The sequence below is a fragment of the Hemiscyllium ocellatum genome, chromosome 18, assembly GCF_020745735.1.
Source record: "Hemiscyllium ocellatum isolate sHemOce1 chromosome 18, sHemOce1.pat.X.cur, whole genome shotgun sequence".
Classification (NCBI taxonomy): domain Eukaryota; kingdom Metazoa; phylum Chordata; class Chondrichthyes; order Orectolobiformes; family Hemiscylliidae; genus Hemiscyllium; species Hemiscyllium ocellatum.
The window spans coordinates 74,998,707-75,287,064 of NC_083418.1; the positions used below are offsets into that span (position 1 = coordinate 74,998,707).

At 43.2% G+C, this 288,358-nt stretch overlaps 1 protein-coding gene across 1 annotated transcript; it reads right to left on the reverse strand.

Moving 5' to 3' along the window:
- Positions 1-12,301: 12,301 nt before the first annotated feature.
- ano5a (anoctamin 5a) lies at positions 12,302-218,243 on the reverse strand. Its single transcript, XM_060839101.1, has 20 exons — positions 218,166-218,243; positions 151,708-151,778; positions 107,224-107,334; positions 72,685-72,753; positions 68,259-68,543; positions 67,690-67,803; positions 59,184-59,299; positions 51,305-51,439; positions 49,009-49,111; positions 47,509-47,569; positions 47,129-47,280; positions 45,136-45,210; positions 40,934-41,156; positions 37,140-37,309; positions 33,089-33,186; positions 26,612-26,742; positions 22,896-23,101; positions 16,610-16,782; positions 15,261-15,366; positions 12,302-13,113 (listed from the first exon to the last, which is right to left on the reverse strand). The coding sequence occupies exons 1-20, from the start codon at positions 218,233-218,235 to the stop codon at positions 12,889-12,891; spliced, it is 2,694 nt and encodes an 897-aa protein (XP_060695084.1). The 5' UTR covers positions 218,236-218,243; the 3' UTR covers positions 12,302-12,888.
- Between the last annotated feature and the right edge of the window lie 70,115 nt (positions 218,244-288,358).

Sequence of the window (288,358 nt, forward strand, 5' to 3'; positions counted from 1 at the left end):
TCTAACCATGCCTCCATCCAACTGAGTAAAACCAGGGCATTTAATGTTGTGTGTCTTAATCTGGTATTAGCTCACCGCTAGTACTGAGAGATAAATTCCAGAATGTCTGTTTGCTGGAAGTCGTTGTTGAAAACTTTGAACTGGGTTGGATTTGTCCTGTATCTTTTGTGTCCCGGACACACCTGAGCAATTTTCCACATTATTGGGTAGATGCCAACATTGTAACTGCACTTGGCTAGGGGAGCAGTGAGTTCTAGTTCACAAATCTTCAGTACTTTCGTCAGCATGTTGTCAGGGCCCAGAGCCTTTGCAGTATTCACTGACTCCAACTGTTTCGTTTGCAAAATAAGCCATATCAGACTCAAAACTTTAATTCTGTTTCTTTCTGTGTCAGACTTGCTGAGTTTCTCCAGCAATTTCTGTTTTTACAGAAAGGCAAGTCTTTCGTTATGGGGCATCCCCATGAGGTTAGTTGTCGGTGGGTGCAATGTTTGGAGGTTAGAGTTCCTGGCTTGGGCTAGCAGCATATTCATAATGTGGTCAAACAGGTTGACGATAAACCTTCTTATCTTTCCACAATACACCAACGTCAGAGGTTATGTGGGGAGACATTCCTAGTTAGCCGTATAATAGTAAGGAAAATGCATAAAATCCCTACAATTATAAACAGGTCCAGGCAGTGGGCTGTGAGGGGGTCATTTCAGCCTCTTCTAAGGATAGTTTTGAGCCTGGGTCTCAATGGAGAGGGAGCGAGTGGTGTTTACCAACACTCTCGTTGCCTTCAGGGAGAGGTGGGGAGAGCAGGGGTTGGTTTGCATTATTTCCCCTTCCAGCTCTATTTTGATCTAATCCTGACCCTCCCCCTTCACTTTTTTTTCCAGACAGCTTTGCCCTGCGTGGGCTTTGCTTGGTGTTGGCTCCCCACCCACATGAGGAGTGTTTTTCCTAATGATAGAAATATTGAACAAAGTTATTTGCACAATGGTGTCGAGAAAAAATAGAATCTTTACAGGGTGGAAGCAGGTCACTCAACCCATTGGGTCGACGCTGACTCTCCGAAGAGCATCCCACCTAGACCCAAACCCTCCTGCCCTATCTCTGTAACCCTTCATTTCCTCTGGCTAACGCACTACCCTGCACATCTCTGGACTCTATGGGTAATTTCCCATGGTCAATCCACCTAACCTGCACATCTTTGCACTGTGGGAGGAAATCTAGAGGAAACCCACGCAGATATGAGGAGAATTTGCAAACTCCACACTGTCACCCCAGGGTGGAGTCGAACCCACGTCCTGGTGCTGTGGGGCAGCAGTGCTAACCACTGAGCAACCATGCTGTTCATGCCCCCTTTCCTCTGCAAATTGGACCCTCTGTCATCACTATTCACAGCTTTAGAACTCAACCTGTAAGTAAAAGTGCTTGTGGCCACAGCCGTTTAGATTTCTGGGAATGTTATTTGAGTAGAGAGATCTTGTGGATCAGATTGACACCAACAGCATGGGGTTTGATCCCTATTCCAAAGGCCATTGGATCAGTGATCTGCTCTTTACCCACAGTGGAGATTGATTCCGATCTGCCCGCCCTTGTTGAACAAATGAAGAATTGGGTCTAATAGCAGCGGAACCCAAATCCCATCGAAGTTGGTGCATTCCATTTCTGATTAATCCTCACTTAGAGTCATAGAGATGCACAGCATGGAAACAGACCATTTGATCCAACCTGTCTATGCTGACCAGATATCCCAACCCAATCTAGTCCCCTTGCCAAAACCCGGCCCATATCCCTCCAAACCCTTCCTATTCATATACCCATCCAAATGCCTCTTAAATGTTGCAATTGTACCAGGCTCCACCACATCCTCTGGCAGCTCATTCCATACATGTACCACCTCTGCATGAAAACGATGCACCTTAGATCTCTTTTATGTCTTTCCCCTCTCACCTTAAACCTATGCCCTCTAGTTCTGGACTCCCTAAACCCAGGGAAAATACTTTATCTATTTATCCTATCCATGCCCTTCATAATGGGAAGGAGGCGAATGTTGTTCCTCTTTTCAAGAAGGGTAATAGGGAAATCCCTGGCAATTGCAGACCAGTCAGTCTTACGTCTGTGGTCAGCAAAGTTGTGGAAAGAATTCTGAGAGATAGGATTTATGACTATTTGGCAAAGCATAGTATGATTAAAGGCAGTCAGCATGGCTTTGAGAGGGGCAGGTCATGCCTCATTAATCTTATTGAGTTCTTTGAGGAGGTGTCAAGACAGGTCAACAACAGTCGAGCAGTGGATCAGGTATATATGGACTTCAGCAAGACATTTGATAGGGTTCCCCATGGTAGGCTCATTCATAAAGTCAGGAAGTATGGGATACAGGGAGACTTGGCTATCTGGATTCAGAATTGGCTGGCTGACAGAAGGCAGAGAGTGGTTGCAGATGGAAAGTATTCTGCCTGGAGGTCAGTGTTGAGTGGGGTTTCGCAGGGCTCTGTCCTTGGGCCTCTGCTCTTTGTAGTTTTATAAATGACTTGGATGAGGAGGTTGAGGGGTGTGTTAGTAAATTTGCAGATGACACAAAGGTTGGAGGTGTCATTGATAGAATAGAGGGCTACTGCAGGCTGCAGCATGACATAGGATGCAGAGCCGGGCTGAGAAATGGCAGATGGAGTTCAACCTGGATAAATGCGAAGTGATGCATTTTGAACGGTCAAACTTGAATGCTGAATATAGGATTAAAGACAGGATTCTTGGCAGTGTGGAGGAACCAAGGGATCTGGGTGTGCAAGTACATAGATCCCTCAAAGTTGCCACCCAAGAGGATAGGGTTGTTAAGAAAACATATGGTGTTTTGGCTTTCATTAACAGGGGGATCGGGTTTAAGAGCCACGAGGTTTTGCTGCAGCTCTACAAGTCCCTGGTGAGACCACATTTGGAATATTGTGTCCAGTTCTGGTCGCCCTACTATAGGAAAGATACAGAGGCTTTGGAGAGGGTGCAAAGAAGGTGTACCAGGATGCTGCCTGGACTGGAGGACTTGCCTTATGAAGGAAGGTTGAATAAGCTCAGACTTTTCTCTCTGGAGAGAAGGAAGAGAGGAGACCTGTTTGAGGTGTACAAAATAATGAGAGGAATAGATAGAGTCAATAGCCAGAGACCTTTCCCCAGGGCAGGATTGACTGATACGAGAAGTCATAGTTTGAAGACATTAGGAGGAAGGTATAAAGGAGACGTCAGAGGTAGGTTCTTTACGCAGAGAGTTGTGAATGCATGGAATACGTTGCCAGCGGTGGTGGTGGAAGCGAAGTCACTGGGGACATTTAAGTGACTGCTGGACATGCACATGGATAGCAGTGAGTTGAGGGGTGCATAGATTGTTACTATATTTTACATTAGGATTAAATCTTGGCACAACATCGTGGGCCTAAGGGACTGTTCTGTGCTGTACTTTTCTATGTTCTAAAGCCATGTTGACTGTCCCTAACCAGTCCTTGCCTTTCCAAATACATGTACATCCTATCCCTTAGGATTCCCTCCAACAACTTGCCCACCACCGAGGTCAGGCTCACTGGTCTATAGTTCCCTGGCTTGTCGTTACTGCCCTTCTTAAACAGTGGCACCACGTTAGCCAACCTCCAGTCTTCTGGCACCTCATCTGTGACTATCGATGACACAAATATCTCAGCAAGAGGCCCAGCAATAACTTCTCTAGCTTCCCACAGAGTTCTAGGGAACACTGTCCTGGGGAATTATCCACTTATATGCATGTCAAGACATCCAGCACTTTCTCCTCTGGAATATGGACATTTTGCAAGGTGTCACCATCTATTTTGCTACTTTCTAAAACTTCCATATCCTTTTCCACAGTAAACACTTGGTACCTGTTTCCTCCCCAAAACCTTACTGACAACCCTGTAATCAAACTCTCACCACAGCACCAGTGGTAAATCAGAAGTCCAAATGACAGAAAAAAGCACAAAAGCTGAATGAGTTGCCGTGACATTGTAAAATGTTTTATTTCATTTGTAGTCAGGTAGAAAGCAGATGTGTTATACAATTTATTTTGAATAATCAAAGTTGTGTCACTTGAAAGGCAAATAGTCTTATGAGAAACAATCTCTTGATACTGGAAATCAGCAACGTGGAATATCATCTGCAATGAAGTTATCATTCCACAGGAGAGGGAGAACCAGAATGAGTGCAGAAAAACAGGTTTACAAAAATACACTGTACAAATTAATGATGAAAAGCCGCTACTCACAAGCATGTAACATCTTTCCTTCATTGAAACAAAGCAATAAACATATAACTGTAGCCAATATGCATGAAATACTTGGACACGTTCATTTCCCCCAAACGCCAAAGTCAAAAATGCTCAGTCTGGCTGCCTGGAATAGGCAAAATCCCTCTCTCTAACGGGGTTCACAAGGTAGGGCAATACTGCTCTGCATAGGAACTGTAAACATATATGGCTTTATTGAGTTCTTGGTGTAAGGCATATTTTCCCTCTGTGCAATGTTAAAGGAAGTTATTTGACTCAACTGTTTGAGAAAGCAGCAACAGTCCAGTAAGGGACTTGCAGTTTTCATTTTTGCCTGAATGCTCTAAAACAAGTTGAGAAAACCAGTTTCCAGGAAGAGGGTAGGTTTGATGCGCCTGCAATGGGAAGTATTTTGAAAGAGAATGTTGCATGGATGTGAATATTTTAATGTTTCTTGATGTTTCCTTTGAAGGCACTGGAGTTTTTTTTAATATATAAAAGCCTTTTATATCAATAGTTCACGACTAATTATGCTGAGTTCATGATTTATAGTTCAGTGTCCTGGCTTAGACTATTCTTTTCATACAGATTAGATGCAGGCACATTTAATATTTACAACAGTTATGGAAATATGATACTCAATACATGCTTGTATCTCACTTTACACAATACTAAAACCTACAGCTCAAAACCCTTCAGAATCTTGTGACTTTGATGCATTTTAAGTTTTCACTTCTAACTGTGGGGGGTGGACATGCATCAATATTTGATTATTTCTATAATGCAAAGCTTAAAGATATTGAGTAATATTTGCAGATTAAAGAATCCTGACTCATTTCTCTCCTGACACCATGAGAGTACAGGATAAGCACTTGCACATTTAGAATTTGCCACATAATGCATCAACTATTATTTTCCCCCGGGCTCCCGGCTGGCCTACAAATGACTAGTCGCATCACAAATTTCTCAGCCGACTAACTAGTGTTCAGTGTAAAACTATTGAGTAACATTCAAGTAGTATGGAAAGGGTATCTCATAGATACTGCATTTAGAATGAAGATAAATCTACAGCAACCAGCTCATCTTTGCATCGCTAGACCAAGCAGATTTCTCTAAGTGGCAGATTGCTCTTCAGATGATTTTTATGCTGAAATACAGCAACCATCTGGTCAGGGGCAGGTATCCCACCACATCTGCTTGTGTGCCACTGAAGATTGAATCAGTCATCAAGTTGACTTCTCAATTTAGCAGCAAGTCAGTTTTGCTCCAGCAAGCACAGAATCTGAAACAAACAGAGAATGGAGGAGAAGTCCAGCAGGTCTGGCAGTATCTGTGGAGAAAGAAATGGAGTTAATGTTTTGAGTTTGGTCCTACTCTTCTCCGGAACGATAACTCTGTTTCTTCACAGATGCTGCCAGACCTGCTGAGTTTCTCCAGCATTCTCTGTGTTAGTTTCAGATTTCTAGCATCTGCAGTATTTTGCCTTTGGGGATTTTCACTCGTCTGATGTTACTGTGCATTTTGATTCTTGCACATTGAGAATTCTTATATCTTTGGTTTTGCGTTTCCATGTTAATAACTGATTTTTAAAAAAATATACATAGTTCTGAGTTATCACTGCAGTAAATCAAACTGCTTTCTAGGTAGAATCCCCACAGTGCTAAAAGAGGCCATTTAGCCCATTGTGTCTGCACTGATTCAACTCCTCTACCCTATACCCATAATCCTGCATTTCACATGGCTAACCCACTTTGCCTGCACACTTTTGAACACTATTGGCAATTTAGCACGGCCAATCCACCTAACCTACATATCTTTGGACTGTGAGAGGAAACCAGAGCACCTGGAGGAAACCCATACAGACATGAGGAGAATGTGCAAACTATACATAGAGATTCGCCCGAAGTTGACACTGAATCTGGGTTCCTGGTGCTGTGAGGTAGCAGTGCTAACCACCAAACCACCATGCCGCCCTGTACTTTACAGATAGAGGTTTACAAAAATCTTTTAAGAATTTCAGTGTTAATTCACAAGTCATGAGTTTGTGCAGTTTCAATAGATTTGATCAACTTTAAGTGAAATAATTTTTCAATTCTTTTATGTCTATGTTGTTCAGTCAGGACACATTCTTTCAAATAAGTGGCCAGCAGCGTACAATGATGAAGTAAAACTGCAGCTTTAAAACCTATGGGTTTTATTAACAATCAGAATATTAATGATGGCATCTGAATTTAAAATAACCATGACTCTTAAAAAATATTATAGTAAAAAGATAGCCAGTGTTCCCACAGTGACAAGGGCAATTAGAAGAAGCAAACTTTGTCAAATATTTATGTTACCTGAAGCTGAGATGGCCCTGGGATCGGGATGGTGGGGGTGTGTGTAAAATAGGACAGCTGTCTGGCCTGCTAATTTCCGTGCCCACCTCGAACTTAGCCTCGTATTACAGAGGTGGGCAAATTAGCAGCCTTACCCAGCAACTTTAAGTAAATAACTAAAGAGTCACCCAAACTCATTGAAAGGTCAATTGACCACGATAAATGCTGGCATGATCCAATTACAGCTGGAGTGGGCAGCTTTATTCATAAATACCCACATGAAGAAAAGTGGTACTGACAAGAGCACAGTGAGTCATTTGGGGAGGTTCCCCATGTCCCTACCTGACAGAATCTGCCAACCCCACTATTCTGTCCTTGGATTCGAGGATCTCTCCCACCCTATAGCTCAGGACCTGCCTTAGGAGTGTGAGAGGGGAGGGGGTGGTAGAGAGGCAGAGAGATGTGCAGGGACTGCAATGATTCTCTTTGGGGCCTCTCCCTGCAGTACCTGCAGTGACCACTGCTCAGCCCTGGTATTGATCAGATTGACTGGCAATCCATTTTGAATAAGATCAGAAAAACCCAGAGAACCACAGATGTGGGAAATCAGAATCAAAACCAGAGATTGCTGGAAAAACTCAGCAGCTCTGGCAGCACCGGTGAAGAAAAAGCAGAGTTAATGTTTCAGGTCCAGTTCTGAAGAAGGGTCACTGGACACAAAACCCTGCTGTCTTTCCACAGACATTGCCAGATCTGTTGAGTTTTTCCATTCAGTTTCTTTTTATTTTAAATTTCAAACAAGATTAATCCTGGTTTTAATGTCAAGAATGATTTTCAGTCCTTCTTCACAGTAGCATGTCTATTATGTGACCCAATGGTTTTCATTCAGAAAACAAAACACATATGGACTTGCAAAGGATTTTTAGAACTTATAAAACTTCTAAACTTCTAAAGCAAGTTTACAAAATAGCTCTAAATGTGATGAAAGTAAACCTATGATAGCAGACGTAAATGCTGAAATCATTGAATTCTCGGTGGTGAGACTGAAGTACTTTTGAAATCATCTTGCTACAGCAGCTGATGGGAAAAGGAAGAGTAATCCTTGATACATTATTCACAGCAGGGTGAGGTCTTATGTCTCTGCTACTGATGGCTTCAGCTACTTTTGCTTCCATGTCTGAAGGGTCAGGAAAGATGTCTGAATCCAAGTTGAGGAGCCAAATGGAGATAGGTTTATCAATCCTATGGGCTTAGGAATTTTGAGGATTTTGCAATTGACAGCAGAAGAAACTCTTGATCTTAGAAAGAGGATGTGGACGGGATGGGGGGATTGCTGAACGGACAAGATGTGGTGCAGAAAGACTCTGAACAACTGATGTATGGAGGGGAGATCCATACATTGGAGGTTCACAAGAACAAACCAAAATGTACTCAAATGATGGGCAAGTGAGGATTTTCACTGTTTGCTTGTGATGATATATGTAACTTGCATTGACAACTTCACTCCCCACTCCCAGTTCCTGTGAATATGGAGAAGAGTGGAAACGAGCTTACTTGGGGATACCAGTCACTGTTCACTTCTCTGATTAGATTAGACTTACAGTGTGGAAACAGGCCCTTCGGCCCAACAAATCCACACCGACCCGCCGAAGCGCAACCCACCCATACCCCTACATTTACCCCTTACCTAACACTACGGGCAATTTAGCTTGGCCAATTCACCTGACCCACACATCTTTGGACTGTGGGAGGAAACCGGAGCACCCGGAGGAAACCCACGCAGACACGGGGAGAACGTGCAAACTCCACACAATGGAGTCGGGAATTGAACCCGGGTCTACAGGCGCTGTGAGGCAGCAGTGCTAACCACTGTGCCACCGTGCCTGCTCCCTGGTTTGCCACAAGATGGGTTACGGTTAGATGTGTCCACTATGCTAACTTTGCCAACAGCTGAAAACATGTCCTGAGCTCTCAGTGCAGGCAGCATCCAAGGAACAGGAGATTCGACGTTTCGGGCATAAGCTCTGATTTCATTTTCAGCTCTGATCTCCAGCATCTGCAGACCTCACTTTCTCCCCGAGTTCTCAGTCCCTACCAATTTTCTTACAGATGCTCAGGGTCAAAAACCGCCATGGACGATCAGCTGGTTGGGTGAAAAGCTCAGTGCTAGCCCTGAGTCCATGAACGAGGGTCACCATTCACAGCACCCGCAAAATGGGAATGAATGTTAAATTTAACCAGCAACTTCGAGGAGGCAATGGTGCCCAGGTTACAGCCAGTGCACTTCACATCCTTGCCTTTACTAGGGTGCAATGTCTTGATAAAGATCCTCCTAATGATCTACAGCAGGAGACTCAGTCAAACATGACACCAACATAGTGGTGGATAGCCACATCTGTGCCACTGACATTGGTCAGTCCATCTCCCCACTCCTCAACCCTCTCATCAAAACTGCATGGCCCGAGTTTTCAGCAATGACTGTTTTTTACTTAAGTGTTGAAAATGTGTTGCTGGAAAAGCGCAGCAGGTCAGGCAGCATCCAAGGAACAGGAAATTCGACGTTTCGGGCATAACCCCTTCTTCAGGAATCAGGCTTATGCCCGAAACGTCGAATCTCCTGCTCCTTGGATGCTGCCTGACCTGCTGCGCTTTTCCAGCAACACATTTTCAGCTCTGATCTCCAGCATCTGCAGACCTCACTTTCTCCTTTTACTTAAGTGTGGCTTGTACGGTGTCCTCTAACAGACATTTTCCACTGGTACTGGCTTTACTGCAATCAAAAAGACTTAAAATTAAAACTGCATTATACATTTAAAAAGAATTCTGTGCTTGGCAATTGCCTATGACCTGAAGTCAGTTTTTTAAGATTATGGCCTTTGGAAAAAAAAGTGATTGAAACTGGGGACTAGATGAACACATTTCTACTTAGACTTTTTGCAAGTCTCTGAGAAAACTAGAACTCTGACTGGATTCATGTGGAAGCACACCTCCTAGAAGTTTGTACAGCAAGTCCTCACTTAAAACTTTGATTACATCCCTTAAACTCATAACTTTAAGTGAAATAACCTTAAGTGAATCATTGATTCCTATGGAAGCCAATGTTAAAGCCAGAGTTAGGTTCCTTTGGGCAATTTTTTTTAGCCCAAAACAAAAAACATGTTGAAATATTGTACCATACATGCACAGCACTTTACATTCACAGCTGAAATAACTTGCAAACTAAAATAGAACACAGAATATAAAGAAAATCAAGATCTGTACAGTACAATACAGTATTGTTCAAAATATTCATAAAATACAGTACCTTAGTTTGACTAGGTGCCATCCAATGGTGGAGGATAGTCAGTGCAGAGAGCCCACCAACTTCCACCAGTAAATGGAGCCCATCAGGACAAGTTTGGAACCTACAGGTGTGTGTGGGAATGGTGAACTGAGTGGCCCAAGAGGTAGACAAAGGCAAGATTATGAGGGGGTGAAAGGGACGATGGGGAACAGAGATGGCAAGCCAGGAGAGGTTTGGAAGGTGGTTTGGGGGTAAACAGGGGACAAGACCCACCACAAAGGCGAAGGAAGTAAAGCCAGGGGAAAGAAAGCATGGGGATGTAACTGCATCAGGTTAGGCTGGAGGTTAGGGGACAACTACGTGATACCAGGATTGTGCATGTAAATCAGAAGAAATGCAGGCCTTAAAAACAAAACAATGTTAGAGAGAACACATTGTGCCAGATAACTTAAAGCATGGATTTAGTGTGTGAAAAATACTCTTTGCCAACAACTATTTTCCTTTCATTAAGACCGTACTGACCTGGGAATAATCACAGTCTGATCCTCTATTTTACATATGGCCCATTCACAGGAAGCAACAAAGAAAACCTTCCCCTGGTCTATTGGACTAATTATTATTCAATGCACTCTTCCTATTTACAAAATAACAGACATACAAGAATACATCAGAAATAACTCAGAGAAGGGTTAATCAGCCTAATCAAACAAAAACTGCAGATGCTGGAAATCAGAAACAAAAACAGAAATTGCTGGGAAAACTCAGCAAGTCTGGCAGCATCTAGGGAGAGAAAGCAGCGTTAAGGTTTCGGGTCCAGTGACCCTTCTGAACGTTTTGAATAAAGGTCAGTGGACTTGAAACATCGCTTTCTCTCTCCCCAAATGTTGCCAGACCTGTTGAGTCTTTCCAGCAATTTCTGTTTTTGTTTATCAGCTTTAAAAGCTGAATTGGATGGGTTGTCGCATGAGGTAAGATTGGTCAAGATAGGCCTGTGTTGGCTGGAGTTTAGAATAAGAAATTTGATTGAAACCTATAAGATCCTGAGGGGTCTTGACAGGATAAATGTTGACAGAATTTAGAATCTCATGGGAGAATTTAGAACTAAAGATCATGTCTTCAAGAAGCCATAGTCCAATTAAAACAGAGATGAGACAAAAGGTTTTTTTTCTCAAAGTGGGTCAAGAGTCTTTGGAACTCTCTGGAAACAGAGTTTTAATATATTTTTAAGGCAGACGTGAATAGTTTTTTTGATAAGCAAGTGTGTTGGGGGGAGTGAGGGAAGAGTATTGGGGTTTACAATTAGATCAGACATGATTTTATTAAGTGGTGGATCAGGCTCCCCATGCTTATGTTTGTGAAATTATTTTGTTTTTCAGAGAAAAGGTCGTTCTCATTCAAATCTTGGTGAGCCTGCGTTTGGTTAACCTACGATCTCTGTGAGCTGCCTCCGTGATACCACATGGGAGGGTGGGGGTCTCCCCCCAACCCTGCTGACCTTTCGGTGCATCTCTGGGCTTTCAGGAAGGAAAAGTTCTTAGGGAACGTGGAATGGCACCATGTCTGACCAGTCTCAGAAGCTCGCTGGAGGGACCTTACTTCAAGACACCATGGGGTAGATTTTCTGTCAGGTATGTTTTTGATAGGGGGGGGGGTGCATACAAAATATGCCGAGTGCCCATCCCACCTCATTCCCACCCATCCCGATGCCATAATACAAGGGGGGGAATATGTTGCCCTCTAGGATGCCTGCTCTTTGGCCGATTGAAGCCAGTTAACTGCCCGCTACGCTGGTATTTCACAGCTTCAATCTAGCTCCACTTTCAAGACACACTGGGCATTGGCAGGTGGCCAACGTGTCTAGGCTGTTTAAGAATATCCTTCTTTGATGCCCCTTTATGTCATCCATAGCATGTTATTGCTGCAGGATCGGCTTTTTGAGCATCCATTTGTCTGCTGGCACAGGTTGGGACATCTGTGATTGGAACACACTCACTCCACACCTATTCTGCAATTCAAACAGCCACCTCTTTAAAACATCTTTCAAAGAAGGTTTTAATGCAACCTCCGAGTGTAAATTTTGATTCTAAACTAATTGCATATTTCTTGACTTGTCACTGAAACTAGAGCACGGTCCAACATTGTAGCAATAAAGAGGTGTGTAGCATTTAGCTGTGGCGGTATTACAATAAACTGATGGCTTTTTTCATTGAGCATGTGCATAAAGTTAAGAATTTTGAACAACCATATCTTTGACACAAAGAAGTCTTTCCTTGTAGCAATCTGCCCAGACATTTCCTGTGTGAATGGGTCAATGAGATTTCAGTAGTTACACTATGTGCATTGGTGTCTCACAGTAGTTTCCACTTTAGATTTCATAGAACATGACTTTACTTTGTAAGTTATTTTGTGTAAGTTTTGTTTCATTATATTACAGACAGTACTGTTGGTCTGATGAATCTGAGCAGAATGTAGATGAAAGAGAAAAGGCGGGGAAGGAATAAAAAGAGACAAGAGACAGAAAAGGAGCGGCCGAGAGAAGATAAAGCAAATATGATGGAGTCAACAACCAAAGGAGTCAAACCAAAAAACAAAAAGACATTACACCTGATCACAAGATTGCATCGGTTCTCATTCTAGATCAGATAAGGTTTAACATAGATTTATAACTGATATCTTGACATTCTTCATTATCCTATATGTGAGCTTTTCAACAGGTCAGTAATGGTTTGGACGGTTTAACAGTCAGTGTTTCCTTGACAACAATAGAAGTCTTCACACATCAAAGGAATGGCACAGCCAGGAAGACAACAGGAACCGTTAATTGCCAGGTTAGAAAACCACTCTCAACTGTTGCTGCACCAAAAGCATTAGCTCAACAACGTGACAGCAGTATCGTAATTAGTTGCAGCAACTTCGCCATTGCTGGAACTGTTGTCATAGCAGGCCGTTCCTCGCCAAATAAACAAATCAATTTGCTTTACCATGGCAGACACATGAGTCCTTTCTCGCTGCGTTTAAAGCTGCCACCACCTGGACTATAACTGCTCGCTCAGCAGTTCCACCTTTTCTGCCTGAACGGAGACCTCCTTGTTTCCAGCACAATTCCCTGAGCCAGCAAGTGTCTCTCTCAGTTTATTGAGCTCGTACTCGTGCAAAATCTTCTGCGTTAAATACTTCTCCCGTTTTATCCGAGCTTTCACCTCACTAGGGACATCCGGAATCAGAGCAGCGATTGCAAACTTGACCAGGAAAACAACATGCTGGAAGTGAACAGCAATAACAAAATAAAAACCATAAATAAATCCACATCTACAGCACCGTGAACTTAGTCGGATAAACAGAGAATATTAGAATTCAACAATGGAAGTCATTAGCATGATGTTTCGTCTGGGGGTTCAGGGATAGAAAGTTTCTGAGTTCTATAATACCTAACAATATCCTAGGCACTGGTTAATGTGCTCCAGGGAACATTGCAGGCCATTCTGCTATAACGCGAGTTTTGTTAGCCCTACTTCGCTATAACGCGATTGACGAATTGGGGTCATTGTTTCTCAAGTGTGAACTTTTATAACGTGTGTTGGCTGTAACATGGTTATAGTGCCAACATTTTAATCGCTGTTTCTAAAGCGTGATTTTTCTATATCACGGGGTTACACAAGAACGCAACCATCACATTATAGAAGAACTATCTGTATTCAGAAATAAATATTCAATGTTTACTTGTTTGAATGGAAAGGTGGAAAGGATGTTTCCTATATTGGGAAAATCCAGAATTAGGGGTCACTCATTAAAAAGAGAGGTTGGGTGAATCTCTTTTCTCTCAGAAGGTGCTAATCTTTGGAACTGTCTTCCTGAACAGGTTGTGGGAGTAGAGTCCTTGAATATTTTTAAGGCAGTTGTAGATATATGCATTTTAACCAAAAAAAAAATCGTTATTGGGATAAGTGAGAATATCAATGTGAGGTTACAATCAGATCAGCCATGAATGGCAAAGCAATTGGGAACGTGTCTGAGTACTCTCTGTAGCTTCTACCTTGTACATTTGTGATGAGGAAGTTGCATTTAAAGAATGACATTTGGCTGCTTTACTGGAGTCAATGTGTTGGCAGTAAGGTTCCAGAAACAAGCAGTTTTGAAATAATGACTTTGAGAGATGTTTGTTAGGAAACTATGACAGCCCCACAGCCCTTTTCATTAACATACAGAATCATTGATTCCGTACAGTGTGGAGGAAGGCCATTCAGCCTATCGAGTCCACACTGACTCTCTGAAGACATTCCACCCAGATTCACCCGCACCCCCACCCTCACCCCAGCGCTAACCCACTTAACCTGCACACCTTTGGACCGAGAGAGGAAACCTGAGCACCTAGAGGAAGGGCTCTGGCCCGAAACGTCGAATCTCCTGTTCCTTGGATGCTGCCTAACCTGCTGTGCTTTAACCAGCAACACATTTTCAGCTCTGATCTCCAGCATCTGCAGACCTCACTTTTTACACCTAGACGAAACCCAAACAGACATGGGGAGAATTTGCAAACTACACACAGTTGCCTGAGGGTTGGATTGTACTTGGTTTCCTGGCACTATGTCAAGAAATAGATGTCGTTCTAAAAAGATTTCTTCACCTAATCTAACCTGTCAAGACGGTTTACAACTTTAAAACTGGAGCTATTTTCCCTAACAGGGCATCATTATTTCACAGCTCCAATTTAATAAGGCTCGACGTGGTGAGCGAACAGCTTAGCAAGATGAGGGGGAGCTGCAGAATTTGCATACTATTGAAGTGCTGGTAAATACACAATTCTATTAAAAAATATATTCACAGGTTATGGGTGTCACTGGTCTGCACTTTTTGCCTGGGAGCAGTTAAGAGTCAGTCACATTGCTGTGGGTCTGGAGTCACATGTAGGCCAGACCAGGTAAGGATGGCAGATTTCCTTCCCTAAAGGAGATTAGTGAACCAAATAGGTTTTTTCCACTTACAATTGACAATGGTTTCATTACTCTTTAACCCATAGTTGTTTATCTCGAGAATTTTTTTCATATTCTATGGCAGAATTTGAATCCACATCCCCAGAACATTAACCTCAGCTTCTGGCTTAGTAGCTTAGTGATAATACCACTTGGCCATTGCCTCTCCATCTCAGTAAAGGTGGCAAATCTCACATGGTGGGAAATTAAGCCTGCTGACCTTCTCAGAGGCAGCTAGCTTCAGGGTTATACCGTGAATATTAATCTCACTCATCTGAGGGAGTACACTAGTGTCAATGTGAATGTTAATCAAATTCCTTCCAAATTAGAAACCACAATCCTATCAGCCTATGTGCTCAGCAGCTTTAATAATATTTTTTCAATCACTTGCATTTCACAATCAGAGGCTAAACTCTAAGGAGAGATTTTAATGATACCTCTAAGATGATAATGAATGCCATTTTTGCAGCCAAGATATGCCAGAACTGCATGTTGTGCTTATACTCTGATGGATGTCCTGCAGGGTAACGATAATCCTTATACCTGCACATTTGAAAAGGAAACATCTTTGTGAAATGAAACAAGTCTCATTCAGATTGCTATCAATAACAGCAACTTTTGACAGTGGTCTGAAAATCAAAACACTCAGGTCAAAGCAGCCCCGACTCCCACACAAGTGATAATCTCTTAGCTTGCAAATCAGAATTCCCCTCTAGCCAGACAGACAGGAGGTGTGCATGGGAACCCTGTAAAATGCCCATTGCAGCAGAGTCTAGGGGAATGACCTGGGAATGTGAACTCTCCCCCGTACAACCTCCTCACATCTGCAACCCTCCAAAAGTCTACACTTAATTTGGAGAATTTGGACAGTTCTAATAAAATTAAGTAATTAGTTACCCAGGAAAGGTTAGACTATTAAATGCAGAGTCTATCCCCACGTTTACCTCATTCAAAACCCACAGATCCCTTAAAAACCTAGATATCGATCCAAGAAGCCCTTTCCTGCTCCTGATACACATCTCCCCAGTCAGTAGCACCCAGCCCCTCATCTTTGCCAGATTAAGTCCCTATTCTGTGTCCCAACCAGCAAACACATCCTGTTGCCAAAATTGGAGCAATCTCCACCAGGACACAACCTGACCCCTGCTCCTCCTGCAGACCCTATCTGGTCCCCTAACACTGGAGCGAACCACCTACAGTCACTATCTGCTCTGCCCAATCCTCAGTGAACCCACTCTGAAAACTTACCTGCCCCCTTCCTTCTTATAACTTGCCTTCCTACCCCACCCTTATTAACTGTCACCTTACATACCTGGCACACAACCCATTTGGCACCTTACCCTCTATCCCTCTGGCACCCAACCCTCCTGGTACTCTTAATATCACACCCATCTTCTGCAAACCATGTTTTATAGCAGCTGTCACAGTGGTTCTGTGCGATTCCTGGCCTTTGAAATTCAGGACGTAACAGCTGCTGTGAGCAAAGGGACACGGTTGGCCTTCCTCTGACAGTTCTGTGCTGTGAAAGTACTGCCACAATGGAAGTATAGTTCCACATTTCAGCGGAAGCGCATCTCAGAAATGCAGAGCCCCCTTCCTTCATCAACAAGGGCAGTAATGTCAATCTGAGGGAGATTGCCACTGGCAGGAAAATCAGGCGCATTTTCAAGCTTTGTCAAAAGAACTAGATTGTTCTCTTTCGTTTAAAAATACATTTATAACTGAAGCACCATTGGTAATCCACTTACCCGCAAGAAGGACGTAAAAGTGTTTGTGAAATCCTTACCGGCAAGTGAGGATTTCAGAACTTCTTTCCACGTTGGGGTTTATCTGTGAAACGCTGGCGATTGACAGACTGTTGTTGATGTAGCCTTGCATGGGTAGTTGAGGATTTTCAGAATAAGCGTACATGTAAACTAAACGGGGAATCATATCTGAGGTAAAAGCCACAATGAAAGCCTAAAAGAATTTGAAAGGAGGAGTCATGACTTTAGTACAGGGTAATTACATATTTCTACATAAATTAACCACTTTTTGAGAAGTCAGGTATATTAACGGGATGGTGAAAACCTTACCAATTCGAACACTCATTATAATATTATTCCCAAATTAATTTGTCCTATACTGCTAACATGTAATTTATTGGAAAAAGGAAATAATATCTCACACAATTGTACTACAATGAAAAAAGTAGTTAAATTCTGCCCATTTTCCAGTATCTAATTGTGAAAAAAAAATCAGTCTTCTGGAGTGTCCCTTAAAGCATTTTTAGTAAAAATTGGCAAGTTTTCTTCCTTCATTGTTCAGCTTTCTCTCTTTTCTAGGAGATGTACTACCTCAGGTATTTGAGGAAGTGTAGGATCTTCCAATCGTAATTTTGTTTGGGTGCTTATGTTTAAAGGATTGTGAAAATTAGTTTATTTGAAATAAAAACAGAAGTTGCTGCAGAAACTCAGCAGGTCTGACAGCATCTGTAGAGAGAAAACGGAGTTAATGTTTCGAGTCCATTGATACTTTTTCAGAACCTCAGGGTCACTGGACTTCACAGGAAATATGCTGTTTCATATTTCCAGCACCCATAATATCATAAGAAATAGAAACAGGAGTAGGTCACTTTACCCTTCAGCTTGTTTTGCTATTTAATGGGATCATGAGTGATCCAAATTTCCTCATGTCAGGAAAATGGGACATTTCCCTTTAACCCTTGAATCCCCTGCAGATCAAGAACTTATCTTAGCCTTGAATAAAATCAAGGAATCTACCCCCACAGTTCTCTGTGAGGAGGAGTTCCAAAGACTCTCAGAGAAGAAATTCATCCTCTCTCAGTTTTAAATTGGTGCCCCTTTGTTCTGAGACTATGCCTCCAACCGTAGACTCTCATGTGATGGGAAACATCCCCTCAGCATTTAAACTGTTAAGCCCCTGAAGAATCCTAAATGTCTCCATGAGATCATCTCTCATTCTTCTAAGCTGCAGTGAGCACAGTCCCAATCTCTTTAGACTTTGCCCATAGACAATCCTCCATACCAGGGATCATTCTAGTGAACCTGCTCTGAACTGCCACCAACTGAAAGATACCTTTATTTAAATAAGGGGATGAAACTTCTCACAATACTCCAAACATGGTTTCACCAGCACCTCCTACACAACTGCTGCAGGAATTATCCCAAAATCATAGATGCCTGTCATTTCAATAAACCATCAGGTATAGATTAGATTAGATTACTTTTAGATTAGATTACTTACAGTGTGGAAACAGGCCCTTCGGCCCAACAAGTCCACACCGACCCGCCGAAGCGCAACCCACCCATACCCCTAACCCAACACTATGGGCAATTTAGCTTGGCCAATTCACCTGACCCGCACATCTTTGGACTGTGGGAGGAAACCGGAGCACCCGGAGGAAACCCACGCAGACACGGGGAGAACGTGCAAACTCCACACAGTCAGTCGCCTGAGGTGGGAATTGAACCCAGGTCCCTGGCGCTGTGAGGCAGCAGTGCTAACCACTGTGCCACCGTGCCGCCCTCAACATTGTCAACATTTCCGTCCTGGGGTGACTGCAATGTTCTAATGAAACACAATGTATTCTCAAAAAACAACATCGAATTTTCCAATTAGATACTCGACAGCCTCAAGGTCTCAACATTGAATTCAAAACCTTCAGAGACTGATTACTTTATACATGCCTGCTATTTTTCTTATATTCTCATTCAACCCCCTTCTCAGAGTTTGTAACTTGCTTACTGTGCACTCAGAAGAAAGGACTAATTCCCTCCTTACACACCTCAATACACATCCTTTATTCATCTATTATTTTTCTCTCTTCACTATTAACAATCCAATTTTTTTTGACTGGGCCACTATACATTTCCTTAAAAACGTGTTGGCGGAAAAGCGCAGCAGGTCAGGCAGCATCAAAGGAACAGGAGAATTGACGTTTCGGGCATAAGCCCTTCTTCAGGATTCTTCAGCAGCTGCCTGACCTGCTGCGCTTTTCCAGCACCACATTTTTAAGCTCTGATCTCCAGCATCTGCAGTCCCCACTTTCTCCCTCTATACATTTGCTCTCTTCTTTCTTCTTTGCCTCTGTCAAAAGAGAACCTATGTTCCAATTTCTTTTCATTCTAAAGAGTCATGTCAGACTCGAAACATTAACTGTTTCTCTCTCCACAGATACAACCAGATTTGCTGAGTTTCTCCAGCATTCTCTGTGTTTGTTTCAGATTTCCAGCACCTGCAGTATTTTGCCTTATTGTGTGCTGAAAAGTTTTGCATCTATATTTCCTAAATCGTGTGTTATAAAAATAAATTGTTTATCAAAAAAAGTCTGTTGGTGGATTTCAATTCTGCAATTAATAGTTCAGAACATAAACTTGGCCATAGCAATGTATCGGTAAAACCGAAATTGCTGGAGACACTCAGCATGTCTGGCAGCACCTGTGGAGAGAAAGCTAAGTTAAGTTGATTCATATACACTATTTGCTGAAGAATAGATCAATGTGGACTTCACCAGTTTCCTCATTTCCCCTTCCCCCACCTCACCCCAGCTCCAAACTTCCAGCTCAGCACTGACCCCATGACTTGTCTTACCTGCCTATCCACCTATCCACTCCACCCTCCTCCCTGACCTATCACCTTCATCCCCACCCCCACTCACCTATTGTACTCTATGCTACTTTCTCCCCACCCCCACCCTCCTGTCATTTATCTCTCCACCCTTCAGGCACTCTCCCTGTATTCCTGATGAATGGCTTTTGCCTGAAACATCGATTTTACTGCTCCTCGGATGCTGCCTGAACTGCTGTGTTTTTCCAGTACCACTCTAATCTAAACTCTGGTTTCCAGCATCTGCAGTCATTTTTCTTCAAGTTGGTAAAAACAGAGTACAATTTAGAAGAGTGCCATAAAAAAAGACAATTCTGCTTTCTATAGTGATTCCTGTGTTTATTTCATAGAGTCACAGCATGGAAACAGACCCTTCAGTACAACCAGTCCATGCCGAGCATTATTCCAAACTAAATTAGTGCCATCTGTTTGTACTTGGCCCATATCCCTCCAAACCCTTCCTACTCATGTACTTATACAAATGTCTTTCAAACATTATAACTACACCTGCATTCACTAGGAACCACCCTCTGTGTAAAAACATTGCTCCTTATGTCGTTTTAAAATCTTTCCCCTGTCATCTTTGAAATATGCCCCCTAGGCTTGAAATCCTGCACTATAGGGAAAAGACACCTGCCATTCACCTTACTTATACCCCTCATGATTTTAAAAACCTCTATCAGGTCACCCCTCAAACTCCTGCAGGCTATCCAGCCTCTCTTTATAACTTAAACCTTCAAATTATGGGCGGCACGGTGGCACAGTGGTTAGCAGTGCTGCCTCACAGCGCCTGAGACCCGGGTTCAATTCCCGACTCAGCCGACTGACTGTGTGGAGTTTGCACGTTCTCCCTGTGTCTGCGTGGGTTTCCTCCGGGTGCTCCGGTTTCCTCCCACAGTCCAAAGATGTGCGGGTCAGGTGAATTGGCCATGCTAAATTGTCCGTAGTGTTAGGTAAGGGGTAAATGTAAGGGTATGGGTGGGTTGCGCTTCGGCGGGTCGGTGTGGACTTGTTGGGCCGAAGGGCCTGTTTCCACACTGTAAGTAATCTAATCTAATCCTGGCAATATCCTGGTAAATCATTTCTGAAATCTCTCCAGCTTGATAATATCCTTCCTATAACCAAGACAGATTTCCACATCTGGAGTTCTTTGTTTTATTGGAAATGGGTAATACCTTGGCAAGACTTCAGAGAGACAATGTACTCCACTAAACCTGGTCCTAAGGATAATTTATTAAAATCCCTACAGTGTGGAAATAGGTCCTTCGGCCCAACAAGTCCACATTGACCTTCTGAAGAGTAACTCACCCAGATCCATTCCCCTATCCTATATTCACCCCTGATTAATGCACCTAGTCTGCACATCCCTGAACACTATGAGCAATTTAGCATGACCAATTCATCTTTGGATTGAGAGAGGAAACCGGAGCAAACCCCCGCAGACACAGAGAGAACAGAGACAGTTGCCCGAGGTTGGAATCGAACCCGGGTCCCTGGCGCTGTGAGGCAGCAGTGCTAACCACTGAGCCACCATGCCACACACTTCAAATATAGTACAGAAGGTATCACAGTTTTATTGGACAGGCAGGGTAGACCATATTTTTTTTTCTTTTGGTTTGTCCAAATTATATTGAATGGTGGCCATGGCTCAAGGGACTTTACGAACTAACCCTGCTCCTTTTCCTTACTTTCTGGCAAGATTGTAGTCTGACTAAGACCGGTAGTAATACTGCTTTATACACAAGACACCAACAGTCTGAGAGTTACCAAAGGATGAGGTCCTTAGTTAGCTCACCAAGCACACACTGGCCAAAGAACTACAACGAAAACTGAAACACCTCGTCAGCAGATCAACTGTTCACTCGGCCCAGGAATTCACTGACAACCTTAGGAACATTGAAATTGAGGAGGATGAAATCAAGGTTTCATTCAATGTCACAGCTCTATTCCTCTCCTTTGATACATCACTAGCCAAAGAAACAATTGCCACACTACTAGAGGAGCTGGTGAAAATGACTCACAGAAACACCATCAGCACTGACAACAAACTCAAGCTATTAGGTCTATTAGACCAATGCCTCACCCCCATTTTGTCTTCAACAGCCAGAATAAGTCAATGGCACACCATTGGGCTCTGCCATCTCAGGACTAATAGCAGAAGTGGTCAGGCAGAGATTTGAAAACAGAGCCTTTCCCCTAATCTAACTATGGATACAATACGTGGACGACACATTTGTCATCATCAAACATACTAGACTGGATGAAACACACTACCTCACTAATGGTATACTCACAGGCATCAAGTTTGACAGAGAGGAAGAGAACAATAGCCATCTCCCATTCCTAGATGTCATGGTGGAATGGATGACCAACAGAGGATTTACAACTAAAGTACACAGGAAACCCACCCACATGGAGCAGACCCTTAATTACTATAGCAACCACCCCAACATCCACAATCAGAGTTGTGTCAAGACCCTATCCAAAACAGCCGTGACACACTGCAACACACCAGAATTGTGCAAGGCAGAGGAAGAACACAAACACAAAGTCTTTGCTAACAGTGGATACCCCATCAGCTTCGTCCACCAGCGCTTGCCCAACAGACAATGCCAAGAAGACACTGTATCTGCCAACATTCTGGCCACCCTACCCTACGTGAAGAACACATCAAAATGAACTACCAGACTGTTACAACTACTGGGTATTATGGTGGACTCCAACCAACAGCCACCCTAAGCCAGTTACTTAGCAGGATTAAGGACCCCATATCAATAGCATGCTGGACCAACTTGGTATACACAATCCCCTGCAACAACTGCAACAAGCACTACATCGGACAAACAGGAAAGCTAGCCATCCAACTTCACAAACATCAATTGGTTACTAAATGACAAGATCCACTCTCCCTCATCTCCATATACATGGACCAAGAGGGCCATCAATTCAATTATGACAAATTTACTATCCCAGAGACACGACAGAGAGTTCTTGGAAGCCTGGATTTTAACCAAAAAGGCCATCAGCAGATAAATAGAGATAGACCCAGTGTACAAACCGCTGCAGAGAAGACCTGGAAGTGACACTCCCCCCAACAGATCAGAGCCACATTAAAACCAAAAGAACAACAGTGCTTCAGGGGAGTCACACTGACGTTGTTACCCAGCATGGTAAAAAAAGTTTGCTTGATCACCTATTAGCTCATAGAGTTAACCAACAACCTCATCCACAACCTGAGCTACAGATCTTTGTGAAAATGTTAAAAAATTAGCTACCAAAGGACCAAAACATATAATCTAGGCAACTCCCAAGTCCACACCAATGGGGAAGTACTTAATTCCTTGTTTTTGGCCTCAGTTCAAGGTGGGCCATGTTTCTTGGCAACACCAAGGACCTTGAAAATCTGAATGAAGTATTTTGGATAAAGAATTTATGGTGCTACACCAACTGGCATGAATACTTACATTTGTAACCACAGAGAAAACGGCCACACCATTCAGAATCTGGTGCCATATTCCTATACTGTGAGCCTTTGCTGCCATGGGTCTCTTGAACTGGGTGATGAACTTCCAGGCATCCACACGGATTTCGATAATGTTGTTGAGCAGAGCAAGAACTGGTGCCAGAGGAAATGAGGCCACAAAGAGAGTGACAAACCCAAACTGGATAACTGTAATGGAAACAGCGCATAACACAACTGTAAACCCTTTCCATTCTCAATGCTCTTTGTCATGTTTGATTTATGACTGGTTTTTATTATTACTTAATGGAAAGATGACTTCCAATTTTGGCCACAATTACATAAAAAGGCACTCCAGAAACATGCTTCACTTATGCTATTTGCTGAAGAAATCATAATGAAAAGAGTATAATTTGGAAGGAAAAATGGGAGGTACGTGGCTCAGTGGTTAGCACTGCTGTCTCACAACGCCGTGGACATGGGTTCGATTCCAGCCTCGGGGTGACACTGTGTGTGGAGTTTGCACATTCTCCCAGTGTCTGTGTGGGTTTCCTCCGGGTCCTCCAAAATCCTCCCCCAGTGCAAAGATGTGCACGTCAGGGTGGATTGGCCATGCTACGTCGCCAGGGATGTGCAGGTTAGGGGTTGGGGTTAATGGGATAGGGTGGTGTGTCTGGGTCTGGGTGGGAGGGTCAGTGCAAACTCAGTGTACTTCTCTGATTCTACAAAAATGCCACGAATTTAAGATTTAAATTTGTGTTAAAGTGGAGTTAAACTCATGAAATATATTCACTTTTAGATATTACATTTTATTTCCTCCTTATGGTCCAATTTTTCCTTCAACTACTTTCTACCTTATCGTAGAAAGATTACTTGGATATACCTGAAATGGGTCAATTGTCTAATGACAAAAGTTTTTTCTCACTGGAATTCAGGAGGGTAGGAGGTGACTTGATTGCAATGTGTACAATCCTGAGGGGAAATATGGTTAAACCCAGTCCTCGGAGTTGCTATGTGAAAATAAGGGATCACCTGTTTAAGGCAGTGATAAGGAGAAATTATTTTCTCAAGAGGGTTGTAAGTCTTTGGAATTTTTTGTCAAAAAGCACTAGAAGCAGAGTCCTTGGATATTTTTTGAGGCAGAAGTAGACAGATAGATTACGCATGGGGGTGAAAGGTTATTGAGGGCAGGTGGGAACTGGAGCAAGATTCCTGATGAAGGGCTTTTGCCCGAAATGTCGATTTTCCTGCTCCTCGGATGCTGCCTGACCTGCTGTCCTTTTCCAGCACCACTCCAATCTAAATCCTGGTTTCCAGCATCTGCAGTTCTCACTTTTGCCCTGGGAACTGGAGGAAGCAGATCTTAGAATCATAGAATCCCATTCGGTCCATCACGACCACACGGAACCACTGAAGAGTATCCCGTCTGCCCTATTGCCATAATCCTGCAATTCCCTACCTAGCCTGCATATCCATGGGCAATTTAGTGTGGCCAAGTCTCCTAACTAACACATCTTTGGACTGCGGGAGGAAACCCACGCAAACACGGGGAGAATGTGCAAACTCCACACAGACAGTCGCCCGAGGCTGGATTTGAACCCAGGTCTGCTGTGAGGGAGCAGTGTTAACCACTGAGCCACCTAATCGCTGGCAGAACAGGTGCAAGAGTTGAGGGGCCTACTCCTGTTCCTAATTCATATGATGGCTTGTTCATAAGTATAATACTTTTCCAGATCAACACAACCTCCTGTTTTTGTTCTCAGACTTTTTATTAGAATATTAACTATTCAATGCTTTCTTTCCATCTACTCCATTCCTTCCAGTTCTGTCAGTGTTCTGAATAAGAAAGCATACAACTGTTATTAAAAAGCGCAGCGAGGTAAATACTTGAAAATGACAAGGCTTTGAAGACTTTGTTTTGCAAATATTGTCTTGGTTCAATTTGAAAGCACGTTTGCAATAAGTTTCCTGCTTAAAGGAAATAGGAAACAAAACAAATTTAACAGAGAATATCCTAGTATTTATGAGTCTTTAGTTCAATATTGTCATTTTATAATATCTCATAATTTTGTAACACCATTAAATTGAGTCCAAAAATTATGGAACAGCGCTGTACAAGAACCAAAGGCACAGGCTAAGACTTTGGTTTAATGCAATTATCAACTATTAATTATCAATTATCATATCAACTATTCAGCTAGAACTCAATTGGCACATGGAGGTAGAAAGGAGATGATAATCCAACACGAGTTACAGAATCATACACTATGGAGGCAGGTCCGTCAGTCCAACTCATCCATGCCAACCAGGAATCTGAAACTGTATTAGTCCCATTAGCCTGCGTTTGGCCCATACTCCTCTAATCCTTTCCTATCCATGTACCTGTCCAAACATTTTCTTAATGTTGTAATTATACCCATACCCACCACTTCCTCTGCCAGCTCATGGTGTACAGGCACAGCCCTCTGTGTGAAAAAGTTGTCCCTCCGACCTCTTTTAAATCTTTCCACTCTTACCTTAAACCTATGCCCTTTAGCTTTGGACTCCGCTACCCTGGGGAAAAGACCTAGGCTATTCACACAATCCACATCCCTCATGATTTTATAAGTCTTTGTGAAGTCACTCCTCTGCCTGCAATGCTCCAGGGAACGATGTCCAAGCCTATCCAGTCAATCCTTCAAACCCATCAGTCCCAGCAAATTCCCTTTAAATTTGTTTCTGTAACCTTTCTAGTTTAACAAACCCATAGTCACTGGGATGCTTTCCAACTGCTCATGAAGAAGCAACATTGGGAAAAAAAAAGATTGGATTAGGTTCCCTATTTACACCCTTGGGCCAGCATGTTGAGCAGAGATTTGTGATGATACTGTGGCTTTAAGAGGTCTATTTTGTCCTTTTCTTTTCAAGAGAGGTTTTAAGGCAGAGAAAATGCACACTCTACCAGTCCCACTGGGGTAAACAGCTTGAGGGGCCTTGATTTTTTTAAAAATTTGGAACAATAGAAGCAGCTTGAATGGGTGTGGTCAAGACCCCACAGAACCAGGAGTTTTCATTTTTAGCTTTCAGCAGTTGCTGTTAGGGTCTTGAAGAAGTGGAAGCTATTTTGTCCCCCTCTCGGTTACAGCTAAAAGCTGGCGGTTCTCTGCTAACTGCGGCAGCTGCATATGAGATGGTCTGTTTACTGAATTTGCCTTTTGCCAAGAATATGTTTATAGAATGTTACTATATCAGAACAGTTAGTTATTAATTGTTATTGAGCCTATTCTTCTGTTACGTTTTCTAATACAGGCAATTTACACCAATTCCTAATTTCCTTTGTTGCATTTTAACAATAGTGGACAAATAATGTGTATTCTATCTTAAATCCAGTAGTTTGATCAATCAAATTGCATCTGGAACATAACACTTTAAATTTACCTTTAAAATAAGAAAATGTTGGGGTCTATATTTTCTTCTGAACATTTTGGGGGTGGGGGGGTGGGGTTGGTCTGGTCCATAATAAATTAAAGAATGTCGAAAGAACAAAAATATTTTGTAGTAATCTGGGAGCTGACCAAACAAGCAACTGGATATTGTAACCTTGTGAAAGGAAGGACTTTGGGTGATTTGGGCTAAAACTAAAATTAATTGATGGTCCCAGTAAAGAGACAAGATAGTTCAATACTGGGAGCATTTCTCTCCTGTGTACCTGACTTGATATTGGTTAGTTATTTCACTCACCCATTTCCAGATATTCATAGAAAAGGCCAAGTTGTCCCATATCCTGTAAATCGTGGTCCTGCTCCCAACGAGAGTACAGTCTCTCTGGATGGTGCCTGGCATTCCGACTCACCCACCAGTTTTTCACCCAGCTGCAGAAGAAAGCAGTGAAGAAATGAAAGGTTAATGTCACTGGCGCAGAGAGTTCACCCGGTACTCCTGTGTGGTGTCTCACAGTCTATTTTATCTCGGCGAGTCATGACATGTTGTCCAGCAGCCACAATCGATACACAGGGTGATGTCAAAGAGCCACATCAGCTGGTCCCATCTCTGAAGATTATACATTGTCGCTCAGGCTCAGAGTTTCAAGTTTGCATTTTAATGACAAAAACAAGTAGTTTAGGTTTGCTTTTGACTGGTGTGGACTCAATGGGCCAAAGGGCCTTTTCTCTGTGCTATAGACCTCAATGACTGGCTATTTATCAAAGTCAGATCAGGATTCAGAATGTGAGAGATGTCAGATATAAGCTCCACATTTGGGATGTGAAGAGAAGGTATTAATTGTCTTTTCTTTTTCATCAAGGCTCTCTGGAGGACCAGAGCATTTGGGTTTAGATTATGTAAAAATAGGAATAGTTTGGATATTGTACACTAGGTTATGGACAAGGAGTATCGGGGGGAGAAGTCGTACAGTAGAAATGGTTCTGCAGGGTTAGTGTTCACATTACATTGACTTCATCCATTGTACTGATGTCACATACATTCTGTTTATGGAGACCAAAGAGTATTGTCTCACCTTCAAAGAAAGCAGATGTACATGTACCATAATACCAGAACAAATACAATTGTATTTATTGCCATCATAAAATAAATCTTTTTGTTATCCAGGGACAGTGCCTTTGTTGCAGGCACTGTACTCACTCTGTTCTATCCTCTACTGCTAACTACTGGGTCAGCCCAAGTCAAAGGCAGATTGGTGATAGAAAGCTCCTTCAAACCAACCATAACCAGTACATATAGAGTCATAAGAGATGTACAGCATGGAAACAGACCCTTCAGTCCAACCCGTCCATGTTGACCAGATATCCCAACCCAATCTAGTCCCACCTGCGAGAACCCGGTCCATATCTCTCCAAACCCTTCCTATTCATATACCCATCCAAATGCCTCTTAAATGTTGAAATTGTACCAGCCTCCACCAATTCCTCTGGCAACTCATTTCATACCCGTACCATCCTGTATGTGAAAAAGTTGTCCCTGATGTCTCTTTTATACCTTTCCCTTCTCACCCTAAACCTATGCCCTCCAGTTCTGGACTCCCCCACCCCAGGGAAAAGACTTTGTCTATTTACCCTATCCATGCCCCTCATCATTTTGTAAACCTCTATAAGGTCATCCCTCAGCCTCCGATGCTCCAGGAAAAACCGCCCCAGCCTGTTCAGCCTCACCCTATAGCTCAAATCCTCCAACCCTGGCAACATCCTTGTAAATCTTTCCTGAACCCTTTCAAGTTTTGCAAAATCTTTCCGATAGGAAGGAGACCAGAATTGCACGCAATATTCCAACAGTGTCCTGACGAATGTCCTGTACAGCCACAGCATGACCTCCCAACTCCTGTACTCAATACTCTGACCAATAAATGAAAGCATACCAAACGCCTTCTTCACTACCTGCGACTCCACTTTCAAGGAGCTATGAACCTGCACTCCAAGGTCTCTTTAATCAACAACACTCTCTAGGAACTTAACATTAAGTATATAAGTCCTGCTAAGATGTGCTTTCCCAAAATGCAGCACCTCGATTTTATTGGAATTAAACTCCATCAGCCACTTCTCAGCCCATTGGCCCATCTGGCCCAGATCGTGTTGTAATCTGAGGTAACCCTCTTTGCTGTCCACTACACCTCCAATTTTAATGTCATCTGAAAACTTACTAACTGTACCTCTCATGCTCACATCCAAATCATTTACGTAAATGACAAAAAGTAGAGACCCAGCACCGATCCTTGTGGAACTCCACTGGTCACAGGCCTCCAGTCTGAAAAACAACCTTCCATCACCACACTCTGCCTTCTACCTTTGAGCCAGTTCTGTATCCAAATGGCTAGTTCTCCCTGTATTCCATGAGATCTAACCTTGCTAATCAGTCTCCCATGGGGAACCTTGTTGAACGCCTTACTGAAGTCCATATAGATCATGTCTACCTACTGGTCAAAGAACCAGAAGTGGTCATCTGGGAAAATACCTCATTGGTATATCGGGGTAGATCTGAACCCCACCACAAGGAGAAGAATTCCAGATAAAAAAAGATGTTCAAACAAGTTCAGATCAACCATGATCCTATTAAATAGTAAGACAGGATCAAGGGGCTAACTGGCCTACTAGGCGAAAGTGAGGACTGCAGATGCTGGAGCTGAGTTGAAAGTGTGGTGCTAGAAAAGCACAGCAGGACAGGCAGCATCGAGGAGCAAGAGAGTCGACATTTCAGGCAAAAATTGACGTTTAGAGCAAAGTTTCCTGATGAAGGGCTTTTGCCTGAAATGTTGGTTCTCCTGCTCCTCGGATGCTGCCTAACCTGCTGTGCTTTCCCAGCATCACACTCTCGACGCTAAACGGCCTACTCCTGTTCCTATTTCTTACCATCTGCAGTTATTGGCACTTTAAGAGCATTATCGCTTGAAGATGATACAGACAGTCACTCAGCAGCTAAAATGTGATTATTGAGAGAGAGAGAGAGAGAGAGAGAGAGAGAGAGAGAGAGAGAGAGAGAGACAGAGAGAGAGAGATAGAGAGAGATAGATAGAGAGAGAGAAAAAAAAAACTGTGGGATGCTGGTTAGAAGAGTTGGGGCAACAGTATGGGCTAATAAAAGTGAGAAAATCCAGAGGCCTTAGTGAAGGGGGCTGAGTCAACACAACTGAAGGCCCCATAAAACCATCAGATAGAACAGAATTAGGCCATTCAGCCCATCAGTCTGCTTCAACATTCATTGATTGGTTTCTCAACTCCATTCTTCTGTTTTCTCCCCATAACCCTTGATCCCTTTATCAATCAAGAACTTATCTATCTCGGTCTTAAATACACTCAACGATTTGGCATCCACAACCCCCTGGGGAAATGAGTTCCAAAGGTTCACTATCATCTGGCTGAAGAAATTCCTCATCTCAGTTCGAAAGGCTCATCCCTTCACTCTGAGGCAGTACCCTCGGGTCAGAGTCTCTCCTACTAGTGGAAACATCTTCTCCATGTCCACTCTATTGAAGCCTCTCAGTATTCTGTAAGTTTCAATCAGATCCCCCTCAGCCTTTTAAATTCCACTGAGTACAGACCCAGAGTACTCAATCACTCCTCATATGACAAGCCCTTCAGCCCCAAAAATATTCTTGTAAACCTCCTTTACAAGATAGCACAAATACGCGGTCTTAGAAATACGGCCTGAAACTGCTGACAATATTCCAAACACAGTCTGACCAGAGCCTTATACAGTCTCTGCTCTTGTATTCTACCCGTCTTGAAATGAATGTTAACATTGCATTAGCCTCGCTAACCACCAACTGAATCTGCATGTTAACCACCAGAGAATCCGAAACTAGGACTCCCAAGTCCCTTTGTGCTTCAGATTTCTGAAGCTTTTCCCCATTTAGAAAACCATCTATGCCTTTATTCTTTTTACCAACGTGCATAACTTCACACTTTCCCAGATTATATTCTATCTGTCATTTCTTTTCCCACTCCCCTCGCCTTTCCAAGGCTTTCTGTCACATCTCTGCTTCCTCAACACTATTTGTCCCTCCACCTATCTTTGTGTCATCTGCAAACTCACCTCCAGCAGGGCAACAGTGGAGATTCTAAAGGAAAATAAGGTACAAGATCAGAAAAGGAACACAAGGGATTGTAAATGAGCCTTCTTACCTCTCAAAATGAGCATCACAATATTGACATTTGGGCACAAGAGGTACAACTAAATAATAGGGAATGGGCCAGGAAATAAATTTAGATTGTGTTTACAGAGTCTGGCAGAAGATAAAAATGTCAAGAAATATTAAAGATTTAACAAGCACCAGAACTCAGTAATTAAGCTGTTGTTCTGGCAGGAAGATTTGTAAAGTCCACAACTAGATTACTTTATTTGAAAATACTGGGTAGATGGAAGTGTTTGATGGTTTAGACTGTCAGCGGCAGAAGGGCGGCACGGTGGCTCAGTGGTTAGCACTGCTGCCTCACAGCACCAGGGCCGCGGGTTCAATTCCGGCCTCAGGCAACTGTGCGTGTGGAGTTTGTACGTTCTCCCCGTGTCTGTGTGGGTTTTCTCTGGGTACTCTGATTTCCTTCCATAGTTCAAAGATGTGCAGGTCAGGTGAACTGACCACGCTAAATTGCCCATAGTATCAGGTGCATTAGTTAGCGTCTGGGTAGGTTACTCTTTGGAGGGTCAGTTTGGACTTGTTGGGTTGAAGGGCCTGTTTCCATACTGGAGGTCCTCTAATCAAATGTGCATTTTGTCCAAGAAGACTCTATCTTAGTTGTTTAAGACAGGAAAACCCCAGGTGAAGTGGATTGCCATCATTTTGATCGTAGAATTGGGGAAAAACCTGTAAAAGGGGAGAAAACCCACCAGCCGGTGGAACGACGCAAAGAATCATATTAAAATTGTAAAAACCTTTAAAATAAAAGGGGAGAAATCAGCACATTGCAAGAGCACTGCAAGATTTTGCTACCTGTTTCAAATTAAGGACAAATAAACCTCCTGAATGAGCATGACTGAACCAAAAAGTTCAAATTCCAGCAGAATCCATAGATAATTTAATGAACGGCCTGCACACATTGGTGAAAATCTGTGAATATGGAGATTTGAAATCATAATTTATAACAGGCAGAATCATTGTTAAAATTCATGATGATTTTTGTTTTGTCAGTTTTGTTACGGTCGAAGGTAGATTTACTCTCTTCAAATTGCGCTGAAAGCAGAAAGCTGAAAGAGTCACAGGAAAATTCTGAGAGGAAAAGACCAACACTACCTCAAGGAGGGGCAAAGGAGTCTATTCACTTCATAACGTATGGCCATTCTAGAGAGGTATGTGACACACCCACAACTCAAACAGCTGATAATAGAAACCAGTGACAGCACAGCATTGTAACAAGGTCGTATAGGCACAGATAATGTCCAGTCATCACTCTGGAATAGCATTATAATAGCAACGTTTAAGAGACATTTGGATAGACACATGAACAGGTAGTGAATACAGGGATACAGACCATGTGCAGGCAGATGGATTCACTTAGAATGACATCATGGTCAGCACAGACATGGACCTTTTCCTGTGCTCTACCGTTCCAAGTTTTCTATGTTCGATGAATGTTATATTTATAAAGCTGCAGGTGATTTTCAGGCAATGTGCAAAAGTAAGGCATGGTTTCTGAACAGTGGAAGTATGGTGGTTGCACAAGTGAAGAATTCTACACAATAGAACATCCATGACCATTAATATGATATGTACATTTGATGTGATACTTCCATTCGAGAAGACACCTGAGGCATTTCTAGGGGAACTAGCTGATCCAGATATGCCAGATGAAGCAAAATTCATCTGTGTCAATTGACATCCTTTTAATTTTGGGCTTGATACAGGATAAAGTTCCCAATCAAGCCTGTTACCATGACTGAAGAAGCAAAGGTTATGGCCTACAGAGATAGGACATTACAGACCTGTATAGCCCAGTTGATTCACACCTACAATATTCAGAATGGCAGTGACCTGCAGACCATCTAGATTGGACAGACAATGATGCCAGACGCTGGAGTCCACAAAGGAACTACATTTCAGGCAACAGTATTTCAGCAGCAAAGCAGAGAACAATAAAGAAATTTGAAATGATAACAGCAAAAAGTTGGAAGGTCTTCCTCTCCCAAGCACTCTCAACTCACAAAGTCAGTGCCTGGCAAATAATCAACTTGCAACAACAAACATTTAGAAAACCCAAGATATCCACAAATTTTAGTACTGCTAGAGAAATAAGACAACAGCTAAATAGTCATGAGTCAGGTCGTTATCGCAACTGAAGGACTCAAAAAAACTTTAACTGAAATTGCCTTTACCTGCACTAGACACTCTCCCCTTCCCTTTTCTGTTTATTTCCCATGCTTGTGTGTGTCGTGTTTTTGTTGCGTTTTTGTTATCCTTTCAGGGTTATAGATGATGCAGACCTTTCTTAAACTCAAGAAACCATTGTAACTTTTATCTAATTATGTTTTAATTCAAGTGTGATAGATTTTTGTTAGAAAGGAAATAAAAATAATTCTTGAAACCAACTGAGAGAGCTTTAAAGAAGATTTCCCATCTTCGTTTGGTTGTAACAAGTATATAAAGAGTAATTTTACAGCAATATTGATGTATATTGCCCAGGTATACAACCAGTTTCCCATATAAAAGTGATCATATCAGCCAACAAATCTTCTACACAATGCAAAGCAGCAAGACTTAAAAATATATATACTTACGGCAAAAACGATTCCTGGATATTTCCCCAGATTTGCTTACCGGCCATAATAATGGTAAGCTGTGTTGTCAGCTCAATGAGACAGCCACCTGGGTCACACTGTGAAAAGTGGGCACAGAGAAGTCAAATGTAATAAAGATAAACATTCAGCAAACAACTACTTTAAATGGAAAGACTCTGAAAAGTCAAAGTGACATGTCTCTTCATGTATCTTTATAAAACAGTGAAGCGTAGTGGTCAACCTAAATGGGGCACATTGGGAATGGTTCATTTCCCATAATGTTTTATCGAGATACATCAAAGTTTCCATTCAATACCAGGTATGATTAGCTCTGTGACTGGAGTATATTGGTGGGCATAAGTGATTCCCGGCCAGTAACAGGATTTAGGGTGGCTCAGTGGTTAGCACTGGTTCCTCACAGTACCAGGGATCCAGGTTCAATTCCAGCCTCTGGTGACTCTCTGTGTGGAGTTTGGATGTTGTCTCTGTGCCTGTGTGGGTTTTCCTCCAGGTGCTCCAGTTTCCTCCCACATTCCAGTGATGTACAGGTTAGGTGTGCTGCCATGCAAAGTTGCCCCATAGCCTTCAGGGATGTGCTGGTTAGGTGGGTTAGCCATGGGGAATACAGAATCATAGGCTGGGTGTGGATGGGATCCTCCTTGGAGTATTGTCACAGACTTGATGGGCCGAAAGGCATCTTTCCGCTCCACTGGGACTCTATAATTAAAATTCCAAAATCTCTGTGGTTGCTTTCACTCAGTATGACAGTGTGGATGGGTGACCGTGAATGGGACAATCCCTTTTATTTCTCTCCGGCATCAGGACATAGTTGTGAATCACAAGGTTCATCAGGACAAACATCCAAGATTGATGCTCCAGTCCAAGACTGAGGGGTGCTGCACAGTCAGAGGCACCACCTTTCAGATGAGACATTAAACTGAGGCCCAACCTCCCTCTTCAGGCAGATATAAAAGAACCCAATGCAACATTTTGAAGACAAGCTGGTGAGTTCACCCTGATGTCCTGGTCAATATTTACCCGTAAAGGTCATCTGTAATTGACATAACACTAGTTATGAGGAGTTATTGGCTTCACATTGACTGCTGTGTTTCCTACGTTACAACAGTGCCTACAGTTCAAAAGCACTTCAAGAGACTGTAAAGCACTTTGAGACCGCCTATGGGCTTAAATCTTTTATATATTATTAAAATGATGAAAGTCTTTCTTCCTTTCTCCAAATCTTATTCCCATTGAAATTAAAGCTGAAAAACCTTCTGCAGAAGAGTCACTGGACTCAAAATGTTAACTCTGCTTTGTCCCAATGCTGCTGCCAGACCTGCTAAGTTTCTCTATTTTGATTGGTGAAACTGACTTGCAGTTTTTGCAATAACCAAAATAAACCACAGGAGGGAGCACTTGGCATAGTAAAGGACCCAAAGCTTGAATACAAACCAAAATCCCAATGGAAAGTATTAAGATCAAAACTGAGACCAATAAATGGAGCCATTCTTAATGCACTCAAGGAACCAATTATTTGGAGCAGCAGGTACAGTCCACTTTAAAATTAGCAAACTTTCCATTTGTGTGAGCAGGAACTATGACTTACAGCCTTCAACAATTTTTTTGGGGAGGATATATGTGGTTCATTTAATATGCATTTTGGCAAAGTCTGTGTAGTAAACGTTTATCTTTGATGTGTCCATCACCAGCCTCCTACTTCACTCTGTGACCTCACTGTTTAAAAGTCCCTTCCTCCTTCCTCATGGCCTCACCTCCTTCCTATCTCTGTATCCTCACTCACCAAGTCCATCTGACAAAATTCATCCTCCTCCTCTTCCTCAGCCCCATGAAACTGCTCAACTCCCCTCCCCGAAAACTCCAACAATCTGGAATGTTCTGTCAACGGCCAGCCTGTTTCTAGGGATTCTGGAAAGTGAGTTGGGAGAGAGGGACAGGGGAGTTAGGAGAGAGGGACAAGGGGAATTGTGGGAGAGAGACAGGGGAGCTGGGGGAGAGAGGGACAGGGGAGTTGGGGGAGAGAGTGACAGGGGGTTTAGGGGAGAGGGACAGGGGAGTTGGGGGAAGAGAGGGACAGAGGAGTTGGGGGAGAGAGTGACAGGGGAGTTGGGGGAGAGGGACAAGGGGATTTGGGAGAGAGGGACGGGGGAGTTGGGAGAGAGGAACAAGGGGGGGTTGGGAGAGAGGGACAGGGAAGTTAGGAGAGAGGGACAGGGGAGCTGGGGGAGAGAGGGACAGAGGAGTTGGTGGAGAGAGGGACAGGGGAGTTGGGGGAGAGAGGGACAGGGGGAGTTGGGATAGGGACAGGGGAGTTCAGAGAGAGAGAGAGGGACAGGGGAGTTGAGAGAGAGAGAGGGACAGGGGAGTTGAGAGAGAGAGAGGGAGGGGAGGTGGGAGAGAGAGGGACGGGGAGGTGGGAGAGAGGGGGACAGGGGAGTTGGGAGAGAGAGGGACGGGGGAGTTGGAAGAGAGAGGGACAGGGGGGAGTTGGGAGAGAGAGGGACAGGGGAGTTGGGAGAGAGAGGGACAGGGGAGTTGGGGGAGAGGGACAGGGGGGTTGGGGGAGAGGGACAGGGGGTTTAGGGGAGAGGGACAGGGGGGTTGGGGGAGAGAGGGACAAGGGAGTTGGGGGAGAGAGGGACAGGGGGAGTTGGGAGAGAGGGACAGGGGGAGTTGGGAGAGAGGGACAGGGGGAGTTGGGAGAGAGGAACAGGGGGATTTGGGAGAGAGGGACAGGGGGAGTTGGGAGAGAGGAACAGGGGGAGTTGGGAGAGAGGAACAGGGGGAGTTGGGAGAGAGGAACAGGGGGAGTTGGGAGAGAGGAACAGGGGGAGTTGGGAGAGAGGGACAGGGAAGTTGGGAGAGAGGGACAGGGGGAGTTGGGAGAGAGGAACAGGGGGAGTTGGGAGAGAGGAACAGGGGGAGTTGGGAGAGAGGAACAGGGGGAGTTGGGAGAGAGGGACAGGGAAGTTGGGAGAGAGGGACAGGGGGAGTTGGGAGAGAGGGACAGGGGCGTTGGCAGAGAGGGACAGGGGGAGTTGGGAGAGAGGGACAGGGGCGTTGGCAGAGAGGGACAGGGGGAGTTGGGAGAGAGGGACAGGGAGGTTGGGAGAGAGGGACAGGGGGAGTTGGGAGAGAGGGACAGGGGAGTGTGAGTAGCATCTGGGATGTTTTGGGGCGTGGCGGGGTGGGGTGGTGTGGAGGGTGAGTACTGCTGGAAGTTGTTGGTGGGGGGAGGGGAGGTGGTGGTGAACATTGCTGCGGGTATTGGAGAGCACAGATACTCCAGATGATTTACTTAGAGCCACACTCTTCAGCATTCTTCACACCCACAGTGAAAACCCCTGAACTAAATCTGTGTAAAATTCACGGTAAATACAGGGAAAACAGCCCAAGTCAGCCTGGTTCCTCCCAACCAGGGAACAATCTGGTCAGTGCAAAAACTGGCAATCAGGAGTGTAAACTTTCTGCAGTGGTGCCATGGTTGTGCTTATGTTGGGATTTCCTCAGGTCCCGACACGCATGAATCCTCCAAGATCTCCATGCACCTCCAATTCCATTCCCTAGCACATCCCACCTTCCCCATAATGACTTTGTCTTCATCTACTTTGCCCCTGAACACTGGAATTCAAACGCTAAAGCTTTCAGCCGCTACACCTCACTTTCTCCTGTAACTCCCTCCATGGAGTCTAGCTCAAAGACCAAGCTGCTGGCTCAGTGTCGAATTGTCTCTGCCTATACTGCTGTGAAGCACTGTGGGCGATTCATGCCACAGAGAACTGTGGGGGCAGAATGTATATTTACAGCGGAGATAGATAGATAAATAGATCCTTGATCAGTCGGGGAGTGAAGGGTTACAGGCAAAGGAGAGGAGAATGGGCGTGAGAAATTTTGGATCAGCCATGATCCTATTGAATAGTGGGATAAACTTGAAAGGCCTACTCTTCTGATTTCTTACAGTCTATAAACGTTTTACTAGTTGAAGACCTGATAAGAATCCAGGTTGTTGTCATCATCTGTTCAGATGTCCTACCTCTTCATTTCGCCATATCCCAAACAGACGGTTATAGTCCCCAGGGTGACCAATGAACTTCCCTTTGAAGAAGGCAACATAGAAGCAGGAGGAATAGTAGTTAACGAACTGGAAGAGGAACATTTTCATGGTCAACCGGTTCTCATACTCCAAGTGAGTCCTGGGGATCTCTGGTAAATCAGAAAGAAAACAAGCAACATGGAGTTGACAAAGTACTGCAGATACTAGAATCAGAAACAAAAACAGAAATGACTGGGAGAACTCAGTGGATCTTGTGTGATCTATAGAAAGAAAGCAGAGTTAATGTTTCAGGTCCAGTGACCAACAAGTTACTGTGCTGCCCTTTGAGTATCTCCTCTCTAAGATGTGGTATCTAAAATAGCTCACAATGACTCCAGGTGTAGACCTGCCAAGACTTTGTACAGCGAGCTCATGACTGCTACTATCTTATTTTCTAATCCGCAGAAAATGAGGTGTTGTTCTTCCAACTTGCACTGAGCTTCGCTGGAGCACCACAGCCAACCTGAGACAGAGATGTTGGTCAGGGAGCAGGGCGAGGTGTTGAAGAGGCGAGTAACTGGGAGTTTGGGGTCAACTTTGCAGACAGACGCAGTTGTTCTGCAAAAGGGTCATCCAGTCTGCATTTGTTAGGTGGAAAATGAGGTCCTGTTCTTGAACCTGGAAGGTATGTTTGAGGTCTTGGATAGTGAGGAGGGAGGAAGTAAACGGGCAGGAGTTACACCTTCTGGGTTTTCTGTGGAAGGTACTGTCGGAGCTATTGTGGAAGAGGTGGGGTGGTGTGGGAAAATGGAGGAGTGGACCAGGGTGTTCGGGACAGAATGGTCCTACACATAGTGCTGACAATGGAAGGGAGGGTCATGTGTGTCTGATGGCATCAACCTGCTGGACGTGGCAGAAATATGTACAAAATCCCCCGGAACCACATCTCCTCCAATACCCTTTCTTCAGCAGATATACCACCATTCCCTGGTTAAAATCAATTCCAAAGAAGGGTCATTGGGGCTGAAATGTTGACTTTGCTTTCTCTGCACAGATGCTGCGAGACCTGCTGAGTTTCTCCAGCAATTTCTATTTGTGATAGAAACTGATAGAGGTTTGGAGATGAATAACATTAAGGGATATGGAGACAGCACAGGAAAATGATATCGAAGTGGATAATTGGCCATGACCTAGAATAGTAGAACAAGCTTAAGGGGCTGAATGGCCTACTCCTGCGATTGTTGAACCAAATCATGAACGTTCCTCTATGGTCAACAGATTGTGGCATGGGACTTCAGCCTAATGTTTCTGGCCCAGAGATAGACATTACCATTGCACCATAATCCCAGAGCATCATAGGCTGCTCTCTCATGAGAGAGAGAGAGAGAGAGGACTGATGGTGAGTTTAACTTGAGGTGTCGGGTTGGGCGGAAGATTGAGAAGTAATCTCAGCTGGTGCAGGATTTGAACCTGCTCTGCTGGAGTCACTCTGCATCACAAAGCAACTGAATTACATAACAACCTGTACCACAAGACCTGTTACAAATTCAGTCAGTTCTTCTATAACGTGATGGTTGCCTTCTTGTTTAACCCTGCGTTATACAGAAATTCAGGAACAGCGTTTAAAGTATTGGCAATGTAACCATGTCACAGCCAACACACGTTTTAAAAGTTCGCGCAGTAGAAACATTGTCCCCCATTCATCAATCGTGTGACAGCGAATCCGCGTTGACAAAACGGGTGTTATTAGATTAGATTAGATTGTTGTGGTTCTGTTCGCCGAGCTGGAAGTTTTTGTTGCAAACGTTTCGTCCCCTGGCTAGGAGACATCATCAGTGCTCTGGAGCCTCCTGCGAAGCGCTTCTTTGATGTTTCTTCCGGTATTTATAGTGGTCTGTCCTTGCCGCTTCCGGGTGTCAGTTTCAGCTGTCCGCTGTAGTGGTTGGTATATTGGGTCCAGGTCGATGTGTTTGTTGATGGAGTTTGTGGATGAATGCCATGCCTCTAGGAATTCCCTGGCTGTTCTCTGTCTGGCTTGCCCTATGATAGTAGTGTTTTCCCAGTCGAATTCATGTTGCTTGTTGTCTGCGTGTGTGGCTACTAGGGATAGCTGGTCGTGTCGTTTCTTTGTACCGATACCCAACATGAGCAAAACTAATGTAGTTTACAAAATACCATGCAAGGACTGCACAAAACACTATATAGGACAAACAGGAAGACAGCTAACAATCCGCATACATGAACATCAAATAGCCACGAAACGACACGACCAGCTATCCCTAGTAGCCACACACTCAGACAACAAGCAACATGAATTCGACTGGGAAAACACCACTATCATAGGGCAAGCCAGACAGAGAACAGTCAGGGAATTCCTAGAGGCATGGCATTCATCCACAAACTCCATCAACAAACACATCGACCTGGACCCAATATACCAACCACTACAGCGGACAGCTGAAACTGACACCCGGAAGCGGCAAGGACAGACCACTATAAATACCGGAAGAAACATCAAAGAAGCGCTTCGCAGGAGGCTCCAGAGCACTGATGATGTCTCCTAGCCAGGGGACGAAACGTTTGCAACAAAAACTTCCAGCTCGGCGAACAGAACCACAACAACAAGCACCCGAGCTACAAATCTTCGCACAAACCTAGATTAGATTACTAACAAGTCCACACCGACCCGCCGAAGCGCAACCCACCCATACCCCTACATTTACCTCTTACCTAACACTACGGGCAATTTAGCATGGCCAATTCACCTGACCCGCGCATCTTTGTGACTGTGGGAGGAAACTGGAGCACCCGTAGGAAACCCATGCAGACACGGGGAGAACGTGCAAACTCCACACAGTCAGTCGCCTGAGTCGGGAATTGAACCCGAGTCTCAGGCGCTGTGAGGCAGCAGTGCTAACCACTGTGCCACCGTGCCGCCCACTATATCAGAACAACCCACACCACAATAACCATTTGAGAATCTAAATCTGTTTCAACAAGAAATCTGTAAAATGACATTGCCATAAAAATATAATTAACTGGGTTCTCTCCAGTGTCAGCTGCCTTTACTCAGTCTCAGTCCCGCCCAGCACTAACTTCATTGACTGCCCTTCAAAGTGCCCAGCAATATACTCAGTTTTACGAGGGGCAAGGCACCAAGCTTATTAATGAATAAAAGAATTGCCCCTCAGCGTAGCAAGTTGTAGCATCAAATGGTAAGCTTTCACTTTGGAAATGATTAGCATCATGTATAAAAGTAAACACCTTGATAAAACCAGAAGGTTCAAGAACAGCTTTTTCCCTGCTGTTAGGACACTGCTCAATGAACCTGATTTCAAATCGAATGCTGATCTTGCTTTGTGCACCTCCTGTGCAGTCATAATCTTGTATGCTTCGCTCTGTCTAAGTGCCCTATGATCTGTATGTCCTTGTTTGCTGTGATCTGCCTGTCCTGCTCGCAAAACATAACTTTTTCACTGTACTTGGGTACATGTGACAACAGCTGAAAATGTGTTGCTGGAAAAGCGCAGCAGGTCAGGCAGCATCCAAGGAACAGGAAATTTGACGTTTCGGGCATAAGCCCTTCATCAGGAATTATGCCTGAAACGTCGAATTTCCTGTTCCTTGGAAGCTGCCTGACCTGCTGCGCTTTTCCAGCAACACATTTTCAGCTCTGATCTCCAGCATCTGCAGACCTCACTTTCTCCTCTACATGTGACAACAATAAATCAAATCAAATCAAAACATTAAGAAAAACGTTCTCGTGGAGAAAGATGGTGAAAGAACAGCTTTACCAAGATCTGTGATCCAGATTGCCACCCTCTCGTAGAAATAGTTTAGAATCATGATGATGATAAAGTTCAGGACGGATGCTGTGACTGAGGTTGCCATCTGAGGTGTGAAGAAAGTGCCAATGTACCTGACCTTCTCCATGTTCACAGTGATCTTGGCAAAGGTGGCATACATCGAGAGGCGGTACACGATAACCGCAATGATACAGATCAGAATTAAAGAGATCTAGGTGGAAAGACAAATAAATAATCATATGGCAATGGGAGCTTTGCTGAAAATCGAATACATTTTGTGGAATCTTTCGGTCTGATACGTATCAGGACAAATGCAAGAAAGCCAATTTGTTGCTTCCCTTGAACTTTGGAATTCTTGCATTTGTCCTGATGAGTGCAAGGTGAAAAGCTTTAACAAAGTACAACTTAATTAATTGATTAAAAAGGAGAATTGTAATGAGCATCCTCCATGAAAACTTTTCACAATCTGAAATTTAATTTTGGCCTGGTCAGGTGGTTCACAGTTCACACCTCACTGCAGGCTGTTGGAGCTGTACTGCATAGCTGAAAGGGTTTTGTTTAGAGTTTTTGTGCTCTGTCCTTGTCTCAAGAATGGATGTGGTAAAATAATTTGTAGTGTACTGTGTGGAGTCTTGGAATAAATCTGCTGCAGTAAATAGGCCAAAAACCAAGCAGCTGCAAGCAACCAAAGATGTTCAACTTATTTTTACCTAAATTGCACTGGCACCATGGTAAGTCAATAAGAATTATCAAAATAAACAAATGAAGATATTTAGCAGGAGAACTGTGGAAACCCTCTAATTATTTTAAATGTCTCAATTAAGTCACCTCTCAACCTTCTCTCTAATGAAAACAGCCTTCAGTCCATCAGCCTTTCTTCATAAGACCTTCCCTCCATACCAGGTACCATCCTGGTAAATCTCCTCTGAACCCTTTCCAAAACTTCTGCATCCTTCCCATAATGCAGTGACCAGAAATGTACGCAATACTCCAAGTGTGGCCGCACCAGAGTTTTGAACAGCTGCAACATGACCTCGTGGCTCCAAAACTCAATCCCTCTACCAATAAAAGCTAACATACTGTATGCCTCTTAACAACGCTATCAACGTGGGTGGCAACTTTCATGGATCTAGGTATATGGACACAGAGATCTCTCTGCTCATCTGCACTACCAAGAATTGTACCATTAGCACAGTACTCCCTATTCCTGTTGCTCCTTCCAAAGTGAGTCACCTCACACTTTTCCACATTAAAATCGATTTGCCACCTCTTAGCCCAGCTCTGAAGCTTATCTATGCCCCTTTGTAACATAAAACATCCTTTGACACTGTCCACAACTCCACCGACCTTAGTGTAATCTGCAAATTTACTAACCCATCCTTCTACGCCCTCATCAAGATCATTTATAAAAATGACAAACAACAGTGGACCCAAGACACATCTTTGTGATACACCATTAGTAACTGAACATTTCCCATCAACCACCACTCTCGGTCTCCTTTCAGCTAGCCAATTTCTGATCCAAACTGCTAAATCACCCTCAATCCCATGTCTCCGTATTTTGTGCAATAGCCTACCGTGGGGAACCTTATCATACACCTTACTGAAGTCCATATACATCACATCAACCACTTTATCCTCATCCACCTGTTTGGTCACCTTCTCAAAGAATTCAATAAGATTTGTGAGGCACGACCTACCCTTCACAAAACTGTGTTGACTATCCCTAATCAAATTATTCCTTTCCAGATGATTATAAATCTTATCTCTTACAACCTTTTCCAACACTTTACCCACAACTGAAGCAAGGCTCACTGGTCTAAAATTACCAGGATTGTCTCTATTCCCTTTCTTGAACAAGGGGAAAACGTTTGCTATTCTCCAGTCTTCTAGTACTATTCCTGTAGACAATGACGACAAGGAGCAAAGCCAAAGGCTCTGCAATCTCCTCCCTTCCCAGAGAATCCTAGGATAAATCCCATCCAGGCCAGGGGACCTATCTATTTTCAAACTTTCCAGAATTGCTAACACTTCCTCCTTGTGAACCTCAATCCCATCTAGTCTACTGGCCTGTATCTCAGTATTCTCCTCATCAACACGGTCTTTTCCCAGTGTGAATGCTGATGGAAATTATTCATTTGGCGCTTCTCCTATCTCCTTGGACTCCATGCACAACTTCCCACTGCTATCCTTGATTGGGCCTCATCTTACTCTAGTTATTCTTTTATTCTTGACATATCTATAGAAAGCTTTCGGGTTTTCCTTGATCCTATCTGCCAACAACTTCTCATGTCACCTCTGGCTCTTCTTAGTTCCCTCTTTAGGTCTTTCCTGGCTAACTTGTAACTTTAAGTGCCCTAACTGAGCCTTCACATCTCATCCTAACATAAGCCTTCTTCTTCCTCTTGACAAGACATTCAACTTCTTTAGGAAACCACGGCTCCCTCGCTCGACCACTTTCTCGCTGCCTGACAGGTATATACTTATTAAGGACACGCAATAGCTGTTCCTTGAATAAGCTCCACATTTCAATTGTGCCCATCCCCTGCCATTTCCATCCCCATCCTATGCATCCTAAGTCATGCCTAATTGCATCATAATTGACATTCCCTCAGCAATAATTCTTGACCTGCAGTACATACCTATCCCTTTCCATCGCTAAAGCAAGCATAATCGAATTGTGGTCACTATCACCAAAGTGCTCACCTACCTCCAAATCTAACACCTGGCCTGGTTCATTACCCAGTATCAAATCCAATGTGGCCTCGCCCCTTGTTGGCCTATCTACATACTGTATCAGGAAACCCTCCTGCACACATTGGACAAAAACTGACTCATCTAAAGTCCTTGCACTGTCATATTTCCAGTCAATATTAGGAAAATTAAAGATCCCATAACAACTACCCTGTTACTCTCACTCCTAGCCAGAATCATCTTTGCTATCCTTTCATCTACATCTCTGGAACTATTTGGAGGTTTATAGAAAACACCCAACAGGGTGATCTCTCCTTTCCTGCTTCTAAACTCAGCCCATACTACCTCAGTAGACGAGTCCTCAAACGTCCTTTCTGCCACCATAATAGTGTCCTTGACTAACAACGCAACACATCCCTCTCTTCTACCATCTTCTCTGTTCTTACTGAAACATCTGAATCCCAGAACCTGCAACAACCATTTCTGTCCCTGCTTTATCCATTTCTCCGAAATGGTCACAACACCAAAGTCCCAGAAACCAATCCACGCTGCACATTCACCCACCTTATTCTGGATCCACCTGGTGATGACGTAGACACACTTCAAACCACCTTCTTGCTTGCTGGTACTCTCTTGCAACCTTGAAACCTTATTTCTGACCTCACTACTCACAACCTCCTGGACACAAACTACAATTTAGGTTCCCATCCCCATGCTGAATTAGTGTAAACCCTCCCAAAGAGCATTAGCAAATTCCCTGCCCTCCCAGGATATTGGTGCCCCTCTGGTTCAGGTGTAGAGGGTCCACTTACTCTAGAATGACCCCAAATTATCCAGGTATCTGAAATCCTCCTTCTTGCGCCATCCCTGTCATTATCTCTCTCCCTATTCCTTGCCTCACTAGCATGTGCTATGGGTAACAAACCAGAGATAACAATGTGTTTGTTCTAGCTCTAAGCTCCCACCTTATCTCCCTCAATTTCTACCTTAAATCCCCAACTCTCTTCCTACCTATGTCATTGGTTCCTATGTGAACTACGACTTAGGGCTGCTCCCCCTCCCCCTCAAGGATCCCGAAAACATATTCCAAAACATCATGAACCCTGGCACCTGAGAGGCAACACACCAACCATGAGTCCCTCACGATCCCACGGATCCTCCTATCTGTCCTCCTAACTATGGAATTCTAATCCAATGGCAGTATCACAATGCCACTGCCTGAATGTTGGGGTGGAGTATCAACAGTGGAAAATGCAGTCCTAACTTTACCATATGGCTATTGACGTCCCATTTTACCCTCACAATACACTAAAACTGAATTCTAACATCTTTGGCATGAGACAAGCAAGCTAAAATAAGTGGACCCACTGGATTGCGAGGAGTGATAGAGATGGGAGTATTTGCAATAAAATCAGTGAAACCCAGAACAGAAACTAGAATTTTGAATGTCACGGGAACTAGAACCTGGTTTAAAGGACTTTAGAAAAGGTACTCACCCAAAACAAAACCGTAGCTCCAGATACACAAGAGCGTAATGCCTGGTCTGATATCGGGATGTAAGGCTCCGGTTCCTGAAAATAAAAGATTAATATGTGAACATTAACAATGAATAAACAGCTCATTTTGAAGTATGAACATGCAATGAAGGACACTGAAATCTGTTCTGTATAACTATGGACAAATGATTAAATAAAAATGCCTATGTATTTACAAACCCCTTGATAAGGTTTTGACAAACTGTGGAATGTCAACTGAAATCAATTTTTATAATTAAAGTCTTTTTTATCAATATGGGCAAGGAAAACGGTGGAAATAGAAGTTGTAATAGGCATTTCGGCCCCTCTAACACTCAATGAGATCTTCGGTCTCAAGGGTTTAGATGGAGAGGAATTTGTTAAGCGTGTACAAGACAATGTTCTGATTCAGTATGTGGATGTACCTACTAGAGAAGGTGCAAAGCTTGACCTACTTTTGGGAAATAAGGCAGGGCAGATGACTGAGGTGTCAGTTGGGGAGCACTTTGGGGTCAGTGACCATAATTCTATTGGTTTTAAAATAGCAATGCAAAAGGATGGACCAGATCTAAAAGTTGAAGTTCTAAATTGGAGGAAGGCCAATTTTGACAGTATTATGCAAGAACTTTCAAAAGCGGATTGAAAGTCCAGACATTTCAGAACCTTTGTCTTTATGACCTCCTGGGAAAAAAAAACAAGGACCACACCAAATGGGCGGCACGGTGGCACAGTGGTTAGCACTGTTGCCTCACAGCGCCAGCGACCTGGGTTCAATTCCCATCTCGGGTAACTGTCTGCATGGAGTGTGCACATTCTCCCCGTGTCTGCCTCACCCCTCAGCCTCCAACGCTCCAGGGAAAAAAGCCCAGCCTATCCAGCCTCTCCCGATAACTCAAACCTTCCAGTCTTGGTAACATCCTGGTGAATCTTTACTGCATTCTTTCCAGTTTAATAAGATCCTTCCTATAACAGGGAGACCAGAATTGTACATCGGACTCCGAAAGCGACTGGGCAAATGAGCAAAGGATAGGTTAATAGAGATGCACCAGGAGACATTAAGGGAATATTTCAGAATATACAGAAAAGAAGGACTTATAATTCTTATAGGGATCAAAACATTTGGGGAGAAAGAGGGAAGGAATACTGAATTGGGTGATCAACCGTGATCATATTGCATGGTGCAGCAGGCTTGAAGGACTGAACGGCCCACCCTAACCCCTGTTTTCTATGTTTCTTGTCAATGGCTAAAGTATTGCTTTAAGACAATGGCTACGCATTTTACACTGCTATACTTCATTTACGTCTGAACAAGTGTGCATAGATACACTGAGCAGACACATTCCAACAAGAAAGAATAAAGGCAAATTACTATGGATGTTAGAAATCTGAAACAATTTTGGCTGGAGAAACTTAGCAGGTTGGCAGCATCTGTGGAAAGAGAAACAGAGTTACTGTTTCAGGTCCAGTATGTTTTCTTCTGAACTCATGCAGTTCTTCTGTCGTGGGTGGCACGGTGGCACAATGGTTAGCATTGCTGCCTCACAGCGCCAGAGACCTGGGTTCAATTCCCGCCTTGGGCAACTGTGTGGAGTTTGCACATTCTTCCAGTCTTTGCGTAGGTTTTCTCCAGGTGCTCTGGTTTCCGGTGAATTGCCTGCAGTGTTAGGTGCATTAGTCAGGGGTAAATGTACGGGAATGGGTCTGTGTGGGTTGCTCTTTGGAGGGGCAGTGTGGGCTTGTTGGGCCGAACGGCCTGTTTCCACACTGTAAGTAATCTAATCTAATCTTCTCTTGACTTGAGAAACTCTTGGACTTTTCAAAGGGCTCTGAAGAGGAAGTCATACTGTACTGGAAACATTAAATTCTCTCTCCACAGATGCTGCTGGTCATCCTGACAGAAGCAGCATTATGCTCGAAGCGCCCACAAGCCAGGAGCTTAAACTGAGCAGGTCACATTTTAAGTCACTAATTGTACCTGAGTAACTGGGTTTTTCTTGTAGTGCTTGCACTTTGCCTCGTACTCTGGGCGTATCTGAAGTTGTTGCTGCTCCTCTTCAAAGTCCACAAGGTCCCACTCATATTCCAGTTTCGCCTGTCGCCGCTTCCACAGCTCCAGGAAGAGAGTAACTGCTCGGGAAACAAATCAAAGCCAGTTACATAAGCAGCCACTCACCCTTCCGAAAACACAATTCCAACAGCTTTTTCAATCCCCATTTATTTACATGAGCCGTCTCACTCCAGTCAAAGAAGCTATCTTGATAAATTCAAGGCTTTCAGAATTCTCCCTCTGTGGCTATATTCCACAAATTAATTTGATTTTCTATTATCTGACTCAAATAACAGAAAGGCACTCACCCCAGATGCCCATAAAAACTGCAAAAAACAAGGTGGCAGCATTGTCAAACAGGTGAGAATTCTGTAACAAAATAAAGGGTTGAATATGAGAGAACTTTTATAAGTAAATTTCAAAATTAGTGCAATATTGACCAAACTGGCTCGGTTACTTTCAGGACCATCAAAAATGCAAAAGTATTCCCACTCAAAAACAGAATAGCTTCTACAAGTTTAAACTCCAGTAATCACCCTCAAGGGAGCAAGTAAGGCATGAATATGCTTTAGCAGAGCTAAAGTTTGCGGATTCAGGATGTGTCACGTGTGCACTTAGGCTTGTCAACTTTTGAAAAACTTTTCTTCATGGGAGGTGGGCGTCACTGACCCTCATCAGCCTCTAGAAGGCAGTGGTGAGCCACCTTCTTGAATCTCAGCATCTACCTGATGTTATTTTGACTTAATGTCAGTGAAGGAACAGCGATACAATTCCAAGCCAGGATGATGGGGGGGTTTAAATGGGAAGTTTAAGGTGGTTCCCATGTACTTGCTGCCCTTTTCCTTCTAGACTGTAGATGTCGCAGGTCATGTTTGTTGACAAGAGATTCGGAGAATTGTTGCAATGGGCCTTGAATGCACTGTTGAGGGAAGGTTTAACTTGTTGACTATGACAAAGACTGGTATTTGTTGAGGAAATGGTGAGGCAAGTGTCTTTTTTTGACATGTTTTCCTCCATTGGAGAGTGCTTTTACACTCTCATCTACATAGTTAGCAGCAGCAACAGTTCACAAATCAAAGAAAATAAAAACCATGGAAATTTTCAATATTCATGTGGACAGCTAACACAAGGGCCATTTGAACATATAAAATGGCTTACAGATGCAGGAAATACTTTTTAAAATGATAAGGTGCGCTTTTGGTAACTAAGAAAAATGCTGTAGCTACATTCAAATTCTCCAATTTATTTTCAAAACTGTTCAAACCTGTATAACAAAATTAACAAGATTCCTGAATTATCATTTTCAGGTTGACTTGGAGGTGCCAGTTTTGGACTGAGGTGGACCAAGTTAAAAATCACACAACACCAGGTATTAGTCCAACAGGTTCTGGATTAGTGGTGCTGGAAGAGCACAGCAGTTCAGGCAGCATCCAAAGTGCAGGTTTATTTGGAAGCACTAGCTTTCGGATCGCCGTTCCTTCATCAGGTGGTTGTGGAGAATAAGAATCATGATCACAGAATTTATAGCCGAAGGAGTCCAGTGCCATGGAGATATGACACATTAAACAAATTTAGATTAAATCTTTCATCTTTTAGAATGGGATATGCTGGGTTTCTGTTCATTGATATATAAATCCCAGAACTTAAATTACACTGTAATTAAAAAGTGGTTCCAAATAAACCTGTTGGATTGTAACCTGTGTGTTGTGTAATTTTAAATTCATTTTAGGATTGGAAGAGTTGTGAAGAGCAGAGTTTCCCAGATAGATCCTTTAGAATTGAAGATCCTTCTGCTCAAAGCTACGCACCTTGGTCGATTCACAGGTAGTATTCAGTCTCCAGAAGTCACAATCATAACACAAGGGACACATGATAATCTTCCCTCCAAGTTCAGCGTCACAAATTTCTTCACTAAGGGTGGGAAAAAAAAGTGATCAAACTCTACCCATTGGGAATTTAAATTGTAATGCATACTCAATTAAAGCATTAATTGTAAACCTGCCTTTTAACTTTTCAAACTGTCAGTCATTGTGTGCCATTGACTGACCTGGGCCTTCTGCTAACCACATGGACATGGAGGACTGATAGTTTCAAATGTCAACAACTGCAGAAGCATAGCTCAGTCATACAGGCGGCACGGTGGCTCAGTGGTTAGCACTGCTGCCTCACAGTGCCAGGGTCCCAGATTTGATTCCAGTCTTGAGCACTGTCTGTGTGGAGTTTGCACACTCTCTCTGTGTACATGTGGATTTCCTCTGGGTACTCTGGTTTCCTCCCACATTCCAAAGATGTGCAGGTCAGGTGAATTGGCCATGCTAAATTGTCCACAGTTGTTAGGTGCATTAGTCAGAGGAGGGTGGGTTACTCTTCGGGGGGTCGGTGTGGACTTGTTGGACTGAAGGGCCTGTTTCCACACTGTAGGGAATCTAATCTTAAGAAGAAGTGGAAGCTAAGAAGTCTAATAGTGAGAAGATATATTTTGCTGGAAGGTAAATTTTAAGATGTTTTTGTACGGTCTCTAAAATGAAGCAAATTGTACACAGTGGCAGGAACTGGGATGATGAGTTTAATAAGCTGTCCTTTATTTTCTATATCTTCATGTACAATTTTAGCTATTTGTTGCTGAAATTGGGAAAACTTAAGAAGAGTTCCTTGGTTTATTTTTAAGCTTTGCAATTTTCAGAAATAGTGTGGGAGGAGCTCATGAAGTTAGTGGAAGAGCTTCCTGCTACATATGCTCGTTTCCATGTCCCTCAAGACTTAACTTGCCTGACTTTGTGTAATTTTAACCAAATGCTCAACTTTGATCCACATTGTATCAAACAAATGAGACAGCGAAAATTATACCTGTAGTTTTCAAATGGTTAGGCATCTGTAATAGAATACATCAGTCTGATCACTGATCCTTATACGTTACTCAATTGATAAGCTTGTGGAAGGAGATACCTTATAAAATAAATCCTTCACTTCTTTCAAATGAAGGATTGTTCTGATGCTTGATTCCTTACTTGTTGACATCCCCCAAACCTGGCAATCTCTCCTTACCTTACCGAAGGGCTGTTTCTATGTGTTGCTGAGGTCAATGTAAAATGCCCCTTCCATTCCCCTCCAAATAATTTTGGTTGCCATCTTCCATCAGTGACATCATCCCACTAGTGGTGGGTAGGGGTTGGAGTGGGCAAATGAGGCTTGAGAATTAAAATATTCGCAAGTCATAGCCTGATATTTAACAGTCTGCTAATGTCCCTATTACACCAATGTAGAATAGAAGTAGAGGCTTGATGGTAATGTCACTGGAATAGCAATCCAGAGCCCTAGGCCAATGATGCGGTGGACTTGGGTTCAAATCTCACTTTAGCAGATGGTGAAATTTGAATTCAATCAAATCTAGAATAGAAAGCTGGCTAATTGGTCACTGTTAACTGTTCTAAAAAAAATTCATTTCGTCTACTATTATCCCGGAGAGAAGGAAATCTACTGTTCTTATCTGCTCTGGCCTAAACGTGACTCCAGACCTACAGCTGTCTGGTTGACACTTATCCCTCATTGCCCAGAGAGAAGTTGAGAAATAAATGAGTCAAGAAGTGTGGTGCTGGAAAAGTACAGCCGGTCAGGCAGCATCCGAGGAGCAGGAGATTCGACATTTCGAGCATAAGCTCTTCATCAGGAATGTGGAGTGCCCCAATGGGACTGAGAGATAAATGGGATGGGGGTGGGGCTAGGGGAAGGTAGCTGCGAATGCCATAGGTGGATGGAAGGTGGTAGGTGTGGTGCTGGAAAAGCGCTGGGAAATAACTGGCTAGTGATTCACACTCCCTCAACTAATAAAGGAAAAATAAATCAGTGTCTGAATGAATCTCTTAACCATGTTAGAATGGATATTACTGCTTTTGTCATATTTTGGGGAAATGTCAGGAAGTATGCTGCTTTCATGCAGGTTTTTATACTTAACACAGCAAACAAATTAGGAAATAGTTTGAACTCTGTTTTTAAACGTATTAGGGAGGGGCTCGTACACGTTGAATTACATTCCCTTGTGGGATTACAAAACCAATTCTCTCCTCCCAATTGATCAAGTGTTATTAAATCAAAATAGACGGTTACCTCCATATGTTTCCATCCTTAGTTATGCAGCCATACAGAAAGCAAATGAAACCAACGGCACCTGCAATCCCCAGCATTTCCGTGTAAAAACCAAGCCAGGCAAAATATATTCCAATCTTCTCTCCATAGTATTTCCTAGAAAGCAGAAACAGAGAAATGAGACCCAATAAAAGTTACAGGATCTAAAATCTGAGAAATTGATGGACTGTTTTTTTTATTTTGAAATTCATTTGTGGGATGTGGGTATCACTGGCTGGGCCAGGTTAGAGTGTTAGAATCCCTACAGTGTGGAAACAGGCCCTTCGGCCCAACAAGCCCACACTTAACTTCCAAAGAGTAACCCACCCAGACTCATTCCCCTATCCTATATTTACCCCTGACCAATGCACCTAACCTACACATTCTTGAATGCTATGGGCAATTTAGCACGGCTAATTCACCTAACCTGCACATCTTTGGACTGTGGGAGGAAACCCACGCAAACACTGGGAGAATGTGCAAACTCCACACAGACAGTCGCCCAAGGCAGGATTCGAATCTGGGTCCCTAATGCTGTGAGGTAGCAGTGCTAACCACTGAGCCACCGTGCCACCAATACTTATTGCCTGTCCCTTGTTGCTCCTTGAGAAGATGGCGGTGAGCTGCCATCTTGATCCGCTGCAGTCCATGTGCTATTGATAAATCCACAATGCTTTTATGGAGGGAATCCCAAGATTTTGACCCAGCGAAGGTGAAGGGACAATGATATATTCACCACCCAATTTTGGGTGGTAAGTGGCTTGGAGAGGAACTTGTGGGGGATGGTGTTTCCTATGTATTTGCTGTCCTTATCCTTCTCAGTTCAAGTAGTTGTGGGTTTTGGAAGGAGCTGTTTGAGGATCTTTGGTGAATTTCTGCAGTGCATCTTGTAGACAGTACACACTGCTGCTACTGAGTATCGGTGGTGGGGGGGTGGGGGAGCGAATGTTTGTGGGTGTGGCATCAATCAATCAAGCTGCTTTGACCTGAAAGGTGTCAAGATTCTTGAATGCTGTTGAAACTACACGCACCCAAGCAAATGGACAGTATTCTGCAATACATTTTGTAGCCTGTGCGCACTGCTGCTAATGAGTGTTGATGGTGGTAAGGGTGATTACTCAGAAGTGCACTCTGGGTATAATCAAGCAAAGCTTCCTGCTTATAATGTACATTTGGAAAACTGCCCTGCTATTAGAGGTTACTTGATAAATTAATGTAAGCTATGCAACTGAGGTTTTAACATTGAATTTAAGCTGGAATCCTATCAAAACATAAAGGGGGTAAACCAGGGGACCATATGCTTGATTTCTTAACATGCTCTGATGTAGCCCCAATTTTACAAAACAAATATCCTATATATGATTCTCAACAACTTCTCTTTCAAATGCTCCCACTTCCTTCAGATGAAAGGGGGCAGCCATGGGAATCCACATGGGCCCCAACTACACCTACCTCTTTGTAAGGTATGTGGAACAGTCCATCTTTCACAGTAACACTGGCACTATTCCCCACCTTTCCTCTGCTACATCGATGACTGTATTGGCACCACCTTGTGCTCCCACTGGTGTTTGAACACTTCATCAACTTCACATACACCTTCCACCCTGACCTCAAGTTCACCTGAACCATCTCAGACAACTCTCTCCCCTTCCTGCAGCTCTCAGTCTCCATTTCTGGCAATTGACTCAACACAGACATTGACTTCAAGCCCACCAACTCCCACAGCCATGTAGACTAACCTCCTCCCATCCCTGGCTCATGGGAAAATGCTATCCCTTACTCCCAATGCCTCTGCCATATCTGCTCCTAGGAGAAGCAATTCCACGCCAGAACATCTCAGATGGCCTCTTATTTCAAGACCACAATTTCCCCTCCACGTGGTCAATAATGCCCTTCAGTGCATCTCCTCCACTTCCCCCCCCCCCCCTGCCCTTGAACTCCATCCCTCCAATCACAACAAGGAATGAACTCCCAGTCCTCACGTCCACCCTACCAACCTCCAGATGCAACACATCATCCTCCGCCATTTCTGCCACCTACAGTAAGACCCCACCACCAGAGATATATTTCCCTCCCCACCTCTATTTTCGTTCCATAGAGATCATTCCCTCTGTGACTCCCTCGTTATGTCCATGCTCTCCACTAATGCACCCTCCATCCCAGCACCTTCCCTTGCAACCGCAGGAAGTGTAAAACCTGCGTCCTCTTCACCTGTCCACCTTCTGTCCCATCTATCTGCTCTGCTCCGACACATCACCATCACCCCCCACCTGCATCTACCTATCGCCTTCCCAGCTACCCACCCTCAAGCCCCAACCCCCTCCTATGTATCTCTCAGCCCCCTTCTCCCACCCTCCACATTCTTGATGAAGGGCTTAAGTCTGAAACATCGATTTTCCTGCTCCTCAGATTCTGCCTGACCTGCTGTGCTTTTCCAGCGCTACACTCTCGACTTTGATCTCCAGCATCTGCAGTCCTCACTTTCTGTAAGTAAAAAATGAGGTCTGCAGATGCTGGAGATCACAGCTGCAAATGTGTTGCTGGTCAAAGCACAGCAGGTTAGGCAGCATCTCAGGAATAGAGAATTCGACGTTTCGAGCATAAGCCCTTCATCAGGAATAAGAGAGAGAGAGCCAAGCAGGCTGAGATAAAAGGTAGGGAGGAGGGACTAGGGGGAGGGGCGATGGAGGTGGGATAGGTGGAAGGAGGTCAAGGTGAGGGTGATAGGCCGGAGTGGGGTAGGGGCGGAGAGGTCAGGAAGAGGATTGCAGGTTAGGAGGGCGGTGCTGAGTTGAGGGAACCGACTGAGACAAGGTGGGGGGAGGGGAAATGAGGAAGCTGGAGAAATCTGAATTCATACCTTGTGGTTGGAGGGTTCCCAGGCGGAAGATGAGGCGCTCCTCCTCCAGCCGTCGTGTAGTTGTGTTCTGCCGGTGGAGGAGTCCAAGGACCTGCATGTCCTCGGTGGAGTGGGAGGGGGAGTTAAAGTGTTGATTCTGCCGGTGGAGGAGTCCAAGGACTTCTGCCGGTGGAGGAGTCCAAGGACTTCTGCCGGTGGAGGAGTCCAAGGACTTCTGCCGGTGGAGGAGTCCAAGGACTTCTGCCGGTGGAGGAAGTCCTCACTTTCTCCAAATATCCTACATATGCCCATTATTTTCAACACAGCAGGTACACATGGTTAAAGTTTCTGTTTATATAAAAGAAACCAGCCAAAGAAATAACTCAGTGGAAAATATGGCACTAAAGCAAGTATTAATGGAAAAAATATTAACATTGGCAAACTTTTATTTTCAAGCTTGGATTCCTGCAATCTGGCTCTGTTATTTTGTTGGAAAATTATTCTTCCTTTTCTTTAGCTCTAGAATTCTATCTCATAGGCAATACAAGCAGGGCTAGGGATGCACACCAGTACTGCTTCTGCCTGGTATATGTGTTCATCTTCTCAGAATCACAGAATGACAGTAGAATGAGACTACTGGCTCCTGTTGTATGCATCAGCTCTCTAAATGAACATTCTAACTGAGTGCTGTTCATCTGCCTTTTTCCCTGTAATCCTGCATGTTATTTGTATTCAAATCATCATCCAACACGTTTGCCTCAGTTGAACCTACCTCCACCACTCTTCCAGCACTGCATTCCAAACCTGAACCACTTGCTGTGTGAAAATCCTTAGTTCACATCACATTTGCTTCTTTTGCAAATTACTTTAAATCTGTCCGTTTTTGTTCTCATTTTTTTTACAAATAGAACTAATATCTCCTTATTTACTATGTCAAGACTCCTCCTGACTTTGAATACCTCCATCAAGTCTCCTCTTAACCTTCTCCTCTCTAAGACAAATACTCCCAATTTCTCCAATCTATCTTCCTAATGGAGCTTATGGAGCCATTCTTGTAAATCTCTTTGCAAACTCTTTCCAATGTGTTCACATTTGTTCTGAAGTGCATTGTCTAGAACTGTACACAACATTCTAGCTGAGGCCTAACTGGTGTAAGTTCAGCATAACCTCCTTGCTCTTGCTCTCTCTGCCTTGATGACTAAAGCCTGGGATATTGTGTGCTTTATTAACTGGTGTCTTCACTTGTCCTGTTGCCTTCAATAACGAATGCACATATGTTGCCAGATCTCTCTGCTCCTACACACACTTTAGAATAATATAATTTATTTTGTACTCGATCTCCACATTCTTTCTACCAAAATGTTTCACCTCACACTTCTCCATATTGAACTTGATCTGCCACCCAGCTGCTCACGGCACTGACTTGTCAATATCCTTTTGAAGTTCTCCACACACTTTATAATTCTTACAGGTTTGTATCCTGAAATGCAAACTTCAGTGGCAGTAATATAAAAGCCTCATTAACTTTGTCACATATAGAAACATAGAAAATAGGAGAAGCAGGCGATTCAGCCCATTGAAACAATTCCAACATTCAACATTGTCACGGCTATTCATTGGTCGCAGCCTTATAAACCTACACTGCTGCTACAACCCTTGACAGCTTTAGCTTCTATTGATCTATTTCTCACTTAAATGTATTCAGTTACTTTGCCTCTCCAGCTTCCTGTGATAAAGAATTCCACAGGTTCACCAGCCTCTGAGAGATGAAACTTCTCTTCAACTTACTCTGAAATGGTTGAGACAAATCCCGAGACCACTATCCCATGTTCTGGACCTCGTGGTCAGGAAAAACGTCATTCTGATCCAGCCAGCTCTGCTGGAATTTTATACGTTTCAGTGAGACTCCCTCTCATTCTTCTAAACTCCAGTGAATACAGTTGTCTCAATCTCTCCTCATTCTGGGATTCAGCCTGCTCAACCTCATACTCTCTCCATGGTAAGGACATCTTTTCTTGGGTAAGGAAATCCTCTTGTAATGAAGGTCAATGGGCCATTTGTCTTCCTGACTGCTTGCTGCATGTATACACTTGCTTTGAATGAACAAGGACACCCAGCTCTCTTTGTGCATCTACTACCATTCAAATAATACTCTGCCATTCCGCTTTTCCCTTCTGAAGTGGAGAATTTCAATTTATCCATGTTATACTGTTTCTGTCGTGTCTTTGTTCACTCACTCAACTTATCTAAATCATCCTGAAGTAAATTTACATTCTTCTCACCAATTTCCATCCCATCTAGTTATGAGGAAACTTGGATATTACACTTGATTCCATCATCCAAACCCTTGTAACATATTGTAACTAGCTGGGACATATGCCCTGATGCTTATAGTACTCTCCTGTTATCACTTTCAATTCCAAAACAAAGACACATTTATTCCTACTCTCCATTTCCTGCCTGCTATCCAATTTTTAATCTTTCCATCGATCTCAAATGATGTGATTTTGCACAATAATGTCTTGCCTGAGATTTTGGCAAAAGATTTTTGAAAATCCATATAGACCACATCTACTGGTTCTTTTTCATCTATTCTACTCATTATGTTCTCCAAAACAAAAAGTCCAGTAGACTTGTCAAACATGATTTGACTTTATTAATCCTGCGTGGAATCTTGCTGGCATTTTCTAAGTGTCGTGTTGTTACATTCTTTATAGTAGAGTGCAGCATTCTCCAGACTAGGGATGTTAGGTTAACCGGTCTATAATTCCCAGTACTGTTCCCTCCCTTATTTTATAACTAGTGGGGGTTACATTTGCAACCCTCCAATCTATCATGACTGTTCAGAATCTAAAAAAACTTGGAAGGTGACAACCAATGCATCCACTGGTGGGGAGGAGATGGTCTAGTGGTATTATCACTGGACTGTTAATCCAGAGACCTAGTTAATGTCCTGGGGACCCAGGTTCAAATTCCACCATGGCAGCTGGTGGAATTTGAATTCAAATTCAAATTCAATAAACATCTGGAATTAAGAGTCTAATAATAACCGTGAATCCATTGTCAGTTGTCAGAAAAACTCATCCAGTTCACTATTGTCCTATAGGGAAGGATATTGCCATTCTTAGCTGTTCTGGCCTAGATATGATTCCAGACCCACAGCAATAAAGTTGACTCTTAACTGCCCTTTTGGCAAGAAATACTGACCTAGCTAGATTCACCCACATCCCATGAATGAATTAAAAAAAAACATTTCCATTGCAACCCCCTATAGTACTCTGAGCCGTAGATAATCAAGGTCTGGGTGTCATCAGATGTTAGCTCTGTTCATTTATCTAAGACTTTTTGTTTACTAATATTAATTATCTTCAATGTCTCCTTCCAAAGGATTCTTGCTTTTCCAGGACTTTTGGGAAGCTATTTCTGTCAAGTTCTGTGATGGCAGAGTAGAGATAACTTTAATTGCTTTGCCATTTCCATTTACTTTGTATCAATTCTTCCATTTTAAGTTGTAAAGGGCCTACATTTGTCTTCATCTTTTTTTTCTTTTGACTAACTTAAAGAAGCTCTTACAGTCCATTTTGCAGGAGAAACCTGGGGAAAATTATTGAACGAACAAGAAGGTGTGAATTATTAATAGAAAATGATCAACTTCAGAGTCATCTGTGAACTTGAGGTCATGGTTTGCTCAGTACCATGTCATGCTTAGAGAGGAGGGACATGTATAAAGCTGGAATGTTTCTTATTCTTCTGACTTTCGATCAGACATCGGACATGGTGGGCGGCATGGTGGCACAGTGGTTAGCACTGCTGCCTCACAGCGCCTGAGACCCGGGTTCAATTTCCGACTCAGGCGACTGACTGTGTGGAGTTTGCACGTTCTCCCAGTGTCTGCGTGGGTTTCCTCCGGATGCTCCGGTTTCCTCCCACAGTCCAAAGATGTGCGGGTCAGGTGAATTGGCCATGCTAAATTGCCCATAGTGTTAGGTAAGGGGTAAATGTAAGGTATGGGTAGGTTGCGCTTTGGCGGGTCGGTGTGGACTTGTTGGGCCGAAGGGCCTGTTTCCACACTGTAAGTAATCTAATCACTCAGCAGTCTACCAACTCTGGTCTTCCCACCTTACACTATTCTCTAACAGGTGTCAGTGGCAAACTGGCTGGTAGCTTCCATGGCCTGGAAACAGTTAGAATTGTGTTTTGCAAACGTGGATATAATCAGGGGTTCAGCTGCTAGTATTCTTGCCTCTGAGTCAGAACATTCTTGGTTCAAATCCCCTTCCAGGGCTTGTGTGCAAATATTAAAGTTAAAGCTTCTGTGCAGGACCGAGGGAGTGCTGCATTGTTGGAAGGTGCACTCCTTTGGATGAGGAGAAAGTGAGGACTGCAGATGCTGGAGATCAGAGTCAAAAAGTGTGGTGCTGGAAAAGCACAGCCGGTTAGACAGCATCCGAGGAGCAGGAGAGTCAACGTTTCGAGCATAAGGCTCTTCATCAATGCTGCCTGACCGGCTGTGCTTTTCTAGCACCACACTTTTTGACTCTTTTGGATGAGTCCAAGGCCTCAAATGCTTGTTGAGGTGGATATAAAGATCCCATGGTACAAGTCTGAAGGTGAGCAAGGGAGATATCTCTGGTTTGACCAACATTTATCCCTCAGTCCGAAAACAGATTATATGTAAGTATACTATGTGCATATTGGCTGTAGTGTTTCCAGAATTCACTACATTTCAAACAATGGACACTTTATTCGTTATCAAGTGCCTTTAGACATTGTGAAGAAATGCAACATAAATACAAGTCTTTCTTTCTTAATTCAGATGGATTAGTAAAATAAAAGAGCAAGTGGTCAGGGCAATGATATTGGCTGGAGAGGAGAGAAGGCAAGTGACAGGGAAGGCCCAAGGTCTCCGCTGCGGAACAGAAAGTACATTCCTGCTGACAGTTACCAGTCTGCTCACCTGGAATCTGTCACTTTGGTCTCAAGCCCAACAAAATACAGTCAATTCCATCCAAAGTCTCTAACCTGATGAGGTGCAGGGGCTGCTCCTTATAGAATCGACCAAAGCGTGCCCACTCTTTATATAACGTGAATCGTTCATTCTCACTCTTGGGATCATGAGATTTCTTCCAGTATCTGCACTGTAAAGACAAACATGTGAGTATACGATAATATTGCAATGCTGCAGCGAGAGGACGATGAAATGTTTTCAGATATCCATTTACACAAAAGTAGAAATGATCTAGAATGAAATCTGCACAGAGAGTAAGAGCAGGGTAAAGTCCTGAGAAGTTAGCAGCCACTTCCCATTTTTTCTTTGATGTGCATAACAGTTGCAATACAGAAGTGGGCTTATTCTCAACTCTACAGTAACGAAGATTGCTAGTCGTGGCCCTAACAGCTAGTTAGCTCAGTCGGTTGGACTGTAACGCAGAGTAATGCCAACAGTGTAAGTTCCATTCCGGCATCAGGTGAGGTTACCATAAAGGTAACTTCTGAACCTCAACGGCCAGATGTATGGCGACTGTCATGTTAAACTGACCACAAATTCTCTCTCTCTGATGAGGAAGGAACCCTGAGCAACTCTCTGGGACTATGTGACCTTATTAATGTTACACTTTTGCTAATCTGAATACTCAAACATCCAAAACTCTAAGTGTGCCGTAGACAGAGTCAGTGCATCTTGAGATTGTGTCATTGCTATGTGCTTTATTGCGTGCTGCAGTCTGAGGACAGGTAAATGCTTGCATGTTATTAACAATGCACAATTTGCCAAGTCTGAGATATCTACCAATCAGTGCATTGAGTATGGGAGTGGGAGTCAGGAGTAGAATGGTGCTGGAAAAGCACAGCACAGCATCCAAGGAGCAGGAAAATTGACATTTCAGGCAAAAGCCCTTAATCAGAAATTTTACCCGAAACATTATTTCCTGCTCCTCAGATTCTACCTGACCTGCTGTGCTTTTCCAGCACTACTCTAATCTCTAACATCTACGGTACCCACTTCTGCCTGTAGGTGTTGGGAGGTCATGTTGCAGCTATACAGGACATTGGTTAAGTCACTGTTGGAATATTGCGTGCAATTCTGGTCTCCCTGCTGCAGGAAAGATGTTATTAAACTTGAAAGGGTTCAGAACAGATTCACAAGGATGTTGCTGGGATTAGATGACTGGAGCTATAGGGAGAGGCTGAACAGGCTGGGGCTGTTTTCCCTGGAGCATTGGAGCTGAGGGCTGACCTTAGAGAGGTTTACAAAATCATGAGACACATGGATAGAGTGAACAGTCAAGTTCTTGTCCCCAGTGTACGGGAGTCCAAAACTAGAGGGCATAAGTTTAAGATGAGAGGGGAAAGATATGAGACCTAAGGGGCAACGTTTTCACACAGAGGGTGGTACGTGTATGGAATGAACTGCCAGAGGAGGTGGTGGAGGCTGGTACAATTACAACATTTAAGAGGCATCTGGATGGGTATATGAATAGGAAGGGTTTGGAGGGATATGGACCAAGTACTGGCAAATGGAATTTGATTAGTTTCGGATACCTGGTCGGCACAGACGAATTGAACTGAAAGGTCTGTTTCCTTGCCGTGCATCTCTATGACTCTACGTATCACTCCCACCATGAGCTGAACAAAAGCATACTCTGATGACTGGAGGGGGATACAATCAGATCTCCCTCACTAACTCAGAAACACAAGCTGCTGCGGAAAGAGAAATACTGCAGAACAGCAGAGCAGGCACACCTGCCTAACTAACCCAAGGTCACCCAGAAAAGCTGGCATCACCCCCATACAACCCTGCCCTAGCCCCAGCCCTCCTCACTATGATTTTGAGCATATGTGTAGCATGCCTTTAGAAACATCATCGTGAATATTGTGCAGCTGCATAAATAGATTATACCAGTGCTTAAAAAAAACGTGACAATATGGTACGACATGCCCAGCATTGCGCGCTGTGCTATTTTTAAAGACAATTTCGTAATATTAGTCTAGCTATTCATGTCAAACTTCCTGAATTGGCAAGCTGCCAATACATGACAGTAACATTTCTCACCACATTGTGCATGCAGCTGGTCTAAAAGGCAATGAGAGAGAGAGAGAGAGAGAGAGAGAGAGAATGATACATTCAAAGGCATACACTTCCAGGAAGAATTCATTAACATCTCAGGCAGTGCAGCACCAATTAGGAAAAATCATCTTCATTTCCTGATGTTGAACCTAATTTCTAAATAACAGATAAAATCAGAACCAATACTACTCAGAAGAACCTTGATATCTTACATGACTCATCTGTGAAGCAAGCTGAACATGCTTTCAGTTTGACAGCACCATCCTGTTGGCGGCAACCACCACTAGCATTGCCACTGCATAGTATTGCCATTAAACAGATTTCTTCAACTGATGAAGTGAAGCTATGTTCGAGATAGCTTCCTCTTTCAGAATAATTTAAGGTGGATTGGGCTCTTTTCAGGTCAGGAAGTAATTTCCTAAAGGCAAACGTGTGAGCACACTGTCACAAATGTGTGAGTTTATGTGGCACACTGCCAGCAAGATGATTTGATCAAGGTTATGGCGATCCCACAGGATAGTGAGGATGTTCCCTATTTTGGCGTCCCAATGACGAGTGCAGATCATTGCAAACAGCACATTTATTCAGCTGTTCAAAAGAGGCAAAGTACTGATTGCACTGTCCCCAACCCTGAAAACTTGATGTCTATGATCATATGTGATTCTATTATTGGACAGCACTTGCTAAATAATCCAGAGTGTGTCAGGAACGATATCTAATAACCAATATAAGATTACCATTTGGGCTCACAGTGTGGTTCATTTCTAGTAGCTGGAAATTCTATACGTATGCATGTAGAAACCTGACTTCTGAAAGCAAACCAAATGTATGCAGGTATTTGTTCTGATTTATTCATGGGATGTGGGCATCACTGGTGAGGGCAGCATTCTATGTACATCCATAAATTACACCCCCTTTTATTAAAAGCAAAGCATGGGGAACAGTACTTCAATCACACAATAATTTCAGTGGCTGCTTAATTGCAGTATCTGATATCAGTGCCTCACCAGTTCATTCAGTGAATTTTCAGTTCAGTGTACAAGTCTGAAAGAGCCAGTAACATGATTTAGGAGTCAACTTTGAGTGAGCATAAATCCAGAGTAGGAATTAAGAATTCAATATTGGTTAATTCAGAGTCACTGCTGGCTGTCATATTTAGCTCGCGCAGTGGACTGTACATTAGTACAGACAGAACCTGTGATCAAAATGATATAAAGATTTAAATCAACCTGCCAATTTAAAAATGTCATTCCTGAGTCCTTGCTTTAATTTAAATCTCTTAACATAAATAAAATGCATCAAAAGCTGCCACTTCATTCATGTCCAATGGATTGTATTGCTAAGAGTTCATTCTTCTGAAAAGTGTGCATCATTATTGTATTTGCAACAATATCATCAGCCTGGTAACAAATTCACTGCATACGGCTTGTGTTGAAGTAGATCTGAAAACCTTCTATGGTACTCAAAATTAATTTTTTTTTCAAATTTAGAAATTAATATGACTAAGTACTTTTCTACTGAGAGCTGGTCACTTGTTCTGAATAAAGCAACTGGGTACAGAAATCAGATTTCTGAGATTTCAATTAATGAGATTTTAATTATTTTTTACAGCATGGTTGTGGGCATGTTCGCTGAATTGGGAAGGTGATTTGCAGATGTTCCGTCCCCTGTCTCGGTGATATCTTCAGTGCTTTGGAGCCTCCTGTGAAGTGTTGCTGTACTGTGTCTTCTGGAATTTATTTGGTTCTGTTTTTGGTGCTTCCAGTTACCAGTTCCGGTTGTTTGTTGTCGTGGCCGGTATATTGGGTCCAGATCTATGTGCTTGTTGGTAAAGTCGTGGTTCAGTACCATGTTTCTAGAAATCCTCCGGCTGTCCTCTGTTTAACCTGACCCATGATTGTTGTATTGTCCCAGGCAAATTTGTGGTCCTTGTCATCTGTGTGTGTGTGTCTACTTGGGACAGCTGGTCGTGGCGTTTAGTGGCTAGTTGGTGCTCATGGATACGGATTGCTAGTTGTCTGCCTGCTTGTCCGCGGCACTCAGCCACAGACGCCATCAAGAAGCAGATTGACTTGGACCCAATATACCGGCCACTACAACAAACAAACAGAACCAGCAACCGGAAGCAGCAGGAACGGAACCAAATAAATTCCAGAAGACACAGTACAGCATCACTTCACAGGAGGCTTCAAAGCACTGAATATGTCACCGAGACAGGGGACGGAACATCTGTAAATCCACAACAAACCCACAACTACAGCACCCGAGCTACAAATCTTTACGCAAACCTTGATTTTTACTGCAAAGCAAAGATGAAAATATACTTGTCTGAATATACCTGTGGGATTTTGAAAGTTAAGGCTTGTTTGATTGTACCTCTCAAACAGTGACTTTAACACCTAGAGAGACAACAGCAACAGATGCTTGGGGACAACTTCACTTGAAAGTTCCCTCTAAGCCCCACGCTGCCCTGATGTAAAATTATTTGCTGTTACTTTGTTGTCATATGTACATACAAGTTAGGAACTGTAGGCAATTTAGCTCTTCAAAACTGATTAAGGCTGATTTGATTCTGGTCTTACATCATTGACTCCCCCACTATCATCATTCTGAGAGCATTACCATGGACCAGCAACTGAACTGGACTAGCCATATAAATACTATGGCTATAAGAGTAGGTCAGAGGCTAGGTATTCTGCAGTCAGTAACTCACCTTTTCACTCCCCACTGCCTATCCACCATCTACAAGGCACGGGTCAGGAGTATGATGGAATATCCCCACTCCAGAATTTGTGCAGCAATAGCAAGACTCACGAAGCTTGATACCATTCAGGACAAAGCAACCCATTTGATTGCATCACATCCATAAACATCCACTCCCTCCACCACTGACACTCAATTGCAGCAGCGTGTACTGCCTACAAGATGCACTGCGGAAATTCACCAAAGATCCTTAGATAGCACCTTCCAAACCCACAAACACTACCACCTAGAAAGACAAGGGCAGCAGAGAAATGGGAATACCACCACCCACAAGTTCTCTTCCAAGCCACTCACCATTCTGAATAGGAAATATATCAGTGTTCCTTCATTGTCGCTGAGTCAAAATCTTGTAATTCTCTCCCGAACGGCATTTTAGAGGTACCTACACAAAATGGACTACAATGGTTCAAACAAGGTTCATACATAACAGTGATGACTTCTTCAATTCAACTTTCTCAATCTGCTGGCCTGATTCAACTTAACTTCTGTCCAACAACCAAGTAAACTTTCAATGGATTCTAGTTACAACACATAATGTGATGAAGGACAGAGATGAAGGGGCAGATAAACCAGAGGGGTGGTATTCAAGTAGAGCAGTCAGATCCACATGCACAGTTGAAAAGCCATCTTGTTGTTGACGTGAAAGGTCTCAAAGCTCGAGGCAAACACGGCTGACTTCAAACGCAAACACCAAATATTAGTCCGAAGGTGGTGGCTGGCGAGAAATCAATGTTAATATTTTCACTGGCACAGGGAAGAGGGCTTGGCACAGCCAAGTGAAATACAGCAAACTATAACCCTCTTGTGGGCTAGCTGGGGTGGTGCTGAACCTGCTCCAGGGATGCAGGAACAACATTATATTTTGGTAAAGTCTGATAACTGATCAAAGCCACAGATCAGTGATGAAAGGGGCTGCTTCAAAGGATGGTAAGATCAGAACACATCTGCCTGCCTGTCTTTCAGGAAGAGCAGGGGATAAAATCCCTGCTGTTTAAACAAAACCAATGTTTCCAGACTTCAATGACATTTGACATAGTGTGTTTGAACGTCAAATTATAGAGATGCCTTTGACTGAAGTGACACAAGGAACCCTTTCAGAAACTGAACCTTTAGTGTACATAACTGACACCAAAACTACATTTCTGCTCTAGGCTTTTCCCTTCAATTTAGTCATGGGGAGTGGGCATTGCTGGCTGGGTTGGTGTTGTTTGTCTCTCCCTAGTTGGGTCTTGTGAAGGTGATGGTCAGCAGCGTTCTTGCGCCGTTACTTTCCATTTGGTGTCAGTACAGCATAGTGCTTTTAGAGAGGCATTTCCAGGAGTTGACCCAGTGACAGTGAAGGAATGGTGAGGTACTTAAAAGTTAGATGTCAAGAAAACTTGGAGGGGGTGGTGTTGCCATGTATCTGTTGTCTTTGCCCTTCTAGATGGGAGTGGGGTCATGATTTCAGAAGATATTGTCCAAGGAGGTTTGTTGATTTACTTTTGCATTTATAGGTGGTGTACATTGCTGCTACTGAACCTTGATGGTGGAGGAGTATGTGTTTGCAGATGTGGTGCCAATCAAGTACGATGTTTCGCCTTGAACAGTGTCAAGCTTCTTGAGTGTCATTGGAACTGCACTCATCCAGGAGTATTCCATCACACTCCTGACTTGCACCTTGTAGATGGTGGACAAGGCTTTGAGGAGTCAGAAGGTGAGCTAATTGTCATCAAATCCCCAATGTCTGACCTGTTGTTGTAGCTAACATATTTATACTGCTCATTCAGATCAATGGGAACCCTCAAGATGTTGAACAGTGGAGGAAAGAAGGGAAACAGACCCTTCTGTCCAACCAGTCCTTGTTGAGCACAATCCCAAACTAAATTAGTCCCACCTGCCTGTTCCTGGCCCATATCCCTCCAATTCATGTACTTACTCTAACGTCTATTAAACATTGTAACAGTACCCACATCCACCACTTCCTCTGGACATTTGTTCCACACATGAGTCACTGTGTTTAAGACATTGTCCCTCATGTCTTTTTTAAATCTTCCTCCTCTCACCTAAAAATGTGCCCCCGGTATTGAAATCCTCCATCCTAGGGAAAAGGCACCTTAGCTATACCCCTCATGATTTTACAAACCTCTATAAGGTCACCCCTCAATCTTCCGCGCTCCAGTGAAAAAAGTCCCAGCCTTTCTTTAAAACACAAACCTTCCATTCCCAGCAACATCCTGGAAAGTGTCCTCTGAAACTTCTCCAGCTTAATAATATTCTTCCTGTAACAGAGTGACCAGAACTTGTGCTAAACACGAGAGGGCTGGGACTGTTTGGTATCTGACATTGAACTTTGTGCAATAAGCACTTCCACTTTTGACCTTACAATAGAAGGAAGGATGAATCAGCTGAAGATGGTTGGGCCTGGGACACTACCCTGAGGAAATCCTGCAGAGATGTCCTGGAGCTGAGATGACTGACCTCCCACAACCATGACCAACTGCTCATGTGCCAGGTATGACTCCAACCAAAGGAGAGTTTTCACCTGAACCGCATTGACTTCAGATTACCAGGCCTCCTTGATTCCACATTTGGTCAATTGTTACCCTGATATCAGGGGCAGTCACTCTCACTTCCCTCTTGAGTTCAGCCCTGTTTCTGTGTTTGCATGGTGGCAGCACTGAGATCAGGAGCTGAGTGGCCCTGGTGGAACCCAAACTGGGCGTCATTGAGCAGGTTATTGCTGAGCACCTGCTGCTTGATAGCACTGTTGATGACACCTTCCATCACTTTACTGATGATCGAGAATAGACTGATGGGACAGTAACTACCTGGGTTGGAGTTGGCCTGATCCTTTTTGTGTACAGGACATTATCTGTGCAATTTTGCACATTGTTGGGTAGATGCCAATGTTGTTACTGTACGAGAAGATCTTGGCTAGGGTGTATTGTGGAGCACAACTCTGGAATGTTGTCAGGGCCCGTAGCCTTTGCAATATCCAGTGCCTCCAGTTGTTTCTTGACATCATGAGGAGTGAATCGAATTGGCTGAAGACTGGTATCTGTGATGCTGGGGACCACTGGAGGAGGCTGAGATAGATCATCCACATGGCACTTCTACTGAAGGTGGATGCAAATGCTTCAGCCTTGACTTTTGACCTGATGTGCAAGGCTCTTTTACCTATGAGGATAGAGGTATGTTTGTATATGCTGACCCACAAACCATAGTATCATTGGAAGTGGGGAGGGGAGAAATAGAATAGTGAAGTGAAAGAACATAAAGGAATTGTTCAGAATGAATTCCCTTCCAACTTTCACAAGGGACTGTTTCTCTTGCAATACCCAGGTCCACTCCTTATTTGATCCCTAATACTCTCTCCTCCCCTATATGTACCACACTTATTGCTACGTTCGGTCTTAGCAAGACTGTGCTTAGGAGCAGAGTGTGGGAGGTGACCGACTGACACTAGCTGGCAATATCCTCCAGAGATGTGTAATTTTGAAACTAAGGTAAGACTGCCAGAACATCAAAGTGTTCCTGCACCTGTCCAGTCCACCAGTGTCCTCAAGATTCAGCCATTAAGGAAACACAGATGATACATTTTATTACAAACGTAATATGATGCATATTTTTAAATCTCTGAAAAATCAACTGAGAGGTTTAAACACAACAATAGGATTTAGGCAGAAGCACGCTACCTTTACAAAACAGAATACATACGTCATGAAGTGGGAAAGCAGCCGTGTATGTGCCATTGTTGAGTAATCTCTTAATCCCAAATTTCCTCTTCCCATCTTCTGTCGCATACTTGCATCGAGAGAGAATGTAATACACCTGGAGTATGAATCAAAAGATAATTAATAAGTGTACAACACAGATCCCCTTTACAGCATGGGAGAGGGTTTGGAAATTCATAATAATGCTTGCAGTTTTAGGAAAAAAACCTCAAAGTTACACTTCAAAAATGCTGTTAAAATCGAAACCCTATTCAAACCCAGTGCTCCATAGTGCAAAGAAAACAAACTGATTGATAATTATAAATTAGATTATTGCAGAATGCTGTTGAGAAAGCAAGGAGAAAATATTAATGAGATCAAGCAGCTGCTTTCCATAAATATGAGATTATACAGCTGACCTGACATCCTTTGTGTCTCTACAGTGGTTTGCATTGGTGCAAATAGATCAGTGCAGCATAGAGGGGTACACTGAAGTCAGAGCAAAGTCATCTAAGTTAAGTAATGCTCAAAATGCTGTATCAAAAGCAAATGGTTTAAACTGAATGTACTTACAATCCGGTTGCGAGTGGAGGGCGAGAAGAATGTCTCTTGGTCATTAATGAGGAAAAGTTCCTGACGCTGTTTACTGAAAGGTGCTGTGAAGTAATCTGGTTCAGGGTTTATTATTGCTGGATTCAGTCGAAATGGTTTCAACAACCAGTCAAATGGGTTCTCTCTCGCTTGGGGAATATCGTTTTCTTTAATAGGCACTTTAATGTGCATAACCTCTGCATAGGTGGCCAAGACATCCCAAGGAGCATGAATCTTCGTGAAGTACGTTTTCCCGTCTTCTGAATCCTGGAAATGTATAAATCATCTTGGTTTAAAGTGCAGCTCCATTTTATACACTCTGTGATGTCTTGGTGGTTTGTGGTCAGGATTGAGTGCTGCCACCAATCCTCCTTCCAAAGCCAGTCTAAGGGGCTGTTCAGTAATGGAGGGTGGGTCACAAACAGCTCTCAGCTTGCCTTTTCATAATAATGTGGTTTCTTACATCTCAGGTTACAATAACTGGGACCTAACAGGCAGCTTTTTCACACAAAATGTGATGTGTGTATGGAATGAGCTGCCAAAGGAAGTGGTAGAGGCTAGTATAATTAAAACATTTAAAAGGCATTTGGATGGGTATATGAATAGGAAGAGCTTAGAGGGATACAGGCAAGTGGGACTAGATTAATTTAGGATATCTGGTTAGCATGGATGAGTTGAACTGTTTCTGTGCTGTACAACTCTATCACTCTATCTCTGAGGCATATTAACAATTACTAAGAAGAGGCATCTGAGGCCATGCTAGAGTCTGATTGATTCTCCGTCCAGAGGCTGGGAGACATCAGACTACAGGAGCTCAGCGTTAACTCTTTCAGAACTAATATGTCATACACACCCTCTGCTCCCCATGTCTGACAGTGACATCAACCAGGAAGATGAGTGTCCCCCAAATTTAGCCAGCTTTATTGAACTCTGACAGAACAGGCTCGAGGGTGTGAACAATCAATTGACCTTCCTATGTTGTTCTGTCAATCTTCTCCCTAACGCAGGAAGCATAATGTAAAAACAAACTATTTTCTCATCAACCTGTTCAGAGATGTTATTACACACCTCTGAGACAGGTGGATCCTGAACCCTGGCCTTTTGGCTCAAGGGTAGAGATACTATCACTGAGGCATAATGAAATACTGGGTGAGTTCTCCCAATCCTTACATCTGTTGTTTAGAACAAATGTTCCATTGAATCCACTAATCGAAGCCTGATTAAAGAGAGCTATAAATTCTGCAATGCAACACACAGTTTGCATGTGGTGCAGGAAAGCCAGGAGTTTTTGGTGACAAAAACACAGCATGAAATTGCTCAAACCTATTATGGGCATTACACCCCAAAATGAGGGGCCCTACATATAACAGGTCTGCCCTAATGGGAACTGCTTTCTATCCCAGTCTTCCCTGCTGCCTGACGTAAATATATAACTTCCTGGTGGCCATCTCCCACTCATTTTTTCATTGACCCTCATGGTCATGGTGTGCACTTTTGCTCCCATTATTTGAGGAAGGATGTCTGGAGGGAGGGCAGTGAAGGTTACCAGACTGATTCCTGGGATGGCAAGACTGACGTCTGAAGAAAAACTTCTTCAGAAGGGTCACTGGACTTGAAATATTAACTCCGCTTTCTCTCCACAGATGCTGCCAGATCAGCTGTATTTTTCCAGTGATTTCTGTTGTTGTTTCTGATTTCTAGTTCCTGCAGTTCTTTTGTTTTATCTTTTCATTTTATTTGTTTTATGAAGAAAGGTTGGATCGGTTAAGGCTATATTACACTGGAGCTTATAAAAAGGAGCAAAGGTTTCATGGCAACGTATAAAATATGAATGGATCTACACAGGGTAACTGCAGGGAGGGTGTTCCCAATGATCAGGGAGTTCAGAACCTTGGGGATAGTCTAATGATTTAAGGCAGGCCGTTTAGGACTGAGGTAAAATGTTTCTTCATCCAGAGAGTGGTGAGCCTGTGGAATTCTCTGCCACAGAGACCCAAAACATTGTAGTGTTTTCAAGAAGGAAATACAATCATAGAATTCCCTACAGTTCTGAATGTAGGTTAGCTCGCTGAGATGTAAGATTCATTTCCAGACATTTCGTTACCCTACTAGGTAACATGTTCAGTGGGCCTCAGGCGAAGCAATGCTGAAAATTCCTGCTTTCTATTTATATGTTTGGGCTTCTTTGGGTTGGTGATGTCAGCAAATGACCTCACCAACCCAAAGAAGCCCAAACATATAAATAGAAAGCAGGAATCTTCAGCATTGCTTCGCCAGAGGCCCACTGAAGATGTCACCTCGTAGGGTAACGAAATGTCTGGAAATGAATCTTGCATCTCAGCGAGCAAACCTACATCCAAAACTTCAACCTCAGCTACAAATCTTCTCAAAACTCTCTAATCCCTACAATGTGGAAACAGGCCATTTAACCCAACAAGTCCACAGCCGCACTTCAAGGAATAACTCACCCAGACCTATTCCCCTACTCTATATTTGCCCTGACTAATGCACATAACCTACATATCCCAGAACCCTACGGGCAACTTAGCATGGCCAACTCACCTAACCTGCACATCTTTGGGCTGTGGGAGGAAATCGGAGCACACATGAAATAGATACAATTCTTTGGGCTAAAGGGATCAAAAGATCTGTGGAGAAAGTGGGAACAGGGTATTGAGTTGGATAATCAGCCATGATTATATTGAATGGCAGAGCAGGCGTGAGGGACTGAATGGCCTCCTGCTGCTCCTATTTTCCATGTTTCTATTTCATGGTCGTGCTATCAGCAATACTATCTTTCAATGAGCTGCTTGTTCTTTTCCATCATCCGGGGGGATGGGGGGGGTTGGGCGTCAGACAGAGGTGTGTGTTTCAAATATGGCTGGAGGACGAATTTTCTTTTGTTATATTGAAAACAAAAAATACTGAAGATTACAGCTGGTCAGGCAGCATCCAAGGAGAGAAAACAAGATAAAGTTTTGCATCTAGCTGATTCTTTATTACACTCAAAACATTAGCTTGCTCTCCCTCTCCATGGATGCTGCTTGACCCACTGCGATCTCCAGCATTTTTTGTTTTCAGTTCAGATTCCATCATCTGCAGTAGTTTGCTCCTTGTTTAATTCAATCATGGAAGGGGGTGTCACTGTCTCAACCAGCATTTATTGCCTGTCTCTAGCTGCCTTTGAGAAAATGGTGCTGAGTTGTCTTCTGGAACTGCTGAGGACCCACATTGTTTCTTCCGCCTGGGAACCCTCCAACCACAAGGTATGAATTCAGATTTCTCCAGCTTCCTCATTTCCCCTCCCCCCACCTTGTCTCAGTCGGTTCCCTCAACTCAGCACCGCCCTCCTAACCTGTAATCCTCTTCCTGACCTCTCCGCCCCCACCCCACTCCGGCCTATCACCCTCACCTTGACCTCCTTCCACCTATCCCACCTCCATCGCCCCTCCCCCTAGTCCCTCCTCCCTACCTTTTATCTCAGCCGGCTTGGCTCTCTCTCTCTTATTCCTGATGAAGGGCTTATGCTCGAAACGTCGAATTCTCTATTCCTGAGATGCTGCCTAACCTGCTGTGCTTTGACCAGCAACACATTTGCAGCTGTGATCTCCAGCATCTGCAGACCTCATTTTTTACTCTAGAGAGGGAGCCCCTATCTCACTGGTATCTTAGGTCTGATCATCCACTCCCTGGGAGTCCAACACAAGCTTCCAGAATCACATGTCCAATACTCCAACAGTGTCTCTACTAACACCACCTGGATTTCATGTTATTGAAGATTTGTTCCAAAATAATTCAGATTGCATATTTTCAGGACTCATTGATAGATCAGAAACACATACAATTTAAAACTCTCATCTTTACTGAATACCCTCTGCATGCAGCTATTGCAACTTATCCCAACTCCATGTTCCCTCCTTTGTTTTCAAGTGAGCAGCTGGGGACCTGTTCAATGATTCACAAACCACGAGCTGCCCCTGTTCTGTCTAAAGGACAGTGTAAGCTCCACTCTTGTGCTTAAGTGAAGAATCCACTGTATTTCCAATCAAGTCTAATCCAGTGGAACAGAGTCCTCAGCCAGCTTCCATTAGGGCTTGCTATAAATTGAGAACAATGACAAGTTACATTTATATAGCACCTTGAATTTAGCAAAATGCCCCATGGCACTTTGCAAGTGTGGAATCTGACAAATAAAATGACTCTAGTTAAGCTGAAGGAGATTGAAATGGATTTTAAACTATGTCTCAAAGAAAGAAGGCATAAGTAAAGGGTATTCCTAAGGTTTATTAAATTTGTTCATTCACACAATGCAGCATTTATTGGACATTCCTAATTTCTCTGAAGAATGACATCAGCCCTAGATGACTGCCAATAATCAGATGATGGAATTAAAGTGACTTTCACTCACATCCTTATTTTCAGTTTCCAGTTCAAGGCCTGTCTTCAAAAGATTCATCTCAAACTCTTTCCTTCTCTCCTGAAAAAGAAAATTTAAGGTAATGAACGTTTAACATAAAGGACATCAACTGATTATAATCCCCGGACACAGAACTAGACTTGTAATCACAATTGAAAAAGTTGCCTATCCTACATAGGAATCTCACAGTTCAATTACCACAGAATGTTACATTGTAAGTGATCTGTCAGTTGGTTACACTACCACTCACCTCCAGAAAAGGGGTCACTCTTGCCCATCCAGATTAAAAATCTTACTGGTAGTGGCAATTAAATATAGATTTGGTTGTCAGTGATTCAAGAAGTGATTGCTGCCATTTTTAACTTTCCCAAGCAACACAGAGGATCTCTAACCAGAAGGACAGACGTATGTTTGAAATATCTGAAATATCACCTAAAATATCTACTGCTGCATCTCTACCGATTCATCTCTAGCCTCATATACCGGTTCACTTCAGCAAGCTCAGCTTTCGTGCCCAAATACTTGCCCTTATTTATGTTTAAACAACTAGTCTCATACCCACACTACTCCCTTTTAAATTGAATGTAAGTTTCATTCATAATGGAGATGCTGCTACTAATGGATGCTTTAATGCTGAGATCATTAATTAATGCTGTCACGTTACACTCTCTGGTGAGTTACAGAGTGATTTGGTCTAGGAAATTATCTCAAAAGTATTCTATGAACACAATCAGCTACAATCAGTTCTGATGAATTCAGGAACGTTCATTTTGCTTTCTTTCCACAGATGTTGCCAGACCTGCTGAGCTTTTTCAGACACCTTCGTTTTTGTCTGTGGACTCCTGATCTAGCTAGTGCTAGTATCCACGGTCACTCAGTGGTTAGCACTGCTGCCTCACAGCACCAGGGATCCAGGTTCAATTCCAACTTCGGGTGACTGTGTGGAGTTTGCACATTCTCCCGGTGTCTGCATGGGTTTCCTCTCACAGTCCAAAGATGTGCAGACTGGATGATTTGCCTTGGAAAATGCAGGGTTACGTGGGTCTGGGTGGGATGCTCTTTGGAGGGTTGGTGTGGATTTGATGGGCCAAATGGCTTGCTTCCACATTGTAAGGATTATAGGGTGGTACAGTAGCTAAGTGGTTAGCACTGCTGCGACAGAGCGCCAGGGACCTAGATTCCTTGTGTGGAGTTTGCACATTCTCCCTGTGTCTGCGTGGGTTTCCTCGGGGTGCTCCGGTTTCCTCCCGCAATCCAAAGGTGTGCAGGTCAGGTGACTTGGCCATGCTAAATTGCCCGTAGTGTTTAGTGCATTAGTCAGAGGGAAATGGGTCTGGGTGGGTTACTCTTTGGGTGGTTAGTGCGGATTTGTTGGGCCAAATGGCCTGTTTCCACACTGTAGGGAATCTAATTAAATCTAATTACGACCAATGGATTTTTTCAAATTATAAGCAGATTAAAGACATTTGTTGCCATCTCATCATCACAAGTGCACAATATTTTTTCTTGTATACTTGGTCCCACATTGCACTAAACTGTTAAGAGGCTTGTAGATCAACTCGATTCATGATTTCTTTCCCTCACTTTCTCTCATCTCCATCCAGAACAATTCTGCATTCCGATCTTCTGACTTAAAGTCATCTCTAACTCGTGCACAAACACCATTCTAGTTTGACAGTGCCACCCTTCCATATTTAACCAGCTTCCTATTTTTCTTGAAGGTCATATACTCTTCAATATCCAGACCCTGATCTTTGTCATCCTGAAACAATGCAAGATCTGTTGAATGCTATCAATGAAATTATCAGTGGCAAGAGGTCAAGCACACTTGAAGAGTTGGTTCTACAGTAATTCTACAATATAAAACAGAGGGCAAAGAAGCAAACGCTAGTGCTACGAACAGTAATAGTTTGAGTTGCAGGGGTTGGAAAGGAGAATTGAACCGGCCACATTGGATTTCAGAGATGGAGAAAGAGAAACTGCAAGTCAATTAGTCAAGGGGAGATTAGATAGAGATATTCAACATTCTAAAGGATATTGATATGAATAAATAAACAGTAACTATATCACTGATAGGCATGTAATGACCAGAAACCACACAGTTAAATATAATTCACCTAAGAACTGAATGAAAGATACTTGAAGTTTTTTTTAAACAAAGCATGTTATTGCAAAGTGAAATGTGTCACTTGAAAAGGGGACTGAAGTAGATGATAACTTTTGAAAGAAAAGTTGAGAAACACTTGAAAAATAAAAGATTTTCCCAGGAAAGCAGAAAGACAGGAGAGTAGAGAAAGGCAGAAGAGAGGGATAAACCTCTTGTTTTGTTTATGGGAGCCAGCAGATAATTGACACATGTCGAGTCAGGCAATAGGTTTTCTCCTGTGCTCGAAGATTCAGTGAATAATTACCATTTTTTGGAGATGTGACAGACTGTTGCCCCGATCAGAGATCTTTAAAACTCACTTTTAACTTCCCTCCTACAAATCAAACAATTAAAAATAGGTTCATTTGTTGACATCCATTATGTATGAACACTGAAGGCTGGTATACTGGGACAACAACCAACTGAGAAGCTAAGTGATATGTTGGCTCTTAACGTAAGGCATGGAAATAGTCTAAAAAGGGGAATCTTGGTCCAGTTATACACAGTTTTAGCGTAACTATCGGCACTGAAACTGGGCCCAGTTTCAATCTCATTAAGAATCTCGAATTATAAGTTCAGAGTAGTGGGATGTGAATCTTTACAATTCTCTACACTATCACGATGTGGATGCTCAGTTGTTTGTACATTTAAAGGCAGAGAAAGATTGATTTGACAGAAAAAAGAATCAAAGTAGTGACAATGAGGTCAGAGATCCACGTGTTGTCTCAGATCAAAGCTGAGGACTGTATGTTCTGGTCCTGTATTTTCTCATTCAAATTGGAATCAAGGAAATGGTTAGTTATTATAAGGAACAGGAAAATGGTTGAAATATCTATATTTAGAATGGGAGTTTTTTTTTAGATTAGATTAGACTTACAGTGTGGAAACAGGCCCTTCGGCCCAACAAGTCCACACCGACCCGCCGAAGCGAAACCCACCCATACCCCTACATTACCCCTTACCTAACACTACGGGCAATTTAGCATGGCCAATTCACCTCACCCGCACATCTTTGGACTGTGGGAGGAAACCGGAGCACCAGGAGGAAACCCACGCAGACACGGGGAGAACGTGCAAACTCCACACAGTCAGTCGCCTGAGTCGGGAATTGAACCCGGGTCTTCAGGCGCTGTGAGGCAGCAGTGCTAACCACTGTGCCACCGTGCCGCCCACAACTGTGCCACCGTGCCGCCCACGAGTTAGGTTGAATCACACAACCAGTTGATAAAAAAACTGAACGAGCCTGCATTAAATACCTCTCAGAGCTTTTCAAGGTCCGTGTTCATTAATATAAAATGAGAGTTAGACAGAACATTTTGATCTTTCTCTCTGAACAACAACATTATTCCTTCTCTACCAGCAGGTGGCACTGGTTTCCATCAGAATAACCTTCCTCAAAGCAGGATCTCTTTCAGTGACTGGGCAAAATAAGATCATAAGACATCAAAGCAGAAGTAGACCATTCAGCCTATTGAGTCCGCTCTGCCATTCAATGAGATCACGGCTGATTAAATAATCCTCAACTCCATTTTCCACAGCACTGGATTCCCTAACTGATTAGAGATCTGTCTATCTCAGCCATGAATGTTCTTAATGACCAAGCATCAATAATCCTCTGTGGTAGAGAATTCCACTGATACGCTACTCTCAGGGACAATAATTCCTCCTTATCTCAGTCATAAAAGAGTGATCCTGAAATAACTCCACAGAGCCCGGCATCCCATCACTAAACCATCCATTATTTACATCTGGAGAACCCCTCAAAGCCATCTCTCAGAGTGACCAGGACGTCGGACACCTCTTTCCACACCTGTCAGTCAGGGCTCCTTGATGGGGGCTATTAATCTGGTCTAGTCAGGGGACTCGTATTCTATGAGTCTATTTGGCTGACCTCATTACAACCCCTTATTCTGAAATTACGCCCTCTGACCCTTGGCTCTCCCACAACTGAAGCAGTCTCTCCATATCGATCCTGTGAAGTCCCTTAAGAATCGAATATGTTTTGATAAAGTTGCCTTTAATTCTTCCAAACTCCAATGACTTTTTATACACAGGAGCTTTGTCTTTGAGGTCACCGAGTCCCTGAACCTGCTCTTTAGTGGAGCCTAAGGAAGTTCCAAAGAAGTACTTCAGACTCATTTTTAAAGGAACCTCTCACTCAACTGGAGAAATGGCAACTTTTCAATCTCAAGTCGTGCCCAGGGGACTTTGGGAAAAATGTTCCAGGAGAAAGTGAGGACTACAGATGCTGGAGATTAGAGCTGAAAATGTGTTGCTGGAAAAGCGCAGCAGGTCAGGCAGCATCTAAGGAGCAGGAGAGTCGACGCTTCGGGCATGATTCCTGAAGAAGGGCTCATGCCCGAAACATCGACTCTCCTTCTCCTTGGAAGCTGCCTGACCTGCTGCGCTTTTCCAGCAACACTTTGGGAAAATGACTGATTGGAGGCGAGGATTCAATGGACCTCATGGGTAAACTGGACCACTGGTCTACAAACAATGAGAGACTAGTGAGCCTTGTTTTGTTAATTCCTTAACCAGTAATTAATTTAACCTTAACTCAACACCAAACAGTGATATGGTTCTCCAGAGAGTTCAATCAGTAAGTAAATGAACTGTTCGGTATCCAGACTCCAACTCTGTACCAGGTGGTGGTGGTGGTGGTGTGTTACAGTTCAGTCAGGAAGTCTATGCTGCTGAGACAACACGTACATGTACACAGCAAGGTCTGGAGCTATGGTCAGTTGAAGTAGAGATTTCAATATTCTTTTCAGTGTATGGCTGACCAGGAATCTCTCCCATTGCTGCTGCCCACAACATTTTTAATCTGTAAGAGAATCAAGGGTTATGGGGAAGTAGGCAGGAAAGCGGAGTTGAGGGTTATCAGATCACCTCCAATCTGCTTCAATGACAGAACAGACTATGTGGGCTGAATGGCCTACTACTGCTCCTACATTTTATGCTTATCTTATTGTCATTGGCATGTGTTGGAAGGATTTGTAGGTTGATGTTCAGCCTGATGTATTACGACATCTTCCTTGTCCATCAAGTTCCGGAATGAGACTTGTAAGCTGGCATTTCCTTTTAACATATTTCTTTTTTTGAAACTGTGTGATTGTTTCATTTTTCCTGGGTGAAGTTATACAGGTTGCTTACAAACATAGAAAATAGGTGCAAGAGTGGGCCATTCGGCCCTTCGAACCTGCACCACTATTTAATAAGGTCATGGCTGAACACACCACCTCAGGGTTCTATTCCCGCCCTCTCCCCAACTCCTACACACCTTTAGCTGTAAGGGCCACATCCAGCTCCCTGTTGAAGGTATCTAACAAACTGGCCCCAATAGCTTCCTGTGGGAGAGAAAGGCCATGTGTCAGAGTAGTCACATGGACTGTCTGAAGAGAAATCACACGTTGACTGAAGACTTATGAAGGACTGCATTGTGGAAGCAAGGCAGGATGGGAAATTTGGTCAAGACACAGATTTGCTGAATCTGTGTGTACTGCAAAGTGATCTAAATTGTCTAAGAAAGGAGCTCAAATGTAAGACGAGGATACTTTCTGCTCTATACTCGTTCAGGCCTGATCCATTTCAGCCTATGCCAGGCTTTGAAACTTCATATCAATGAAGAGATCAAATCTAAACAACGGTCTGTGTCATCATGGGACATGTACAGACGGAGCCTTAAAGAAAACAGCGACCACATTCAAAGAAGGAAGCAGGTGCATAAACTACCTACTCCAGATTCCGACAGATAGTGAAACTAACAATCCTCTTGATGCCTTAATTGGAAGGTGCACACTCTAACTGCTTCTAAGTGCTCCCAGAGTCAAAGATGTACAGCACTGAAACAGATCCTTTGGTCCAACCCATCCATGCCAATCAGATATCCAATCTAATCTAGTCCCATTTGCCAGCACTTGGCCAATATCCGTCTAAACCCTTGCTATTCATATACCCATCCAAATGTGTTTTAAATGTTGCAATTGTACCAGCCTCCACCACTTCCTCTGGCAGCACATTCCATACACGTACCACCCTCTGTGTGAAAAGGTTGCCCCTTAGGTCCCTTTTATAATCTTTCCGCTCTCACCCCAAACCTGTGTCCTCTAGTTCTAAACCCCCCCCCCCCCCCCCACATTAACCCTATCCATGCCCCTTATGATTTCAGAAATCTCTGTAAGGTCACTCCTCAGCCTCCAACACTCTTTGGAAAACAGCCCCAGTGAGATAACGAGAATCCAGAGAAAGTATATTCCTGTTAGGGTGAAAGGAAAGGCTGGTAGGTATAGGGAGTGCTGGATGACTAAAGAAATTGAGGGTTGGTTAAGAAAAAGGAGAAAGCATATGTAAGTTATAAACAGGATAGATCGAGTGAATCCTTAGAAGAGTATAAAGGCAGTCGGAGTATACTTAAGAAGGAAATCAGGAGGACAAACAGAGGACATGAGATAGCTTTGGCAAATAGAATTAAGGAGAATCCAAAGGTTGTTTACAAGTACATCAAGGACAAAAGGGTAACTAGGGAGAGAATAGGGCCCCTCAAAGATAAGCAAGGTGGCCTTTGTGTGGAGCCACAGAAAATGGGTGAGATACTAAAAGAGTATTTTGCATCAGTATTTACTGTGGAAAAGAATATGGAAGATATAGACTGTAGGGAAATAGATAGTGACACCTTGCAAAATGTCCAGATTACAGAGGAGGAAGTGCTGGATGTCTTGAAACTCACAAAGATGGATAAATACCGAGGACCTGATCAGGTGTACCCTAGAACTCTGTGGGAAACTAGAGAAGTGATTGCTGGGTCTCTTGCTGAGATATTTGTATCATCGATAGTCACAGGTGAGGTGCCAGAAGACTGGAGGTTGGCTAACGTGTCCCACTCTTTAAGAAAGGTGATAAGGACAAGCCAGGGAACTATAGACCAGTGAGTCTGACGTTGGTTGTGGGCAAGTTGTTGGAGGGAATCCTGAGGGACAGGATGTACATGTATTTGGAAAGACAAGAACTGATTAGGGATAGTCAACATGGCTTTGTGCGTGGGAAATCATGTCTCACAAACTTGATTGAGCTTTTTGAAGAAGTAACAAAGAGGATTGATGAGGGCAGAGCAATAGATGTGATCTAAATGGACTTCAGTAAGGCGTTCGACAAGGTTCCCCATGGGAGACTGATTAGCAAGGTTAGATCTCACGGAATATAGGGAGAACTAGCCATTTGGATACAGAACTGGCTCAAAGGTAGAAGACAGAGGGTGGTGATGGTGGGGGGTTGTTTTTCAGACTGGAGGCCTGTGACCAGTGGAGTTCCACAAGGATCGGTGCTGGGTCCTCTATTTTTTTGTCATTTATAAAAATGATTTGGATGCGAGCATAAGAGGTACAGTTAGTAAATGTGCAGATGACACCAAAATTGGAGGTGTAGTGGACAGCAAAGAGGGTTACCTCAGAGTACAACAGGATCTTGATCAGATGGGCCAATGGGCTGAGAAGTGGCAGATGGAGTTTAATTCAGATAAATGCGAGGTGCTGCATTTTGGGAAAGCAAATCTTAGCAGGCCTTATTCACTTAATGGTAAGGTCCTAGAGTGTTGCTGAACAAAGAGGCGTTGGAGTGCAGGTTCATAGCTCCTTGAAAATGGAGTCGCAGGTAGATAGGATAGTGAAGAAGATGTTTGGTATGCTTTCCTTTATTGGTCAGAGTACTGAGTACAGGAGTTGGGAGGTCATGTTGCGGCTGTACAGGACATTGGTTAGGCCACTGTTGGAATATTGCATGCAATTCTGGTCTTCCTATCGGAAAGATGTTGTGGAACTTGAAAGGGTTCAGAAAAGATTTACAAGAATGTTTCCAGGGTTGGAGGATTTGAGCTACAGGGAAATGCTGAACAGGCTGGGGCTGTTTTCCCTGGAGCATCGGAGGCTGAGGGGTGACCTTATAGAGATTTACAAAATTATGAGGGGCATGGATAGGGTAAATAGACAAAGTCTTTTCCCTGGGATCGGAGAGTCCAGAACTAGAGGGCATTGGTTTAGGATGAGAGGGGAAAAATATAAAAGGGACCTAAGGGGCTATGTTTTCACGCAGAGGGTGGTACGTGTATGGAATGAGCTGCCAGAGGATGTGGTGGAGGCTGGTACAATTGCAACATTTAAGAGGCATTTGGATGGGTATATGAATAGGAAGGGTTTGGAGGGATATGGGCCAGGTGCTGGCAGGTGGGACTAGATTGGCTTGGGAAAACTGGTCGACATGGACGGATTGGACCGAAGGGACTGTTTCTGTGCTGTACATCTCTATGCCTCTACTACTCTATTCAGCGTCTTAGCGAGTTTTGAGAAGATTGGTGCTCAGGTTGAGGATTTGGATTTGGTTTTGCTCGCTGAGCTGAAAGATTCATTTCCAGACATTTCATTACCTTACTGGGTAACATCTTCAGTGAGCCTCATGCAAAGCAATGCTGACAATTCCTGCTTTCTATTTATATGTTTGGGTTTCAGCCTCTCCCTCTAGCTCAAACCTTCCAACCCCAGAAATATTCTTGTAATTCTTTGCTGAACCTGTTCACGTTTTGCAGCATTGTTCTGACAGGAGAGCGCGCAGAATTGCATGCAATATTTCTAGAGTTGCCTAACCAATGTCTTAGTTGGATGTTGGGATTGTGCTGTCAATCCACAGTGAGGAAGGCCACTGCCTATGTCAGCCCCTGCCTCATGGCACTCCCTCAATGCTCTTAGCTGAGTGTTCTGGGACCCCAGAGCAAGAAATATCAAAGACAACAAGGAGAATGGAAAGAAAGTGCGAATATGGCATTGAGATACAGGGTCAACCACGATCAAGGACTGAATCGCAGACTCGTTCTCCTACCTTCCGTGTTGCTATGGTTTGGTGCTCTATTTTGTAAACTCAGGAAACAGGCAGGTGGCCATCCTGGTCTCTGCTGACTGGGTGTGTCCTGGAGCAGCTCTCCCCTTACCTATATCCAACTGTTTCCTGACTCTGGGAGGTTTCTGCAAACTCTTTCATTTCCATTGTAGTACATAATAGTGTTGGTTCTCCATCAGTACATCTCTGACTAATACAAATTGTTCCATTTTTTCTTCAAATCTCTTGGACTTGACAACTGATATCACATCCTGATATACATAACTGTCTCACTGTCTTACCCATTGGTATTACATTGCACTGGCCTTCATCATGAAGGGACAGGGAGATGCATCAATACACAGAAATGTTAAAAATAAAGAAGCAGATGTAGGCCATTCAGCCCATCGAACCTCTACCTCCACAAGATCCCATGATCCTTTGTTGCACACCCTCGATAACAAAAATATCCTGCCCGGGATATGGAGACTGAAACTGCAACAGTACCACACGTGCAGTCTCACCCAGCTCCTACACAATTGAAGCAGGTCTTCACTATTCCTGTACTCCAATTCTCATGCGGTAAAGACTGCATTCTCTAGATTTTCTGAGAATGACAGGTGATCCAACTGGAACCGATAAATTGCTTAAACAGGTAGGTAGGGTAGTTCCAGGATTCCCATGGTTGGGAAATCTAAAACCAAGGGCATTGTTTACATTGGGTTGGAGATGAGAAGAAATGATTTTACTCAGCAGGGTCCTGAAGCTTTGAAATTCCCTATTACAGCAGGCTGAGGAAGCTCAGCTTTTGAGTATGGTTCAGGTAGATTAGATTAGATTCCCTATAATATGGAAACAGGTCCTTTGGCCCAACAAGTCCACACCGACCCTCCACCGAGCAACCCACCCGGACCAATTCCCCTACCTTCTATTTAGCCTGGACTAATGCACCTGATACTATGGGCAATTTAGCATGGCCAATTCACCTAACCTGCTCATTTTTGGATTGTGGGAGGAAACCGGAGTACCCAGAGAAAACCCATGCAGACACGGGGAGAATTTGCAAACGCCATTCAAACAGTCATCCAAAGCGGGAATCGAACCCGGGTCCCTGGCACTGAGGCAACAATGCTAACCACTGAGTGACCGTGCCATCCTGTAGAGACAATAAAACATAGGAGCAGAATTAGGCCATTGAGCCCATTGAGTCTGCTCCACATGGCAATCATGGCTGATCAATTTCTCAAGCTCCATTCTCCTGCCTTCTTACCATAACCCTTGATCATCTTACTAATCAAGAAGATTGATAGATTTCTCATTAACATTGGTGTTCAGGGTGATGAGTATGGGGTGGGTAAAACACATTGAATTGCTTGATCAGCAATGATCATACTGAATGGTGTGGCAGGGGCCTGATGGTTTGAATGACATACTCCTGCAGACCCTTCAGGAACTTTTACATTACAATCAGCTCACCCTTCACTTTTCTAAACTCCAGTGGAGACAAACTAGGTCTGTTCAACCTTTCCTCATAAGACAATCCATTCACTCCAGGTATCAATCTTGCGAACCTCCTCTGAAGCACTGCCCCACTTGCAAACTTACTTAGATAATGTGACCAAAAGTGTACACCATGTTTAAGATGAGGTTTCACCTTTGCCCTTTACATAACAGCCTTACTTGTATGTTTTGTTTCTTTCACAATAGAGCAGCCCATTAGCCTTGTTGTCATGATGTCATTGGCTAGGTATTATATGGCAGGGACTGTAGAGGAAGAAGGTATAAAGGACAAATTTACTGAGACACCAGGCAGCAGTGGATTAGAATGACCTGATCAATTATTCTGAAGTTATATGAGGAACATTATTGCCAGATTAAACACCAAGGTGATGTCTTTGTTTGCAGGGCCGTATAACCAGTTTCGTCAGTAGACTATTACTCAGTGGTGTTAATAAATCTGAACAACCTTTGGGCGTGACGGTTTTTAAAAAATTCACTCATGCAAAGTGGGCATTGCTGGCTGGGCAGTATTTTATGCCCTCCCTTAAATGCCCTGAGAAGGTGGTGGTGAGCTGCAGTAGTTGACTTGTTGCTGCGTCATTGGCACCCAAGTTGGAGATAGGAACGTTTAGAGACGGTGCTGCAGACTTGATCAAGGTGCATCTGGCTCAGAGGTAGTGGTAGACTCTGCCATGCGACAAGATCTCCTGCTTCCATGGGATGTTCAGAAAGGCTGCTGTAACCACCCTCAGTGTCTGGAGTTAAGGAAGGGCAAAGCAGCCATTGAGTGACTATCCAGCACCAACGTTTAATGTGGCTAGTACGGGACAGGATCCAATTTGATCACGATGCGGGTGTGAAAAGCCTGCCATTGATCGGCATGTGAATGCTGCTTCTCAGGTTGTGTCTCAGCAAGAGTTCCATCCTTCAGAAAGGCAGAGGGAGAAAAATAAATCTGACAAAAGGAGAGAAACTCATGACTAACAATTTACTGGAACCAGTGTAGCCAGCAATTTACTAAGGCAGTGTAAGTAAGTTCAAAACACAGGCCGAGCACAGAGTCTATCAGCAAGAGCATCCTGGAAGCTCTTGCTTTTAAAATACTTCCCTGCAGAAGGATTGCACCAAGCAGAAGGAGGACTTACTTTGGGCAGGATTTGTCTAGCTACCTGGTGAGCTGAAGTTGGGTGGGCTGGAAACATGGCGTGTGTGTGTGTGTGTGTGCGTGTGTGTGTTGGGGGAGGGGGGGAGTTGGTGAGAACAGAGGGAAGGGTAGTTACATTGGAACAGTCCAATAGCACAAACCCATGAGGGAGTTTTCCCAAGAGACTCCAATTGGATTGATATTCTATTCCAACTGGCATTGTGCCAGTGATAGAGGGAACCATGTGAGTTGGAGGCACCAGGTCCTACAGAGGGCTGGACATACATCAAAGGGCTGCCTTGCAGGAGGACCCTCTACCCCAACTGTTGGGAACTGGAGTCCCCTTTAGAACTGAATTCTTGTCATGTTTTGAGATTAATATTTTCTGTGTAACATGTAACCTCACTTAATTGCGTTACAGTAGAAAGTAACTTTTGACAAACACAGTGTTTGGGAGAATAGGAGTTTTTGGTTCTTTGAAGGACCTCCAAATGGAGGAGGCAATGGTTGTCCATCATGAGTAACTACCCATGCTCATTAGCTAAAAGGCTTCAGTGGGTCTTTGATTCCGCATAGACTGCCAGTTCCCAAAATAAGAGTTAGTAATAAAGATGGTTAGTGAGAGGTGGTGAGTGAGTTAGAGAGAAGCTAATGGCTCAGGGGAATGAGCCATTTCCTTCTTGGGAGAAGGTCAGGAGTTTTCATGCACCAGCCCAAGGGAAGAATAAGGACTGTTACCACTGAAGACTACAAAACATCAGGTTCATACATGGCGCCACTCCAACACTGTAGGGTTGCACTGCCCTGCTGCTCCATTCTGTGGAATGGCTTCAGGATTGGTAAAGGTGGGACAGTTACCCATGATGTCAGGATGAACCTCGCCCCCTTGTCCATCTCCATTTGAGTTCTCAGTCACATATTAGCCCGTATGACATAACAGTTTGATATCAGTGCGACTTGCCCCTGTAGTGAGTCCACTCCTAGCAGGTGAATCACTTACTACAGAAACACTGTGTAAATAAAACTCATTTAGTGATTAAAAAACACAGCAAGTATTGACTCCAGTGTGCTAATGTTTTACACTGTGTCAGCCAAAGTTTGTGTGGGCGGTGGGGACAAGAATAAACTTGAAACGTACAAGTAAACATACAGAGTCCATTCGCACAGCAAATAGGGTCTGTTCAACAACATCCCAATTCACAGCACCGGGGAGAACTTGGAGGCAAATCCTTTAACAGAAGGAAGTGTTCTAAAAGAGACAAGTATTTTCTAAAACTGAAGCCAATTTGCTTGAGAGAACAGTAACGGTGTTGTGTCACAGCCACCAAGTGAGTGGGCGTGCTTTCACATGCTGCTTCCCAGTTGCAGTCTAGCAGACAGACCGTGTTTTTCCCCAGGGAGTGACAAGTCAATTTAAAACCACAAAGTCAGTCAGAACACTCACACTTTCCAGCTACTCCAGCCAAGACATTCTGCCTACTAACATGGTGAGCACAAAAGCAAATTAATACAGATAATGGAAGAGTCCATGACAGTTTAATTTTTGATTAATAGACAATAGGTACAGGAGTAGGCCATTCTGCCCTTCGAGCCTGCACCACCATTCAATATGATCATGGCTGACCATCCTTAATCAGTATCCTGTTCCTGCCTTATCTCCATAACCCTTGATTCCACTATCTTTGAGAGCTCTATCCAACTCTTTCTTAAATGAATCCAGAGACTGGGCCTCCACTGCCCTCTGGGGCGGAGCATTCCACACAGCTACCACCCTCTGGGTGAAGAAGTTTCTCCTCATATCTGTCCTAAATGATCTACCCTGTATTTGTAAGCTGTGTCCTCTGGTTCGGCACTCACCCATCAGCGGAAACATGTTTCCTGCCTCCAGAGTGTCCAATCCTTTAATAATCTTATATGTCTCAATCAGATCCCCTCTCAGCCTTCTAAACTCAAGGTTATACAAGCCCAGTCGCTCCAGTCTTTTAGCATAAGGTAGTCCCGCCATTCCAGGAATTGACCTCGGGAACCTACGCTGCACTCCCTCAATAGCCAGAATGTCTTTCCTCAAATTTGGAGACCAGAACTGCACACAGTACGCCAGCTGTAGTCTCACCAGGGCCCTGTACAGCTGTAGAAGAACCTCTTTGCTTCTATACTCAATCTCTCTTGTTATGAAGGCCAGCATTCTATTAGCCTTCTTCACTACCTGCTGTACCTGCATGCTTACCTTCATTGACTGGTGTACAAGAACACCTAGATCTCTTTGCACTGCCCCTTTACCTAAATTGATTCCATTTAGGTAGTAATTTGCCTTCCTGTTCTTGCCACCAAAGTGGATAACCATACATTTATCCACATTAAACTGCATCTGCCATGCATCTGACCACTCACCTAACCTGTCCAGGTCACCCTGTAATCTCCTAACATCCTCCTCACATTTCACCCTGCCACCCAGCTAAGTATAATCAGCAAATTTGCTAATGTTATTGCTAATACCATCTTCTATATCATTAACATATATTGTAAAACGCTGCAGTCCCAGCACGGATCCCTGCGATACCCCACTGCTCACTGCCTGCCATTCTGAAATGGAGCCGTTTATCACTACTCTTTGTTTCCTATCAGCCAACCAACTTTCAATCCAAGTTAGTACTTTGCCCCCAATACCATGCACCCTATTTTGCTCACTAACCTCCTATGTGAGACTTTATCAAAAGTTTTCTGAAAGTCCAGGTACACTACATCTACTGGATCTCCCTCGTCCATCTTCAGATTTACATCCTCAAAAAATTCAAGAAGATTAGTCAATCATGATTTCCCCTTCATAAATCCATGCTGACTCTGACCTATCCTGTTACTACTATCCAGATGTGTCATAATTTCATCCCTTATAATAGACTCCAGCATCTTTCCCATCACTGAGGTCAGACTAACTGGTCTATAATTTCCTGCTTTCTCTCTCCCACCTTTCTTAAAAAGTGGTACAACATTAGCCACCCTCCAATCCGCAGGAACTGATCCTGAATCTATCGAACTTTGGAAAATAATCACCAACGCATCCACGATTTCTCAAGCCACCTTCTTCAGTACCCTGGGATGTAGACCATCAGGCCCCGGGAACTTATCAACCTTTAGACCTAACAGTCTCTCCAACACCAATTCCTGGCAAATATAAATTCCCTTAAGTTCAGGACCTTCAGCCACTGTTACCTCAGGGAGATTGCCTGTGTCTTCCCCAGTGAACACAGATCTGAAGTACCAATTCAATTCTTCTGCCATTTCTTTGTTCCCCGTAATATATTCCCCTGTTTCTGTCTTCAAGGGCCCAATTTTAGTCTTAACCATTATTTTGTCTTTCACATATCTAAAAAAAAGCTTTTACTATCCTCTTTTATAAGAGAAAAGGGTATACAAGCCCTTGTATACAAGGGTATACAATCGAATATACTTTAAGAGAAAAGTGTATTCGATTGACACAACCAGTTTACTGCCAAGCTGGCATGTGTGGGGTGCAGATGGTATTTGTGGCCCCCAGCAAGTGGATGAGCAGATGAGGGTGTGGGGCACATTTAAGTGGAATGGGAGTCTAGCCTGCACCTTCTCACCCTGCCCTGAGCCATTCCTCTATCACACAAGAACTGGTAAGGCATCAGCCAGCCCACCAGTTAGTGGTCTAGAGTTGTCAAACTCCATGGGCCACGCATCAGGAGACGTCAGCAGACAGGAGGTGACAGAAAATTAACAACGTGACGTGAGTGGTTTCTAGGCTGGGGGTGAGGGTTATGTATTGGAATCCCTTCCAGCTAGACTTTATCATAAAGGAGATCGGAGAAAAAAATGATTCACCCAGTGGGTATTGGGCATCCAGAACTCACTGCTTTGAAGGGTGCTAGAGGCAGGAACCTTCAAGATACTTGAGAAATATTTAGATGAGCACTTGAAACTCACATTCTCTCTGTAACTTTGTTCTCTACAAATTCTGAGAACCATTGTTGGGGGAGAACAGGAATAGAACCCCGTTATAGAGGTCCAAACCGACATATGTTTGAGCATCAAGTTCAGCTTCTACAAACTATCCATTAACCAGAATAAATTCACAGCCTAATAGTGTCAACAAATAGAGAAGCAATGGCTTTTCCCTCACACGAAGAGATATAAACCTGAACTCTGAAAATATAGATGTACGTTTTCCTTCCATAACCTCAATCCTATTCCATGTCATTGATCTTGGCATTACTCATCACCTTGGCTAATCTCCATTTTTGTTTCCTAAAGTTCTGTTTCCTTGACTCTCTGACCTTCACATCTGTACACAAAAGCAAATCAATGATCCATGAAAATATCATCAGTGGAAAACATATTATTGGCTGCAAAGTTTTTTTGCGCAATAAATCTTAAACAGCCACAACAAAAACTTGCTTGTTTTGTAATCATACAGAACTCACTGGTACAGAATGGCTCTAACTGAGACACAAAGGATTTCTGGCTACTCAGAAGGGAGCTCTTGTGTTATATGTCTTACAGCCAATTGTCAATTTACCTTTAAAAAACATGTTCATGATATCTTTACTGTATCACAGCTTATGGCTAAAAACCTCACAACTCCAGGTTATAGTCCATCAGGTGGTTGAAGGAGCAGTGCTCCAAAAGCTAGTGCTTCCAATTAAACCTTTAGACCATAACCTGGTGTTGTGTGATTTTAACTTTGTACACCCCAGTCCAACACTGGCATCTCCACATCATAGCTTATGGCCTAAGGGTAAAAGATCACACTACACCATCTTACCAGACATCACTTGAAACGCACAACCCTACTGTAAGCATGCTTCTCTGTCGTAACTCGATGGTGTAAATATTAGCTCAGACACTTCTGTGCTTGAGGAATGCAACATCTACATATCATAATTAGTTACTGAATTCTTCAATACCACAATAAATATCCAGTTTCTCACGTCAAGGGAGATAATATGAGCACTATCGCATCACGTACGACAGCCTGATATAGAATCCTGTAGCATCCTAATGAGGTAAACTTCCATTCTCCAAGAGAAGAGAGGTTCAATTTTCTAAAGCTGTCATCATAGAATAATCCCCCTCAAGCCAGGCACTAGTTTGTCGAACCTTCACTGTACCACAACTGATGTAAAGTATATACTTTCTTAAATGTGGAGACCAAAACTCCCCACAATATTCCAGATGTTGTCTCATTAAATCCTGTACAACAAGACATCTTTATTCCTGTACTCCAATGCCCTTGCATTAGAAGCCAACATTCCCAATTGCTTGCATGCAACTTTTTAGGTAAGTTGCACACACCTTTCTCGGTACCTGTGATTCAGTCACATATTAGTGGGTTGTTCGGCTCATCTCATGTAGCTCTAAGCCCTGAAAATGAACAGAGAACTTCCCAGCTGGTAGAAGATCAAGCAGTAGATTTGCATATAGATCACGCAGCTTAAACCATTGTATCAGGGAAGCTTTGTATTTCATTTATTGCATCAGCCAGTCAAATAAAAATGAACTGCAGCTCATCGCTAGGGCAACAACATATAAAAACAAAGTGGTGAATGGCAGTAGTAAATCAACGTTATAAGTGTAAACCAGCTCATTATTAGTTACAGAGAATCAAATAGAGTCTCTTGTGGTGTGGTGGTAATGTCTGTACTTCTGGACCAGGAGGTCCAAGTTCAAGCGCCACCTGCTTCAGAGGTATATCATAACATCTTTGAACAGGTTGCTTTGAACTACCTAGAATCAAAAAGGCTGGATTGATATTTAGGTTAGCATTATTGAACCTGACAGGACAGCATTTGTACCAACATGCTCTTTGAGCAAGGTATTGAATTATTCTCCCACTTTCCCCATAGCCCTGCAATGCTCTCTTAGGTACCTAACCAGCTTCCATTTCAAATATAACACTCAAGCTACTTCTGCTGTCAGTGAATAGCTCTGCAGATCGCATAAAAATACATTCACTGCCATTTTAGAATTACAATGTCTTGAGGCGTTAAGTAATTCTTTTGCCTAACACAGTTTAACAGAAACATTCACCTGCACAGTTCACCACACAAACTTCATTTCAAGATGTTCTTATTCTTTCTGCACAGTATTGCACCCATTTCCATAGCTAGCCGACAATACCACAAGGTGGCAGTATCACAGGGTCCTCTCGTGTGGTCTATTTGTTTTGCACATTCTATCCAACCACTGCAATAAGCATGGATATCAAAAGACCACAAGATAACACTTACTGTTTAACTGCTGTTGAATTCTTACTTCCTGGAATAATCCAATTTCCCTATTCATTTTTATAACGGCTGATTTTAATGAATAATATTTCCATAAACTTTCCTGACAGGAAAAGATCCATCCAGGCAACTTATTATTCATCCACTGACATATGTTTGTGTTAATATAGGGAGGGGGTTGGAGTGAGGGGAGGGGAAACACAGTGGCAGGGAGAGACATAGGGTTGGATGGATATGGGAGGTGGGAGGTACGGGGGGAGTGGGAGAGAGAAGGGGATTGAGGTGAGGGAAGCACACTGGGAAGGGGAAGGTCTCAGTAAGGTAGGTATAGGGGGTACACGCTGGGTGGAGGTGGAGCAAAGGGAAGGGGGATGGATCCAAGTTAGGGGTCAGAGCACTGTGGTGGGGAAGTGTTTATTAAAGAGAGGAGGGGACAACTAAGGGAACAGGCATCTTTAAAGGGGATGGTGTATTGGGAAGGATGGGGGCACAGTGTGGCAAAGGGCACTATGAAGGGAATAGGGGCACAAGTGAAATGAGGAGAGGCACAGTTGGCCTGAATTAGCTCAATGCACAGATCTCAAAAAATCATAATCGGTCTCTAGCAGGCAGAGGATCACAAACTTTCACAGAGAGTTACAGAAAGGAGTGACAGACGTATCTGACGTTATACAAGGAGCTCATTCTCAATGAGCTGAAGACTGTGGAGACAGCAGACCTGTGAACATTGCTCTAGTCACCTGCTGAGTACTTTACAAAACAGCTTTGGGTTTCAAAAGTGGAAGAAGAGAGATACAGCTGTACTGAGGAAATATTGGGGATACAGAAGCTGGTATTCCCGATGACAGATCGACTGTGATCCAAGGTTGACAGCTCCAGATTCAACCCACGGAGACAACGAGGCAGACATCACAGGCTGAGCTGGCCATGTGGTTTCTGTCAACTTTCAACACTGCTTTGACATCGAAAATGTAACTGGATATTTATTGATTGACGCAGAACTAGGATAGAGAGCCAGAGGGCCAGATTCTCATTATTGAGATGAGTCAGAGAGTTGTCCATCTCATCCATGCTGACCAGATATACTAAATTAATCTAGTCCCATTTGCCAGCAATTAGCCCATATCCTCTAAACCCTTTCTATTCATACACCCATTTAGGTGCCTTTTAAATGTTGTAATTGTACCAGCCTCCATTACTTCCACTTCCATACACGCACCACTCTGTGTGTGAAAAAGTTGCCCCTTAGGTCCCTTTTAAATCTTATCCCTTTCATCATAAACCCATATGTCTAGACTTCCCTACCTTGAGAAAAAGACCGTCTATTTACCCTATCTATGTCCCTCATGATTTTATAAACCTCTATAAGGTCACCCCTCAGCCTCCAAGACTCAAGGGAAAATAGACCCAGCCTATTCAGCCTCAAACCCTCCAACCCTGACAACATCTTTGTCAATCTTTTCTGCGCCCTTTCAAGTTTCACAACATCAATACTATGGCAGGGAGAGCAGAATTAAATGCAGTATTCCAAAAGTGGCCTCACCAAAGTCCTCTACAGCAGCCCAGGAATTGGGAAATTCCAAGCTTCCCAGGGGAATGAAGTCGGTATGGGAGGTGGGGGGGGTGGGGGTTGAGTTGATTTTCAGGTAAAGTTGCATCAGCTGTACCCTGAACAGAGATAACTTTCAGCCTCAGTTGATGATGGAGAGCTGTCTAAAAGGCCCACTTTGTCCTGACTTCATCCCAGCTGCAATTAAACAAAATAGGGAAAGAAGAAATCCAGGAGAAGTGCCTGACGTACGGCCGTGTTGATAACGCTGGGTATGAAGGGGGTATGTTATCTTCAGCCGTGTTGATAACGCTGGGTATGAAGGGGGTATGTTATCTTCAGCTGTGTTGATAATGCTGGGTATGAAGGGGGTATGTTGTCTTCAGCCGTGTTGATAATGCTGGGTATGAGGGGGGTATGCTGTCTTCAGCCGTGTTGATAATGCTGGGTATGAGGGGGGTATGCTGTCTTTAGCCGTGTTGATAATGCTGGGTATGAAGGGGGTATGTTGTCTTCAGCCGTGTTGATAATGCTGGGTATGAAGGGGGTATGTTGTCTTCAGCCGTGTTGATAACGCTGGGTATGAGGGGGGTATGCTGTCTTTAGCCGTGTTGATAATGCTGGGTATGAAGGGGGTATGTTATCTTCAGCCGACTTGATAATGCTGGGTATGAAGGGGGTATGTTGTCTTCAGCCAAGTTGATAATGCTGGGTATGAAGGGGGTATGTTGTCTTCAGCCGTGTTGATAATGCTGAGTATGAAGGGGGTATGTTGTCTTATGTCTCTCAGTCAGTACGTCAACTTTAGAGCCTTTCAAAGTCACGCCTCTAGTATCTGTCTATCATAGGATGTGATCTGAGCACATAAAGCAGATCTCATACCCCTTCCTACCTCTGATCACTCAAAGTATATCCCTCTACATGCCTTTTGTTTCAATCCTAACAGCGTGACATTTGCCCAGGCACTCACATACCTGAGGAATGTACATAATAATCAGGTATACTGAAAGGCGTAGGATTATTCAAACCACAATCTATGCTCATTTTCTAGTGTTACAGGAGTTAATATCAGCTTTACTGTCGCAGGTAGTTGGAGGTAAACTCACACGAATATGAGTTCTGAAATTAAAGGGAAAGTCAGCATAGTTCTACCGGATCACAGGGCTGCTCCCTCATTCGAGGTGATGGTTTACCAGTGAGTAACCACACCTCAGATGAGGAAAGAGGTTGAGGAGGAGAGTCCTTCATGGTAACCTCAGCTAGTGCAGGAATTAAACCCACACTGTTGGCATCATTCTCTATTGCAAAGCAGCCATCCAGCCAACTGAGCTAACTAAACTAAATTATTGTGTGTAAGATGAAATTCATTCCTCAATTTACTACTCGTCTGCTATTTCTGATGCCAAAACAAACAGTGGAACATCTACTCACAGACATGAGAATGCCACCTGAACATCTTAAACATTAACTGTTAAAAAAGATATAAATGGAGCCATTCGAGAGCTGAGCTGGAGAAGCAGAATGATGCAATAAATCCCTCTAATGGTGACAGAGCTGACAGAAGATTTAGCGAACAGTGTTAATTTTTCCACAAGATGGGTAAACTGATAGGAATGTTAAGACAGACTCAGTAATTTCTGCTTGGAAGAAACATGACGCAGCCCACAGGAATTATACACATACAGATGATTCACTTCACAGCAGGGCTTGAGATATAAAAGCTCAAGAGACATGATCGTAACAGTGAAACATTTTGAAAGGATCTTTTATTTTGAAGTGACATGCCAAAATCTGCATTAAAAATCCCCATAGTCACAATTTTTATCTCATTATTAACTAGCTGATGTGGGACTATATTTACTGTCATTGCCTCAAAAGCACGAAACTCCTTCCCTAACAGCATTATGGGATTAGCTACATCTCATGGGCTGTAGTAGTTCAAGAGGGTAGCTCACTCCCAAGGCAATAAGGGAATGGGCAAAAATGCTGGCCCAGCCAATGATGTCCACATTCTATGAATGAACAAAAATAATACTCCAGAGATTAATCAGGCCCTTGTCTCAGCACAGAGTTGAGAATGATAGATGAGTTTTAATTTCAAAAGTTAACTGCTGTCTATTGCTTCATTATAAATGCAAAATAGTGCACTGCAGGACAATGTGACCCATTGAAGCTTACAAAATGTTTAAAAGGATAGATGTTTGTCTGCAGGTAAGATGTTTCCCCTAGTTAGGGAGTTCAGCACAATTTCAAAATAAAGTGGATGGGCATTTAGGTCAGAGATGATGAGAAATATTTTACTCAGAAGATTGTGAACCTTTGCAATTCTTCGGCACAAAAGAGTGTAAAAGCCCAGTCTTTGAGGCATACTTAAAACTGAACAAAAGCAGAAGTTGCTGGAAAAGTTCAGCAGGTCTGGCAGCATCTATGAAGAAAAATCAGAGTTAATGTTTCAGGTCTGGTGACCCTTCCTCAGAACTCAATACCTGATTGCCAGTAGCGTACAGGGCTCTGGGCATGGGTTGAGTAAAAGGCTTTGAAGTGCTCTATCAGCCATGATCACATTGAATGGAGTGGTCGTTTCCATGGGCTGAATGGCCATATTTTGTTGCTGTGTCACAATAATAGTGATCTAATTCTAAAGACAGATCCCTAAGAACAAACTGCGATATTTTGAAAAGTTGTTAAATACCAAAAACATCCTATGACTTCTGCGGGAGATACTAGATAAAAGGTAAAGATTAAACCCAGCATCCCGTTTGTTTCAGACAATACCCTTTTCTGGTCAGTGAGCAGAAACATAGACTGTGTAGTCAGATCATTCCTGGAGTGCTGAGAGAAGATGATTTACCCTCTACTCAGTAAACACTAAGAGCACATTTATTAACTATTTACACTATTTACAGGAGACATGTAAAGAGATCTTTGCTATCTACACACTCAGGTTCCACATCACTGATAATCTAGTCAACATTGTAAATATTCACCCGTTACTCTACGCGCACAGAGATTGGATGCAGAGTGAACCTGAATCAGCCACCACTATATTCAGCTTTGCTCAATACATTTTTGATTTTCAGAAATATGACCTTGCTTTCACTTTTGTTTCAATAACTGAGCAACAACTACATAACGTTTATAACATCATAATGAAGCAGAAAGGGCTGGAGCCTGATGAAACTTAGATTTTGATTTCCAATATGCTAGGTTTCCCACATTTTAAATATTCATGATTTGCATTGAACTGTATGTCTTATTCAAGATCTTACATACAAGTATTGTCTAAAATATTTGACTTCCTGTTCTGTTTTGCTAAGTTTTAAAGATTTTTTTCTACATGAACAATCTCTGCCACCTGGGGACTTATCAAAGGAAACTCAGCAATTTATCAGCAGAGTTCACTCAAAAAGCCTTTGGAAATTAATTTGCTTTCCACTGCTAATTTATCTCAGTAAGGTGAATGTTTATTGCCCGATGTTTAGCATTTAAACAATTCTTTAAAAGATCCATGTTACAATGTTGATTTCTTAATTTCACTAAGTAGTTTGGAACCGTTAATATTCATCAAAATTACAGCGGAACAGTACCACTTGCTTCCAAAAGCATGTGTGGCTCTCAGTGTGGGTCACGCTGTCTGAGTATGTACAACTCCATTATCTAAAAGGCCCTAGAACCAGTTAGCTAACTGTTCTAACTCTCCTCCAAATCTCTTCAAAAATTATTTGACAAAAGGCTATAGGAACACATTGCTCGGGTATAGCATACTTGTACAAAAGAATGTCTGCTTGGATGTGAGAAGGTAGACAAGCGGGAGACTGGAAGAACACAGCAAGCCAGGCAGCTTCAGAAGGTGGAGAAGTCAACGTTTTGGGTGTTCTTTAGGACTGGGCGTGGGTGTCGGGGGAGCTGCAGATAAAGGGAGTGGTGGGGGCAGGGTGGTGAAGTAGGGATAGGTGAAGACAGGCAGAGGGTATGACCTGGTTGGTCAATGGGAGAAATGAATCAGCTTGGTGGCTGAGAGGAGTGGAAGGGAGGGGTGGGGCTGGGAAGGGAGTCAGAGGATGGGAAGGGAAATTATTTGAAATTGGAGGACTCAAATGTTGAGTTCTCAAGACTGTAGGCTGACCAGACGGAAGATGAGGGGCTGTTACTCAAACTTGCGGTTTGGTTCATGTGGCAAGGGAGGAGGCCGGGGATGGTCATGTCGGAAAGGGAGTGGGAAGGGGAATTGAAATGGGCGGTGACTGGGAGGTCCGGACAGCCCCTGCAGGCCCGGCTAAGATGTTTGGCATTTGGCTGCTTTGCATGTTGATTGTAGCTTTTGCTTCATTTCCATTAAACTTCAGCGTGTTTACCAAGCATAGAGAATTGCAGAATCATTGGTCTAGAAATTTCCATTGGACAGTCATGTTAAAATAGCGGTAGCAGGCTTTACCAGCGTTTATACCAATTGGGGTGTAAAACGACACCTAACTTGCTTCAGACGTTCTGCAACATGGTTATGAAATTCTGACACTTTCTCTTTCAGCAAAACAGCATTGTCATGGAGATAAATTTTGGACAAATAAACAAGAAAGAGTTTGGAAGCAAAAGGCTTAAAAAAAATGCCACCCGACCGCTACTTTTTGTTGATAAGTAATAATTATATTTATATATTCCACCAGCTGTCAAGTATAACTTGAGATAAAAACACGGCTGAGGCTGAGGGGTGACCTTATAGAGGTTTATAAAATCATGAGGGGCATGGATAGGGTAAATAGACAAAGTCATCTCCCTGAAATGGGGAAGAGCCCAAAACTAGAAAGGTTTAGGGGGAAGAGGGGAAAAATTTAAAAATGGACCTAAGGGGCAACATTGTCACACCGAGGGTGTTGCATGCATGGAATGAACTGCCAGAGGAAGTGGAGGAGGCTGGTACAGTTACAACATTTAAAAGGCATGTGGTTGGGCATATGAATAGTGTGTTGGTGGGAAAGCACAGCAGGTCAGGCAGCATCCGAGGAGCAGGAGCATCAACATTTTGGGCATAAGCCCTTCATCAGGAATTCCTGATATATGATATGAATAGGAAGGGTTGACAGAGGTATGGGTCAACTGCTGGCAATTGGGATCTATTTAGGATATCTGGTCGGCCTGGACAAGTTGGAGCGAAGGGTCTGTTTCTGTGCTGTACATCTCTATGACAAGGACAAGCCAGGGCATCAAGGCAGTCAAACCCTATCACTGGGGCAAAGCAGAAATTGCTGGCAAAGCACAGCAGGTCTGGGCAGCATCTGTGGAGAGAAATCAAAGTTTATGTTTCAGGTCCAGTGATCCTTCTTCTGAACATCACAGGGACCTTGTAAATACCCAACCTATTACACAAACTATGCTGCACACTCTCAAGGACTGTTCCCCCTAAAGACTGCATTTCTACAGAAGTATTGTCCTGTCCATTGGAGGCCATAGGAATGAAGCAGAGGTGATTAGATGGGGTGATGGGACTGGTTTAACATATCATGGCAGCAATTACAAACTCTGCCATTTGACAGAGGAAGAGAGGTTGGGTCACATAGACTCATGGTGGTGGCAGTGTCGATGGAGGCAAGATGGCACCAGGGAACGGCGTCTCTTGAATCATTGGCACAGCGAGGGTACGCACAGCTGGCTGCTTCAGACCTGTGGCTGATTCAGGGGTAGGTAGGATTAAGACATCTCTGACACACATTCGAAATTGTCAGTGTTAGTTTTCCTTTCGTAATTGCATCCTCCCACCCCTGATGTCTCCACAGTGCACAGTGCACAGTGGGTGGCACGGTGGCACAGTGGTTAGCACTGCTGCCTCACAGCGCCTGAGACCCGGGTTCAATTCCCGACTCTGGCGACTGACTGTGTGGAGTTTGCACGTTCTCCCCGTGTCTGCGTGGGTTTCCTCCGGGTGCTCCGGTTTCCTCCCACAGTCCAAAGATGTGCGGGTCAGGTGAATTGGCCATGCTAAATTGCCCGTAGTGTTAGGTAAGGGGTAAATGTGGGGGTATGGGTGGGTTGCGCTTCGGCGGGTCGGTGTGGACTTGTTGGGCCGAAGGGCCTGTTTCCACACTGTAAGTCTAATCTAAGAACTTGCACCTTTATTCAAGGGATGTGAAAATCACTAATTAGACCAGCATTTCTTATCCATCCACAATTGCCTTGAACTGAGTGCCTAATTTTGCATGTTCTCCCTACATCTGTGGGGGCTTCCTCCGGGTGCCTCAGTTTTCTCCCACAGTCCAAAGATGTGCAGGTGAGAGTAGATTGACCATGCTAAATTGACCATAATGTCCAGGGTTGTGCAGGCTAGTGGGTTAGACATGGGAAGCACAGGGTTATCATGGACAGAGTAGGAGGGTGGATCTGGGTGGGCTACTCTTCAGAGGGTTAGTGTGAACTTTATGGGCCAAATGGTCTGCTTCCACACTGTAGAGATTCTATGATTCTAAGATTTCAGAGAGTAGATAAGTGTCAACCACATTACTATGGGTCTGGAGTCACTTGTAGGCCAGACCAGGCAGGTCTCCTTCCCAAAAGGACATTAGTGAGTCAGATCAGTTTTTACAACAATCAATTATAGTTTCAAAGTCATCATCAATAAAACTGCTCTCAATTCCAGATGTCATTCATTGAATTTAAGTTCCACTAGCTACCAGGGTGGGTTTTGAAACCATGTGTGAACAGCTTGGGACTCGGGATTACTCATCCACTGACATCACCACCCTGTCGTTTCCTAGCTTTTCGAAGCTTCAACTATAGCAAACTTTGTTTTAAATGACACCTAACAAACCAACAAAAATGATATACATCCAATACTGGAGGTCTAATTTATTATTACAATCTCTGCGATGTCTGAGTGGTCAGTTGAGGGTGTGAGTGAGAAAGTGCTCTGTCGGTAAGTTTTATTTAAGACAAAGTTGCATTATTATTTAAGTGATTTATGATATAAATAGAGTATAACAGTGATGTGCAAACCCCCTGCATCATGTTTCTGTTACTTACTGTGTGATTTTACATTGATTATGTGAACCTCTTGACCAACTATTATATTTGATCATCTGGTACCCCATGGGCGCCAGTTGATAAACTTTGTACAACTTCTAGTATACATAGAAACTAGGTGCCGGAATAGTCTATTCAGCCCTTCAAACCTGGTCTGCCATTCAATATGATCACAGCTGATTGTCCAACTCAGTCCCCTCTTCTAATGCCCTTTGATTCATTTAGCCCCAAGAACTCTTTTTATCTGCTCTCGTGGCAGAGAATTCCATGGGTTCACTGCTCTCTGGGTGATGAAATAACTACTCTCCTTCTCTAACTGAGATAAATCTTTCTGTAAACTTTCTTATAATATCTTGTAAAAACCAACGACTGAACGGAAGGTGTGAAAATTAAGACCAAATTCTCTGTGGGCCCTGACTGGCGTATTCCCCATCCTCTAATGGGGCTGCGGTGAAGATAGCTGAGAATGTGATAGGTAGATGAAGGTGGGGGTGAAGGTGATAGGTCGGAGAAGAGGGTGGAGCAGATAGATGGGAAGGAAGATGGACAGGCAAGACAATTCAAGAGGGCAGTGCCAAGTTGGAAGGCTGGATCTGGAACAAGGTTGGGGTGGGGGGAAATGAGGAAACTGGTGAAATCCACATTGAGCCCGTGCAGTTGAAGAGTCCACTCTCAAACTCTTACCGCCCAATGCCTGGAGGAAGAACACCTCCTCTTCTGTCTTGGGATCTTCCAACCACAGGATCAATATGGATTTCACCAACTTCTCATCTGATCTCCAACAGCTGCAGTCCTCGCCTTCTCCGAGCAATATTGAGAGCAACAGATTTTATTTTGGCTCCTCCAATGTGTCAGTCCTATTTCATTAGTGCATTAGATTAGATTGCTTAGTGGAAAACAGGCCCTTCGGCCCAACAAGTCCACACTGACCCGCCAAAGCTTAACCCACCTATACCCATTCTCCGACATTTACCCGTTCACCTAACACTATGGACAATTTAGCATGGCCAATTCATCTAACCTGCATCTTTTTTGGATTGTGGGAGGAAACCCACGCAGACACGGGGAGAATGTGCTGACACGGGGAGAATGTGCAAACTCCACACAGAGAGTCGCCTGAGGCAGGAATTGAACCCAGGTCTCTGGCGCTGTGGGGCAGCAGTGCTAACCACTGTGCCACCGTGCTGCCCACATTCTGTAGCACAGTTAGGATATGATGTGGAGATGCCAGTGTTGGACTGGAGTGGACAAAGTCAGAAGTCACAGGACACCAGTTTATAGTCCACCAGGTTTATTTGAAATCACAAGCTTCAGGAACAGCACTCTGAAAGCTTGTGATTTAAAATAAACCTATCAGACCATAACCTGGCATCATGCAACATCCGACATTTCAGACAGCAGAATCACTTTAATTAACAAAGCTGACTTTCAGAATCACCAGTCTTTGATGGGTTGACACTGTTCCCAACTCCTTCACTCAGTGTAGCTCAGTAATGGGAGACAGGGACAGGCAGGAGAACACAAGGAGTTCACTGCAGTTTAACGCAATTCAGATTTGCGCAGCACATGTTCACAATCAGAAACAGATGAGGGATTCCCCAGGTCAACAGAGCAATGTCAATGTTCAGAAACATCTAACCATGGACAGAAATGGGAAACATTTTCTTCTCACATTTTAACAACACACTCTCACAAAAATCACATTGGGGAAATCAGGCCCCTGGCTTAGGAAAAGGCTGCAACACTTGACTTTTTGAACTTTACTTCTTTATTTTTCTACTTCTATCCTAAGAAAACTATTACTGAACTTTTTAACTTATTCCTTTGTTTTTCCACTTCTGTAGCTAAGATTTTGTACCAGGTACTCTGTACTTTTGATGGTGCCTTCTGTGGTGACACTGTACACTTTTCACAATGCTCCTGTATCCCTGAAATTGAGTACAGGCGACGATAAAATCCAAATCTAATTCCACCAGAAACTACAAAATCCATCAGTTGCAAAGTCAATTTATTAAATAAATCTTAAACGGAATCCAAAGCAGAAAATGCACATATTCTGGAAAGTGAGCCACAAGCGAATTGCAGAAGAGGGATTCACCATAAGCAATTTTTTAACAGATCAAAATGAAACCATCTGGGGGGAATGTAATCAATTTATATTTTCTTTACTGACATTTATTTATTTTTTGACCTTTTGTAGAATGTAATTACTGTGAATGTGATCAAATCAAGTCTTAACACAGCAGGTAGTTCAGCAAGTGATTGGAGGCGATTGTCTAGTTAAGTGTCTGGGTAGGTTTAAAGGGGGTACAGCTGGGACTGGGATGTGGTAGGGACTGCAAACCTGTCTTGTGGGGCTCTTGTGCCACAATAGTACTGTCCCACCTTTTATCCAAAGCATTTGAGTTCAAGTTCGACCTGTGTTGGAATTTTATCGTAATATGCCCAAATAGGTCAATTCACAATACTTTAATTGAATTGTAGGGGCTCTTGTGGGACATTGGGATTCAAGTCCCACACATTCCTGAGGTGTGTACTAACATTCTTGAATAGGTCGATCAGAAGATATACCAAGACTGAGTAGTAAGAGCTTTTGTGGTGCAGTGGTGATGTCCCCACCTCTACACCAGAAGTTCCAACTTCAAGTCTTCCCCACACTAGACATATGTTGTAATGTGTCCGAACAGGCTGATTAAAAATATCTGTAAGACTGATCATCTCCTACCTCTGAGCGGGCTCTTGTGGTAGTGTCCCTACCTCTGAACCAGGAGTCTGAGTTCATGTGGAGGCAATGGCCAAGTGGTATTATTCGGCCCTTTGAGTCTGCTCCATCATTAAACGCGATCATGGCTGATCTGATTGAAACCCCAAATCCATATTCCCTCTTACTTCTGATAGCCCTTTGCTCACAAGGGCCTATCCCCCCTCTACCCTGACAGTGTTCAAAGACTCTGTTCCACCACCTTTTCAGGAAGAAGCTTCCAAATACTCTCAAACTTCAATAACCACATAAGGACTAGGAGCCGGAGTAGGCTGTCTGGCCCTTCGAGCCTGCTCCATCATTCAATAAGATCACGGCTGATCTTTTTGTGGACTTAGCTCCACTTACCTGCATTTTCACCATATCCCTTAATTCTTTTGTTTTTCAAAAAGGTATCTACCTTAGTTTTAAAAGCGATTACTGAAGTAGCGTCAACTACTTCCCTGGGCAAGGAATTCCATAAATTAACAACCCTCTGGGTGAAATAGTTCCTTCTCGGTTCAGTCCTAAACCTGCTTCGGCTCATCTTGAGGCCATGCCCTCTTGTCCTAGTTTCACCCACCAGTGGAAACATCCTCTCGACTTCTATTTATCCACTCCCTTCATAATTTTATAAGTTTCTATAAGATCCCCCCTCATTCTTCGGAATTCCAAAGAATATAATCCCAATCTACTCAGCCCCTCCTCATAAGCCAAATCCCTCAACTCCAAAATTAACCCAGTGAACCTCCTCTGCACCCCCTCCAGTGGCAGTACATCCTTTCTTATGTAAGGAGACCAAAACTGCACACAGTATTCCAGGTATGGCCTCACCAGGACCTTGCACAGCTGCAACGTAATCTCTCCACTTTCAAACACAATCCCTTTCGCAATGAAGGACAAAATTCCATTTGCTTTCCTAATTGTTGTACCTGCAAACCAACCTTCTGCGATTAATAAGAAATAAATTATGCGTAAATGGAGACTCTACGTTTTAAACAGTGAACCCGAGTTCCATTCCCTCCCAATCCTCACCACATCTACCTTGACAGGACCCCACACGACCTTAGTTGTTTCAAGCAAGCAATACCTCCAAAGGGATTGGCTCCATTACTAATTCCTCTGGGTAAAAAGTGAGGTCTGCAGATGCTGGAGATCAGAGCTGAAAATGTGTTGCTGGTTAAAGCACAGCAGGTTAGGCAGCATCCAAGGATCAGGAAATTCGACGTTTCGGGCCAGAGCCTTCCTGATGAAGGGCTCTGGCCCGAAACGTCGAATTTCCTGTTCCTTGGATGCTGCCTAACCTGCTGTGCTTTAACCAGCAACACATTTTCAGCGCTAATTCCTCTGGGATAATGAACTGTCCATGACAATGTGAATGCTTTGTATAACGTAACAGATAGAAGAGTTTATGAAGAGCTGTGATATGGAGGTGCTGGTGTTGGACTGGGATGGATAAAGTCAGAGCTCACACAACACCAGGTGTGGTTGGACAGCCTACCTGGAATAATGAATTTATGATGGACAATAATAAACTTAGCATGGAATTACAAAGGATGGACAATGATTGGAAATCAGCCTTGACTGACATGACTGTGGTAATCCACTGCTGCAGAACCTAGACAGAGTGCAGCTACCCACAGACAGCTTGCTAACAAACCTGACTTGCAGACCCTCCAATACGCACCTGACGTTGGACTGGAATGGGACATGATTTGGAGATGGACTGGGGTGGACAAAGTTAAAAATCCAACCGGGTTATAGTCCAACAGGTTTATTTGGAAGCACTAGCCTTCGGAGCACTGCTCCTTCATACTTCACAGCCACCTGATGAAGGAGCAGTGCTCTGAAAGCTAGTGCTTCCAAATAAACCTGTTGGATTATAACCTGGTGTTGTGTGAGTTCTGACTATGAAGAGTTGGTGATAGATTTATTTTTATACAGCGTGGTCACAGAACAATCTATGACACAATTTCCAATTAATGCTGTGCAGTAAAGCAGCCTGATTAGGCTGAATGAACACTGCAGTTGGGAAACACCCACATCCCAATAATTTGTAAACAGGATGCGCTGAGGTCCCTATAAACAGCATCAGACAGCAACTGTAACTGTAGTCTCGCCATCCATATGACTCTGTACAAATTGGGTGGGTGGTTTATGAAGTGCATTTGGTGTTGAGTAGGAAGAAAGTTACAAATATCTCATATGATAGTGTACACATATGTCTTCCCAGAATGACTAACCACTTACAAGATAGATGACTATGTTGCAGTATCCCAGTCAAGAGTTTCAATTCCTGATCCAAGATTTGAAAACACATTCCCCCCAGGCCACAGAGAGCCCTGCCATGCAATACCAAGCTTTTGTTTCTACATTACATAATTGCTTTTAGGAATTAGTTCATAAAACTCTCTCTCATATAAAACTCTATACTGCTGTCAACTTTGTAGGGATTGTAATGAAGCCAGGCAGGAGAATATAAGTTCTCTGATTAGGACTGTTAACCTGGTCCAAATTAAGGAGCCCTGGCTGACAGATTTAAGCAAGAGTGTCAGGGATTCTATTCAGTTGGGTACTGTTCACTCAGAGGCCTGCCTCTGATGGGGCTGGATCAGTGTCATGTGCAACTGAAGAAGGATGTGGTGACAGGATAGTGGAGTTATTTTCGCAGCACAGAGAGAAAAATGCACCCCTGTAGAGATTCGCTCACCTGACACCCGCACTGACATGAGCAGAATTAGCTAACTGGGTAAACATGAAAGCCCATATACTACAAGATTGCTTTCAGACGTGTGGTAAATTTACAGTGGCTGAGTGACAATAGCCTGAAGCACGCTACATTCCCTTACTTCTTTCGAATGATGCTTAGTTTTGACTGGCATGTTCCCTTCACGGTGAATCAATATGAAATTGGCTGACAGCCAGCACCCAAAGGCAAGCAGACAACTGCAGACCCACGAGGCACAGCGGCCTAACATGACACTCTTGAGAGATCCTAAATTTCACTCACTAATGGTAAGGCCACAGGCTTAGAATCCTGTGGCGAGGAAATGATGAAAAGTTGGCAATGTTCGCAGAAAAAAAATGTCTCTCCTGAAAGAGAAAAAAAACCCAAGTTTTTTTTAAAACTGGATTGGAGCCTAAACAGAATAAATATTATTACCTGCCACTCAAAAAAGCTTATTACTTGAAACTGCAAGTTTAAGTCAATAGAATAAGAAGCCCCCAAGTAAATGAGCAAATTTATGAAAAATTATGAGTTTGGTTCTGTGTCAACACCTACTCCAACACTAGCGGGGAATATCAATTTATTACTGCTGCGTTTAGATGCCTGTGTTCAAAGACTGAAAATGCCCTAAAGAAAATAGTTATCAACAAGACACCACTCATTGAGGGATGTTAACCTTACCATCATTAATATTGTTCATCTTTCACCAACAAAACTAAGTTTTTCACAACCTCAGAGTATTGTAAAGAACTCACAGTGATTTTAAAATGAGGTCACTATTGGAAAACAGGGAAATGAAGCAGCTAATCTGTGCACAGTAAGGTTCTACAAAATGCACCGATAATCTGTTCTGATGATCATAGAAGAGGTCCTTTCTCCCAGAGTCTGTACCAACAAAAAATAAACTCAATCTACATTAGTGCCACTTCCCTGTGAAGGTGACTGAGGGATTAACCTTGTCCAAGAAAGCAAAATGACTCCAGTGCAATTCTTCCGAATATCGAGTTAGGGTCTCTACTCAACATTTCATCTTAAGGTCCCCACTACAGACATTGCAGTGCACCACTGGTACTGCACAGAAATGTAAGCCTGGCTTATAAACACAAGTTTCTGTACAATAGCCTGAAAGCTCAGTGCTGACTGGCTCAAATGCCACCTCCAAAATGCTCCTGGAACATGAGTAGAAAATGAAGGGGGGAAAATTGCAGTGAGTATCAGTCTTGGCACTTGCTCAGTTATTTTCAGAAACGTGACGATAATAGGAACAAAACTGCAGTATGTTGTTGTGAAAACAACAAATGCTGGAGATCACAGGGGTCAGGCTGCAGCCATGGAGAGAGAGCAAGCTAATGTTTGTCAGAATCATTGACGTCCTTTAAGCGGCAATTGGATAGGTACATGGATGGGTGCTTAATCTAGGATAGATGTTCGGCACAACATCGTGGGCCGAAGGGCCTGTTCTGTGCTGTATTGTTCTATGTTCTATGTTCTAGGTGACTCTTCATTAGAGCGCAGTACATTGCCTGTTTCTCTCAACTACCTAGGTGTGGGGCCTTGCCACTGGGTCCTGAGCATGCGTAACCATTCCCCCAACCCCACTTTATCCCTCAAAACTACCGCTTCATCCAGCGAGCACAAGCACACGTATTCATTTCCACAATCGCTGATGCTAGTTCAGCACATTCCATCAATTTGCAGTGATCTGTGGGTGGAACTCTAGGACAGGCAGTCATGGACTGCAGTTGTGACCATGCAGGAAGAAGCCAAGGAAGAGACAGAATTCTCTTTAAGCAAGGGGGAAAAAAAAGAGAAGATCGCTCATCTCATTCGTAGTATATTCAAGTTGCTCTCTGGACCAAATGTCTAATCGGATACACATTCACACAACATGAATGAATTTGGTCCCCTTGCTAGAGGTCGATGCATTAGACACAGCTCAGAGGAGGTTCACTGGGTTGATTCCAGAGATAAGGGGTTTGTCTTATTAAGAGAGAGATACTAATCCTACCGTAGCTGTGGAATTTAGCAGAAAGAGAGGCAATCTAGTTGAGGTATACAAGATGCTAAAGGGATTGACAAAGTAGATATAGAAAGGACGTTTCTTCATGTGGGGCAATCTAGAATGAGAGTTCATAGCTTTAGAAGGGTAGCAGATTCAGAATAAAGATGAGGAGAAATTACTCCTCTCAAAGGATCGTGAAAGTCTGGGATTCTCTATCCCAGATTGTGATGAATGTTGGGATACTGAGTAAGTTTAAACAGGAGGCAGACAGATGTTTAATTAGTTATGGTTTGAAGGGTTATGGAGAGTGGGCAGGAGATTGGAGTTGAGGCAGAGATGATATCAGCCATGAGCGGCTGAATTGCGTACTCCTACTCTTAGTTCTTATGTTAACTTGAGCTAACAACTACGTCCAAGATTGTACATTCTAGCTGTGACCAAAGAGAAATAAGGAATTAAATATACAGAAATGGGAGACAGATGTGAAAAGAGTAAAGTCAAAAGTGAAATAGCTCAATACCATTCCATCTTCCCTAGCTTGCAGACTTCCATGACCATTACATGTGGAATGAACACCAATATGAAAAGCCATAGTTCTTACCATTTTCTTTTCGGCATCTTTAGGATCATCCACATAGGAAAGGATAAAGTCAATTCTTCTGACTCCATCGCAGAAGAAAACAGAGTCTTTGCTGTGGATCTGCTTGTCAATCTGAGGAATAAGCAGAAGATGTGATATGAAAACCATGCGGCTGAGCAAAGGGAAAATAGACCCATTTTCAAACTCTGGCATGGCAAGTACTGACCAGAAGTTAAATAATCTGGATACAGCTGCAGCACAGAGACCATGCACACTTAAGCAGCGATAGCAACGAGGTATGCAGGAATCTGGTGCACAAGAATGCTCTTGGTTCTGACAAAGTGTCTTCTGATCATAAGAGTAGGTCCCTCATTCATTTGTTATTTACAGCCATTGAACACAACTACAATTGCAATATAATATAGATATTCTTGCTCAACAAAACAATTATAATACAGCATCCTTCTTTGTCTGGTGAATTTTAGAGAAAGGAGTTGAAAGACCTTCCTCAGAGCATTCATCTTCAAGTTGCTTTGTTATCTAACATTGGTCTAAATCACAAGGCAGCCGACTGAGTCACCACATAAATCGATGCAAGGCTAAAAGTAGGAAACGACAATAAAAACTGCTATGTTGCTGTGTTGTTGTAAAATGCCAAACCTATCAGATTCGCTACCATCCTTCATGGCAACATTGAGAAAAGGACAATATATGCTATGCACTTAGTGACAAAAAAACTGCAGATGCTGGAATCCAAAGTAGACAAACAGAAGGCTGGAAGAACACAGTATGCCAGACAGCATCAGGAGATGGAGGAACCAACGTTTCAGGCATAACCTTTCTTCAGGACTACGCAGTTAGTGGTTTATTTTGGAAGACTGAAGAAGGTTATTGGAGAACCAGATCTAAAAGCTGAGATTGAAGTCATTGATCGACCAGGAGCAGTGATCCTTGCTGTTCCTATGTGTTTAGATTAGATTAGATTCCCTACAGTGTGGAAAAAGGCCCTTCGGCCCAACAAGTCCACACCGACCCTCCGAAGAGCAACCCACCCAGACCCAATCCCCTACATTTACCCCTGACTAATGCACATAACACTCCAGGCAATTTAGCATGGCCAATTCACCTAACCTGCACATCGTTGGCCTTTGGGAGGAAACCGGAGTACCCGGAGGAAACCCACGCAGACACAGGGAGAATGTACAAACTCCACACAGACGGTTCCCTCGTGCTGTGAGGCAGCAGTGCTAACCACTGAGCCACCATGCCACCACGTTGCAGAGACTTGGGAAACTTACAACAGCCACAAAGTACTGGAGAGGTCCTACCACTAGTATTGTAGTAGGATCCTTCAAACCTGGTACAAGGCTGCAGTCCTACAGTCATATTGTCTCTGAAGCAATCACCAAACTAGATCCACTCAGTAAGTCATACCTGACACCAAGCAGCCGCTCTGCACGGAACTTGGCTGCAGCAGGAAGTTCCCCAGGAGGACAACAAGGAGAATTTTCCAATGACCTTAACCCATCCTAAACAGTACAAACCTTTTTGGTTTAGTCAGAAAGGTATGAAGCCAATCGAGAGACTTGGTGACGAATATGCAGAGGGCAAGGCAAACTATCAGTGGGAATGCGCAAACCTCCTACTTATTCAACCATTCCAGCAAAACCTTCTCTGCATGTAGGGGGGAAATGGTCACTGAGTGGTCATCTCAGAATCCACTGAACTGGAGTGGAAACAAGGCATCCGTGATCCTAAGGGACTGCCCATGATACAGTAATTGTGTAAATGTTGATGTGTAGGTGATCTGGTAACTGATCTGTTGCTAACAAGGACTCCACACTGGAAACAAATTCAGAAGCAGATTGTCATGTTCAATATTGCTGGAGCAGGACAATGGTCTAGCATTCTACCCTGACACAGAATTAAACAACTTTACGTGGATGAAATTATGCAGACCCCTTTCATATGGAATTGAATACATCCATCACACAAAAACAGACCTATCTAACTGGTTTATTTTTCCATGTGTTTATAATTCATGTAAACCTCTTCCTGTTCTGATTTTATTTTTAACTATGCCTTTCTCCTTCCTGTATTCATCATTCTCTTAACTGCAACAACTCTATCTATTTCAACCACTCAGTTCTTTCCTGTCGAACACTGTACACTCCCCGTGTAAGAAATTTATCCTAAATTCTTTAACTGAACTGCTGGTGATTCTTTCACATTTCTATTGCCTTGTAGGCCTCACCTACAAGTTGGAATGGTTGTTCCACACCAATGTTATCAAAGCACTTGATTATTTTAAATGAAGTCTATCAGGTTCCCTCATCATCAATTCCATTTCAGGAGAAAGCAGTCCCGGTTTGCATAATCCTTGCTGCAGTTGAACCCTCTTAATTCCAACAGCATTCTTGCAAGTTGGCTCTGCACTGCTTCAATCACCTTTTTTATGGTATAGACACTGGAATAGAGCACAATGCTCCAACTGTGGACTCACTGACAAAGCTTCTAAGTACAGTCCATGTAACCATTCAGAGCTTCACTGCCTTTTGTATTCTATGGCTGGACACTTTTCATTTACATGTGAATTAATTCTGCTGTCTTGAGGCAGCCAACAGAACACAGAGCTCATTGGAACAATGCCTTTTGATTTCCAGTCACCCACTGGGTAGGAATCCTCACCCAGCTGAGTCTAGATTTAAGAAGGTTGCTTCCTTGGGTTACATTCTGCTGTGTGACTCTCATCGGGTTATATTTTAAAATAAATAAAATTGCCTTTAAAACCTGAACTGCCACTTGTGTCAATATAAACACAATGTTATTCAGATGTGCTTTATCTCTTGTTCAGATCCTGTCCACAGAAAGCAAGGAGCCCTCAATTATAAACCACCTCCTCCCCACCTGCCCCCCCCTCCCCACCCTTGCAATAAGGCTGTGCTTCCAGAGATTCTGGAAGATTGACATTGAACATGCAGACAGTTCTCATGTCAAGATTAGAGTGGTGCTGGAAAAGCACAGCAGGTCAGGCAGTATCCGAGGAGCAGGAAAATCAACGTTTTGGGCAGGATCCTAATGAAGGGCTTCTGCCCGAAACATCAATTTTCCCGCTCCTTGGAAGCTGCCTGACCTGCTGTGCTTTTCCAGCACCACTCTAATCTTGATTCTGATCTCCGGCATTTGCAGTACCCACTTTCGGCATGCAGACAGTTCTGTCTGTGTATACGTTGTTTGTGAAACACTCTGCCAGTATAAAACATGTAGCACCCAAATAAACACAATAAACGGGTTGGAGTGACATCACTTGCACAGATACAGCACATGAATGTTTTGCTGAGAGTGGTTTGAGGTGTCAGCACACATTCTCTTGATTCTAATACAACACCCATTGTCATTTAAAAAAATATGAACAGAGGAGCAAAGTATGAGATTACCTCGAGCAGTGCTATCAGGAGTCTCCCATGCTTTCAGATCAGACTAGCATCTAGCTTAATTTGCACCAACTACAAGATTCATTTTATGGATTACAGATGTAATGCTGAATTAATATTAGAGTCTATAAGGTATAATGTCACTGGGCCAGGAATCCGTGCTCTGGGGACATATGCTCAAAACCCACAAAAGCAGCTGGTGAAATGTAAACTCAACTATTTAATCTGGAATTGAAAGCTAGTCTCAGTAATGGTAACCATGACAGCTGAGGGATGGTCATAAAAGTCCATCTGATTTACTAATGTCCGTTTAGGAAGGAAATCTGCTTTCCTTCGCTGGTCTGACCAATATGAGAGTGCAGGCCCAGTTTGGTTGACTCTTTACAGTCCTCTAAAAGCCTAGGAAGAGACTCAGTTCAAGGGCAAATAGGGATGGGTAGCAAATGTTGTTCTTGCCAGTGACAGAAAAAGATAGGTAGATATCCAGGTCTCAGGGAACTAATATCAACTGCGTACGATCCACCTTCAAATACTTACTCACTCCACCTGTGCTGCATGTTGACTGCAGTGTACATTGTGTTATAATATGGTTACTCCATACACAATGGTTAGCTCAGTTGGCTGGACAGCTGGTTTGCAATGCAGAATGGCACCAACAGCTTGGCATTACAGCAGCTCATTAGAATGGTCTTGTCGTTAACCCCACTAAAACCTGAGGAAGGCCATCATATCCAGATTCCTTGTTCAAATCCCCTGCCTTGAATATGTATTGCCTGGACATGATGATGACTGGCCCAATATGCTGGAACTCCCTGCTAGGTTACTACAACACAGGGATTGCAGCACTTCAAGAAAACAAATGCTCATCCCCAATCTTTTCAGGAGCAAACAGTGATGGGTGCTGAGGATGCAAGTTGGGGGAATAAATATTTACCAAACTGCTCTTCCCCATCCAGTGACAGTGCTCTTTTATATTCACCCAAGAAGGAGGACAAAGGTTCAGCTTAACTTCTGATTAGAAGTATCAGACCACATTTTGTGAACAAAATTCTGGAACTGAGCTTGAACCTGAGGTTAGACTTGCCTGAAGTTACCTAAAATGAACTCTAGAGTGGATTCTTGGGTCAGGGAATAATTGTGCATTGACACAGAGCAAAATGAATCATTGAACTAAATTATAGGCAATTTTTCTTACTCTCAACACAACAAATACCTCAGTCAGAGGTGGATGTCTGTGTGTGCATGCGTGACTGTCTGTGTATGTGTGTGCGTCTGTGTGTGTGTGCCTGTGTCTGTATGTGTGTGCATCTGTGTGTGTGTGTGCGCGCGCGCGTGTATGAGCAAGAATTGTGTATACTGTACTCCTACAGCTGGTCTGGATCTGTGTTGGTTTTTCTTGTTTTCGGCTTGCACTCTTTCAGTTGCTGCCAATGAGGCTGTCATACATGGTCTGGAATTCTCCATGAAATAGGAGGATGGTAGCATGGAAATGACGTGTCGGTGCACATAACATCACAGACATTCCAGAGAACACAGCGTGAGTCAGCCACTCACTAAAATTACATACAGTAGATAAAAACTTTGTAGGAAATGCTCTCACATTGACTAAGCTGCAACCAGTCAGCATTAAAACCCACCTTTATTCACACAAATCCATACACATTCATTGAAAAAGAATTTGGTCATCAACATGTATTAAAGCAGTTTTTAAGAAAAGCCCTACTTTCCCAAGATGATGTTTTCCAACTGTTTTAATTTTTAAGTCATCAAATTATACTGAGTTGGCCTACTTTCCTTGAAGTAAAAAGTGAGGTCTGCAGATGCTGGAGATCAGAGCTGAAAATGTGTTGCTGGTTAAAGCACGGCAGGTCAGGCAGCATCCAAGGAACAGAAAATTCGACAGAAATCATTCCTGATGAAGGGCTCTAGCCCGAAACGTCGAATTTCCTGTTCCTTGGATGCTGTCTGACCTGCTGTGCTTTAGCCAGCAACACATTTTCAGCTACTTTCCTTAAACACATTAAACCTAACACTGCCCAGAGTGAAGAACTCCAGTTCTGTTTACTCTCATCATTAAAAACAAAACCCAGGAATATGGGCAGGGTTATAATCCCAGCTGATGGCAATACTTGAAAAGTCAGACTTGAGAATTCAACCTTACTTGACAGATCATATGATTTCTTTTTAAGTGATGGTTAGTCACTGAAACGTATTTAAATGAAACTGCAGATGTTCTTTAAGAACAGAAGGTAGTGAAAACAAACCAAGAAAAATTGTAACTTAAACAGCAAAGTTACCAAGTATTGCTTAACTTCATCAAGTCCAAAGAAATGAAGTTTCTATTTAAGTGACTCCTCCTAACTTATTTTCTGTGGATAGCGGAGACAATTTTATGATTCATTTCCAAATCCAGCAACATGAATCTTTCACAAATCTAAGGGCCTGAATTTTCTCAATCATAATAGCAATGAGCCTGTAACACAAACTCTCCAAGCTTGAAATCTTCTAGAGACGAGAAAGCACTTCTGTTAAGGTGATTGGTTTCCCCTATACTGAACTGAAAAGAAGTCTGGCTAAGAAAAAAAGACTGTTTCCCTTTTGAACTAATATCTTGTTTCTTCTGAACAGTCCCCAAACCAAATCTCATGTTTTATGACTTTGCTGGTCACGAACTCATGAGTATATACATCTTCTCCATTAACTCTACAGGAGTTGTGTCAGGCACTTGATTGCAGTTGAGTGTTTTCTTGCCAATAGTACATTTAAGTCACTGTTCAGAATGACTTTGACCTTTCAAACAAGACTTCCACACAGAATTGATCAAAATCGCTCTGCCTGTATTCCAGAATCCAGCTTCCTAAAGTTATATATACGTGTGTACCTTTAATCACACAGTAACATGGTTTAACTGTATATTGAGTATAATTTCTTTAAACGTATCTTTCCATTTGGCAGAATCGCACTGTTACACCACACATTAAAACCACGTGTTAACACCAGAGCTATTGTAACAATCCTCTCCCTGTTGGCCTCTTATCTTGCACGCCCCCCCAAACTTGAATTCAACCAAATCACTGTGTCTCATATGCTAATCGACATTAGCTTCTGTTTACTCAGAAGTGACTTCTCATCTCCATTGGCAACCAATCTGAGAACATCAGCAATTTCAAACACTCACCCTGGTTTTCAAAGCCTCCTTCCCTTTTTTGATCTCACCATTCATGGTTCTACAAGGTTCCTCAATCCCTGCAATGCTCTGATCTTGGTCTCTTGTGGGCACCTCAGATTTTCACTGCTCCACCAAAATCTCTGCCTTCAGCTATTACGGCGCAAAAAACACTGGAATTTCTTCCTGGACTTCTTTACTTCTCTATCTCTTTCTACTTTTTCAAGATTCCTCCTTAAAACCACCCTCAGCTGAGCTGTTGACCACATTTCCTTGTTCACTGGGCCTGTAAAATTACCATGATGCCAACACCTCCTGCCTGGCAGCATTTGTCCTGAATATGCTGATTTAAGTGTATGGAAGTTGTCCAACTTAATATTCAATGTTTGCTTTGCTTGACTCTTGTATACTAAACATTTTTGTGCTTTTGAACCCTGGAATTTTGTGGCTTCATTCTCTTAATAAACAAACAGAATTCCAGATTTTACAAAAACATTACTGACATTGACAGAGATCATGACATTGGTGATTCTAATTCCTAATGGTCATACTTACCACATAACTTTCAACATTTTAAGTCCCTTCTAGTCATTTGATATTATTCTTAAATTCCTCATTAAGTCACAGATGAATCTGTCTTTTGTTTTACTATAGCACCCATTTTTAATTGAAGTGTTCCTTTATATCTTTCCAACTGTTTACTTATCACCATATCTTTTGATATATTTCATCAACCAACTTGAGTATGAGTCATTCCTCATCCGTGCGGAATTGGAAGATATTTGTTTGTGACTGAAATACAGGAAGTCCTCATGTAAGATTGTGGTGGCTTTATTCCTGAGAAACATGACTTTAGGGTAAAGGACTCCTTTAATTATCTCACTGCTGCCAAGGCAAAGGATTGGCTATGGGCAACCGCATGGGTCCCAGTTATGCCTACCTTGTTATGGGGATATGGAACGATCCATGTTCCAATCTGACACTGGTCTACTCCCACAACTCTTTTTTTTTCTGTACATTGACCACGGCTTTAGTGCCACTTCGTGCTCCCACCAGGACCCTGAAAACTTCATTTTATCCCCAATTTCTACCCCTCTACAACTTTCACATCAACCATTTCTGACACTCCCCTTCCTTTCCTTGACCCCTCTGCCTCCATTTCGGGGAATAAACTGCCCTCTGGCATCCAGTACAACACCACCGACTCCCATAGCTACCAACACTACAGCTATTCGTACCCCACACCCTATCGCAAAGTCGCCATCCTATTCTCTCAGTTCCTTTGGTTATGATTTATCTGTTTGGATGATGTCATCTTCCAACCCAGCACTGCTGACATGGCTTGTCTCATCCAGTACCGTGTAGAAAGTGAGGACTGCAGATGCTGGAGATCAGAGCTGAAAAATGTGTTGCTGGGAAAGCGCAGCAGGTCAGGCAGCATCCTTTTCTGCTCCTTTGATGCTGCCTGACCTGCTGTGCTTTTCCAGCAACACATTTTTCAGCTCATCCAGAATCATGGTTTCCCGCTCATTGTGGTTGACAGGGCCCTCAACCACATCCAACTAATCACCTGTGGTACCGCCCTTGACCCTCTCATCACTCACAACAGAATGATGGGGTCTCCCTTATGCTCACTTCTCATCCCAGCAGCCTTCATATTCAGAGTATCATCTCTGGTATTTCAGATAACTCCAGCAGAATGCCACCAAACACACCTTCCCCTCACTCCACCCATCTATGTTCATGTGAATCATTCCCTCCGGGACATGCTAGCCCATTCCACAACCACCAAAACCACATCCCCCGCCCCACGGCACCTTTCCATGTAAGGGTGGCATGGTGGCTCAGTGGTTAGCACTGCCGCCTCACAGCGCAAGGGACCCAGATTCAATTCCCGCCTCGGGCAACTGTCTGTGTGGAGTTTGCACATTCTCCCAGTGTCTGTATGGGTTTTCTCCGGGTGCTCCGGTTTCCTCCCACATTCCAAAGATGTGCAGGTTAAGGTGAATTGGCCATGTTAAATTGCCTGTAGTGTTAGGTGCATTAGTCAGGGGTAAACGTAGGGGAACGGGTTTGGGTGGGATGCTAGTCAGAGGGTCGGTGTGGACTTGTTGGGCCAAAGGGAATCTAATTTAATCTAAATCAAACCGCAGAAGGTGCAACACCTGCCCCTTCACCACCTCTGTACCCAACATCCAGGGGCCTAAACCGTCTTTCCAAGTGAAACAGCATTTCACCTGTACTTCCTCCAACCTTGTGTATTGTATTCGCTGCACCCAAAGTAGCCTAGTTGAGAGTGTGGTGCTGGAAAAGCACAGCGGGTCAGGCCGCATCCGAGGAGCAGGAGAATCGATGTTTCAGGCACAAACCCTTCACCAGGGCTTATTCTCCTGCTTCTCGGATGCTGCCTGACCTGCTGTGCTTTTCCAGCACCACACTTTCGACTCCGATTTTCAACATCGGCAGTGTTCACATTCTTCTACCCAATGTGGCCTACTCTACACTGGAGAAATCAAACAGAGACTGGGTGATTGCTTTGTGGAACACATCCGGTCTGTGTGCAACCATGAGCCTGACCTTCCTGTAGCCGGTCAGTTTAACACTGCGTCCTGCTCGCATGCCCACATGAGTGTCCTCAGCAGGCTACAGTGTTCCAGTGAGTCACAGTGCAAACTGGAGGAACAACATCGCATCCTCAGACTAGGCACTTCACAGCCTTCTGGACTTAACATTGAGTTCCTCACCTTCAAATTGTGAACCAACTATCATCTCTTCCCTTTCTTTAGCTTGTTACATTCTGCTATCATGCCCTCTCTCTCCTCTTCCATCTCCTTTCAGGTTTGGCAGTTAGACACGCCATTGTTCTGCCATTCTCACATTCTAATCACTTAATCTGAACTATCAACATCTTTTCTGCACCAGCACCCTACACCCATTACTCCTACATCCACACCCCACAATCAACTATAGCACTTCACTTCAGCTCTGACAGAGAATCATCGAGACTCGAAACTTGAGTTTGCTCTCTCTCCATGGATGCTGCCTGACTCACTGTAATCTCCAGTACTTGTTGTTTTTAGTGACTCTAGTTCAAGTCATGTTCCTTGGGACGTTTTATCACCTGGAAATAAAATGCTGCACCATTCATCTGCATTCATAGCTGGTTCAATGCACACAATACATGTAAATCATTGAATGTAACAGAAGTACACATTTATAGTTGATAAGCTGATAGATACAACCATTACAATAGGGTCATTGCTCCCACTAGCTGTGCATTTGTGATATATATGATGTGGAGGAGCTGGTGTTGGACTGGGGTGGACAAAGTTAAAAATCATACAACACCAGGTTATAATTCAACAGGTTTAATTGGAAGCACTAGCTTTTGGAGTGCTGCTCCTTCATCAGGTGGTTGTGGAACTGGATCATAAGACATAGAATTTATAGCAAAAGATTACAGTGTCATACAACTGAAATGATATATTGAACAAACCTAGATTGTTGTTAAGTCTTTCATCTTTTAGAATGGGTTGTAGATTTCAGTTCATTAATATTTAAATCCCAGAACTTTTAGGTCAGATTCTCAAGATAAGTTTTTTTTAAAATAAAACCTTAAATTGACATCTCAGCTCAGACAATGAATTAAAGGTGTGAGGTTAGAGTCTGTCAGTATCCCAACCTTGAGTCAGACTGGTTCTGCATACAGTGTGGCACTGGAAAAGCAGGAGAATCGACGTTTCGCGAATAAGCCCTTCATCAGGAATGAGACTTATGGGCCGGGGGGGCTGAGAGATAAATGGGAGGAGGTTGGGGTTGGGGGGGGGACAGTATCTAAGGTAGATGAAGGTGGGGGAGTTGAAGTATTCAGCCACGGGGTGATGGGGTTGGTTGGTGTGGGTGTCCCAGAGATATTCTCGAGGGTAGCTGGTGGTCATGGCCAGACTATGGCGACAGAGTTCAAGGAGTTTCAATCCAAACAGGTGGGTGGGAACAAGCAGTCCAAGAAAGATGGGCCGCTCACAAGCGTTTACTGGAAAGGAACATGGAAAGGCAGGGCAGGCGTGGAGCAGGATGAGGATATTGAGCTGGAAGAACAAATATTTTCCAATCACTCCTGAACAGACATGTGCCAATTGTGCCACGTCTGCACGGAGTTGCTTTCCAGCTTCTGTGCCTCTACACTGTCAGCGAAGGGAAACGCTGAACTGTCGACATTTGACCTGGTGCACGGTTGGGATTTAGGGAAGCACGGTGGCTCAGTGGTTAGCACTGCTGCCCCACAGCGCCAGGGACCCAGGTTCCATCCCAGCCTTGGGCGACTCGCTGTGTGGCACCAGGGATGCTCGTACAGATACACTGAAATCAACCTGCTTGGGAATATCAGGTGGTGTAGGTAGGACTTGAACCTGGGTCTCCTGACTATGAGGGAAGAACACTATCAGTGCACCATAAGGACTGTATGTGCTGGCACTAGCAAACACTTCAGTCTATGAATTGAGCTAGCTTTGGATTTGAAGGGAATGGTAGATCTTTAATGAAATTACACTTAGCCAAAAGATTCACTGCCCTCCCCACCCCAGTTGTCAGATTGGATGTCCTACAGTCCTATTTTGCTTACAGCATCACAGTTATATCTGTCTCATCACAAAAACTGTGCTGAAGTGAAGATTTAATTCTTGGGTTCAAATAAAAAAAAACTGAGTGACTTTTTTTTAAGATTAGATTAGATTACCGACAGCGTGGAAACAGGCCATTCAGCCCAACAAGCCCACCCAGACCCATTCCCCTACATTTACCCCTGAACAATGCACCTAACACTACGGGCAATTTAGCATGGCCAATTCACCTGACCTGCACATCTTTGGACTGTGGGAGGAAACCGGAGCACCCGGAGGAAACCCACACAGACACGGGGAGAATGTGCAAACTCCACACAGACAGTTGCCCGAAGCTGGAATCGAATCTTTGTCCCTGGCGCTGTGAGGCGGCAGTGCTAACCACTGAGCCACCATGACTTGCAAAGGGAAAATTTAATTCTTAACCAACAACATCCATGTTGCATTTCCCACTAGACTAGCACAGTAAAGCAAATATCTCAAAGTTTAGCCACAGTCAGGGCATTGGATTTATAAGAGATCATAACGATGGGTACTGGATATAATTACCATGGCATTTTTGATTTTATGATAAACATTCTAAAATTTATTTTCTCCATCAGTGAACAGCCTAGTACGGATACTGCAAAGTAGAGTGACTCACTGAACTACAAATTAATTTGCATATTAGAGCTGAAAGTATTATACAGTGTAAAGGTTCTTTGTCATCAATTTGCTCAACTGAGTTCAAATAACACCTAATTAATAGACACAGTCCTACAGGCAAAAAATAGCATGAAATTCAGACTGTGAAAGAGAGTAGACAAGATATGAATGAAATTCTAGTCGAGTTGCACTGTCAATAATGTAACCTTCATTATTAAATTGCAACAGTTGAACTACTTGAAGAAATTACTTGGGCAGCTTGGTGGCTCAGTGGTTAGCACTGCTGCTTCACAGTGCTGGGACCTGGGTTCAGTTAGACCCTCATATGACAGCCTGTGTCGAGTTTGCACTTTGCCCCCTTGCCTGCATGGTTTTCATCCGGTATCCTCGCATCGTCCAAAGACGTGCAGGTTACGTGGACTGGCAATGAAAAATTGCCCATAGTGTCCCGGGATGTGTAGGTGAGACGGATTCATCATGGGAAATGCAGGGTTACAGAGAGAGTGTGAGTTGGTGTGGACTTGATGGTTGAATGGCCTGTTTCCACATTGTAGATACTCAATGAGTCTCTAAAGACATGTAGCTTCTTAAATGTTGCACTCATTCTCAGAATTCCACAACCTCACCCCCGCCACCACCACAATGGCACCCATCCCACCCATTACCACCTTGTTCCTCTCAGTATAAACATGCAGTGGCTATCACTGCTGGTTTCTGGACAACAGTGATTGCTCACAGGACTCAAGCACAGAATTGTTGTCCTACAGCGGTCATAGCTGATGGAAAGTCCAACGCTGCACAAGCAGGTGCCTGATTTGGAAGGAATAACCTTGGGCCCCTGGAGGAAGGGGACGCAGGATTTTCAATGGTTCTCCAACCAGCAGACGAGAACACTGTGCCTGGATTAAATCTGTCAGGTGCACAAGTCAACCAGTGATGGCTCAATGGTGAACACTGATGCCTCATAGCACCAGGGACCCCAGTTCAATTCCAGTCTCGGGCAATTGTCTGTGTGGAGTTTGCACATTCTCCCAGTATCTGCGTGGGTTTCCTCCAGGTGCTCCAGTTTCCTCCCACAGTCCAAAGATGTGCAGGTTAAGTGAATTGGCTATGCTAAATTGCCCGTAGTGTTCACGGATGTCTAGTTTAGGGGCATTAATGAGGGGTAAAAGTAGATTGGTAGGGGAATGGATCTGGATGGGTTACTCTTCGGAGGGGTCAGTGTGGACTTGTTGGGACCAAAGGCCTGTTTCTATGCTGTGGGGATTCTATGATGGCCTGAATTAGAGTAGCACCGATACCACACAGAGGGTAGGATTATAGGAATAGGGAAAGGCAAGGTCATGTAGCAATTTGAAAGTAAAGATAAGAATTTTAAAATTTTTAACCAGGACCAAATGGATCAGAAGACACCCAAGTGATAGGGGAACTGGCAGTCAGTCAGGTTTGGATGATATCATATACATGGAGGGGAGAGTTGTTATATCAAATTTGAAGGAAGAGCCGGATAGATTCTTGACCCACAAGAGGAAGCAAGGGTCATCAGGGCTTGGGCCTTGTGGGCGGCATGGTGGCTCAGTGTTAGCACTGCTGCCTCATAGCACCAGGGTCCTGGGTTCGATTCCTGCCTGTCTGTGCGGAGTTTGCATATTCTCCCTGTATCTGCGTGGGTTTCCTCCGGATGCTCCGGTTTCCTCCCACAATCCAAAGAAGTGCAGGCCAGGTGAATTGGTCATGCTAAACTTTGTCCATAGAGGTAGGTGTGTTAATCAGGGGTAAATACAGGGTAGGGGAATGGGTCTGGGTGGGTTTCTCTTTGGAGGGTTGGTGTGGACTTGTTGGGCCAAAGGGCCTGTTTCCACACTATAGGGAATTTAATCAAATATGCAGCTCAGACCACAATCAAATTGGGCATGATCTTGTTGAATGGCAAGAGGGAGCTGAATGGACTATACTTGTCCCAAGGTTTTTTGTTAACAGGAAGATGGTGCGGGCTAATGGTATTTCAATGGAGTCTAAGATTGAGCCAAAGCATCACAATTTCAGATTTTCAGTAGATACCATCCTGGTCTCTATCTCATTGGTTGCTATACAGATGGATTCCACATTTCTTCCATTGTAAAGTTGCCTCACAATATCGACTAGGAGAATTTTATTTTTTCTCTTTTTTTGGTTGGAGTTGGAACGGAGGGAGTGGAGGGCTGCACGTTCCAGGAGTGAGAGGTTGGAGTGGGTGAGAGGGGTGGAGAGGTTGAGGTGGTTAATGCCGCGGCGGCAGTTGGCTATGAAGAAATCGAGGGCAAGTAAGAGGCCAGCACGGGGTGTCCAGGTGGATGGGGTGTATTGGAGGCAGAAGAAGGGGTCGTCAGAGGGTGGGCGAGAATCCTGGTTGAAGAAGTAGGCGCGGAGGTGAAGGTAGCAGAAGAATTGTTCAATGTCTCACCGCGTGTTGAACTCGTTAATCTGCGAGCATAGGGGAATGAAGGTGAGGCCTCTGCTGAGGACTGATCTTTCATCCTCAGAGAGGGGGAGGTCTGGAGGGATGGTGAAAACACGGCAGGGCTGGGAGCTAGGACCTGGTGTGGGGCTGGAGCTGGGAATGGGGGTGGGGTTAGGCGTTTTTTTCTTTTTTGGTTGAGGTTGGAACGGAGGGAGTGAAGGGCTGCACGTTCTGAGGGTGAGAGGTTGGAGTTGGTGAGAGGGGTGGAGAGGTTGAGGCGGTTAATGTCGTGGCAGCAGTTGGCTATGAAGAGATCGAGGGTGAGTTTTTGATTCCTGAAGAAGGGCTCATGCCCGAAACGTCGATTCTCCTGCTCGTTGGATGCTGCCTGACCTGCTTCGCATTTCCAGCAACACATTTTCAGCTCACAATATCTACTGGTATAACAGTGTAACAATAGCATTTGAGAGTTGGTTAACTCATTTGGTAGATGGCTGATTTGCAATATAGAGTGATGTTGATAGTGTGGGTTCAATTCCCACACATACTGAGATCACTACAAAACAATCCACTTCTCAGCACCTCCTCTCACTATGGTGACCCCCAGGTTAGACCACCACCAATGTCCATCTGTAATGATTCCATTCGATTATGGCAATATTTATAAAAATAATTTATGATAGTGTAACCATGACATTCTGAAGCTGCACATTTTTTTTTAAAAAGAGAAACATTTCTGATTTAAACTCTGCACACTGCAAGTTAAGGTCAAAGGTCTCTTCGAGATAAATAACCACAGGTATGTCTGTTTATTTCAGAACTGTTGGAGAATAGTGTTAGCTCAGTCTCAAATCCTACAGGAGGGAGACAGATCCAAACAAGTAAAGACCCCTGAAATACAAAGGGATTAGAAACAGTGTGAGGATTCAAGCTTCTGAACAGCAAGGAGATTGGTGACACGGTTGACCAGATGGCTATTGTGTGATGCAGAGTGACATCAGGTTCGAATCCCGTACTAGCTGTACAGAGATCTGCCTCTTAGCCTAGTCTCATGATTAGATTCCCTACAGAGTGGAAACAGGCCCTTCGGCCCAACGAGTCCACACCGATCCTCCGAAGAGTAACCCACCCAGACCCATTTTCCTCTGACTAATGCACCTAACACTATGGGCAATTTAGCATGGCCAATTCACCTGACCTGCACATTTTTGGACTGTGGGAGGAAACCGGAGCACCCGGAGAAATCCCACGCAGACACAAGGAGAATGATTCCGATAACCACATACTATAGGCGTGGTGCTGACCTGCTGGCAAATAAATCCGTTTGATGATGATGTTTACATCTCACGTACAAGTGAAAAGACAAGACAGCTTTTGTTCTCTGGTTTGAGACCCAGTAGGAAATTCTACCACCTGCCTGTAACCCTTGAAATCTGAAGAACAAATCATACTGTAAACCAAGGGTGAAGCTCTTTGAATGTGGGGAACATGATTTAATGGCCTCTTCACTGAAAGCTAGGAAGAGCAGCTACTGATCACAGTACTTGTGCACTCTGCAACTGTAACACTGAGATCTTCCACAGCTTTTCTGTCATAAGGTGTTCTTCTGGTGTCTCTAACAGCATTGTAAAATGTCTTCTTCTCGAACTCCTCCACACCATCCTGAGTATTGGATTTTCTTTAAAGCAACTTGGGATTTCTCCCCAACTCTGCCCTGATTGTTTCTGGAAATTACTTACAGCACCTCTGCTGCTCTGAACTCTTTTCTCTGAATGTTCTGGCCCTGTTTCTTTCTCTGGATTGTAAAACTCACGTCAGTAAATGCCTTCGCAGTTGTCTTCCCAGGTGCCTTGCTGGTCATTGACTAAAACCTCATGATTTCTTGGAAATGCTGTTCTTATTGTGGTTCTGCTCGCCGAGCTGGAAGTTTTTGCTGCAAACGTTTCGTTCCCTGGCTAGGGAACATCATCAGTGCTGTTGGAGCCTCGTGTGAAGCGCTGCTTTGATGTTTCTTCTGGTATTTATATTGGTTTGTTCTTGCCGCTTCCGGGTGTCAGTTTCAGCTGTAGTGGTTTGTATATGGTGTCCAGGTCAATGTGTCTGTTGATGGAGTTTGGGGATGAATGCCATGCTTCTAGGAATTCTCTGGCTGTTCTCTGTCTGGCTTGTCCTATGATAGTGGTGTTTTCCCAGTCAAATTCATGTTGCTGGTTGTCTGAGTGTATGGCTACTAGGGATAGCTGGTCGTGTCGTTTTGTGGCTAGCTGATGTTCATGGATGCGGATTGTTAGCTGTCTTCCTGTTTGTCCTATATAGTGTTTTGTGCAGTCCTTGCATGGTATTAAATAAACTATGTTAGTTTGGCTCATGCTGGCTATTGGGTCCTTTGTTCTAGTGAGTTGTTGTCTGAGCGTGGATGTTGGCTTGTGTGCTGTTATGAGTCCTAAGGGTCGCAGTAGTCTGGCTGTCAGTTCTGAGACGCTCCTGATGTATGGTAGAGTGGCTAGTCCTTTTGATTGTGGCATGTCCTCGTTCCTCGGTCTATCTCTTAGGCATCTGGTGATAAAGTTGCGTGGGTATCCATTTTTGGCGAATACCTTGTATAGATGTTCCTCTTCCTCTTTTCGCAGTTCTGGTGTGCTGCAGTGTGTTGTGGCCCTTTTGAATAGTGTCCTGATGCAGCTTCGTTTGTGTGTGTTGGGGTGGTTACTTTCATAGTTTAAGACTTGGTCTGTGTGTGTTGGTTTCCTGTGTACCCTTGTGGTGAATTCTCCGTTGGGTGTTCTCTCTACTAACACGTCTAGGAATGGGAGTTGGCTATCCTTTTCCTCTTCTCGTGTGAATCGGATTCCTGTGAGTGTGGCGTTGATGATTCAATGTGTTTTTTCTATATCTGTGTTTTTGATGATTACAAAGGTGTCATCAACATATCTGATCCAGAGTTTGGGTTGGATTTGTGGTATGGCTGTATGTTCTAACCTTTGCATAACTGCCTCTGCTATGAGTCCCGAGATTGGTGATCCCATGGGTGTTCCATTGATTTGTTCGTATATCTGATTGTTGAATGTAAAGTGTGTGGTGAGGCACGGGTCCAGTAGTTTAAGTATGCCGTCCTTGTTGATAGGTTCGGCCTCCTGTGTTCTGTTATGTATGTCCAGTAGGTTGGCTATTGTTTCTCTGGCTAGGGTTTTGTCAATTGAAGTGAACAGTGCCGTCACGTCGAATGATACCATGGTTTCTTCTTTGTCTATGTGTGTATTCCTGATGACGTCCAAGAATTCCTGTGTTGATTGTATGGAGTGTTTGGATCTGCTGACTAGGTGTTTCAGTTTTTGTTGTAGTTCTTTGGCCAGTTTGTATGCTGGTGTCCCTGGTAGTGATACTATGGGTCTGAGTGGGATGTCTGGTTTGTGTACTTTGGGTAGTCCATAGAATCTGGGGGTGTTGTTGCTTTCAGGTTTCATTCTTTGCTGGTCCGCTTTGGTTATCTGTCTGTTTTTTTGTAGATTCCTTAGTGTGTTGTTTATTCTATTGGTGAGTTGTGGTGTGCCTGATGATGTTCCCTAGCCAGGGAACGAAACGTTTGCAGCAAAAACTTCCAGCTCGGCCAGCAGAACCACAACAACGGATACCCGAGCTACAAATCTTCAATCAGATTTTAAACACTTACGGGCGAGAAACGCTGAAACAAGCCAGGAGATGGGAATCCTGCGCTAACCGCCTCAGCGCAACATATGAACAACTCCGGTTCCTCCACGAATGCAGAAAAAATCAAATCCTTCCACAATGTGTCAAGTACAGACCTCCAGTAAATAACCCACAAGCCAGGGAAACAGCCAAGAAGAACGGATTCAGGATGGTCCAGGTAATGATCACAGACGCTCACAACCGACTGCACAGATACAAGCAAGAAATTGCGCGCCAAAAGTCGTTAATTTCAAAAACCACTAATCAGGAATGGACCCGGACCATAGAACAGGCTATCACTATAGGACAGAACAGGACAACACTCCGCAAAAAAACAGCACTAAGAGAAAAAATGGACAAACTAACACACAAAAATGAGGACACTACAACACACAACTGGGTTAAAAACCTCTCCCACAGACAGCTCACAGACATGGAAAGAACTATACTGGCCAAGGGACTCAAATACAACCACAGGGATGCCAACACAGCAGACTTCCGAGCAGCACTAGAAAGCACACTCAGGAACAATGGACTGACAGAAGAGACATAACAAACAGTGAGACAAACGGTAGTACCCATGATGATAAGAAAACGACAAACACATAACCTCAACACCAAGGAGAGGGAAGCACTGAAAAATGACAAAAACATAATCATACTACCGGCAGATAAAGGCAGAATGACGGTCATCCTAGATAAATCAGACTACATCAGTAAAGCACAACAACTACTCGCAGACACCAACACCTACCAAATGAAGGATTCCGACCCCACACCACAACTCACCAATCGAATAATCAACACACTAAGGAATCTACAAAAAAACGGACAGATAACCAAAGCGGATCAGCAAAGAATGAAACCTGAAAGCAACAACACCCCCAGATTCTATGGACTACCCAAAGTACACAAACCAGACATCCCACTCAGACCCATAGTATCACTACCAGGGACACCAGCATACAAACTGGCCAAAGAACTACAACAAAAACTGAAACACCTAGTCAGCGGATCCAAACACTCCATACAATCAACACAGGAATTCTTGGACGTCATCAGGAATACACACATAGACAAAGAAGAAACCATGGTATCATTCGACGTGACGGCACTGTTCACTTCAATTGACAAAACCCTAGCCAGAGAAACAATAGCCAACCTACTGGACATACATAACAGAACACAGGAGGCCGAACCTATCAACAAGGACGGCATACTTAAACTACTGGACCTGTGCCTCACCACACACTTTACATTCAACAATCAGATATACGAACAAATCAACGGAACACCCATGGGATCACCAATCTCGGGACTCATAGCAGAGGCAGTTATGCAAAGGTTAGAACATACAGCCATACCACAAATCCAACCCAAACTCTGGATCAGATATGTTGATGACACCTTTGTAATCATCAAAAACACAGATATAGAAAAAACACACCGAATCATCAACGCCACACTCACAGGAATCCGATTCACACGAGAAGAGGAAAAGGATAGCCAACTCCCATTCCTAGACGTGTTAGTAGAGAGAACACCCAACAGAGAATTCACCACAAAGGTACACAGGAAACCAACACACACAGACCAAGTCTTAAACTATGAAAGTAACCACCCCAACACACACAAACGAAGCTGCATCAGGACACTATTCAAAAGGGCCACAACACACTGCAGTACACCAGAACTGTGAAAAGAGGAAGAGGAACATCTATACAAGGTATTCGCCAAAAACGGATACCCACGCAACTTTATCACCAGATGCCTAAGAGATAGACCGAGGAACGAGGACATGCCACAATCAAAAGGACTAGCCACTCTACCATACATCAGGAGCGTCTCAGAACTGACAGCCAGACTACTGCGACCCTTAGGACTCATAACAGCACACAAGCCAACATCCACGATCAGACAACAACTCACTAGAACAAAGGACCCAATACCTAGCATGAGCCAAACTAACGTAGTTTACAAAATACCATGCAAGGACTGCACAAAACACTATATAGGACAAACAGGAAGACAGCTAACAATCCGCATCCATGAACATCAGCTAGCCACAAAACGACACGACCAGCTATCCCTAGTAGCCATACACTCAGACAACCAGCAACATGAATTTGACTGGGAAAACACCACTATCATAGGACAAGCCAGACAGAAAACAGCCAGAGAATTCCTAGAAGCATGGCATTCATCCCCAAACTCCATCAACAGACACATTGACCTGGACACCATATATAAACCACTACAGCTGAAACTGACACCCGGAAGCGGCAAGAACATCCATCAACAGACACATCGACCTGGACCCCACATACAAATCACTGCAGCTGAAACTGACACCCGGAAGCGGCAAGAACAAACCAATATAAATACCGGAAGAAACATCAAAGCAGCGCTTCACACGAGGCTCCAACAGCGCTGATGATGTTCCCTAGCCAGGGAACGAAACGTTTGCAGCAAAAACTTCCAGCTCGGCGAGCAGAACCACACCAACGGATACCCGAGCTACAAATCTTCAATCAGATTTTAAATGCTGTTCTTAGTTTACTGGTCAAAAATACTCTCTGACCTTTGAAACAAATAAGACCATCATGGAATGAAAAATAAAATGAGTTTTAATTCCACATTGGAACCGGAGTTCCCAAATAACAATATAATAATACCATGAAATTTCATCAAGGGGGGATGGCATGGTTTCTCAGTGGTTAGTGCTACTGCCTCACAGCACCAGGGACCCAGGTTCAATTCCTGTCTTGCGTGATTGCCTGTGTGGAGTGTGCACACTCTCTCAGTGTCTGCGTGGGTTTCCTCTGGGTGCTCCTTTTACTCCCACAATCCAAAGATGCGCAGGCCAGGTGAATTGGCCAAGCTAAATTGCCCATAGTGTTAGGTGCATTAGTCAGGGGTAAATATAGGATAGGGGAATTGGTCTGGGTGGGTCACCCTTCAGAGGAGTGGTGCAGACTTGTTAGGCCAAATGGCCCGTTACCATACTGGGAGGAATCTAATCTAACCTAAATGACAAGCAGCAACTATATCAGACTCTTCTGAATTCGAGGCAACAAGAATTGAATGAAATGTCACATTTGGCTCACTTCTTCTCTGAGCAGTCATAGTCAGAAACAGAATTTGCATTTAGCATCATATATACTCCAGTAATAGTTCAATTTTTTTTGACTATTTTTAAGGTTAAATTCATGGGGTCGACTATTACTATTACTGGATACTATTTTTGAGGGGCTGAAAAATTCATGCCTGTCAAAATTCATACCGTTATCATTAGCAGACGTTCAATGGATCTCTAAACAAATAAAGATAAAAACACAACGAAGTACAGTTAATTCTGAAGACCCGGGGTGGAACTGGACGTCCAGCACACCTACTCATAAATGTTGGTCCGTTATATGTGAGGAACTAGGATCGACACGTACACAAGACATATGGAATATTCCACATTTTGTGACCAAAAATAGGGGGTCGATTTTTCCATGAGATCGACTATTACTCGAGTATGTACAGTACTTTGATGAGACTGTGCTCACTCACTTTCCATAAAGTAGTATGAATGAATGGGAAATCTAGTCAGCTTGCTGGCTAATGTTGCAGCCGAGTGGTTGATGAGAGGAAATTAGTTCTTTTGAGCCATAATACTTCCTCTACAACATGTTTCCCCAATATTGCCAGTTAATTCCATCAACCTACTCATTTAATTTCCGAAGGAGAAAATGTATTTGTGCACAAATTCTTGAGCATGCTCAGTTTGATGATGCAGCCTTCTTTGCCACACACTCATGAAAGCACATATATCACACACCCGCAAGACATGCTGCTTCTCTGGCTCATTTCCTAATGGAAGATAGGTGCATTACTGAAAAAAATGTGTTTCCCAAAAGAATAGTTGTGTTGAAGGCACAGACTCTCACAAAGCACTTCATTTCCCAGCACGGCATGCGTGCATTACGTTGAAAAGATATTAATTAGACAGTTTTGTCATCTTTCTCATTAAGCTTTCTGGTAAAGTGGCAATTCTACCAAACATGCAAGTACAATTATTCTAAATGAAAGCAACTTGCACCAGTTTCAAGGTATTATTTGGTATGCAGAATATATCCATACGCTGACAAGGCTCTGCTGTACCATTCAGCTGCTTGGGTTAAATGGCATAGTAATTGTAAGTGATCTCTAGCCCAGCACAAGCTTCACAACTTAATGCAGCAATGTAACCTCTAAATCAGGCTGTAAGAATTTCAAGATAACTCTAAATGGTGAAATAGAAAAACGTGTTTACTCACATTTCACTAAGTCATGGGTGCTGCAAGTTGGAACACCAGCCTGTCTAAGTACTTGAACAATGTTATTTAAGTTTATAATTTGTAATTCTTAATTGTATTCTCAAGGTTTAAAATCCCTTTGTTGTGAGGCACAGCAACTATAAACCAATAAAATTGCATGACCAATAAAGTCCAAGGGCTTTTCAGTAGAAACAAAATAAAATTAGCTCGGAATTAATCCAGGAAATGGGACAGAATTAATGGTGTTCTGCAGTTTCTTGCCTGAACTATTTGAGTTGAATAAAATATAATGGCACAAAAGCAAATCAAGTAAGGAAATGATTCACTCAGTGCATCAATTTGGAATGAAAACCATTTTATTTGTTAAAAACAGGAGTGAATTTTTGAATATTAAAGGATATATTGCTGCTTTAACTGTGGGTAACTGCGGGCTCCAAGCCACTGTTATTATTTAACACCGATGATGCTTTACCATACAGTACCCTGAAACGTCTATTCACGAAGAGCAAATGTTTTCTCTGCATCTGTGGAGTAACCATCCAGAGAGTCAAAATAGTACAACACTGACAATGAAAGAATCAAACCCATGCAGGATGTCAGTAACAGTCCCATTAGTAATCCACTGTACACAGCTTATCCAGATAGAAGCTGCATAGCGTAAGATTCCTGCACTGCCACTTTAAGCTCACCTGGCTTCATAAAGCAAGTTTTACCAGTATACACTACTAGACTGACCACTGGCTGACTGTATGGACAGATAAAAAAGAAGATAAAATAGAGCTTTGATAAGAAGGCCCATTCAAAAAGTAATCCACCACTGCTAGTCACTGACAAATTGAGTTATAAACACAGAGATCTCCCTGTCCATGAACACAAACAGAACAACTAAGAAATGCTACACCAAAATACATTGTTACAAATGTACTCCGTGCTATACAACCACTGAATTGTGAAGAAGAGGGAAACCACAAATTGAATGTTTGAGGCATTTAAAATTGCATCAGTACTTTCCTGTTGTAAACACTGAATTCCACATGGACTTTACATCAATTAGCAATGAAACAAATTATTGCAGCTGTTCAGATGTGGCTTCAAATCCCAAGGAAATATGTTGGTGGCTCATCTAATAACAACAGTTTAGTGAATAATCTTAACACTGCTCTCACAAACCAGAGGCCAGGTCAAAGCTACAAATACGTAGGAAAAATTCCAAAACTCTTAACTTCAAGAGAAGTCTTGCTGCACTAAAACTGACGTAGATTCATTGTTATTTTCGACTTGCTTTCCCTGTATCTCGCTGAATCATTCCACAATCCACCCTCTCCAATTTACCCGGTTAAAGCTTCATTTGATGGCCTTCATTTCATACTATCCAGCCCTATGTAAAAGGGACTTGTGAGTAAAGGGACCATTTGGCCATTGGATGCTCTCTACCATTTAATATGATCATGGCTGACCATCTGTCTCAGCCAATACATCCCCTCTCTCCTCATACCCCTTGATGTTTTTTTCATTTCCAGAAATGTATCTATTTCTGTCTTAAATATATTCAGCGACTTGGCTTTTACAGATTGATGTGGTGGTGAATTCCACAGGTTCACCTTGAAGACAGCCTCACAAGTAATACCTTCAGAACTTGGATCAAATTGTTATGAACGTCAGAGGAATAATCAGTAAGTTGGCAGAGTTATGAAGATTGATGCTGTGATAAATAGAAATGCGATCAAAAGTGCCGTTGAAGATCATCAGATCTGCCTCAATCTCACTGAATGGCGGAGTTAATGGGCTGAATAGACTATTTCTGCTCCTATAGTCTAAGTTCTGAGGGGCATAGACAGTTGAATATGGAGAAAGGTTTCCCTTTAGTAGAGGGGTTAACAATCGGGGGTCACAGTTTTAAGATGAGGAACAGGAGTTTTAGTTTTAGTTGAGGAAAGCCTTTTTCATCCAGAGAGTTGTGGGCATCTAGATCTCATTATCTAAAAGGGTAGTAGAAGATAGGAACCATCAAGACATTGACAGAGCATTTAGATGAGTGTTTGAAATGCCATGGTATACAAGATCATGGGCCGAGTGCTGGAAAATGGGATTAGAATTGATGGATATCGGATGACTGTCTCAGACACAATGGTCTGAAAGGTCTCTTTCCATTCTGTAATATCTTTAGGACTCTCCCTACCTTTGTCTGAAGTGATGTACCCTTCATCCGGAGATCACAAACTGCTTGTTCTAGGCCTCTTTAACCAGGGCGAGCATCATCTGTGTTCAGTCTGTCAAACCCTATCAGACTTGGGGTGGCACGGTGGCTCAGTGGTTAGCATTGCTTCCACACAGCGACAGGGATCTGGGTTCGATTCCAGCCTCAGGCACCTGTCTATGTGGAGTTTGCACATAGATAAGGTTCTTAGATAAGGGCAACAAAACTGCATGCAATATTCCAGGGATGGTCTCACCAATTCCCTGTACAAGTGCAGCAAAACATCCTTGCTACCATATTCAAATCCTCATGTAATGAAGGCCTATATGCCAGTTGCCTTCTTAACTCTTTGCTGTATCTGTATGCTGTCAGTGACTGTGTGTAAGGACACATTCCTACATCAACATTTCCCAGCCTACCAACATTTAAGCCATACTCTGTTGTGTTGTTTCTTCTTCCAGATGGATAACTTCACATCTCCACATTGCATTGCACTTGCCATGTACTTGCTCATTTACTTAAATTTATCTAAATTATCCTGAAGTCTCTTTACTGCTTCACCACTTCTTGCAATTGCTCTGAGTTTTGTGTCATTAGCAAATTTGATTCCCTCATCCAAACCTATTCCGAATAACGGGCCCAAGTCCCTCAGGTACTCCGCTAGCCATCACTTATCATTGTGAAAAAGGCCCATTATTCTCACTCTCTTTCCTGTCTGCCAATCAATTCTCAACCTATGCCAGGACATGATTTCTATCTCATGTGATTTAATCTGGTACTCTAACCTCTTATGTGGGACTTTATCTAAAGCTTCCTAAAAATCCAAATACACCATATCCACTGGTTCTCTTTCAGCTATTCTACTTATTATATCTTCAGAAATCTCCAGCTGGCTTGTCAAACATGATTTCTTGTACATAAACCCATGTTAACTTTGTTGAAACTTGCTGACAGTTTCCAAGAGTCTTCTTATTATATCCTTTATAACAGTCTCCAGCATTGTCTTTACTTCTGATGTTAGGCTAACTGTTCCATGATTCCCAATTATTCTCCTACCATTCCTTTTTAAGATTGAGGTTACGTTACCATTCTCCAATCTGCTGTGACAGTTAGAAAAACTGCAGATTTTTGGAAGGTGACAAATAACACTTCCAATATTTCCATTGCCATCTCCTTTAATCCCCGGGTTGGTTATAAAGTGTTGGAGATTTATCAACTTTCAGTCCCATTAATTTTTCTAGCAAACTATTTTTTATGAATACTAATTCATTTCAATTGTGCCTTAATAAATGCTTGCTCCACTATCATTTCTCAGAAGTTATGTCTTCTGCAAAGTAAGAACTAAATTGATTGCTTAATGTCTCTGCTATTTCCTTGTTCTCCATTATTAATTCTCCCATTTCAGACTTTAAGGGACCTACACACGTCGTCACCCATCTGTTTCTTTACGTACTTCTCGAAGCTTTAGCAGTTCACTTTTATGTCCATTGTAAGTTGCAATTGATATTCCATTTCATCCTCTGCAACAATCCCTTTGTTCTCCTTTGCTGAATTCTAAACCTTGTTGATATAAAGCCTCAGGCTTTTGCTGGCAACCTTAACGCGAATTCCTTCAGTTTTAATACAATCCTTAATTTATTTTGTTAACTATGGTTAAGCTACTTTCCCTGTTGTTTTTTTGCCTCAGAAAAAAAAAGGAAATCTGTTGCAATATATTTATTCATTCCTCAACTGTTAGACACTGCCTACCTACCATCATGCTTTCTAATCATGTTGTCTGATTTATTTAGCCAACTCACCCCTCCAAAACTTTGAGCTTTCATTTGTTAGATTTAGAACCTTCGTTTTGGATTGGACTGCTTCATTTTCTTTCTTAATTAGTAATCATATCATGTTATGATTACTCTTCCTTAAAAGGACCTGTCGCAACAAGATGAAGAATTAACGCCCTTCTCATTACACAATATGAAATCTAAGTTAGCCTGTTCCCTAGCTGGTTCCCCAATATATTGATTTAAAAACAAATCTTACACACACTCCAGGACTCCCATCACCGGAACACAGGGTGCTGCTGCCTCGTCTCCTGAATGGGGAGCGAAATTAGCAAGTGCTCACTGTGTCAATCTCATCGAACTGATGGGGGTGGGGATGGGGGAGCGGGAGGCTTCAGCAATGCTGCAGGTCCCTTACACACAAGGGTGCGTCTGCTCAGAAACAAACTCTGAGACAGAGAAAGGGAGCAAGGCAGGCAGAGTGAGGAAAAAGAAAACTTCAGAGTCTCAGGAGAGGCACTGAATCAGTTATCCGAATAATCAGTATCCAAACGAAATAGTGCCCGCTCACCTCATTTGGACAATTGACATTCCTCTGTATTTGCTAATATGGTTTGCTAGATTATATGTTAAAGGTATGTAGATTAGACTATAGCACAACTGCTCCATATAATAAATTACCTATTTAATGCCATCACTATTTGATCACTACTGTTTAGAGACCTATAGATAATCCTCTTTATGTTTTTCATCCCCTGTTCTTTTGTGCTCCACTCAGACTGATCTTATTTCTTGATTTGCTGCACCTCACTTTTTAAAAATCTTTTCCACACTATTGTACTATTAGCGAGTTTTGAGAAGATTTGTAGTTCAGGCTGAGGTTCTGGATATACATTTGCTCACTGAGCTGGAAGGTTCATTTTCAAATGTTTCATCACTATACTAGGTAACAAGATCAGTGAGCCTCCAGTGAAGCACTGGTGTTAGTGACCCACTTTCTATTTGTGTATTTAGGGTTCCTTGTGCTGGTGATTTCATTTCCTGTGGTGATGTCAGTTGTTGTGGTGCTGCCATCTGCTGTTCTTTCTCTCAGAGGGTGGTAAATGGGATGCAACGCCATGTGTTTGTTAATAGAGTTCCGGTTGGAATGTTATGCTTCGAGGAATTCTCTGGTTTGTCCTAGGATAGATATGTTGTCGCAGTTGAACACGACATTGGGCAAACAGGTAGAAAACTAGCCACCAGGATACATGAAATCAACTAGCCATAAAAAGACATGACCCACTCTCACTAGTATCGTTGCATACAGATGAGGAAGGCCACCATTTCAACTGGAACAACACAGCCATCCTAGGACAAGCCAAACAGAGACACGCACGAGAATTCCTAGGAGCATGGCATTCCAACTGGAACTCTGATCAACAAACACATCGATTTGGATCCCATTTACCACCCTTGGAGAAAAAGAACAGGAAAAGACATCACCACAGGAACTGACATCACCAACACAAGGAAACCTAAATCCGTAAATAGGAAGTGGGTCACTCACACCAATACTTCATCGGCGGCTCACTGATGATGGTATCTAGTATGGTGACAAAATGTCTGAAAATGAACCTTCCAGCTCAGCGAGCAAACTTGCATCCAGAACTATTGCACCACTTCATCCTTTACTAACAATGCTTCTCAACCTTCCTTTCCTTTTTGCTCATCCTTCCTAAACATCATTTATTCCTGAACGTTCAACTCTCCATCTTGATTAACCTATAGTCATGTCTCCATAACTGTAACTATATTAGACCCGTTTCCAGCTACCATGCTGTTAATTCATTTACCTTGCTGATAATACTCCAAGCATTCAGTTACAGTGCCGTTAAATTTGTCTTTTGAACATTTTTGCACTATGGCTATATTTGCTATTAGTCCAGGCTTCCTTCATCTTCTATTTTTGTTTTCCATTATTCTACAGTTCTTTCCTAATTTTTTCTGTCTCCCTGCTCGGGTTCCCGTTCCCCCCCCCCCCCACCATTCCAGTTTAAGCCCTCCGTCATAGTACTAGCAAATGTCCCTACAAGTATATTGAGCCCAGTCTACTGGTGTGATTCCCCAGAACGGATCCCAATACTTCCAGCAGATAAATCTCACTTCCCTACAACATCTCTCCAGCCATATAGTTAACCGGTCTATTATCCAATGTCTGATCTTACTAGCATGTGACACAGGGTAATCTTAGCACGTGACATTGACAGCAATGCTTTAAGGTCCTACTTTTTAATGCAAAGAGCGAACATAAGGTCAATAATAGAAATCTGAATGACATATTGCCTTTATTGCAAATGGATTGAATACAAGTCAGGGCATCAAATGGACACGGCTTTGTTTAGGCAGCTAGTTTTGTTACCACTTGATCGATCATTTCTTAGGACAATGACCTGAGCAATCAGAGTCAACCTGCCTGATTTGAAACCTAAAGTTTCTTGCAGTTAACTGTCAATCATCATTCCTAATGAAGGGCTTTTGCCCAAAACGTTGATTTTCCTGCTCCTCGGATGCTGCCTGACCTGCTGTGCTTTTCCAGCACCACTCTAATCTTGTCAACCATCATTACCCATTTCACAAAACAGCAGAAGTTGCTGGACAAAGCTCAGCAGGTCTGGGAGTATCTGTGGAGAGAAAGCAGAATGAACATTTCAGGTCCAGTGACCCTTCTTCACAGCTAAAACTTGTGTTCTGAAGAAGTCTCTGGACCCAAAATGTTAATTCTATTTGCTCTCCACAGGTGCTGAATTTCTCCAGCAACTTATTTTTTAAAGTTATTGATTTCCAGCATCTGCAGTTTTTTTGTTTTTTTTTGTTTAGTGATTGACTATTGCTTCCTTCATCACAACAGCTCTACTCATAAGAGACCAATCAGTACTACACTCTCATTCAGTATGAATTTTGATTTTTCCTTTTATTGACAATCCTGTAAACTGTTCTGATGAATATAAAATGAAAAGCTTCACAAAATACATTGTTCTCAGCAATATCTCACTATCTACATGACCCTGGGGAAATAATGGCCTAGTAACATTATGAGTGGACTATTAACGCAGAAAATTAGGTATTGTTCTGTAGACCCAGGTTCAAATCCTGCCAAGATGTCAGAATTTGATTTTTTAATCACTAAATATCTGGAATTACGAGACCAAAGATGACCATGAAACCATTGTTGATTGTCAGAAAATCACTAAAATTCCTGATGAAGGACTTTTGCCCGAAACATCGATTTCACTGCACTTTGGGTGCTGCCTGAACTGCTGTGCTCTTCCAGCACCACTGATCCAGAAAATCACTAACGTCCTTCAGGGAAGGAAATCTGCCATCTTTACCTGGTCTGGCCTATACTCCAGACTCTCAGTAATATAGGTGAATCTTAAGTGCCCTCTGAGGAGGCTGAGCAAGTCCCTCAACTGTACCAATACACCGTACCAAAAGAGAGACTTACAGCACATAGACTGCAGTGGTTTTGCAAAGCAACTCACCACCACCTTCTCAAGGGCAGCTACGGATAGGCAATAAATGCTGGCCCTGGCAAATATACTCATGTTCCAAGAGGAAATTTAAAAATTGCTTTTTTAAAGGAATGAGTGATAGTTATTCAAAACCAACTCTTTTCTTTGAAATTGTGCTTTCATTTCTCTCTTAAGTGGTGACTAATTTACCATTTTGATGGTTGCTTCGTAAAACAATTTCAGGTTTCTAGATATTCAATTTTTTTCTTTTTTATGTATTAAAATAAGGGAAATTATCAAAATAATATGCTGTGTATGGTGCTTTTCATTTGTAAAGATCCCAACTGCTTCAATACTTATTTCTTAACATGTATAGTCACTATAGTGGTTGGACGACGTGAAAGATTGAAACTTTCTTCATTGATACACAGTAACTAAATTATAACAAACCATCCAGACTTCAGCACAGATTGAATATTAACATGGAAACACATTCGACTTTGAGCGATAGTGGAAACAGACAACACAAAAGTAGGCAGCTGATTTTACATTCCCCCCAATTTTGATTTTCATTGAAGGCAAGGTGATGGTGACTTAGTATCATTTTATCCAATCTCACTTCTACCCCTCGCATCTTTCCCGATCACAGGGCATCCCTAAGGTATTTCCAGCCAAGAAAAAAATACTTCTAAATAGAGATAACAGGAATATGACTGAGAGTTGCTTATGTTTTGTTTCCATTAATTCATAGGATATGGCTGTTTTAGGCAATGTGTATTAACGATCCCAAGGACATTTTCTAGGGATTTACCGGTCTAAGCAGTCATGGTGTTATTAAGTGGGATGCTGCAGATATTTTGAATCAGTGACCAAAAAGTTAAAAGTTAGGATGGTGCAGGACTTAGAGGGTGACATGAGTCAAAAAGTGTGGTGCTGGAAAAGCACAGCTGGTCGGGCAGCATCTGAGGAGCAGGAGAGTCGGCGTTTCGAGCATAATCTCTTCATCAGGGTCGCCAACTCTCCTGCTCCTCAGATCCTGCCTGACCGGCTGTGCTTTTCCAGCGCCACACTTTTTAACTCTGATTTCCAGCATCTGCAGTCCTCACTTTCTCCTTAGAGGGGGATTTGCATGTGTTGGTCTTTTCATGTGTTTTTGATTAGAGGTTACAGGTGGCAGAAAAGCTCCTGTAACAGTGTATGTTGTTGCAGCGTGTGCTGTATACAGTGTGCACAATACAGCCACATTGCACTGGGCATGGAGTGAATGTTTCAGCTGGTGGCTGGTGGCCAATGATGTGGTTACACATAAATATACATACGAGCAGGAGGAGTCAGCCACTTAACCCCAAACCCCTTGAACTTGCTGAACCATTTAATAAGATGCTGATGGATCTGACTTTAACCACAAATCCACACCCCCACCTCCTTTACAGTTGACTGTGGAATTCTGGAGGAAGAGAGGTGTCCATGTTTATTAAGATGGCCAATGACAGTGCTCTGATTGGAGGCAAACTAGCCATTACATAAGTATCTGAAGCTTCCATGCAGGTGAATTCATACAGACTTACAAATTAGGAACAGGAGAATGCTACTTTATGCCTTGAGTCTGCACAGAGTAAGATTGTAATGAAAACTGAAAGAACTATAGATGCTGGAAATCAGAAACAAAAAACAGAAAGTGCTGGAAAATCTCAGCAGCATCTGTGGAGAGAAAGCAGTTAACATTTCGGGTCCAGTGTTCTGAAGGGGGGTTACTGGACCAGAAACGTTAACTCTGCTTTCTCTGCATAGATGTTGCCAGACTTGCTGAGATTTTCCAGAAATTTCTGCTTTTGTTTCTGAAAAAAGACTGTGGCAGATCGGATTACTCCACATTCCCACTGACTTCCAACAACCTTCCACTCCCTTGCTTATCAAGAATTGCTTATCAACCATCTCGCCCATAAAAACGTTCAAAAACTGTTTCCACCACTTTTTAAGGAACAGCGCTCCAAAGGCTCACAACCCTCTGCAAAATAAAATCTCGTCTCTGTTCTAAATGGTATTCCTATATTCAGCAGTGACCCAGAGTTCTAGGTTCTACCATAAAAAGAGATGACTTTATCCTGGATATTGTTGTGTTTCAGGATGGAGTTGCAGAACCTAATTCCCATCCAGTCAAGTGGACAAAATTCTATCACATTCCTGACTTGTGCCTTATGGATGGCTGGGAAATCAAAAGGTGAAGTCAACGTAGGATCACCAGCCTCTGAACTGAACCATAGCTATAGGTATTCATCAAGGAGCAGTGGTTAGCTGATCTTAAGTCAATGAGTTCATTCACTCCCATAGCAATGTTCTGGAATTAACATGCGTAGCCAACAATAACCACAATCATTTTTTAGAATGGTTAGCAGGAGGAACAGATGTGCAGCATATTTCTAAAATGTTAAGAGGTCGGAAAGTTTAGACGTACAAAAAGGACTTGGGTGTCCTCGTCAATAAGCCACTGAAGGCTGACATGCAACTTATTAGGAAGGCTAATAGAATGTCAAACTTTATCACAAGACAATTGGAACTCGGCAATAATGGAGCCTTGCTTCAACTATATAAGAGTTGACTGCACCTAGAGTACTGTGTGCAGTTTTGGTCTTCTTACCTCAAGAAGATCTTATTGCCACAGAGGGAGTGCAATGAAAGTTCACCAAACTAGTTTCTGGGATGGCAGGACTGTCTTATAAAGAGAAATCAGGCAAACTGGGCTTGTATTCTCTCGAGTTTTAAAGAATGAGAGGTGATCTTATTGAAATGCACAAAATACCTAAAGCAATAAACAGTGGGACAAGGTAAAGTGTTTCTCCTGGTCAAGGAGTCTAGAATCACAAAGCAAAACTTCAAAACTAGGGAGATGCCACTCAAGTTTGAGATTAGGAGAATTTATTTTTTAGTCAGAGGGTTGTGAACCTTTGCAATTTTCTCCCATGGAGGGCTATATGGGCGCTCAGTCTTTGAATATATTTACGGTGAAGATTGACAGATTTTGGATTAGCAGTGGTGTTCATGGCTATGAGGATCGATTGACTGAGAGACATTCAGCCATGATCATATAGGGTGGTGGAGCGGGGTTTAACAGGCTCATGCTAACATTTCCAACATCAGAGCTGAAGTGAAGTGAACATTTGTCAGTTGATGAAGAGTCATCTAGATTTGAAACGTTAGCTTGCTCTCTCTCCATGGTTGCTGTCTAACCCATTGTGATCCCCAGTGTTTGTTGTTTTCAGTACAGATTCCAGCATCTGCAGTGACTTGCTCCTCAACAGCATCAGGGTTTATTCTAGCCACTGCAAGATTTCCCCCATTCCTGCTGGGTTTAGTTTGACTACTGGTATGTTGGTGCTACATGTGGGCCAGTCACTCTCGCCTCATCTCTGGTATTCAGCTCTTTATTTACATTTAGAAGAATGTACTAATAAAAACTGGAGCTGAGTGGTCTTGGGAGAACTGACCCAAGAATCGGTGAGTGGATAATTGATGAGGAACTGCTGCTTGATAGCACTGTTGCTGATTAGTATCATCCCTCTGTTGATAATGAGGGATAGACAGTAGCATGAGAATTAGATGAATTGGATTTATCTGTGGCATTTTTATGGAGAGGACATATTTGGACAATGGGCATCTGCCATGATGGTAACTACACCAGGACAGTTTGGCTAAAAGCACCATTGTTTTTGGAACACATCACCCTGGATGTTAGTAGGGATCAATAGCCAATGCTACACCCAGGGCAATCAACCATATCTTCCTATCACCTGGAATGAAATAAACTGGCAGTTGACTGACACCAATGACTGTGTAACTCTCAGGAGAAAGACAATCCCAGATTTTTGAACACTTACTTGTTTACGAGTTCAAAATAAGCCAAAAATGACGTTCTTTAGACATTTTAATAAACTGAGGCACCAACACAGACAAGAACCGTGGCCTAGGTTAATAACATGCACTACATTTATAGAATGAGCATGCAGACACATGCAAACACCCACATGCAGACCGATGTACCTAACAAATGCTGCTTACCACCTTTGTTGGGCCATGGATGAGAGATGCAGTCTCTGTTGTTGTGCTTAGCACCTGATGAGTACATCAAGGAGAGATTTGTATGTTAGATCAAGCAAGCATCCTTTTGGGTTATACAGCAGAAAACTGGGTTAATAAATCAAATGTAACTGGATCACGGGTGTGCCAGCATGCCATTGAAAGTAGCACATAACTGAACAGCAGTGGTGGTAGCATACATGCGAGTGTGGGAGGAATGCTGTTTCACAGAGTGTTTACACTGTAACTCCTTGTATACTGATGCATTAAACAATTAATTGCAGGAAAGTGAGAGAAAGGTAATTAAAACAAAAAAACTTTCCAAAGATATAACACCATTATTGTAACAGTAATTGAAACAAACTTCAATCAGTTTCCTTGGGTTAGAGGGGTGGACTTCTTGTCAGTTTTTTTCTCTGTAGACCAGTTCCTAACATGGAGTAGAACAGTCCAGGATTAATAACAGCACAGAGTTACCACCAACTGGATGGTTAACAAGGCAGTTGTTTGACTGACAATTGAGACAATCAATTGAATGTCTTTTCCATGAATTATAATCAATTACATTTCTATTCTCTACAAATCTAGCAGTAAAACACTCTTATCTTTGGCTCACTATAACTAGAGATATTATTTTGTCCAATCACACTGTGTACCCAGATCAGAATCATTCAAATATGATTTTCATTGAATTCCCTCTGCTGGAAACCGCCAAAGTCAAAATGGGCAAAATGCTTAATGATTGATGGCGGTTCTGAGGAAGGGTCACCGGCCCAAAAACATTAACTCGGATTTCTCTGCACACATGCTGCCAGAACTGCTGAGTTTTTCCAGCAATTTGTTGTTGTTGTTTGCGTTTAATCACTGTACCATCAATCACGTGCTGGTTGGTTTAGGTTACAAAAAAAAAGCTATCCTCAAATTGGATTCTTCTTTTCTCTTTAACCATTAGCTTACAAGTCAGTACTGTAAAGACGACATTTTTGTTTGGATTGTGGACTGAATGTGAGCAAAAGATACTGCTTTAAACCAAGGAGACTGTGTAAGATGATGTTGCAACTTTTAAAAAAAGAAAGTTACTGGATTTCTCCAGGAGTTGTAACTAGGAAGAAGAGTGAGGGAACATTCAAGACAGAATGATGTTGCTTGTGCATTTGCACGGAGACAGATCTGTAATTGGCTTTTCAATCGGGATGAGTTGTTGTGTGCTCAGGAGGGTTTAGTATGGTTACAATCACTTGATTAGTACCTGGATGTAGAGACAATACAGTAGAAATACCTATCATTCTCTCCCTGTATGGAGAAGGGAAAGAACATTCTGAATAAGGTACTTTTAACAGGGGATGTGCAGAGGGAAGAGAAGCGGTGGGGGGAAGAAAACTATCTTCAGAGGCATTGAAAGGGCAAATCCTCAAACAGTGAATGAAACACTGAGAATCAGGTTATTGACAACTCTTGCATCATTAGCAGAAGAATAAGCCATGAATCAAAAGAAGATGACTCATTGGTGTCTGTGATCGAGACTAGTGCCAGAACTGTGCTTCACTGGCTGTCTCCCCAGCAACAGTACTTGGTTCTTGTCTCTCCAGGTACCTGCTTGCATACTTATGGGGATTTTAAGGAAGGGATTCCGTTTGAGGCAGAATTATTAATTAGCAATTCAATTTGTCTAATTTTTGCCTTGGTTTAAAAACTAATTTGATTATAATAAATATTTGTTTCTTCTGTTAGTTGAAAAAAAGACAGCATGCAGATTTTTTTAAACTTGAATTAGACACTTGGGTAAAATTGGGCAACTTAATCAGATTTTCACACTCAGAAATAGAAGAGCTTGATTATTCCTGATGCATTGAACAAAGGCAATGAAACTTTGCTAATTTTCAAACAAACAATCTTTACTTTGAGGGCAAGATGTTCCAAGCAACATTCTTTCCAACAGTGAGAGAGCCACTGATGGGTTAAAGAGACCGTTAGAAAAAAGCTGACTGCAAATCCAGGATTGAAAGGAACATTGCTTTTGTGTTGGGAGTGTGATCGATATCTGAAGGGCAATCCACCTACCTTACCCTTTTTAAACTAAGTAGTTTGCCAGCAAGACACAGTTGGCCTCAGTGCCATCATTTTCTTATGAAAGAAGCGCTTTATCCTTTGGAATTTGCTGAAAGGTATTTGATCAGAGTTTCCTCATCTCAGGAATGTGTGATGAGTCAGCTCTGATTAAAAGCTGAGCAATATGCCTGTTCTTTCCTTCCTCATTGCCTTTAACGCTACATTCTAACCGAGGAGCTGCACTCGTCACTGCTGTGCATGGAAATACAGCGCGCTGGCAGCCACTCGGCAGACGTCTGCACATTTCACAGTCATCTGATCCCACGGTCCCCCCCAAGTAAAAACACGACACTCTGAAGCAATTTTGTTTCTTCAGACGGACAAACTTGTTCAAAAAGGCATCTTAGTGCCCAGCTTGAGCCTCCTCAAAAGAACACAGGGCAATGGAAATAAAATGCAGCAGCGCAGCCCCTTGTTAAATTCCATTTATTAAAAAAAATGCCCCAGCTTCAACAGGTTGCTCCATGACATTCTTTGTTATCATTTCAATTACGGGGCTTTTTTCTAGAGAAACAGATATTTTTAATCGACCTCTTTGGAAGTGTTCTTACATACATGTTCTACAAGTGGTTTTTTTATAGGGACACTATCACTGCACTACAAGAGTTCTACTGGTGTCCATTGATTCCTATGAGGCTGGCATCTTCTGCATATCCATCCATTTAAACATCCATGGCTTCTCGTAGATATTTTCTAAATCAACCTGTTCAGAGACATTATTAATAGAGCAGGTGGGGCTTGAAACTGGGCCTCCTGATCCAGGAATAGGGCCTCTACCACTGCACCACCTGAGTTCCATGGCGTCTGATCTTTGCTCTTGGCAGATAGGACCCATCTGCTGGGAGAATACTGTAATACAAATTACATAATGGGAACAGGAGTTGACCATCAAGACCATGGGTCCCTTTGTCTTTCAATCATGGGAGTTCCCAACAGGGGCAACACTGCGATTGGTCCTTCAGGACAGAGATGAGAAGAATATTTTTCTCAGAACGTTTTGCAACTTTGGACCGCTTAGCCTTAGATGAAGGTAGAGTTCGGGTCAGGTCATTGACTATGTTCAAAGTGGATACATGGACAGATTCTTGTTAGCCAGGGGAAGCAAAGGTTGCCAGAAGCAGATGGCAAAGTGGAACTCTCAACATAAGCAATGCACTGAATATTTGAGTTGGGAGGTCACTTTCGGGTTGTGCAGAATATTGGTTAGGCCACTTTTGGAACATTGTGTTCAATTCTGGTCTCCCTGCTATAGGGAAGATGTTGTTAAACTTGTACGGGTGCAGTAAAGATTTACAAGGATGTTGCCAGGGTTGGAGTGTTTGAGCTAAAGGGAGAGGCTGAATAGGCTGGGGCTGTCTTCCCTGGAGCATCAGAGACTGAGGGGTGACCTTATAGCAGTTTATCAAATCATGAGGGGCACGGATAGGATAAGTAGACAAGGTCTTTTTCCCAGGATAGGGTTTAAGTTGATTGGGGAAAAATTTAAAAGGGACCTAAGGGGCAGCTTTATCACACAGAGGGTGGTGCATGTGTGGAATGATTTGCCAGAAGAAGTGGTGAAGGCTGGTACAGTTACAACATGTAAAAGACATTGCGACGTGTACACAAATAGGAAGGGGTTTAGAGGGATAGGGGCTAAATGGAACTATATTAATTAAAAATATCTGGTTAGCATGGACGAGTTGGACCGAAGGGTCTGTCTCCATGCTGTACATCACTATGATTCTATGACTTAGATCAGCCATGATCTTATTGAATGGTGAGCCGGCTGGAGGGGCTGAATGACGGCCTCTTGTGATGCTCTGGGTGCCTGGGTTCGAAACTCGCCATGGCAGATGGTGGGGAATTGGGTTTCAATTTTAAAAGTGCTGTTGCTCCTACAGGGACTCTTGTGAAACAGTGTTAGTGTCCTTACCTCTGAACCTGGAGGTCTGGGTTCAATTCTCACCTGCTCCAAATATGACATTGCTGAATAGGTTGATTAGGAAATATCTTCCCTTTAAGAGACCTACACTTTTAAAACTGACCAAAGCCCATTCCTGATGAGAATATGTTTGTACAAGTTTATGGCTAATCTGATTGCACTTTCTCATCAATCACATGTACCCTTTAATTCTCTCAGTGTTTAACAATTAATTGATCTCGAGGCTGAGTATCTGGAGTCCCCAGGGCACAGAATTCCATAGGTTTAAAACTCCAAGTGAAGAAATTCCTTTTTGCCTTTGTCTTGACTTTATGACCCATTTTCCTATACCCTGCTAAACTGCCTTAACCAAAGTGTTGTGAAAATTGTCCCCTTTATTCCATACATAGACAGTGAGACCATAAAATGAAGGAGTGAAAATAGGCCATTTGGTCTATCTAGTCTCTTCTGTCATCAATGAGATCATGGATGATTGATCATCTTCAACTCCTCAGCTAATATTCATCAAAACTCATGAGAACATACAGTGACAGCCTCGCTTCCTTGTTCTATTGGAGCTCTCTAGATTACTGGCCACTGGAGTTTAAAATCTCACAAACTGTCCTTTATCAACAACTAAATCTTTCGCCTTTCACAGAAAGCATTTAGGCAAGGCTTTTTAAGATTGAGATAATTAACGTGCAATACCATGACTGCCAGAAGGTATAATACATACATCAAATTAGATGATTAGATCTTGTTGGAGTAATAGGTTTCTTATTTTCTGCTGCCCACATCATCTCTCTAAATTTGCTTCTGGGTCATGCAATCAGTTAATTATGTGGACGTTTTAGCTGTATTTGGCTATTGGTAATGTACACACACTATCACCAGAATGGCCTCATCTTGGGATGAAACTTCTGCAACTGGGATCAACCCAGAAGACAAATTACAGACCCATTCAAGAAAAAAAGTCACTCTTTTTAAATTGTTCTGTAAATGTGGTGGTGACGAGACAGAAAAGGTAGCTTGACTGTGGATTAAGAATTATTCAAATCAGCCCTTAGCAACCTTTCGATTAATCCATGTAGGCATTGCATCGAGACTGTTGTGGGTGACCAATAGGATGGGGTAGGGGGCAGTTTGTTGGGTAACTGGAGGTCATGTGCCTAAACTTCCAAGACTGCATCCAACCAAAGCTCTTAACTCTAACAGTCACACACTTGCATATCTTTGAAAGCAAATTCTTCTTCTTTTAGTAGATCCCCATGTAGCAGTGAAAGACAAGTCGAGATGAGATGCCTGCAGGAGCCATACACTGGCAGAACTGTAGGTAATAATCCCTGCGAATGCCCAGGGATTAAACCACGTGGGTTAGAGATTCTCTTGTAGCCCTGTCTGCTCATAGCTTCCTCTTCATTCAAACGAGTTGGAAAACGTGCTATGATAAGATGTAACTGAATACTGTAGAAGTAAGATTCTAGATTAGAGTGGTGCTGGAAAAGCACAGCAGTTCAGGCAGCATCCGAGGAGCAGGAAAATCTACGTTTCGGGCAAAAGCCCTTCATCAGGAATAGAGGCCTGTTTTTACCTAGTGCAGAAGAAAGCAAATAGACAGCAATCCCTGTTTGACTGTATAAAGGAGGGGTAGTGGAGGGAGAGAGAGGGACAGAGAGTCTGAAAGAGAGAGCCCGAGAGAGAGAGAGAGAGAGGCAGAGGCAGAGAGAGAAAGAGAGACAGCGAGAGAATGAGGGAGATGGAGAAAGCATGAGAAAGAGAGAGAGAGCATGCACATGAGAGAGAGCAAACATGAGAGCGAGAGTATGAGAGAGAAAAAGAGAGAGAGCGAGAGGGAAACAGCATGAGAGAGCGAGCATGAGACAGAGAGACAGAGAGAATGAGAGAGAAAAAGAGAGCAATCAAGTATGAGAGAGCGCACGCGAGTATGAACGATAGAGAGCGCGTGCATAAGACAGAGAGGTAGAATGTGAGAGAGCGAGTGACGATGAGAGAGAGAGAGACAGCGCGAGAACGAGAGCATAAGAGAGAAGAGAGAGAGCATGCGAATGAGAGAGAAAGTGCACACATGAATTAGAGAGTGCATGAGAGAGACAGCGTGAGCATGTGTGAGAGAGACAGTGAGAGCACAAGCAAGCATGAGAGAGGGAGCATGAGAGAGACAGCGAGAGCATAAGAGAGAGAGGAGAGAGGACAGAGAGAGACACACATAGTGTAAGCACGAGAGGGAGAGCGCGCACGATCGAGGGACAGAGCGCGCGCACCTGATCGAGAGACAGAGAGCGCGCACACGAGAGACAGCACGCGCGCACAAGAGCCACGTGTGTGCGCTGTGTCTCTTGTGCGCGCGCGCAAGAGCGAGAGAGCACACACGAGATAGACAGCGTGAGAATGCGTGTGAGAGAGAGATAGAGAGAGAGAAAAAGAGGGGGAGTGAGAGTGAGCACGAGAGAGAGACAGAGAGAGAATGAGAGATAGAGACAGGGAGAGAGAAAAAGAGAGTGACAGCGAGAGAGACAGTGAGAGAGCAAGAGCGAGAAAGAGATTTATGTAGAGAAAGCAGGAATCTGTCATAAGGATAGATGACCAGCTCTGATCATACTGAATGGCAGAGCAGATCCAAACGAGCTGAATGGCCGACTCCTCTCAACGTCTGTGGGAGACGCCACAGACACTACTAGAGAACGGAATGTGATTGCCTACAATCTACTGATGTAAACAGAGTCATAGCAATGTACGGCACAGTAACAGGCCCTTTGGTCCAACTTGGCTAAACCGACCAGATATCCTAAATTAATCTAGTCCAATTTTCAGCACTTGGCCCATATCTCACTAAACCCTTCCTATTCATGTCCCCATCCAGGTGCCCTTTAAACATTGTATTTATACCAGCCTCCACTACTTCCTCTGGCAACTCATTCCATATATGCACCACCCTCTGTGTGAACTAGTATTACATGACATCAGGAGTTTAAACACCTTATTTAAATGACAAGAAGCAAGCGCTCTCAGGAACAGTGCACGTGTACATATCACAGCCCAGAGATACTCCCTCCAGTACCTCAGTGTACAAGAAGCAGGACTGCCTTAGAGCAAAAGACAAAGCACAGGCCATCATGAAGCAACAACTGTCGAAGTAGAACAGCTGGGGAAATGTTTATAGCCTCAGGGTGAACAGACAAGATACATGCACGTAGTCAAAACTAAACAAGACTCCCAAATACGGAGTGCGAGAATGTGGAAGGCTGCTTTCAAATGACAGTGGGGCAGGCTCACACACAAACATTCTTCCAATATAGCAAGCTGGGCTCAATCAACCTAAATTCTATCCCCTACCTCTCTAACAAAGCTGAATAACTTCTAGACATTGCTCAGCAGCTGAAAACTCTCTGTTATAGTTAACAAATCACTTGCTGTTGGTTAAACCAAAAGCAGCTGTGGCAATTTTCATCCTTAAATAGTCTGACTAGAGCTTTATCTGTGCACACAGCAGTGGATTGGAATTTACAATCTTTGACAGTTCCATTGAAGTTCGGAAAGAGTAAATACTGCTTATTTCAGAAAAATGAACAACAATCAAAGGGTTTATTCCCTCAGCATTGTGCTGATGGCAGCAGTGTAAGAAATGCCTCCTGTGGTTAACATTTGACAGTTGATAGTGCAAGAAACATTGATAATCCACCAGGAGTCATTTTTGGAGTCCCCAGCAGACTAAACTTTCAGATCTTTAGAATCTCTGAGCAATTAGGGAGAAAACCCACAGAGACGTTTAAAAAAAAGTACTTCTTTAGACTTCCTTTGAACACGTTCATTTATTTGTTTTCAAAATATTGGAGTTGGGAACTCATGTGGCTAGACTACAAGCAAGCTAGAATAAGAACAAAAAAAAACACATGCACCTTTAAAAAAGTTACCCGAGGCAATTTGAATACTGGGTTAAAGAAGCTTGATGAGAAAGATGATTATAGTGCTATCATACTAGACGCAGCTAGACTGTGAAGAATGGGATGGGAGACTCGGATCAGTCAGGTATAATCTGTTTAATAGCTTCAGAGAGGGTGTAGAATGGTCTCAAGGTGGAGCGGGGCCAGCAGCAGGTCATTGCACACACTGGAACCAACGACATAGGAAGGGAAAAGGTTGAGATTCTGAAGGGAGATTACAGAGAGTTAAGCAGAAATTTAAAAGGGAGGTCCTCGAGATTAGTAATATGTGGATTACTCCTGGTGCTACAAGCTAGTGAGGGCATGAATAGGAAGATAGAGCAGATGAATAGGAGAAAGTGAGGACTGCAGATGTTGGAGATCAGAGCTGAAAATGTGTTGCTGGAAAAGCGCAGCAGGTCAGGCAGCATCCAAGGAGCAGGAGAATCGACGTTTCAGGCATGAGCCCTTCTTCAGGAATCAGAGCAGATGAATGCATGGCTGAGAGCTGGTGTATGGGAGAAGAATTCACATTTTTGGAAGCCCTTTTGGGGTAGAAGTGACCTGTACAAGAAAGATGGCTTGCACCTAAATTGGAAGGGGACAATTATACTGGCAGAGAGATTTGCTAGAGCTGCTTGGGAGGATTTAAACTAGTAAGGTTGGCGGGGGGGGAACCCAGGGAGATAGTGTGGAAATAGATCAATCTGAGACTGGTACAGTTGAGAACAGAAGTGAGTCAAATAGTCAAAGCAGGCAGGGTCAAAGGAGAGAACAAGGTATAACTGCATTTTAAATTAAACTGCATTTATTTCAATGCAAGAGTAAAAAGTGAGGTCTGCAGATGCTGGAGATCAGAGCTGAAAATGTGTTGCTGGTTAAAGCACAGCAGGTCAGGCAGAATCCAAGGAACAGGAAATTCGACGTTTCGGGCCAGAGCCCTTCATCAGGAATCCTGATGCTGCCTGACCTGCTGTGCTTTAACCAGCAACACATTTTCAGCTTCAATGCAAGGGGCCTAACAGGGAAGGCAGATGAATCAGGGCATGGTTAGAAACATGGGACTGGGATATCATCGCAATTACAGAAACATGGCTCAGGGATGGACAGGGCTGGCAGCTTAATGTTCCAGGATACAAATGCTACAGGACGGACAGAAAGGGAGGCAAGTGAGGAGGAGGAGTGGCATTTTTGATTAGGGATAGCATTGCAGCTGTACTGAGGGAGGATATTCCTGGAAATATATCCAGGAAAGTTATTTGGGTGGAACAGAGAAATAAGAAAGGGATGATCACCTTATTGGGGTTGTATTACAGACCCCCTAATAGTCAGAGGGAAATTGAGAAACAAATTCATAAGGAGATCTCAGTTATCTGCAAGAATAATAGGGTGGTTATGGTAGAGGATTTTAACTTTTCAAACATAGACTGGGACTGCCATAGTGTTAAAGGTTTAGATGGAGAAGAATTTGTTAAGCGGATACAAGACAATTTTCTGATTCAGTATGTGGATGTACCTACTCGAGAAGGTGCAAAACTTGACCTACTCTTGGGAAATAAGGCAGGGCAGGTGACTGACGTGTCAATGGGAGGGCACTTTGGGGCCAGCGACCATAATTCTATTCGTTTTAAAATAGTGATGGAAAAGGATAGACCAGATCTAAAAGCTAAAGTTCTAAATTAGAGAAAGGCCAAGAAAGGTTTTTTTTGCATACTTTTACAAAACATTTCACTGATGTGAAGACTCAGGAGCAGTAGGGATTGATTTCCAACATGCTGCCTCCAACGAGGCATGAGAAAGATGTGTATTGAAGGGGTTTTCTAGTTATCCAGGAATAAGTGTGAACGGAAACGGAGAATGGTGTGTTTCTGTTGGTTGAACGTTAGCCAGACTATTATACACACAAATATTATTTGATGCCTGTCAAAGTTTCAAAGGAGAAACCCTTTGCAGGAAATACATGTTTTCATCATTCAAACTGGTAGAAAATTTATACATTAATTCTGATCAGTACTTTTGTGTGCATTAATTTGCAAGTCATATTTCACACTAATGTTATTGCCCAAGACATTTTAAAACAAACCTCATTTTATTTAGGACACAAGGGTAAAAGGAACAAAATTTAAAAAAACAGCAAACTGAAGTCACTGTAAATGCTACCGATACACAATAGGTCCAATAGATCAGTACAGAAAGAATGTCAAGGCTATCAGTTTGTACACACACACACACACACACACACTTACATACACAGTCACAACTAACTGTTCACTGGATTCAGTTTGTTATTAGATTAGACTTACAGTGTGGAAACAGGCCCTTCGGCCCAACAAGTCCACACCGACCCGCCGAAGCGAAACCCACCCATACCCCTACATTTACCCCTTACCTAACACTACGGGCAATTTAGCATGGCCAATTCACCTGACCCGCACATCTTTGGACAGTGGGAGGAAACCGGAGCACCCGGAGGAAACCCACGCAGACACGGGGAGAACGTGCAAACTCCACACAGTCAGTCGCCTGAGTCGGGAATTGAACCCGGGTCTCAGGCGCTGTGAGGCAGCAGTGCTAACCACTGTGCCACCGTGCTGCCCACCCTTCATTGTCAACATTTCTTGCTTTGTTTTTTCCCAGTGTTGACCTTTCTACCAGCATTGCCATTCTACAGAACTTGTAATATAGAGAGATACAGCACAGATCAGGAAAACAAGGTTTACCTCTGAATTGCCAGGGATTTCTCCTTCTCGGCTACTGTTGGAAGGATCATAGTAAGGTCCATTATCTTCCCCTAAAATATAGAGGGAACAGAACGAAGAACGTGAGTTTTTTTACCAACACAAACTGAATGTTGTTGGTGTTTCAGAACACAATGAAAGAAATCTTTGCTTTCAAAATGTTTTGCTGGTCTTCTTTCCAGGGATTTTAGAAAGCAGGTAGCAAACTGAAACTGAAGACTAAGATTAGCCTAAGAGGTGAGTAGATGGGCTGGAATACACTGATGGGATTTAGCAAATAGCATAATAAGCTTGAAGAGTTGAACAATCTTGTCCACAAGACGGAGGTTGAAGTAGGCCATTCAGCCCATCGGGGTCTGCTCCACCATTCTATGACACCATGGTTGATTTGATAATTGAATATACTGAGTGACCTAGCTTCAACATCCCTTTGCAGTCAAGAATTCAACAGATTTATTACCTTCAGGGAAGAAATTCCACCTCATGTGGGTCCAAAAAGGGCAATGTTTTTATTCGGAGATTATGCCCCTGGTCCTACAAGGGGATACAACCTTTCTGTATTTACCCTGTCAAATCCATGAATAATCTTGTATCTTTCAATAATATCATTTTTTGTTCTTCTAAACTCCAATGAGTACAGACGCAACCTACTCAACCTCTCCTCATAAAATAACACCTCTGTCCCTGGGATCAATCTTAAATATGCAAGTTAGCTTGCTGTGCTTGATGGTTTGTTTTCAGACATTTTGCCACCATACTAGGTAACATCATCGGTGAGTCTCTCTGATGATGGTATGTCCCGTCTCTCTATTTATTGGATTCTTAAGGTGGGTAATGTCATTTCCTGTCCCTTTTTTTTCCCAAGGGAAGGTAGATAGGATCTAAATCAATATGTTTATTGATGGAGTTCTGGTTAGAATGCCATGCCTTTAAGAATTCTCATGGGTGTCTTTGTTTCGCCTGTCCTAGGATGTGTGTGTTATCCCAGTCAAAGCAGTGTCCTTCTTTGTCTGTGTGTATAGAAACACACCATCAGCGCTTCACCAGAGACTCTCATTGATGATATTACCTAGTGTGGTGATGAAATTTCTGAAAACAAAGCCTTCAAGTTCAGCAAGCTAACTTACATATTTGTCATCAACCCGAGCTACAAATCTTCTCAAAATTTGCCAAGTGAACCTTCTCTGGACTGCCTCTAATGCTGGTATATGTCTTTTCTTATATAACGGGGCCCCAAACTGTTCACAATGTATTCCAGTTGCAATCTGACGAGTGGCTTGTATAGATTTAGTAAAGCCTCCTTTAACTAGTTGACCCAAAGTTTAATTAAGAGTTTACACTCTTGCTAATTTACAGGGTGAAGGGGTGTGGGAAGAGTGGTACACTGGCTAGCTGTGACCATCCAAACTGAATGAGCTCTGTAAAAGATTATTTATGGGCTCATGCGCATTCAAGTCAACAGTAAATAGACTGGGAGATTGACATGAGCACAGCTATTTGGAGAATGAACTATTCTAGGCCTCCTATTTGGACTAAAGGTCACTTGTAGGAGGCGAAGATGGGTTGGGCAGTCTCTGGACTTCTGTCTATGTCTGTCCATAGATATCTCTGCCAAAGTATTTGGTTTCCTGTATGTTTCCACAGAGTCAGAATCAAGCCTTATCAATGTCCAAACTGTTACAATAGACAATAGGTACAGGAGTAGGCCATTCTGCCCTTCGAGCCTGCACCACCATTCAATATGATCATGACTGATCATCCTTAATCAGTATCCTGTTCCTGCCTTATCTCCGTAACCCTTGATTCCACAAGCCAATTCAATCAGAAATTTCTACTCTTAGCAGGAGATCCCCAACAAGCTCTTTCCCAGTTTTACAAGGAAATCTCAAAATACTGTGGGTCTTGTCCAGCAAATTTTGTTTCCTTGCGGTTGAACACTAATGGGGGGAATAGTTTCTTTAGCTCTGTAAACATTTAGAAAGTAGATTAGCTGAGCCCCTCCACACAAGATCCCTTTTCTTTAAATACACATTGCAGTGAAAGCTGTTGAGGCAGCTTTGAAACACGCTGGAGCTCTGTCATCGTCACTGAACGCAGTTTGCAAAATCCCACAAAACTACACTTAGAAAAGATTAAAACACAAAAGGAACAGAGTTGAAAACAGAACTATTTCTTTGACAAAAAAATGAAAATATCAAGGTGAAGAGTCAACAAGAAATGAGCCCATCATTCAAATTAACAGGCAAAGGAATCCACCTGAAAGTCCACACAGCTTAGAACCAATGCGAATGTAAACTCTGGCAGAAGAACTTTTGCAGGGTTATAAAAATAATTGGTGGCACTCAATTGAGGGAATGCTGCTTCTAATTCTGACAAATCCCATTTCTGCCAGCAGAGGGAAGGGAAGGAGCAAGATACTCACAGTTAATGAAAAATAGGAGGGCCATTTGAACTTAGTATTGATTTGAAACTGATCCCAATTACAGTTCAAAAAAGGGCCTTTATCTGCCCTGTAATTAATAGATGTTAATTGACAGGAAGATAAGGTCTGTTTTAGTATCATAGTCTGAAGATTTTAAATATCCTGCGATTTAATCATGGAAACAACAAAATTAAGCTGCTGGTGAGATTTTTAGAAAAAAAAAGTCTCCACCAGGCACATTCTAACCTCCACCTGATGTAGGTTAGAAAGCAAAAACCATTGTTTGTACCATTTCAATACAAGTCTTTGTTAACATTTCCCCATCATTATATCAGTAAGAATGTTTGGCTGAGTTTCAAAAGCTACAATTGTCTCAGTTGGGAGTTCTGAGTTTACAGTTTGGCTGAAAGTTTAAACAGGCTATGAAAGGATTAGCTGTCTTTGTTGTGAGGTCTGAAAAGATGTTTGTTTTACAAAAAGATTAACCACTTAGAGATTTAACATACTTTAATGGATTTTATTTTTGGGAGTTTTTTTCACTATCCAGTGCACTGGAATGAATGAGAGCATTATTAGATTGTCAGATTAGTTACTTTCATATTCACATGGGTGCTCATGTCTTCTCATTATGTGTACATAGTAAATGGCTATTTTTGCAAATGCTGGAATACACTGAGACTTAAATGATAGTTGAGGGTACACACGTTAACAGAGGCATGAGGGGGCATAGAAAGTAAGTAGAGGGCATATAGTAATGGGAGGGGTTAGGATTAGGGAATCTAACAGATCTAAAACAGGGATAAATCCCAGGAAACTCAAGTGGGCCCTCTCACCTATTCACCTATCCCATAGCAAAATCCTAGGGTAAAAATTAAATCCAAAGGATTTCTTTACCTCAGGGTAAGGGATTCAATCAGGTCAGTGGTGGGAGTTTTCAGACTTGAGTTAGCTGTCTCAGTAGTGAAGAATTCTGCTGTTAGTGATATTTGTTCAGGTTAGGAATAGCATGTGGCTTTTCAGATGAATGAATTCACTTTCGAGAAAACTCTAGGAAAACTGATACATGTAACATTTCAACTTAAATTACCAAGGAGTCCCACAAAATGCAATGACATTTACACAACATCAACAGGAGCACTGAAAAGACCAGCAGGCATAACTTCAAATCACTTTTACATTGGTTTGACATTTGGAAATGAAACACAGCAGAACACAAGACGCACAATGTATTAGCAGAAAGATTGATTATACCTGGCGATTCACCCGCGATACCAGTGATAACAGCAATATCTTTAAGGAAGAAAATATTGTTTAGCAGGGGGAGCAGGAGTCCATTGGGATAAAATAAAAGGTTGTTGCAACAATATATCAAACCAGCAAGTTATATTAACAGAGGAAGAATAGCGTACTTGCATTTTCATTAGTAAACAATGCTTTTTTTTGTCTCTATGGATGCATACCTCATTAGTAAAGCCAGTTGCAATTGTCCTTTAACCAAGTGGCTTGCTAGCATTTCAGTATGAACCACATTGCTGTGGGTGTGGAATCACGTGTAGGTCAGACCAGTTATGGACAGTAGGTTTAGAAGAAACAGGAGGGATCTAATAGAAACATATAAAATAATGAAGGGAATGGACAAGATTGACATAGGATGTTTCCACTGGCGGGTGAAACTAGGACAAGAGGGTATAGTCTCAAAATCAGGGAGAGCAGATTTAGGACTGAATTGAGAAGGAGCTTCTTCACCCAGAGGGTTGCAAATCTATGGAATTCCCTGCCCATTGATGCTACTTCAGTAAATGTTTTTAAAGCTAAGGTAGATATTTTTTGAACAATGAAGGAATTAAAGGTTACAGTAAAAGGGTGGATAAGTGAAGATGAGGCCATGGAAAGACTAGATCTTATTATAGATATTAGATCCGCCATTGAATGGTGGAGCAGGACTGAAGGGCCAGACGGCCTACTCCTGCTCCTAGTTCTTATGTATATTCTTATTTCCTTCCCTAAAAACATTTGTGAATTAATGAGTTTTGGCAGCAATTGACAATACGGTAGTTGTACCATTGTTGAAATTAGTTTTCACGTTCATAAATGATAGAAGCAGAAGTAGGCCATTGAGTCCATCGAGTCAGCCCTGCCATTCAATGGCTGATCTGATTGCCCTCAACATTTTCCTGCCTTTTCCTTGATTAAAAACCAATGATTAAAAATCGGTTGATCTCAGCTTGGAATATTCATAATGACCCAGCCTCTACGATGAAGGATTCCGCAGATGCCCTACCCTCAGAGAGGTAGTTCCTCCTCATCACTGTCTTAAATGAGCAAACCCTTGCTCAGAGGTCATAATCTCTGGTTTTAAACTCTCCCAGAAATGGAAACAACCTCTCCACATCTACCCTGTCAAGTCCCACAAGAATCTCCAAAGTTTCAATGAGATCACCCCTCCTTCTTCGAACCTGCAATGAATAAAAGCTCAACCTACTCAACCTCTCTGCTAAGAGGGACCCTCTCTATCTGATACCAGCCTAGTGAACTCTCTCTGGACTGCCTCCAACACCGGCTCATCTTTCCATCAATAAGGGACCAAAACTGTTCATACTGTATTTCAGCTCTGGTCTGACGAGTGCCTTGTATAGTTTTAGCAAGATCTCCCTGTTTTTATACTTCTCTCCCTTTGAAATAAAGGCCTAAGTTCCATTTATCTTACCTATTGCTGAATGAACACGGTTATTAGCTTTTAGTGTGCTATGTGTGAGAACTCCCAAATACCTCTGTGATACAGCTTTCTGCAATCTTTCTCCATTTAAATAATATTCAGCCACCTCTATCCTTCTTGCCAAACTGTATAACCTCACATTTTCTGACAACATATTTGGGTCAGTGGTGAGCACTGCTGCCTCACACAGGGACCCAGGTTCAATTCCACCCTCAGGTGACTGTGGAGTTTGTACACTATCCCTGTGTTTACGTGGGTTTCCTCTGAGTGCTCTGGTTTCTTCCCATAATCCAAAGACATGCAGGTTAGGGTGAATTGGCCATGCTAAATTGCCCACAGTGTTCAGAGATGTATAGGTTAGCCATGGGAATTGCAGGGTTGCAGGGATAGGGCCGGGGGTGGAGGGGGGGGGGGGGGGGGGATGGTCAGGGGAAGAGTCTGAACAAGATGTTCCTCTCCTTCCTATCGGAAAGATGTTGTGAAACTTGAAAGGGTTCAGAATTAGGAAGAGCCTGGATAGGATAAATAGACAAAGTCCTTTCCCTGGGGTCGGGGAGTACAGAACTAGACGGCATAGGTTTTGGTGAGAAGTGAAAGATATAAAAGAGACCTAAAAGGCAACTTTTTCACACAGAGGGTGGTACGTGTATGGAATGAGATGCCAGAGGAAGTGTGGAGGCTGTACAATTGCAACATTTAAGAGGCACTTGGATGGGTATATGAATAGGAAGGGTTTGGAGGATATGGGCCAGGTGCTGGCAGGTGGGACTAGATTGGGTTGGGATATTTGGTCGGCATGGACGGGTTGGACCAAAGGGTCTGTTTCCATGCTGTACATCTCAATGGCTCTATGACTTGTTGGGCTGAATAGCCTGTTTCCACACTTTTGGGATTATATGGCAGCAGAGGCATTTGCTGATATGCCAAGTTTTTGTCCATTTGATTATCCTGTCTATGTTATTCTGTAGATTCGGTGTCATCCTCACCACTTGCATTCTCACTGTTTTTGTGTCATGTGCAAACTTCCCTGTAGTACATTCACTTCCCTCATTCAAGTCATTAAATATATTTTAAATAATTGTGGCCCTAGCACTGATCATTGTGGTATTCCATTAATTATAGTTACCACTCTGAAAGGGTACCCAGTAAATAAGAAATATTTGACTGGCTACATTGAATTGATTGGTACAAAGACTTCGAAGAAAGGTCTGAATCCTTCCAATTCCTAACCTTCTTTGCCCATAAGTCCATATGCCATCATCATAGTAAGTGGTGTTTAGGTCACATGCAATATTAACCTTTTATGACAATTTCAGACTGTTACAGATCAAAACAACCTCTCGCATAAAAGTCTCAGAACTTAAAATCGAAAGTACAAACATTGGCCAAGTTAGACTTTAGCAGTGAGCCATGTCCTGTATTTGAGATGACTGATGGGAACTACAGCAACAAGGCCACTTTTTCCTTGAGGATTATGAAATTCAATTCAATTTGCGCCACCATATCATCTGGAGGAAGTTCCATTTCTAAACCAGACTTTGGCATTTTCGTGGTTAATTTGCACCAGACAATGAAATTTATTTTCCACATCAGCAGCAACATTCACTTGTAAAGCTCTCAGCATTCCAGTTACAGTGATGTTAAATAGAGATCCCACACACCATTTGAGGACAGAGTCGTACAGCACGGAAACAGACCTTTCAGTCCAACTCATCCATGCTGACCAGACCTCCCAATCTGACCTCGTCCCATTTGCCAGCACTTGGCCCACATCCCTTTAAACCCTTTCTATTCATGTACCCATCCAAACATTTTTTAAATGCTGTAATTGTCTCCACCGCTTCCCCATCATTCCATACACATGCTATCCTCTGTGTGAAAACATTACTCCTCAGGCCCCTTTTGAAACTTTCCCATCTCACCTTAAACCTATGCCCTCTAGTTGTGAACTCCCCTACCCTGGGGAAAATACCTTAGCGATTCACTCAATGCACCTCATGATCTTATAAGGTCACCATTCAGACTCTGACATTCCAGAGAGGAAGGTACCAATCCATTCAGCTTCTCCCTATCACTCAACCCCTCAGGATGGAAAAGATCCCATGTCATAGAGTCAAAGAGTCATAGAGATGTACAGCTTTGAAACAGACTACTCGATTCAACTCGTCCATGCCAACCAGATATCCTAACCTAGTCTCGTCCCATTTGCCAGCACTTGGCCCATATATAAAAAAAATCAAAATCCCATACCTGAAAAAGCTGTCCCTTGGTGCCTTTTACCTTAATCCCTGCCCTGGGAAAAAGACCTTGGCTATTTACCCTAGCCACGCTCCTCGTGATTTTATAAACCTCTACAAGGTCACCCCTCAGCCTCCAACCCTGGCCAACATCCTTGTAAATCTTTTCTAAATCTTCAAGTTTCACAACAGCCTTCCAATAGGAAGGAGACCAGAATTGCACACAATATTCCGAAAGCGGCCTAATCAATGTCAATGTCTTTGATCCCAAAAACATTTGGGGAGTTCTCCTCAGTATGATGGTCAATATTTATCCTCAAATAAACATCCTCAGTATCGAATATTTGGTCACTTTTTTTCTGGAATTTTGCTGTATATAAATTCTTATGCTAGAAACATGGATTCTCCTGCTCTTTGGATGCTGCCTGACCAGCTGTGCTTTTCCAGCACGACACTCCCGACTCTGTATATAAATTAACGGCTTCACTGGCCAACATTATAGCAGTAACTGTACTTCAGAAGCATTCTCCAACCCCAGACCATGTGAAAATGTGGACTGCAGTGGTTAAAAGGGACAGTTCACTACCAACTGCCCAAGAGGGTCAAAACATATTAGTCTTGCCATTCTAAAGCTGAGTAGAACACAGGAACATGACCCTGAAGAATTTATTGACAGCTGAAAGTGGTCCAGAGGCAGTTTCAACCCAGTTAAGCTATCGTCCAGTAACCAACTGTTGATACAGTCGAGTGATGAATGAAGAAATGACATCATATACTTTATATTTTTATTCTGAGATACTGAACATCATAAACACCACTGTACATTATTCCTGATGATTGCTATTCCATAACATCGGCACCTTTTTCAAAGAACAGAAGATTAATGTTGACCAGCATGAGTACTTGAATGTTAGAACTTAGATCATTACCATATTTGGATTTGCACTGCAATCGACTGCTCCTCATTCTCTGGCAGCGCTACAGTAATAACATCAGCAAGGAGGCTCAAGCTTCTTGTTAGTGAAATTCGAGACGGTATTCAAGAAACTACAGTCAGAGAAAAGGAATGAATGACAGAATGAACTGAAGACTACAGCTAGGAGCAGAGGATAGGGTGGGAGATTTTTTCAGGGAGATTACTTCATGCAAAGGCACACACAGCATCCAGAAATCCCTTCTGTCCAATCCTGCCTCAATGCATCTTTGGATTTCCCTTAATTATTGTAGATTTTAAGTCCTGGAATCACAATTTATGATTCATTATTTGGACTTTGTCAGGAAAAAGTGTTTTCCTGAATGTGGAACTCACTGCTTCATTGAGGAATGGTTTCATCATGATGCGATAAGCTAGAGTCCTCTCTTACTGAGTTGTCAGTCACTGGTTTCTGACATTTGCAAGACATCTGGAAGGCTGGCTTGGAGTGCATAGTCCTATCAAAAGCATGGACTCAATTCCAGTAGTGCCGAAATTACCCAGGAAGGTTCTGGCTGCTCAGCATTACCCTCACTCAAGCCATGGTGACCATCAGGTTACCCCTTAAATGAGAGAGTAGACTCTGGTATTGTGACAAGTGATGCTTGTATGCAATCCCCATGACGTGCACACCTCCAACAGAGAGATGAAGGTGCTGGATATCAGACCTGCTAGGATTCACGGAATGGCAGAGCAGACCCGATGGGCAGAATGGACTACTTCTGTTCCTACATCTTACAGCATTGACATTGACAACCAGGACACCCAGTGACCCGTGAAGGTGAACTGTTCAGAAGAATATTAGAAATAACAGCGCAGGACTAGAAAGCTTAAGTGGCTGCAAAGTGGGGCCCTAGAAAACAGTCGACTCCAAATCAAGCACCTTCCTTCAAATGACATGGTGATTCAGTGGTTAGCATTGCTGCCTCACAGCTCCAGGGACCTGGGTTTGATTCCAGCTCGGGCAACTGTCTGTGTGGACACATTCTTCCCATGTCTGCGTGGGTTTCCCCCAGGTGCTCCAATTTCCTCCCACAGTCCAAAGATGTGTAGATTAGGTGAATTAGCCATGACAAATGTGGGGTTACAGGGATAGGATAGGGGATGAGTCTGAGTGGGAAGGTTGGTGTGGACTCAAAAGGCTGAAGGAAACATTGTAGGAATTCTAATGTTCCTGAGACGCACTTGGCAACACTGAATACAGAATTTACAACCATGGCACAATAGTCATCTGAGGAGATGGAAGACTGCCACACATGTTGGCTAATATTACCAGCAGATGATTGATTTCAAATCACATCCAGGCAAATTAATTTACAGTTAGACTGAAAGCGCAGATCACAAAGCAGGCTGGTCTGTACTAGGACACAGATTAAATTGAAAACAGTAGTGAGCATGCTGCTGCATTTAGAAAATTGAATCATGAAACTGATGGAAGGGAATAATATAAATAGATCTTTTACCCTACCTCCACTCATGTGAAAGCCTTGACATTGCAATCCAGATAAATTAGGAATAAATGCAGTAAAGGCAAGTTGTGCTTTGCTACAATGTTAATTCAAATTAAACTTCACTTCTCACACCACCCAGTTATCCCTTCCCTTTTGGAAACAGTGGAGACTGATGACACTGCCAGTCCACGAGGTGGCCAGGTCTGTCAATCAAAAGTTGGCGCAGAGGCAGAGCGGAAGAGTCGGACATCGCACAGAGCCGTGGTAATAGGGGACTCCGTCGTGAGAGGAACTGACCGGGGATTTTGTGGCAGCAGACGGGATTTAAGGATGGTGTGTTGTCTTCCTGGTGCCAGGGTGAAAGACACCGCGGACAGAGTGCAGGAAATCCTCAAGGTCGAGGGTGAAGAGCCAGAGGTGGTGGTACATGTCGGCATAAATGATGTCGGGAAGAAGAGGAGGCACATACTACAGCGGGACTTTGCAGAACTAGGAAGAAGGCTGAAAAGCAGGACGTCCAAGGTGGTTATCTCTGGTTTGCTTCCAGTTCCTTGGGCTGGTGAGGCCAGAAACAGGGAGATAATGGACTTGAACGTGTGGTTGGAGAACTGGTGCAGGAAGCAAGGATTTAAGTTCTTGATTCATTGGGGTACATTTTGTGGCAAACATAAATTCTACAAGAGAGACGGTTTGCACCATAATAGGTTAGGGACCAGCATTCTGGAAGGCAGGTTTGCTACTGCAACACCACTACATTTAAACTAAGTAGCAGGGGGGAGGGGACAAACTGGATGTATAAAATGGAAGTTGAAGGGAAAATTAGAACAAGAGAATCAAGAAAGACAACTGTATCAATGAGGCAGAAAACTCGGAAAGGGATCATGGTGTAAGGTTGAGTGAAATAGGGTTGATGGGAAGGGTGAGAGCAGTAACAAATTAAAAATACTGTACACGAACGCACGAAGCATTAGAAATAAGATGGATGAGCTTGAGGCTCTTTTGGAAATTGGCAGATACGATATTGTGGGGATAACTGAGATGTGGCTTCAAGTGGACAGGGCCTGGGAAATGAATATCCAAGGTTACACATGCTATCGTAAGGACAGACTGACGGGCAGAGGGGGTGGGGTGGCCTTGTTGGTAAGGGAGGATATTCAGTCCCTTGCGCGGGGGGGACCTAGAGTCAGGGGATGTAGAGTCAGTGTGGATAGAGCTGCGAAATACTAAGGGTAAAAAGACCCTGTTGGGAGTCATCTACAGGCCCCCAAACAGTAGTCTGGATGTCGGATGTAAGTTGAATCAGGAGCTGAAATTGGCCTGTCGCAAAGATGTTACTACAGTTGTTATGGGGGATTTTAACATGCAGATAGACTGGGAGAATCAGGATGGTATTGGACCTCAAGAAAGAGACTTTGTGGAGTGCCTCAGAGATGGATTCTTAGAGCAGCTGGTGCTGGAGCCGACCAGGGAGAAGGCAATTCTGGATCTGGCATTGTGCAATGAACCAGAATTGGTCAGAGACCTCGAAGTGAAGGAGCCATTGGGAAGCAGTGACCATAATACATTAAATTTCAATCTGCAATTTGAGAGGGAGAGGGTACAGTCGGAAGTGACAGTACTTCTGTTGAATAAAGGGAACTATGGAGCTATGAGGGAGGAGCTGGCCAACGTTCAATGGTGCAATACCTTAGCAGGGATGACCGTGGTGGAACAATGGCAGATATTTCTGTGTATAATGCATCAGTTCATTCCTAAAAGGAAGAAAGATCCCAGGAGGAGGCATAGGCGGCCGTGGCTGATGAGGGAAGTTAAGAAACATATAAAGTTAAAAGAGAAAAAGTATAACATAGCAAAGATAAGTGGGAAAACAGAGGACTGGGAAGCTTTTATAGAACAACAGAGGATTACTAAGAAGGAAATACACAGAGGAAAAATGAGGTACGAAGGTAAACTGGCCAATAATATAAAGGAGGATAATAAAAGCTTTTTCAAGTATGTGCAAGGCAAAAAAATGGTTAGGACTAAAATTGGGCCCTTGAAGACAGAGCTGAAAATGTGTTGCTGGTTAAAGCACAGCAGGTCAGGCAGCATCCAAGGAACAGGAAATTTGACGTTTCGGGCCAGAGCCCTTCATCAGGAAATTCCTGATGAAGGGCTCTGGCCCGAAACGTCGAATTTCCTGTTCCTTGGATGCTGCCTGACCTGCTGTGCTTTAACCAGCAACACATTTTCAGCTCTGATCTCCAGCATCTGCAGACCTCACTTTTTACCCTTGAAGACAGAAACAGGGGAATATATTACAGGGAACAAAGAAATGGCAGAAGAATTAAATGGGTACTTCAGATCTGTGTTCACTGGGGAAGACACAAGCAGTGACTGAAAGACCTGAACTTAAGGGAATCTGTATTTGCCAGGATTTGGTGTTGAGAGACTGTTAGGTCTGAAGGTTGATAAGTCCCCAGGGCCTGATGGTCTACATCCCAGGGTACTGAAGGAGGTGGCTCGGGAAATCGTGGATGCGTTGGTGATTATTTTCCAGAGTTCGATAGATTCGGGATCGGTTCCTGCGGATTGGAGGGTGGCTAATGTTGTACCACGTTTTAAGAAAGGTGGGAGAGAGAAAGCAGGAAATTATAGACCAGTTAGTCTGACCTCAGTGGTGGGAAAGATGCTGGAGTCTACTATAAAGGATGAGATTACGGCACATCTGGATAGTAGTAACAGGATAGGACAGAGTCAGCATGGATTTAGGAAGGGGAAATCATGCTTGACTAATCTTCTGGAGTTTTTTGAGGATGTAATTCTGAAGATGGACGAGGGAGATCCAGTAGATGTAGTGTACCTGGACTTTCAGAAAGCTTTTGATAAAGTCCCACATAGGAGGTTAGTGAGTAAACTTAGGGCGCATGGTATTGGGGGCAAAGTACTAGATTGGATTGAAAATTGGTTGGCTGATAGGAAACAAAGAGTAGTGATAAATGGCTCCATTTTGGAATGGCAGGCAGTGACCAGTGGGGTATCGCAGGGATCGGTGCTGGGACCGCAGCTTTTTACAATATATGTTAATGATATAGAAGATGGTATCAGCAATAACATTAGCAAATTTGCTTATGATACTAAGCTGGGTGGCAGGGTGAAATGTGAGGAGGATGTTAGGAGATTACAGGGTGACCTGGACGAGTTAGGTGAGTGGGCAGTTGCATGGCAGATGCAGTTTAATGTGGATAAATGTATGGTTATCCACTTTGGTGGCAAGAACAGGAAGGCAGATTACTACCTCAATGGAATCAATTTAGGTAAAGGGGCAGTACAGAGAGATTTGGGTATTCTTGTACACCAGTCAATGAAGGCAAGCATGCAGGTACAGCAGGTAGTGAAGAAGGCTAATAGCATGCTGGGCTTCATAACAAGAGGGATTGAGTATAGAAGCAAAGAGGTGCTTCTGCAGCTGTACAGGGCCCTGGTGAGACCGCACCTGGAGTACTGTGTGCAGTTCTGGTCTCCAAATTTGAGGAAAGACATTCTGGCTATTGAGGGAGTGCAGCGTAGGTTCACGAGGTCAATTCCTGGAATGGAGGGATTACCTTACACTGAAAGACTGAAGCGACTGGGCTTGTATACCCTTGAGTTCAGAAGACTGAGAGGGGATATGATTGAGACATATAAGATTGTGAAAGGTTTGGACACTCTGGCAGCAGGAAACATGTTTCCGCTGATGGGTGAGTGCCGAACCAGAGGACACAGCTTAAAAATACGGGGTAGGCCATTTAGGACAGAGATGAGGAAAAACTTCTTCACCCAGAGAGTGGTGGCTGTGTGGAATGCTCTGCCCCAGAGGGCAGTGGAGGCCCAGTCTCTGTATTCATTTAAGAAGGAGTTGGATAGAGCTCTCAAAGATAGTGGAATCAAGGGTTATGGAGATAAGGCAGGAAACGGATACTGATTAGGAATGATCAGGCATGATCATATTGAATGGCGGTGCAGGCTCGAAGGGCTGAATGGCCTACTCCTGCACCTATTGTCCATTGTCTATTGTTATCTGCCCAAAGGAGATGGAGATAATTGGCTGATCCAGCATTTGTTAAATAGCCCTGGAGAAGGGGGTGGTAAGCTGCCTTGTTGAACCACTGCAATCCTTGCGGTGTAGGAACAACCACAATCCTCTCAGGACATTTTCCCCATGGCACAAGAATGGCAATACAGTTCAAAGCCAAGATGGTGTATGGCTGGGAGGAAAACATGGTTTTAGATTAGATTTACAGTGTGGAAACAGGCCCTTCGGCCCAACAAGTCCACACCGACCCGCCGAAGCGAAACCCACCCGTACCCCTACATTTATCCCTTACCTAACACTATGGGCAATTTAGCATGGCCAATTCACCTGACCCGCACATCTTTGGACTGTGGGAGGAAACCGGAGCAACCGGAGGAAACCCACGCTGACACGGGGAGAACGTGCAAACTCCACACAGCCAGTCGCCTGAGTCGGGAAATGAACCCGGGTCTCAGGCGCTGTGAGGCAGCAGTGCTAACCACTGTGCCACCGTGCCGCCCACAAATGGTGATCTTGTTGATCCCAGGTACCTGCTGCCTTTATCCCTCAAACTTGTACATTTTGAATGTGCTATCAAAGGAGCTTTGGGAGTCACATTTTGTGGATGATACATACTCCTGCCACTGTGCATTGGTAGTGGAAGTACTGAAATTTGAAGATGGTGGATGGGGAGCGAATTAACTGAGTTGCTTGATGATGTCAAGCTTCTTGAGTATTATTGGAGCTGCATATATTCATGTATTGTGTACATTTCTCTAGAGTCCTTGTAAATATGTCCAACTAGCAATATAGTTAGATCCTGTGTCACCTTGCAACAAAGAACCTTATTAGCTAACAAAAGTCCCTCTTTATGGTGATGTAACATTTACCATCTACCACGGTGGCAGTAAACTGCTTCAAACACCTCTTACTCTGGTCTCAAATATTGGCAGAGTTGGCAGATACCACACTAGGCCAGGAATAATACCCCAGGGGCCAATGCTCTTTTATCTGACTTGGAGATGTTAGACTAGCGTTGCTATAAATTATGTCTTATGATCTTATACTCCACAACCACCTGATGAAGGAGCAGCACTCCAAAAGTTAGTGTTTCCAAATAAACCTGTTGGACTATGACCTGGAGTAGTGTGATTTTTTTTTCCCTTTTATCTGACAGCACAGTGGGATACCAGAGTGACACAATGCTTCTTAGGATATGAACTGACAGAAGTAACCATAATGTGGCAATGCTGGTGCTGGACTGGGGCAGACAAAGTCAGAAGTCATATGACATCAAGTGATAGTTCAAAGGTTTTATTTGAAATCACAAGCTTTTGGAGTGCTGTTGGACTATCACCAGGTGTCATGTCAAAAGTAAGTAATAAACTTAGCACAGAATTCTGACCAGTTACCCATAAATTTACATGTAAAGGTTGGTTATTAATTTTTCAGCATTGTTGATTGATGCAATCTGCTACAATTAGATGGTCCTTCCTAAATATAATGTTTTAAACAAAGGGGAAGCATGATGTAAATTCAGGTAGTTTTATTTTCTGAAACAAGCACCATCTGGCACAATTCTATTAAATAAAAACAGGTTATTTACATTGTTCAACAAAACAGGGCCAGGTGCCTCTAAGCAATTCATATTGTAAAATGGACAAATGATTATAGTTAGAAGTGAAAACTGATGTAGATATTATCTACCTTTCACTTAAGACCTTGAGTAAACTTCACAAAAGGATTCAGCAAAAAGGATTTAAAATAGATCACAATGGAAACTCAAAAAACAGAATTTTGCTTTAAGTTCTGTGTCTTACAATCTTATACTCCACAACCACCTGATGAAGGAGTAGCGCTTTGAAAACTAGTGCTTCCAAATCAACCTGGACTATAACCTGGTGTTGCGTGTATTTTAACTCAAAAAAACAGAAAACAATCAAATTGAAAAATTATTACCTTGAAGAATGTGGTGCAATACTTTCATGTAAACCCAAGGAGAATCTGAAATAAAAGTTCTAGTATAATGGGTTTAGATAATATAATAAAAATACTGATACTATTTAAGGGTAACGGGCATCTGGAATGTTTAAACCTGGCCAGCCATTCAAGAACATTCTCTGGACTTTGGCATAGGGCATGGTTGATGGACTTAGTCCAGAAATCCAGGAAATTTCAGGACCTGGTTCAAATCCCACCTTGGAAGACAGTGGAGTCTGAATCTGATAAAAACTAAAATGGCAAATGATACCATACTCTCTGGAGGTGTGTTTACGTGCATTTAAATGATGGTTTTCAATCCTTGAGGTGAACATTTCCATGCATTAAGAACATGAAGAGACAAGAGAAAAAAGACGAGGCTGTTGACCAGCAACATTTCATCCAGTGGCACAGGAGGCAGAGATAGAAATAAGTTAATTTAGAAAGGCAGTGTGCAGGTTTCTTTCAGAGAGAAAAATAAAACAGCAGGAGTGCTGTTTAACACTCTCCAAAACAATCAGGGAAGAAGAAAATAAATTGTAAATGGCTTAGAAGTTAGCAAGAAAGATCTACAACCCAATTACAGCCAGGCCAACTGAACAAGAAACTTTAAAATGGAAACAAAAATTCACAGAACTGCGGATGTTGAAAATCTGAAAGAACAGATATTGCTGGAAACATCTGGTTTGGCAACATCTATGGAAAGAGAAAGCACAGTTAACTTATCAGGTCCAAAGGATGACTAGACCCGAAATGTTCACTCTATTTTTATAGATGCTGCAAGACCTGCTGAGTTTCTCCAGCAAATTTTGTTTTGTTTATAGAGTCAAGTCATACAGCACAGAAACAGACCCTTCTGTCCAACTCGTCAATGCTGACCATATTCCCAAACTAAACTAGTCCCACCTGCCCGTGCATGGCCCATATCCTTCCAAATATTTCCTATTCATGAACTTATCCAAATGTCTTTTAGACTCTGTAACTATACCTGTATCCACCACTTCCTCTGGCAGTTCATTCCACATAAGAACCACCCTCCATGTAAAAATGCTATCCCTCATGTCCTTTCGAAATCTTTATCCTCCCACCTTAAAAATATGTCCCCAAGTTTTGAATTCCCCCACCATAGATAAGGTGAATGCCAAGGGTCCTTTTTCTATATCCCTCATGATTTTATAAACCTCTATAAGGTCACCCCACAACCTCCTACACTCCAGTGAAAAAAGTGCCAGTTTTTCCAGTCTATTTTTATATTGGACACCCTCCATTCCCAGCAATATCCTGTTATGAAATTTATGAAATAATGCCTATTATGCTTCAGTAGTAAAGGGCATTGTTGAGACCACATCTCGAATAGTGTGTGCAGTTCAATACCTTTGCTTCAAAAAAGCAGAGATTAAAAGATGGTTCAGGGAGACTTACTAGAATGACACTTTGAATAACTCTGAGTTATCTTTCTGGAAAGAATTGGACAGGCTGAGCTTATTTTCACTCAACTTGGAAAAGCGACATGTGGCTCAGTGGTTAGCACTGCTGCCTCACAGTGTTAGGAACCTGGGCTCAATTCTAGCCTTGGGCGACTGCTTGTGTGGAGTTTGCACATTCTCCCCGTGTCTGCGTGGATTTCCACCGGGTGCTCTGGTTTCCTCCCACAATCCAGAGATGTGTGGGTTAGGTGATCTGGCCATGCTACATTGCCCATGTGTCCAGGGAAGTGCAGGTTAGGTGCATTAGTCAGGGGTAAATATAGGGGAGGGGAATGGGTCTGGGTGGGTTACTCTTCGGAGGATCGATGGGGACTTGTTGGACCTAAGGGTCTGTTTCCATAATGTAGGGATTCTAATTCTAATTTGATTGACATTTATCAGAAGGTAGATGGGAATGTGAAATTTAGAACATAAACAGATCAGCAATCAGCATACTGGATGGTCACGCCAGCCTGAAGGGCCAAGTGGTCTATTTCAGCTCTTAATGTTTGTACACAGTGGGATGGGTGAGGGATCAGAGTAGGTTAAGTGACCAACCTGACATTAACTGTCTCTCGACATGGTTTCCATCAGGCAGTGAAAACTATGGTTTTTAAAATTCGAGCAGAGTTCTGTGCTGTGGGATGGAGGGAGCAAACAAGAAACTTTATTCCTCAAAAATGGAATTACAAATGCTTCCTCCACATTGGTTGATCCACTTTCACAAGTTGCATTAATGAGAATGCACCGTTTAATGTAGCAGATATATTAAAACCGGCTTTGTGAGCAAATCCACTAAGTAGATTGCTTAAATATAACAAAACAATACATTAAAGTAAGTGTCATATGGCCATTTGTTGAACCCTTGAGCTAGATTACTCCCTAACAGGCAGCTGCTATTTTCTGTGTAATTAACCAAAAGGTAAGTTCACTGTAATCAGGGCTCTCCAACTATAGTTTAGATGGACATTGACTTTGTGAGGAATGAAAGGGTAAAATAAAATGAAGAAACCAAAAGGTAAAATATGCAGCTTAGATTGTTTTCTATTCATTCATTAGATGGGAGTTTGCTGACAGTGCCAGTGTTTATTGCCCATTCCCAGTTGTCCCTTAGTCTGACTGACTTGATCAACCCAATTTACAGGGCAGTTAAGAGTCTACCACACTGCAGTGGGTCTGGAGTCACATGTAGGCCAGACCAGGTAAGGGCAGCAGATTTCCCGTTCTGAAAAAAAATTCCATTAAATCAGACATGCTTTTACAACAACCAACAGTGATTACATGGCTGCCATTAGGCTAACTTTGTAATTCTAGATTTTTAAAAATGGAATTCAAATCTCACCACCTCCCTTGGTAGGATTTGAAGACACGCCCCCAGAACATTAAGTGGGCCCCGGAATTACTAATTCAGTGACATTACGAGTATGCCACCACCTCCCTCGGTTCTTAAATTCTTTATTCTTTCACTGGATGTGGGTGTTGCTAGAGAGGCCTGTACTTGGTCACTTATCCCTAGTTGCCTTTGAACTGATTGGCTTACTAAGGCACTGCTGAAGGTCACTAAGAGTCAACCACACTGTTTGGGTCCTAGAGTCACATGTAAGACCAGGCATAGACATGTGCAAGGCAAAAAAAATGGTTAGGACTAAAATTGGGCGCTTGAAGACAGAAACAGGGGAATATATTACGGGGAACAAAGAAATGGCAGAAGAATTAAATGGGTACTTCAGATCTGTGTTCACTGGGGAAGACACAAGCAATCTCCCTGAGGTAACAGTGGCTGAAGGACCTGAACTTAAGGGAATCTATATTTGCCAGGATTTGGTGTTGGAGAGACTGTTAGGTCTGAAGGTTGATAAGTGCCCGGGGCCTGATGGTCTACATCCCAGGGTACTGAAGGAGGTGGCTCGGGAAATCGTGGATGTGTTGGTGATTATTTTCCAGAGTTCGATAGATTCGGGGTCAGTTCCTGAGGATTGGAGGATGGCTAATGTTATATCACTTTTTAAGAAAGGTGGAAGAGAGAAAGCAGGAAATTATAGACCAGTTAGTCTGACCTCAGTGGTGAGAAAGATGCTGGAGTCTATTATAAAGGATGAAATTATGGCACATCTGGATAGTAGTAACAGGATAGGAAAGAGTCAGCATGGATTTATGAAGGGGAAATCATGCTTGACTAATCTTCTTGAATTTTTTGAGGATGTAACTCTGAAGATGGACGAGGGAGATCCAGTAGATCCCTGGGCTTTCTGAAAGTCTAGTGTACCTAGACTTTCAGAAAGCTTTTGATAAAGTCCCACACAGGAGGTTAGTAAGTAAAATTAGGGTGCATGGTATTGGGGGCAAAGTACAAAATTGGATTGAAAATTGGTTGGCTGATAGGAAACAAAGGGTAGTGATAAACAGCTCCATTTCGAAATGGCAGGCCGTGACCAGTGGGGTACCGCAGGGATCCGTGCTGGGACCGCAGCTTTTTACAATATATGTTAATGATATAGAAGATGGTATCAGCAATAACATTAGCAAATTTGCCGATGATACAAAGCTGGGTGGCAGGGTGAAATGTGAGGAAGATGTTAGGAGATACAGGGTGACCTGGACAGGTTAGGCGAGTGGTCAGATGCATGGCAGATGCAGTTTAATGTGGATAAATGTATGGTTATCCACTTTGGTGGCAAGAACAGGAAGGCAGATTAATACCTCAATGGAATCAATTTAGGTAAAGGGGCAGTACAGAGAGATCTTGGTGTTCTTGTACACCAGTCAATGAAGGCAAGCATGCAGGTACAGCAGGTAGTGAAGAAGGCTAATAGCATGCTGGCCTTCATAACAAGAGGGATTGAGTATAGAAGCATAGAGGTGCTTCTGCAGCTGTACAGGGCCCTGGTGAGACCACACCTGGAGTATTGTGTGCGGTTCTGGTCTCCAAATTCGAGGAAAGACATTCTGGCTATTGAGGGAGTGCAGCGTAGGTTCACGAGGTCAATTCTTGGAATGACGGGATTACCTTACACTGAAAGACTGAAGTGACTGGGCTTGTATACCCTTGAGTTTAGAAGACTGAGAGGGAATCTGATTGAGACATATAAGAGTATGAAAGGATTGGACACTCTGGCAGCAGGAAACATGTTTCCGCTGATGGGTGAGTGCCGAACCAGAGGACACAGCTTAAAAATACGGGGTAGGCCATTTAGGACAGAGATGAGGAAAAACTTCTTCACCCAGAGAGTGGTGGTTGTGTGGAATGCTCTGCCCAAGAGGGCAGTGGAGGCCCAGTCTCTGGATTCATTTAAGAAAGAGTTGGATAGAGCTCTCAAAGATAGTGGAATCAAGGGTTATGGAGATAAGGCAGGAAGTGGATACTGATTAGGAATGATCAGCCATTATCATATTGAATGGCGGTGCAGGCTCGAAGGGCTGAATGGCCTACTCCTGCACCTATTGTCTATTAAATAAACCACATGGTCACCATTACAGAGCCATAGAGATGAACAGCATGGAAACAGACCCTTCAGTCCAATCCGTCCATGCCGACCAGATATCCCAACCCAATCTAGTCCCACCTGCCAGCACCCGGCCCATATACCTCCAAACCCTTCCTATTCATATACCCATCCAAATGCCTTTTAAATGTTGCAATTGTACCAGCCTCCACCACATCCTCTGGCAGCTCATTCCATAAACCTACCACCCTCTGTGTGAAAAGGTTGCCCCTTAGGTCTCTTTTATATCTTTCTCCTCTCACCCTAAACCTATGCCCTCTAGTTCTGGACTCCCCCACCCTAGTAAAAAGACTTTGTCTATTTATCTTATCCATGCCCCTCAATTTTGTAAACCTCTATAAGGTCACCCCTCAACCTCTGACACTCCAGGGAAGACAGCCCCAGCCTGTTCAGCCTCTCCCTATCGCTCAAATCCTCCAACCCCGGCAACATCCTTGTCAATCTTTTCTGAACCCTTTCAAGTTTTACATCTTTCCAATAGGAAGGAGACCAGAATTGCACGCAATATTCCAAAAGTGGCCAAACCAATGTCCTGTACAGCCGCAACATGACCTCCCAACTCCTGACCAATAAAGGAAAGCATACCAAACGCCTTCTTCACTTTCAAGGAGCTATGAACGTGCACTCCAAGGTCACTTTGTTCAGCAACACTCCCTAGGACCTTACCATTAAGTGTATAAGTCCTGCTAAGATTTGCTTTCCCAAAATGCAGCACCTCACATTTATCTGAATTAAACTTCTTCTGCCACCTCTCAGCCCATTGGCCTATCTGGTCCAGATCCTGTTGTGATCTGAGGTAACCCTCTTCGCTGTCCACTGCACCTGCAATTTTGGTGTCATCTGCAAACTTACTAACTGTACCTCTTATGCTTGCATCCAAATCATTTATGTAAATGACAAAAAGAGACCAGCTTTCAATTTTATATTTTATTTGCTCTAATTAATTTTCTCCAGCTAGTGTGCTGAGGTTTGAACCTACTTCCCCAGATTATAGGCCAAGGTCTGGATTATTACCTCAGTGACCATAATGCCACTCTCTCCATCTCTACCTCCCTTCGCCCTTTGCTCTCAGGATGTGGGAAGCACTATTAAGGCTACATTTCATTGCCCAATTGTCCATCAAAACTTGTCTCACGGTAATGCAAATGAACAAATGTGTTAAACTCCTGCCCTCCCTCCCTCCCTCTTAAACTCAGTTCAAGAATTAGCCATTTGCTTAATATCAATTCCTTAAAAAAATTTCAAATAACCTGGAAATGTTTTTTTGAAAAGCATCTTAGAGTTTCAATGGTCGGTTTGGCGGTTGAAGACCAGCCTAACATCCCACTGTTCTACTTGCTGTTGTGGGATTTTAAGGCACAAACTGTGGATCACAATTTGATGTTGATAACTAGCAACAATATCCACCTCTTGTAATCCACCTCGGAACTGCTACAAAAAATACACTCAACTTGGTGAAATAGTGATTAGCACTGCTGCCTCACAGTGCTCGGGACCTGGGTTCAATTCCAACCTCGGGCGACTATCTGTGTGCAGTTTGCACATTCGCCCTGTGTCTGCATGGGTTTCCTCTGGGTGCTCCAGTTTCCTCTCACAACCCAAAGATGTGCAGCTTAAGTGAATCGGCCATGCTAAATTGCCCATAGTGGTCAGGGATATGTAGGTTAGGTGCTTCAGTCACAGGAAATTTACTGTAATTACAGTACTAGGATAGAGGAATGTGTCTGAGTGGGTTACTCTTCGGAGGGTCGGTGTGGACTTGTTGGCCGAATGGCCTGTATCCACATTGTAGGGATTCTATGATAATTTGAGTTGGATCATAATCTGGGAACAAAACCGAAGAATAAACATTAACCAAACTGATAGGGGATTTTTAACAACCTAACACCAGATTATAGTCCAACAGATGTATTTGGAAGCACTAGCTTTCGGAGCACTTCCAAATAAACTTGTTGAACTATAACCTGGTGTTGTGTGAATTTTAACTTTGTACATCCCAGTCCAACACCGGCATCTTCTGGAGTTCTACCTGGATAAATGCGAAGTGATGCATTTTGGAAGGTTGAACTTGAATGCTGAATATAGGATTAAAGACAGGATTCTTGGCAGTGTGGAGGAACAGTGTCTTCTGGTGTGCAAGTACATAGATCCCTCAAAGTTGCCACCCAAGTGGAAAGGGTTGTTCAAAACGTATATAGTGTTTTGGCTTTCATTAACATGGGGATCAAGTTTAAGAGCCGTGAGGTTTTGCTGGTGAGACCACACTTGGAATATTGTGTCCAGTTCTGGTCGTCCTACTATAGGAAAGATACAGAGACTTTGGAGAGGGTGCAAAGAAGGTTTACCAGGATGCTGCCTAGACTGGAGGACTTGCCTTATGAAGAAAGGTTGAATAAGCTTGGACTTTTCTCTCTGGAGAGAAGAAGGAGGAAGAGAGGAGACCTGATCGAGGTGTACAAGATAATGAGAGGAATAGATAAGGTCAATAGCCAGAGACTTTTCCCCAGGGCAGGTTTGACTGGTACGAGGAGTCATAGTTTGAAGATATTAGGAAGAAGGTATAAAGGAGACGTCAGAGGTAGGTTCTTTGTGCAGAGGAGAAAGCGAGGACTGCAGATGCTGGAGATCAGAGCTGAAAAATGTGTTGCTGGAAAAGCGCAGCAGGTCAGGCAGCATCCAAGGAACAGGAGAATCAACGTTTCCTGAAGAAGGGCTTATGCCCGAAACGTCGATTCTCCTGCTCCTTGGATGCTGCCTGGCCTTCTGCGCTATTCCAGCAACACATTTTTCAGCTCTTTATGCAGAGAGTTGTGAATGTATAGAATGTGTTGCCAGCTGTGGTGGTGGAAGCAGAGTCATTGGAGACATTTAAATGATTGCTAAACATGCACATGGACAGCAGTGCGTTGAGGGGTGCGTAGGTTAAGTTACTATATTTTACATTTGGATTAACCCTCGGTACAACATCGTGGGCCAAAGGGCCTGTTCTGTGCTGTCCTTTTCTATGTTCTATCTTCAAATCAAACCGATATAAGGAGTGCTGGATCAATCATGACCCTACTGAATGGCAGAGCAGGCTAGAGGGGCCTGTTCCTATTTCTTATGGTTTAACAGCATATCAGAACCAAACAGGAGGAGGATTGGGAGCTGTCAATACCCCAAATCTTTGAAATTGTTCTTAATTTGACAAAGCTGCAAATTCACAATGTGAACTGTACAGTAACTGGGGAGGGGGAGGGGTCTGGGTGGGATGCTCTTCGAAGGGTCGGTGTGGACTTGTTGGGCCAAATGGCCTGTTTCCACATTGTAAGGATTCAGTGATTCTATGAATTCTGATTTACATTTTGAGTGGGCAAAGAACCTGAGTTGAACTGAAGAGGAAAGCAAACACTGTGGTTCAGGTGCTACAAGTAGAGTCATCTGGATTTTTAAAAATTTGGACATTCCACTTTTGGCCAAACCCATTTCACCATGAAGACCTCAAACAAACATTCTGAACCTTGATTTAATCTGAAAGGAAAAAAAACAGATTTGTCTCAGTCCTGAGTACTGCCCGATGATTCTTTTATAGCCATTGTCAACCTGGTGAATGATGCACATCCAGGTCATAATGAGGGCACACTTCCTGTTGTCAACTTGGAGTATAATGTCATCTCCTGTCCAAGTATCAGGCCTTATGCAACCAATTCATAGGGCCATTGGGACTCTCCTGCATCCTCATGCCAATCTTCTTTATTTTGACACATAAATCGCCTGATTCTTTGAAATAAATCATCTAATGCTTCCTAATTGAGACAAATTCAGCTGCTTTAGCCACATTCTCAGTACTATATTTGTATCATAATTGATGTTAATCCCAGTAATCCATTCACAATGGCCCTCTGTGCACACAAAGTCAAACCAATTGGCACTTACAAAGCTGACCTTCAAACATACTCTTGGAAACAGATAATACTACTTGGTGTTTTCAATGCAGGTTTAATATTTGCTAAAACATATTAACCAGGCACATTACATTAAGACTGAACCACTGCCAGACTGAGAGTTCCTCCAGCAAAGTCGGCTTCTCTTTCAGAACCAGCATAATTGGAGTGAAATTAAATCATCAACAAGAATAAATTCCAAAAACGAACTAAAATGAGTTATACCTTCAACACAAAAACAAAAGGGCATCACTCCAATAAATGACAGATAGAAATAGAGAGTGAGAACAGATGTAGAGCATGTGACCCTTCAACCCAGCTCCACCAATGAATATGATCATTCAATTCAGTACTATGTTCAGGTTTTCTCCCCCATACTAGGATGAGGGCTACACAGGATAAACAAGCACTTATGGCCCTTCCCTAACTGCACAGAGGATAGTTAAGAGTCAAGCACATTACTGACAGCCTGGAGTCATATGTAGGCCAGACCAGGTAAGGATGGCGGTTTCCATCTCTAAAGGACATTAGTGAGCCAGATGGGTTTTACAACAATCAACAATAGATTAATGGGCATCATTAGACTCCAAATTCCAAATATTTATTGAATTCAAATTCTACCATTTACTGTGGTAGGATTTGAACCCAGGTCCTCAGAATATTATCTGTGTCTCTGAATTATCAGTCCAGTAATAAAACCCTTTGATTCCTTTAAACCTCAGAACTAGATCTGGCTTCACAAATGTTTTGGCCTCAGCTATCTTCTGTGGCCGAGAATTCCATTAGCTCTCTACTCTCAGGTGAAAAAAATTCTCATCTCAATCCGAAATGGGTTTCCCTGTATCATTGGACTGTGACCCTTGGTCATTGGAAGCATCCTTCCTGCCTTTATCCAAGTCTACTCTGCCCAGTGACGCCCAGTTTGGGTTCGGCCAGGGCCACTCAGCTCCTGACCTCATCACAGCCTTGGGTCAAACATGGACAAAACAGCTGAACTCCAGAGGTGAGAGTGACAGGCATTAACATCAAGGCTGCAATTGACAGAGTGTGACATCAAGAAGCCTGAGCAAAACTGGAATAGATATCAGGGCAAACTCTCCATTGGTTGGAATCATACCTGGTACATCGGAAGATGGTTGTGGGTTATTGACAGTTATCTCAGCTCCAGGACACCTCTGCAGGAGTTCCTCAGGGTAGTGTCCAAGACTGAACCATCTTCAGCTGTTTCATCAATGACCTTCCCTCCACCACAAGGTCAGATGTTCACTGATGATTGTGCAATGTTCAGCACCATTCACAGCACCTCAGTTACTGAACCAGTCCATGCTCCGATCCAACAAGATCTGGACAATATCCAAGCTTGGGCTGACAAGCAGCCAATAACATTCATGCTACACAAGTGCCAATGAACATTTCCAGTCAGATACAAATCTAACCACTGTCCCTTGACGTTAAATGTTGTTACCATCACTGAACCCCACAATCAACATCCTCGGGGTCATCACTGACTAGAGACTCAACTAGACTCACCACAAACACAGTGTCTATAGGTCAGAGGATAGGAATGCTGCAGCATGTATCTTACCTGCTGACTCCCCAAAGTCCTCCATCATCTGCAAGGCAGAAGTCAGGAGTGCGATGGAATACTCCCCACTTGCCTGGGTGGGTGCAACCTCAACAACACTCAAAAAGCTTGACAGAATGGCAAAATAGCCCACCTGATTGTGGATGTGGTGCCAATCATTCAAACCATCTACCACCAATGCTCAGTACACACTGCTACTACTACTACAACCACCTACAAGATGCACTGCAGAAATTCACCAAAGATCCTCAGACAGCACCTTCCAAACCCATGGCCACTTCCATCCAGAAGGACAAGGGCAGCAGATACATGGCACCATCACCATCTGCAAGTTATCCTCTAAACCACCTACCATCCCGACTCAAGAGATTTATCACCGTTCCTTCACTGTTGCTGTCAATATCCTAGAAATCTCTCCAAAAGGGCATTGTGGGTCAACCCACAGCACATGGACTGCAGCGGCTCAAGAAGGCAGCTCACCACCACCTTCTGAAGGGCAACCAGGGACGGGCAAGAAATGTTGGCAATTATACCCATGTTCCATGAATGAATTAATAAAGCTGTTAGTATTTTATCGATGGTCGGCTCAATGAATAGTTAAGGCTTTGCTAATATCATTCCGTGTACTGATGCATTTTTAAAAACAAAATCCTGTTCGAGCTTTATCATGTATATGAGACAGATTATTAATGCCGATCTTGGCTCTGATCTTGAATTCCGTCATCGTAACCCAGAAGGTTTGTTTTAGATACACTACAACAGGACCCAGAAATAGGCAAAGCTAAACAAAGACAACACTGAGGAATCTCATGGTTTGCAATGTGTCCTGCCCCAGTGCAGTTTGATCGCTCTGAACGTGTATCTGCAGGTAAAAACAACACCAGATCCACAGAAAAATAAACAAAGTGTTATAACAATACTGAGAGTTTGAGCAAGATCAGAAGTCACAGGACACCAAATTAGAATCCAAAAGGTTTATTTGAAATCACAAGCTTTTGGAATGCTGCTCTGAAATAATTTCATCTGATGAAGGAACAGTGCTCTGAAAGCTTGTGATTTCAAATAAAGCTGTTGGACTCTAACCCGGTATTGTGTGACCTTGTCCACCCCAGTCCAACACTGGCACCTCCACACCATGGCTACTGAGAGATTGAGCAGAGGAGGATTGAGCAGAGGATCCCATTCCTGAAGAAGGGCTCATGCCCGAAACGGCGACTCTCCTGTTCCTTTGATGCTGCCTGACCTGCTGCGCTTTTCCAGCAACACATTTTCAGCTCTGATCTCCAGCATCTGCAGTCCTCACTTTCTCCCAGAGGAGGATTGTGTCTGCCTTTTACTGGAAATGGGATCAATAAATCCACCAACTGTTTATCTATCCCAGTACATCAATGGTCTGGGGCTCACTCTATATTTCTTCTCCATTTTCAGTTTGATCTGGCAGCTGGGTTGATTTTTGTCCTGTGGTTTTACATTACACTGAGTTATTAACACACATCACAACTGCAACTCTCACTTCCAGCTACACAGAGGCCTGGAAGATTTGCATCTTGCAGATTAAATTTAAACATTTCTTCTTCTCCTGTTTTTGGATTTTTAAAGCAGCTCGAAAATCATGAACTCTAAAGAAAGGACAGTTTCTCAGAACTCTATCATTATACAAAAATCCTGAACAGAGAATCTAGAGGATACAACAAATCAAATCACCGCTAATCAGGGGTTAATGAACAAAAGGCTGAGGGGAAATTCAATTGAAATTTATAGAATACTGAGTGGACTGGACAGAATAGACATAGAGCTGACGTTTCCACTAGTAGGAGAGACTAAGACCTGAAGGCACAGCCTCAGAGTGAAGGAGTGACCCTTTAGAACTGAGATGAGGAAGAATTTCTTCAGCCAGAGGGTGGTTAATCTGTGGAACAGATTAGTGCAGAGTGCTGTGGAAGCCAAGTCACAGGGTGTATTGAAGACAGAGATGGATAGGTTCCTGATTAGAAAGGGGATCAAAGGTTACAGGAGAATAGGATTGAGAAACACATCAGCCACGAACGAATAGCAGAGCAGGCTTAATAGGCCAAATGGCTTCGTTCTGCTCTTGTGCTTATGGCCTTTCCACTTTTAAAATAAGTGAGGTACCATTGCAGACAAACATTAATTCAAGCATCACTGCCAGAACTCCCGTCAACAAACAAGATATTTGTCAAATTCGCCAGGCTACAGGTGCAAATTAAACTGCAAGACCAAGTGATTAAATTCTAACCAAAATGGCTGTTTTGAGAGTATGATTACATTAACTTTTCTATATTTAGTGGTTTCACCAGCAGAGTACACCCTGCACTTAGCAAATTCATTGAGAAATGAACACGTCTCCTCATGATTGCCTGGAGGAGTTTATTATTGGTTAATAATAGGTAGAAATATGCAATTACAGGTTTCATTTTTAAACATCTGCCACCCACTAACCCCTTGCTGCATGTAATGATGGGCAAGAAAGGAATGACTGAGGAATTAAAATCTGGAAAACATTGATGCCACTTTCAACAATAATAACAGCAAGTGACAAGTCAGATCACACAGGAGGCTCACAGTAAGAGGACGGCAGAACCCAAAAGATGGACCTTCAATGTCACTGTCCAATTACTCGATCAGTGAGATGGGGATATTCTCTCACAGTCTGCTGCCTATCAACAAACCCACAACAGGAAAGACTAACTGCCCACAAAAGATGATGATAATTTCTCAAAATTATTTTGCTTGGGAGTAAGACCAGACCCCACACAAAAACAAAAGTCCACGTGTTGCCACCAAATCCTAAACGTACCCAGCACCGCAGCACTGGATCACGACTTTCCTGAGATCCACTGCCCTCTCCAAACAATTGCTCCTGGATCTGCAATCACAGGCGACGATAGTGAGGCCATTCCCTCGGGGACAGTGAGGGCCATTCTCCCGGTGCCCGGGGACGGTGAGGGCCGTTCTCCCGGTGCCCAGGGACAGTGAGGGCCGTTCTCCCGGTGCCCGGGGACAGTGAGGGCCGGGCTAGTGGCAGCAGCCAAGCCTCTTCAGGTGACTGATGGAAACGGACTCTTCAAAGTGGGGGCACTGAAAAGCAGCTGAAGTGGGACTCCTGCCTGGCAGCGGAACCAAAGACCCCTGGTTATGGGCCGAGTGTGGGTTCAGCTGCGTCCATGAAGTGGGCCTAGCAGCAAAGGGATGACTCTTAAAGTGGGGCAACTCCTACTGGGGGACTGGCACAGGTGGTGAGGTAATGGAGGTCTCTGCTCAGGTTAGGTGCCAATATGGACTGGGGTCGGGAACAGTGATATTCTGAACATTTTACTTCTTTTGTTTTTCTAATTTATTCCTAAGACCTATAATGCTAGACTATGTATTTCTTTACTTTTCTAATTTTTTTTATCCTAAGTAACCTTCCTGTGTACCTTTGTAACTAAGATGGTACTGTAATGCAGTGGCTTGTAAACGTTTCACTGGACTCATCTGAGTACATGTGACAATAAAGCTAATTCAATTCAATTTGATTTATGAGGTAACGCAATAGGCTTGGCTGGGCCTCCATACCCTCCAGTGGTCCAAGGGGGAGTGCATCACTCACTACTCAGCTCAAGCTCACTGTTCCCACATGTGTATGAGGTACATCTGGGGCATATAGAAGGCTCAAGGCCTTCACATACAAAGGTAGGGCCCAGTACTTGCAAACAACTTATTTATTTCAATTTTCCTGAAAACATGACAGTTTCATATAGCCAGGATTTCACCTTGTGCACTTGGGGAACATTATTTCTCCCAGGAGGTCTCACAACTCTGTTCCGAGCACAGAAAACCCAAAACCCAAGTTGAAAGAAGCATGCTTTCAGCTTGTCAAGCATTCAAGGCCACACAAGTTCTAAAGCTTAAACGCAGTGGCGGCACATTGCCTCAGTAGTTAGCACTGCTGCCTCACAGCACCAGTGAACCAGGTTCGATTCCAGCCTTGTGTGACTGTGTAGGCACTGAGTATATAAGTTGTTAAGTATATAAATTATGTTATGTTTGTATAAGCTGATGAGGCCACACTTGGAATATTGTGTACAGTTTCGGTTACCCTGTTATTTGAAAGACATGGCTAGACTGGAAAGAGTGCAAAATAGATTTATGAGGATATTGCCTGGGCTAGTAGGCCTGAGTTACAGGGAGAGGTTGGTCAGAATAGAACTTTTTTTTCATACAGTCATAGAGAAGTAAAGCAAGCTAACAGGTCCTTTGGTCCATCTCGTCTGTGCCGACCAGATATCCTAAATAAATCTCGTCCCATTTGCCAGCACTTGGCCCATATCCCGCCAAACCCTTCCTATTCATATACCCATCCAGATGCCTTTTACATGCTGCAATTGTACCAGCCTCCACCAGTTCCTGTGGCAGCTCATTTCATACACGCACCATCCTCTGCATAAAAAAATTGCTCCTGAGGTCCTTTTTATATCTTTTCCCCTCTCACCCCAAACCTATGCCCCCTAGTTCTGGACTCCCCCACCCCAGGGAAAATACTTTGTCCATTTACCCTATCCATACCCCTCATGACTTTATAAACCTTTATAAGATCACTCCTCAGCCTCCGACACTCCAGGGAAAACAGCCCCAGCCTATTCAGCCTCTCCCTATCGCTGAAATCCTCCAACCTTGGCAACATCCTTATAAATCTTTTCTGAAACCTTTCAAGTTTCACAACATCTTTCCAATTGGAAGGAGACCAGAACTGCACACAATATTCCAGTAGTGGCCGAAACAATGTCCTGTACAGCCGCAATATGACCTCCCATCTCCTGTACTCAATACTCTGACCAATAAAGGAAAGCATACTAAATGCCTTCTTCATTATCCTATCTACCCTCGAATCTACTTTCAAGGAGCTATGAACCTGCACTCCAAGGCCTCTTTGTTCAGCAACATTCCCTAGGACATTACCATTAAGTGTATAAGTCTTGCTAAGATTTGCTTTCCCAAAATGCAGCATCTCGCATTTATCTAAATTAAATTCCATCTGCCACTCCTCAGCCCATTGGCCGATCTGATCAAGATCTTGTCATACTCCAAGGTAACCTTCTTCGCTGTCCACTATAGCATGGACCAGTTTGTGCCGAAGGGCTTGTTTCCATTCTATATTAATCGATGACTCTATGACTGTCTATGTGGAGTTTGCACATTCTCTCTGTGCCTGAGAGTTTCCTCTGGGTGCTCCAGTTTCCTCCCACAGTCCAAAGACATGCAGGTCAGGTGGACTGGCGATGTGAAGTGCAGGGTTCCAGGGAAAGGATAGGGCAGAGGGTCTGGTGGGATGCTGTTTGGAGGGTCAGTGTGGACTCGATGGGCTGAATGACCTGCTTCTTCAATGTAGGATTGTATGGTACAGAAAAGTCCAACTTACAATTACAAGCAAGGAGCGCCCCCCTCCTCAATTCCAGTAATATACCACCTGAGATATTATTTTCTTGAATAGTTAACTGCAGCTAACTACGTGTGAGATGTATCTGCAGCACTGGCCTACTCTTCCAGCTCCATGGATTGACCAATGACAGTTTGACAATCAACGTTGGCTACAAGAACAGGTCAGAGGCTGGGAACACTGCAGCGAGTAAATGACCTCCCGATTCCCCAAAGCTGCCCACCAACCCATGAGTTAGGAATATGATGGAATACTTGCCTGGATGGGGGTAGCCCCTCCCCTCAAGAAACTTGACACCATCCAGGACAAAGCAGCCCACTTGACTGGCACCACATCCACTTTTGCTATCTACAAGATGTTCTGCAGAAATTCACCAAAGATCCTCCGTCAGCACCATCCAAACACATAACTACTTACATGAGGAGGGCAGGGACAGCAGATATGTGGGGACAACACTACCTTCAAGTTCCCCTCCAAACTACTCACCATCCTGACTTGAAATATATCACCATTCCTTCACTACCGCAGGATCAAAAACCTCCCTAAGGGCACTGTGGGTCAACCCACTGCAGGTGGACTGTAGCAGTTCAAGAAGGCAGCTCACTACCACCTTCTTGAGGGGGATGTGTTATCAATACTGGGCCCAGCCAGCAACTCCCACAAATGATTTTTTAAAATTTGGGAAATGACAGCTGTTTTGGAGAATGCTACCGGTTCATTGAATGGTTAACTAAAGAATGAGGTACTATCTTATTACCCAAAAACTCAAATTTGAGACATTGGCCAGAGAGACCAAAATGCTGGCAGTTATTTATGGCTGTATATAGTGTGTGACTTTATACGCTGTGTTCCTCACCTGATCTACATCATTCTCATATTCACCGCTAACATTTCCATCTTGGTCAAGAGTCTGGTGTAAGCACAAGAGACCATGCAATATATATATATATATAAGCCATAATGAGACCATAAAGTACAGAAATAGGCCATTCAGCCCATCAGGTCGGCCCCACCATTCAACTGGATCGTGGCTAATCTGATCATTTTTAGCTTTACTGTCCTGCCATTTCCCAATAACTCCTCCCTGATGCCCTTGCTGATTCACAATCTGTCTCCCTTAGTCTTGAATACACATAATGATCCAGCCTCGATAGTCTTCAGTGGTAAAGAATTCTACAGATTCACAATCCTCAGAAGAAATTCCTCCTCATCTGTCTTCCTCTGACATTATTCCCTCTGGTTCTAGACTCTTTCCAGAAGTGAAAACAATCTCTCCACATCTACCCTGTCAAACTCCCTAAGAGTTACATATGTTTCAATGCGGTCTTCTTTGATTCTTCTAACTTCCAAACTTATTAAACCACTTTAAAACTTAAACTTACAGGCAGAATTAAGGACATTTAATACAGACTGGAATTTCTGAAAATAAATTGCTTCACTTGTGCTGGTAGGGAGAAAGTTAGCAGCAATGTTCTTCACATTAATTAAAACAGACATGTCAGGGTTACGTTGTGAACTAGTAAAGATTGCTCCAGCTGCTTCCCTTGAATAGGACTTCTTCAGACTCTGGAATATTTATTCCATGGAAACAAATCACATAAAGTAGTTTACTGTGTTAAGCTGTTGAAATGGAGGGTATATCAAGGCCAGGTGAGTGTGGTTCTGAAGTAAATCTGCTCCACTGCCCATCTTGGTAGAGGAGCTGTTACCTCCCTCTTTTAAGTGGGGAAGCTAAAGGAACAACTTGGTCGAGTGTGCTCCTTGGTCGAAACTAGGCGGATACTCAAATGTAGGTTGAAAATGCGTTGCTGGTTAAAGCACAGCAGGTCAGGCAGCATCCAAGGAATAGGAAATTCGACGTTTCGGGCATAAGCCCTTCATCAGGAATGATGAAGGGCTTATGCCCGAAACGTCGAATTTCCTATTCCTTGGATGCTGCCTGACCTGCTGTGCTTTAACCAGCAACGCATTTTCAACTGTGATCTCCAGCATCTGCAGACCTCATCTTTTACCCGGATACTCAAATGTAGCCTTTAAGGGAGTGTCACCCTGTTGAATGAGATAAAATCGAGACTCCACTCACTGCCTCTGAGGTGGATGTAAAGGTTTGCAGTTCATTACTTAAAAACAGGATTATGGATGTCATCCCTCGAGTCCAAGCCATGTTTCAGCTTGGTCTCTCAGATGCAAAAACAGAAGATTGGTTGGTATCACAATAACAGGCCATAAACCAATTATAGTAAACAGAGCAACATTAGAACATGTTAAAAAGTGCTCATTTTGGTGGGTTACTGATGTGAGTCCACATAGTGGCCAAAAAAAAATCAACCTGCTCCCTCTAGGCAAAAGAGGGGAAGGTGGTATTTCAGTAAAGTCATTGAGCTGGTAAACTAGAACCCCGGCTATCATCTTTGGAGGACATGCATTTAGACATCACCAAACAGAAAACAGAATTTGAATTTTAAGAAATCTGGAGTCAACAGCTGGCTAAACTGTGACTCTGTAATTATCAGCTAGGTCCATCTCATTCCATAATGCCCTTCGATGAAGGAAATCTGCTGTCAATGTGTGACTGTAGAGTGAGAACAATGCAGAAATGATTCAGCAGGCCACTCAGTTAAGGCTGGGCAACAAGTACTGGCCTACCCAGTGACATGCACATCCCAAGAAAAAATTGTTAACATACACATAGAACAATCACAGGCATTTATGCTGCAACACTGACTCACAAAAATAACAAGAGGAGAAATTCCTGATGAAGGGCTTATGCCCGAAACGTTGAATTTCCTGTTCCTTGGATGCTGCCTGACCTGCTGCGCTTTTCCAGCAACACATTTTCAGCTCACAAAAATAACACGTCTGGTCAACTTGAATGAGACTCCTTGGACGAAGCAAGTTGTATTAACCCTCACTATTTAACGTAAGGTGGAAGAGCTGATACATAAAACCAATACAGTTGTGATTTGTCAATGCAATTGAAATATTGTTAATCAGATGAGTCACTGTTGTGTATGGCAATATAAATTTGGGAGAGTTTTGCTGACAGCACTTTATTAACTCTGTTACCATGAGAAATTCACTAGCCTTGACCCTGGGTGCTTTTTCTGAATTCCTGTTTTCCCACGAGATGACAGAGCTGCCAGGAAAGGATAGAGGGAGGAAGTCATTACTCACTATCTTTTCGTTATCATGAATGTGTAATAGGCTTGCTCATCCAGATGGTCTTTAATCAGCTCACACATTTTAGCCACTCATAGTCCCCAGAGAGGAAGGATGTAAAACCAAGTTGCTTAGATATACTCAAGGCAAAACCCAACAAGCATCCTGAAGCAAAACAAGGCAAACAACAGCAGGAACTGGGCAGACTGGAAAAATAGACCTCTGATCTCTGACAGTCCTGAAGTTTGTATTCTGCAATTAGAATAATAGCCATACAGCACAAAAAAAACAGACCCTTTGGTCCAAATTGTCCATGTCTACCAAGTTTCCCAAACTAGATTAGCCCCATTTGCCTGTGTTTGGTGAATATCTCTCTAAACCTTTCCTATTCATGTACTTTTCCAAATGTCTTTTCATTGTTGTAACTGTGCCTGCACCTGCACTTCCTCTGGAAGTTTGTTCCACGTACGATCCACCCTCTGTCTGAAAACGTTGCCCCTCAGGTCTCTTCTAAATCTTTCTCCTCTCACCTTAAAAATATAACCCTTGGATTTGAACTCACAATCACTCAAACCACATTTCACCCTTCTTTAAGTCCCAATGGGGTTGAATTAAACAATTGTGAGGGCTTCCTACCTATTGATTGGAAAACCCATGTCATCTCCATGTGAGCAGGCCCACTGGAATGAAGTATCCATCAGGCTCATAACTGGGGTGGGGGGAGGAAAGTTTAGCACCCGGCACAGAAATCTCATGTCCCCATGACCGCCTGTTTCACTCCCCACTCCAACCTCTGATTGGTTGTTACCACTCCGTTGCCCATCAGCACCACCAAGAACAGTGGCTGATGCTGGTATTGCAACTGCTGGAGGCCAAAGATACACAAGATGACCCAAGCAACAGGTGACTAAGGGCAAAATGGGGGTTGGAGGTTGGGAGAAGGAGGGGTCTAGGGAAAGAGCAAGGGTATGGTTTGCAGCAGGCCATGTACACTTCCCCATTTCAAAAATGGCTCCCTTACAGCACCGGAGAACAGCGATTTGCTTTCTCAGGTTCCTTACCAGAAGACTGGCCCACTCTCCACATGGAAAATTGTTCAGTTTTTCTGCTATAGATATCATTGGAGGAGGGATGGGAGGTGGGGGGGATGGAAAGTCAGTGATAGTAGGGGTGGTGGGGGAAAACACAACCCAGCAAACACCCCGCCCCACTCAATTAAAAAAGCCCTTCCACTTCAAACTCACTTCTGGTGTACAATCGAGTTCTATCCAACATGCGTGTCAGACTGAAATAAGTAATTGTTAAAGTGCACCCAGATTCCAGTCCACAATCAACTCTCAAGTTACTGAAACAAATTACACATTCAAGCTGCTGAAAAGCTTCATGTAAATAAACCTATCAAGAAACATGAGACATTCTTAAGGCCAATCACAAAAGGCATTGGAAAATAAATGGTTTTAAATTAGATCTGAGGTAAAACAATTCCATCCTCCATTAGTGTTTTTACCAGTTGCTATATCAACAAGCTTTATGGTTTCAGATTAGACCAACAGATATCAATATCAGAATTCAGTTGCTAAGTTCAATTAATCAGAGGAAACATATTATATTTTAGTCTCACGATTTCCCCCTGGAACTCAATGAATTTAACCTTCAAATACCCATTACCAATATGCTGGGAGTCATCACTAACCAGATATGTAACTGAATGGTTACATGAATACTGGGCTACAGCAGCAGCTCCTCTGGGTTGTGGGCACCACACAGAGAGGGAACGGATCAGGGGGACATAGTGAAACACTCTTCACTTGCCAGGCTGAGTGCAGCTTTGACAACATTTGGTACAGCTAACACCATCTACATGTCATGGAAGCTCCTGGAATATGTCATTGCCAGCCATGGTGGGGGGAGGAAATCAGAAAGTTTGCACAACACTCCCTTCTCACTTTCCTTGAAGAAAATCAGGCAACCAACTGATTGGTTGGTTAGGAGCTCTCCTCAAAGCCAGAAAGCACCATGGACAGTGTGGTGGAGGGAGAGATAGAAGAGAGAACCAATTGCTCAACTTGCTCTGAGTGGGACTTCCCCTCACTGAGAGGTGGACCCACCCACTCTGGAGCTCTTTGTGCCCAACCCTGATTAGCCAGCAATGCTAGAGCTCTGCAGTGGGTGCTGCTGAGATTGTATAGAGGCCACACAGGAAGACCCACCGAACAAGGTGACAATCTCCACTCATGAAAAGATCCAGAACAGGACGACACAGATTTAAAATCATTTGTAAGTGTGATACAATATAAAAAAGAACGTTTTCACATGAGTGGTTCAGGTCTGGAATGCATTACCTGAAAGGCAGTAAATGTTTATTTAAATGGAAACAATGTGGTAGGGTTTGTGGAGAAGGTAGGAGAATGCAATAAGGTCATAAAGCTCATTTGGAGAGTCAACGTGTCATTACTTTTTGTGCTGTAACACCTCAGTGACTTTGAGACATTTGGGGGCTCTGTGCTGGGTTTTTTTTACTGGTAACTCAGGGACCAGGAAAAGGCGGTTGGGTTAAAAGAACTTTGGCTGGGAAGGATGAGGGTTTGGGGATTCTATCTTCCTAGATGCTGCCTTTGTTGTGCAAGAGGCAACCACCAATGATAGCATACTGCATGTTTCCCATCCATTTAAGCACCATTTTTTTAAAAAGACGCTGAATCCCATTTTTGCCAACTGCCCAAGCTGAGTGTTTTATGGTGTGGGTGGCATAATAAATAATCAAGCACAGCTGCCCCTTGTTTGATTATTGCCATATAATGGGCATTATGCCAGTTTTGGTGCCCTTCCAACCTCTGTATTGTGGGGTCAAGCTCGGGGTAAGTTCAATGTCGGTGCACTAAACGCGTGACCTTTGTTAAACCACCTCCCACCCCTCACGGTCAACGCACATGACAAGGGCTTGTAGCATCCAGTCCAGGAGGAATTCTTGACTTTTCAAGTTGGAGGATGGCAGAAACTGATATTCCCCAAGGTTCGACTCTTAGCACACCATCTTTCTTTATTGTTTATAAAAGACTTGGATACTGGAACGGAAATATGCAAAATGTTGACAACTCATCTATTTCCAGGACTGATTAGATTACTTACAGTGTGGAAACAGGCCCTTCGGCCCAACAAGTCCACACCGACCCACCAAAGCGCAACCCACCCATACCCCTACATTTACCCCTTACCTAACACGACAGGCAATTTAGCATGGCCAATTCACCTGACCCGTACATCTTTGGACTGTGGGAGGAAACCGGAGCACCCGGAGGAAACCCACGCAGACACGAGGAGAATGTGCAAACTCCACACAGTCAGTCGCCTGAGGCAGGAATTGAACCCGGGTCTCAGGCGCTGTGAGGCAGCAGTGCTAACCACTGTGCCACTGCTTACTTCCATGCTTTTGTCATCACTAGACTTGATCTCAATAATGTTCTCTAAACATGTATCCCTCCATCTAGAATCTCCCAACACATCAAAAACACAGGTGGTTTCAGCCTGTTTCACTTTCCCTTTACCTCTGCCAAGGATTTAATCCAACCAAAAGAAGAATTTGAATCTTGGCCAAAGGCAAAGTAATAAACAGCTATGCACAAGGCCTTGAAAACGTTGCAGCAAAGAGCAGAGATGCACGCTGTATTTCAAAGAGACTGACTCGACAGGCACTGAATAATCAGAAAAAAATCCAATAAGACAACGGTGAAACATTCTCCCAAAGCAAGAGATTTTCTTCAAATCAAGCCTCGAGGTAAGCATTGATGCCAGACCTAGCCATCGTAGACCAAGGAGAGTAAAGGTCTAAAATAAGACCTTCTCAAACCTAAAGACCATACAAAAGGTGCAATGATGACATTGATTGTGAGCACAGTCTTTGTTTATTATTTAATTGAATAAAGGCACCATTGACATGACTGAACCATCTCTCTCATGAGCAAGAGAGAGAGGTGGCGGGCGACAGAGAGAGGCAGCGGGCAAGAGGAAGAGAGAAAGAGGCACACATAATGGGTCTAAGCTGAGGGTCACCACACCTCAGGTGAGACATTGAGATTGAGGAGAGTGCTTAAGAGCAATCTCAGCTGGTGAGGGAATTGAACCCATATTGCTGGCCTCACTCTGCCTACGAACAAGCCATCCAGCCAACTGTGCTAACCAACCTGCTGGTTCTGAGTATCCTACAGCCTTAAGTGCTCTTATCTTTCCAGAAAAACTTGCATACTTCATGTTTTTTCTCAAAACGACTTTGGTACTTTGCTTTCTCAGTGGATTAATATACGCAACATTTAATCCTCAATGAATTGACCATTTTAATTACTTTACAATTGACATTGTAGCCATCACTATCATGTCACCAAGGCCTAAAATTACTATTCAGTAATCACTATAAATGCTGCAGATTCACTTTTTATACATTAAAAATCAAAATGTTTCCCTTTGTTGGAGGGACCAATGACCAGGTTTAAGGTGAGGGGCAGGAGATTTAGAGGGGAGGTGAGGATATACTGTTTCACCCAGAGGGTAGAGACAATTTAATTCATTGCCTGTAAGGGTGATGGAGGCAGAAGCATTTAAATTTTATACAGATGTACACTTGCAATGCCAACTGTATTAGAAAATGGGATTAGAACAGTTAGGCTCTTGTTCATGGCTAGTACAGACGTGATTGGCTGAAGGGCCTTTTTCCATCCTGTGGACCTCTATAAATCTAAAGTCCTAAACTTCTCTAGAATTTTAAACTGGGGAATTCTTTGTAATGTATGTAAGGGCATTTCTTTATCTTAAATCTACCAAGTTTTATTCTATAACATACTGAGTAAGTATATTCTACTCCAAATACTATCTTTGTTTAGTCTAAATTCACCCAGGATTGAGCACATTTCATTTCCGGATCAAGTCAATATTTAGTAAAACTGATTAAGGTCCTATACGATTCAAAATTTAATAACTTCAAAAATCCAAATAAAATTAAAATTTTAAATCCCCCTGTTGAAGATCAGGATTATAGACAGTTGTGAATAAGCCAGTACATCACAAAAGCCAGCCTTCCATCCACTGTTTCCATCTACACTTCCTGCTTCCTCAGGAAGGCAACCAATATCAAAGACTGCTTCCATCCCAGTTATATAATCTCTCCCGACATCTTCCATCGGGCAAAAGATACAAAAGCTTAAACACACGTACCGACAGATTTAAGAACAGCTTCTTCCCCACTAAATGAACCTCTCAGATTTCAAACCTAAATGTTGATCTTGCTTTTTGTGCACCTTCTCTACAGCTGTAACTTTGTGTTCCTCTCTTTGTTCTATCGGCCGTGGCATGTTATGATCTGCCCGTACTGTCTGCAAAACAAAACTTTTCACTGTACCTAGGTACACGTGACAATAATAAATCAAATCAAAAATATCAATAAGCACAGAACAAAGAGCAAAGGACAGTACAGCATAGGAACAGGCCCTTCGACCGACCAAGACTGTGCCGACACATGACGTGTTTCTTAACTAAAAACCTTTTGTTTCTATGCGGTCCATATCCCTCTATCCCCTGCCATTCAAGTACCTGCCAAAACACTATTGTATCCGCTTCCACCACATCCTCTGTGCAAAATAAAACTTGCCTCTCATTTCTCCTTTAAGCTTTTTCCCTTTTACCTTAAAATCTCTGCCCCCTGGTAATTGAAATTTCTACCCTAGGAAAAAAGGTCTTGACTATTCATTCCATTCACCTCTCTCATAACTTTGTGAACTTCTGTCGGGTTGCCCCTCATTCTTCGATGTTCAAGTGAAAACAAACCAAGTTTGTCCAATCTCTCCACATAGCTAATACCCTCCAAACTGGCAACATCCTGACAAATCTTTCTCTCTAAAGCCTCCACCTCCTTCTAGCAGTGTGGTGACCAGAACTGTACACAGTATTCCCAATGTGGCCGAACTAAAGTTCTATACAGCAGTGTGACTTGTCAATCTTTATACTCTACGCTCTGATCAAAGAAGGCAAACATGCCACATGCCTTCTTGACCACCTGTGTTGCCACTTTCAGAGAACTGTTGACCTAAATGCTGATGTTGATGTTACTGTGTATCCCTGTATGTTGATGTTACTGTGGATTCTGCCATTTACTGTATACTTCCCTCCTGAGTAGAACTTCCTTGCTGGAGGGTGAAGATAGTACAACCCTTCAGCAAGGAAACCCTTACATTCAGAACAGAGGATCTACATTGACTCTGAAGTACCTCATTTATTAAATTTAAAATCCTCGTGCTTGTCTTCAGATCCTTCCTGCTCATCCTTACAAACTCCAACAGCATAATATTCAATCCCATAACTTTCAATGCTCTGTGCAAACATCCTTGTTGCCTGGTTACCGCCCTTCACAGCGGTTATTGTCTTGGCACAAAGAGAACAAGAGTCAAGCGTGTCTCGACAAACCACTAACTTTATTAGTTTAGTTAAGACAGACAATTCACACCGTTTGGTTAAGAAAAGGTTAACAGCAGGCATGCAATTTGTACAAGGCTAGAAAGTAGGCTTGCCCCCACTGGTTTCCATGACACTCCCACCTGAACAAAAAAGTAAAGCTACTAGCCGAGAATAGGTTCTCACGCTGGCCACTCAATGTTACCTCCATAACTCCAAGCAAGGGGTCCACAACTTTGTGAAGATCGATCTCCAGACTTTTCGTGGCAGGCACACTGAAACCCTTCATTGTTATCCTTTTTCCTCATCTTCCCAAACTGTGGTCTTGTCCTTGGGGTTCTTAGCTCATCTGACAAGCCAGTGTCTTTCCACTTATGGGCTCCTTCCAAGGACACTGTTAGGATTACTTCATTATTCTTCCTCCAAATAAGGCTTTGCACATTCTGTCATTCCTGTGATTCGAGTGGGGCTCGGGTGACATCAGTTCACAAGCTTCTTGTCTTTATGTATGAGCAGTCCCAGGCCAATGTCATCCTGCTACCTCAACCTCCTTGGTCATTACTCTCTATAAATCCATTCCCTATCTTCTCTCCTTTTTGAGTATTTTTTTCTCAAACTCCAGCTTTCTATCCAAATCTTTCCAATTGAACTTCTTCAAATCTTTCCATTCACAGCTGCTGACCCCATGTCCATTTCTGAGCTTAAATCACTGAAATCGGAGTTAGCATTAATCGGAGTTGGGCGGCACGGTGGCACAGTGGTTAGCACTGCTGCCTCACAGCGCCTGTAGACCCGGGTTCAATTCCCGACTCAGGCGACTGACTGTGTGGAGTTTGCACGTTCTCCCCGTGTCTGCGTGGGTTTCCTCCGGGTGCTCCGGTTTCCTCCCACAGTCCAAAGATGTGTGGGTCAGGTGAATTGGCCAAGCTAAATTGCCCGTAGTGTTAGGTAAGGGGTAAATGGGTGGGTTGCGCTTCGGCGGGTCGGTGTGGACTTGTTGGGCCGAAGGGCCTGTTTCCACACTGTAAGTCTAATCTAAAAAAATTAGCACAAACCACAGCACAGCACTCAGTAACTTCACTGGGCAGGTAAATAAAATGCAATTTCTGGGAAGTGCCAGCATCAGCAATCGCTCACTAATGCGTTATGATTGTCCATCTTGGAAATTTCCATGTCACTGGGTTCTGTGGATTCTTATGAGGCTGATGAACCCAGTCCTGGTACCACATCTCCCACCACACATTAAGCAATTACTGCATTTGCGATGAAAATAAGATAAGATAAGGAAAGCAAACTAACAGAAGAACAGGAGAACAGAAGTTATAAATATTAGCAAAGATCAAACAGCTCAAGCCTCTTTTCTCTACAATGGCAGTGTCTTCGGGTGATGTGAAAGAGGTTATAATCAGGGTCTGATTGGATATTCCAAATATATATATCTAAATATATAGATAGAATCCCTACAGTGTAGAAACAGGCCCTTTGGCCCAACAAGTCCACACTGACCCTCCGAAGAGTAACCCGCCCCGATCCATTCCCCTACCCTATTGCTCTACACTTACCACTGACGAAAATACGTACCCCACACATCCCTGAACACTACAGGCAATTTAGCATGGCCAATTCACCTAACCTGCACATCTTTGGAATGTGGGAGGAAACCCACACAGACACAGGGAGAACATGCAAATTCCACACAGACTTTCACCCAAAGCTCAAATCAAACCCAGGTCCCTGGCACTGTGAGGCATAATGAAAATATAATGTAAAATGTTCACTAGTCAGTCTACTTCAGAAGAAATCTCTGTACTCAAAGTAGTTAGTGTTGTGTATTGGTCTGAAAGGGTTAAGACTGATGAGTGACATCTCACATGGACTTATGGGTGAAACACTTTTGGATGTCAAAGCAGTGACACCCAAGTCTCTGCAATAATATGTCATATTGATGTAACCTACAGCTAGCTACTAACATTCCTGTTAGGGTGAAAGAAAAGGCTGGTAGGTGTAGGGAATGCTGGATGACGAGAGAAATTGAGGCTTTGGTTAAGAAAAAGAAGGAAGCATAGGTCAGGATAGATCGAGTGAATCCTTAGAAGAGTATAAAGACAGAAGGAGTATATGTAACAGGGAAATCAGGAGGGCAAAAAGGGGACATGAGATAGCTTTGGCAAATAGAGTTAAGGAGAATCCAAAGGGATTCTTAAAATACATTAAGGACAAAAAGGTAACTAGGGAGAGAGTAGGGCCCCTCAAAAGATCAGCAAGTCAGTGTGTGTGTGGAGCCACAGAAGATGGAGATACTAAACGAGTATTTTACATCAGTGTTCACTGTGAGGACATGGAAAATATAAAATGTGAGGAAACAGATGGTGACATCTTGAAAAATGCCCATATTACAGAAGTGAAAATGCTGAATGTCTTGAAACACATAAAGGTGGATAAATCCCCAGGACCTGATCAGGTGAACCCCAGAAATCTGTGGGAAGCTAGGGAAGTGATTGCTTGCCCCCTTGCTGAGATATTTGTATTATCGATAGTCACAGGTGAGGAGCTGGAAGACTGGATGTTGGCTAACATGGTGCCATTCTTTAAGAAAGGTGGTAAGGACAAGCCAGGGAACTATAGACCGGTGAGCCTGATGTCAGTGGTGGACAAGTTGTTGGAGAGAATCCTGAGAGATAGAATTTAAATGTATTTGGAAAGGCAAGGACTGATGGATCATCAAAATGGCTTTGTGTGTGAGAAATATCTTACGAACTTGATTGAGTTTTTTGAAAAAACGAAGATGACTGATGAGGGCAGACTGGTGACGTGACCTATATGGACTTCAGTAAGGCATTCGAGAAGGTTCCTCATGGGAGACTGGTTGGCAAGGTTTGATCACATGGAATACAGGGAGAACTAGCCACTTGGATACAGAACTGACTCGAAGGTTGAAGACAGATGGTGGTGGTGGAGGAGGGTTGCTTCTCAGACTGGAGGCCTGTGACCAGTGGTGTGCCACAAGGATTGGTGCTGAGTACATGCTTTTCATCAATTAAGTAAATGATTTAGATGTGAAAAAAGAAAGTAATAATTAATAATTTTGCAGATGACACCAAAATTGGAGGTGTAGTAGACAGCGAAGTGATCAGATGGGCCAATGGGCCGAGGAGTGGCAGATGGAGTTCAATTTAGCTAAATGTGAGGTCCTGCATTTTGCAAAGACAAATCAGAGCAGGACTTAGATGCCGCATGGCCAGGTTCTGGGTGCAGGTTCATAGTTCCTTGACAGTAGAATCACAGGTAGCTAGGATAGTGAAGGCGGTGTTTGGTATGGTTTCCTTTATTGATCACAGCATTGAGTATAGGAGTTGGGAGGACATGTTGCGGCTCTACAGGACATTGGCTAGGCAATGCTTGGAATATTGTGTGCAGTTCTGGTCTCCTTCCAATCGGAAAAATGTTGTGAAACTTGAAAGGGTTCAGAAAATATTTACAAGGCTTTTGCAAGGGTTTGAGGATTTCAGCTATAGGGAGAGGCTGAATAGATTTAGATTAGATTAGATTAGATTACTTACAGTGTGGAAACAGGCCCTTCGGCCCAACAAGTCCACACCGACCCGCCGAAGCGCAACCCACCCATACCCCTACATTTACCCCTTACCTAACACTACGGGCAATTTAACTTGACCAATTCACCTGACCCGCACATCTTTGGACTGTGGGAGGAAACCGGAGCACCCGGAGGAAACCCACGCAGACACGGGGAGAACGTGCAAACTCCACACAGTCAGTCGCCTGAGTCGGGAATTGAACCCGGGTCTACAGGCGCTGTGAGGCAGCAGTGCTAACCACTGTGCCACCGTGCCGCCCACAATAGGTGGAGCTGTTTTCCCTGGAGCATCGGAGACTGAGAGGTGACCTTATAGAGGTTTATAAAATCATGAGGGGCACGGATAGGGTAAATAGACAAGGTCTTTTCCCTGGGGTGAGGGAGTCCAGAACCAGAGGGCATACGTTTAGGGTGAGAGGGGAATGATTTAAAAGAGACCTAAGGAGCAATGTTTTTACGCAGAGGGTAGTGCATGTATGGAATGAGCTGCCAGAGGATGTGGTGGAGGCTGGTACAATTACAGCACTTAAAAGGCATCTGAATGGGTACATGAATAGGAAAGGGTTTAAAGGGATAAGTGCTGGCAAATGGGACTAGATCAGGTTAGGATATCTGATTGGCATGGATGGGTCTGTTTCCGTGCTGTACATCTCTATAAGTTTAAGATAACATGCAATAAACGAGATCTTTTTCACGGTAAGTGGTTCTGCCAGTTAAACCAGGAAGTAGTTTCTCTCTACCACAGCAGATAGGCAGGCACTGCAGTTTCCTACACTGAGAGAGAATGGTAACAGAGCCTTCACCCTGTACGGCAGCAGTGAGCTGGCCCAAACAAACACTTACAACATGGAATTCATTACTATTTGGACTGGTTGAGATAAAAGCAGTCAATTAATTTAAGGAAAAGTTACTTAAATGCATGAATGGGAACAAAACAAAATGGTTTATGCTGAGAAGGTGAGACGAAAAAGAGACAGGATTAGGCTCACGTGGAGGTTTGTAAACACTGACATGGCCTGGTCCTGAGTTAGCAATTTTAAGGAATTTTATTCAGATCAATAAAAGATTGGAGGTATAACATGCTATCCCAGATTGATCATCTGCACATTAACCTTTGATGAAATAGAAGGTAGGAAGAATTTAATTGCACAAGGGTATCAAAACTTACATGAGGAATACTTTACCCTCCAAAAAAAAATAAACAAGTCCTCGTTCAGAATCTATTTTGGAAAAATGACAGATGTACAGTTACTATTTTAACATCATCCATCAACAGTAATAATACCAAGTGATTAACATCAACGAGAGCTTAAAAATAAGCGATAATATGGCACCAATAAAACACCTGCCCTGAAAGACTGTCAGTGGATGACTGTTCTCTGAAATGAGTTACACAGACACAGGAGTAGGTCAGGGGTGGAAGGTCGCCTCCTGAAGGTCGGGGTAGAAGGAATCCTTCCAGTTTCAGGCGCAATCTTTTGCTTGTTATAATATTTACCCACAAGTTGCTACAACAGCTTAGAAGCAGTTGAGTGCCAATACTGAAACTGACTGCTTGTAAAACAAGAAAACTAGAACTTTCCCACTGTAATGAAAACTACAAAACCAGTTTGTGGAAGCCATTTCCTGTCATGGATCTGCTGCAGTGTACTCTTGTAACTGTAATGAAATATTAGCGAGACATTTTCTCACATTGCAGTTTCTCTTATGTGGAGTGATTTTCTTTTGCCCAAATCCATAAGTTTGGGCTCAAGACAGGCTAGGAGAAAGTGAGGACTGCAGATCAGAGCTGAAAATGTGTTGCTGGAAAAGCGCAGCAGGTCAGGCAGCATCCAAGGAGCAGGAGAGTTGACGCTTCGGGCATGAGCGCCCTGAGGAATTCCTCAGGAAAGGCTCATGCCCGAAGCGTTGATTCTCCTGCTCCTTGGATACTGCCTGACCTGCTCTGCTTTTCCAGCACCACACTCACAGCTCTGATCTTCAGCATCTGCAATGCTCATCTTCTCCTAGTCAAACAGAAGGCAAGATTAAGAACTATCTTCAGAGTTGAGTTTCTTTGGATTAAACACTACACATTCAGATTAAAAATTACAACACATGCTATTCAGGACATAATGCAATGGTAAGGTATACCGGGCTCTGTTAAAAGACTATTTCATAAACTATTGCTAGTCGGTCCTACTGCACGTGTTTATAATATTCACATGGTTATACTTTTGGGTTCTCTCTGTTTGTTTTGCTCTCTTCCTTCTTCAACTCCACTCAAACTGTGCTTTTTATGCCCAGTGAAACACAGCTCCATAACACCTTCGTAAGGTTGCTTCGGGGTTCTAGAGCACTCATGCAATTCCCCATGTTTCTAATAAAGTGGCTGTAAATTATGGCAAGTGTGAACATGGCATGGGGTCAACATGGAGATTCTCTGGCCACTTTCACTTTGAGCTGAATCATTTGATTTTTTTTAAGCGAAGTGTCAGTTTCATATAGCTTCAAGGGTTCTCTCTCTTAGTGAGGTGCCACACAGTTGTCAACAAATTGACCTTGTTAACTATCGCTTTTGCCCATCTCTCAACCAAGTCTAGCCCAAGACTACCATCAGCTGTTCCCCGAAAAAGTTGCCACTCACCGGATATCTGCCTAAAGATGGACATCCCTGGAGCCCATGTCGTTGCACCCAGACAAGTCTGGGCAATCTGACAATGCCCAAACAACTCCATTCTTTCACCTTACTCGCTGATTAACTATCAAGACACACCATTTGCCTGTCCTTAGCTGCAGCCTGTCTGACCACTTCTCATTCTAGTCACTGCTACACTGTGCCCAGTGGCCACTGTAGACCTGCAGCACCATAAGACCATAAAACATAGGAGTGGAAGTAAGGCCATTCGGCCCATCGAGTCCACTGCGCCATTCAATCATGGCTGATGGGCATTTCAACTCCACTTACCAGCATTCTTCCCGTAGCCCTTAATTCCTCGAGACAACAAGAATCTATCAATCTCTGCCTTGAAGACATTTAGCGTCCCGGTCTTCACTGCACTCCGTGGCAATGAATTCCACAGGCCCACCACCCTCTGGCTGAAGAAATGTCTCCGCATTTCTGTTCTGAATTGACCCCCTCTAATTCTAAGGCTGTGTCCACGGGTTCTAGTCTCCTCGCCTAATGGAAACAATTCCCTAGCGTCCACCCTTTCCAAGCCATGTATTATCTTGTACGCCTCTATTAAGTCTCCCCTTAATCTTCTAAACTCCAATGAACACAATCCCAGGATCCTCAGCCGTTCCTCATATGTTAGACCTACCATTCCAGGGATCATCCGTGTGAATCTCCGCTGGGCACGTTCCAGTGCCAGTATGTCCTTCCTGAGGTGTGGGGACCAAAACTGGACACAGTACTCCAAATGGGGCCTAACCAGAGCTTTATACAGTTTCAGTAGCACAACGGTGCTTTTATATTCCAACCCTCTTGAGATAAGTGACAACATTGCATTCGCTTTCTTAATCATGGACTCAACCTGCATGTTTACCTTTAGAGAATCCTCGACTAGCACTCCCAGATCCCTTTGTACTTTGGCTTTACTAATTTTCTCACCATTTAGAAAGTAGTCTATGCTTTTATTCTTTTTGCCAAAGTGCAAGACCTCGCACTTGCTCACGTTGAATCCCATCAGCCATTTCCTGGACCACTCTCCCAAACTGTCTAGATCCTTCTGTACTGAAAATGTGTTGCTGGTTAAAGCACAGCAGGTTAGGCAGTATCTAAGGAACAGGAAATTCAACGTTTCGGGCATAAGCCCTTCATCAGGAATTTCGACGTTTCGGGCATAAGCCCTTCATCAGCATCTGCAGACCTCATTTTTACCCGTAGATCCTTCTGTAGCCTCCCCACTTCCTCAGTACTACCTGCCTGTCCACCTAACTTCATATCATCGGCAAACTTCACTAGAATGCCCCCAGTCCCCTCATCCAAATCATTACTATATAATGCGAATAGCTGTGGCTCCAACACTGAACCCTACGGGACACCGCTCGTCACCGGCTGCCATTCCGAAAAAGAACCTTTTATCCCAACTCTCTGCCTTCTATTAGACAGCCAATCCTCAATCTATCCCAGCAGCTCACCTCGAACACCATGGGCCCTCACCTTGCTCAGTAGCATCCCGTGTGGCACCTTATCAAAGGCCTTTTGAAAGTCTAGATAGACCACATCCACTGGGTTTCCCTGGTCTAACCTACTTGTCACCTCTTCAAAGAATTCCAACAGGTTTGTCAGGCATGACCTCCCCTTACTAAATCCATGTTGACTAGTCCTAATCAGACTCTGCTCTTCTAAGAATTTAGAAACCTCATCCTTAATGATGGATTTTAGAATTTTACCAACAACCGAGATTAAGCTAATTGGCCTATAATTTTCCATCCTTTGTCTTGATCCTTTCTTGAACAAGGGGGTTACAACAGCCATCTTCCAATCATCCGGGACCTTTCCTGACTCCAGTGACTCTTGAAAGATCTCAACCAATGCCTCCGCTATTTCCTCAGCCACCTCTCTCAGCACGTCACTCTCCAGGAGAGAACCATCACAGCCAGGTGGGAAAACTGACAAATAGAACCAGGAGATTTTAATTACAGACAGCAGAGACAAACTAAACAAAGCAGACACTTCAGTTCACCCCCACAATGCAACAAAATGCTGCTGCGATAACCAATGACATTTTACGTCCCATGATGGACAGTTAAAACCAGCTTTCAGGCTTCAACCAGGTCCTCTCTGGCTTGTGTCAGGAAATGCAACTGAGACCTCATGAAAAAGGAGAGCTGCTTTCTCCCCGGGAGACTGCTCCCACTCTCCCTGTTCCTCCAAGTCCAGAAGAGCACCTCATTGGCTGATCCAATTGTGCAGGATGATGTAGCACATTCTGGAGGATCCAGTCCAAGCAGTGGAATCACATCTTGAACAGCATCACCGTCTGTAGCACCAAGCCTGCTTGATCCTGTTCGAAAAGTGGTATTGGTCTGGGGCAGCATTGTATCTGTGCTCCTCAGTCAGGGGACTGTGTGACATTGTCATGAGCCGGTAGCCCTGGTCCCCTTAGTTCATTTCTCAGGGCAATGACTTGACCAATCAGAGCCAGCCACAGGGATCACTACTGGAGCCACAGTTATTTACAACATATATTAATGACTTGGATGAGGAAAGTTAATATACCATTGTCAAATGTGCAGATGACACAAAAATAGGTGAGAAGGTAAACAATGAAAATGACACAGAGTCTGCAGAGGGACATAGACAGGTTAAGCGAGTGGGCAAAAACCTAGCAGGAATATAACATGGGAAGTTGTGTGTTTCGGCAGGAAGAAAACAGAAGCTGAGTATCATGTAAATGGGGAAAGACTGGGTAAAACTGCACGACAGAGGGATTTGGGGTCCATGTGCATGAATCACAAAAAGCTAGCATCCAAATCCAGTTGGTAATAGGGAAGGCAGATGGAATCGTGGCCTTTATTTCAAAGGGAATGGATTGTTAAAATCAGGGTGTTGTTAAAACAATGCAGGACACTTGTCAGCTACAGCTGGAATGTGGAGAAAGGTTTTGTGCTCTTTACCTCAGGAAAGATATACAGGTTGGTGGAGGCAGTTCAGAGAAGGTTCACTGGGTTGAATCTGGGTACAGAGGGATTTTCTTAAAAGGAGAGGTTGAGTTGTTTGGATCCATTCTCGATTTAAAAGGATGACAGATGGCCTTACTGAAGTGTATGAAAGGTTTGCTTTTTTTTGGGGGGGGAGGGTGGAAGAGTTAAACAAGGCCAATGCTCAGACGTTGTCTCCCCATGTGGGAGCCTAGTATGACAGGGGGATGATCTCAGAATAAAGGGTCACCCATTTAAGGTAAAGAGACAGAGGATCTTTTTCCCTCAGGGAGTAGCAAGTCTGTGGAAGTTTTTACTGCAGTGCACTGTCAAGGCTGGGTGATTAAGTATATTTAAGGCCGAGATAGATGTATTTTTTTTTATCAGTAAAGGAATCAAGGGTTTGCGGAAAAGGGAGGAAAGTGGAATTGAGAATGATCAGATCAACCACGATCTCACTGAATGGCGGAGAAGACTCAATGGGCTGAGCGGCCCACTTCAGGTGTTACAACCACATGGGCCTCCAACCTCAGTTAAATTTGAACCAAACCTCCAGCAGTTAACTGTCAGTCATGATTAAATCGTGCATTCTTTGAGGTGGCACCTCTGCCAATCAGCACTCCCCTCCCAAACAACACAACTGCTGCTTTCCTTTACTTGGTAATTCTTGCGAATTGTCCTGATGAACGCAAGATAAAAAGTTTTTCTTTCAGAAATAACCAGGTTCTGTACTATCAAATGACTAGATGTAGATAAGCATTATGAGTGAGCAAAAATCTGCTAAAGGGAGTATAATCTGAGAAAATATAAAGTTATTCCCTTTGTCATGAAGAATAGGAAATACTCTTCTTAAAATTAGACTTCAGAATGCTGTCTCACAAGTACATCCTTGTACACAAAACACAAAGATAAGCAAGTAGACCATATAGTTAGGAAGGCAAATGGAACATTGGTACAGAGTAAAAGTGAAACGGACATGAAAAATATTGAGATCTTGCTACAACTGGAAGGACGTTGAGGAGATCACACCTAGAGTACAGTGTACAATTTAGGTTTCCTTATTTAAGGAGGAACATGGTTGTATTTGATGCATTTCAGAGAAGGTTCACATGGTTGATTTTTGGGTAAAGGAGTGAAGCTGCAGAAGCTTGAGACTGTACCCACTGGAGTTCAGAAACAATATTCTGGGTGAATTGGAAGGGCAACTAAACAGAGGTGGTGGCACTGCGGTAATGTCACTGAACTAGGAATCTAGAGACCCAGCTAATACCCTTTGTTCAAATCTAACCATAGAAGATGGTGGATTTCAACGGAACAAAAATCTATTGATGACCATGAAACCCATTGATTTCTTAATACCCATTCACAACTGGAAATCTGCCATTGCTCACACTGCACACACATAGTAATACAGTGGACTCTTAACTGTCATCTGAAAGGACAGTTGGGTCTGTCCATGACCGTATCAGAAAGCAGGTGCGTCGCACTGTGCTGGTGGAGACATATTGATGACACTCCACGTTGTGTTGTCAATTATCTGATTTCCCACTGTTCTTGGCCACTTTATAGGATCTCTCTTTTTCTTTAATACATTTCCTGACTTCCTGTCAGCCATGGCTGTCTAATCCCTCCCCGGATAATCTTTCTTTTCCTGGGGATGAACCTCTGTATAGTGTCCTCAATTATACCCACAAACTCCTGCCATTTTTGCTCTGTCTTCCTGGTTAGCTTCCACTTCCAGTCTATTTTTGTCAGTTCCTCTCTCATGCCCTCATAATTACCTTTATTTAACTGTAACACCATTACATCCGATTTTGACTTCTCTCTTTCAAACTCCAGACTGAACTCTACCATATTATGATCGCTACTTCCTAAGGGTTCCCTTACTTTAAGATCTTTTATAAGAGTCTGGTTCACTGCAAAGCACTAGGTCCAGAATAGCCTGCTCCCTTGTGAGCTCCATGACAAGCTGTTCCAAAAAGCCATCCTGTAAGCATTCCATGAATTCCCTTTCTTTAGATCCACTGGCAACATTATTTACCCAGTCCACCTGCATATTGAAGTCTCAGATCAGTTATTCGAACAATCAATTATCCAAACAAAATACTCCCTGCCTGTCTTGTGCAGATAATCGAGGTTGTTCTGTATAGCATTATCACAGCGACAAATGGGACAGCAGTAAATGGAGCATCAAGGAGCACTTGAAGTAGCAGCAACAATTGCTATCAAGGGGAAATATTACACCATTTGGAGTAAAGCCAACTTAAAGGAAGTTAAAAATCACACAACACCAGGTCATAGTCCAACAGGTTTAATTGGAAGCATACTAGCTTTCAGAGCCTTGCTCCTTCATCAGGTGACTATCACCTGATGAAGGAGCGACGCTCCGAAAGCTAGTGTGCTTCCAATTAAACCTGTTGGACTATAACCTGGTGTTGTGTGATTTTTAACTTTGTACACCCCAGTCCAACACCGGCATCTCCAAATCATGACTAAAGGAAGATGGTTGTGTTTGTTGGAGGACAGCCATTTCAGCAAGCGTTCCTCAGGGTAGTGTCCCAGTCCCAACTACCTTCAGCTGCTTTATCAATGACCTTCTCTCCATCATAAGGTCTGAAGTGGTGGTGTTCACCAACGACTGCACAATGTCCAGCATCACTCCCAATTCCTCAGATCATGGTAAGGAACATTGGCATCACACTGGCATCAGCTAATTACCATCTCCAACAACTCAGAATCGACACATCATGCCTTCACATTCAACAGCAATTCTGTTGCTGAAGCCTCCTCTTTCAACATTGACTTGCATTGCATTGAAACTAAACATGGAAATACCATTGGCTGGAAGAGCAGGCCGGGGCAAGGAATTCTGTAATGAATAACCCATCTCCTGCTTCTCCAAAACTTTTACAAGGCACAAGTTAGGAGTCTGGTAGAATATACTCCACTTGCATGGATGGACATAGCTCCAAGAACACTGAAGAAACTCACCACCATCCAGTATAGAGTGGCCCACAGAACTGACAACATATCCACAAACATGCACTCTCTCCAAAACCCGATGTCCAGTAGCAGCAATAAGTAACATCTATAAGATGCACTGCAGAAATTCAGCAAAGTTCCTTAGACAGCAACTTCAAACCCATGATGACTACCATTAGAAAGACAAAGGCAGCAGATACATGGGAAGACCACCACCTGCAAATTCCCCTCCAAACTCCACACCATCCTGACTTGGAAATATATTGCCATTCCTTCAGTGTCACTGGATCAGGATTCTGAAATTGCCTCACTAATGGCGTCATGGATCTAGCCACACCCCAAAGGCCTCAGCAGTTCAAGAAGGCAGCCCACCATTATCTTCTAGGCAATTAGGTTTGGACAATAAATATTGGCCCAGTCAGCGATCCCAATAAATAATGGCCTAATCAGCGATACCAATGACTGAATAAGAATGTTGCTGAGAGGCTATTTCCTCTTGTTGGGACTTCAAAATAAAGGATCTTCCATTTAAGACAGAGATAAAGGAACAATTTTTTTCTCTTGAGCTGTTATAATTTTTGGAATTCCAAACCTAGAAAGCAGTAAATGCTTTGCCATTGAACATTATTCAAGACTGAGAGGACCTTTTTTTTGAACTGTTGAGGTGGTGAGCAACCTCACGGTTGCTATGGGCGGCACGGTGGCACAGTGGTTAGCACTGCTGCCTCACAGTGCCAGAGACCCAGGTTCAATTCCCGACTCAGGCGACTGACTGTGTGGAGTTTGCACATTATCCCCGTGTCTGCGTGGGTTTCCTCCGGGTGCTCCGGTTTCCTCTCACAGTCCAAAGATGTGCAGGTTAGGTGAATTGGTCATGCTAAATTGTCCAGAGTATTAGGTAAAGGGGTAAATGTAGGGGAATGGGTGGGTTGCACTTCTGCGAGTCGGTGTGGACTTGTTGGGCCGAAGGGCCTCTTTCCACACTGTAAGTAATCTAATCTAATCAACTGGTAAGAAAGTGGATTTGAGGCCAAAATCAGATCAGCTATGATCTTAGCAAATGCCACAGCAGACTGGAGGAAATAGAAGTCTGCTCAAATTTCTTGTCTGAGACTTGGGAGTGAGAAGAGGAGAGGTACTCTGTTTTTCAAACTTGTGATGAAATGATTGAGAGGTCACAAAGTAGGCGCTATTAATATGTTAAAAATTGTATAGAAATACTAAGGAAGAATAATATTACTAATTAAACTATGATGAACCAAGGGAAAAAGTGAGGTCTGCAGATGCTGGAGATCAGAGCTGAAAAATGTGTTGCTGGAAAAGCGCAACAGGTCAGGCAGCATCCAAGGAGCAGGAGAATCGATGTTTCAGGCATAAGCCCTGAACCAATATCTTCTTTGTCCCTTTTTTCATTTCACTAATTTACTTCTCCAAACCCAATAGACTCTTCAAAAAAAAATTGAATTGTGGTTAGTTGAGAGTGAAATGACAGTGCACAGCAATGTCACTGAAACGCTGTTCAAGAAAATCAGAATGACTCTTGCTTTTTCGAGCATCAATCCCCAGTTACTATCAGGTTTTCAACATACTGCAGCTTCTTCAGCTGCTGAAGCAGTGAGTCCACACCAGAATGACCTCATTTTCACGATTACTCACCACGCACATTTTATAGACCCAAACCCATGAAGAAAATAACATAATCAGGGCATTGAGAGGTGGTCACTGTAGGGTGAAGAAAATGGAAATCCTGCTACAAGTATCTTCAGATTGAAAGTTTAAGCCCGAACCTCAGCAATGCACTTATCCTTAACATGAGAGGATTAAAAGGTTTCAATTGAACAGTGAAAGCTGAAAGGTTTTAATCAACATTAATCCAAAGGGATTAGCACAATGCACGAACAGCAGGAAGCAAAACCTTCCCTCACTGACAGCAATGGTTATCTGTTACCGAATAGCATGTCATGTGCCCATCACACAATTTTGTGGCAAACTTCACTTACACTTAGCCATGAACATGTCAATCTTCCTTTTGTTAAAACAGATAGAAACGGACACAACTGTTAGATTCAAACTATTCAAAAGATCTTTTACAGCTGATAATGATTTTGAAGCTTTAACATGGTAATGCATTTGTAATGATGTGTGCCTTTAAGAGGGATTTGCTCTGTCCTGTTTGTCATGGAGTCATAGATAGAGTCATAGAGATGTACAGCATGGAAACAGACCCTTCGGTCCAACCCGTCCATGCTAAACAGATATCCCAACCGAATCTAGTCCCACCTGCCAGCACCAGGCCCTTATCCCTCCAAACCTTTCCTATTCACATAACCATTCAAATGCCTCTTAAATGTTGCAATTGTACCAGCCTCTGCCACACCCTCTGGCAGCTCATACTACCCTCTGCGTGAAAAAGGTGCCCTTTGGTCTCTCATATCTTTCCCCTCTCACCCTAAACCTATGCCCTCTAGTTCTGGACTCCTCGACCCCAGGGAAAAGACTTTGTCTATTTATCCTATCCATGCCCCTCATAATTTTGTAAACCTCTATAAGGTCACCCCTCAGCTTCCGACGATCCAGGGAAAACAGCCCCAGCCTGTTCAGCCTCTCCCTGTAGCTCAGATCCTCCAACCCTGGCAACATCCTTGTGAATCTTTTCTCAACCCTTTCAAGTTTCACAACATCTTTCCGATAGGAAGGAGACCAGAATTGCACGCAATATTCCAACAGTGGCCTAACCAATGTCCTGTACAGCTGCAACAAGACCTCCCAACTCCTGTACTCAATACTCTGACTAATAAAAGCAAGCATACCAAACGCTTTCTTCACTAGGAAAAAGTGAGGACTGCAGATGCTGGAGGCCAGAGTTGAAAAGTGTGGTGCTGGAAAAGAGCAGCAGGCCAGGCAGCATCCGAGGGGCAGGAGAATCGACATTTAGGGCATAAGCACTTCTTCAGGAATGAGCGTCATTCCTGAAGAAGGGCTAATGCCCGAAATGTCGATTCTCCTGCTCCTCGGATGCTTCCTAGCCTGCTGCACTTTTCCAGCGCCTTCTTCACTATCCTATCTACCTGCGACTCCACTTACAAGGAGCTATGAACCTGCACTCCAAGGTCTCTTCGTTCCGCAACACTCCCTAGGACCTTATCATTAAGTGTATAAGTCCTGCTAAGATTTGCTTTCCCAAAATGCAGCACCTCGCATTTATCTGAATTAAACTCCGTCTACCATTTCTCAGCCCATTGGCCCATCTTATTCAGATCCTGTTGTAATCTGAGGTAACCCTCTTTGCTGTCCACGACACCTCCAATTTTGGTGTCATCTGCAAACTTACTAACTGTACCTCTTATGCTCGCGTCCAAATCATTTATGTAAATGACAAAAAGTAGGAGGGTCCAGCACCGATCCTTGTGGCACTCTACTGGTCACAGGCCTCCAGTCTGAAACACAATCCACCACCACCGCCATCTGTCTTCTACCTTTGAGCCAGTTCTGTATCCAAATAGCTAGTTCACCCTGTATTCCATGGGATCTAACCTTGCTAATCAGTCTCCCATGGGGAACCTTGTCGAACGCCTTACTGAAGTCCACATAGATCACATCTACTGCTCAGCCCTCATCAATCTTCTTTGTTACTTCTTCAAAAAACTCAATCAAGTTTGTGAGACATGATTTCCCATGCATAAAGCCACGTTGACTATCCCGAATCAGTCCTTGCCTTTCCAAATGTACATCCTGTCCTTAAGGATTCCCTCCAACAACTTGCCCACCACTGAGGTCAGGCTCACTGGTCTATAGTTCCCTGGCTTATCTTTACTACCCTTCTTAAACAGTGGCACCATGTTTGCCAACTTCCAGTCTTCCGGCACCTCACCTGTGACTATCGATGATACAAATATCTCAGCAAGAGGCCCAGCAATCACTTCTCTAGCTTCCCACAGAGTTCTCGGATACACCTGATCAGGTCCTGGGGATTTATCCACTTTAACCATTTCAAGACATCCAGCACTTCCTCCTCTGTAATCTGGACATTTTGCAAGATGTCACCATCTATTTCCCTACAGTCTATATCTTCCATATCCTTTTCCACAGTAAATACTGATGCAAAATATTAATTTAGTATCTCCACCATTTTCTGTGGCTCCACACAAAGGCCACCTTGCTGATCTTTGAGGGGCCCTATTCTCTCCCTAGTTACCCTTTTGTCCTTAATATATTTGTAAAAACCCCTTGGATTCTCCTTAATTCTATTTGCCAAAGCTATCTCATGTCCCCGTTTTGCCCTCCTGTTTTCCCTCTTAAGTATACTCCTACTTTCTTTATACTCTAAGGATTCACTCGATCCATCCTGTCTATACCTGACATATGCTTCTTAACCAAACCTCAATTTCTTTAGTCATCCAGCATTCCCTATACCTACCAGCCTTCCCTTTCACCCTGACAGGAATATACTTTCTCTGGATTCTTGCTATCTCATTTCTGAAGGATTCCCATTTTCCAGCCATCCCTTTACCTGCGAACATCTGCCTCCAATCAGCTTTCGCAAGTTCTTGCCTAATACCGTCAAAATTGGCCTTTCTTCAATCTAGAACTTCAACTTTTAGATCTGGTCTATCCTTTTAAAACGAATAGAAGTATGGTCGCTGGTCCCAAAGTGCTCCCCCACTGACATCTCAGTCACCTGCCCTGCCTTATTTCCCAAGAGTAGGTCAAGTTTTGCACCTTCTCTAGTAGGTACATCCACATACTGAATCAGAAAATTGTCTTGTACACACTTAAGAAATTCCTCTCCATCTAAACCTTTAACACTATGGAAGTCCCAGTCGATGTTGGAAAGTTAAAATCCCCAACCATAACTTCCCTATTATTCTTACAATTAGCTGAGATCTCCTTACAAGTTTGTTTCTCAATTTCCCTCTGATCATTGGGGGGTCTATAATACAATCCCAATAAGGTGGTGATCATCCCTTTCTTATTTCTCAGTTCCACCTAAATAACTTTCCTGGATATTTTTCGGGAATATCTTCCCTCAGCACAGCTGTAATGTTATCCCTTATCAAAAATGCCACATCCCCTCCTCTCTTGCCTCCCTTTCTATCCTTCCTGTAGCATTTGTATCCTGGAACATTAAGCTGCCAGTCCTGCCCATCTCTGAGCCATGTTTCCGTAATTGCTATGATATCCCAGTCCCATGTTCCTAACCATGCCCTGAGTTCATCTGCCTTCCCTGTTAGGCCCCTTGCATTGAAATAAATGCAGTTTAATTTATTAGTCCTACCTTGTCCCTGCCTGCCCTGACTGTTTGACTCACTTCTGTTCTCAACTGTACCCGTCTCAGACTGATCTCTTTCCTCACTATCTCCCTGGGTCCCACCCTCCCACCTTACTAGTTTAAATCCTCCCAAGCAGTTCTAGCAAATTTCCCTGCCAGTGTATTAGTCCCCTTCCAATTTAGGTGCAATCCATCCTTCTTGTACAAGTCACTTCTACCCCAAAAGAGATTCCAATGATCCAAAAATGTGAATCCTTCTCCCACACACCAGCTCCTCAGCCATGCATTCATCTGCTCTATCCTCCTATTCCTGCCCTCACTCGCTCATTTGTCTTGAAGAGGAGATTGTAATCCTGGTGTGCTCCATGGAAACGCAGAGTAAACAGCTTTGGGGTTCTTTTTAAAGTAAACAAAAGAAGCATGTGTGGGTGGATTCAGGCTCACATAGACTGAGGGCCTTGTTTTCAGGTGTTGAAGTTGGGGTGTTTGGAGTTGAAGCTGCTAGATACAGCTCTCTCTCTCTCTTACTTGATTCATACGATCAGTGTTCCTTCTTCTGGACTGGCAGAAATAGCAAGTGAGGGAAATCTGTTTTACTGAATTTGCCTTTGCCAAGGGTGTGTTTATGGGCTGCTGCTATATTAGAACAGTCAATGAGTACTAGTTAAATAATATATTAGGTTATTAAGTATTTCGATAGTTAACGTTATTGTTTTCTTGTTTGTATTTGTGTGAAAAATTGACAAATTGAATCACCATGTGGAGTGCAATGCCTTAGGTTAGATTCCCGACAGTATGGAAACAGGCCCGTTGGTCCAACAAACACACACCTACCCCCCCCCCCCAAGAGTGTAACCCACCCAGACTCATTCCCCTACCCTATATTTATCCCTGCCTAATGCACCTAACATTATGGGACAATTTAGCATTACCAATTCACCTAGCCAACATATCTTTGGATTGTGGGAGGAAACCAGAGCACCCAGAGAAACCCATGCAGACACAGGGAGAATGAGGGCTTATGCTTGAAACGTCGAATTCCCTATTCCTGAGATGCTGCCTGGCCTGCTGTGCTTTGACCAGCAACACATTTTCAGCTGTGATCTCCAGCATCTGCAGACCTCATTTTTTACAGGGAGAATGAGCAAACTCCACACAGATAGTCGCCTGAGGCTGGAATCGAAACCAGGGCCCTGGCGCTGTGAGGCAACAGTGCTAAACACTGCCCAAAAGTTTAACCTATTTTTCCTAATCAAACTGTTCAAAGATAATTATTACACAGCCCTAGAGAAGATGGGACTTGAACCCAGGCTTCCTGACCAAGGGGGAAGGTCACTACCACTGGACCACAAGAGGGTTCCTGAACATACGCATCCAAATCATTCATATAAATTACAAACAAAAGCAGATCCGGCACCAGTCCCTGCAGAACACTGCTGGTCACAGGCCTCCAGAATTCAGATGTTGAACAATAAATGATGGTGGAGGATATGATGACGTGGGGAAATCTTTTATTTTACAGAATGGTGATACCCAGAATTCACTGCCTATGAGAGCGGTGGTAACAAGAAAGAATGATTTCCATCAGGCAGAGAATGATAGGATAGAATGGACTGGATCATACTACAGAAAGGGCCAGGTATCCTCCACCTGTGCTCATGACTTTATGAACTGAAATGAGAATATAGGAGAAAGTGCGGACCGCAGATGCTGGAGATCAGAGTCAAAAAGTGCAGAGCTGGAAAAGCACAGCAGGTCAGGCAGCATCCAGGAAGGAGAGTCAATGTTTCAAGCATAAGCTCCTCATCTGGAATGTTGAGGGGGCTGAGAGATAAATGGGTGGTGGTGGTTGGTGGGGGGGTGGAAGACTGAGGAGAAACATTATGCATAAAGAGTATCATGACCATCTTGGCATAATGGACAGTTTTGTGTTTTTGGTAAAAACAATGCAGAGGTGTCCTCCCAGATTCACCTCTTCACTTTTGGTGGATGTGCCTTCTGTTTGTCCAGCTTCCTAACTCACTCTAACTCCACATTCTCCTTGAAGGTATTTCCTTAAACACACATTTTCTTACTTCTCTAATCAACCTTTTGATCATTAACCCGAACATCTTTCAGAGGTTTATGTCTAACTTCTGGTAATGCTTCCTTGAATTACCTTGGAACACCATAAAGGTGCTAAATCAATGCAAGTTACTGTTGTTTATTGGCAGAAAAGTAGAGCTGATTTTTCTAGACCAGCATGTTCAGGCACGGAGCTGTGCACCAACAGTTAAGCTTCAACAACCCACAATTAAAGTTGAAAGCCTATTTGTGTTTTAGATGTAAATCAGAGAAATGGAAAGAATAATTTTTTTAAAAATTTAAACCCCAATTTGTTGAACAATCTCAATTGTTGATAAGACAAAGACATGCATTTATATAGCAGTATGAATGGGAGCTTTACACACTATAGTAACAGAAGATCCAGTTGTGTTTTTATTAAAATTTCTTCTCAGTGATGTTTGCAAGGCCACATTGACAGCTGACCCCATGTCCAGAGAAGGTGCAAATGGGACTAAGTCATGATCTACTGCAAGCTTTGCGCTGTTAGCATTTTCATGAGGTCAGATGAAAACACTATGAACATGATGGGGATGATACAGATAAATCTTTGTGTATACAAGGAGGAAGTGAGGTCTGCAGATGCTGGAGATCAGAGCTGAAAATGTGTTGCTGGAAAAGCGCAGGTCAGGCAGCATCCAAGGAACAGGAGATTCGACGTTTCGGGCATAAGCTGAAGAAGGGCTTATGCCCGAAACGTCGAATCTCCTGTTCCTTGGATGATGCCTGACCTGCTGCGCTTTGTGTGTACAAGCCAGGCAGGGGTGGTTTGGAGGTCTCACATGTAAACACCATAGCAGAATGTCGCAGAGTTTGGGAATGGTTGCCCCTCATGCTACAACCAAACTCAGACAAATCGAGGTGAAGGGCCTTTCCAGTCTCCTCAAACTTGATGGTTTGGTAAATTTGTGCCTCAAGTACAGCTTCATTCCTGGTATTCCCCCCAATTCTTCTACACTTCCTCCAGGAACCCAATGTGGCAAGAGAATACTAAATGGAAAACCCTGTTGTGCACAGTCTGAGGGAGAGTGGGTGAGTAGTGTGGCAGTGTGGGGGTGGGATGCGTGAAGGTATCCTCATGGTATAGGACAGAGAGTTGAAGGAGTCAGCACTGGAAGAACAAATTCTGAAATCTTCCAGCCTTTTCCAGTCTTATCCTTGTTTTCAGAACATCAAGCAAAGGTTAAACTGTTGGCATGTGGTGGTGTGATTACAAGAGTACAAATTACAGAATTTGGCATGTCTGTTGTCCCCTTGTCATTACTATATCATTGATGCCCTCCCTCAGCTGATGAACCAGTGTTCTTTTCTGCTGGAAATCACTTGGAAGAACCATCAAGACTAGCGAGCATGCATAAAGAATCTCTGCACTGGGGGAGTTCAATGCCCCAACATGAAGACTAGCTCAGTAGCACCACTACCAACGTAGAGCTCGCTCAGTTATATGACATCACAGCCAGAATGGACATCGAGCAGATTATCATGGAACCAATACAGGAAGATAGTCTACTTGATCGTGTTCTTATCACAGATGTGCCAAAGATGCAACTATCCACGCAATGTCAGTAGGGGGTGATTGCTGCATTATCCTTGAGGCGGTCACATCTTCGCATTGAAAATTACCTCCATTGTGTTGTGTGGTGCTCCCACAGTTGCTGTATGGGCTGTTTTCAGAGCAGATCCATTGCCTCAAAATGAACAGTTGGTTTTGTATCCGTTGCTATTTCAAAATTTTACTGCTCACTGTGCACAGCTATATCCAAATGTCACTTGAGAAAGGGTGGGCTTCACCTTTTCAAAGGGCATGATTTGAGCTGTTCTCTCAAGTACTATCTTATCATTAGAAAAAGTGCCAAACTCAAGGGTGGGCTCCACCATTTAACCTTTGCTTAATATTCTGAAAATGAGTACTTTGTTGGTTCATATTGCAGTTATATTCCTGAAAACATCATTTACCTTAAAGTTGTAGTTCACTGGCAATAATGGGAAAATCCAATACGATATAAAAGCTGTTGTTCAGTTTTGTCTGACCATTCTTCTCAATAACATTCAATTGTCATACCCTGTATGGTAAAATACTGTGTACTCCTGAAGTCCTACATTTGTAAATAAAATTTGCATTTGCAGTGCCTCCCACTCACTGCCTCTCAGACTCATCTCTTCTCTTCTCATTTTCTTTTTTAACTGCATTCAAATTGCACTAGTTGCCATGGTGGAATTTGAACCCAGGCCCCCAGAGTATAAGCCTTGCTCCCTGGATTTCTAGTCCATTGGATTTTACTACTATACCACCACAATGTTACTACCAGTTGCTCTCATGTCCTCTATGGGGTGACATGCTGGCTCAGTGATTAGCACTGCTGTCTCACAGTGCCAGGGATCCAGGTTTGATTCCATCCTCGGGCCACTGTCTGTGTGGAGTTTGCACATTCTGCCCGTGCTCCCCCAGGTACTCCGGTTTCCTCCCACAGTCCAAAGATGTACACATTTGGTGGATTAGTCATGGGAAAAGCAGGCTTGCAGGGATGGAGTAGGTGAGGTAGGACTGGTTGGGACGCTGTTCAGAGGGACAGTGGACATGATTTGAGCTGCTCTCTCAAGTACCGTCTTATCATTAGAAAAAGTGCCATCAAAATCAAATAAACATTCGCAGTAAATTATTCAGCTTCATGAAGTTGATCTATCATTCAATTTGATCATCATTAATCCATTCCTCAACTCCATTCACTTGCCTTTCCCATCACAGACAAATAAATCCAAAATAGCCAGATGCCCAATTGGCTCCTCAATATGATGGTCCAGACACTCAGCTTGCACACACACCAAGGACTCATCCTCTCTGACATGTGTTCTGATTTAGTTATCCCAATCAACAGGCAAATTACAGTCACCTATAAATACCAAATTACCCAAAGTAGATACATCTCTAATTTCTTGACTGAGTGTGCACAACATTAGCACAACAGTTTGGTATCCTATAAACACTGTTGCTTCTTAGCTCCACCCAACTGACTCTATATCTTGACCCTTTGATCTAAAATCCTCCCAAACTAATTCAAGTAGATAGGTGAATGAAGGTGGTGTTTGTTATGCTTTCCTTTATTAGTCAGTACATTGAGTACAGGAGTTGGGAGGTCATATTGCAGGTGTACAGGACATTGGTTGGGCCACTTTTGGAATATTGTGTACAATTCTGTTCGCCCTCCTATAGGAAGGAGGTTCTGAAACTTGAAAGGGTTCAGAAAAGTTTTACAAGGATGTTGCCAGGATTGTAGCTATAGGGAAAGGCTGAATAAGGTGGAGCTGTTTTCCCTAGACTGTTGGAGGCTGAGGGGTGACCTTATAGGGGTTTATAAAATCATGACGGGCAGGGATAGGATAAATAGACACCCTCGGGTAGGGGAGTCCATAACTCGAGGGCACAGGTTTAGGGTGAGAGTGGAAAGATTTAGAAGGGATCTAAGGGGCAACTTTTTCACGCAGAGGGTGGTGAATGCATGGAATGAGCTGCCAGAGGAAGTAGTGCAGGCTGGTACAATTGCAACATTTAAAAGACATCTAGATGACTAGGAAGGGTTTAGAGGGATGTGGGCCTAGTGCTGGCAAATGGGACTAGATTAATTAAGGATATCAGGTCAGCATGAACGAACTGGGCTAAAGGGTCTGTTTCCGTGCTGTACATCTCTATGACTCTAATGTGCTGACTTCATTCCTGCTTTTTTTCCATCTTTTCCTTTCTGTCCAATGCTCGTCAATGGGAATAAACTTGGACATTCAGTTCCCAATCTCAGTCACATTTTCTCGGTACTGGCAATTTAATAATGTCCATTTGTGGACTCAAATCAACCATTTTGTGACTGCTACACATATTCCGACAGATTATCTTTAATTCAACATTTACAACATTCTGTTTAATGCTTGACATTGCCTCCCCCGTTCTCTATTTTTGTTTATGATACTTTAATTCCTTTTTACTCTTAAGTTCCCATCCCTTGGCCCATTGCATTCAGAAACTCCCCAATAGAAGAACGGGGAAATCTCCCTTCACGGAGGTTAGTGTCAGTCCTGCTGTGATACAGCCTGATGATCTTGTAATAGGTCTGTCTTTCCACAGGAGTGGCTCCAATGACTGAAAAATCTGATGACCTCCCTCCTACACTAGTTTTCCAGCCATGCATTCAGCCACTCAATTTCACAATTCCACACTCACTCGCAAGTGTAATTAGGAGTAATCTCCTGAGCTGACTATTTTAGACATCCTGTCATTCAGTCTCCTCCATAGCTCCCTGAAACCTTTCATGACCTCATCATCCTTCCTATCCAAGTCGGAAATGGATCACAACCTCAGGTCTTCATCTTCCTCCAGAAAAACATACTCCAACTACTCGGTGATATCATTAATTCTAGCAACATATCATCCTGGCTCTGTATTACTGATGCAGTGCAATGGGAATATCACTTTAACAATGCCAATGATTCATGATCGAACCTATCAAGAGTCAATGGCGACAACCTCTTTGGGCGACAGGATATATTTTCCCTCCCCTGCCTTTTGGAAAGATGGTGTAACTTTCTGAAATGAATGGACTGGAAATATAAAAGGGGGGAGGAAGCAGTGAGGATATGGGGAGAGGGGGAGTGGGGAATGATCTGGGAGGGTTCTGGGGATATCGGAAATAATGGAGATGTCGGGGGGTGGTGAGGAAGGGGTGTCGGAGATGTTGGAGGGAGGGGTGATCTTGGAGGTAAGGGGGAGTGTTGGAAGAAGGGGTGGTGTAAGGAGGATGTTGGAGGGTGTGGAATGTTGAAGGGATGAGGGGGATGTTGGAGGGAAGGAGGGGCAGGGGGAGAAATGTTGGAAGGAAGGCGGGGCAGGGGAGAGATGTGGGAAGGAAGGGACAAGGGGAAATGTGGGAGGGTTAAGGTGGATGTTGAGGGGGCAAGATGTTGGGGGGCTGGAGGGGCAGGGTATGGGATGCAGTGGAAGGGTGGAGGGGGATGCTGGAAGATGGGATTGAGGTAGGGATAGGGGAATGGATGGGAGATGAGGCTGGGGGTGGGGGTAGGATCAAAGGGTAGGGGTGGGGATGGGGCTAGTGGTGCGGTTGAGCAGGGGTCGGGCGGGGGGTTGCGGTAGGGATGGATGGGGTAGAGGGATGAAGTTGGGATGGGGGTGGGAGATGCTGGTTTGAGGAGACACTCCCTGATGAAGCTGATGTGCCGGGGGAGCGGAGCTGGACTCTCCCAGTGAGAGGGAGCCGGCAGCCAGCGCTAACCAGGGGCAGCTCTCAGCTCAAAGCCAGGGGCACCTTCCCTTCCCCACCCCACCCCACCATCCTCCCTCAGACCCCAGCTCCCCAGCCTGAAGCTGCATTGATCAGAATCAGAGGCGTCTCTCTCTCTCCCCGGGGTGAGCCATAAACAGCACCAATCCAGGGGCTGGGTTACTAACCCTCTCCACCCGTTAGTCTCCCCTCAGCCCCAATCTGTAGAGTGAGTCGACCCTGTATTTTTCAGATAAAATAAACCATTGCACCTACCTCCTGTTTCATCCCCCGCGGGGGACATTTCAATGAGAGTCTCCGGATTTTTGCCATTGAATTGATCCATGTTCTCCCATGCAGAAGCCTCTAATGCCGCCTGATCTCTCTCTCTCTCTCTCTGCAAATATTTTGCATTCAGTTTTCTTGACGTGTGCCTTAAAGGGGTGGTACCATTCCTTTTTCAATCGGCAGAATGTATTTCCCTGCAAAGGCGGCAGGTTTGAAGTGATCGCCAGTCATTCTGTCAAGGCTGACTTTGCCTCAGGAATGATATTATTAGGTTCCCCGAAGCCTTTGCATGTATTTAAACACGGCACGCAGCGGAGCATTTCACAATTTTGGGGGTGGAGTACCTTCGGCCCATCGTCCTTACGCCTGCTCTTCACATGAGCATTACCTTTTTGTGTCTTTTTTTAAAAAGAACCATTCACAGAATGAAGGAATCACTGCTACACCAATATTTATTGCCCATCCCTGGTTGCCCAGAGGGCTGTAGCATCATGGAGAAATACAACACAGCAACAGACCCTTCAATCCTTTATGGGCGGCATGGCGGCACAGTGGTTAGCACTGCTGTCTCACAGCGCCTGAGACCTGGGTTCAATCCCTGACTCAGGCGACTGACTGTGTGGAGTTTGCACGTTCTGCCTGTGTCTGCATGGGTTTCCTCCAGGTGGTCCGGTTTCCTCCCACAGTCTAAAGATGTGTGGGCCAGGTGAATAGGTAAGGGGTAAATGTATGGGTGGGTTGTGGGTCGGTGTGGACTTGTTGGGCCGAAGGGCCTGTTTCCACACTGTAAGTCTAGTCTAATCCAACTCAACTATGCCTACTCGGTATTCTATATTCATCTTGGCCCTCTAAACCCTTCTTATTCATATATCCATCCAGATGTCTTTTAACTGTCCCAGTCTCCACCACTTCATCTTGCAGCTCTTTCTATACATGCATCTAAAAGTTGCCCCTTAGGTCCCTTCAACATCTTTCCTCTCACCTTAAAACTATGCCCTCTAGTTTTGGGCTCCCTTTCAGTGGGGTAAAGACCTGGGTTATTCACCCTGTCCATGTTCCTGAATAACCTGATGAAGGGCTTTTGCCCGAAACGTCGATTTCGCTGCCCGTTGGATGCTGCCTGAACTGCTGTGCTCTTCCAGCACCACTGATCCAGAATCTGGTTTCCAGCATGTGCAGTCATTGTTTTTACCTTGGAGTCATATGTAGGCCAAGCCACATCAGGATGATAGATTTCCTTCCCTGAATGTCATTAGCGAACCAGATGGGATTTCCCCCAACAACTAACAAATGGTTTCACTGTCATTATTAGAGTCTCAGTTGCGTTCAAAATTCACCATCTGCCACAACATTTCACCCTGCTAAACTCTTCCAAAGTGCCTTCTCTTCTAACAGTGAGTCTACTCTCACCAGCACTCTGCAGCCACTGCCTATAGCTGGGCTATTTCAATGAAAAGTCCCTGGACTGGGAATGGTAACTCTGCTTTCTTCCCACAAGGGAATTACATACAGGTTACTGTTCTCACACACACACACACAGACACACACACACACTGCAAACTAAATGCCGGTATCTTCACTTTGACAGTTTCATCATGATCTTCTCTGTCTGACTTGCATCTGGTGGAACTGGTGTCAATCAGGCCCTGTCTGCCTTCGAGAGCCCAGTGCAGCTAAGCTCTTCATTCACACGTAGGCTGTCCTCAGGCTCAATGTCCTCAGCTTTCTCCTCTGAGAACTCCTCCATTCCTCTCAGCATGTAACATATTGCATCATTGCCTGCTCTGTGCAGTACACAGCAAGTTAGGATATTGCGGCGCACTCTGTCTGGACTCGACTGGAATGCCCCACTGCCCCAAACCCAGACGCCAGGCTCTGAACTGGACCTTTAGCAGCCCCATCATCTGTTTCACCACAGTCCAGCATGTGACAGGGTTTGAGTTCGGTTTAGAGTTAGGTTAAGGTTAATGTTAGGGTTAGGGTAAGGTTTAGTATGAGGATTACAGTTAAAGTTAGAGTTAGAGTTAGGTTTAGGATTAGGGTTAAATTTAGAGTTAAAGTAAGGTCAGGTTCAGTGTTGGGGTTAGGGTTAGTGTTAGGGTTAGGATTACAGGTAGGGTTAGTATTAAAGTTAGGTTTAGGGTTAGAGTTAAAGTTAGTGTTAGGGTTATAGTGAGGATTAGAGTTATGTTTGGTTTAGTGTTAGGGTTGCAGGTAGGGTTAGAGTTAGAGTTAGAGTTAGAGTTAGAGTTAGGGTTAGGGTTAAAGTTAGCATTAGAGTTATAGTTAGAGCTAAAGTTAGGGTTAGAGTTTGGGTTAGGTTTAGGGTTTGGGCTAAAGTTAGGTTTAATATTAGAGTTAGGGTTATAGTGAAGGTTAGAGTTAGATTTAGGTTTAGTGTTAGGGTTGCAGGTAGGGTTAGAGTTAAAGTTAGGATTCGGGTTAGTGTTCGGGTTATGTTTAGTCTTAGCGTTAGGGTTACAGGTAGGGTCAGAGTTAGGGTTAGGGTTAAAGTTAGGGTTTGGTTAATAGTTCGGGTTAGGGATGCAGCAATAGGTTAGGGTTAAGGTTAGAGTCAGGCTTAGAAATGCAGCACATGCACCAACCTGGTGAAGAAGCCACAATGGCTGGGTGACATTACCTTCAAGTGGAAGTATCTGCTGCACTCCAATCCCTTCCCATCCCAGACCCACCTCAACCATTTCACATTTGATTGCTTTCTCTAGAGTTATACTTACACCTACCATGATGCTGCAAGGTTCCTCTGGTCTTGCTTCACCCTTGGGTGCTTTCCAAATGATGAGCACTTTTGCTCATTACTCACCTCTTTTTAAGTGAATGGATATCCAGTACATTGCAAATTGCCTCCACCTGTCCCTCCTGACACCGGAACCCTAACAGTCCACTTAAATAAAACCCACCGCTTTCGGAGGTAGAATTTGAATTTAGTAATAATCTGGAATGAGAGTTAAAACCACTGTCGATTGTTGGAAACAACTATCTGTTTCACTAATGCTCTTTAAGGAAGAAAACTGCCATTCTTATCTGGTCTGGCTGACATGTGACTCCAGACCCATAGTGATGTGGTTGACTAATCTGGGTAATTGGCGATGGACAATAAATACTGATCCAGCCTACAATGTCCACTTCCCATAAATTAATAAAATGAATTTTTAAAAAATCAGGGCCTGCTGTTCGTTCCCATGTGTCCAGTTGGGAAAACTGGCATTTGAGTTTCAACAGGACTAGCCTTGGTGCCCCTGTCACCAGGTCTTATGGCCTTGTCACTTCAAGGTGGGCAGTCCATTTCTCCATGTTATTTGAACTGAAAGAGAAAGCTTAGACATAACCATGTTTTAAATTCTCACAATTGTAACAGTATATGCATTTTGAGAGAGCATTTACACAATGATGCAGTCATTTGTTCTCTCACATTTCATGGATTTTTAATCTAAAAACAAAGAAGGGTATGAGCTGCAGGGAAAGGCTGAACAGGCTGGGGCTGTTTTCCCTGGAGCACTGAGGCTGAGGGGTGACCTTATAGAGGTTTATAAAATCATGAGAGGCATTGATAGGATAAATAGACAAGGTCTTTTCTCTGGGGTGGGGGAGTTCAGAAGTAGAGGGAATAGGTTTAGGGTGGGGGGGGAAAGATTTAAAAGGGACTGAAGGGACAATTTTCCCAAGTAGAGGGTGGTGCGTGTATGGAACGAACTACCAGAGGGAATGGGGGAAGCTGGTACAATTGCAACATTTAAGAGGCACCTGGATGAGTATATGAATAGGAAGGGTTTACAGGGATATGGGTCAAGTACTGGAAAATGGGATTAGATTAGGTTAGGATATCAGGTCGACATAAACAAGTTGGACCAAAGTGTCTGTTTCCATGTTGTACATCTCTATAACTCTATGAGTCTATAACTGAAGGTCAATAAGTGACCACATCCTCAAAACAACTTCAATAGTCATTTTCCATCTTGTGATTTAATTTTCTCGTTCCCATCGTGTTAATTTACATTGTGTCTCTCTAAGTTCCTGGTCAATGGTAGCCTCCTGTCCACATCCAAGGAATTACCAGTGACCAGAAACTCAACTGTCTAGATTAGAGTGGTGCTGGAAAAGCACAGCAGGTCAGGCAGCATCCGAGGAGCAGGAAAATTGGCGTTTCGGGCAAAAGCTTGTTCCTGATGAAGGGCTTTTGCCTGAAACGTCGATCTTCCTGCTCCCCGGATGCTGCCTGACCTGCTGTGATTTTCCAGCACCACTCTAATCTAGACTCTGGTTTCCAGCATCTGCAGTCAACTCAACTGGATTCACCATATAAACACAGTGGCTACAAGAGCAGGTCAGAGGCTGGGGATACTGACAAGAGTAATTCACTTCCTAACTCCCCAAAGCCAGACTATCATCTACAAGGCACAGGTCTGGAGGGTAATGGAATATTCCCCACTTTTGGATGAATGCAGCTTCAACAACACTCAAGAAGCTTGACACCATCCAGCACAAAGGAGCCATATCCATGAACATCCATCCCGTGCACCACTGACACAAAGCAGCAGCTTGTACGAGCTACAAGATGTGCTGTAGAATTTCACCAAAGATCCTTAGGTTACACCTTCTAATACTTCCATCTTAGAAAGACAAGGACAGGAGATACATGGGAACACCACCACCTGCAAGTCCCCCCCTGAGCCACTTACCATCCTGACTTAGAAATATATTGCCATTCCTTCACTGTCACTGGAACAAAATCCTGGAATTCCTTCCCTAAGAGCATTACAAGTCTACCACATGGACTTCAACAGTTCGAAAAGGCATCTCACCACCAACTTCTTGAGGATAACTAGGGATGGGCAATAAATACCAGCCATCCAATGATACCCATGTTCCACAAGTGAATAAAAAACAACCCTTTACCCTCCAGTTCCCAAGAGTGAATCCAATCATACAGACTATTTCACTTTGCCTGATTCTAGTTGTAGATGTAACGAAATAGCCGAACTCTTTTCCTGACCATTCATAACAATCTGAAACAATAATTGAAAAAATATTGCATAGTTGCTGGTAATTTGAAAAGCAATATCCTGTTCTACTTTGCATTTGAAAACAAGAAAATCTTTGTCTTGTCTCCAGCCAGTAAATATCTTGAGCTACCAATTCCACCTTAATTCTGTCAAGTGACTAAAATTCAAGCTTCAATAAAATTAAACAAAGGTTTCTTCCATTTGTTGTGGAATTGTGACGATGGTATAGAACCTGCAAACTGATGGTCAAGAGTTCAAATACCACATGGTACTTTCCAAACTAAATTCAATAAATCTGGCAATTTGCAAGTTAACCTGTTGCTGATGATGGCGGCAGAGAGAATGAGGAGCATTGTAATCGTCACAGAGAATGTTCTGTGTGGCTTTGATTAGGGTCGATTCAGTGCAAAAATCTGATCAGAGAAACGAGAACGGTAGAAATGATGGACAAAAATTTGGAAAACTTTGATGGTTATGTTCAGGGAGGTGGGAGAAAAGGAGGTTGGAGTAAGAGCAGTAATAATTTACAAGGAGAGAAGAGGGGAATGGGGAGGATTTTTTTGAGGAGAGAGATGACGAAGGCAAACAATTTCCAATGTCGGTCAGCATTGCATATTGACATCTTAGTGGAAAGAGGGATAAGAAGCTGATATTCACAGATAAGACAAGTCCCATGAGGAACGAGGAGACAAGCTCATTGCTGGCTATGTTAAGCAGAATATTTGGAGCAGGTTGGTTTATGTCAATGAATTCCCCTCTCCCCTTGTTCTTTCCACAAATTGATCTTTTTCTCCAGCATAATTACATTGTTACCGGGACTGATGACTGATGTTATTGAAGACTCTTACCACAGATACCTTTCATCGGTAGGCCTACCCGATCGTCCAGGCTGATGGTAAGTCTCTTATCTCCAAACTTCACCTTGGTCTCAAACCACTCACTCTGAATTTTCTCCTAGTTTTGTTACCTCATGATGTTAGACTTCACTTGCCTCTCCTTTCTCATATGGCACTCAAGCCCCACATTGAGCTTTTTCAATAAAAAGAATCTTCCTTTTTTCTCTGCGGAGTCTTTCCACCAAATACCTCCTTATTCTCAGGGGTTTCGACTCATTTCACGCCCTCTTCACGTTTACTGCCTTGCTGTCCTCCTTTGAAGCTTTTCTCTTACCCTTGTCACATATACCTTCTTGACTTTGCTGAACGTTGGGAGCTACATAAAAGTATGAGGAAATGGCTGGACAATGGCACCAAGCCATTCTCACTGGAAAGGTAGCATGAATGATGGGCTGAATAACCTCTTTGTGCTCTATCTAACTTTACAACAATTTTGTGAAACATTGTGGATGAGAATTCACAGTGGGTGTTCTCTACATGAAAGATGCATGGTGGCTCAGTGGTTAGCACTGCTGCCTCACAGCGCCAGGGATCTGAATTCAATTCTTGCCTCGGGCAACTGTCTGTGTGGAGTTTGCACATTCTCCTTGTGCCTGCGTGGGTTTCCTCTGGGTGCTCCAGTTTCCTCCCACAATCCAAAGGTGTGCAGGTCAGGTGAATTGGTCATGCTAAATTGCCCACAGTGTGAGGTGCATTAGTCAAGGGTAAATGTAGGGGAATAGGTCTGGGTGGGTTGTTCTTTGGAGGGTAGGTGTTGACTTGTTGGGCCAAAGGGCCTGTTTCCATACTGTAAGGAATCTAATCTAATCAAAAGTTTTGATATAATGCTGAAAACAGGAGGCAATATTATGTGCTCTCTCTCTATTCCTACCATCTCAATCACAGACAGGGCCATTTGTGACCAGTTCCTTGAATCACCCACTTCCTTTTCCGACTATCCTTGGGATAATCTGTTGCCAAATATCACTTCCTCTTTGTGGATGGCTCTGTGTTGCTGCTGCATTCAGGTTATTGATGCAGTCCAAGGATCAATCTCCGTACCAGATTCTACATCAACCTGCTCAGAATCCTGCCTCCCAAGCCATAGAAGGAGAATCAGCAAGACCCCATCCTTTCTCAAGACCGGCTGAGAACGGCATCAGCAGGAGACGTTGGGAGGTCAGTGCAAGTGAGAGAAATGTTAATTGATTAATAATGATAGAAAGGGACATAAGGAGCCTTTGTGGTGCAGTGATAGTCTCCCTGTCTCTGAAACATGAGGCCTGGATTCAAGTCCCATCTCCTTCAGCAAAGTGTAATATAATTTCTGAATAGGTTGATTAGAAAATATTGGAAAGGGACACAAGGTTTGGGAGAGTGTGCAGGACAATGGTTACAGCCTATTATGCCTATGAATATTCTACATTATCAGTGGCACTTGGTGAGGAGAGCCAGATAGAATTAGGACATAATTCTTCTTGAAATCTTCTCTCCAACCCAACATAAACCCTACTCCTTCAAAACATACAAATACAATTACACTCAATCATCATTCATCATTTCTATAAATAATTTCATGTGAGTATAAATGGTATAGTTATTAATTTTGCAGATGACACCAAAATTGGAGGTGTAGTGGACAGCGAAGAGGGTTACCTCGGATTACAATGGGATCTTGATCAGATGGGCCAATGGGCTGAGAAGTGACAGATGGAGTTTAATTTAGATAAATGTGAGGTGCTGCATTTTGGGAAAGCAAATCCTAGCAGGACTTTTCCACTTAATGGTAAGGTCCTAGGGAGTGTTGCTGAACAAAGTGACATTGGAGTGCAGGGTCATAGCTCCTTGAAATTGGAGTCACAGGTAGATAGGATAGTGAAGAAGGCGTTTGGTATGCTTTCCATTATTGGTCAGAGTATTGAGTACAGAAGTTGGGCGGACATGTTGCAGCTGTACAGGATGTTGATTAGGCCAATTTTAGAATATTGTGTGCAATTCTGGTCTCCTTCCTATTGAAGGATGTTGTGAAACTTGAAAGGGTTCAGAAAAGACTTACAAGGATGTTGCCAGGGTTGGATGATTTGAGCTATAGGGAGAGGTTGTATAGGCTGGGGCTGTTTTCTCTGGAGCTTCGGAGGCTGAGGGGTGACCTTATAGAAGTTTATAAAATCATAAGGGGCATGGGTAAGATAAATAGACAAAGTCTTTCCCTGGGGTTGGGGAGTCTAGAACTAGAGGGCATAGGTTTAGGGTGAGGGGGGAAAGATATAAAAGAGACCTAAGGGGCAACATTTTCACACAGAGGGTGGTACGTGTATGGAATGAGCTGCAGAAGAAGTGGTGGAGGCTGGTACAATTGCAACATTTAAGAGGCATTTGGATGGATATATGAATAGGAAGGGTTTGGAGGGATATGGGCCCGGTGCCGTCAAATAGGACTGGTTTGGCTTGGGATATCTGATCAGCACAGACGAGTTGGACCAAAGGATATATTTCCATGCTGTACTATGGCTCTATGACTCTAATCACATTTAAGACAGTCAAAAGACAGACAGTTTAACACATATTGTATGGGTGGAAAAGAACATAAATAAGGTAAACAAATTTCCAAAGATCAACAGTTCAGACCACGATGTGGAAAGTTATTTTTTTTCACAGTCTTTTTGATTTTAAAAATGATGACGTGTTGCCTGTAGGTTGATAGTCGTTCTTCAATTCAGTGGTTGATCTCCTTAACACAAAAGCTAATTGTGTTGTTCAGTCTCAAATTCTTCCTCCAACATCCTTCAAAAGGGAACACTGTATTGCACTGTTCAACAATAGGCAGCACTTTCTTTTTAAGTTGCAAAACATTCCTGGAATTTCACATCCAGCAGTCCAACCTGCATTTCACTTCATAGTCCAGAAAACAGAAAATATGTGGCCTCTTACACAATAGAAATTTAGTGAGTTGAAGGGCACTCACAGTTTTATATCTCACCCAATGCCCATTGGCAGCCCCATAACAGGATGAGGAAATAGCAGGAGAATGGCACTAAACCGTGATTCTCACTGGAGAGCTGGCACAGACACAATGGGCCAAATAGCCTCATTCTGCTTCATTAACTCTTCAACGATTCAATAAAACATTGAGGATGAGAGCTCAAAGTAAGTGTTAGTTTTATGAAGTATGCTTAGCAAATGCTGAAAATGGTAAGCAATATTTTCAGATAGTGTCACTTGGAAGGAAGATGACATTTTTTCTCTCCCTTTGTTGATTTTTGCTTTGTTTTAGAAACTTTGGGCCTGAAATTGGTCACATGAAATTGCCAGCTTCATAGAACAGAGGAAAAGCCATTCTGCCCATCCAGGCTGGTGCACCATTCAATACGACCAAAGCTGAGCAAACCCTTCAATGTGTTTAGCCCAACATATTTCCTTAACGTTGTCCACCACTTTGCCTGATTTTGCGACACAAATCCAGTGTGGAGTTGAATATCAGCATCTGATTCATTGTCAGCCGCTCCCAATCATCTTTGTTTCATACAATTAATTGGAAGGTTGGTTTAATGCTCCCTCTGCTGGCCAAAGTTAAAAATCATCGAGGAGAAAGTGAGGTCTGCAGATGCTGGAGATCAGAGCTGAAAATGTGTTGCTGGAAAAGCGCAGCAGATCAGGCAGCATCCAAGGAACAGGAAATTCGACGTTTCGGGCACATGTTCCTTGGATGCTGCCTGACCTGCTGCGCTTTTCCAGCAACACATTTTCAGCAAAGTTTAAAATCACACAACACCAGGTTATGGTTAAGCAGGTTTATTTGGAAGCACTAGCTTTCGGAGCGCTGCTTCTTCATCAGGTGGCTGTGGAGCAGGACCATAAGACACAGAATTTATAGTAAAATATTACAGTGTCGTGCAACTGAAATGATATATTGAACAAACATAGATTGCTGTTAAGTCTTTCATCTTTTAGAATGGGTTGCAGGTTTCGGTTCACTTATATGTAAATTCCAGAACTTCTTAAGTCACATTTTTGAGATTACTTAGAGCTTTATAGAAAAAGTGATATCTCAGCTTAGACAATGCATTAAAGGTCTGTCTGTATCCCAGTTTTGAGTCAGACTGGTTCTATTTCCAAAGTGGGAATTTATAAAATGTGACATGGATTGACTGCCTGCTGGCAGCATTGACGGTAGGAAAAGGTTGGCAGTGTCTTTGTGAAGTTTCCTTTAGGGAATCTCCTGGAACAGTCCAATCTTGTCCGGGGTGGACCCAGCTGCCTGGAGATCAGTCCATCCAGCCTTCCTCCTTCAATCACTAACAGACACAAATTGTCCACCATCATCTGTGCTGCCAACAATAGGAAGACACAAGGTAGAACTTAAAATGATCCGAAATATTTGGCAGTAAATTATAGCAAGAACGGGAGTAAACACAAAATCATGTTCCTTGTTGTAATGGGAGAGACTGCTGGAGGCAGGTGTTTGTCAGAAGGTGACTTCTCAGGCTCCCCAGATCAACCTGACAGTGAATGATCCACACCAAACTCGCTTACAGTCATGGGCTGCATTGTGAAGCAGGCTGTTGGTGGTGGGGATGTGCTGCTTAGCTTATGTGTGTGTGTTTGTCTGTGTGAGAGAGAAAGCATTTGTGTGTGTGTGAGAGAGAGAGAGTCTATTCATGCGTGAGAGAGATCGTGTGTCTGTGAGAGAGTGTGTGCATGTGTGAGACAGACTGTGTGTCTGTGAGTGTGAGTGTGTATGTGTGTGGGTGTGTATGTGTGTGTGTTTGTGAGAGAGAGAAAGTATGTGTGTGTGAGAGAACATGTGAGAGAGAGAGAGTGTGTGTGTGTGTGTGTGTGTGTGTGTGTGTGTGTGTGTGTGTGTGTGTGTGTGTGTGTATGTGTGTGTGTGTGTGAATGAGAGAAAAAGTGTGTGTGAGAAAGAGTGTGTGCATGTATGAGGGAACGTCTGTGTGCGAGTGTGAGAGATAGAGCATGTGTATGTGTGTGAGAGAATGTGTATGAGTGTGAGAGAGTCTGTGAGTCTGTGTTTGAGATAGATCGAGAGTGTGTGTCCGTGTGTGTCCATGTATGTGTGTGAGTCTCTGTGTGTGTGAGGGAGAGTGAGTGTGTAAGAAAGTATGTGTGTATGTGAGAAAGAACAGAGTCTGTGTGTGTGAGATAGAAGGTGTTTGCGTGTGTGTGAGTGTGAGAGAGTGTGTGTGTGAGAGAGAGAATGTGTGTGTGTGCGTGTGTGCACGCGCGCGCACTTGAGAGAGAGTGTGTGTGTCTGTGTGAATCTGTGAGAGAGTGTGTGTGCATGTGTGTGTCTGAGTAAGGGAAAGTGTCTATATGCATGTGTGTGTGTGAGAGAGAGTGAGAGAGGGAGAGAGAAAGTGTATATGTGCGTGTGAGAGAGAGACAATGAGTGTACATCTGTGTGTGTGTGTGTGTGAGAGAGAGAGAGAGAGACAAAATGCGCATGTATCTGTGTGTTTGACAGAGAGAGAATATGTGTGTGTGAGAGAAAGGGAATGTGTGAATGTGTGTGGGGGGTGGGGGTGCGCAGAGGGCAGCGACTGTGTGTGGAGTGACTATAGTTACATATTCTGTTACCGAAAATCTCATGTCTAACTCCGGGTAGTGCTAACTGTTTTTATTTTACCTCAAATATACAGTATTCATAAAATCTGTATATTCCAACACATGTTAAATGGTAACTGAGGAAGTAGGAGCAGGAGGAGGCAGTTCAGCTCTTCGAGAATGCTCTACCATTCCATATGATCATGGCTTACCATCCAACTCAATCCCCTATTCACTTTGATACCTTCAGGTCTAAAAATATATATCAAGCTGCTTCGTTGAAACATTCAATGTTCTGGCCTCAACCACTTTCCATGGCAGAGAATTCCACAGATAGAAGAAGGGTCCATAACTTGACTAACTTTTAATTCCAGGATTTTTTAATGAATCAACTGTGGCATTACAGAAAGGGCAATAGAGTTGAAATATTTACCACAAAGCATTTTACGCTCTCAGCTGCCTCAATACAATTGCAATGCACGTGACAATGATGTGGGAGTTGGCTGATCCCATTGTGAACGGCAGTGACCACTTCTGCAGCAAGTGTCGGTTGCTGGAAGAACTCTGGATCAGAGTTGATGACCTGGAATCTGACCTTCAAACGCGGCACATCCGGGAGGGGGACATTCACCTGGGCACTTTGTTCCAGGAGGCAGTCACATCTGGTAGATTAAGTAATTCAAATTCAGTTAGTGATCAGGGACAACAGGGTGTAACTGTAAGTGAGGCAGGTAGGAGGATTTTGAGTTCAGGAGTGAAGGAGACTCAGCCCTTGACTGTGTCCAACAGGTATGAGATTTTTGCTCTCTGTAAGGATGAGGAAAAGGGCCAAGGATAGGATGACCGGTGGGAGCAAGAGGGGGGGAGCAAAAAGACAAAGAGTTATTATAGGGGATTCTACAATTAGGGGGACAGATAGGATCCTTTGTGAGCCTACCCAGTGTGAGGGTGCAAAACATCTCCAAACCGGCTGGAAAGGATATTGGAGCGAGAGTGGGAGGATCTTGTTGTTGTGGTCTACGTTGGGACTAACAACATGGGCAAAGCTAGGAAGGAGGACCTGTTCCTAGTCAAGCACTAGGAAGGAAAGTGAAGAACAGGTCATCAAGGGTCACAATCTTTGGATTACTGCCCGAGCCCAACGTTGATTTTGCTGCTCCTTGGATGCTGGGTGAATAATGTTGCCGGTGGATCCAAAGAAAGGGAATTCATGGAATGCTTACAGGACGGTTTTTTGGAATAGCTTGTGATGGAGCACACAAGGGAGTAGGCTATTCTGGCATAAGGATAAAAAAAAATAAGGAAATAAACATGTGGCTAAGGGATTGGTGTGGGAGAGAGGGATTACATTTCATGGGGCATTGACATCAGTTTTAGAACTGGGCGACCTGTACCGATGGGACGGTCTCCACCTGAACTGATCTGGAACCAGTGTTCTAGTGAAAAGGATAAATAGGGTGGTCACTAGGACTTTAAACTTGTGAGTGTGGGAGAAAGGGAAAGAGAAAGGGACAGGGAGCATGGAGTCAAGTAGAAAGATAAGCAGCAGGTTAGCATGTGTGCAGGGTTTAAGTTCAAGGCAGACTAAGAATGAAGCTAAAAGGAAGGATAATTTAGCACATATTACTAAAGGTGATGGAAATTATGAGGATAAGAAAATTATCAGAAAGATGCTTTACCTGAAGTATTTGTAACAAAGTAGATGAATTAATAACACAAGTCATCGTGAATGATTATGATCTGGGTAGACATCACAGATGGGGGTTCAGGACTGACAGATAAACATCCAAGGATTTACAACTTATCGAAAAGATAGTGTTAGGATGGTTCTACCGTCCCCGTGTTCGTTTCGGAGGAATGAGACACCGGGTCAGATTCTAAGAAACAGACTGCTTTATTCGAGAGAGAATCGAGTTACAGCAAGGTATCAGGCTTGCTGGAGAAGGCGTTCTGACTATTTTTTAAATTTGTCTATCCTTTTGTTCTCTCACATTCCAGAGTTACATCCTTATTTGGTAAAAAGCAGAATTTTCGTATGTGATTGGGTCTCGCCTGATAACGTTCTATTACCTCAGTTTGAGCTACGTGTATCTAGACACGGCTCTAATGTCCTGTTATCTCTCACCCTCCCTGGGGCCTCTTCAGGCTATGCCATCAGCTTTTCAGTCTGTTCTTAGTGTAACATAATGGCTTACTGTTGTCTAGTGAAGCTAACAAGTTCCAGACTTGCTAATACTACCTTACGTGAGCACTACCTAACAATAAAGTTTCTTACACTACCTAACCTTAATAATGGATCCCAACACTCCCTCCCTTGGCCTCGAAAGAGGCCACACAAAATACAGCAGTTCGCGCGCAGCAGTCAGGACCCAGACGGTCGGTGAGCGCCCCTCCGTCGCTCCTTTGCAAGACCGACCAATTAGCTTAACCCGGCTTGTCTGACTCTAGGGAGACATAGTTATAGGGGATAGGAGTCCCTAAGCAGCATACAACCTCACAAAGCAATCCGCGTTGCAAAAAATCCCTACTCTAGGCGCCTCTCCAGTTCGCATACAATCGTTAAGGCACGAGAAGCAGTGAAATAATACATAACAGACATAAGCACTCAAAAGTTGTAAACATCTACAAAAAGCTATATCAAAACCAACAAAACGATTACTGAGTATGATAACAAAAGCGAAGAGAACCAGAGGAAAACACAAAGTGGATGAGTTAGGACGCCTGCAGAATGAAGGTCTGCCGTCCAAAGAACACCCAATTGTACAACCTCCCAGTAAAATCGGTCGTATTATACCATGACATCTTAAAATAAATTTTCAAACTACTGACATAGTGTCAAATCTTTTTTGTAATAGGATTCAATGAGCTCGCCTTCCTTCCCAAAGGTTTGTTGTTAAGTCGATTCTGGAAGATGCCACAAAACTGGCATTTTCCTTTGTCAAAAATACAGTGAATTCAATGTCAAACTGCTGGGTCCACGATTTTCCTTATATCAAGCTGCTTTGCAAGCCAGAAACTTGACCAGATTCCCGACACGGATACAAAAGCCAGGCATCTGTTAAAACCACATGACCACAGGACATTATTCTGAAGGTCAATGCACGACTGTGCCTGTCTTAGGTTGTCCCTCGCTCGAGGAATCTTACCCGTCATTGGCTAACCAGTCACCTTCACTTGACCAATAAAAACCCACATCCATTTTACAGCTGTCAAGTACGGACACGGGCAGTGGTAACTGGCTTATCATTGTGAACAGTGGCCGTCGAGACCAATCGAAGCCATTTAGGAATACCAGATGATGGCTAGGAACCTCTTGAGTGAACAATAGTCTCTTGAGTCTCGAGGCATATAGCACTTCACAATCTCTAACTGCAGCATAAAAGCACAAATTTACCTGTTGTCAATTTGAACGGGAAAGAAAAAAAAATACACAACTAGGGGGTCTCTGCACCTCAGCCCTCACATTCTGAGGCCCTAATATGGGAAGGATTAGAAATGAGAGATACAGTTATAAAGTAAAATCATAAGTTGTCCCGCGCTTCTCTCTCAGGCATATCTCCTCCATTCCCTCTGATACCGATCCCGTAATCTTTCCTTGGGGTGCCCCCATCACAGGCTCCTCCAGCACCGCTGCCTGGTATGCGGGTGGGGGGTCATCCTTTCCCGTCAGGGCATGGTCGATCGTTCGTGTCACAAGCGTCCTGATACATGGTATACAACAACAACCACAGGTAATAAAGATCGCAACAGAGATGCATAAACCAAGGGCCAGCTGTCCCAGCACAGTTCCCCATCTACCGAATGTGCTATTCAGCCAATCTATGACTGGGGTTTTTAACCCCTGACTGCTCAGAAATGATGCCAGTTGTTGTTCCCCTCCCTGTCGTTATCAAAATCATAAGCGGAATGGCTCTTTCTTCCCTTTATAGATCAGGACACTCCCGCCCAAAATGCCCTATCTTTCCACAATAATGGCATCCTGCCTGTGGAGACCTTCGTCTCTGCCCCTGTCGCTCAAACTCTCTATCAAATGCTCCTCCTTGTCTCTCCCTATCCCCTTTCCTCCCTGCCCTACATGCTATCACTCGCTGCTCCGGTTGCTCACTTTTGGCTGCATTCTTCTCCTAATTACCTCATCAACCACAGCTACCATCATTTACGCATTCTGCTCCTGTCACTCGCCCTTTCTCTCTTTACAAACACTTTCTGTGCCCCTCCTAACAATTCATTTAATGGATTTATCCCACTTCACCCTTCTATCTTCCGTATCTTTCCCTATCCAGCATCCCCATATAAGTCTCCTTTCTCCTGCAGTAAATAGTATATTCAAAATAGACATTAACTCAGCCCACAAATACAGACTGGGCCTCAAAAATAAATTAATTTGTTCTGACAATCCTATCGGATTCTCAACCAGGACTGTCATTTCCCTTTAAATGTTCCGACCTCCCCACTGGTGAGGGGGTCACACACAAACCCAATCTCCTTGTCCCCTATCAACACTTCCCGAAGGGGACAAGTCGTTATGTTCTTCCCTGTTTCTTTCTTTTAAGAAATTTTCCAATGTTCCTATCTTCCCATATGCTCAAACACCAATTTATCAATTCATGCTTGACTAACTTTAAGGCCTGTTCCTAACTTGTAAACATATTTATATAGTTACGTCCATTTATTCAGTGTTTAATATTTAAAATGTAAAATGCGTACAGTTCCGAATTTTGAAATCCACTGTAATCGTCCAGATTTAGTACCCTAATTTAGATCCAAAATTAGTTCTCTTATGTACTCCTGACCAATAATTTCTCAATTACAATACTTTAGGTCGTAAAAATAATCAGAGCTGTCTTACAACAATTCGTCAATTCAAGTTAAAAACTTCTAACGCATGCACAATGGTCGAATCCAAGGTCACAGATAATAACCATGGAAACTTTTGTTTTTACAACTACCCACTGTCGAACGAAACTTCGACTGTCCTTCATATATTGCTTTTATGTAAAAATAAAAGAGGTTAGTAAGAAAAGTAGTTAGGGAGTCATGACTCATAAAAGAACAGGAGTTATTAGCCTTCAAAAATCATGTTAAGTTCTCATAAAAAGAAATCACTTTAAACAGCAGTCCCGGAACTCAGGCTCTAGAAACAAAACCAAGAAAATAATCACCAAACAAACAGATGCATCTGAATCAGTTCACGAAGGGTTAAAGTCTTTGCAGGCTGTACTCCCGAAAGGTTTACTTCAAACGTGCTGCCCTACTCTCTCTATCTATCTCTCTCACAGACACGGTCTGCTAGTGCTCAGCAGCATTCGCATTCTCTCTCTCCTTGGGATATGACACACAATTTCTTAATTCCACAGACCCACTCAGATTATTATATCAGTTATATCAATATCAGTTACCAACTAATCTTTCCCATCTCCACTCAATCTCAATAAAATCTCCAACCTGAAAAAAAATCATGTTAAGCATTCATAAAAAATCACATTCAAAACAAAAAGTCCAGGGACTCAAGCTCTAGGTGATCGCACTCAGACATTCATTCACTAACAAGCAGATGAATTTAAGCCGGAACACAAAGTGTTAAACTGTCTGCTGGCTGAGCAGTCCTTTGTTAGTGTCTCGCACTGTCTCTCTCTCTCTCTCTGTTCTCTCCCACACACCTCTACAAACACAGAAATACTTACACACACACACACAGATTTTTACACACTCAGAGACTCTATCTTTCTCATAACCAGACTCCCTCTCACACACACACAGTCGCTCTGTCCGGAACTCTGTGTCTGTCTCTGTCCCCTGTCCTCTGTCTTTGTCTCTCTCTCCACCACGGCACCCCTGGGTGTTGGGCGCATAGCCACCAGTTTAGGGGGCCCGTAATTAAACCTCTCAATCGACATCTGTGTCAGTCTCAAAGGTCTCCGACTGTTATAAAAATCCCGTCAACCACCCTGTCTAACCGTCCCGTTAGGTAATACGCCGTCCCCTCGTACCGTTGCGTCCGTTATTATGTCAGCGCAGTGGAAGCTTCCCAGTCCCCAAGTCCGTCAGCGTGTGGGTTTATACTCCCGTAACCCCAGTACCCGCGTCTTACACTATCCCCCGACCCAACTCCCGTTCCGGGAGCCGTGCGGTCCGTAAGACACAATCACCTCGCCTCCTACCTCCAGGATTTTGAAATTGCAAAGTTGTTTCCACGCACACCCGGAGAAATCACCGACTCACCACCAGGAGAGAAAGTGAATGAAAAAATATTACTCACCGATTCCAGGACTTTCAATCTGCAGTGATGTTCCAACGCACACCTAGACGGTTCACTTGTCTAACGTTAGGAGACTATAAACATATGCCTCAGCATCTCCAGGAATTTAAAATTGCAGGGGTGTTTCAACGCACACCTGGAGAATTCATCCACTCTAGGACTTTCAAATTGCAGGGCTGTTTCAACGCACACCTCGAGGATTCACTTTTATAACCATAAGAGATCAAAAATAAATAACTCACTGTCTCCAGGACTTTTGGAATTGCAGGGGTGTTTCAACGCACACCTGGAGAATTCATCCACTCTAGGACTTTCAAATTGCAGGGCTGTTTCAACGCACACCTAGAGGATTCACTTCTCTAACGATAAGAGACCAAAAAATATAACACTCACCGTCTCCAGGACTTTTGAAATTGCAGGGGTGTTTCAACGCACACCTGGAGGTCTCACCGACTCTAGGACTTTTAAATTGCAAGGCTGTTCCAACGCACACCTAGAGGACTCACTCTTCTCACTATAGAAAGCAACAAATAAAAAAGAAACTCACCGTGTCCAATACCTCCGGCTTTCCCGGGACGACCAACACACCTAAAGGACTCACACTTAGAACAAAGTGATTCTCTGTCGTCTACTCACGTCTGCAATTTAGGTTGGCAAAGGTATTCGAGATGTCGGAACAACTACTAATTTAGAGTGGTCAATGTCTACTGGAGACCTTCATGCTAAGGGCGTCCCCGTACTCAGTTCAGAATGGCCGGCCGCCCGGCGGCTCTCAACCCCTGCCAACAAGCGTGTCTCCATTCCCTCCGCACGTCAGGGGTCACCATCTGTTAGGACGGTTCTACCGTCCTCGTGTTCGTTTCGGAGGAATGAGACACCGGGTCAGATTCTAAGAAACAGACTGCTTTATTCGAGAGAGAATCGAGTTACAGCAAGGTATCAGGCTTGCTGGAGAAGGCGTTCTGACTATTTTTTAAATTTGTCTATCCTTTTGTTCTCTCACATTCCAGAGTTACATCCTTATTTGGTAAAAAGCAGAATTTTCGTATGTGATTGGGTCTCGCCTGATAACGTTCTATTACCTCAGTTTGAGCTACGTGTATCTAGACACGGCTCCAATGTCCTGTTATCTCTCACCCTCCCTGGGGCCTCTTCAGGCTATGCCATCAGCTTTTCAGTCTGTTCTTAGTGTAACATAATGGCTTACTGTTGTCTAGTGAAGCTAACAAGTTCCAGACTTGCTAATACTACCTTACGTGAGCACTACCTAACAATAAAGTTTCTTACACTACCTAACCTTAATAATGGATCCCAACAATAGGGAGGTGGGCAGAGGTGGTGGGGTTGCCTTGTTAGTTAAGAATGAAATTAAATCTATGGTGCTGAATGACATAGGGTCAGACGATGTGGAGTCTGTGTGGGTGGAGGTGAGGAACCACAAAGGCAAAAACAATCATAATGGGAGTTATGTACAGACCTCCCAGCAGTGGTCAGGACCAGGGACACAAGATGTATCAGGAAATAGAGAAGGCATATCAGAAAGGCAAGGTCACGGTGATCATGGGGGACTTCAATATGCAAATAGACTGGGTGAATAATGTAAAAACAATGACTGCAGATGCTGGAAACCAGATTCTGGATTAGTGGTGCTGGAAGAACACAGCAGTTCAGGCAGCATCCGAGGAGCAGTAAAATCGATGTTTCGGCAAAAGCCCTTCATCAGGAAAACATCGATTTCGCTGCTCCTTGGATGCTGGGTGAATAATGTTGCCGGTGGATCAAAAGAAAGGGAATTCATGGAATGCTTACAGGATGTTTTTTTTGGAACAGCTTGTGATGGAATACACAAGGGAGCAGGCTATTCTGGACTTAGCACTATGTAATGAGCCAAACTTTATAAAAGATCTTAAGGGAACAAGTATGATGCAGTCGTCATAATATGGTAGAGTTCAGTTTGCAGTTTGAAAGAGAGAAGGCAAAATCAGATGTAATGGTGTTACAGTTAAATAAAGGTCATTACAGGGGCATGAGAGAGGAACTGACGAAAATTGACTGGAAGCAGAGCCGAGCGGGGAAGACAGTACAGCAACAATGGCAGGAGATTCTGGCTGTAATTGAGGACATGGTACAGAGGTTCATCCCAAAGAAAAGAAAGATTATCCACGGTGGAGGGTAGGGGGAATTAGAGAGCCGTGGCTGACAAAGGAAGTCAGGAAATGTATCAAAGGCAAAGGGAGAGCCTATAATAGTGGGTGGTACGGTGGCACAGTGGTTAGCACTGCTGCCTCACAGCGCCTGAGACCCGGGTTCAATTCCCGACTCAGGCGACTGACTGTGTGGAGTTTGCACGTTCTCCCCGTGTCAGCGTGGGTTTCCTCCGGGTGCTCCGGTTTCCTCCCACAGTCCAAAGATGTGCGGGTCAGGTGAATTGGCCATGCTAAATTGCCCGTAGTGTTAGGTAAGGGGTAAATGTAGGGGTATGGGTGGGTTTCACTTCGGCGGGTCGGTGTGGACTTGTTGGGCCGAAGGGCCTGTTTCCACACTGTAAGTCTAATCTAATCTAATCTAAAATGGCCAAGAGCACTGGGAAATCAGAAGATTGGGAAGGCAACAAAAACAAACAGAGGATAACAAAGAGAGAAATAAGGAAGAAGAGGATCAAATATGAAGGCAAGCTAGCCAGTAATATTAGAAATGATAATAAAAGTTTCTTTAAATATGTAAGAAACAAACAAGTGGCAGAAGTAGACATTAGGCTACTCCAAATTGATGCAGGAAGGCTAGTGACGGGAGATAAGGAAATAGCTGAAGAACATAATACATACTTTGTGTCAGTCTTCACAGTGGAAGACATGAGTAATATCCCAACAATTAAGGAGAGTTGGAGGGGCAGTGTTGAGTATAGTAGCCATTACAAAAGAGAAAGTGCTAGAAGAGCTAAAAGGTCTAAAAATTGATAAATCTCCTGGCCCTGATGGGCTCCATCCTAGGGTTCTGAGGGATGTGGCTGAGCAAATAGTGGAAGCTTTGGTTGTGATCTTTCAAAAGTCACTGGAGTCAGGGAAAGTCCCAGATGATTGGAAAATCGATGTTGTAACCCCCTTGTTCAAGAAAGGATCAAGACAAAAAGTGGAAAATTATAGGCCGATTAGCTTAACCTCGGTTATAGGTAAAATTCTAGAATCCATTGTTAAGGATAAGATTTCTAGATTCTTGGAAGTGCAAGGTCGGATTAGAACAAGTCAGTGTGGACTTAGTAAGGGGAGGTCGTGCCTGACAAACCTGTTGAATTCTTTGAAGAAGTAACAAGTAGGGTAGACCAGGGAAACCCAGTTGATATTATCTATCTAGACTTTCAAAAGGCCTTTGAGAAGGTGCCTAACGGGAGGGTGCTGAGTAAGGTGAGGGCCCATGATGTTTGAGGTGAGCTGCTGGCATGGATTGAGGACTGGCTGTCTGACAGAAGGCTGAGAGTTAAGATAAAAGGTCTTTTTGGAATGGCAGCTAGTGACTAGTGGTGTCCCTCAGGGTTCAGTGTTGGGGCCATAGCTGTTCACTTTATATACTAATGATCTGTATGAAGGGACTATGGGCATTCTGGCAAAGTTTGCCGATGATACAAAGTTAGGTGGACAGGCAGGTAGTTCTGAGGAAGTGGGGAGGCTGCAAAAAGATTTAGACAGTTTGGGAGAGTGGTCCAGGAAATGGCTGATGAAATTCAATGTGAGCAAATGCGAGGTCTTGCACTTTGGAAAAAAGAACACAGGCATGGACTATTTTCTAAACATTGAAAAAATTCATAAGGCCAAAGTACAAAGGGATCTGGGAGTGCTAGTCCAGGATTCTCTAAAGGTTAACTTGCAGGTTGAGTCCGTGATTAAGAAAGCAAATATAGTGTTGTCATTTATCTCAAGAGGGTTGGAATATAAAAACAACAATATGCTCCTGAGACTTTATGAAGCTCTAGTTAGGCCCCATTTAGAATACTGTGTCCAAATTTGGGCCCCACACCTCAGGAAGGACATACTGACACTAGAGCGTGTCCAGTGGAGATTCACATGGATGATCCCTGGAATGGTAGGCCTAACATATGATGAACAGCTGAGGATCCTGTGGGCTCAATGGCTGAATGGCCTTACTTCCACTCTTATTTTTTATGGTGTTACAGATATAGTCCAAAAGGATTGGATATGGTTTCGAGCCCCAGGCTGAAGTACAGCAGACATGCTTGAAGGGGTAGTCTGTCTCCATGTGCTATGGACAGATCTGCCTTTCTCCAAAAATACACGTTATTCATAAAATGTGCAAATGCTTCCTTGCTGCAGCACTGGCCCTTGATAGCCCCCTTTCTCCTTTAGTGGATGTGTGCCCAGGACCACCAGTAGCCCACCTCCTTGACTAGTTAGCCATAACAAATGACTAACCAGACCCCTGGCTGATCTCTGTTTAGCTCCTGACAGACTTCCCTCAACTCCCTAGACTGGCTGCACAATGACCCCTCCCCCTGATCCCGTTGCTGACCATAGTCCTCAGCCTGCATTGTAGAGGTACAGACCCCTCAGCCTGACTGCTCCAGGCAGTTGGCTGCCAATGCCCAAAGCCCTGGACATTTCCCAGAGGCTGCCCTTGACCTCCTTGTACCAAGAGCCCCCACTCTTTTCACTTGGCAGAGAATGACAGCCTCTAGACTGGGAGACATGGCCAGTTGTTTGAAGCTCATGCAGTGGGTTTGCCGTGCAACATTGCTTGGAACGTCGTCAAGACATGAGATCGGCAATAGCATGATGACTTCCAGCAATATTCTCACTCCCTTGACTGACCACTGCCGACAGGCTCCTGGCATGGTGTCTGCACTAATCAGCAAGGCAAGGCAGAAGGAATATGAACCTGCAAGCTCTGACCAGGGGACAAAAAGCACAAGGCATGGGAAAACAGGGAGGCTGGGAGCTTCCATGCAGATGGAAGGCGAGTGAAGGCTGAGCGAGGATCCCTAAGGTGCACCCTGCTTGAATCCTTGAGTTGGGTGCGTGTCTCTGTGCAGATAATGTCCTTGCAACAGCATTACAATGGGAAGTGCCAATGTGCTCAATGGGCAGCATTGGATCAGAGATGTGCCATGATGGGGTGGGTGAGGTTGGTACATGAGAGATGCCATAGCCCCTGGATCCAATCACTGCCCATGGAGTCTACCCTGAGATGTTGGAACCTGGTGTCCTCCGTGCAGGTCTGGAGGAGTAAGCTGAGGCAGCAGGTAAATCCCCTGACTTTCATGTTGGGAATCATGATGATTTAGTTTTTATCCAGTGGGTGGGAGAATGGGAAACAGCTCAATAATAAGGGGTGGCATGGTGGCTCAGTGGGCTGCACTATAGCCTCACAGTGCCAAGGACTCAGCTTTGATTCCAGCCTCAGGTAACTGTCTGTGTGGAGTTTGCACATTCTCCTTTAGTCTGCGTGGGTTTTCTCTGGGAGCTCTGCTTTCCTCCCACAGTCCAAAGATGTGCAGGTTAGTGTGGATTGTCCAAGCTAAATTGCCCATGGTGTTCAGGGATGTGTAGGTGAGATGCATTAGTCAGGGGTAAATGTAGGGTAATAGCTGGCGGAATGGGTCTGGGTGGGATACTTTTCAGAGGGTTGGTTTACACTTGTTCGGCCGAAGGGCTTGTTTCCACACTTTAGAGATTCTATGATTCTATGAAAGAGGATGCTATAAGACTTGATTAATGATAAATGTGAATAATGTTAATTCATCGTAAAGCATGTGAGTAGGCCTCTCTCCTCTCATTGGTGAGAATCTCGATTTTCCATTCAACACTTGGTTGGAAAATGAGACATCTTGCACCTGATGCTGAGCAGGACATGATTGTGCTGAGAGGGTGAAGAGGAAAATTGCCAGGAGGTTGGGTGGGAGAAATTTACCTACAAAGAGAGACTCAGGTTGTTTTCTTTGGAGCAATAAAAGGTACCACACCCTCTTATTCTCCTGCCATCTCATTTTGCTCAGCTTGGCTTTTCTGCACAAGTGACCTACTTATGCCACAAACTGCAGGAGCTGATAACATGAGCAGCAAATTGCAGGCAGTTGAATATCTGAGATATCTATAAAGTGACTAACCACTTCCTCTCGCCATCAACTTGAGCAATAATTATCAAACAAAGCTACTTCTGCAACATCATTTCTGTGTTCCTTCTCTAAATTACCTGTTCAGTGTTCTTGGACAGTCTAAATGTCATCGACCCTGGAGGTGAAATCTAATAAAAGTGTCCCATGTCTTGGAGGGGTATGTTGATTAAACAGAGTCAAGATTAGAACGGTGCTGGAAAACCACCACTCCTGATGAAGGGCTCCTGCCCGAAACGTCGATTTTCCTGCTCCTCAGATGCTGCCTGACCTGCTGTGCTTTTCCAGCACCACTCTAATCTTGATTCTGATCTCCAGCATCTGCAGTCCTCACTTTCACCCAAACTATATAAAGGAGAAAGAAAACATATTAAATTTAATGAATAGTGAATTTGGCACAACATGACCGAAAGAGTAATGGTCAATATTGATCCAGTTAAATACTCTTGTGTGGGTGATCTATTATAACCAAAGTAGCCATCTTGTCACATATTAAAAAAGCCTGGAATCCATTTTAAATCTCATATAAGGTCATTGGTTAGGTCACTGGTGGAATATTGCGTTCAATTCTGGTTTCTTTCCTATCGGAAAGATGTTGTGAAACTTGAAAGGGTTCAGAAAAGACGTACAAGGATGTTGCCAGGGTTGGAGGATTTGAGCTATAGGGAGAGGCTGAACAGGCTGGGGCTGTTTTCTCTGGATCATCGGAGGCTGAGGGGTGACCTTATAGAGGTTTACAAAATTCTGAAGAATAAATAGACAAAGTCTTTTCCCTGGGGTCGGGGAGTTCAGAACTAGAGGGTATAGGTTTAGGGTGAGAGGGGAAAGATCTAGAAGAAACCTAAGGGTCAACTCTTTCACACAGAGGGTGGTACATGTATGGAATGGCTGCCAGAGGAAGTGGTGGAGGTTGATACAATTGCAACATTTAAAAGGCACTTGGATGGGTATATGAATAGGAAGGGTTTGGAGGTATATGGGCCGGGTGCTGGCAGGTGGGATTAGATTGGTTTGGGACGACAGGTTGCCATGGATGGGTTGGACCGAAGGGTCGGTTTCCATGCTGTACCTCTCTATGACTCTATGACCCTATTAGTGTTTGCTTGTTAAGTTTGTACGTTCCCATGCTCAGTGAGGTGGCTGACCTTGCAGCTGTACTCACACCTGATAACGAACTCTTTCCCAACCTGGGAATGTTCTTCTTTTACAAAGTTAAAAATCACACAGCACCAGGTTATAGTCCAAAAGGTTTAATTAGAAGCACACTAGCTTTCGGAGCATTGCTACTTCATCAGCCACTTACCTGATGAAGGAGCGATGCTCCCAAAGCTAGTGTGCTTCTAATTAAACCTGTTGGTCTATAACCTGGTGTTGTGTGATTTTTAACTTTGTACACCCCAGTCCAACACTGGCAACTCCAAATCATGATTTCTTTTACAAGAATTTATTGTAGTACTAACACTTGCTTATCAGCTACTAACCAGCATTGTCCAGGCACTACGTGACTGAGGCTAGTGACTGGGTAAAGCATCCATTTACTCATTATACCACATGCAACAGTTTGCTAATTGTTAAATGATTATAACCTATATAATCACGCAACTCTCTGTATCTCACTGGAGTGTCTTATTACCATTAGGTCAACTTGTCTCTCCTCATGAGCTCACAAATAAACAGTCGATAACTCAAGGTTTGTGTGGCGTGATTCATTTCCTTTAATGTAGACCACCACAAGCGAGTCATCAACTGCATAATCCTTTATATCCCCAGCATCTAGAAACTCGAAACAAGGAGAAACCTTTATGCTGGGTGCAGGGATCAGTGAGCAGGAGCATAGATTTAAGGTAAGGGATAGGAGGTTTCAAGGTGATGTGAAGGAAAAAGCATTTTCATCCAGAGGGTGGTGGGAATCTATCTGATGTTTAATGGCTCCTGACTTTAAAGAGGCAGTGTATGAGATACCTGTGGGGAGACATTCCCCTCTGCTACTCCATGGTACCACTGTCAAAAGTTTCTTATTGTAATTTGTATGAGCAGTAGTGGGAATGAAATCTCTCTCTCTCTCTCTCTCTCTCTCTCTGCATGCATAAGGTACAGTTTCAATGTAGTAGCCTCCATGGTCTTGACAGAGGCAAAAAACTGCAGATGCTGAAATTCAAGCTGGAGGCTGGAAGAACGCAGCAAGCCAGGCAGCACCAAGAGGTGGAGAAGTTGATGTTTTGGATATAACCCTTCTTCAGTTCTGAAGTTCTTCTCCACCTCCTGATGCTGCCCAGTGTTCTGCCGGTCTCCTGCATGCCTCATGGTCTTTGTCAGGCGATGATTCCTGTGCCCTGTAAGACTGGCTGCTGGATGTGGCCAGTCCATCACACTATACCTCTGGTGGGGAGGGTCTTACAAAGAAGGACCTGGCAAATTGATGAGGCAGCATTCCCACAGCTTACTGCTACACTCAGGGGTGGGTAGCAACGCCTCGTGGCTTAACTTACTCTGAGGATCCACTGTGGTTGTAAATCCAATTTCTGCTGTGATGTATGCAACAGGGCACACAGCACCCAACCACAAGACAAAAATTAAGAATCTTAGCCCACTGGACTCAAAATTGAGTTTAAGAATTTTAGGGCTTGAACTTCCCCTGGTCCTAGCCCCAACTCCACACCCCAGGCCTTGTTATCATATAGTCTGCCATGACACACTATGTCCTGATGAAGGGTCATGCCTGAAACGTTGACCCTCTCGCTCCTCAGACACCTGACCTGCCTTTTCCAGCACTACCCTTTATCAACTCTGCCAGAACACAATTCCTTTGTTAGCCACTAACAGTCCTCATTAACAGCTATTCATCCTCCCAGCCAGATCATTATGCAATTGTTTGTCTGTCCAACCGCTCTTCTCTCTCATTGGGCTTTATCCCAACCTATCATTTACTCCTTACATTGCACCCCCCCCTCCCCCCAACCCTGTCTTCTGCATATAAACCGACATGTTTCTAGCCACCAATGTTCTGGGGAAGGGTCAACAGAGCCAAAACGTTGCTTTTCCAGCAACTTCTATTTTTGTTTGTAATGAAGAATCTCATAATTTTTAACAAATCCTTCTGTGAGTCATACGTAATAGAGTCGTAAAGATCTACACCACCAAGAAAGGCCCTTCAGCCCATTGAGACCGCACCAGTCAAAAACAACCATCCAACGATTGTAACAGTCTACCCAGTCCATGCCCCTCATAATTTATTCACCTCACACACGTCCCCTCTCAGTCTCCTCTACTACAAGAAAAACAACCCCAGTCTATCCAATCTCTCTTTGGAACTGAAACCCTCCAGCCCAGGCAACATCCTGATAAATCTCCCTCTGCCCCCTCTCCAGTGCAGTCACATTGTTCATCTAAAGTTTATTCCCAAATTCATACAATACTTTCCCAATTCATCCAACACTTTCTCAATTCATACAATACTTTCTCTCTGACCTCACCAAATTTTCATACAGTTCCAGTTTAACCTCACAGCTCTTAAACACTATGCCTCAACCAATAGAGACAATATATCACTTCTTCTGAACCACATGATTGGCCTATTCTGCTACCTTAAGGGGCAAGTAGACATGTCCACCAAGGTCTCGGTGATCCTTGCTATTTCTTAGGTTCTTACCATTACTCCTGATTTCCCGTGCCTTGTTCGTTCTGCCCCAGTGCATGACCTGTAGTCCCTTCATTTCCTATTTCTGTAATCTCATGTAAAACCAGACCCCTCTGATAGTTTTATGCTCCAAACTTCTGCATACCCAATTTTGAACTCTTCACATTGGCAGCCATGCATTCAATTGCAAGGCACAAAGCTCTCGAATTCACATCGTAAACACCTGTGCCTCAGTACCTCACATTCCTTCTTTAAGATGTTCTTAAAAACCCTTATCTTTTTGACCAAGTTCAATTTTCTGCATTGGACAGAGCCTGAAGTCTGTCTGGCTCCATGAAAATTGGTAATGAATCAAAGGTGAGTCCCTGATTACTTCCTGAACTGTTGCAGAGGGATCTGGGTATTCTTGTGCATGAATCACAGAAGGTTGGAGAGCAGGTATAAGTAATTAGGAAGGCAAATGGAACTTTGTCCTTCTCTGCTAAAGGGATTGAGTTTAAAAGCTGACAGGATATGTTGGAGTTTTACAAAGTGCTGGTGAGGCCACACCGGGAGTACTGTGTGCCGTTTTGGTCTCCTTACTTACAAAAGGTTGTACTGGTTCTTGAGGGGGTGCAGAGGAGGTTAATTAGGTTGATTCTGGAGTTGAGGGGGTTGGCTTATGTGAAAGAACTGAGTAGAGTAGGATTATATTCATTGGAATTCAGAAGAATGAGGGGGATCTTACAGAAACATATGTAATTATTAAGGGAATAGATAAAATACAAGTAGAGAGGATATTTCCACTTGAAAGTGAAGCAAGGACATGAGGGCATAACCTTAAGATTAGAGGGAGCAGATTTAGGACTGAACTGAGAAGGAACTTTTTCACCCAGAGAGTTGTTAATCTGTGGAATTCATTGCCCAGGGAAGTAGTTGACACTATTTCAGTAACTGTTTTTAAGGTTAAGGTGGATTTGTTTTTGAACAATTAAAGAATTAAAGGATACGGTGAGAGCGTGGTTAAGTGGCACAGAAACCATGAAAAGATCAGCCATCATCTTATGGAATGGTGGAGCAGGTTCAAGGGGTCGGATAGCCTACTCCTGCTCCTGGTTCTTATGTTCTTATGTCCGTAACCTTGACTTGATCATGAGTTGACCACGTTACCATTGCACTATTCTCATCCTGTCTTCATGAAACAGGGGGACACAGACCAGTACACAGTGACATTTTATCTGGTTGCCTGGGTTTACTTTAGGATTATTCTTCTGATTATTTTTATAATCTTATTTCTTGCAAATTGTCTTGGTAAATGCAACATGAATATATATCTTTTTATAACAACGTACTTTAAAAAATATATGCATTAGTTGGATGTGGGTGCTGCTGTCTGGGCAGCATTTATTGCACATCCCTGGTTGCCCTCGAGAAGGTGGTGGTGAGCTGCCTTCTTGAACTATTGCAGTCCCCTGCTGTGGGTTGACCCACAATACCATAAGGGAGGGAATTCCAGGATTTTGACCCAGCAATATTGAAGGAACAGTGAGACATTTCCAAGTCTGGGTGGGGAATGACTTGGAGTGGAAACTAAAGGCCATGATGCTCCCTTGTATCTGCTGCCTTTGTCTTTCTAGAATTTGCTGCCTGAGGATCTTTAGTAAATTCCTACAGTGCATTTTGTAGCTAGTACACACTGCTGCTACTGAGCGTCAATGGTGGAGGAAGTAGACACTTGTAGATTTGGTGCCGTTCAAACATGCTGCTTTGTCCTGAATGGTGTCAAGGTTCTTGAGTGTTGTTGGAGCTGCACTCATCCAGGCTTGCAGAGAGTATTTCGTTATACTCCTGACTTGTGCCTTGTAGATGAGGAGTAGTTCTTCTCAAAGAACTACTTAACATAATTCAATTCTTTAATAACGGGACAGTGTGATTAATACCATGCATATTGACTTTCAAAAGATGCTTGATAGATTTGGTGGCAAAACTGAATCTCCCGGGATTAAAGGGTCAATGGCTACATAGATAAGGAATTGGCTTTGGGCCAGATAATGGTGATGAGGAGTCATTTTTCAGACTTAAGGGAAGTGCATGCCCCCAGGGAGTGATGATAACATTGCTCATTTTTATACATAATCATAACATGACTTATTTTTACAAGGCACAATTTCAAAGTCTGCTTATAAATGCAAAATTTGGCAAAATAAACAGCAAAAAATTAACATCAGCAGAATGTACAGATAGTGTGGTGAAATTTGCTAATATAGGATGGATGAGATTAGCACTGAGAAGTATGAAGAATTTGTTTTACTCAGAAAAATTAAGCAATGCAATAACAATAAAGCAAACATTCTTAAAGGGGATGGGACAGGAAAACAGCAATATGGCATCCACAATTGTTTGGCGCAGCAGTTTGAGAAGGCTGTTAGCAGACATAAGGAATCTTCGGCTTTATGTAGAGAGATGTGGAGTGCAAAAATAAGGAAGTTATGTTAGAAGTTTATAGAACACTGGTTAGCCCCACCTCCCCCCATCAGCCCACAATTCTAGGAAGCCTGTGTAGAATGAATAGGCCTTATAGAGAGTCTGGCTGAGATTTCTTTGGAACATACCAGAAGTAAAGGTTTCAATTTATATAGAAAGACCAGTGATACTGGAGTTGTTCCCAACACAATTAGAGTTCAAGGGAAATTTAATTTGAGTTTCCAAAATCATGAAGTATTTAATGAAACAGATCAGGAAAATCTGTTTCAATCACATGCAAAAGATTTAGTTACCTGAAGGTGAAGTTTGAATGTGACTGTGCTAAAAAACACCTTGGAAAGGCCTGGGGTGGGGATGGGGGCTGGGGAATGGGGTGAGGAAATTTTGTTTTACACACTGGGATATTATAACCTGGAGCATGCTACCTGCAAAGGAACAGATGTAATGGTAACTTCCAAATAGAAGAACTAGATGAATATGTAAATGGGAACTATATACAGGATTTTATGGAAAGAGTAGGGGATGGAACTTAATAAATTGCTTTTGCAAAGAGCTGACGCAGAGACGAAGGGTGGAATGGCCAGCCTTTTGCTTTATCTTTCTGTGAGTCCAAAACAAGAGTAAGGAAAATGTAAGTGACTAAATAGAAGTATTAGTCACTTGGATTGGTCAAATGTTTGATCGAATGTACTTTACATTAAACTTCAGTATATTTATGGAGGTTCACAAATCAAAGTTGGAAGTCGGTCTCAATAAAGATCACATTAAAGTCCTGCCAGAGATCCTCCTTCCGTCTATGACTCAACCAAATCTCCTGGATGCCCTCAGACAGATATCCTTTATTGAAAACATGGTTACCATTCCCTTCTGTGTATTGAAATAAGGAGTCAGAGGCAGATCACAATCTAAACTCTCTCACACCACCTCGTGGCAATAGGAGGGAACACATTAATAAGAAAATTTGATATGTTATACTTTGCAACTGAACTTTCTGAAGACAATGAGACAAATTCTCATCTTCAGGTCATTTTTGCAAAGCTTTGTTTGTTGTTACAACTAGGAGCTATAGTTGTGTGCTGAAATAATCTTGTTTTAAACAGGCCTTTATATAAAACAAAATCCGAAAAGGCCGATGCAGATAGTCCCAGGGTTGTGAATGGGTTCCATTCCTGAGTCCGTTTGCAAGTTGATCTGTACGCATATACAGGACAATATCAAATAGCTACCTGTAAGGGCAGGAAATGTCCATATAGTGGATCTTTAAAATTACACCTCCGTATGGGATTGTGTTCATATGTATGAGTATTCATAGGTCAGATCTTTGTAAATCAAGGACCCTGTGTAGACGTCACATTTACTTATTTCGCATCTATTGATTAATTGTATAATGCAACTTCGGTCATTGTATTTAATCGCTTCTGTTTTTGTTGTCCTCTTTCATTATATACAACTTACAGTAACTGAAAGAACAATGAGGTAAGTAAGTGTCTACATTTTTTGAGTCTCTGTCTGTGTATGATAAAGCCTTTGTTGTGTGTTTTTTTTCCCACATTCAGTTTTGGGCTGGGGCAGACTGGCAGAGAGAGAAACTGCCCAGGCAGAGGTAACACATAAGGTATTAATTGTAAGGTCTATTTTAAGTATCTCTGAATTTTTGATCTCCAGTTTTAACTTCAGATTCAACAGTAACAGAGAGGTGTTCTACAATGGAGAGAGTGCCAATTGTAAGAATTTTTGTTTTCTTTCATGGTATTAAAGATGTTGTTAAACTTAAAAGGGTTCAGAAAAGATTTACAAGGAGGTTGCGGGAATTGGAGGATTTGAGCGATGGGGAAAGACTGAATAGGCTGGGGCCATATTCCCTGGAGCATCGGAAGCTGAGGGGTGACTTTATAGAGGTTTATAAAATCATGTAGTGTTTGGATATTGTGAATAACCCTGGTCTTTTCCCCCAGGGCAGGGGAGTCTAAAACTAGAGGGCATAGGTTTAAGGTGTGGGGGGAAAGACCTTTTTCACACAGAGGATGGTACGTGTGTGGAATGAGCTACCAGTGGAAGTGGTGGAGGCTGGAACTATTACAACATTTAGAAGGCATCCAGATGGAAGGGTTTAGAGGGATATGGGTGAAATATTGGCAAATGGGACGAGATCAGTTTAGGATATCTGTGTCATATGGGTGCATTGGACTGAAGGGTCTGCTTCTGTGTTGTACAACTCTATGACTCTACATGGTTTAGTCGATATGTAGATGAGCATCTGAGGTAAGTCATAACATCACTGTGAAAACATAAGCTATAAGTTTATTTTACTGTAAGAAATTGGGCCGATATAACTCGAGACAAAAAACAACTGCAGATGCTGGAATCCAAGGTAGACAGGTAGGAGGCTGGAAGAACGCAGCAAGCCAGGCAGCAGCAGAAGGTGGAGAAGTCAACATTTTGGGTGTAATCTGAAGAAGGGTTACAACCAAAACATGGACTTCTCCATCTGCTGATGCTGCCTGGCTTGCTGTGTTCTTCCAGCCTCCTGCTGTGTAGCTCGAAGCCAGTGAAATAGCAAACATGCACGAACAGGTGTTAAGAGGCCTAGCTGGAACTTGTATGACTACCTGAGGAACTCACATCAGAACATGATCAAACACGATTGAGAACAATGGAGATATCAGTCAATGGTAGACAGTGCTTTTTCTCACAAGATTCTGAACAACCACAAGGCAAGGTTGAGTAACTACAAGGGAAGGTTATACCAGGAATCAATGGGATCCTCAGAGGATTTGCTGAATGTAGTGGCCTAAGCCATCTCAGTCATCCCAGCCATTTCTAAGTCTTTCCAATGCAGTCTTAGGTCATAGAATCACAAAGTCACACAGCACGGAAAAGGCCCTTCAGCCTACTGGGTCTGCACCAACCTACCTACACTGATCAGCATTTAACAGCACTTGACCCATAGTCTTGGATCTGATGACACTTTAAGTGCTCATCCAAGTACTTCTTTAAGTTTGTGAGGGTTCCCACATGAACTACCCTCCCAGACAGTGCATTCCCCAGATTCCCACATCAACCACCCTCCCAGACAGTGCATTCCAGATTCCCACATCAACCACCCTCCCAGAGAGTGCATTCCAGATTCCCACATCAACCACCCTCCCAGACAGTGCATTTCCCAGATTCCCACATCAACCACCCTCCCAGACAGTGCATTCCAGATTCACACATCAACCACCCTCCCAGGCAGTGCATTCTCCAGATTCCCACATTAACCACCCTCCCAGGCAGTGCATTCCAGATTCCCACATAAACTACCCTCCCAGACAGTGCATTCCAGTTTCCCCATCAACTACCCTCCCAGACAGTGCATTCCAGATTCCCCATCAACTACCCTCCCAGACAGTGCATTCCAGATTCACACATTAACCACCCTCCCAGACAGTGCATTCCAGTTTCCCCATCAACTACCCTCCCAGACAGTGCATTCCAGATTCACACATTAACCACCCTCCCAGACAGTGCATTCCAGATTCCCACATTAACCACCCTCCCAGGCAGTGCATTCCAGATTCCCACATAAACTACCCTCCCAGACAGTGCATTCCAGATTCCCAAATCAACCACCCTCCCAGGCAATGCATTCCAGATTCCCATATCAACTACCCTCCCAGGCAGTGCGTTCAAGATTCCCACATCAACCACCCTCCCAGACAGTGCATTCCCCAGATTCCCACATCAACCACCCCCCCAGACAGTGCATTCCCCAGATTCCCACATCAACCACCCTCCCAGGCAGTGCATTCCAGATTCCCACATTAACCACCCTCCCAGGCAGTGCATTCCAGATTCCCACATCAACTCCCCTCCCAGGCAGTGCATTCCAGATTCCCACATCAACCACCCTCCCAGGCAGTGCCCTGGCTGACAGATATAAACAGGAGATTCAGAGAGTCTCCTCAGCTGGGACTGACTCTGGGCGGTCAGACCCCATGTACAGTGCATATGTAAATAGAGGGTTACTTAGGCACGGGATACAGGCCTCTGTGCAGTTACACCAGTGGTGACAAGAGAAAACAGTACCAAGAAAAAATACAGGACACTCAGAGGGTATTCTCAGTCCAGGTAGTGGCTTTGAGCTGGCTAGTCAGAGCCCGTGTGCTGTGCACCTATATGTAAAGGCTTAGTGATGGGATACTGACCCCTTTACAGCTATTTCAGCTTGTTGTATGTTGGCTAAAAAAGATGGCAAAATTAATAATGGTTAGTTTAAAAGTAAGTGCCTAGGAATGTCAAAAAGTCATCAAGTGTAATGAGCCAATAACTAGCCCATGTGATCCCTTTAACCCAGACTTGCAGCAGAGCTTTCAATTCAGTTATCACTTCATGCTTAGTGAGTAAGATGAACATATTGTGCTCAAATAATGAGGCAGCCAACTTGAGCAGCACAGTGGCTCAGTGGTTAGCACTGCTACTTCACAGTGCTAGTGAGCTCGGTTCATAATCCACCCTGGGGTGCCTGTCTGTGGAGTTTGCACATTCTCTCTGCGTCTGTGTGGGTTTACTCTCAAAGGTGTGCAGGCTAGGTGGATTGGCTATGCTAAATTGCCCATCATGTGCAGGTTAGGCATAGAAAATGTTACTCTTTGGGGGTAGGTTGCTGTGGACTTGATAGGCCTAATGGCCTGCTTCCACACTGTAGGGATACAAATAAATTGTGCATATACATTTTATCTTTAAAAACATGTCAACCAGAAGACAGACTCAAAAGAATTTGACAAATTTGAACCACTGCTCCAACCTACCTACATTTCTAACTTTGCTTCATTAACTGCTGATGTTCCATTAATCAATAACTCCAATACTTTATTCCTGATGGAGGGCTTTTGCCCGAAACGTCGATTTCGCTGCTCCTTGGATGCTGCCTGAACTGCTGTGCTCTTCCAGCACCACTAACCCAGAATCTGGTTTCCAGGATCTGCAGTCATTGTTTTTAACTCGAATACTATGACAAGCAACATTAACTCCTGCACCACAAATTCATTAAAGCACACATCGACAAACTTCAGTGTTTTGAATAAATAAGATTGAGAAATAATGATGAGAACATATTTTATTTTAAATTTGCAATGCTTTTTAAATCTCCTAGTAAGATTACTAAATCGCTCCCACTTGCAAAGAAATATCATAACAGAGAGGTCGAGTGATTTATGAAATTTCTTGTTGTGTTTGGGGGCATGCTTATATATTCTGTATCGGGAGATTGTTCAGAGAAGATTTCAATACTTGCTTGTGGGTTGATGAACTAAGTTGGTTGGCTCACTGCTTTGCTGCAGAGTGATACCAACAGTGTGGGTTCAATTCCTGCATAGGCTGAGGTCACCCTGGATCTCTATCCTTCTCAAACCCTTCCCCTTGCCCAAGGCGTGATGAATCTCAGGTCAAACCACCACCAGTCATCTCCCTTTAATGAGGGGGTTGGACTGTGATGACTTTAATTTTAACTACGATGTGGAGGTGCTGGTGTTGGACTGGGGTGGACAAAGTCCATAGACACATGACAGCAGGTTATAGTCTAACAGGTTTGTTTGAAATCACAAGATTTCGGAGCACCACCCCTTCATCAAATGAAGTGAAGAAAGTACCCAGGCACAGACTTTATAATCAGAGAGATCAAAAGATCATACAAATGGTGTCTGTATTGTATGATCTTTTGATCATTAAATCTGTGCCTAAGTTAACTCTTCACTTCACCTGATGAAGAGGCAGTACTCTGACAACTTGTGATTTCACATAAACCGGTTGGACCATAACTTGGTGTCGTGTGACTTTTCACTTGAGATTGATACCTGGAATGAGCAAGCTGGCTTACGAGTATAGGCCGAACTGGAGTTCAGAAGAGCAAGAGATGATTCAATTGAAGACCTGAATGGTTTTGACAAAGTGGGTATGGATGGGATGTTTCCTCTGTGGGTCAGTCCAGAACTGTTTCATAATGAGGACTTGCCCTTTTAAGACCAAGATGATGAAATGTTTTTTCTCTCGGAGCACTGTTTGACTTTGTAACTCTGTGTTGGAAGGCAATGGGGTCACTGGATATTTTTAAGATAGAGGCAAATAGATTATTATGAGCTGAGAGAATCGGAGGTAGATGAGAATGTGGAATTCAAAATACAAACGGATCCACCACAATCTTATTGGTTGTTTGAGCAGACTTAAGCCAGTTCTTACTTCCCCATGGTATATGTTTGTATTTCTTGACAAATCAAATCAATGTACTATTTAGCAACTGGAATGAGCTCCGAGTGTTTTGAATGCAGGTGAATAAGAGATGAGATAATAAGGAAACATAATACTGATATTGCCTGTATATGGGGTGAATGGAGGTCTGCATTTTGTAGACATCTTTTTGTTCAAAATTGGTGCTGTGGGCTATATTGCATGGGTTTGGTCAGCCTTATAACAAGAGCTCAGATTGGCTTTATTTGAGACATTCCTGAAGCCTACATAAATGAATATCAATAGGGATAGTACATTATGAGCACGAGGAACACTTGCCATGATTGCATTATATTTATTATTGATGTGGTACATTAATGCTGATACACCAATAACTGTCACAAAATTTTTAACAATGCATCAATCTTAAACTAGAATGTGGTGTTTCCCAAAATAAATCAGCAGTCTGCAGTTCACTCCTGCACGGTGCTTAGACACAAGGAGGAGCCAAATCCTTTTGTAGTTTCCAGTACAAGGTGCAAACAAAGTAAGGCTATCCTGCTTTTGCTGTCATAAACAGCCCCCATCACAGGCACATCCTCCAAGGGGAAGGAGTCTTTTGTAATATTTTGTCAGGGGCTGTTTTTAATTATCTACATTTACATTTCCTTCAACGATGAAGGAATGTTATGCTTTTGCAGTCTTTCAAGAGAGCTTAAAAATGTCTCATAAAACAAATCCTCCATTGCCAGCTCCCACAGGAGAAATCTTATTACTTGCCCAGTAATTAATAAGTTGCTGCAATCCTCCGATGCTGAGAACAAAAACCAATTAGTTTTATTTCCTTTTTTTCTTCTCCACACTGCACTTGTGTAATAACCTAGCTGTAAATCTCATTACTGCTGTTGTACATCCAGGAGGGTAATCTATCTACAATTCACCAGTGTTGGGGTCATGGGAATAATAAGCATCTATGATATAGCTCAAGCCAGACTGACCCCATTCAATTTTGACGTACTTGCCAGCTCCAAATTGAAAAGGTCCAGGGTACCATGTTGATTAGGAGCAGGAGGAGGCTACTTGACCAGCTCCCCACTTCATAAACTGATATTCAGGCAGGTGTGAGTTATCATAGAATCCCGACAGTTGGAATCAGACCACTCAGCCCATCAAGTCCCCGTTGACTGTCCAAACAGCATTCCACAGTGATCCATCCCCCCGAACTCTATCCCAGTAACCCTGCATTTCCCATGGCTAATCCATCTAACTTGCACAACTTTGGGCTGTGAGAGTAACCAGAGCTCCAGAAGGAGGGTGTAGGACCATTCGGCGCAGCCACTTTGGCACGGGTGATTCAGCGCGGTTGGTTTGGCGCAGACCCATTTAGGCGCAGAACTTTTGCGGCGCAGCGCATATTTATTTCTTTGCAGGTTTAGTTAAAATCATTAATGAAAGCAATAAAAAGAGAAATAATGTTTATTCTCTTTAGTAAAAATGTTAAAAAGAAAATAAATTAAAAGGTAAATAAGAAAAATCTAAAATGTGATGTTTATTCAAAATTATGGGCAATCCCTCGTAAATACTCAATGTCATTTCTCTCACTAAATCGTCTTATGAGTGTTTGTATTCTAGTGTCTGCTTCCCTGAATTTCTTTAATTTCTATGGAATATCGTGCCCTGCTACGAGATGCTCATCCTAAAAGTCCCTTTCTCTCTGAACGTTTCATAAGCTGTCAATAAATTTCCAAATAACATACGTATATATAGCCATCGTATGAGCACTTTTCCTTTCCATGTTTTGACAACAAAATTGTTGATGGCATTTTAATGGGTTATATTTTATATTTAAATTTATATTTATATTATATAACTACAAACTACTGAAGAACTACAAAACAGTTCTGCGCCAAAAGGGATCTGCGCCAAAACAGGCTGCACCAAACGGGCCGCGCCGAATCACTCGCGCCGAATGGTCCCACTCTGCCAGGAGGAAACCCACACAGACACAGACAATTGCCTGAGGATGGCATCGAGGATGGGGTCTGGCACTTTGAGGTAGCAGTGCTAACTGCTGAACCACTCTGTTACCCACAACTTGAGGTCAAATGAGAGCAGAGGTATTCTCTTGGAGCCACGGTTAATAATCAACCATTAAGACATATCAACTCACTGGATATTCATCCTATTTATCCAATTTTTGTTTAGAAGACCTGCTGGGTGTAAACCAATGGTCACATTTTCCCAGAAAACACCAGGGACTGTGCTTTATGAAGGAACTCATTAAATGTAAAGCATTTTTTGAAAATAAGGAAGGCACAACTAATATGACCAGGGTCAGATTCATTGTTCAACCATTTTGTTGTTATTCATGACATCTTGTTGTTATATTTATCTACCCAATGACAAAGTCACTCAGTTTTGTTTTCTGTAGGGTAGTTTGGAATGTCTGAAGAATGCCAAACTTCTGGCTCCCGGTGGGACATCCCCTGGTCTCTCTGTGGCTCTCGTGGATCTCAGCCTGGTCTCTCAATGGCTCGTAGATGGTCCCAGTTTGGTTTCCTGGCGATATGTTGGCCAGTCTCTCAGCGGCTTGTGCAAGTGCATCCAGCCTGGGCGTAATCCTGGGGCACTGGGGGAGATCAGACAGGTGACAGTTTCAGCAGCAGCGATGGTATCTGAGGTGATGGAGTCGGGTACAGACAGCTCAGAACTCCCCAGAGAGCGAGGTAAGCTGCACAGTGGCTCAGTGGTTAGTACTGCTGCGTTATGATGCCAGGGATCTGGGTTCAATTCCAGCCTTTGGGTGACCCTCTGTATGGAGTTTGCATGTTCTCTCTGTTTCTGCTGGGTACTCCAGGTTTTCCCACAGACCAAGAGTGTGCAGGCTGGGTGGATTGGCCAAGCTAAATTACCCATGATGCTCAGGGATGTGTGTGTTAGCCATGGGAAATGCAGGGTTACAGGGATAGGGTGGGATGCCCTTCAGAAGATCAGTGTGGGCTCATTGGGCCAAATAGCCTGTTTTCACCCTGTAAGGATTCTGTGGATAAGCAGAGGACTCATCAATGACTGCTGAATGTTTAACTTATTCCTTTATTTTCCTAGTTTAAACTATGAAAGACTTTAAAATAAGCTATTACTGATTTTTTTTAAAACTATTCTATGAAATAATGCTTAACTTTTTAACTCTGGGTTCTCTTATTACTTTGTACCTAAGTTTAGGTGTCATGGTACCTAAGATGGTGCCATGTGTGGCAATATTAGATTAGTTTAGATTATTTACAGTATGGAAACAGGCCCTTCAGTCCAACAAGTCCACACTGACCCACCGAAGCACAACCCACTCATACCCCTACATATACCCCTTACCTAACACTAGGGGCAATTTAGCATGGCCAATTCACCTGACCCGTACATCTTTGGAATGTGGGAGGAAACCGGAGCACCCGGAGGAAACCCACATGCAAACTCCACACAGTCAGTCCCCTGAGTCGGGAATTGAACCCGGGTCTCTGGCGCTGTGACCACTGTGCTACCGTGCTGCCCACGAATTTTACACTTTTCACTTAACTCCTGTACTTGAGTACATGTGGCAATAAAACCTAAATTAAAAATCAATTTTTGCTCATTTATTCAAGAGAATATGTGGGAGGAATTATTATTCTTTTAAGGTGGAACACGAATAGACTAAAACTTAGGACTGAATTAGTCAGGAAAGATTTTATGAAGCAATTCAATGCACAAAAAGTGTTTGGAACTCTTTTCCTCACATGGCAGGATATGGGAGATTAGTTGCTAATTTTAAATCCATTTTTGTTAAGCAAATGGATTAAGGGATTTGATATTGGCCATGATCACATTGAATGGTGGAACAGGCTTGATGGGCTGAATGGCTGACTTTTAGTTCACTGTTCCTGTGTAAGGTAATGGGTCAATAAAGGAGAGGAAGAATAGTTTGTGACAGAAACAGCATCCATGCAACTGGCTTTAGAAGCCAAAGGTTGTACCTCACAAACACAACTCTTCCATCGATTTAATGGAAGAATGTTCAATGTTCAAATATTAGTAGAGTTTTTCCTTGAGACTAATCCTTGAGTTTAATTAAGACAGAAATGCAAATAAAGTACTTGTAAATTCAGATATTACAAGAAGGCAAAGATTGTGCCCTCTTGACAATTTCTGTAAAGGATCTCTCAAAGTGAAAGAATTATGCGGTGAGTAATGCACTGTGGGTTTTGTAACAAGAAAATCTGTGAGTTAATATATTTTGAAGGAACTGGGAGTGCAGTCTAATGATTCTCATTTTGTACTAGCAAAACAAAAATCAACAAGGTTTTATCAAACAAATTCATATCTGTCAATTATAATAAATGATTATATACTGACTCTATAATATGGTAAGATTATTTTTGAATGTGATAAAAGAAAGAATGACTTGCAGTTAGATGATACTTTTCCTGACCATTGGATGTCCCACATTACTTTACAACCAATGAGGAATTTTTTGAATTGTTATTTTATAATGGTGAAAACACAGCTAGTAATTTGCATGCAGGATGTCTCCTCATGTGGGGCATTCTAGAATGAGAGGTCACCATTTTAGGATAAGGGGTAGCAGATTTAAATCAGAGATGTGGAGGAATTGCTTCTCTCAAAGGGCCATGAATTCACTACCCCAGAGTGCAGAAGATGCTAGGAGAAAATGTGGACTGCAGATACTGGAGATCAGAGGCGAGATGTGGTGCTGCAAAAGCACAGCAGGTCAGGCAGCATCTGAGGAGCAGGAGAGTCGATGTTTCAGGCAGCCTGATGAAGGTCTTATGCCTGAAACATTGATTCTCCTGCTCCTCGGATGCTGCCTGACCTGCTGTGCTTTTCCAGCACCAGTCACTCTGCGGTGGATGCTGGGACAGTGAGTGAATTTTAGGATGAGATAGACAGAGTTTTAATTGGTAATGGACTGAAGATTTATGGAAAGTGAACTTGAGGCCAATATGAGATCAGCCATAAAATGGTGTAGCAGATTTGAGGGGCTGAATTGCCTACTGCTGGTCCTACCAAGGAGCAGGAAAATCGACGTTTTAGGCAAAGGCCCTTCTTCAAGAATACTGCATTTTGGCTTTTGCCCGAAAAGTCGATTTTCCTGCTCCTCGGATGCTGCCTGACCTACTGTGCTTTTCCAGCACCACCCTAATCTTGAGTATAATCTCCAGCATCTGCAGTACCCACTTCTGCCTACTCCTGCTCCGAGTTCTCATGTTCTTTTGTTCACAGTGAACTCCCACAAACAGCAATGTGAAAATGACCAGATAATGGGGTTACTTGAAGGATAGATTTAGTTCTAATGTATGGAATAACTTCTCTACTCTCCTTCCAAAGAGGGCCTTACATTCTCCATCCAAGCAGGAAGATGGGGGTCTTAGTTTAATGCTTGATCCAAAAGGTGGCCCTTTCTACTTTTGCAATGGTCCCTCAGTGCTGATTAAGAGTGTTAGTAAAATTGAATGAATATTCTCATTGCCAGTTATTAATGATTGATGTACAAAGCAGTAAGGGAAGCTCAATGTTGAGGCACTCACACGTTTACCATCGTGCCCTAGTAGTTGCCACCTCTCTTAGATTCATGGAGCCATAGAGATTTACAGCTTGGAAACTGACCCTTCGGTCCAACTCGTCCATGCCGAACAAAATTCTAAATTAGTCTAGGCCCATTTTCCAGCATTTGGCCCATATTCCTGTAAATCTTTCCTATTCATATACCCATCCAGATGCCTTTTAAGTGTTGCAATTGTACTAGCCTCCATTACTTCCTCTGGCAGCTCATTCCATACACGCACCACCCTCTGTGTGAAAAAGTTGCCCCTTAGGTACCTTTTATATCTTTCACTTCTCACCTTAAATCTATACCTTGTAGTTCTGGACTCCCCACTCCTCGGAAAAAGACCTTGGAAATTTACCCTCTCATGATTTTATAAAGTTAAATATCACATAACACCAGGTTATAGTCCAATAGATTTATTTGGTCCAAAGAAACATGTTGGACTATAACCTGGTGTTGTGTGATTTTTAACTTTGTACACCCCAGTCCAACACTGGCGTCTCCAAATCATGATTTTATAAACCTCTATAAAGTCACCCCTCACCCCTGACGCTCCAGGGAAGATAGCCCCAGCCTGTTCAGCCTGTCTCTATAGCTGTAGTCTTCCAACCCTGGCAACATTCTTGTAAATCCTTTCTGAATCTTTTCAAGTTTCACCACATCCTTCCTATAACAGGGAGATCAGAATTGAATACGGTATACCAAAAGTGACCTAACCAATGTCCTATTCAGCTGCAACATGACCTCGCAACGTCTATACTCAGTGCACTGACCAATAAAAGCAGGCCTACCAAATGCCTTCTTCTCCAGCCTGCCTACTTCTTGATGGAGCTGCCTAGCCTTTAGAGCTGCCAAGTTTCTGATTGAGCTTCACCGCTCTCATGGTTGGAAATATCAGGCTCAGGGCCCTAATTTATTCTTCCTTTCTAATTTGTCACTGAGGAAAGACTTATGGAGAATGTCAGCCCTTACTGCACTATCCATGGTAATGTCCTGACCAGGTGGTATGAGTTTAATCAGCCAACTATGATCGACAGTCAACGTGACAATCATGATCCAACCAATCAGCACTCTCCTCTTATGCTACATTAATTGGTGTTCTCTTTCCTGGTTTGGTTTCTTGCATCTCAGTCCCAATTAGAGCAGGATGAAAAATTTTGACTTTGTATTAAAAGTTATTCATGATAATTTTAGCAAATTGAGTACAGGTGGGATTCGGGAAGGGCTGCATTATATAACATTTCAAGTCCATCACTATTTTTGAAGCACATTTTAAACAGGCAGGTTATAACATTTGCTATTGCAATCAATTATCTATGTTTTCTTTTCATTGCATTTCAGCATTCTCAAAGCACTAATCCATCACCTCATTCTCTGTCGGCTGCTGCTATTATCTCAGTCATTGGAGTACACACTCAGTGTCATCACAGCTTACTCAACAATCAGCGAAACAATTTTATGGCAATTTGATACACACCACATCAACACATCAGTATTCACTGTGAAGTCAGACCCATTCAGAAGGGTTATCAATTAGGGAATGCAGACAATAAAATTTGAAATCCCTGTCCTTGAAAGGGGAAACACAATTGGTACACAGTTCCATGAAACAACAGGCTTGCAACCGTACTGAATCTACAGAGTAGATTACTCTATCAACATAGAAAGTGCATCACAAAGTCATTGCTAAACATAATTCAGTTCTGTTTTCTGTCTTTCTCTTGCTAAATCTCTGCAGTTTCAACTAATATCATTAATACCTCCTTACATTTCTTGTATATGCAAGTATAGATATTACAACAATAAAATATTTTGTCTGCCCTCTGTCAAGGTTTACCATGGCTCCATTCCTATGTCTAAATTTTCTTTTCGCTCTAGATTTTGTTGGGGCTTAAAAATAGTGCATAACTTCTTTAAATCCACCACAATCTACATCCTCATTCCTTTATACATTTAACATGCTGCCATGTCTTTCTTGGTCTCCTACATATGTCACTCACAATCTCCAGCTTCCCTCCTTTCACTCAGAGTCACTTTGACCACAACAGTTGGTGGCTGAGAGACATGCAGAGGTCACTCAGACCAGGTCTGAACACGAGTTTTATTGACAGTGCTTTTAAAGTGTCTGTTTACAGACTTTGCCCAACAACTGTTCTGGGTGTAGGTTTGCTCACTGAGCTCAGCGAGCAAACCTACATCCAAAACCTTAACCTGAGCTACAAATCTTCTCTAAACTCACTAACTAAACTGTTCCCTTTGTAGCAACATCACCACCATCCCCTCAAAGTTCCTCCACTGGACTGTCCTCTTTACATGCTACTCTGCTTCCAATATTCCTTTGGTGTTATCACTGAACATAGTGTTTCAGTGTCTCATGGTTCTGCATACAATTGCCCCACAATGCCTCCTCATGTCTAACCTCCAGTCCAATGTTCCCTCTGATCAATGCACCAAAACCATTGTCACTCACAATTTCTTTTCTCATCAAGACCATTGGCATGTCACCACTTAGGAGAACGTGAGGACCGCAGATGCTGGAGATCAGAGCTGAAAAATGCGTTGCTGGAAAAGCTCAGCAGGTCAGGCAGCATCCAAGGAGCAGGAGAATCGACTTGTTACCACTTGTCCTGGTCAGTTTTTCCATGGCATTTGTTAACCGATCCAACCCGTCTTCCCTATAGCCAGATGTGGGAGACTGCTCTTGTTTGGTTCCTCCCCCAATGCAGACAGTGAATGTCAATGAGGGCTTCTCCTTTTGTCTGTATTCAGTCTCCTCTGATATGTACCATCCACAAGACACTCAGCAGTAACTCATCAAGGCTCCTTAAACAGGATCTTCCAAACCCACAATCACTTTCAACTAACATTGGAACACCAACAGCTGCAGGCTCCCCTCCAAGCCACTCACCATCCTAACTTGGAAGTGTATCGCTGTTCCTTCACATTTGCAGGATCACAATCCTGTATCTTTCTCCCTAACAGCCTTGTGACTGTCACGCCACCACCCAAGCCCCTAAACACACCATGGACTGTAAACTAATGCCATGGAGACCAGTATCCCATCACCAGGTCACTTTTTATTTACATGTGGAGAGTCCTTGACACTGATCCAGCTCCCTCAGAGCCAGATCTCATTCTGACCTTTCTGTTCTTTTCTGTCAGCCAGAGCTCCCTGATTGGACCAGATTAACAGCCCTAACCAGGGGACTCTTATTCTATGAGGTCCAGCCACTGACCTTGTTACAGTCACTACAGGCTGAAACTATCTTTCAAGGACATTTAGAAATGGATATGTGTGCTGGCCAAGCCAACCCAAGCGTTCATCCCCTGAAAGAGTAACAACCAGAAAGGAAAAGGCTAACGGGCAGAAGCAGGACTAGAAGTGAGATATTGCAAATCGTGCCATTCGCTGCTGTAGGGGAGGACACCTTGCAGATAAGTGGGACATGTGCATCCCTGTTTATTCGAGATAAATCATCTCTGTTTCTTTTGCCTGCCTGACCCTTCACACAAAGGGCAAGGGTCAGTGGAAATGCGTAAAGATGGTTCCTGAGTGAATATCATCACCTGTGGTTCCAGAGCAACTGTTCTGAATTCTGAAGAATAGTCATTGGACCCAAAACATTAACTCTGCTTTTTCTCTCGAGATAAATAAAGGGTGATGGGATAGTGGTCTTTATGGAGTTATTTCATTTTGGGCTGTGTGTGTGTGTATATATATAATGTACACCAGTCCTGAAACTGTAGTCTCCTTATTCTAAATTCGGCTGTTCAAATCCCTATGTGCTCTAACACTCTTCTTTGATGTATGTATTCTGTTTGTTGATTGTGTGAGTCTGGAACTGATCTATGCTCACTGTACTTGATTGGTTCAGCCTGGATGTTGACTCTGAGGTAAGTAAACAGTGGCTGCAGGAGCTTAGTTGGAGGCATGGTGTATTATGTATACTCATTAATAAATTTATCACACACTTAGAAAACTAATGCTATTTCTGCATTGCTGTGAAAGAGACTACACCATTATGCTTTTGCTGATCTGTTGCATTCTCACTGGTGACCACTATGCCCAGGGGTATTGCTGGAATTTAAGAGTTATGGACATCCCGACTGGGCTGCAACTCTCGGGAGCCTGACTGGGTCCATGAAAGGGACAGAAAATCTGAAATCAACTACTTATCAAATGCAAAATGATGTCTGGAATTCCTTTAACTCGCTAAAGGTGGGGATTGTCCTCACTTTCTGCCCAATGGGTTTACCTATCACCCCTCCTCCAAATCAATATTCCTTTTGTGCAATTCTCCCATATGGAATTTTTTGGTGGCTGAAATGAAGTGCTTTGTTTCATAACCACATTGATGCATTTAGAAACATGGAAAATGTGAACCTTGTGTCCTGAGATGTTGCACTCTTGACTTGCACTCAAAAAGATGTTACTTAAGCAGCAACTGACTGCTTTGGCAATATGCCCTGGAGGAGCCAGGATGTGGAAAATTGTCTGCATTTGGGGATAAGGATGAAGGTGTCTGAAAAAGCAGGCCAGCTTTCATTCTCAATTGTGGAAAAATGCAATATAGCCTGATCTGTTACAATGTAGTTAAAATGTAGACAATATAACTGTGCAGCAGCACTCAGAAACATTGGTAACCAACCATGTTTGGTGTCCACCCACTAATTGAGAAATCCTTTCAAACTTCTGTAATTTAAATTCCATTGACAGTATGACTGACAGTGAATAACTGCAGGCTGGTGAATAACTTTTATTATCGTAAATGAAAATAGAAACCCAACAAAAGACTGCATGTGCCTGCTGAGTAAAATATGCTGATCTCTAATTCGCCTGAACGCATTCTTATTTGAACAGTTTAGCCCTTTGTGCTGGAAGATTCAATTACCTCAAAAGAAACAAGAAATCTTCAGGTGAGCAGTGAATACCACACTGGGCGCAGCAGATGTAGAAACTAAAAATAAGCACAAAACGGAAGCTTTTACAGATTATAGAGGATGGCAGTTGACTGGCAACTTTCCACAGAACAGTGAATACATGCAGCGAGTTAAAGCTCAGGATAAGAGCAGTCACATCTTTCCATAGTGTAGCTCATTGCAACCATAATTTGTCGGGTCAGTAATCCCATGTGTATACTATGATTTTGCTGCTGGAAAGTAATAAGAGTGTCTGATATATCATGGCCATCTAATTGTTTCACCAGATAGTGTTTTTAAAACAATTTGCAATGAGCATTGCATTCCTTGGCTCAATGAAGCCTGAATTGTCATTTCTGGATGAGGGCGATGATTTTGATTCTGACAGGATTACATCTGATGTTCATATTTATAATCATTCCTTTAGCCCCATCATTCATCAGCAGCATGCTTCTGAAAGGATTTTGAAAATGTATTTGTGGGATGTAGGCATCCCCAGTGATGCCTGCATTTATCACCCATCACTAATTACCCAAAGGGCAGTTCAGAGTCAGCCACCTTTCTGGGGATCTGTAGTTCAAGAGCAGGTAAGGATGGCACCTTCATCCTCATCCCTGAAGGACATGAATGAATCAGATGGATTTTTTATGGCAATTGACAACAGTTTATCATGTTGTCATCATCAGCTCTTAATTCCAGACTTTTACTGGATTCAAATTCTGCCATCTGTCATGGTGGGATTTGAACCGAGGTCCCCAGAACATTACTTGTGTCTCTGGATTAACAGCCTAGTGATACTGCCACTTTGTCATCACCAGGAGAAGAAAGAGAAAACGTTGCCTGTCCGTGAGGGACGGCACCGCCCCAGGTTAAAATCCTGGAATTCCCTCCTCAAAGGCATTCTGGGTCGACCAAAATCCAAAGGACAGCAGCCATTCAGCTCGCCACTTCCTACACAAGGCCAATAAACCCTGGGCCAGCAACCCACACCCCACCCCACTGGATGAATTAAAAAAATACAATAAAGGCCTATCCATCTTTATAAAAGAGATTTTCACTATTATATACTTGTTTGCAGTCTGCTATAGATCATTCTTGTCAAAAATGCATCATACCTCACTTTATTTGACAGAAGCAGCATATAATTCTCCTTTGCAATATCCTCCTGTCCCCAAATATTGTTAAATGTTTTCTCTTGACCTATAGAAAGCTTTAGGGTTTTCCTTGATCCTATCCACCAATGATTTCTCATGTCCTCTCCTGTATAGATTGTTTTATTTTATTTACTCACGGGGCATGGACATTGTAGGAGGTTGTGTACTTATGTAACTGCTGCCCTGGTCTTTCCAGATGGAAGTGGCCATGGGTTTGGAAGGATGTTTGAGGAGCTTTGGTGAATTTATGAGGTGTGTCTTGTCGATGGTACACACTGCAGCTTCTGAGTGTCAGTATTTGTAAATGTGGTGCCAATCAAGTGGACTGCTTTGTTCTGGATGGTGCCAAACTTTCTGAGTGTTGTTGGAGTTGCACCCATCCAGGCAACCGGTGAGTATTCTGTCATACGTTTGGCATATGCACAGTCTACTTTCAATGCTTCAGCCAATGGTGAGTTGTTTGATTACTGTGTTGGATTCCAATGGCTGAGCAGCAGTGGGACTGACAGAGTCTTTGTTGTGATCTCTCTCTTGTGGTGTAGCATATTGTTAGCTTTCCCAGGTGGTTAATAGTCAGTTGATAGAGGGAATTGGAAAATGACGTCTACAGTACAACTGAAATAAAAGTCCTTCTGTGGAGAACTCATGGTCAGAAATTATGTACGTCTTTCTTTCTAACTAAGACCTTGTATCTCTACATAAAAAGACATTTTGTAAGTTCAAAAGAAAATTATTTAGAGAGATAGAAATTGATTCTGAGAAAACATCTGAATAGCAGATATGTTGCAGGTGCATTTCTCACTTACTCTTTCAGTTTGTTGAAAACGGTCTCGAATAAATATTGTCTTTCTTCTTGGCAACATGGAGGGACTAGACAATTTAAGGTACTAAGGCCTGTCATACTAAAAGCACTGCACCAACATCTACAGCAGACAAATTCTTCTTGGAACTTAAAACATAAACAAGTAAATGACATTGACGCTCTGCAACATGTTCCCTGCCTATTAATTGTCCCAATGGAAGGGTCTAATCACAGATGGCATTTGAAGATAAGAAACCCTGTGTTGTAATCCCTGATGGAGAGATACTCTCAATCTTCCCTCATGACTGCAGTCATTGAACACTAAGCACTCTGAGATGATGACTTCATCTTTAATTTAAGAGCAGGCCAGTCAAGCATGAGTGTACTCTATATTTGTGGATGCAACAGTCTCTGACATCTGTTTCCATTACTGATATTTAGCTAAAAACGATATCCATCTCCTTCATTATTTATTGAGTTACGGGTGTAAAGGCTGGGAGGTTAATGGAAATACAATCAACTACCTTTGACAAAAAAAAAGTCAAGGCAGAGGAAAAGAGTATAGGCCAGCATAGAAATGAGAGACAAGCTCAAAATGGAACAAATGATTCAAAATGAAAACAGAATCAAATGGAGAAAGGGCATAATTAATAATACACCGGGTAAATTTGTTTTTGACCAATAATTGACAAATTGATTCCCTCCTTTCTTTTCCATTGTACTACAGACAATTTACTACAGCTCTTTTCATGCCTTGGGACATCGCAAAGTCTTTACTGTGATAGACTGTACTTGGATTTCCAGAAGGGACTGGACAAGATGACAACATAAAGTATTCTTGCACAAAATAGAAGCACATGGTGTCCGAGTGGAGTGGGAGGGTGACAAAATAGAAGCACATGGTGTCCGAGTGGAGTGGGAGGGTGACAAAATAGAAGCACATGGTGTCCGAGTGGAGTGGGAGGGTGACAGTGTAAATTCCACAAGATTCACTCTAGAATATATTAATATAGTGTCAGTGTCAATTCTGTAAGATTCACTCCATAATATATTAGCATAATGCCAGTATAAATTCTGGAAGATTCACTCTGTGATATACTAGCATGGTGTCAGTTTAAATTCTGCAGTTTTCACAGTATAATATATGAGCATGGATAGAAGATTGGCTGGCTGGCAGTAAACAGAGAGTGTGCATAAATGGGGCCTAGTTCCATTGGCAGGAAGTGATGAGTGGGATCTTACTTGGGGATATACACAGGCCTCAGGCTTTTGCAGATTGTATCAATAAATTAGATGAGAGCAACAGAAGCATGGAAGCTGTATTTGCAGATGATACAGAGATTGCTTGGAAAATATGTTGTGAGGAGGACATAAGGAGATTTCAGGTTGATGTAGAACCATTGAGTGGGCAAGAAAAAGTATAGTATTCAGAGAACAACATGTGAAAAAGAAACAGGCAAGTTGTTCACCTTGGCAGGAATTTTGTTTTAAAAAGCAGAATATTATCTAAGTAGGCAATGATGGTAGAATTCTGAGGTGCAGAAGGATCTAAGTATTCTTGTGTATGAGTCACACATATCAATATGCAAATTCAGCAATAATTAAGAAGGCCAAAGGAATGCTATCCTTTATTACATGAGGAATTGAGTATAGAAATAAGGATATTATACTTCCATTATATAGACCATTAGTGAGACCACAACTCAAATACTGAATCCAGCTTTGCTCTCTCTTATTAAGGAAGGACATAAGTACATTGATTCACAGGAAATTTACTGGATTGACACCTGCAATGAGTGGGCTGTCTTGTGAGGAAATGTTGGACAAACTGTATTTATTTCCAGTGGAGTTTAGAACAGTGAGCGGTTGATTGAAGTGTGAATGATCCTGAGAAGGTGATGTGAAATGGGGGTCAGATCTAGGTTACATTATTTTAAAATTAGTGGTCACCCTTTTAAAAGCTGAGAGTTGTGCATCTTTGGAACTCTCTGCCTGAGAAGGCAGTGAAGGCAGGGTCATTTTATGGGAATGCGGATCACATACAGATTAATCATGACCTTAGTGACCTTAATAAGGCTCAAGAGGCCAAATGGTCCACTTCTGCTCCTAATTAATATATTTGCAAACCTTTAGAGCTCTTTAGAGTTACAGTTACTGCTGTAACCTAGCAGCTAACTTGCATGAAGCAAGCTCAGTCAATGTGATAATCTGTTGTTTGGCAATTGTGCTGAGATAATAACATTGAAGATATCTTTTCTGTCTTTCTTCGAATACTGGGGATCCACCAATTGAGAGTTAGGCTGGGTCTCAATTTAGCTACGCATCTGAAATAGGCCATTTCTGACAGCTGCAGTGTCAGTACAAATTCTGTAAGATTTACTCCATAATCAGTCGTATAAATCCATAGGGTCAAGAGAATGCTTCAACTGCATTCTGTGTCTGAAAAAAAGGGTGTCATGAAAAACTAATGAGGACAAAGTCTCAATAGTGCTGAGTTGGGGAGGGATCTTGTTCAAACATAGCTTCTCATAATGCGAATGACTTGAAAGATTGATAACTTTAACATTCGGTATAATTCCTCAATCATTCAGCATGATTTACTGAGACATTAAATGTACATTCAATTCTGGTTTATTTATCTATCTTGTCAATCTACTGAAAAACAACAAGATTCGGATTTAGCTCCTACATTTACAGACGGACAACATTCCACCTGCTCTTGCCACAAATCCTTAATGAAATGACCATTAATGCTCAACCCTTTCTGTTCAAAACAAATTTCAAATCAAGATAATGGGAAAGTTCACAAACCATTTGGGAGCAGAGAGAAGAAAAGAACCTGCCTACCTGTTCACAACCAACACATGACATTGTCATTACAAAAGCAAACACATTTGTTACTTTTTGCAAGAGGGGTCTGAGAGAATTGGGATTTAAAAATGCAAGCTGGAATCTTTGCTTCCTGAGAGGTAATGGGGAGGGCGGCAGGAAGGATAGATATTTGGCTGGGTTGGCACCAGGGAGATACCAACACTGACTTTCCTGTCACCTCAGAAGTTAAGTTCCAAGTAAAAGGTCAACCTTCCTGACCCCCCACCCATCAATTAAGTCTGTTAATTCGTCAACTAGCAAACGCTTAAGGGTCCAGTAACCCTTCCATGATTAACTGAGCAGGCAGGTCAGTGTCAACCTGTAAGACAGAGTGGCCTGGCAAGTCTGGCAATGCCACAATCTACCCCAACCTAAGGGTGACTAGGGGACATTGTTGGGATGGATGGTTTGGGGGGAGGGGGGGATTGGAGTGAGGGGATGTTGTCTGCAGAAAGACACATGCAATGATGCCCTCTGTCCAGCCCTCACCTCCAAAGAATCAATGATCTTTCTCACTGCTGCATGTTGTCCAGGCAACTATTATAGGGCGAGGTTGGACAAGCTAGGACCTTTACAGCATAGGAAACTGAGGTGGGGGGGTGGGGGGTGGGGGGAGGCTCTTATAGAAGTGTTTAAGATCATGAAAGCACTCAGTCTTTTTCCTAATGTTGGGGAATCAAGGATTACAGGGCCATCAGTTTAAGGTTATAGGAGAAAGAATTAAAAGAAACCTGAGGGGCAACCTTTTTACACAGAGGGTTGTACACATATGGAATGAGCTGCCAGCGGAAGTGGTTGAGGCAGATACATTACCAACATGTAAAAGGCATTTGGACAAATATATGGATAGGAAAGGTTTAGAAGGATATGGGCCAAGTGCAGGGAAATGGGGTTCCCATGGACAGACATTCCGGTCAGCATGGACCAGTTCAGGCCAAAGGGCCTTTCTCCGTGCTGCAGGGCTCTATGACATTTGTTAAAGTGAGACTCAAAGTAAATGCAGTGCAGAGGGCTTTGAGAGTTCTTGTGAATGAAACATAAAAAGCTGCAATGTTTGTGCAGCATGGAATTTTGGCCTTTATTGCTAAGGGATTTGGAGTTTATAAATGGGGAAGTCTTATTGCAACTGTTCAGGGTGTTGTTGAGGCAGCACCTGGAAGATAGTTTACAGTTTTATTCCCAAATTTATAAAAGAACATACTATCAGTGGAGGCAGTTCAACTATAGAGCTAAGAGTCTGGAGTCACGTAGAAGCCAAACCAGGCATGGATGACAGATTCCTTTCTCTAAAGATAAAGCAGAGTGGTTGTTAACAGCAGTGGCTGGTAGTTTTAATGTCATTACTTTAAGACTAGCTTTCAATTCCAATTAATTGAATTTCACCAGCTGCCATTTGAACCCATGACCATAGAATGCCATGGAGTCCAAACACTGAATATATTCAAGAAACAGATAGATAAATGTTTAGATTTTAAAGGAATTAAAGGGTATGGGGCGAAAACAGGAGGGTGATAGAGGATCAAGCAAGGTCATATCGAATGGCGAAGCAGTCTGGAAGGGCTGAATGGCCTGTTCCTGCTCTTATATTCTATGTTTCTTTTTTAAATAATTAACATAAGCTTCTGGATCATTAATCACTACTACACCAGGATCTCTCCTTACTCGTCCTGATGACCCTGATTTGGAGATAAACATTGATCTGACCATCAATTGCGTAATTTACGCCATTCAATGTTTTATGCCCTGTTGAATGAGCAGTTAGAGTTTTAATGTCTCATAAAAAAAAATATATTTGTATTCCCTCAGTACTGCTCTCAAGTGAGAGCCCAGATGATGTCTCCAAATCTCTTGAGTGAAGTTTGAACCTTTGGCTTTCTGACTTGAAAGTGCGAGCGCTGTTCCCAAGCTGTGGTTTTGACTCTGTAATAAGTTTCATACACAAAGGCTTGTGACTCAGAGAATGAGCATTGCTGAGCTGGAATAATAGGCATAACAGCACCAAAGCCTTGGTTTTGAAAGACTATAAATAAAATGGAATTTTAATGACTTTAGGCATTTGTGCATCGATGTTACATCTCTCTGTTTGTCACTACCATACCAATGCTGAGACAATGCTTGGGAGAACAATAATGTGGGGTTCTTCATTTGTAGATCACAAAGTTTAAGGGGCATTTAGACAGACACATGAAGAGGCAAGAAATAGAAGCATATGGACCAAGTGCAGGCAGAGGGAATTAGTTTGTGGTTGGCATAGAAAGGATGGGCCAAAGGGCCTGTTCCTGTGCATTACTGTTCGATGTTCTTTAAACTATACACATTTGATAGTAACTGGGAGAGAATACAATCACAATTATATGCAGGATTTTTATTTATTTTACCTTAGAAATATGGGATTGATCTGTTTTCTGATGGGTAGTGATAGACAGCAGTTTGAGATATGTTTCCTCCAATGTACATGAATATCTTAAAAAGGGGTCCAAAATCATCTTGAAAAAGTTTGTCTTGTGCTGGCATTACAACTTGTACTTGAAAAGAGACGTGTTGGAAAAGCACAGCAGGTTAGGCAGCATCTGAGGAGCAGGAAAATCGATGTTTCGGATATAAGCCCTTCATCAGGAATGGCGTGATGTTTACTTTAATTCTTTCATGGGGTGTGAATGTAACCACTACCCACCTGGCCCTGTCCAGTGAGAGGATGGAGATTCAGGTCTTGCATTGAGAGTTGGTTCCCATTGTTAGAGGATGGGTTTCAGTTCAGGTGGGTGGGTGTGTCTCGGGAGTTTGGTGAGGGATGTTGGATCCCAGAGGTAGAAGAGGGGTGTTGCGATAGAGTTGGGGTGTGTCAAAAGAAGGAGAGTTGCCAGTTCATTGTCTGTGGGCTGTGAAGGGGTCTGGGAGAGTGAGGTAAGTTGGAGTCACTTTGAAAGTTACTCAGGAGTTACGTTAGGTATTAAATAGAGTACCTTTCTGTGATGAATAATTTACTTAACTTCATTGGAACCCTCCAAATTCTTTGTTTTAAAATGGATACTTTCTGGGGAGTAGCCCAAAAGAAAATTTGATTTCCCAGGCAATTCCTGAGGAGTCTGCTATATGGGGATTCCTCAAACTCCCCATGCTCAGTGTCCATCTGCTTTAGAAATGATTGTCTGATCATCAGAAAATCCAGGCCTAAGTCATTTGACTGTGAGGATAACAATGCTAGTGATTGTCTGCCATATTAAGTATCTATTATACTCTTCCAGTAGCATGATGTGGAGTCTTCACTTTGATCCTCACAATTATCGTCCTGTCTCCTAGATAACTTTGCCACAAGGAGCTTTGGGGCCGGGTTCTGATGTATGTTTAAGGCTGAGACAGATACACTCTTGATCAGTGGTCCATCTAGGGAGTGGGTAAAACAAGGAGAGCGAACATGAGGGATAACAGATCAACCATGAACTGACTGAAGGGAAGAGGAGGATTGAGGGTCTGAACAGCTTACTCCTGTTCCTATTTTTTATAGTCTTACATTCAACCACACTGGCTTTGAAACACAGCTAAGAGGAGACCATCTGTGGTTTGAAATAAAACCAAGAGTTGCTGGAGAAACTCAGCAGGTCTAGTATCATCTGTGGAGAGAAGGCTGAATCAATATTTCAGGTCCAGTGACCATCTGTTCACTTCTTTCTCTCCACAAATGCAGCCAGACCTGCTGAGCTTCTCAGCAATTCTTGTAATTTTTTTTCGGATTTCCACCACCTTCAGTTCTTTGAAGAGTAAGCAGAGTTCCTGTTTCAGGTCCAGTGACCCTTCTTCAGAACTGGGTTCAGAACTTCTTGGGTTTTCAGCGGCCACAGTTCTTCACTTTTTCCCCACAGTTCTGTATTTTGTTTTACCACCTGCGGTTTATTGGCTTCACTTTGTGAACTCTAATAAACATGAATCAATTATTGAACTGTAATTATCTGATGGATATTCATTGGTTTCTCACACCCAGCTTTACCATGGCTTTATATTTAATAATTTCAATTCTTAACTCAAACTGATATTTCTAAAACATCTGAATTATGAAGTTAGATGTGTAACAACTGCTGTCATTCAAATTTTCTTCAGCCTAATCTGTAAAACAAAGTGATGGTATTGTGATGTCAAATATACAAGGGATGGGAAGGGAGGATGGCAATTAGACAAACATTTTGTGCCCATTGTACATCCTTGTTCAGGTGATGACAGCTCTGTGACCGGAACACCATTCATGGTCAGTTGTCAGTTTTCTCTTTGACAGAATCGATACACAATTTACCGACTGTTATCTCAGAAAGTGACAATTCCTTTTTCTCTCTCTTCAAAAGGACAGAAGTTCATGACAAGTTTGGTTTCTGACACCATATTGTGGTTTATAGCTTTCTCTCTTTTGTTGTGTGAGACCAGGTCAAATACTCACCATGGGTTGGATTGAAGCAAACTGATAGCTGGTTTGCAAAGCAGAGGGATAGCAACAATTAAGGCATCTCTTTCCCAAACTCCTCCCTTGCCTGAGTTGTGGTGACCCTCAGGTTAAACCACAACCAGTCATCTCTCACTTTAATGAGAGAACAGCTCTATCATGCAACTTTAACTTTAGTCACACTGATGGGGATCTCTTCCACCATTGGCAAGGCCCAATCCATTTGGATATGTTTGACTTTTGCCAGGATTCTGGACTGACGAGGGGTTTTTATTATTCATTCATAGGATTTGGACATCACCAGATGGGTGAGTGTTTATTGCCTATCCCTAAGTGTCCTCAAATTGAGTGACTAGTCAGAGAAATTTCAGTGGGCAGTTAAGAGTCAGCCACATTGCTGTATCTCTGGAGTTTGATGAAGGCTAGAGTGGGTAAAGATGGCAGATTCCCTAAAGGGCATCAGTGAAAACTGAAGGATAGATGCTAGCTGCTGTCTATTGTTCGTCAACATCAGAGGGACTGGTGTGATAGTGCAGTCCCCCAGAGTCCCCAGAGGCCCAGGATCACAGATCGAGACTTCATGTTGCGGGTTGGGGGGTTGTGGGGCTGTGGTGCGTGGGAGGGAATGGCTAAGGGAGTTGGAGGAATGACTTTCAGTGCTACCTCCTTCGTTGTGAGGTGCCTCAACCAGACACGGTGAGAACAGGCAACAAGGGTCTCTCAGCCACACCCCACCTCCAACCCCACTGCTGAATTCAGCAGGGTTTGCTGGGTGCTGTTTGTGAGTCCTGGAGAAACCCATTTGTTCCCTGATCCACCACTGTGTGGTGGCCTCAGCAGTAATGCATGTTAATTGGTTCAGTTAATGGCTAATCCTGATGGCTACAGCCAGAAATGCCACTTCAGTCCCTTTTACTATTCAACTTCATTAGGGAGGTTGGGATTTGAAGATGGAGCAGACCTGATGGGCTGAATGGCCAACTCTGCTCTTAAAGCTTGGGGGCACATCTTACGGTTGTGCCATCACCAGGAGGCTAATGTAGAAACTAGAAGAAGGAGTAGGCTATTGAATCTTTCAACCTGCTCTGCCGTTCAATATGGTCATGGTTAATCCTCTATATCACGTTCCTACTTTCTCTCCATAACCCAGAGTGTGGTGCTGGAAAAGCTCAGCAGGTCAGGCAACATCCGAGGAGCAGAATTGATGTTTCGGGCAAAAACCCTTCATTAGGCAGTAAGTAATTAAGAAGGCAAATGGTATGTTAGCCATCATTGCAAGGGGGTTTGAGTTCTGAGTAGGAATGTCTTGCTGAACTTGTACAGGACCTTAGTGAGAGCACACCTGGAGGATTGTGTGCAGCTTAGATCTCTACCGGTAAGAGATATCGCCCATAGCAGGATTACAGCAGAGATTCCTGATTAAGGGTGTATGCCCGAAACATTGATCCTCCTGCTCCTCAGATGCTGCCTGACCTGCTATGCTTTTCCAGCACCACCAGATTTCCAGCATTTGCAGTCCTCACTTTCTCCTAATTTCTCTCCATAGCACTTGACAACTTTAAAACTAAAAGATTATCAAAATCTTTCTTGAATATATTCAGTGACCCAGCCTTTCTGCAGTGGAGAATTCCACAGCTTGACCACCCTCTGTGTGAGGAAATGTTTTCACATCTCAGTCTTAGATGGCTTACCCCATTTCCTGAGACTGTGACCCTTGGGTTTAGATTCCCTAACCAGGGGAAACATCCTCCCTGCATTTAATCTGTCCATTGGATTAGATGTTTTTACATTTCAGTCGGTTTTGTAGAAGGGTCACTTGACCCGAAACATTAACACTGATTTCTCACCACAGATGCTGCTAGACCTGCTGAGTTTTTTGAGGGATTTCTGTTTTTGTTTCTAGTGAATGCTGGCCCAGTTGAAATAATATCTCCTCATACAACAGTCCTGCCAGCTCTGCTATCAGCTGAGTGAACCTCTGATGTAATCCCGCTATGGGAGGTATTTTTGACAGACAGACATCAAAACTGCACACAATCCTCCAGGTGTGCTTTCACTGGGTCCTGTATAAGTGCAGCAAGACATTCTTATTCAGAACTCAAATCCCTTTGCAAAGAAGGCTAACTTATCATTTGCCTTCCTAACTATTTGCTGCCTTTTTATATTCATTGGCTGGTGTATAAGGACCCATATCCCTTTGTACATTCAAATTTTGTGCTGTATCACCACTAAATAATACACTGTCTTTCTATTTATCTTACTGAAGAGCTTCACTTCATATTTATTCATAAGATGCTGCATCTGCCATATTTTTGCCCACATAATCAGCTTGAAGCTCTTTGCATCCCCCTCGCAACTCACAATCCCTCCCCTTTTAGTGTCATTAGCAAACTTGAAAATACTGTATTTGCTTCCATCATCCAGGCTGTTTTAATATATCCTGAACAGCTGGGGCCCAAGCACTGATCCCTAGTTACCACCTGTAACTCAGATAAAGACCCGTTTATTCCCCCTGTTTGTTTCCGATTTGTCAAACAATTCTCACTCTATGCCGATATATTACCTGCAATCCCATGTACTTTTGTTTTTGTTCCTATATGGGACCTCTGCTATAATCCTGCTATGGGTGATATCTCTTACCGGTAGAGATCTAAGCTGCACACAATCCTCCAGGTGTGCTCTCACTAAGGTTCTGTATAAGTTCCACAAGACATTCCTACTCAGAACTCAAATCCCCTTGCAATGATGGCTAACATCCCATTTGCCTTTTTTAAAAGCCTTCTTGAAATCCAAATGCACTGGCTCATTCACTAGTTTTCTCTTATCTGTTTTGTTAGTTATATTCTCAGAAACTCCATTAGATTTGTTAAGCACTATTTGCTTTTCATAAACTCATGCTGATTTTGTCTAAATATTAATGTGTAAATATTTAAGTTTCCAAGATTTCTATTACCATGCCTTTTATAATAGAGTCGAGCACTTTCCCCATGACTGATGTTAGAGAAACCGGGCTGTTGCTCTCATTTTATTCTCTCTCCTCCTTTATTTTAATGAGTGGGGTTACATCTTTCACTCTCCAATTTGTAGGAACTGCTCCAGAATCTACAGACGTTTGGAAAATGACCTCCAATGCATTCAATATTCCCAAAGCCACTTCCTTTACTGTAGATTATCAGGACATGGCAATTTGTCAGCCTTTAAAAGGATTAATTTTAACAGGGGATTCTCCAGTGTGACATCACATGATTGGCAGATTGGCCTCTTTCTCTGTTTGGCTCAGTTGCCATGGTTCCCATCACCATCAGCTATATTAAATCTCGGCCAATGTCTGTAAATAGTACTGAGAATCTAAATGGAAGTGTTTTGTTCCAGTTCTGATTTTCCTGAAAAGTTTTTGAGTAAGAACTCAAGGTTGTACAGTAAACCTCAAACAAAACACTGTGATTGATCATTGATTGTAGAATTGGAATCAAAGTTCCTAGAAATAATTCCGTCCCTACAGAAACAAGAGAACACAACTTGTTAGTATTTTGCTGACCACAATGATCTTATCTTAAAGCTGTCTCAAGTAACGCAGCTGTAATGTTAACTCACAAATCTAACATTTAGTGTTTCAGTAAACAATTAAAACAGTGTCAGCTAAGCTGTACCACTGTACATCAAACCCAAGGGCATCCTGGCTAAGAACAACATGAACAATTTAAGTCAGTAAAAAGAAACCAAACGTTTTTACCGAATCCTAATATTTGTATGTGGTACAGTACCAAAGGATCCTACAGTCTCATTGTTATGTTGGACTTATAGAATCATAGAGTAATAACTGTAAGAAATCTAGAAGTAAGATATGTGTAGGCTCTTCTAAAAATTTTGTTAAAACAACTCCATTTGATAAAAGAAATGTTTATTTTTTAACTGTAAAAGAATCAAAATTGAATCAAAAAGAGTATGATATTACTGACACGTAAGAAATCTAGAAATGGCTGCCCCCATCTCAAACAAGTATGCTGTTTTGGAAACTGTAAGGGGTCTTGGACTCTCCGGGGATGTAGCATGAGCAGCCAAGTTTCTGGTACTGAGACTGGTTCTAATGTAATGAGGGTTATGCCAGGTTTCCAGCAATTGATTCTCTAGTCAAAGGCAGAGACAGACATTTTTGTGGCTGACAGCGAGAAATCAGAATGGTGTGCTGCCACCCTGGATCCAGGATCAAAGATATCTCAGAGGGAGTGAAGAATATTCTCAAAGGGGAGAGGGACCAGCAGGAGGTCATTGTACACATTAGAACAAACGGTATAAGAAGGGAAAAGGATGAGATTCTGAAGGGAGAATATAGAAAGTTAGGCAGGATTTTAAAAAGGAGGTCCTCAAGATTACATTACCTGCAGTGTGGAAACAGGCCCTTCGGCCCAACCCTCTGAAGAGTAACCCACCCAGACCCATTATTTCCCTCTCACTAATGCAGCTAACACTATGGGCAATTTAGCATTGCCAATTCACCTGAACTGCACATTTTTAGACTGGGGGAGGAAACCGGACCACCCAGAGAAAAGCCACGCAGACACAGGGATAATGTGCAAATTCCATGCAGACAGTTGCCCGAGGCGGGGATCGAACCTGAGACCCTGGTGCTAACCACTGAGCCACCGTGCCGCCCCTGGTAATATCTGAATAATGCCTGGTATCATGAGCTAGTGAGGGAGGAATAGGAGGATAGAGCAGATGAATGTGTGAGTTGCTGGAAAAGCACAGCAGGTCAGGCAGCATCCAAGGAGCAGGAAAATTGGCGTTCCGGGCCAGAGCTCGAATGCTCTTCAGATGCTGCCTGACCTGTTGTGCTTTTCCAGCAACACACTCTCAACTCTGATCTCCAGCAACTGCAAACCTCATTGTCTCCCTGATGAATGTGTGGCTGAGGAACTGGTGCTGGGGAGAAGGACTCACATTTTTAGATCATTGGAATCTCTTTTGGGGTAGAAGTGACCTATAACAGAAGGACAGATTGCACCTGAATTGGAAGGGGACTAATATACTGGCAGGGAGATTTGCTAGAACTGCTTGTGAGGATTTAAACTAGTAAGGGGATCTGATGGGACCCAGGGAGATATGAGGAAAGCCATCAATCTGAGACTGGTACAGCTGGGGAAAGACGTGAGTCAAACAGACAGGCAGGCAGGAACGAAGTAAAAAGGGAAGTTGTACTGACAATTAAACCACATTTATTTCAATGCAAGAAGCCTAACAGATGAACTGAGGGAATGGTTGGGAACATGGGACTGGGATATCATAGCAATTACAGAGACATGTTACAGGAATGGACAGCTCAATGTTCCAGGGTAGAGATGCCCAGGAAAGTTAGAAAGGGAGCACAAGAGGAGGGAGAGTGACATTTCTGATAAGGAATTGCATTATAGTGTATTTAGGGAGAATATTCCTGGGAATACATTCAGGGATGTTATTTGGATGGAACTGAGAAATGAGAAAGGAATGATTACCTTATGGGGGTTGTATTATAGATCCCCCAATAGTCAGCAGGAAATTGAGAAATAAATGTATAAGGAGATCTCAGCTATCTGTAAGAATAATAGAGTGGTTATGGTAGGGGATTTTAATTTTCCTAACACATACTGGGACTACCATAGTGATAAGGATTTAGATGGAGAGTAATTTGTTAAGTGTGTACAAGAAACCTTTCTGACTTAGTATGTGGATGTACCTACTAGATAAGGTGCAAAACTTAACCTATAAGACAGGGCAGGTGATTGAGGTGTAAGCGGAGGAGTACTTTAGGGTCAGTGACCATAATTCAATTAGTTTTAAAATAGTGATGGAAAAGGATATACCAGATCTAAAAGTTATGTTTCTAAATTGGAAGAAGGTCAATTTTGACGGTACTAAACAAGAATTTTCAAAAGTTGATTGGGGCGGATGTTTGTCAGTAAAGAGATGGCTGGAAAATGGGAAGCTTTCAAAAATAAGATAATGACAGTCCAAATACAATATGTTCCTGTTGGGGTGAAAGGAAAGGCTGGTGGGTGTAGGGAATGATGGATGACTAAAGAAGTTGAGATTTTGATCAAGAATAAGAAGGAGGCATATGTCATGTATAGGCAGCATATGTCATGTATAGGAGATTGAGTGAACCCTTAGAAGACTATAAATGCAGTAGGAGTATACTGAAGAGGGAAATCAAGATTGCAAAAAAGAGCTGTGAGATAGCTTTGGAACATAGGTTTAAGGAGAATCTAAAGGGATTCTACAAATACACTAAGGTCAAAAAACTGTTTTACGTATCCAACTTTAACCAAGACTTCTGCAAATAGCCTAAACTGAAACTAAAGAACTTTTATCAAAGCTAAAGGTGTTTCCCTTAAACATGCAAAAAATCCAGAATCTTCTAACTGAAAGCCTAAACACTACACTCTTTACCTTGTTCACTCATAAACTCTCCCATGTATACAAGTCCCCAATACACCCTTTCATGCTGTGTTAAGATAAATCACCAAGGCGACAGAAATACTTGCAAATGAATTATTCAACTCAGTCAGGCACACAGATGTCACTAGTTCAAAATTAAAAAAACCAAAAATATGTTATATTAATATATATATATAGATCACACACCTTAAATCACACAATTCAAATGTGTCATCCAATTCTGGCATTTTTTTTTAACTATTCAAGGCGACTTTCATTCTAATGTGTGAAATATGTCAGTGCAGGCTTGGAGGGCCAAAGAGATTGTATTGTTCTTTGTTCTTACAGGAAAATTAAATAACATAGAGGTGACAAGAGCACTATTGTGCCTGACTGAGTATCAGAGCCCTTTTATTAATAATTCCACCTCACACTGTCTTTGTTTTACAAGCTTGTCACCCACCTTGTGAAGGAACAACTAAGGCAGTGTGTTTTTCCTTTCTTAAAAACATCACTTAAGACAATAATATACTTTTGGTATTATACAGGTGATGGAAGTTAGAAATTGATATTAAAATTTTACCTCCATTGCACAAAGATTATTCTTTTAAGGTTAGATTACTCACAGTGTGAAAACTTGGCCCACCAAGTCCACACTGACCCTCTGAAGAGCAACCCACCCCAGACCCATTCTCCTATGTTTACCCCTGCACCTAACACTATGGGCAATTTAGCATGGCCAATTCACCTGACCTGCACATCTTTGGACTGTGGGACAAAACCAGAACATGCGGAGGAAACCTACATAGACAGTTGCCCAAAGTTGGTATTGAACCTGGGTCTCTGGCGCTGTGAGGCAGCAATGCTAACCATTGATTTACCGTGCCACCCCATTTTGTTCTTAATTAAGCCCTAGTTATTATCATTATGCTGGATAGCATCCCTTTGAGCTGATCTGTTAATTTTTCTTGTTCATTATATTGGTTTTATATTGTTTAATTTGTTCCACACAGTCCCAGCGGCAACTCCACTTGCCATTCAATTCATAAACGAGTTCCTGAGGATGGACGTGCGCTGAAATATTATGCTCTGTCTCTCTGCCTCCTAAAGTCTTCCAAAAACGCATCTATGAAACCAATCCTATCATCATTTAAGCACTACTTGAGCCCAATCTTCATGATGATTATCACACAATCCCTGGGGTGATGTTATACTTATTAAATCAATTACTACCAGTACAATTTCATATTGCACGTTTGAGTACCATTTAATGTGTAAGCAGGGCTATGAGCCAAGTGTTGGGTCTCTTTGTAAAATGTGTTCCTGGGCTTGAGGACCTGTTAAGAAAGAATCTTTTTAACCCAATTTGTTATTGATTTACATGCCAATCTTACCTGACAAACACCACGTGTCCAACTAATCTGATCACAACATTTTGAATCTACCGTGAAACTCTGTTTGCCCTCTTGTCTTTTATGAACAAAAAGGGAATGTAATTGTCACAGTTGCTACCCAGAACTGAACTTGACTCAGAGACGATCCGCTGTCCATGATTTTTGCCATCTTCCTGAATGTCCAACTGCATGATACATATGGTAGTTTCAAAAGGAAGCTAACTGTTGTCTCTCATTACATTCCGCCAACACATTACTGGCAGAAAGCTCCTTTATTCTCCATTCAATTATCAATGATGAGTATCTTGTACAACCAGACTTTGTTTTGTGAGTTCATCAGCAGAGGTACAACAGCTTGGTCAAATACATTCATCACCGTTTCCACTTAAAAGTCTAAATGTTACACTTGCAATCAGTATTCATGGCATCATGAATCATCATCAAGCTCCTTTTGTATCTGTAAATCAAGCCTTACAGATTCAATTCTTATCAGTCAGTGTTTGAAAACTCTCAGGTACCTCTAACTGATTCATCTGATACCATCTAATACTTTTTAACATATCAAGTTGGGCAAAAATCTTATCCCAACTTGGAAAATGTTCTTGGCGTTTAAGATGGAAGCACATCATAGTGGGCGGCACGGTGGCACAGTGGTTAGCACTGCTGCCTCACAGCGCCAGAGACCTGGGTTCAATTCCCACCTCAGGTGACTGACTGTGTGGAGTTTGCACATTCTCCCTGTGTCTGCGTGGGTTTCCTCCCAATTGAATTGGCCATGCTAAATTGCCCATGGTGTTAGGTAAGGGATAAATGTATGGGTGGGTTGTGGGTTGGTGTGGACTTGTTGGGCCGAAGAGCCTGTTTCCACATGGTAAGTAATCTAATCTAATCACATGGGACTGAGTCACATAATGTTTTTGGCTAATGACAGTTTTGTCAAGTTTCATGGAGGGTTTCTCTCCTTGAGGCAGCATGGGTACTATCTGCACCGTACCAATGCGCCTTATCTACCACCTACCTTAACCAGATGGTGCACCTTTTGCCTGACTCTAGCCTCTTGCTATCACTATCACTCTTGGAACAACTCACCACTGCCAGGATATCCCAGAATGGGATATCATTCCTGCTGTCAGCACTTTCATTAAGAGCCATTGGGCAGCAAATAAAACGCAGATGGCTCAGAGCTGCTCTGAAAGATTCCTCACATTTGCAATGGATATGCCAGGACAAAAAACAAAGAACAAAGAAAATTTACAGCCCAGGAACAGGCCCTTCGGCCCTTCAAGCCTGAGCCGATCCAAGCGTACTGTCTAAACCTGTCGCACAATTCCTAAGCATCTGTATCCCTCTGCTCCCCACCTACTCATGCATCTGTTCAGATGCATCTTAAATGAATCTACTGTGCCTGCCTCTACCACCTCTGTGGTAACGCGTTCCAGATGCCCACCACCCTCTGTGTGAAGTAATTGCCGCATGTAGACCTCTTAAACTTTCCACCTCTCACCTTGAAAGCACGACCTCTCGTTATTGAATCCTTCACCCTAGGAAAAAGCTTGTTTCTATCCACCCTGTCTATACCCTTCATGATTTCGTAAACCTCAATCAATTCCCCCCTCAATCTCCTTGTTTCTAATGAAAATAAACCTAACCTACTCAACCTCTCTTCATAGCTAGCACCTTCCATACCAGGCAACATCCTCGTAAGCCTTCTCTGCACTCTCTCCAAAGTGTCCACATCCTTTTGGTAATATGGCGACCAGAACTGTACACAGTATTCTAAATGCAGCCAAACCAATGTCTTGTACAATTTTAACATGACTTGCCAGCTCTTATACTCAATACCCCGTCTAATGAAGGCAAGAATGCTATATGCCTTCTTGACCACTCTATCCACCTGTGCAGCAACCTTCAGGGTACAATAGACCTGCACGCCCAGATCTCTCTGCTCATCAACTTTTCCCAAGGCTCTTCCATTCATTGTATAAATCGCTCTAAAATTAGTCTTGCCTAAATGTGTCACCTCATATTTGTCTTGGCTGAAATCCATTTGCCATTTTTCTGCCTAACTCTCCAGTCTATCTATATCCTCCTGCATTCTCTGACAGTCCCTTATGCTTTCTGCTTCTCCACTAACTTCGTCTCATCTGCAAACTTGCTGATCATACCAACAGTGCCCTCTTCCAGATCGTTTATGTATATTACAAACAACAGTGGCCCCAACACTGACCCCTGTGGGACACCATTGGTCACCTTTCTCCATTTCGAGAAACTCCCTTCAACTACTACTCTCTGTCTCCTGTTGCTCAACCAGTTCTTTATCCATCTTGCTAGAACACCCTGCACACCATGTGACTTCACTTTCTCCATTAGTCCACCATGGGGAACCTTATCAAATGCCTTACTAAAGTCCATGTATATGACATCAACAGCCCTTCCTTATCTATCAACTTGGTCACTTCCTCAAATAACTCTATTAAGTTGGTAAGGCACAATCTCTCCCGTACAAAACCATGTTGTCTATCACTGATAAGCCCATTCTTTTCTAAATATAAATAGATCCTACCCCTCAGTACCCTCTCCAGCAACTTTCCCACCACTGACGTCAGGCTCACCGGTCTGTAGTTACCCGGAGTATCCCTACTACCCTTCTTGTACAGGGGGACAACATGAGCAACCTTCCAGTCCTCCGGCACTTCACCTGTTTTAAGGATGCCACAAAGATATCTGTCAGGACCCCAGCTATTTCCTCTCTCGCTTCCCTCAGCAACCTGAGATAGATCCCATCTGGTCCTGGGGATTTGTCCACTTTAATAACCTCTAGCCTACCCAACATATCTTCCTTACTTATGTCAATATGATCCAGACTAATCAAACTTCTATCTCTAATCTCAAGATTCATCACGTTCCTCTCCTCAGTGAACAGATAAGGGAAAATTGGTGCCCTGCTTTGTGGTGAGGCACCTAGACATCTAGTGGACAGGGTGATACAGAGGCACAGTCATTTTTCTCCCAGGACCAAAAGAGACCCCAACAGCAGATAGTGCCAGCTTGGTTCAAGGTTGCCACCTGGGGTCAATGTAATCTCAGCCACCTGAAGGGATGCATGCCAAAATCAGAAAAAAGGTCAATGATCTTCTCCACTCCAACAACAGTAAGTGCTAACCTGAAGGTTCTTGAAGCAAGTGACAAGCTCATGTCACCAGCTACCTGCTCTGACTTCCATGTCATAAATTCTCAGAGTCTAGTCCAGATCAGCCATGGTCCAATTGAATGGTGGAACTTACCATTCAGTAACTCACCTCCTGACTCCCCAAAGATACATGTAGTTCCCCTCCAAACCTCTCACCGTCCTGACTTGGAAATGTATCACAACTCCTTTAGTGTCACTGGGTCAAAATCCTGGAATTCCCTCCGTAGGGGCATTACGGGTCAACCCACAACAGATGGACTGCAGTGATTCAAGAAGGCAGCTCACCACCACCACCTCCACAAGGACAATTAAGGATGGGTAATAAATTCTGGCCAATCAGTAATGTTCACATCCCACGAGTGAATTTAAAAAAGAAGACTTGAAAGGCAAAATGGCCAATTCCTATTCTTATATCTTCTGGCTTTCATGGGTCCTCACAGCTTACTGGCAATGGATGATAGAAAAGGAAGTTATATATCAATGAGGTGAGATACATAGTTCATAAGTTCAGAGAAGCAGTTTAAAATCCATTAATTGAGGGGCAATGTATGTGACATGCCTTTGTTGATGACACTCCTGTAAGCTATCTTTGTGACTGGCTGTTGATTTCTCTGTGAACCTTAAAGGAGATTTGGACAGGAATCATTAACATATATTACAATGAACAAGAGACCTGGCATCAAATCCTGTGGTACATTGTTGGACACTGGTGAAGGTCAGTATTGCAGATGCAGGAGATCAGAGTCGAGAGTGTGGTGCTGGAAAAGCACAGCAGGACACGTAGCATCCGAGGAGCAGGAAAATCAGTTTTGGGCATAAGCTCTTCATCAGGGATGAGGCTTGAGGGCCAGGATTGCTGAGAGATAAATGGTAGGGGATGTGGAATGATCCTTTGGGGCCTTGGATCAAGGTGAGGGGGAAGATGTGGGCACAGGTTTTGCACTTCCTGCGGTGTCAGGGAAAGGTGCTGGGAGGGATGGATGGATTGGTTGGGGGGTGTGGACCTGACAAAGGAGTCGTGGAGGGAGTGAACTCTCTGGAACGCTGATAGGGATGGGGAGGGAAAAATATGACCCCTGTGGTGGGGTCTGCTTGCAGGTGGCAGAAATGGCAGAGGATGATGCAATGTAGACAGAAGTTGGTGGGGTAGGAGGTTAGGACTGGGAGCGTTCTGTCCTTGTTGTATTGTAGAGGGGTGGGGTTGAAGGGCGGAGCTGCAGTAAGTGGAGGAGCTGCACTGGAGCATTGTCGACCATGTGGGAGAGGGCATTGTGATCTTTCAAGAAAGAGGCCACCTGGGATTTTCTATGGTGGAATTGGTCCTCCTGGGAACAGATGTGCTGGAGGTGGAGAAATTGGGAATAAGGGATGGCATTTTTACAGGAAGCAGAGTGGGAGGAGGTGTAGTCCAGGTATCTGTGGGAGTCAGTGGGCTTGTAGTAGATGTCTGTGGTTAGTTGATTGTTGGATATGGAGATGGAGATGTCCAGGAAGGGGAGGGAGGTGTCCAAGTTGGTCCAGGTGAATTTGAGGTCAGGGTGGAAGGTGTTAGTGAGGTTGATGAACTGTTCAAACTCCTCGTGGAAGGATGAGGTGGTGCCGATACAGGCATTGATGTAGTGGAGGAAAAGGTGGGGAATGGTGTCAATGTAGCTGCGGAAGATGGGTTGTTCAACGTACCCAAAAAAGAGGCAGGTACAGCTGGGGTCCATGCAGGTGCCCATGGCTACCCCTTTGGTTTAGAGGAAGTGGAAGGATTGGAAGGAGAAGTTGTTTAGGGTGAGGACCAGTTAAGCCAGGCGGATGAGCGTGACAGTGGAAGGGTACTGGTTGGGACAGCGTGAGAGGATGAAATGGAGGGCTTAAAGACCTTAGTCATGGCAGTTAGATGTGTACAGGCACTGGATGTCCATGGTGAAGATAAGGCGTAGGGGGTCGGGGAAACAGAATTCTTGGAGGAGGTGAACGGCGTGGATGATGTACCGAACATACATTAGGTAGGTGGAATAGTCCATCTTCTGCAGCTACACTGGCAGCATCGCCCACCTTTTCCTCCACTACATCGATTTGTAATTACAACTCCATGACACTATAACCTTTTTGCTATAAATTTTGTGTTGTATGGTCATGTTGCACAACCACCTATGAAATGCAGCGCCTCAAAAGCTAGTGCTTCCAAATAAACCTGTTGGACTATAACCTGGGGTTGTATGATTTTTAATGTTGTTTGGCAGAATGGAATGGTGATACAATTTGAGGTCAGCACATAGAGAGGAATTTGCATGGTGGGGAGGTGTTCCCAACCATCTGCTGTCCTTGTCCTTCACACGTTTAGAAAGTACTGTCTAAGGAACCTTGGTGAATAATTGCAGAAAGAAAATGCTTTCTAAACAAAAGTACTTGTGAGTAGCTGATGCTGTTACCTCGGAACTATGAGAGTGCATTAAAAGTTTGGAAAACAAACTGAAATTTCAAAAGGAAAATCAGAAGTCTATGTTTAAACATGGAGAAGGTGACTCAAATGTCTGTTTGACTGAGACATTTCTCCCTGACCTGGACATAAAAGAATCTACAAACATGAAAGAGAACAATGATCAAAAGAAAAATCTGAACAATGTGAACTGGAGACATTGTCACCACCCAGATGACAATGTGAAGCCTGAATCCAAACTAAACCATCTCTGTCATCTATCACTGGATATTGGGAAAGTGCATGGACTGGCATTTATATGAGAGGACTTTGTATTTAGTATATTCCAAATCCTACCTTTTGCATGAGCATGATGCTAATGGCTCACTCTGTGTAAGAGTATTGTTATGGATGGTGTTGTTGTGCACTGATGAGATGTTGAGTGATTGGTAAGAATGCCATGTGGAGCAATTTGTACTTAAAACATGAAGAATATAATATGGTTTGTAAATCTTATTCAATATTTTGGATTTTAAAAAAAAATCATCAGATGGAATCTTGTGCCCTCCTCCCCTGGCCAGTGGGGTGTTTAATCAAGTGGGGTTGTGACAGCTGACACTTTCTGACCTCTACCCTGATTGAGCTCCTGGTACAAAGGCCCAACTGCTAATCTCCCAGTCCAGCGAGACAGTTTGATACCTTGAATGAGTGTGTTGGAAGGGTGGACAAGCTGGGCTTGTTTCTACTGGTGTTCAGAAGAGAGAAGGGTGACCTGATGGAAGTGCATATAAGATCGTCAATGGTCTTGACAAGATAGACATGGAAAGGCTGTTTCCTCTTGGGGGCTAACCCA

Coding starts and splice junctions, on each gene's coding strand:
- ano5a (XM_060839101.1), bottom strand. CDS start 218,235: ATGGATCAATTCAATGGCAAAAATCCGGAGACTCTCATTGAAATGTCC. Junction 45,211..47,128: donor AGAAAAACCCAGTTACTCAG/GTACAATTAGTG, acceptor TTTTATTTTCAG/GAACCGGAGCCTTACATCCC. Junction 15,367..16,609: donor TCTGAAATCCTCACTTGCCG/GTAAGGATTTCA, acceptor TCAAATGTGCAG/GTATAAGGATTATCGTTACC.